The sequence below is a fragment of the Silurus meridionalis genome, chromosome 1 (genome assembly GCF_014805685.1).
Source record: "Silurus meridionalis isolate SWU-2019-XX chromosome 1, ASM1480568v1, whole genome shotgun sequence".
NCBI lineage: Eukaryota > Metazoa > Chordata > Actinopteri > Siluriformes > Siluridae > Silurus > Silurus meridionalis.
This window is the reverse complement of record NC_060884.1, coordinates 23,840,348-24,128,705: the sequence shown is the minus strand read 5'-3', so window position 1 is coordinate 24,128,705 and position 288,358 is coordinate 23,840,348. Positions and strand designations below refer to the sequence as shown.

Genomic DNA, 288,358 nt, shown 5'->3' with positions numbered 1-288,358 from the left:
TTCCTCTTTTTTTTTATATGCAACAAACTAGATAAAGGCAAAACCTCAAGAACTGGATACTGAATGACTGGAAGAAAGTTCTGTGGCCAGATGAGTTACATTTTGACATTTTTTGGCTTTAAGAAAAGAACTTGTGTAAGAAGGAGAAAAGGAAAATGGATGATACCAGACTGCCTCACACCAACAGTCACACACGGTGGTGAAACTTAATGGTTTGGGGTTGTTTTGGAGCAGGGAAGGTTGGAAACTTATTTCAGGTGAAAGAAATACTGAAGCAACATAGCTAACATTCCATACTTCAATGCCATGCAATTCCATCTGAATTAACCAACTTTATTTAACAAGATGATGACCCAAAGCTCTGTAAGCCTTATTTACAGAGCAAACAGTTGGTCGGAGTGTTATGTAACATGGAATAGCCTGCCCAGTCACCACGCCTAACCTTAATTCAGACACAGTTGAGGCACTGTGTATATTGTAAATAATAATAAAAATGCAGTGATTTGCAAATCTCATTAACCACATTTTATTCACAGCAGAACATAGAAAACATATCAAGTGTTTAAATGTTGGAAATATAACATTTTAAAGAAAATTAGCCAATTTGGAATTTGATGGCCATGACATGCCTTGAAAATTGGGTCAAGGTCTTGTTTACCACTGTGCAGCATCCCCTCTTCTATTCTAGCTGCTCCAATTTCTGGGTCTTCTTTGTTGTATTTTTTGTCTTATGACAAAACATACAATAAGACTACTAGTGCTGATTCTGTGTCTCTATCAGCACTCCATTTCTTAATCAGAAATCTATCTAAAGTTATATCCTCTCATTTAGAAATAAATAGTTTCACACAGAAGCACACAGAAATAATAAAAATGTGTTTTTTTATTTAAAAAATAAAAAATTATGTTTCAGCTGCCTTCTAAAACACAATATACAAGAAGCATGTTTCCATGACGACAGTGTTCCTAGTACCTGTACTTAATTATTATGTATTTAATATCTTTATCTTAATTATGCCCTACAGTCTTAAAATATAGAGGTTCCATCTAGTATTTTACACACATTTACATTTATTGATCATATCCACCTACTGCCGTGTTTTTGGGAGATTGGTGGAAACCAGAGGACTCAGAGGAAGCCCATACAGACATGAAAAATACATGCACAGATAGCAACCTAAGCTCACAATGGAACCAATAAGCCATAAGGAAGCATTGCTTCCTGGGGCATAAGCATGTCACAATTCACAAGCTAAAAATGTTTATTTCATTATTGACAATATTGAAATGTCTTCTCTGCCATGTAAAGTTCCATTTAGAAAATTGTTTTTAGTCATTTATCACTTCAAACTCCCCCAAAAATCATGCAGTCTATTTTTGATATTGCTATGATTATTGCTTCTGGGGAGTAGAAGCTGAAAGCCTGATGAATGCTTTTATCACATCCAGGATGAACTACTGCACTGTGCTGTACTTGCCGTTGGATTAGCAGCTTAATGTAAAAAAAAAAAAAAAAGCGATGCTCCAAATGGTTTCACACAAATCTTTACTTTACTTCTTTTTGTAAATGTACAATTTTATTTCTATAACAAGGACCAAGCCCAAAATGACCAAAAATAAGGCTTTAATCTTGTCAACAAATCATTAGTCAGGAAATATTAAGGATTGAACAAATAGAATTAAGCTAGTATTGAATAGCTTCAGCTTGATTTTTCCATGTATAATGTTTTTGCTTTGTGACTGCTTGAGTACAATCATGTGTTTTCATCAAAATCAAATGTGATTGTTACAATCATTGTTATTATCAGTCACAAGTGTGTTAATCTAGGGGCATTGCCATCTTACGTCTGTCAACTAATATGCACAATATTACTTATGTATAGTCGATAATGTGCAATGTTTCCCATTTATATAATAGGTATCATTTATATAATGAAAGTATTTTACTTCATGTAAATATTGGGTAAATCGTTTGTGTTTAAAGCTGACTGAGAAATGCACAAGAATTCCAATGTCCATGTACTGTAATGTACCTGTGCAAACTGCAATAAAATAAACGTAACTTTTCCCTTCGATGTCTTGAGAGATTTGTGGAGCTTTATACAGAAAGAAGAGTCAGTGTTGTTGCATCCAGCGTTGATGATCTTCAAATACATTTACATTTACGTTTGCAGCATTTAGCAGATGCCCTTGTCCAGAGCGACGTACAAAAGTGAGTCTCTATCAATGAATAAGAATACACTGGTATGCTAGATTGCAAACTTGATATAAATCAGCCTACAACTCTTTTAAGAGTTTTTTTTTTTTTAAACAAAGCAAACTTGGAAAGTGTTAGTTTAAGTGTTTCAGAAAGAGGTAGATTTTCACCCAAGGACTCCGCTGTTCGGATTATCTAGGGGAAGTTTATTACACCACCTCGGTGCCTGAACAGAGAAAAAACTTTAAGTATACTTGCCTCTTACCCTGAGAGAAGGTGATACCAGTCGAGCAGTGCTGGAGGATCTCAGGCAGCGTGGTGCAGTGCGAGGTGTGATGAGGTCTCTGAGGTAAGATGGTGCTGGTCCATTTGTGGCCTTGTAGGCAAGCATCTGTGTTTTGAATCTTACACGTGCAGCTACTGGAAGCCAGTGATGGGAACGCAGCAGTGGGGTGGTGTGGGAGAACTTGGCCAGATTGAACACAAATCGTGCAGTGGCGTTTTGGATCATTTGCAGTGGACAAATAACGTTCAGAGGTAGACCTGCCGGCAGAGAATTGCAGAAGTCCAGTTTTAAAATGACAAGAGACTGAACAAGCACCTGAGCAGCCTGTGTGGACAGAAATGGTCAAATCCTTCAGATGTTGTAGGGAAGGAATTGACAAGAACGAGCCATATTAGCAACATGTGAGGAGAAGGACTGTTGATGGTGCATAATTATCCCAAGGCTGCGAGCAGTGGCTGAAGGGGAGAGCAGAGAGTCATGAAGATTATTCTTAAAACCTGACCTGGAATGACCAGCAGTTCGGTTTTGCTGGGATTGTGTTTTAGTTGATGAGCACTCATCCATGAAGATATGTTCGCCAAATAGTTGATAAATGTTTTGTTTTTTTGAGAATTTTGTTGAGAATTTTTTTTTATAAAAAACTGTCATGTGTTGAATTTTTAAACATGTTAAACATTGGCATGATTTTACTTTCGCTTAAGAGGACAATATAAGTGAATCTCCCTGTTTTTAGATTTAATTTAAACAGTAAAAAAATTGGTTGCACAAGTCAGTTTAAGGAGTACATTTGTTTCATTTCTGCTAATTCTCAACTCAACTGAATACATTCAGCCAGTGACGATTATTTCATCTTAACATCAGCATCCCATTTCCAACACTGTGGTACAGTGATTCACATATTATTGCTAGACTTATCTCGCTGACTTGAACATGGGTTCTCCAGGTTTCATCCCACCTCCTTAACACACGCTGCGAATATACAGTTGGTGTGCATGTTACTATGATGTGCTGGAGTTCCATCTAATGCATATTCCTATGCCCTTGAGCTTACATTTGCATATGAATCGAATGATATATTTTGTTTATTGTTCTTTATTGATAATAGCCAAAAGCCTTTGCAGCTCCAACAGTACTAGTGCACAAAAGGTAAGAATGACACCTCTCCTGTCATGCTAATATTTACATTAATATAGAGCTGTTGTTGAGATATCTGCATTTATACTCAATCTGGCAGTGATGTAGGATCAGACGCATGATAAACTGATTGCTCAATCAATAGAAAAACATTCAGCAATGACAGAATCTATCCTACATCTAGAATAAAAGCTTCCTAATTAATAGGCAAATTCCCTAGATGCAACCAAGCTCGAATGCCAGACGATTTAGGAGCTGCTCTCTAAGCACAGACACACCAATTTGCTGAGGTAAGGCTTTCTAAAAGAGATTGCATTACAACGTGTTTCAGCATTTCTCCTGTGAGGGAAGGGGGGGGGGTGGGGGTGACTGTGGGTGGAGTACAGTCATCCAGACTGGCAGTGATGAATGAACTGAAGACGAACACATTGCTGCTTTTACTAAAATAATTCTAAGAACTTGTGTCCATGACAAACAATAAAACTGTCAACACATTTAGTAAGTTTTCAGCAATCTAATGAATGTAAATTAAGGTAATAATTTTTTTAACTGATCATACATTCAGTGGTCTGTCAAGGTGGTATGTAATTTGCTGCAAAATGGTACCACTACAAAGGAATTACATTTTTTTACAATGTCAAAACTTTAATGCTACACTGTTCATTTAAGATACGAATGATGAAATTTGTGCAATTTCATTCTTTGGAAATTGTGTGAGCTATTAATTAAAATGTAATTATACATTGCAAACCTTTAATAGAGTGTAATATAAAGTATAATTATTTAAAAACAGAGATAACCCAAGATACAATACCAGAAAGTATTACACACTACATGTTTAAACCAACTTAGTTGTGTATTTATAAAGATTGATAGTAATTGGTTACAAAATGTTTATAAGCAACATAGAATGAGCTACAACATAGATTTGATTTGATGTTTGCTCTGTTTCTAGGTGAGCTGATGGATTTGAAAGTGTTCACTGTTTAGCCACTTGACCCATGTGCTGCTCCAAGCCCTGAGGGATGTGTAAGAGATGTCTTTCAAGCAATAGTGATTATCTGCTCTTTCTGACAGCTTGTCCAGTTTGTTTAGAAATGAGAAATGAGGTTGCCAATGAGATAAAATGATAGCAATCAAGATATATGTGCAAAATGCATGTTCACACTTTAAACACTTACTAAATAAAAATGTTTGGCATGTAAAAAGACAAATATACAAGCATTTGTTCTGTAAGGAGGTGTTTATTTAACAATTATGGAGTCATTGTAAGTGCCTAGCAACAGTCAGTAGGTATACCACCACGGGAAAGTCTTCAGACTTCGTGCTTTGCAGTTTCTCTGTATACTCCGTGAATGACTATTTTAATGTAATAACAAAGCCTAACATGTAGTTTTATCAAGTAGCGCTCTTTCACATCTGCTTACATTACACCACCATGTTGTTGATAAGCTGCCCATTACAGCATGTTCTAATGTGTTTTTTTTTGCTGTTGTTTATCTATATCATTATTCTTAATTTAATGCTATTATCAATAGGCCATGTTATATACATTCCTTTCTCAACACAAGGTGGCAGTATTCCATCAGGATTAACATACAGAGTAAGTTAGGAAAGACTGCAGGCATCTGCCTCAGAAATCCCTCAGTAAGAACGTTGACTCTCGTTGACCTCAATGAATCAAAGCATTGCCATGATGATGTGCTTTGATTTGTCGGGAGGCTGCTGTGGGCGGCGTAGGTAGGTCAAAGCAATCCATGCGTGGAGCATAACTTTTCATCCCAAATTCAAAAGCCTGGATGACATATAGACTACTACAGGCTCTGGTGATAAGCCTACTCTGCTCAGGAAGGATAAAACCAGAAAGGGGGAAATGTCATTGTATATTTAACTGTTTTATGGCAACTCAGGACTACAACATTGTGTTTTATTCAAACAACATAATTTGTATAGTAGGAAATTTGCTAAATGCTCACTACTACTAACATTTCCATAGTGCATTTACTGATTCGATTCTTGATACAAGTTTAGATTTAGCCAATAAAATTACCAGTAAATATTTATCTTTATTAAACTTTTATTTTTAAACATCTTAATTGTGCTTACTCACAGACTATGAGTACTACCATTTTACCATTTAGACAGGTTTTGAGCATTACATTTTCAAACCTTTTTGTTTAGATAACTAATTATATTACATTCTTTACTAATAAGATGAATTCATTTAACAGGTCTGAACATTATCTATTACTTTGGCCATTAAGCAGGGCAAAGCTCGACTTTGATTAGTTACTCGTAAATTCTAAGGACTACTGGACTCTTATTCTTGTAGACTTTTTTCCTTATTTTATGCATTTTAATAAAGTCATGCCATAGTAACTACAATCAATAGTCTGAACAGGTTAACCAGGTCCTGTGCATAACTAGACCTTTTTTGTAATTTGAAAGGTACCTTAATGGCTACCTTAATTATCATTCCAGCTAGAAATCTAACTGGAATTTGACTCGTTTGTCTGTTTTAATTTTTCTGTAAATTATAATGTGATTTTAATGACGTATTTTTTGCCAGAGAAAAAAACATGTAGAATAAAAAATTCCTTGTCAGGATAATATAAAATTAGGATTGCCAATACATATTATTATATTTTGCTCAATTTAAGCTTCTCTAATGGAGGTAGGACTTCTAAATCGAGGTTCTTTGCCCAAACAATTCTTGCCTAAGTGTCCCTTCATCAGTTATTTGAAGTCTTGATTGAGTTTATTGGCCTGGTGCAAGTTGGTTCAGTTTGATAACAATGAGCTAATTCAAGGTGACACCTCAGTAGTACAGAGGAAAATTGTTCACCCAGTCTTCAGGGGATTGCAAGTTAAAATCCTATCAATGCCAAAGTCATCCTTGTTCAGGAGTAAGGTCTGGTGTAAATGATGCTTGTCAATCCGAGCAACACAAAACCAATAATCATAGTATATGCATATATAGCATAGCATATACAGTACATGTTAAAAGTGATGAAAATGGGTCTTTTTCTTCGAAGTATAATATGCTGCACTGTTGACTGTCTTCATGTGTCTCGGAGGAAACAAATAAATCTTCACACGTTGTTTGAGAAAAGCCTGAAGTATCATTAAAGATTGTACTTACCCTGCTTACTACCTGTTAGCGACACTGCCGTCTGGCAGACACTTACATTGCATCCAATTACAGACAACCAGCCTGAGGAACAGTTTTTATTTTCAAGCTACCAGACTACTTAACAGCCAGCAGTCCTTCATTTAGCACTGCAACACTTTATTACTGACACGTCTGGATATTTCAATATTTATTATTCAGATTAACTACTTAATATTTATTATACTTCTATGTACCGCTATGTATTGCTGAAAAGCACATCTCTTTTTCTTCACCACTGTTCACCAATGCTTCCCTTTCAATATTACATTACATCATCCTCTCAAGCATTAATGTTTAAATATGTGTTTGTTCATGCCTAACAAGTAATACACATTGCCCTTGTGTAAATCTGAGCCTCGTCACAAGCTGTGTAAGCGTAACTGTGCAAATGATAAATAATTGACTTTTGACCTTCACCTTGTGGTGATAGGGGAGGGCGGACTGGTGGGTGAGAATTGCCAGATGACCAAATTAGGGAAAAAAATGGGGAAAAAACTAACCAGATTCCACACACTGTATGAACATGTTTATATAACTGATTTCATACCAAGCAATGCAGAAGGCTCCACTTTTTATCTCTGAGCCCATCTCTAATCTATTTTGCAGTTCTGTAGTCCAGCCTTATTTCCCTGCTGCTGCTTCCTTATTGCTTTGTCTCAATGAACGCTCTGGAATCACAATGTGAGAAATACGGGATTTTTCACTGCTTTACTCTTGTTACACTGGATAACTTCGAGGTCTGTATTATTTCTGTATGATTTCTACAAATAATGTTTCTTTATATGGCTAAAAGCAAATACCTATCAGAGGATAGTGTCTGAAATGTTAAGTTAAGGTGTTTTTTCCTAACTGAATGCTCTTCTGTGATTAAAACTTGACCTTATCTATGACATTCATTTTTGAAAACACAAACTCTTTCTCTAGCTCTTTACTGGATGATCACCCTTCACATTATACCCCCTTACCAACTCCCCCTCCCCCTACCAACACACTGCCCACTACCCACTTCTGTATGCATGTATTTGTGTGTATATGTGCTGCTGTGTGTATGTGCTGCTCACAAGTTGCCGTAGTAAACTATACCCACATGCATTTGCTGCCAGCCGAATGCAAAACATACAAATAATTAACCATGTTTTTCTTTGTGAAGCATAAAACTGACTAAAGATTAAAGTTACCAAGCTGACCTATAGTAAACTGCTGTATGTTGCTACTCAACACAACACTGTCTTGCTTTGTCGAATTTAGAACCTCATTCTGTCTCTGTGCTAAAATATACAAAGATACTACAACATGGGCACAAACAGTCTTCCTGTTTCACAACAGACTTCTGTATATAAATGAGCTTTTCAAAAGCTTAATTACAAAGAAAAAGTCACTTCCCCTGGCTCTTATGTGTGTGTCAGTGGTTACATCCATCTAAGACATCTAAGAATTCCACCAAGCAGTTAGGCCAGCGTGCAATCATAGACCTCTGGGAGAACATTTGCTTATTTGCTACTGCCTATAGGATTACACTATGTTTTCCACTTGGCTGCGTGCCCATACTCTGCTTCACTAGGCCAGTATTCTGTGTGTTTTGGAGCACTGGAGCACTTCACTTGCTGACTTACTGGCCAACAGGGACATAATGTAACACACTGCTCCCCTGTTCACACTACAACACCAGTGTATATAACTCAGAGCAAGGAATGACCTGTAGTCATTCATAATATCTTCACTACAGAGCATTCAGAATTCTAATGTTCATCTGATTCATAACCTCCACACACCACTCTCACATCTCATATGTCACTGCAGCAAGAATCAAGTCCTTAGTCTGTGGTGCAGAACAACAAACACAGAATTTCTGCTATATGAGCATGGATATAAGGTGAGATTTTGCTGATTTAGTAGTGCTAGTGCCAGGACACAAACTTATTCCTAAATTTATGATATACACATGCATTAAAAAAAAAAATCCAAAACACATTTTTTAGCAAAGCTTCCATGAGGACAAAAATACAAACTCATATATGTCAAAATAACTATGTTCTGTAAAAGAAAAAGACCCTCTGATATTAAATTAGCATACCTAGACAAAACAATGGAATATAAGCAACCATTAATTAAAGCCAACTATGAGAACAAATAGAGAAAACTGTCTACAATGTGTAATTGAAATGATCTTTACATTTTAGGTAATTCAGAATGTATATTTTGTGTGTAACACAGTCTCACACTTCTCTTCACAAATGTACAATTATTTCCATGGCTTATTTTGTGTAATACCCCATATAGGTTAGGAACATGGTTATCAACAAGGTCACACAATTTTCTCCCACCTAAATAAAATCATTTCTGTCCATCCTACAAGACCAACAGTAAAATATAGCTAATAAATAAAGGGAACATTTACAGATGTTTGACTGACCAGTCAGGCAAACATAATGTATGATATGAAGTCTATTTAAAGTTCTAAATGAAAATGCAGAGATTAAAAAAAGGTGCATTTTCAATGAGAGCACTAGTATTACAGTAACATAGCCCAGTAAAGTCTAAATCCTCTTGTAAAAAGGAAAACGCAGGGGCAAAATTAAAATCCATGTCAAGGGGATTTATGACAAATACTCACAATCCAATATACAACATTATGAGCAGATAAGGCTTAATAACCTGTACAATAACAAAAGGGGTGAAAGTAGTCCGAGTGCTGGAACAAGTAGAGACATAATGAGCAACATGAACATGTGAGAACAGTTAATCAAGTAATAGATTGTGTATTTAGGCTTATGTAATGGTTTAAAACCTACGTGAATGGGAACAATTGGCAAGGATTTGTATTTTATGGTCATTGATCATGTGTTTAGTTTACATTTACATTTAATTTAATTTAAAAAATGAGCCTATCCAAATAGGCTAACAATTATGTAATTTATACAACTCTGCAACCATCCTATTAGAAGTCCAAGAACTCAATCACTGAACTGCCACTTCTACTAGTTAAACTACTAGTAAACTACTAAACTACCAACAGAAAATAAGCATAAGTGTAGATGAGTTTTTTAATATTAGAGGTAGAGTGCCCTCTAATCTCATGGAGGTGAGATGTCCTGGGCTGACATGATTCCCTATAATCATACTAAGAAGCATCTTTTTGTCATTTACCTTCTCCTTTGTTTAGAAAACTCAGTCAACTCTCATAAACTTCAATCTCTTAACTCTGCTAATGCATCTGGCTATACAGACTAATGTGTATACTAATAATACTTAAATACTAATGGCTGTTATAATGCAAACTGGCAGAGTAGATGAAAATACAGGTAAGTAGATGTTCTTCTAGATGTTCTTTTGAAATGTAACAGGAAAAACTCTCACCCTTCTGACATGAACTTTAATACACTTAAAATTCTAAGGTGATGACATGAATACATGCAGTAACCACACAATGCCTAATTATAGTTATAGTAACAATTATATTACACGTTTACATTCTGTGGCATCAGCACAATGCATTCAGCACGATCTATCATTCTGTAAAGATGCATTGTTTTAAAATAATTGTTTTGTATTGTATTGTACAGCGTGTCCCAAAATTCTTCATACAAAGAGGGGAAGTTTATTTTAGTAAAAGTCAACCTTCATTTACTACATTACTTTATTTCACATTTCTTTGCCATTTCTTTGTAAACTAGATCATCTGAAAAAAAGTATGAAACTATGTATGAAATATTTAGGAGGTCTTACTTTCCACTATATATGAAGACTTTTGGGACATCCTGTAGTATTGTTTTGTATTGTAGTATTGTCTCACAGTATATTGTAGTCTTTGGTCAAAACTACAGTGTATCTGGAAAATATTTACAGCGCTTCAGTTTTTCCAATTTTTTTTATGTTACAATATTGTTCCAAAATGGATTAAATTCATTATTTTCCCATTCATTTTTGCAGAAACTCTTAAGCTCCACCAGGTTGGATAGGGAGCATTGGTGCACAAGCATTTTTAGAACTCTTCAATAGTGTTCAAGTAGCCACTCCTTTGTTATCATGTTTGCTGAAAGCTTATTGTCGTTGTCCTGTTAGAAGATGAAACGGCCCGCCAGTCTGTGGTCCAGAGCGCTCTGGAGGAGGTTTTCATCAAAGTGGCTGTACATTGCTGCATTCATCTTTTCCTTGATCCTGACTTGTCTCTCATTTCCTGACACTAAAAACCATCCCCACAGCATGATGCTGCCACCACCATGCTTCACTGTAGGGATGGTATTAGCCAGGTGATGAGCGGTGCCTGGTTTCCTCCAGGCATAATGCTTGGCATTCAGGCCAAAGAGTTACATTTTAATTTTTCATGATCTGAGAGTCCTTCAGGGCACCTCCCTGAATGAGGCCTTTCTCCACTGATCGTTTTGTTTGGCTGGGCGGCCAGTTCTAGGAAGGGTCCTGGTGGTTCCAAACTTATTCCATTTACGATAGATGGAGGAACCCTTCCCCAAATCTGTGCCTCGATACAATCCTGCTTTAGATTTCATGGCTTGGTTTGTGCTCTGACATGCACTGTTAACTGTGGGACCTTATATAGACAGGTGTGTGCCTTTCCAAATCATGTCCAATCAACTGAATTTACCACAGAGCGATTCTAATTAACTTGTAGAAACACATTAAGTGATTAGTGGAAGCCGGATGCTCCTGTGTTAAATTTTTTAGTGTCGTGGCAAAGGCTGTGAATACTAATGTACATGTCATTCTTTGCATTTTCAATCAAGCTTCTTTCATGCTGTCATTATGGTGTATTGTTTGTACAATTTTGAGGAAAATAATGAATTTAATCTATTTTGGAATAATGCTATAACATAACAAAATGTGGAAAAAGTGAAGAGCTGTGAATACTTTCCGGATGCACTGTACAATAAGTGTAACAAGCCACCAAATAGCAATTATTGTACAGTACATCTGATATTTGGCAAATAAAAAACATTATGACGCTGGTAAACAACATACCGATAATTGTTACTTCAAAACTCACTCCAGATGGCTACTCAGTGATCAAATGAACTTCCCCTTACATATACAAGATTGGATCTGCATTAGTCTTTCATCTGTAGGATCAGTATCCTGGTCTTGGAGAACTCTGCATTCTGTACATTTTGACATTTCTGTGTGCAGTACCTCCGGTACTCTTGGACCACGGATGGAAACAACCTGCACTTTTTGTAAGTTGCTCTGTATAATCAACAATTATGTTGTGTGATGTGGCCCAGTGTAAATTGGAGAGAGATGACCACCAATTATTTTTCAATAAAAGAACCTGAAGTGTTTTGCTCTTCTTTTATAAAAGCTCCTAACAATTTCCCGCCATAGTTTATTCATCTTTACAAAATGGTGTCTACTGTATATTCTCCTTGTTCCTTTATGCACCAACTTTTAATCCCTCCTGAATTTGACCCCCTTATTAAAAGAAGCTTCATAATTTTTCTACTTCATCATAAAAATCTTCATCTTCATCTATAATCAGTAACCATGTACGCATTTATCATGAGAGTTTGCCTGCTAACCCTTACATTTTTTTAAAAAGTCCACATACTGGGGACAAAAATGTAATAAGGTTTGCTCTTCTATAAATCAACTAAGGGTTTTTTTTGGGTAGCATATGAGAAGAATACATGGTAACAGGATGTTATGTTTTCCGAAAGGTCATGTCCTCCTTTTCGAACAAATATTTGTTAACATGCTGTACCAGAATCGCTTGGGAGAGGTGAAGAACACTCTGCAGAATCTCCCCACCAAAGAAAATAAGTTGAAGAGTTAATAACGCTTGTCATCATGAAAGGGGTTGTGGAGGCTGATGAAACAGAGACCCTTCTTAAAAGAGACGGTTAAGCAAATTCTAACACGTTTCATCAAAGACAATCTACAAGATAAACCTTATTTCTCTCATTTACTCACAGTCATACACATGCACAGGCTCTGACATGGCCGCTCATCCCTGCAGGACAACATTGAAGTCTGAAAGAGGATTAATAGTTTAGCTACTTTACCAGCAAATTGAATATCTTCACTCACTGAATGTTTGCCCGATACAGTTGGATCATGTTTCATCTTGAAATTGAGTCTCCTCACTGTCCATTTGTAAATTGTGTTCAAGACTCTTGAATATTTGCCAGGTGACCTAGTTCAGAAATAGAATTTCTTGGTGCAGAAAAGAATCAAAGGAAAGTTTTTCAGGTAGTTGATAAAGAGTTAATTAAGGAAATTAAGGATCTAATCTGAAAAGTTTTATTTGGACTTTGCTGTGGGAAATCAGAGAACCAGATTGCCCTGAGGAAGGTGAGTTGAGTAGGGGTATCAGTAGGGGATAAGGATGTGTTTGTCATCTCTCTGTATTTCCCCTCTGGGATGAAGTGACGTATATGGATGCAGGAGCAGGAAAGTCTGAGATACCGGCACTGAGGTGATTGGCCTGACATGCTTGTCAGATTGTGTTTGGAGTCTCCCCAAGCAATAAGAAATGCCACATCTTATGCTCCTTTCCTGTCCGCAGCATGTTTGCAAAATTCATGAGTAAATTTGATAACTGTAAATATTCAAAATTACCAAGCAGTAAACAGATTACAGACTAATGTCAGGGGAATAACTGAGTGGATGCTCAACTTCTAATGCAGTTAGACTTCTAACGTTCCATGATTCTCACATTCTGTCATGTTTGTAGCTACGAGTTGTTTTAACCCCAATCTTACTTACACAATCCCTAATGAGTAGATGACTTAATTTCAACATCTCTTGCTATTTCATAGCACAGCAATACAGAGTAGTTGTAATTAAGAAACCTGACTTTTAATTAGTCCATGCATTTTTGCTACATTTTGTTTTTAGCTGTTAAAATGTTATCTAAAATTATTATTTTACACAGATAATCAGGGAAGTCTAAACCAGGGGTTCTTAACTGTTTTTGAACAAGGAGTCCCTTTAGTGCTTGCTTTCTCTCTCTCTCTCTCTCTCTCTCTCTCTCTCTCTCTCTCTCTATATATATATATATATATGCAATGAAGTGGATGGGAATATCCTGAAATACAAGCTGCATTTATTGCTGTGCTTCCAGCGAGTGCAGGGAAAGAGGGTCTGGCTATATTGAAACAAATCTCATAGGGTTTGAGACTTACTTGTAGCCCAAATGACCTGTAAATAAAAAAGAAGTTTGGTGGTTCTCCAGGTCTGCCCTTTAAGACAGTAAGTCATTTTAACTCCATTATAGTCAGCAAGAACGAGTTTTTCCACACCTACATAGAGAGGGATTTGATGGCATGGTTGCAGTGCATAAACCCCTTATTACAAGCCCAATACACATTTAATTTGAGAGCTCAGAAATACAGAAGTCAAAGGCTCCGTTCTGCAGAGATGAAGAAAAAATTGCGACAGCTAAGGTTGGTCATATTTTTAATCAGCTAGACGAGTTTATGACACCAAGAGAATGGCAGAGACCTGAAAACTTGACCCCTACAGTGAGGTGTTTTCAGTGCCTCTGCTATGCTGTGGGGGCAATTTGCTGTCAAAACTGAAGCTCAAATTCAAGGAAACATCAGTAATTTTGTTAGCCCTGAGTAGGCCATAATAATAACCATTAATTTTTATAGGGGGAGACAGCCATCCTTTTATCTTTCCAAGAATTGTTTGTGTGATATCTTAAAAACTATCGAGTGAATGTTTTTATTAGGCTTGTATGGAATTATCAATGTGACATTAAAATAGATTTGGTTAGATTGGAATTGATCTACAATAGGGTCAAAGTCACAGGAAGGACAAATATCTAAAGCACTAGATAAAGGACTTGTTGGTCGGTGATATTGTTTATTTTAAGATTAATAACTGGCTCTGAAATTAGAATAGGTGAATAGTGCTAGTCACTACTGTATTCCAAATATGGAAAATATGTAATATTAAGATAAAAAAAATTAAATAAAAGAAAAAGAACATAGGATTATCTCAACTAAGCATTTTTACTTTCACAATTTTATCCGGCACTATTGTCCATGTGTTGTATTCTAACAATTTTCTTTTTCCTTTTTTTTTTCTATATGTAAGTCTTTACACTGGGTTTGACTCTTCATGGTTTGGAGTCAATTACTAAATCACACTAAAGGCCAACACCGGAAGAGCTCCTGGGTAGGACTTGCATCATTGTATCAGCCTTGTGAAATCCAGATTGTGTGAAAATCTTGAGTGTTTTTTTTGGTTTTGTATGCAGAATGAAATACTGCAGTGATACATAAGTTTTTATTATTTTTTATTTTTAAATAATAAACATAAACCCAAAAGCAATTGCAGAAGTTGCAATGATGTCATGGACCAAGAAGAAAAATACACAGATTTATTAACACATTTGCACAAGTATTGTTGATTGAAAAAGCACAGAAAAAAACAGACCACACTCTATGATTTATATATTATTGACCTAATGACTTTCTGACAAGGTGTTTAAAGCATAGTTCTATGCTCCTGGAGTTTTAAATGCCTAGAGGGCTCTAAACTTATAAACAATATGAAATTATTGAACTTCATATATAGTTGTTTTGTGTACAGTTTGATTGTTACCTATAAGCCCTCTTTGACTTCCTCAGTAAAAGACAAACATATACAATATGCATCCATAGGATTAAAGCAAACATCTTAAACATTCATCCACTGAAAGCTTCTGCACCGCCACCTACACATCTGCTCAAAGAAGTAACCCTATAACATAAAAACTCACATTGTAATAGACTCCTAAACAGCAACCACACAGATTCAGCAGGGGGTTTGAAGCATTAAACACTCTTCCAAGTAAACAATCTTTTTTCATTTAAAAAATAATAGAAATAAAGGAAATATGATCTTAAGTATTGTGTGAACCATTTGAAGCTCAGTAGAGCTCTGAATCCTCTTCAGCAAACACAACTGGCTCTGATGCCCAGAGAGAGCAAGAGAAAGAGAGAGAGAAAGTCTTTTATGGAGATAGGGGTCAAGTTTTTAAGCTTGCGTGTGTGTGGCTGCTGCTTTGTGTGTTTTATAGATGTCATGGTTCAGCCTTCCACTGCAGCCAAGTACATGCTGTTCCCTGAGATGGAGCCAGAACTCGGCACAGAAATTCTCAACGTGGAGAGTTGAGAGAGTAGACACACACTCACAAACACACAGACACACACCCACACATGCATACACACACACCAACTATCCTGCTAAGGAATTTCTTCTGATGTAATTAATGCTATACCTACCCCTAAATCTAACCCCAACTTTAACCTCAGTAACCAAAGGTCAGACATTAGGCAAGAAGCAGTTTGTTCTGATGGGAACCAGCCAAATGTCCCCACAAAGTCAAAACTATAAGATATTGTTATCCATTTGGGGACATTTCTAAAATATTTTACAACTAAGTCGAACTGCCAACAAACACCCCAAAACACTGTTGTAATAATGCACTGGTACTCTACTGTATTACATAAAGAAGCTCTAATAATCCTTATGAGAACTTATATTGATAAAGTCATCATCTCTCACTCTCGCACAGGCACACACAAACACACACACACACACACACACACACACACACACACACACACACACACATTTCATACTATTTCTATTCTTCATGTCCATACCAGTATATAAAAGCCTACTCCCAAATACACACACGTATACGCACACACGAATACACACACAGACAGTCTGAGAGGCTTGCGTTCTTTGTCTCCAGCAGCAACAGTTTTATTCTCTCTCTGCCTCTCTGCCTCTCTCTCTCTCTGTCTCTCTGTCTCTCTCTCCTGACAGTCTTTATGGTGTTCAGTAAATGTTTGTACAGATGGATTCCAAAAATGCTGGAAGCTAAAATGAAAACACAAGCCTAAAGCCAGAAGACACACAGACACACACACACACACACACACACACACACACACACACACACACACACACACACACACACACACATCTCTGCATGTCTAAGAACTATGCTGCTTTCATAAATCCTTTTTCTCCACTGGGCTTTGAGCCTGAGGCACCTTGTTCATCTTCTTGGAGGACACACCACAGACTAGCAAAGAACCATCCAATCTGTAAAGGCCTTTTGAGATTACATCACAACACATTCCACCACAGGCATCCCAGAAACACAGCAAACATCAATCCTGAGCGACGAAAAAACAAGGTCTGCTTTAAATTACGATGATCAAAAACACCACTCAGAGTGGGTAGTACTACTGCATTCAAAAAAGAGCTCGACTCATACAAAATAAATCGATATCCTCCGTTAGTCACCACAGCAAATAAACAGGAGGGCATGCGTGCCTTGATGATGAAAAGACATTGTCCCGTTTGCTATTTCTAATCAGTAGTGATCTATGACAGTTCTCCTGCTAGAACTTCAGAGCTGATTGATATTTTAGCCCACAGTGTTGTTTTATGTTATTTTCTCACATATTTTATGACATGTTGCATGGTCTTACTTGTTTTAAACAAAGCCTGTCAGTGCAGTGCTGGAACTAGATGGAAGCAAAGATCTTAGTTTCTTTTGAAGAAGCTTCCTGTTGAAATTTCACCAAGGCCTTCAGTTCTCGCCTCTTCTGTACTAGCTCCCATCCAGACAGCGACCCGGAAAAAAACAACCTCTAAACAAGCACAAAACAAATAAATTACCTGCAACAAAAACACAAGGCTGGAATATAGGGAATAATTGGGTCCCAATAAAACTAGACCGACGTTCTGAACTTATACATGAGCCCAGTGAAAGTGTATACATTGGCACAAGTATAGGCAGCATGTGATTGAGGGTGTAATGTGATACAGGGGCATTTCAATAGATTTAAAAAGGTCAGGGGTTTGTGGCAAGTTTTTAGAAGGATCTATAATATTTATTTGTAAGAATTATCATTCCTGTGCATTTAGATCACTAATAAGGACTTAACTAAACCCATCCTATGTATATTAAGAGATAACGTGTCTGGTTGAGGTGCAACACGTTTTCTAATTAATGTCTTCTCTCACTCTCTCTGACAAATCATTTATTTTAATTAATGTCAGTCAATATCACGCTTAACACATAAAAATACATAAACATCTAAGGCAAACTGGAACATTTCTGAGGTAGAGGGCCTTGCAAATTTTTTTATAGTTCAAAATAATAATGTTCTAATACCTTTTATATGATTTCTAACATGAACATGGCAAATTTAGTATCTTCTGGCTTGTATGCAACAGTTCTAAAAATAAACAAGAAATGAATATTAGGTAACAGGCTTTTATTGGCACTTACTGAATTTGTCTTACGGACAAATGAATTTATTTCAAATGAATAATTGTAATAATTTTTTCTGTAAAGCTGCTCTGTGATCTTGTCCATTGCTAAAAAACACACGTGATTAAAGACCTGAAGAGGCCATATATATATATATATATATATATATATATATATATATATATATATATATATATATATATATATATATATATATGGATTACACATTCAAGCTGAGATCATTTATTTATGATTAGGAGATGCCTGGATGAGGTAGTTGATGTGCTGCTAAGCTGCATGATTGAAAAAATGAATGTACCCCACACTGCAGATGTATTCTTTCACTGTTTACCATTTTGACCATTTTGTTTAGTTTTCTGCTCTATGAGATTTGCCTTTTATGGATGTATGTCAGTGTCAATAAATGAAAAACCAGCTGTACTGTGAACATGCGTATTAAGAATTCATAAATGATTTGCATTTATCAAGATACATGCATGAGTACAAGAAGGATTTATTGCTCTTTGGCCTGAGAAAGTATTAACACATGTCTTTTAAGATATAATATGCGCACTACATTTAAATAAAACTGTACACTAAGTGCAGATTCCTCTAAAACATTGCAGGAATTTTGAAGATGTTACATCAGCTTTATAAAACCTGTTGGATTTATATCGAACACTCGAGTTATATCGAGTAGTTAGGAAATAATGTGAGTGCATGTAAAGGCAAAGATCTGATCACTGGTGGTATCAGAAACCGAATCTGTGATAGCAAAATATTTCAGTAGCAGCGGTAGCTTTCTAATAATGTATCTTGTTATCAATAAAATAGATATTCTTAAAAAGCAGAACACTTCTCTGAGTAGTCTAATTTTATATTGTTTGAGAAATTAGCTAATCCTCTGCAAACACTAAAAGGATGTCTGGTTTTTTTTTTTTTAATGACTGGTCATTTGGGCATTTAGCATTAACAACCCCATGGTAACAAACTTCACTTTTAACCCAGTTCACATTTCCAACTAAACCTTCTCACAACTCCAGGGTAGCTCTGAATTAATTTAACTTGGTTCCTAAAAGATTGGCCTTACTGGCAATTCTTGTGCAGTAATACACAGATAAAGTACGCCAGATTCCATTGCTTCATTCAACTCCGCACTTGGATGGCTTGTTGCTCACACTCTTTGCCACAAATCTTTCAAAGATTCAGGATTGCTGGTTTCTTGGATGGACTCTTTCTAAACTGCTCCAAAAAGCTTCTAGCAGCCATTTTTTCCTTACCGTTCACACGCACACAGAAACTTTGGCCAACAGTGTTCAAAGGCCTTGTTTGAGCACCAGTAAATATTTTCTTATTATGGCTGGCGTGGTATAGCAACTGTAACAGAACGTAACAAAACACAACTCAAACAAATCTGGTAAAAAGAAAAATTTGACAGTCAGTGTGTTCAGTCAATCAACTTTGCTTTTAAATTATTTTAGTATTTAAGAAAAATAAATGAAAAACAATTGGTGTGTCTTTTGAAATGATTCCCCCCTTTAAACTTTATTGCTCTTGAGGAGGTTGGCATTCTGCAAAACTAATCAAACTTGGCAACTGGAAAAGTTTGGACACAGGCATGGCTCTGGGATTTTGATATTTTATTATAAATATAAGCATCCGGTTGCAATCACATACACAGTTTGGCAAGCATAGCAGTCTTCTTAGGACAAACAGATTTCACATTAAGCCATCCATCTCTGCCCAGCAGAAAGTCTGCCATTTTTTCTTTTCTGCATTTTGGCAACTACCTAATTTTTAAATACTTCAAACTAAATATATTTAGAATAATGTTGCTAAATTATAAGGAAATGTTTCATCTTCTAAAACATCATCTGTTGCCAGGGCAAAAGGCAATCAATTAACATAATATAACACTAGTCCATGGTAATACACCAGTGTACATCCTGTAGTATGGCTCAGACTTCACATGTATCTTCAAAGATTGGATGTATTTTCAAACTTGCCTGTAGTGATTAAATGTAGTAGTGCCACAAGGTATTAACAGAAAGTACGGCTTCTAAACAAAGCATTTTATTCATTTGCTTACAGGGTCATAATAATGTCAAGATATACATGATGTTAAACTGGAAAGGAAATGCTGACATCTGCAATAGTGTTGCTACAGTATTGTAAGATAAATTAACATGTCAATCAACACAAACAGAAAACGGATCATTATTTTACTGTGCTTTCATAATGTGACTCAAACATCATGAGTATTTTTAATGATGTAGTATAATCCATATGCTAATAGTGGATTTTTGCTTTAGCCTTGGTGCTTGACCCCACAAACCATCTCTTGCAAATGTTTATATTTTTCTATTTCTTGGCACACACTAACAAAAAAAATTTTATTGTGTGGAATATTTACTTATTATTATTTTTTCAATCTCTATTAAACGTTTGGACATTTTGAAGAGAAATATGTGTTGTGCCTGACTACTTCCCCTATGGCCCCTGTTCAGGTTTAAAGCTTCCTTCATATTGTCCTTCTAAGTTTTTTTTTAATATGCAATGTGGTCATTCTTTATTTAGCATTCAGTCTGTATCTGCTTGAAGATACTGGTTTGAAAATATAACACACACTAGAAGTAGGCCTGGGTGGAAAGGGTGAGTTTGCTCAAAGGAAGAGATAAAGAAAATCTATGGCCCAGGCTGTAAACTGCACAGAACAGCTTCAGAAGCCTTTAATCTGGAACCTTCTGAATCATTTACTGTGAAGAAATGCTCAACAAGCTTTCATTGGCCAAAGCAAGACAGGAATATCAACTGTAAAACGGAAATCAGAATCTCCCAACAGTGGCCATTACATTTTAACAGTGCAAAAAGAGTTTAAAAGGAGGTCAGGTGATGCATCGCTTACAGCATGCAGAGAAAGACCATTTTAATCCCAATGAGTAAGGAGTGATATAAGTACCAAGTCTCTTAGATTTACATTTATAAACATTACAAATCTTTGCACAAATGTACACATAACAAGTGGGAAGATGAATGCAATGAGAGGATGCAGGTTACAAAGATAAAGATTTGACAGGTCACTATTTTCATTTGAACTAGGAGCTCCAAACCTGTTCCAGAATGGCTATGTCCCTGTGTGCAAATCAGGCTCCATGAAGATATGGTTTTCATGAATTAGAGTGTAAGATCTTGCATGGCCTGCTATAGAACTCTGACCTCAACCCTATTGTACACCTTTGTGTTGAATTGGAACGCTAAGTGCACCACAGGCCTCCTCACTGAGTGCACACACGGACACACACTCAACTGTGTGTTACTGAGCTGCTACAAATCTGAACTCAAACACACACTCAATACTCATTTTGATTTATACACCTCCATGTCTTCAGCACCACCCATTTTATATTATTATTTTATCATAACTATATAACTGTTTACGTGCTGTTTTGCACATCTGCAGTACTTGATTGCTGCTGTTGCTGTTTTGCACATCCTTTTGTGTTTACATTTTGTGTTTGGATTTACAAGTACACTCTTGTTTACAGTTCTTTTTTTGCACATTGTAATATATAAGATATTACACAGTAGGTTAACTGGTGACACTATTTTGTGTTTTGTGTATCTGTCCTAGACTGTCATGTGCTGTCTTTTGTCTGCACTGTTTGCACTTGGTCACAAACGATGCACTTTATTTGGAGAGGACAACTTACTTTAGTCCTTAGCTCTGTGTTCTGTTATGTAGATTAATGTTATGTGATGTAGCTCTATGTTGTTTTATGTAGCACCAGTGTTCTGGAGAAACATCTTATTTTACTGCGTGTACTGCGTCAGATATAGATGGTTGAAATGAAAATAAAAGCTTCATGACTTGACGTGACTTGACTTGAGCAGTGCCTGGCTTTAATAATGCTCTAGTGAATGAATGAATGACCACAAATCCACAACCACACTCCAAAACATTTTCATCTGTTAGAAAGGGGTGAAAGGAGAGAAAGGAGTATCTATCTATCTATCTATCTATCTATCTATCTATCTATCTATCTATCTATCTATCTATCTATCTATCTATCTATCTATCTATCTATCTATATATATATATCTATATATACATATATATATATATATATATATATATATATATATACATATATATATATATATATATATATATATATATATATATATATATATATATATATATATATATATATATATGTGTGTCCTTTTACATATATATATATATATATATATATATATATATATATATATATATATATATATATATATATATATATATATAAGACCACAATAAAACATGTATTCAGTATCAAAATCTGTATAATTGTATAAAAAAATCTGTATAATTGTATAAAAACCTGCATTTTAAAAGAAATATATGTACGTGCCTATTCAGTTTTTTCCCAATCTGATAAAACATGCAGAACTTATAGTGCTAGAGTAGATTCAGTGGTCAATCTATTTTTATTGCTCATAGTTTTGTTCCTGTTGAGCCCATCAGAAAGCTTTTTTTCCTTTATTTCCATGGAAACAAGCCAACCTGGCTACCTAAGGACCAGACAAACACATGCTATTCAAAGGCAGTACATGTTGCAGATCTAAAATTCTGAATAAATGGAATTCACTTATACAGATGCTGTCTGACCTTGTAGGCTTATACTTATATAAAGTATATTAGCTTTATATATGTAAAAAGGACACACACACATATATATATATATATATATATATATATATATATATATATATATATATATATATATATATATATAAATAAAACACTTAAAATTAGCTAATACCTTTCAAACAAGACTATTCAGGGATCAGGTTGCCAATGTTGGAAGTATTGGAGCAGCAAGGCCCATTTTTCTGTTTTTGCTACAGAATGAAGATATCTGGCTTTGAGATCAAATGGTGAATATCAGAAAACACATCAAAAGCTTTAATTTCATGATATTTTATTTTAGATGTGGTCAACAACTTAGCACTTGGAAACCGAGAGAGAGAGAGAGAGAGAGAGAGAGAGAGAGAGAGAGAGAGAAGGGGTCTGAGAGAGCAGGGAAGTAAACATACATGAGAGGGAACATATTTAATATTATACTAATACTGGTAAATAATAAAAGATTAAGAACTGAGTTTTATGAAATATGTACTTAGAGTTTTGAATTCAGTTCCATATAAAATAAATAAAAGATTTAGATGGAGTTTTAGCTTTTTTGTTGCTGAACAATCTCTTCTTTTTAATAAGAGGCTCTAAATAAACAGGTGATTCATTCTAGTTTGCAATTTGTATCATTAAAAATTTGTATCAGTTGTGAAGTCGTTTTAACCAGAGACCTATTGAGTGTGTTTGGTGAGTTAAAGTATTGTAGCTTTATACACAATTGTTCAGGATGTCTTCGGATGTAGTAGCATTAACTTATCGCCTCACTCAAACATGTTGCAGCACGGCAGTGTCCTGTGCACAAAGCTAGCTCCATGAAGATATGGTTACATGGATTGAAGTGGAAGATTAACATTGCGAATTATATAGTCAGGGGACCATATAAACTTTTGTCCATATAGTATACATTGGGGCAACATTAAGCTTGTCATTTCTTCTGTTCAATGTTAATGTGTGTAGAATCTTTTATCTGAATAATTATCATTATTATCAATATTAGTTCACATTACAACAGGTAATACAAAGTACATAAGTACAAAATCAGATTTGTAAATACTTTGGCAATGTTCTAAATTTAAAAAATTATTATAATACACTGACTATGTATTTTTTTTTAATGCTGCAGCCCGTTTTCGTTGTTCTGCTCTCCTCACATGGTGGAGAAAGTCAGAAACAGAAAGATGTTAAAAATTTTATTACAAAAGGGCAAAATAAATTATACATTTAAAACAACAAACTTGACCCTGAAGAGCAAGCGCTGTAGATGATTTAAAATGGTACAGTAAATTATATATATATATATATATATATATATATATATATATATATATATATATATATATATATATATAATAAAATTTATATATATATATATATATATATATATATATATATATATATATATATATATATATATATATATATATATAAAATAAAAGTGAAACATAATAGTAATGCCTACAGAATGATGCCCTAAATTGGCAAGTAAAACACAGATTTTTGTTTTGCATGTTGAGACGAGCCAAATGTCCAGTCATGTCAGTAAGAGTGATTGTTAAGAAAATTACAAAACTCTATATCTTTTTAAAAATGTTTGGCATCCGAGGTCTGTTTCTCTTCATCTTTTTTTAACACACAATGGTGCAATATGATGTTTCCACTTAATAGATTATTATTACTGATCAGATTTTGCCTTATAGTTCATAGATAAAATTGTATAGATTGTGGTTGGTTTGGTTTGCATGAAAATACTAAAAATCTTTTTTTGTAACGAAAGGATATGAAACTTCAGGCAGAAATGTGAAAATAATCGTTGGTGTAATGAGGTCGTGTCTGACTCTGAATGCAACTTGGTTCCACTAATGTTAGAACAGGTTGAAAATAGAACTCACTTGAAAAAAACGGAGTTTGTGAGACAATACAGAAGATTGTCTTTAAGATATAACCTAAAATGCACTGAGTTCAACAAAATGAGTCACGTGAACTTAAGTCACATTCTGCACATAATTTCATCTAAAACTTAAAAGATCTGAGGACATGATTACAATTAGCTTTATAACAGTAAAGAAAAGTAGTCTTTTGATTTGCAGTTACCCTGATTATTAAGGAACCTGCTTACGGAGCGAGATCTGAGCTCACCTGAGAGGCGCATGAAGAGTATATTGAGTTATATATACAGTATATTACCAATTACTGATTTAAAAAGAGAAAACTAATCCCAATTTCTTTGCAGTACCTCCATATGTGTTGTGAGCATGGTGAGTTGAACTAGTGCCTGATGCTGGGAGGAAGCCAATCTAGCACTAACAGGGGCTGTGAGGATGAGAGTGTATGAACGGGTAAAATGTAGGGGGGTTAGAGAAGTACATTGGAGAACAACGTGCCATCGATCGGTCCAGTGCGTCAGAGCAGCTCTCCAAGCCGGCAGGTTGTCATAGTTACATATTAGAATTAACAGTGCACCCTAGCAACTGAAAGGTCAAGGTAATTCAGCGCTGAGATGTTCAGATGGGATTTTAGTGCAGGAACATGGTTTCTCGCTGCTACACATGCTAACCAGGCCTGGCTTGACTCGTCTAATCAATTTATTTTCTCTGCGAGTGACTTCAGAATATGGAGATGTGAATATGATCATAAGAGTGTATGCGAAATTTGGAAAATAATATCTCATGAGGCTAATTAATCCAAAATACAATGCAGCATACACTCTTTTCCTGACTGACCTTGTGTTACGAGATCCTTCAATTTTGAGCATAGAGATAAATATATAAAGCATAATAAATAATAATAATAAATATAACCCAATAGATTTAATGTTTGTTTTTTTACATATTGGAGTAATTTACATTTACTTGACTGTAGTAAAGGAATACAAATGTTCAATAGAAGCTGTACATTTTATAAATAGTTTACTGTATGTGAAAAAAATGCATTTAACTGACTTTAATCTAAACCAATTTACATGCTACTGTTGAGCAAAGTAGAGGTTAAGGGTCTTGCTCAAGGACCCAACAGTGGCAACTTGCTGGTGCTATGATATAAACTCACAAAACCACTTATCTGCCTTAACCAATGAGTAACTTAAGAATTTAGTATTCTTAAACCCAGGAAATATTATTTTCTTGTTTATTATTTTACATACTGCAAATAGCATACTTTCTGATTCCAGTTGCTTGCAAGATATTGCTTTTATTTAAACCAATTTTAGCCTTGTAAACTTGATTCAGATCTTATGTAAATTATCCACTATGCACACTTTTAGGTTTGCATAGGTGTCTTGAGCTACAGTGTATCCGGAAAGTATTCAAAGCGCTTCACTTTTTTCACATTTTGTTATGTTACAGCCTAATTCCAAAATTAATTAAATTGAATTAGTTTTCTCACATACCCCACAATGACAGTGTGAAAAAAGTTTGTGTTTGAAATTGTTGCAAATTTATAAAAATAAATAAATAAAAAATAAAAAATAAAAAATAAAAGAACACGTACATTACTTTTTTGGCACAAATTACAGCATTAAGTCTTTTTGAGTTTAATGCCACAAGCTTGGCACACGCATTTTTGGCCATTTTTTCCATTCTTTTTTGCAGAACCTGTCAAGCTCCATCAAGTTGGATGGGGAGCATCGGTGCACAGGCATTTTCATATCTCTCCAGAGATGTTAAATCGGGTTCAAATCTGGGCTCTGGCTGGGCCGCTCAAGGACATTCACAGAGTCGTCCTGTAGCAACTCCTTTGTTATATTGGCTGTGTGCTTATGGTTGTTGTTTTGTTGGAAGATGAACTGCTGCCCCAGTCTAGCAACTGAAAGGAACATTCCTGGTGGCACCAAACTTCTTCTATTTAAAGAGGATGGAGGCCACTGTGCTCATTGTGCTTCAATGCTTTATTGTGCTTTTTTGTGTGCCCTTCCTCAGATCTGTGCCTCGATATCATCCTGTCTCGGAGGTCTCTTCCTTGGACTTCATTGCTTGGTTTGTGCTGATGTTAACTGTGTAACCTTATATAGACAGGTGTGTGCCTTTACAAATTATGTCCAATCAACTGAATTTACCAGAGGTTGACTCCAATCAAGTTGTTGAAACATATCAAGGATGATCAGTGGAAACTGGATGCACCTGAGATTGAATGTCATGGCAAAAGCTGTGAATACTAATGTAAACATGATTTTTTTATTCACAGCGCTTCACGTTTTCCACATTTTGTTAGGTTATAGCATTCTTCTTCTTCTTTTGGGTTCTCCCCCATTCGGGATCACCACAGCAAATCAACCGTCTCCATACTCCCCTGTCCGCTACATCTGCCGCTTTCAAAACTTCAGCTCTACTACCCCTAGCTCCGCCTGCTGTCTTTTACTCAATGCCACTGTCTCTAAACCGCAACCGCACCACTCCACTGCCCTCCCTCTCATTCACACACATGTACGCTGTCTTACTCCTACTGACTTTTATTTCCATTCTCTCCAGCACGTACCACCACCTTTCCAGGCTCTTCCCAACCTGCTCCCTACTCTCACCAAAAATCACAATATCATCCGCAAATATCATAGTCCATGAAAACTCCTGTCTGACCTCGTCCATTAACCTGTCCATCACCACTGAAAACAGGAAAGGGCTCAGCGCCGATCCTTGATGCAGTCAAACCTCCACCTTGAACCAGTTTGTCGTTCCTACTGCGCACTTCACTGCTGTCACACTGTCCTCATACATGTCCTGCACCACCCTCACATACTTCTCTGACACACCTGACTGCCTCATACAATACCACAACTTCTCTCTCGGCACCCTGTCGTACGCTTTCTCTAAATCCACAGACACACAATGCAACCCCTTCTGACCTTCTCTATACTTCTCCATCAACATTCTCAAAGCAAATAATGCGTCTGTGGTGCTCTTCCTCGGCATGAAACCATACTGTTGCTCACAGATGTCACCTCTCCTCTTAACCTGGCTTCCACAACTCTTTCCCATAACTTCACGGTGTGACTAATCAACTTAATTCCCCTGTAGTTACTGCAGGTCTGCAGATATTACTTATTCTTAAAGATCGGTACCAGCACACTCCTTCTCCCTTCCTCAGGCATCTTCTCACTTTCAAAAATCCTGTTAAATAATCTTGTTTAAAACTCCACTGCCATCTCTCCTAAACATCTCTATGCTACTACTGGTATGTCATCTGGTCCAACCGACTTTCCACTCTTCATTCACTTAATTGCTTCTCTCACGTCCTCCTTACTAATCCTATCCACTTCCTGCTTCACCATCTCCACACCATCCAACCTTCTCTCTCTCACTTATTTTCCTTGTTCATCAGCTGCTAAAAATACTTCCTCTATCTTCTCAACACACTCTCCTCACTAGTCAACACATTTCCATCTCCATCCTTTATTGCGCTAACTTGCAGCACATCCTTCCCAGCTCGGTCCCTCTGCCTGGCCAATCGGTACAAATCCTGTATTGTCCTTTTAGTGTCCAACTTCTCATACAGCTCCTCATATGCCTTTTCCTTGGCTTTTGCCACATCCCTCTTTACCTGCTGCTGCATCTCCTTGTACTTCTGCCTACTTTTCTCATCACTCTGTCGATCCCAATTCTGTTTTGCCAACCTCTTTCTCCTAACGCTTTCCTGCACTTCCTCATTCCACCACCACGTCACACCAAGTACTTTTCTAGCTGTCTCCCTCATCACTTCTGCAGTAGTTGCCCAATCATCCAGCACCTCTTCACCACCACCGAGCCCCTGTCTGACCTCTTCCCTGAACCTCACACTACAGTCTTCCTTCTTCAGTTTCCACCATCTTATTCTTCTTTTAGTGCTTACTCTCCTCCTCTTCTTCTTCACCTCCAAAACCATCCTACAGATCACCATCCGATGCTGTCTAGCAACACTGTCCCCGGCCAACATCTTACAGTCTCCAATCTCCTTCAGGTTGCTTCTCCTAGATATATTCAAGCTGTGTGCACCTTCCTCTACTCTTATACGTCACCCTATGATCCTCCTTCTTCTTAAAAAAACGTATTCACCACTGCCATTTCCATCCTTTTAGCAAAATCTACCACCATCTGCCCTTCCACAATCCTCACCTTAAAGCCATACCTACCCATTACCTCCTTATCACCTCTGTTCCCTTCAACTACATGCCCATTAAAGTCTGCCCCAATCACCAATATCGTTCATTCCTAGGTACACCATCTACCACTTTATCTAACCCCACTCCAAAAATTTTTCCTTCTCCTCCATCTCACAACCCACTTGTGGAGTGCCTTCACTGGTTACATTTATCATCACCCCTTCAACTTTCAGCTTCACCAATATTCTTTATTATGCTTATTATGTTTTCTATATATTTGATCATGGTTTAACAGAAAACCTTTTCTATTACTGTATCGTCAATCACTTAATGAATGATTTAACCCAAATGAGCTGTCTACATTCGCATGAAAATTTAATTTGTGAACAAACAGATTCTGCAGGCATCTGGAGGCTGCCTTGCCTCATAACACCGCAAGCAATGGCATACCATCTGCTAGCAGTAACAGCATCATTAATGTTAGAAGAAAATGCAGAAGGAACACAGTATTGATCTTTTACCTGGGATTGATATATGTATTTAGCAGGATCATGTTCTTCCAGTGGCTTATATAGCACTGATCAGCAATGAGATTGTGTGCATCACATGGCTTAATAACCTCACGCCTTCAAAACAAACTGATAGTGTTTGTAAAAACTAAAGTTTTCTGAATTTCGAAAAGGTGGTTATATACCTCCAGTCAATTTATGGATATTCTTTAAGCCGCTGTGCATCCTCTCAGGGTGCAAAGCTCATTAGAGTTCTTTTTTAGTTTAGACACTGGGATGGCTGCATGAAAGACATAAAGACCAAATAAGAACCTGTTGCCAACAATTATCCAGTCAGAATAAAATCTTTCCAGAATCCAGAATTGCTACTTTAGCACTAATAAATATACTTTTTGGTACTGAGTGGTGGAAAACAAGGACATCTGTCTCTAGCAAATTATGTAGCAGTGTTCAATCATATTTGCATATTTGAGTAAAATTTCACTGAAGATTTAAAATGTGAGGAAAAATGAAAGCAGACATTCTGTATAGCTTAACTGATTCAGGGGCAAGTAACTCATGCTTAAAGAAGATAGAAGTCACTAGATCAGGGGTCACCAACCTTTTTGAAACAGAGAGCTACTTTTTGGGTACCAATAATTGTGATGGGCTACCAGTTTGATACACACAGTTATCAGTTTGAGCTGAAATAACAAATTTGCTCAATTTACCTTTTATTACCGTAATTTCCGGACTATAAAGTGCCTACATTGAAACTAATGAACTTTACACAGGCTTTAACGAAAGACAGTGTCTGTTACACAGCTTGTATCTAAACAGTAGCCTACCAAGAAAGTCATTGTTCACTGTCTTCTTCCTTCCTTTCACAACTATTTCTCTCGAGAGTTTATCTTTTGGCATCGTCATGTGTTTAAAAATCACCATCGGTGTATCTTTTCTCCCAATGCCGTGCAGCTCAGAACACAGGTGAAGTGCGTTTTTTCATGCCCGGTTGTTTTCAGCGTGACGAATGATTCGCATTCCTGTAGACAGTACGAGTGAGTGGCAGGTCAAACGTCAGAGAAACCTCATCCATATTTATGATGTGGTGCGGCCCAATTCAGTGGGAGCGCATCTGATTTAATATAAAGAGTTTCATTGGTTCACCTGAACCCGTTCTGCAATTTCATTGGTCTAATGTTATGGGGCTCAGTGTTTTGTCTTGAAGCTTGTGAAACCGAAAAAAAACCCCGGAAAAATCCATATATTAGCCGCTTCGTTGTTTAAGCCGCAGGGTTCAAAGTGTGGGGAAAAAGTAGCGGCTTATAGTCCGGAAAATACGATGTTATTATTAATAATTAATGATATTCATCTGTGTGAAGACACTGATCATGTTAATGATTTTTCATAATAATTATCAACAATGATTTAACAAAGTAGGACAGAGTTATTTTTTAGAAAAGGCCCTCGGCCTTCATGTGGTCCTTGCGGGCTACCTGGTGTGGAATAATGGTGGTAAGTGATTGGTTGTAGCAAAAAAAATGGTCAGAAGCTCTGTTCTTAAAAAGGTTTAAATCCTGAAAGCACCAACCTTCCACTGCTGGGCCCCTGAGCAAGGCCCTTAACATCTTATCTTCTTACTTGAAATTTTTTCTGATTAAGGGCTTCTGCCATATGCCATAAATGTAAATAATAGTCAGTGATTAGGTTGTTAATGTTCAGGTATTGGGGACCAAAGATGGTCAGTGATTGGTTGTTTGAAAATTAGTCACATAGTGAGTAGATGAGTTGACTGAACTTAATCTCTGAAATAATGTATAAGAAGCTATGATTTAAGATGGAGACCCCGTAGCGACTGAATGATTTGCTACTAGACTTTTAGACAAAAATTATAACTCTAGAAAACGCCAAATCTAACCACACACAAGCACACATGCAAGTAAGAACTCATCTTAGGGTAGGATGCTTTTGAAGCACCTCATGTGTAAAAGTGAGGCATGTAAAGCCTAAATACTGCTTATAAGGGTGACATGCTGACAGAGAGTCCAGCTGCAGCACATCCTTTATCAGAGAGAAACAGCCCAGTACTGTACCATAAAGGAATTTAAATGATCCCACCTAAATAGCTCTGCTAAAAAAGCTTGGGAAACTGAAGCAAACAACTGAGTTATGATATCCTTAGGGAACTGCCACTACACCACATATTTCAAACTGACCCTCTGTGCCTAAGGAGGTCACTGCAAAAGCCAGAAAACCTTGTCTACAAACTGTCTCGCTACAAAAACCCCATGCTGCAAAAAATAAACAACCATATGTCAGCTCCAACACTGAGGGCATCTTTCAGCTTCTCCCTGATTCCAAGGACCATGGTAAGCTGGCATTTAAGACAAGGCCTCTCAAGTGTTCATGTGGGTCCATAAAAAAAATCTTATTGCTTCAAAACAGGCCTCTGGAGAATTAAATGCTGTAGTTTGTGACCTCTGTGTAAAGACACACATGTTAACAAGATACCTAAACAGACTGAATAAAACTCCAAGCCATGCCAGCCGTACTTTGGTTTTAGAACAGCTTGTTGCAACGTTTTTTTCATTGCGTAACATCTTGAAAGTGTCATGCAGTTCCTAAAAGAAGGCAAAGTGTTTGAGAAAAAAAATTCCCAAAAAACTCAAAATGCTCCAAGTGCTGAAGAAGTCTATATAAACAGCTGAATTAATATATCCAATGTTTGTCTATAAACCACCTGGGTAACAAGAGCCTCCAGCAGGTCCTTCTAAAAAACAAATAGAGTAGTAATGCTGGGGAAGGACTGGAAAATAGAATGGCTGTGAAATTTTGTGGAAATTTGATTGGAAAAGAAATCCTCTTGAGCAAATTCCTGGCTAGTTGCCACTACCAGATGTTCAAATCCTGAGCTACCATTATGTTTTCACACAAGAAGAGAAACCCCCTCAGGACCAAGCTGAATAAGAAGTCTACTAAATTTGATTTACTCAAAGAATAATTGATTTGAAATGCTTGAACTTACAACAGCAGAATTGCAGATGCGAGACATTTCCGTTCTATATGCTATATTTATGGGTCAAATACTGTAAAAGACATTAAACAATCAAATATATATATATTATTATATATTATTATAATAATATTATTATATTATTATATAATATATATATATATATATATATATATATATATATATATATATATATATATATCTTTTATATATATATCAACAACTATTCTGTTTAATGCAAGTTATTCTCTTGATCTTATCCCAGTATTATGTACAGATCATCTTATGTACACAACATCTGTACATCTTCAGCTATAAAATATTGAAATAATTTTCTGTATCCTTATGTCATTCCATATTCATTATTCTATACAATGCAATTGGGCTTATAGTTAAATCTAGGACTCTAGCTTACCACTCTGGCAGAAAAGCAACTTTTTACTGTTCTGTACAGGACTCTACAATAGCCTTTTTCTATACTTCATAGAGAGTGATGCAGTTCTAGGAAAATAATCAGTGACAGTGTGGTGTGATGTCGCTCTAAATTAAACAGCTACACTGTTTAACAGTACATCCCTTAGTGTTTTTTTTTTCTCTTATGTTACAGCAAGCTACCGGTTTTATTATTTGGGGGGGAAAAAAAACAATACTTCGTCCATTCTCAATTTTACTGCAACAATACAGTTCCTATTATTAATAATGCTGTGAAAGTGAAAAACATATTTTAATACATTATACAGCTATTTCTTATTTATTTATTATGAATATTTATTTATTTTGAATCAATATATTTTTGTTAAGCTGATTTGTAACAATTTCCCTCACTAAAACTACTATACAAACAAAATATTGATCAAGTTGACTCAAATTGAATCCAAAGCCTGGGCACCTGAGACTCCTTCTACAAATGTGTAATAGGCATCTCACAGGAAACATCATTATATTAATAATTAGAAGTATATCCTTGTAAACAAAAAAAAATAAATCAACACTTCTTATAATGAGGTTTAAATGATATGGACTTGAATGTCCCTGAAAACAAGTTGTACTATTAAAATAATAACATATTGACCATGTGCATTAATATAAACCTCTGCTTAGACCTGCAGCTGAGACTACTGTTTGTAAGTGTTGTGCTGTTATAGAATATCAATCACTGCTTTTGGAGCAATCAGAGAATAATCGTGGTATTCAGTAAATGAGCGCAAACTAATATTAATAATAATAATATTTCTATTGCAAAGATTTTTCTTTTAAACAAAAACGTCTAGAACAACCCTGGAATTTAAATGCAGTCTCATGCAAGTACATTATGTACTTTTAGAAAGAAAAAACTTCCAAGAATAAGGATATATATATATATATATATATATATATATATATATATATATATATATATATATATATATATATATATGAAAAATGAACAGTATATTTTGTCTCACTGTAGCAAGGAATAGGCAATACACTGTGCACAGCATTTTCCACACAGACTTCTATAAAAAAAAAAAAAAAAAAAAATCTCAGCATTTTTTAATTAATTCATTGATTCCTACCTCTCAGTTAATCCGTCCATCCTGATTAGAAGCCGTGATCTGCAGAACTGAAATTCCACTGATATTTACAAATGTCAGGACAGTAATCCTCCAATCCCTTTAGGCTGTAACAGCTAATCCTTGACAAAATTGTTAGCAAGGCCACTGCTTTTCAGAGTAGGAGAACGCTGGAGGGCATGACAGCACTAAGAGAGAGTAACTCGGTATCACTCAGGGAACTAATGATGAGATGAATGCAATGAGCATGTGGATTGAGCTTCTCATGCAAACAACAAAAACATAGACATCTGGACAATTTAAATTAACCCAAGCAAATGAGAATAATTCCACATCAATAGCAATGCAATCATAACAATATTCTGTACAGTCTCTTGTGGAATGTATACTCTACACTTAGCTGTGTAATGTGTTCACATCTTACAGGTTTATACAAAGACCGCAAAAAAATAAAAAAAATAAAAATAAATATATAAAATAAAAATACGTACAAATGAAAATACTGAAACCTCTTTGAGTAATGTGTTTTCAAACCCGGGGTAGGAGGAAAGTTCGTTAAGTTAAATGTGAATAATTTATCATACCAGTGTCTCGACTCTCTTTGTTCTTTATCCAAAGGATATGCATTTTAAGCTTTAATACCATTTGTGGCTGGACTTACGCATGCATGATCAAATAATCCCCAGTCTTGGGATTTTCAAAGGAAAACTTGTATTTTTTTAGCTGAAGAAGTTATCTCGGCCACATGGGCATGTTGTCTTTTCTCATCTTCCCCCAGTCTGTTTTAAAAAAAAAGCAATAAAGAAATGTGTTCTGGGTGTTTAAAAAAAAGCTCTTTGCAAGAAAGGCTTAAATTATTCATACCGTTAAACTTTTATTTTGTTAGACATGTACATTATCAATATATGCATGAAACCAGTTAGTCCATGTCTTAATAATGAGGCCAAAAATAATCTATGATTTCTTTTAGGTTATTAGATAAAGAGACTCCAGGAACCAGGCATGTAAAACCTCAGTATAAGATAAACCTGCAGTGAAGCTGACCAAAAATATATCATCTTAGGATGGGCTTGTTAGTTATATTCATAGTGAATAGTTTTGTGTAACACAGAGTTGCAAACATAGGAATTTAGTTGCTAGATTTTGCCCTTTAGTGACTTTATAAATCTAGAGTAATAATGCGAAACAACCAACTAGTGACAACTGTTGTTTTCTAGTGAACAATCACTGACCACTACAGTTCTCAATAATAGATTACTGGTTATCACTGTTTTCAGTGACCAACAACTAATTACAGTTGTTTGCAAGAAACAATCATTGAGCCCCATCATTCTCAATGAGTAATCACTCCTGATCACTATTTATGTAATCAATGATCAACAGTGCTTATAAGTTAAATTCAATTTATTTTATTCCTATCAGAAGCCCAGTATCTTAACCACTGAGCTACCACTTTATAATTTACTCCTAATGAGCAAGAGAGTGGCACCGGTGGCTAGGAATAACTGTTTTAAATGGTATGAAGAACAAATCTTGAGGAAAAAACAGCCTCAAAAGAAAACCCGTCCTCGCCCGGGTGACAGCAAATGACCATTTATTAAAAATTGTCTACAAACAACAAATTTATGCTTAACATTGTTCTGAATAGCCAATGTTCTCACTTATCACCATTTTCTCTCTCTCTTTTTGCTCTCAACAACTAATCACAGACAAGCATCGTTTGTCACAACCACATGCACACGTCTTAATTTTTTTTTAAAAGCTGTTGTCTCTGCATTTATCACAAATATTAAAACCAATTTTATTTATTTAGTTATTCCATATGCAACTGTATATACTTTTCATATATTTACCTTCATATACTCACTACCAGTGCATTCAGAAAATAACGTTTTACCATGCAATTAAACTTTCTTTCTTTCGGCTTCTCCCGTTAGGGGTCGCCACAGCAGACCATCCGCATGTTTGATTTGGCACGTTTTCACGCTGGATGCCCTTCCTAACGCAACCCTCCCCATTTATCCGGGCTTGGGACCGGCACTAAGGCTTGTGCAACCCTAATGGTGGGGGTTGGTTCCCTGACCGGGGATCGAACCCGGGCCGCAGCGGTAAGAGCGCTGCATCCTAATCACTAGACCACCAGGGAATCTTGTTTTACCATGCAAGTGATCATGACAATTCATTGAATACTCCAATTAGTCTGTTATTTGGAGACTTCTAGCAAAATGTTCAGGGTGCCTAATCTAATTTCCCCTTGTTGGGGTAAAAAAATTTTTTGACAACACTGAATACATCCAGTAATTTGTGATAATTGAGATCATTTCAAAAGCAACCAAAAACTTTTACATCTATTCTAAGCACGAGTGATTAAAGTTCATTTAATTCAGGCTGTGGAAGCATGTCAATTATTCAATGTATTTATGTCTTGCCTTACAATATTCATGTGCTTCAAAATGTGGCCTTTATGAGCCAGTTAATTAACAACCAACACTGAAAATAAAACTAACCTCAACCTTGTATTTGAAAGAGCAGAACTTTGTGGAGTAGAGAATGCTTTTAAACTCATGAGGACTCTATTAGCTTTAGTCGAAGTTGGATTGCAATGCCCCTGGAGATTTAGTGGGTAAAATCAGTGGATTTATCAGGATCCGGAGATCTAGCTCGTGATGCATATCAAACAGGAATCAGTGCACAGTGGCTTATCAGTTAAGGTTTCTCAGGGATTCCACAAATACCCAAGAGGAAACAAGGAGCATTCCATGCAGTTTTGTGGTTTAAAAGCTCTTGATCATTTATTAATTTAGTGATTGTATTTCAGAGACAGAAATAAATGCATTTCAATGAGTTCACCTGATTGATGCTAGAGCTGCACAGACCTCTAGCTTAGCCAGGCATTAAAAAAAAATAAAGATGAAAAAAGGAATGCTGGTAGCATTAAAGAGAGGCAAAAGGAAGTTCAACAAGTTGCTTTAAAGCACAAAAGAATATTCCATTCTCATGGTTGTATATAAGAAATCAGTCCAGGAAAGATCTGCCTGCTCTGTGCACCATATGCCCATAAACGAGGAGCAGAAGCTGAACAAATAACACACATGCATCCATTGTTTCCAAGAAATAAGCGTGAGAAATGTGAAGTGAAACTATGTACCTGTGCCAGTCCAAATCCTATTCTTTGAAAGAAGGTAAAACAAGAGGATGGTTCTTCACTGAAAGGGGGCAGAAAGGACTATGACTTTTGTCTTTAAAGGAATAATTTCTCCTTTATTCTTATTATATATATATATATATATATATATATATATATATATATATATATATATATATATATATATATATATTGCTTAAAGGCACTGAAAACTCAGAATGAACATTTATAACCTTGCACCATTCATTGAATTGATTGAGACTGTGAGCAAGTGCTAGCTGCGAAATGTCTGCACAGAGTATTATAACAGACTCAGAATATGCTTCATGTGAGGGGAAAGTACTGCTTGAGAAGAATGATCTGTTAATCTGAAAAGAGAATCATTAAAATCTCTGCTGTTGACTTTACTGGGTACCTAAGCTGAAACAATGTTTGAGAATCAGTGACCATCAAATTTCCTCATATATGGATCAGTCTAAAGCAGGGTTGCCCAATACGTTGATCGCGATCTACCGGTTAATCGCATGACATTAAAAAAAATAGATATTATTTATGCATTTATATATTAGGTAGATCATTTTGACTTGGTCATTTTATAAGTAACTCGCATGCTGAAAATGTGTGTGCACCCCTGCTCTAAAGCCTTTTTCTGTTATAGGTTGGGTAATCTGTTTGTTGCTGTGCTCGGAGTATTAAGAAAAAGGTTTTAAAAGTTATATAGCTGTAAAAGAGAGTCATAAAACTAGGAGCAGCCGTTTGGTAGATGCCAGGTTACTATCCTGCACAGCCTGGCTGAAGTGCAGAAGAATCAGCCTGTGAATGTTTATAAAAGATACAAGCAGAGTTTATAATTAATGAATAGCTGTCAGGGTGGAGCAGACAGCTAAGGGTTCCATGGAAAAGCAGATGTGAGTAACAGCTAACATGCAGATGCACATGTGCTTCAAGAATGTGGGCAATTTATCACAACAGCAGCACAGCAGAGGACATGGCTAGAGCCTGTCCTTCTTTCCATGCAAAAGAGGCTATAAACCAAAGTGAAAATCCATATCCATGAGGTTTATAACTCTCAGCATCTGGTCTATTACCTTACGTGCGGGCTGTGTGATCTACCAGCAAGCCGAACAAAGACAGAAAGCCTTTTCGGGGGGAAATTTGTAGTGATTAAGACTGTGTGAAACTGTCACATGTCAGCGAGATACAGTTTGTTTACAGACATATGTATAGACTAAGAACCCTGATGGAACCCAGAAACAGGTTATGAGGTTTTAGTTCATCACAGGGCATCACGCATGTACACTTAGGGGCACTTTATTCCACCCAGGACATCTATTGGCATGTTTTGGAAAATGACTAAAAATAGGTGTGGGTGTACTCATGGATAAAAACATATGAGGACATGGAAATAACATGTAAACAAACTCCACACAGTCAGTACATCGAGCTCAGGATCAAACCCAGGACCATGGAGCTATCAGGCAGCAATGTATCCATGCTGCCACATGTTCTATTCTTATTTAGTTTAATTACCTTTTCTTCACAACAACCCCAGCTGTCACAATCACACTTTTCCCACTATGTGTCTCATTTCAATTGGCAACAGCACCATGTGTTCTTCACTTTAATTTTAGTTTGGGTTCTGTCTCTACATTCGACTCGTTATTCCCATGTAGCAAACTGATGTTGGGTCAGCTTTAGCTATCAGTTGCCAACAATGCCCCAGGGTAAACAGATATTAAGACACTTTTAAATGTAATATTCGGGCCGGTTTCATCCATAAATATGTTTGTTTAATTACACAATTTTATTGAACACAGGAACCATTTTCTTTTATTCATATAAGGATAATACAAATGAGGCAATAGTTTATTAAACATGCATTGTAACTAACTACATGTACCTAAATAAATAAATAACTAACAATAAAAGTAATACATAAAAGTTAGTTATAGAATTTTTTTTTAAATAAAATTTAAATCCCAATTCTTATACCTGGGGTGCTTGGCTTTAAATCTCTTGTGCTGCTGTCATTTGGTGAAGTCTGGGGATGGTGAGGATGACTAGGCACTGAGCTATAGGGAGTGCTCTATTTAGGAGTAAAAGCTGCAGATGCTCAGCTCCTGGATCATTGATTTCAGATGAGTCTTGTCTGCTGCCAAATATCTGATTTGTCTGTAGAGTAATTCAGGATGTTTCCAGGGCTTTTACTTGTGCTTGTGGCTGATGGGCTAGGGTCAGATTTGACGCTGATCTCGTGTTGACATGGATGCTGCAAACGAATATCTGAGTCACAGTTGGATAATTGAGGCAGAGAGCACATAGTTGGTACCACTCGCTGTATGGTAAAATACAAATGGATTCAATGCAGGCAAAGCACATGAGAATAAATGTCCAGAAAGAGTGGCAAGCAAACAAGCTAATTGCAGGCAGTAATGCTAATGAGAGAAATCCAAACCAATGCCAATGGACAGAAAGCCTTGAAGTATAATATAAAAAAATGTTTGTATGTATGTATTTAGGTGAAAAGGAATGAGAGGAGGCTATCTTTTCCTTTAGAGTGCAAAACAACCTGACCATGCTCATATGCTGCTACATGGAAAACAACATATTACCTGGATTAAGATGTTGAAAAAAGGAAAGCTTGTTATATGTGTTATTTATTGCAAAACATCTCAGCCTGCAAGCTTACAAGGAGGTAATATTACACACTGCCCTTGGAGGTCAAGAGGGGTGAAATACAATGAATATAAATGTTTTTTTTTTTAATAAATGTGTGATAATTTGTGATAATTAGAGAAACTAAGCTCAGCACATATCAAAATTTGTTAGGAGACTAATTTGCAGCGTTTCTGAAAATGTACATGGATCATGTGAACCTGAACACAAAAAACACAAGGGTTAAATGATCACCATTATGTATGTTTGCTGTTGCTCAAAAGGCTGCCCACATATAATGACCCTTTATTCAGTGGCTGCACCCACCTGACCTCCTGTTACCAACCAAGAGCATCATACTCGTATGCTGAAGATAAACACACTCCAATGGTACAACTGGGGGCTTAATTACCCGGCATAATCTCATCATTTTGTTTTCTAAACAGGCTAATGAACAGTCTGCTAGCATTGCACGGCTAATTGCCATGATTGTTGAGGACAGAGTCGCTGAGTGGAAAATGAAAACCAACAGCGAAGGGTAAATTAAGCCTTTCTGTCCACAGCTGAACTAAAATATCATCCCTCAGGCACCAATTCAGCCTCTATGTCACAACACTGACCTTTTTACACACGTCTCACTGAACATCGGTGCTCAAAAATAACAAAGTGAGCATTGAAATAAAGCCTCCCTGTGCATGCTAGATTAGTATAATATTTTGTGAATTCAGTTATAAACTATGGTCAACTGGGAGATTGAGTAATCTGTGGTTTGTTTGTGAAAACAAGGTACAATCAAGTTATTTTCTTTTTTTTCCATGTATATGATATTATATTATATATATTATATAAGGGGAGATGAAGCCAAATAATTAAAATTATGGATGACAAAACATGGCCTCAGAAGCCCAGTTCCAAAAAAAGAGAAAAGAAGTAGGGGGAAAACGTGCAGAAGATGTGTATGCAGCTCTAATAATTGTATATCATTTACAGTGGGGCAAAAAAGTATTTAGTCAGCCACCAATTGTGCAAGTTCTCCCATTTAAAAAGATGAGAGAGGCCTGTAATTTTTATCATAAGTACACTTCAACTATGAGAGACAAAATGAGAAAAAAAAATCCCTCTGGCAATGACAGAGATCAAACGTTTTCTGTAAGTCTCCACAAGGTTTTTACACACTGTTGCTGGTAGTTTGGGCCATTCCTCCATGCAGATCTCCTCTAGAGCAGTGATGTTTTGGGGCTGTAGCTGGGCAACATGGATTTTTTGGTGGCTGACTAAATACTTTTTGCCCCACTGTAGGTTATGCTTTTACGCAGAGAGCAACAATATTTCTTTTAGCTGCATAATGTTATAATTTATAGTATGTAGTTTATCAGAATGTGTGTAGCTTTCAACAAAACAATTACAACCGAGCTAGTCTAGTTGGATTGTAGTAAAACAGCATTTATTGATTTGATTACCTTTAATCAAGGTGATGTGATTTTACTGAATAGGTCCCAGAGGTGGCAAAAGTACCCACATACTTCACTTAGAAGTACAGATACTCATGTTTTAAAATACTCGGGTAAAAGTTGAAGTACTGACTATACTTTTTTTACTCAAGTTAAAGTAAAGAAGTTTGGGCTCTGACATGTACTTAACTAAAAGTTAGCCATTATTAGTAACAGTTTTAGTGTCACACTGGCACGGGCGTAAATTTCATTTAACAGTAGGGGGGGACAATAAATATAAAATTTCTCATGAGCAGTTTTTGAAGGGGACACAAATAATACAGTCAAATTGTACTTATAAAGACACAGTGTCCCCATAGTGAAAAACTTTGCTTTTATCATTATTATTGTAGCATGGAGACTGCGTCATTATGGTTATTTTCAAAGTTTTTCTCAGGTTCAATGACAAAGCAAAACAAGGAATAAAAAAAAAAGTTTACATTTATTAAAAATTAATTAGAACACTTAAAAACAAAATAGAAATTGATTATAAAAATACAGTTCGGACGTAGCACAGTGCTCATTTAGTAAATGCACAGCAAAACAATATGCTAATTGTGTGTTAATGTTAAATTAACATTATACCAAGTCTTCCCAAATAAAGCCCTGCATGGGAAACGGCTTTGGCGTGTTAGTGTCAGTGCACTATGCTACAAGCTATTGTAAACAAGCTAATGTTCACTAGATAAGTCATATTTTAATCGCTAATAGAGCAGATTCATGAAAAATTACATCGATAATCATCATTTTTGCCGCAACTAATTTATGAATGAGTCTGCATCAACTACATTAATCGCTTTATTTAAAGTGAATAAAATACCCTAGTTAATGGAGTTGAACATTAATTGAGTCGCAGACACACACCTGATTCGTGTGTGTAGAGTAGGTGAGATGAATTGGGAACTTACACAATTATTTAGGTATGCATACATATATTTTTCACAATAGAGAGTGCAATATTTTAAAAACAAAAATTTTGGGGGGTAGACAACCCTCGGATGGGGTGGGGGGGGGGACCAGTTACGCCCATGCACACTGGTAACTGGACCTCACTTCATATTAATATTAGCGATGTCAATAAAAATATTTAATCGCGACTTGTTCACACATTTTTATCTGTTCTATATGTACCTTAAATTAATACTTTTTACATTCTTTAACTTTAATCAAAATGGGCATGCACAAATATGGATGCTTAATGCAAATCTATGTTTATTAGTAAAACACAACAAAGAATGAAGACAAAATATTCTTGTAAATATTTTAAGTAATTATGGTGTTTTAAATGACGTAAATCATCGCGAAACCAAACGGAAACATTGCTATGTTGTATGGTTTAGAGACAGTCTTCTTCTTCTTCTTCTTCTTCTTCTTCTTCTTCTTCTTTCGGCTGCTCCCATTAGGGGTCGCCACAGCGGATCATCCGTCTCCATACCACCCTGTCCTCTACATCTGCCTCTTTCACACCAACTACCTGCATGTCTTCCCTCACCACATCCATGAACCTCCTCCTTGGCCTTCCTCTTTTCCTCCTACCTGGTGGCTCCATCTTCAGCATTCTTCTACCAATATAATTCATGTCCCTTCTCTGCACATGTCCAAACCATCTCAATCTCGCCTCCCTCACCTTGTCACCAAAACATCCTACATGTGCTGTCCCTCTAATCTTGTCCATCCTCGTCACTCCCAACGAAAACCTTAACATCTTCAGCTCTGCTACCTCCAGCTCCACCTCCTGTCTTTTACTCAATGCCACTGTCTCTAATCCATACAACATCGCAGGTCTCACCACAGTCCTATAAACTTTCCCTTTCATTCTTGCAGATACCCTTCTATCACAAATCACTCCTGTCACTCTTCTCCACCCACTCCACCCTGCCTGCACTCTTTTCTTTACTTCTCTAACACACTCTCCATTACTTTGCACTGTTGACCCCAGGTACCTGAACTCCTCCACCTTCTCCACCTCTTCTCCCTGCAACCGCATCACTCCACTGCCCTCCCTCTCATTCACACACATGTACTCTGTCTTACTCCTACTGACTTTCATTCCCCTTCTCTCCAGCGCATATCTCCACCTCTCCAGGCTCTTCTCAACCTGCTCTCTACTCTCACCACAAATCACAATATCATCTGCAAACATTATAGTCCAGGGAGACTCCTGTCTGACCTCGTCCGTCAACCTGTCCATCACCACTGCAAACAGGAAAGGGCTCAGGGCGATCCCTGATGCAGTCCAACCTTCACCCTGAACCAGTCTGTCGTACCTACTGCACACTTCACTGCCGTCGCACTGTCCTCATACATGTCCTGCACCACCCTCACATACTTCTCTGACACACCTGACTTCCTCATACAATACCACAACTCCTCTCTTGGCACTCTGTCTTACGCTTCCTCTAAATCCACAAATACACAATGCAATTCCTTCTGTCCTTCTCTATACTTCTCCATCAACATCCTCAAAGCTAATAAGGCATCTGTGGTGCTCTTCCTCGGCATGAAACCATACTGTTGCTCACAGATGGTCACCTCTTCTCTCAGCCTGGCTTCCACTACTCTTTCCCATAACTTCATGGTGTGACTGATCAACTTAATTCCCCTGTAGTTACTGCAGGTCTGCACATCTCCCTTATGCTTAAACATCGGTACCAGCACACTCCTTCTCCATTCCTCAGGCATCCTCTCCCCTTCCAGAATCCTGTTAAACAATCTGGTTAAAAACTCCACTGCCATCTCTCCTAAACATCTCCACGCTTCTACCGGTATGTCATCTGGTCCAACCGACTTTCCATTCTTCATCCTCTTAATCGCTGCTCTCACTTCCTCCTTACTAATCCTATCTACATCCTGCTTCACCAACTCCACATCCTCCAACCTTCTCTCTCTGTGATTTTCCTCATTCATCAGCTGCTCAAAATACTCCCTCCACCTTCTCAACACACTCTCCTCACTAGTCAACACATTTCCTCTCCATCCTTTATTGCTCTAACTTGCAGTACATCCTTCCCAGCTCGGTCCCTCTGCCTGGCCAATCGGTATAAATCCTTTTCTCCTTCCTTAGTGTCCAACCTCTTATACAGCTCCTCATATGCCTTTTCCTTGGCTTTCGCCACATCCCTTTTACCTGCTGCCGCATCTCCTTGTACTCCTGCCTACTTTTCTCATCACTCTGTCGATCCCACTTCTGTTTTGCCAACCTCTTTCCCTAATGCTCTCCTGCACTTCCTCATTCCACCACCACGTCTCCTTGTCTTGCTTTCTATTTCCAGATGTCACACCAAGTACTTTTCTAGCTGCCTCCCTCATCACTCCTGCAGTAGTTGCCCAATCATCCGCACCTCTTCACCACCACCAAGACCCTGTCTGACCTCTTCCCTGAACCTCACACTACACTCTTCCTCCTTCAGTTTCCACCATCTTATTCTTCTTTCAATCCTTACTTTCCTCCTCTTCTTCTTCGCCTCCAAAACCATCCTACAGACCACCATCCGATGCTGTCTAGCTACACTGTCAACACCTTACAGTCTCCAATCTCCTTCAGGTTGCATCTCCTGCATAGCACATAGTCCACCTGTGTCACCCTATGATCCTTCTTCTTCTTAAAATACGTGTTCACCACTGCCATTTCCATCCTTTTAGCAAAATCTACCACCATCTGCCCTTCCACATTCCTCTCCTTAAAACCATACCTACCCATCACCTCCTCATCACCTCTGTTCCCTTCACCTACATGCCCATTAAAGTCTGCCCCAATCACCAATCGTTTTTTCCTAGGTACACCATCTACCACTTTATCTAATTCACTCCAGAATCTTTCCTTTTCCTCCATCTCACAACCAACTTGTGGAGCATAGGCACTGATGACATTTATCATCATCCCTTCAACTTCCACCTTCACGATCATCACCCTATCAGAAACTCTCTTCACCTCTACTACACTCTTACTGTATATGGTTTAGAGACAGTGGCATTGAGTAAAAGACAGGAGATGGAGCTGGAAGTGGCAGAGCGAAGATATTAAGATTTAATTGGGAGTGACGAGGATGGACAGAATTAGAAACAAATTTATTAGAGGTACCGCGCATGTAGGACGTTTTGGGGACAAAGTGAGAGAGGCTCGATTGGACATATGCAGAGGAGGGACGTGATATATCGGTAGGAGAATGCTGGGGATGGAGCCACCAGGAAGGAGGAAAAGAGGAAGGCCAAAGAGGAGGTTTTTGGATGTGGTGAGAGAAGACATGCAGGTAGTTAGTTTGAAAGAGGCAGATGTAGAGGACAGGGTGGTATGGAGACGGATGATCCGCTGTGGTGACCCCTAATGGGAGCAGCGGAAAGAAGAAGAAGATCAGGATACCAAACGGAACCGTTGCTGTTTCCACACAGACGGTTATTTGGGTGATACCGGAGAAACTGTACCTCTTCTAACTTTAATACGAATTACATAATCAAAAAATATTTGATTTTGTTATGAATTGGTTTATTTAAAAGTAGACATTTATTATGTCTTGAGGCAAGTATTAACTGAGATTCAGGTGTGTCTGTGAAGAGAGATGAGAGAGAGAGACAGAGAGACAGAGAGAGAGAGAGAGAGAGAGAGAGACGGCTCTTATCTGTACAACCAAAAAAGACAGAGTAATTTAAGTTCCTTTCACCCTTTAGGGATTTAATGTTGCCTTTTATATATTTATTTATTAATATTTTCTAAATAACTATAAATAAATAAATGATATATATAAAGAATTTGCGTTAACATGTTATAAATGGTTTAATTTTGACAGCCCTAATTAATTGGTAGCTTCCTATTGTTAATTTGTTTGCTTGTTGCAGATTTTGTTTGTGTCAGCGTTAAGATTTTTACATTTTTTTTTCTCTCTCATCCCGTAAATAATCTTAAATTATAGTTTTGATTTCCTGTATTCTCTACTTTCCATCGGTTTCTTTTATCTTTTTATTTTCTTTTGGAAGAGCGCTTTATTCCCTGTTTTAAAGCAGTGGGTGGAGACTATCCCCATCAGAACTACGAACAAACACTTCAGTAATCATATTAAGGTACGTAATTTCTCTGATATCGCGAGCATCCAGCTCATTCAGTGTGTAAAGTGTGACATGTATAGTCATTCTTTCTCTGTCGCTAGCGGTTATTTTATCTGTGAGAAGTGTAAATTCGTTAGCTTTCTGAAGTAGAAGCTCCTAGGATTAGAGGAGCGCATCCATGGTTTAGAGAGAATTAGTGAGAGAGAGAGCAGTCTAGGTTTTGCAGGGGAAAGCCTGGATTCCCTAAGTGAAGTTAGCATTCCCCTGACTCCAGCATTAAAGCACCATTCCTTTCTGCTTCATGTGTCCAACAGGTATGGTCTTCTCAGTGGAGCACCCGCTGAGAAACCTGAAAGAGATCTGGTTATAGGAGACTATATTCTGAGGCAAATTAGCAAGGCCTTTAGGGGACAGAGCAGGTCATAGGTTTCTTGGAAAGCACAGGTTCTCTAAGATAGTTTTTCACACAGGAGCTAATGATATGCTCCTTTGACAGTCAGAGGTTACTAAGAGCAGCATTATAGAAGTGTGTAAATTAGTGAGGGCAATGTCCCATGCAGTAATATGCTCTGGCCCCATGCCAATGGCAATGTAGCTTACAGCAGGTTATAGTCGCTGAACTGCTGGATGTCTGAGTGGAGCTCCAAAAACAATGTGGGCTTCATAGATAATTGGAGCAATTTTGAGGCCAAGGCTGTTCTGTTAAGGTGAGACGGTATCCATCCATCCCACTCGGAAAGGTGCTGCTCTATTTCTTGTAGTATAGGTCAGAGTCTCAAAACAGGATTAGTAAACCAGTGACTATCCAGAGCCAAGGCCAGGGAGCAGACAGACAGGCTAAACTGACCATCTGCTAGCTGCACAGTGTCGTCACTCAGGGTTCACCAAATTGAGAATGTTTTTGTTTCCTGAGCGAGACTAAAACGTATAAATTTTCAGAAAGTCTGTATATGTAACCCAATGAATATTAAAATAAATAAGACTGAATGCACAACCTGCACCTCTGATCTAAAGAAAGGATTGTTGAATATTAGATCTCTTGTGTCAAATGCGCTGATTATAAATAAAATTATTACCGACCAGGAGTTTAATGTAATGTGATTGACAGAAACGTGGATTAAACCAAACGAATATCTAACATTAAATTAAGGGAGTCCTCCTGGGTATAGTTACATACACCAGCGTAGTCTTAATGGCAGAGGAGATGTGTCGCTGCTATTTATAATAATAATCTAAGCGTCAGACAAAAAAACTAAACACAAATGTAACATACATAAAATATTTTGTGTCCAAAAGCAAGTCTAGTCAGTCAATTCCATTAATTATTATTTATAGATCCCCCCAGGGCCCTACTCTAAATTTAATTAAAAAAAATCTATCTACTTCTTTAGACAAAGCATTAAATTTGGTGACTTTAATATTTATTTTGATAATCAGGAAGACTCCTTAAGAACAACAGTTGTGTCCATTCTAGATTCAGTAGAAATTAATCAGAATGTCATAGGACCCACTTATAGTGGTGGACATTAACATAGTGGTGGACATTTAATATTAACATTTGGATTCAATATAAAAAATATAATCATAATTCCACAGTCTGAAGCTATTTTAGATCATTACCTTATCTCTTTTAAAATCTGCCTCAGTCATTGCATTAGTACCTTGCCACATTTCAGTGTTAAGCATACATTCACTTTAACTTCAGACTTACATTTCCGACATTAATTAGATCCCCATATGACACTGCAGAGCTCGACTGGGCCAATGAATGCCTAGAATCAACGTTCCATTACACTCTGGATGATTAGGGAAAAAAAATTAGCACCGTGGTATAATGATCATACATGCACCTTAAAACAGACCACTCAGAAATTAGAACGTAAATGGCATTAAACAAAAGTAACAGTATTTTAAATAGCATAAAAAGAGAGCCTCCTAAGTTATACAGTAGAAAAGTTCCAAGTGCTGCTAGATCAGCATATTTCTCCACCCTCATAGAAAATAACAAGCATAATCCTAAAGTTTTTTCAGCACGGTAGCAAAATTAACAGGAAAAAAAAAGCACTGCACTAACATGCATCAACTTGTATTGTCGATCCCTTGCCTACAAGTTTCTTTAAACAGATCATTCCAAAATTGAACCTGTTCTGAAAATAATAAACTCTTCCATTAACATTGGTTATGTACTTTGTCCGCTGTCCGTTGTCCAATATCAAACCTACCCTTTATCTCCAAGATTCTAGAAAAGGTTGTAGCACAGCAGTTATGCTCACATCTACCTAGTATTTTTTTTTCCAAATGTATCAGTCAGGATTTAGGCCTCATCATAACACAGTGGTAAATGACCTTCTATTGTCCTCTGATCAGGGTTGTGTCTCCTTACTTGTTTTGCTCGCTTAGTGCAGCTTTTGACACCATTGATCATAATATCCTTCTTGCTAGACTAGAAAATGTTGGAATAAAGGAAACAGCTCTTTCATGGTTTAGTTCTTATCAGGTCCTATAAGTTTGTTGATGTAAATGGTGAGTTCTCCACACTCTCTGAGGTACAATTTAGTGTTCCGCAAGGATCTGTCTTAGGCCCACTGCTTTTCTCTTTATATATGCTGCCTCTGGGTGAAATTATATGTAAACATGGTATTAGCTTTTATTGCTATGCTGATGATATACAGATGTATGTTTCAGCAAAGCTATATGAGAGATCAGCTCTCTCAGCTCAAATATTTTGAGAAATGTGTAAAAAACACTAGACAGTGAATGCTTGATAACTTCCTTCTGCTTAACTTGGATACGATGGACGTACTATTACTAGGACCACATGAAGCTAGAAGTAAACTCTCTGATTACGTATCATCTCTGGATGGTCTTCCCGTCTTAGTGTGCACGGCAGTCAAAGACCTTGGTGTGATCACTGACTCTAGTCTTTCGGTTAAAGCTCATGTGAATAACTACCAGGATATCATTCTTTCACCTTAGAAATATTGCTAAAATAGAAAATATGACGTTTTAGGATGCAGAAAAAAATTTGTTCATGCTTTTGTTACACCTAGATAAGACTACTGTAACATTTTACTGTCTGGGTGTTTGAGTAAGTGCATAAATAAGCTTTAGTTAATCCAGAATGCAGCAGCAAGTGTCCTTACTGGATCTAGAAAATATGACCACATCACCTCTGTTTTAAACAGTCTACACTGGCTCCCCATCAAATCTTGCAATGATCATAAAATACTACTACTGATGTATAAAGCACTTAACAGTCTCATCAGATCTAAGTGAGCTTTTGTACCATTCTGATCCCCGACGCCTACTTAGATCAAAAGGTGCAGGCTATTTGTTGGTACCTCAAATAATGAAGACTACAGCGGGGGGTAGATCTTTCTCTTACAAAGCCCCAGAGTAATGGAATAGCCTGTCAATTAAAGTGTTTAGGACTCAGACGCAGTTCCATTGTTCAAGTCGAGGCTGAAAACATTTATTTAGTCAAGCCTTTTATCTCTAGATTTTTCTTTGGTAAAGGAGCAGATCTGAAGGGATCATTATTAAATAGTTCGGTGAACTGGTATATTTGTATGCTGTCACCCCCTATTGCGTTAACTCAGGTTTGTTGACTGTGGTGGGCCATCTCCATATCCGTATCCAGAGATCCCTAATGTTTATGTTACCTTTTGGCTTTTTCTTTTAGTTATGCTACCAAAGCAAGTCTTGCCAAGTCCCCAACTGCACAGTGTCCTTTACTTTTATACAAAAATAAGGAATTTTTCAATAATTCATATCCTTCTCTCTGTCACCCTCTTCTCTCTCTCTCTCTCTCTCTCGGTTGAGTTAAACATGCTTCTGAGGTACAAGTGACAAGTGTTCCTGCCACTCTCCTCTCCTTGGATCTGCCTACTCTGTGAAACTGGGGATGTTTCACATCAATGGCCTAGTAATCCATGAAATTATGGAGTAACACAGGAGCTTTGAGGATTGGAATGTTATTTACGTCAACAGTCTGCTACTCTGACTACAGTTTGCATTTGATCACATCACTGCAACCTCAACATTGTTTAGCTGTAATAAATGGACATTCGGTGCCACCAAGATGAGGATGGGTCCCCTCTTAAATCTGGTTCCTCTCAAGGTTATTTCTTATGCCATCTCAGGGATGTTTTCCTTGCCACAGTCGCCACTGGCTTGCTCATTAGGGACATACATACACTTATAAAGTACATTTACATTTACATTTGCGCCATTTAGCAGACGCCCTTATCCAGAGCGACGTACAAACGTGCTTTAAATCTCTAGTAGTGAATAAATCTACACTGGTACGCAAGAATACAAACTCAATATAAATATAACTCGAATAGTACAATAGTACAAAGTACAATTTTCATCATTCTTTCTTACCTCATTATTTGTGTGAAGCTGCTTTAAGACAATGTCCATTGTTAAAAGTGCTTTACAAATAATAATGAATTGAATTGGATTGAATGTTGGGTCATGGCGTGGTTCACCCAGGATGTCAAGCTAGAACATCCATTGTCAGTTGATGGTATCTACTTAGCAAGCAGAACATTCTGAGAGGAATAAATGATGGAAGAAACTCCTGACTCTATCTTGCCACAACACCCGTGGTCTTAATTGCATGATTTTTCTTTTTGTCGTTGAAAAGAAGGTTTTGGGCTCATGATAATTTATTAGATATTAATCAGTGTTTAACTCATTAGCATTCTATAAATAGACTGGTGTGCGAAGAGTAACACCGAATATTTTTTTATTTTTATTTTTTAATGATTAAGCAAGAGTCTTGTGACAAAAATAACACTAGGAACATTATAGCCATAATAATTTATTATAGTACTTGGATGCTTAAGTACATTTGAAGACAAATACTTTTGTACTTTTACTCAAGTGAAAGTTTAAAGGAAGCACTTTTACTGGAGTTATATTTTACCTACTGTATCTCTACTTTTACTCAAGTGCATGCTTTGTGTAATTCGTACTTTTGGTAGGTACTATTAACTGCATACTAGGAACATCACAAAACCTGGCTCTTATCAAAGTTGTCAAGATCCCTACGAGTGCCCATTATTCCTGCTTCCATCAACCATTAACTTACTTGCTGTTGAATATACATAACCCCTTGACATGTGCCATTGTAACAAGATTGGCAATGTTATCCACTTCACCTGTCAGTGATTTTAATGTTAAGGCAATTCAGTTTGGACACGTGCGCATGACAGTCACTTTTTTGATCCCACACCTGCTTACTCTCAGAAATTCCTCCCACAGTTTTTTTTGTTGTCCGTTAAAGCTAAATAAAAAAAAAAAAAAGGCACATTCAATTCTGTCGTGACCAGCACTGTGGGAAAGAACATGTTCGGCACTCCCGGTTGCACATCACTATTCAGTTACACTCAGCAAGTTTATAGTCACATCACTGAGGCATGCTTGCTGAAAGAGACCAAATACATACTTGAAATACATATGTACAAGTTTTCACATTTATTGAACTGTTCATTTACTTTGGTTTGGTAAACAAGTGCAGTCTGATGTGTGCTTTACTTCACTCTATGCTTTTTACTTCACTAATTAAACAGTTTTTCCATTCCAAAAGATGCCAGTCTCAGACATACAGTTTGAACTATTGGTCAATTCATTATTAATGATAAAACATTCCACTTATAATACTTTAGTATTTTCTGAGTAAAAGTTGATAAATAAAAGGTTTGATTGGATTTGACTATTAGTTGAAAACAATGAGTCAAAATAAAACTGGAGTCATGGTAAATATATATATATATATATATATGGGGTCATGATGAGGAGAGGTGGTAGCTCATTAGTTAAGCCATTGGACTTTAGATCAGAAGGTCACAAGTTCAAATCCCACCACCACCAAGCTGCCACTGCTGGGCCCTTGAGCAAGGCCCTTAACCCTCAACTGCTTAGTTGTAAGTTACTCTAGATAAGGGTGTCTGCCAAATGCAATAAATGCAAATGATGAATTTATAGTAAATAATTTACTTATTTATAATTAAAAGACCTGACCCAGTTGGAAATGCCACTGCTGGTCCTGTGAGAAAAAACAGTTGGATAACACATTCACACACACACCCCATGTACGTAAGCCACATTGCCACATCATGTCAGCCAAAAGGATCCACACTCATCAATGTGTTTGTAAACAGCAGATTAGTACAGTAAGCCAAGTCCCACGCTGGGATGCTGGAGGGAAAACACACACACACGCACACACAGAGCTTTCTCTGCACTTAAGGAGACATTAACTACTCACACACACTTCAACATTTTTAATATATAAATGGATGACTGCCAAAGCAGTTTATTTATTTCTTGATAAATCCTCCTACATCAGTATTATGGGATGTTCAGTGTAGATTCCTGATGTAGGTTCTCAATGAAACTCCTGCTTGTAACACTGCATAAGATCAAGGGGTGAATACAGTATGCAATGCACTATAATACACCGAATTCTGAATTCAGATTGGTCTTCCAAAAAACAATGCACCCCAATCATACAATATTATTATTATAATTATTATTATGCTGCTACAATGGTTTACAATCACATGATACCTCCGTAGTCACCCCCTGGGTTGCATCCTGGGATGCAGCCTATTTATTTAGGGAGTGCACTGTAAAGGTAATTCTACTGTCTTGTGTATTTATTTCACTGATCCTGCCTTGCATGTTGCACAAATGAGGGCACAAATTTCGATAGGATTAGAACTTTGATGTGTTACAGTGTGTGGTACGTGTCTTGATTTGTTCTGCTTGTTTCAAATTCGGCTGTATTGTACATAAGCTCATACTTTTGTTCATTCTAAAAGCAATGTTTGAGGAAGTAATTTTTTTCCGCTCATTTCCACACTTTGAGCTCTCAGACATCTTTACAGCTCGGATTTAGACTGCTGAAAATCTGAAGACAAACCATTCTGGTGGAGTTACGCCGTTTTTGAGCCGTTCATTTATCTCAACCAATTACTGCCACGGAGCATTTCAGTGTTGTCCTCTGGCATCGCTTTCCTTGGCTCCACGTTTCGGGTTGCCGCTCGCAATCTGGAGAGAGTAATAAAACGGCCGCTGACTTACAGCCGGATCCTGGAGCGTGAGCAAGATGACAAATTGAACGGATTAAATTAAGGGCCTCAAGGGGTCCCTTGTGGAGACCTTTAAATTATTTTAAAAATTCAATCAGACCGATTTTATCAGAATGCCTGAGAGTGCAGACAACAACAACAAAAAAGAAAAACACCAGAGTAAATTAATAAAACAAGAAAACGCTATCAGACAGTGACAAAGATATGATATGCTGAGGTTACTGAGTATGCTACGAGAATAGATTCTAGAAGGAGAGACTTCTAAACATTTAAACACACAACAAACAAATCACTCAAATTAAGGAAGTCACATCATTGAATGTTGGAATATACATTCTAAAATGTATATATCCCACATTCTCCATACATATTGTCTTACACATATCTTACTTTAAAACAGTATATATTATATACATGTATATATACCCAGTGTACTTGTGTACTCATCAGCTCAGAGCCTTTATATTTATTGCTACTTTTTGCACTTCTGGAAGACGCTAAATCTACCTACATGTGTCTATCTATCTACATGTGTGTGTTTATACAACTGAATCAACATTGTGACTCTTATGATTAAGTATATGACAAAAAATATTTTTTACTTCTGAATCCTGCCTTCTATTCCCATCCATTTACACAAAGTACATGCCCAAAGTGTATGATAAGGTGAGATGGTTGATTGTGGCTTGCCTGATATGCCACTTAACTTACCTTGGTCACACGTTCTTTCGCCATACTGTCTCTTTTTGTTGGATTTTTAAAATTGTAATGAGCTTGTAGTCACTACTAGTGTTAGCTGCACAGGGGTAAGGCAGCATCGCATACATTGCTAGCACAGGTAGCGCATCCAAACTTGATTATCAAACCCTTTACTGGAACTAAGCGGCCCAAATCATTTCAAGCATGACCGTGTTCTTGTGCAAAAAAGTGGTTTCCGAAGGTTAATTTGAAACTTCTGATTAAGTGTTGACAAACAGTTGACTATATAGTAAATGCGGCTGCCATCAAACATTGTGGCAACACATGAAGGTGACATAAATTCGAGGTGAAGTTAAAAGGGGTTTGGGACGTGTCCAAACTGACAAAAGGCGCAAAGACAAACGCTCCGGCCCACGTCAAGGCTAAAAAAATATAAATAATAATAATAAATTAAAGGTTTTCTATAATACATGACAAATTCATGCTTATGCCACTGCTTTAATAATTCATTCTAATCATGTTCTACATATCGTCGACTGTTGCACTATTAATGTTTCGGGTTACCAGAGTTAAATTTGAGGGAAATGAAAAAAAAAATATATAACACATCCAGTAAAGCCAAACAAACTCTTATGCAATAAAGGTTTATTAAAGCTAGAGGAAATAATACAGAGACAGTGTAAAAATGAATACTTGCAAATACAAATTAAACAAGGACATTAACATACTGTAGATTAAGTTTTCTAATCAATCAAAAAAGAATTATTAATAACAAATTTCCTTTCTCCTGGTATACAGGATCCCCTCAGATAGAACCCCTAACCACACAAATGAGACGCAACAAAAAAAAAAGTGTAAGAAAGTTCTCTATAACGTTTCATCTCTTGGAAATTTATGGTCCATTCTAGAAAATACCTGACTGAACAAAACGAATCGGAGGCCACCCTGAGCATCGTAGTACATTTTACCCCTAATGTTCAATTACATGCTTGGTGTTTTTTATACCCTTGTTTCTTTCCTCACTGATGAAGCAAAAGTCGTAAAAATATAGAGAATCACTAAAAGCATTTAAGCAGTACTACATTTTTAGCAGGAAGGCAGAACAGAGAGCACCTCTGCCTTTGCTAAGTAAAGAATAACCACCTCTCTAGACCTTAAGAGCAGGATGATGAAACTCAACCAGAAAAAAAGCACACAGTGTGGAAAACTTATTGCTTAATCAAATCGCGAATATTTCCTGAAGAGTAAAGAGAAAAGTTAAGGTCTGCATATTATTTTTTTATATAAAGTGTCAATGCAATAATAAAAAGGAAATTGCATATTATTATTCTTTTACATAGCTACGAAATAAATCCTATCACTGTAAGTTCTTTTTCCTAATCGTTACAATACTTTCATCGCTATTTAGGCCTAATTTTACATTTCACAAAATGACGATATTAGAACTTATGCTCACAGTCCTGTTTATACGAGCATACAAGAAGCTATGTTGGTTATAATAGTCAAAAGAATTGTTTTTTTATTTTTTAAATGTACCTGTTTGATTGTCACACCGTAACTGATTTCCTTTCAGTGTTCATCACTTTGTGGACTGTCCAAAAAATAAAGAAAAAGGCACTTTATAATGCCCTAATTCTTTCCAAAAGACTCCAAAAAGCACAACAGCTACACTATGTTGCATTAAACGCCTTCGTTCATGATATGCATATACATAGAAGAATTGTGCTATGTGAAAAGCAGAATATTGAATAACAGGAGGAAGCAGTAGTGCACTGCAGTGTTACTCAAACTTTGGTTATATATGTTTGGGTTCACAGTCCTATTCCATAATAAACCTCTCTATCAACTGCATAAGTGTATATATATATATATATATATATATATATATATATATATATATATATATATATATATATATATATATATATATATATATAATGTAAATACACACGTCGTCAGAGAATGTAAACGGTGCTCCAGTGGGAGTCGAGAATCTTGAATCCGCGTCTCACAGAATTTTTTTTCTTTCTGATTTCCAGGAATATTATTAAATCCTATATTTTTTGTGACTGATGTAATTAGTCTCGACATGCACCGATATTTATGTAACATCTGCGCAACTACAATTCGACTTCACCTTCTCTAAAAACCTGAAACTAGAGCTTTAAAAATCATACACATCTAAACTCTGTTTGCATATTATTCACCCAAATAACTTGGAAAAACCCTTTGCTATATTTAATAAAGCCAGAAGAAGTAATAAAAGCCCCTTTGAGTGTGTGTGTGTGTTTGTGTTATTGATACATAAAGTACATACATATATGTGGCCCCATCACCATCTGTATCGTGCTTTTTGCGAATCAAATGTATACGTAGATATGTACATCATGAATGTAATATGAATGATAAAAGCAGGACTGCTGATTGTCGGGAAAATCCTCAAGTGGATTATGGTGCTGTTTTCACTCTTAAAAAGAAAGCACATACAGTTTATTATTAGAATAACGACTAATGTTAAAAAGCTCATCATCGACTGACTGAGCTGGATTATTAAATTCGAGCTGAAATACTTCTACCAGGGAACACAGATGACTTAAATCTATGGGAAGTTAAAATACTATTACTATGCATTAGTCCCTGGTACATTTTCTGCTCTGTGACCACTGGCCATATGGAAGATATAGGAAGAAATATAAAGCCAGCGAGTCTCCTAACAGAGTTCGCTGTAATAGTTCAGCGAGCACAATTCATCATCACAACTATCCTTAAATTCTGCATCATTTTATGCGTGGTACCTTTAAAGTTAAACTATTAAATGTGTTTTTTTAAATTTTTTATTATTAGAATACATATGCAAAGATAAAATGCTTTAGGAGTGACTGCAACAAACGTGCATGACGTGATTACTATGAACTGCGTGTTTGTCTGTGTGTTTGTGTGTGTGTGTGTGTGTGTGTGTGTGTGTGTGTGTGTGTGTGTGTGTATTAAGCATTGTATTAAGCGTGAGAATATTTCAAAATGCAGCCACAATATATCAGATGAGTTAGGATTATATAAGTGTGTGTGTGTGTGTGTGTGTGTGTGTGTGTGTGTGTGTGAGAGAGAGAGAGAGAGTGTATGAGAATAGAATAGACTCAGAGGTCAGTGGTGGCCTTGGCAGTGAGGGCCTGGATGCGGCTGGTGTTGCAGTTCTTGCAGAGAACATGACCATCCAGTGGGTAGCAGCCCTGATTATCACCCTCAGACAGCAGACAGCCACAGTCCTGCACGACACACACACACACATTTAAGTGGCATCCAAAACAATTATTTATTGCAGCTAATTTATGATGTGTTTACACCAAACTCTAAGCTAAATATGAGTCTCAAATGGAAACCCTCAGTCTCTGTTAGTCTGTAAATTACAAGTTATAGTTTTTAATTAAAAAAAGGCAGCACAAATTATAGGGACCAGTCAAATGTCCCCATAAGGTTCGAAATTGTCAGATATTCCTTCACATTTAGGGACATTTAGGGTCAGTACTAAAAGCAAAAAACATGGACACACACACACACACACAAACACACTCATACACGCACCTCGCAGCGGTAGCACTGCACATGGAAATCTCGGTCCAGGGCCACAATGCGCACCGTTTCCTCCTGGCCAGGAGCAGGCATTATGGGCTCTTTACACACAGAGCAACGAGGGGCAAACTTCCTGCAGGGGGACACAGACAGAACTTGCTCTAGTCCACACACACACACACACCAGTGAAATACTGCTCTTTTCTTAATAATCATAATGTAACTAGAAATCCAAATCATGGCAAATGTGAGTGTAACCTGGTGTAAAATAGTGCAATTGAAAAATAATAAGAGGGTGGAATTTCAATACATAGATTAACCAAAGGTGTAGTCAGGGGATCTCAAGTATAAGAGGGGAAATCTGATCTGAAGTGCTGGCAGCTAAAAGCCTGTGTGTGTGTGTGTTCATTTCAGAGCATAACACAAGAATTACATAATCCAATTTCTTCCCTCCAGAAATAAGTACAGCAACTAATGGTATTTAATCGATCTTAGTAGACGTTCGGTATCATTAGATACAGTATATTTAAAAATATTCTTAGCATATATTCAGCCTAAAGTATACAGTATACTGATTTGTTCATCTCTATCTGTACAGAATAGTACTTATAGACAAAGAATGTCAAGCTAATAACATTAATGCTGTTCATACAAAAAAAATTGAATGCAATATTTGAGAAAAGTGGCATAGAACACAACTCAGCACTAACAAAACTCAACTGTTATAGCCGTTTCTGGTAACCTGAACAAAAAAAAACGCTGCATCCAACCAAGATTAGTACTTTGAAGTGAACATTACACCACTAAATTGCAGCTGCACATACACATGCATTAAGCCATTTACAGTATATTATATTAAAATGCAGCTGTATTAATATGTAACTAATAAAAAAGACACAATAACTTCTTAGGAATTTCCTGCAATTGGCCTCACATTATACTGGAGAGCATTACCTCAAATATTCTCTGCTTTCAACGCTCATTCTGCTCAGTTTGTTACTGTTTCTGCACAACCAGGTGATGTGAATTCAGACAAACCCCTGTGGCTTTTAATTCTCTAGCTATTTAAGCAGGTGGTTTGAAAAACTCTGTCTCACACATTCAGGGGAAATGTACAAAAGGAACAGAGACGTATGAAGAGGAGGCTGGTGAGGATGTGAAGACAAAAACTGGCTATATGGTCTATCCAGGTGAGGGAACTTCTACATTGATTTGGTAGGAAGTGGAGAGTGGTGACCGAGGAGAACCACAAAAACAATGCCGAAACCTGGCTGTTCCTCGACACAAAGGCATTTCTGAGGTCGCAAGTAACAGCTTCTGTGTCAAACTTTTCAGTTCCTCAACAGGTAGCTTTTGTCCTCTACCCCATACAAGTTTTGCTTCCGGTTTTCTTTGTAACACAATAGTCTCTTTTAAGGAACTTGTTTGTTTGCTTGCAATTTTTAGGTAAAGATAGACCTTTCTGTATAAGGCAGCTGTACTGGCCATGAAAAAAAAATTACCATAGAACATCATTTAGTGTTCCAGCACTGCTCGACTGGTACCACCTTCTATCAGAATGAGAGGTAAGTATACTTCAAGGCTCTTCTTTGTTCTGGCACCGAGGTGGTGAAATGAACTTCCCCTAGACGTCTGTACAGCTGAGTCCCTGACTATGTTTAAGCCACGGTTGAAGACCTACCTCTTTCTAAAACACTTAAATTAGCACTTTCCAAGTTTCTTTGTAGAAATCAAGAGTTGTATTTATATTAAGTTTGTAATTTTGCGTACCAGTGTAGATTTATTTATTGCTAAAGACTCAAAGCACTTTTGTACGTCGCTCTGGACAAGGGCGTCTGCTAAATGCCGCAAATGTAAATTTAGTAAGAAATCACTTCTGCTCTTTAGTAAAGGGTTTTGGTTTCAAGGGCACATAGCAGAATTTGTTGGATTGTATGTGTATATGTCTGTATGTATTTACGCCTTGGGTGGTTCCATGAAATTCCGGAGTAAGAACGGGCGCTTTGAGGATGGATTAGACTGTAGTTAATGTCAACAGTCTCCTACACTGACTCAGGACTACTTTACGCTTCTGATCATCATCACTGTACCCCGCAACATCTTATATCTGCTATAAATGGACATTCGGTGCAACCCAGATGAGGATGGGTTCCCTCTTGAGTCTGGTTCCTCTCAAGGTTTCTTCCTTATGCCATCTCGGGGAGTTTTTTCTTGCCACAGTCGCCATTGGCTCAATCATCAGGGACGAACTTACACTTATAAAGAACATATTCACTTTTAATCACCACATTATCTGTGTAAAGCTGCTTTGAGACAATGTTTATTGTTAAAAGCGCTATACAAATAAAAATGAATTGAACTGAATATGTATGTGTGTGTGTGTGTGTGTGGTTGATTAATGTTACTTGTGAAAATCCTCGATGCAGTGGATGTGGTTGGAGGCATCCACGGTGAAAGGAATGCCATCCAGGCTCCGGTGACACACCACACAGGTAAAGCAGTGTGGGTGGTATGCTTTACCCGTCGCCCGCAGAATCCTCTCCATGATGGGCTTACTGCAGATGTTACAGGTCTCCAAGGTGTTCTGAAGATACACACAAACACACAAAATCCAACGTTACTATTCATCATTATAGTTGAGAAAGGTTTATTTTTTAAACATATTTTAATATACTAAATACACATTTCTAAAATCCACTCATAAAAAAAAAAAAAAAAAAATCCTCCATCGCCATTGCAAGATTCAATATCCATGAAAAAGAATGCTGTGTTCTAATCAGGCTTCTTATGTAAAAGCACTTAGTTAAGCATGAGAGCTACACGGATGCATGAAAGCAAAATGCAACCTTTTGATATGTGAGCGAACAGAAAGAGAAAGGAGTGGAAAAATGATTTTATTATGCATAGATCACATTTAATAACTTGGGTTCTTTATTATAAGTAGTAGTAGCAGCAGTATTCCTACTAGTAGTCTCTGTAATGTTCTTATTTGAGAAGTAATGCAAAATATTTAGTATGAAGCATATTAATATAACAAAAGGTTGGTCATTAAAAATAAAAATTTAAATATGCAATACAAAGCAAAAAAAAAAAGGTTTCAATCATTCATCTCAATTACTTGCTGAACTATGAACATTCTAGGTAAAAAAAAAAAAAAAATTACACAAAAACAGCTATCAAGTTGCACAACAGAAAAATTATTAGAAGCTCGCAAGTTTGATTCCTGATAATAATCACAGCCGCCAGTAGACAGGATCCAAGGATGAAAAACTGTCTATAATCTCTATATAATCCAATGTTGATCACAAGGATATTATGGTAATAGCGTTAGCTGTTAGCTCATGTTGGGAGCCTGTCATAAATTTGGAAACACCTAGTCATTTATGTTTTTTTGAGAGAAATTCATGTTCCTTGTATTCATAAAATGCAAAAACACAAGAATGACAGAAAAAAAAGTTATGTGGACAGATGTTTCCAAATTTGACTTCTATGGTTCTAACAGAAAAACTTGTTTAAGACGAAGAACAGGAAAGAAGATGATACCAGGCTGGCACATATGCACAGCCAAACATGGAGGTAGAAGCTTAATGGTTTGGGTTTGTTTCGGTGCAGGGAAGGTTGGAGCCTTATTCTGGGATGGAAAGTAATCCTAAAACAACATGGCTACCTTTCCTTTGCTGGAATTGCATTGCAATCCAGATGTCTGGACTGCAGATAATTGAAATCAACTTCACTGTACAGCAAAAAGCATACGTCCAAGCTCTGTAAACATTATTTAGAGAGCAAACAGTCTGCAGAAGTGTTACCCCATCATGGAATGACCTGCCCAGTCGCCACACCTGAATCGTGTTAAACTGCTCTGGGATGAACTGGATCACAGGGTCAGAAAGAAATATCCAGCTGGTGAGGAGCTGTCTTTATGTGTCCCAGAGGAATCATGCCCCAGCTTCCACCATCCCTTCACTAAAAACCGTAGTAAAATTGTTTATGCTTTCCAAAATGTATATTCTTATAAAATAGTTCCCTGTTGTTGTTTTTTGGCAAAAATCAACAGCAAAATCTTTAAAAGGTCACCAGAGGGATAATTGGAAGATTACATGCTGTCTGAAGTGAAAGTGATGAGGATTTACAGCAGGCCTGCTCCTTCAGCTGAATGCAGTAATCAGGAGATCAGTGCGATATGCCAGAACTAGACCATTAGACCATACAAAGCTTTTAAAACAAACTCATGAACAGATGTCACAACCTGTCGCTGTCTTATGCATACGCCATTCAGCTCTACTGCTGAACAAACTGAACTCCAGGTGAGGGGTCTGCCAATAAATTGTGCTGGTGAGTAAACAGCTAGCAGGGAATTCGGTTTTATAGTCCATCTGTAAACAATCACGCACATCTCACTTTTCTGTGACAGAAAAGTGCATGACGGAGGCCACTGATCCAGCCCCTGTAATGGATATCATCTTATCACTTACTCTTAAACATTTCAGAAAGGCAGATATGGAGTACGGCTCATAAATGAAAGCAAGAATGGCAGCCAGTCTGATTAGCTGCTCTCTCAGTCGTAAACAAAGTAATCTTTCACTCACCCCCTCCTTCTGCTGGAGGCAGGACAGTAAATATGTCGACTTTCTGATGACTGTGGCCTTTTCCCTTGGCCATGAGCGCTGGGCACCGTGCCCGCTCATGACTTCTCTTTTCCTCTGCATCGCTCTTATTATTGCCCACCTCGAGCTGAGGATTTGTTATGGCCATATTTAATGCCCAACAATCCATTTTCTCTTCTGACCAGCCTCACAATTACAGCAAACAATGACAAATCATCTGAGGATTGTCAATTACAGTCGCCTCGCTTTCGGATAGAGATTTGTGTGTGTAGGCGTGTGTGTGTGTGTGTGTGATTCCTAGATCTCTCTCTTCTAGGTTCAGTAATCTTGCTGAATCTCTTTTGGCATGAAGCCATGAAGTAGCAGTTGTTCTCTCTGGCATGGTTCAAATGATACTTTCAGAGTGTGGAATGTGTCTGTGTGTGTACACGTGGCATAGCTGAGCTTCATCATGCAAAATCGTCCAAAAAACAGTGCTGCAGTTCTTCAAACACTCAGATGCCAAAGATTAAGAGAAAAAGTCACTTTTGGTTAATCCCTAGGCCACAGAAGTCGTCTAACTGTGCAGAGGTCACACATTGACCTTTGACATCATTCTCCGAACTTTAAAAGTCAAAGAGCTCAAATGTTTACACACCAAGAATAATGAGTTTCTGGTGCTGTCGAGTCCACCATCTCTTTATTTCTCTCCTTCCTCCCAAACGTGTAATAATAAAACGTGTCAACATTGTTGGTAAACAGGAGTTGCTATGGGAGAACAATCTTCATTTGCCACAAGGCATGGAAAAGGAATAGCCTTTATAAGCCTTTTAAAGTATTTAATAAGATGTCTACTGTGAGTCCATGCCTCAGGTCCTTAGTCAAAAAAAAGAGAAGAGACAGACAGAGAGATGGATAAAGAGAGAGGGACAGCGAGTGAGAGAGAAAGTGTTCTCAGTGTTAAATGCTTAACAGATTCACCTGAAGCATTTCTTTAGAATGTATGTATAGTGCTACAAGTGTGTACACACAATCACACACAAGCACACACAAACCCTAACCTTTACATGTTAATCATTCAGCACCTCTAAACAGATGTTTCAGACACTGTCCTTGCGCAACTGTTTTCGGCCCAAGTGTTTAACAATGACGTCAAAGCAGTCCAGATTTACACACCGTGATTTACTAACCAGCAATAACTTTCCAGTACGCTCTAAGAAAAAAATAAACCCATAAAGTATTTTCAATAGCAACACTGGAGCAGACCCAGAAGACTGCCACTGCCACTAGAGGGCACTGGCTATCTGTGCCTCTAAAATATAAAGTCGAACGATGTAATGTTTTTTTTTTTTCCCTGCCTCACATTTCTCTAAGTGTTTATCCAGAAGGCTAAACAAATGTCTATGTGGATGAGGTGAAGTGAATTTAGGTCAGAGAGCTTGTCGCTGAACCGAGGGCCGAGCAGAGTGTGTCGGAGTCAATTGTGGCCTCTCGTCTCCCACACAGTGTTTTCAATTTCCTGGCAAAATGCTTGGTCTTTCTCTTTCTTTCTCCGTTTCTCATTCCGTTTATCAGACACTCGAGCAGTGCAGCTTGAAAAACACTGCGCTTTATATAGATGCACTTTTGATCATCCAGAAGCTGATAATAGGAGATAAAAATCTGATTCACAAGTCCGGCTCAACCAAACGCCTTTCATTTTTATTTTTTTATCATTTTTTAATATGATCATTTTATCCAGACATAGAAAGGTTTCAATGAAGCATAAAATCACAAGTGATGGAGTAACTTAACACAAAAATGTATGAATGTCTGTATATGTGTGTGAGAGAGACACAGGATAACTGAAATTCATAAAGGAACTCTTTTTTTTGTCCTCTCGCAGATGCGTGCACAAGCATGTAAAGCAGTGCACTCCATGTGTACTTAAGCAAAATACTTCAAACTTGCTGAATGTCTCTTTTGATATGAGGCTGTATCTGTTTTGCATAGTTTTCTGGTCAGCTGAATAACATTAATTTATTCTGCAGGAAATATCCAACTATCTTTACACTTTTCAATGTCTGCCTGTATGTTTCTTTTCTTTTTTTATTGTGATATTCTGAAAAATAACTGTGACAAGAGTCCTGATAAAAAAAAAAAATCTTTATAAACATTTGACTATCGTGTTCTTGTATTGAATCTCAGAGAGATTTCACCTATTTAAGGAAAAAAAACACCATGGACATGCTGTTACTATATAAACACTGAAGTGTTTTATTCCTCATATATCACCGCAATTTTGCAATGATTTAGGTTTACTGTTTTTTTTATGCATTTTTTACACGGTTACATTTCATGTTGTGGAAAGTCCATTGGAAAAAGTCCATTAGAATAGTAAGTTCCTGTCATCTCTCATGTTACACCATCTATATTAGGTTTTCTTTTGTTCCCTATGCTGAGGTTAATAGTGCAAAAAAAGTGCAGCTTGTCATTTTACTGGTGTTTTCCTGTGAAAACTTTAAGGAACAGTTTTATCTTTGAGATAAAAAATTGCAAAATAAACCTAAACAAATAAAGTAAACAAAATCAACCAATTAACTATATATATATATATATATATATATATATATATATATATATATTTTTTTTTCCTTTTTTTTGTTAGAGAAAACTTTGTGAAAAATACGATGCCCATCATATCAATCCCTGTGTAAGCTGTCACAAAAGAAAGATTAATATTAGAAACTAGAAAACATGATTTGCCTTGAAGTTGAAGTAGTATCAGAGTTGGTGCTATCAAAAACAAATCAACACTTAATAAATCTTCTAATTAATTAGAATGAAGCATATGCTACATGTGCTGTGGTGTAAAATAAAGTGCATGCTTGAACCTGATCCCTCTACTGTTGCTCAAAGCCAGTGAACGCCGGTTTATCATTAACTTTAAAGCAATGTCTCCTCAAGTGGAAAAAGAAGGAAAATATTTGTTATAAAATTTGGGAAAATGTTGAATGAGGGCAGTGTGGATGCTTCAATCACAATCTGGGATGGCAAAAACTATAAATGTAGGGGAATGGGCAGAGGACAGTGGGCTGGACGTAGGTTAAATGAGAAGTCAGAGCATCAGGCATGCTGTGACCTTCTCAAAGTCTCTCAAGGGTTCCTCCTGATTTTTTTCGTTCCTCAGGGAGTTTTTCCCTTGCTCCTACCAGCTCTGGCCAGGTCATTAAAAATCTAAATCTACATTTAGTTTTGTGTAAAGCTGCTTTTTAAGGGTGACTACTGTGAAAGGTGCTATACAATTAAAATTGAATTGAACTGAACCCTCAGAGAGGTTGTAAATGGCAAGGGACCGACAGTAGACGGCTTTCAGAACAGGTGAAAAAGAAAGGCCAGGCTTTCACTCGGAGCCTGTGATGCATTAGTTGTAAGAGCTGCTTAGTGTGGCTATAATGCAGACAGATGAATGACTTGTACAGGCATTTCTCTGGCTTTTTTAGTCTCGATGTTCAATCAGAAAGCCATGGCACTGCGATCCTAACATGCCAGATATCCCTATGACTTCAGTGACTAAACCTGAAAGTGTTAGTGACAGCTAACAGCATAAAACAAGATGAAACTTTTTTTTTTTACTTTGGTTTAGGGCTGCAACCATGGATTATTTTGATAATCGATCAATCTGACAATTATTTTTCGATTAATCAATTATTCGAATAATCTATAAATACAAAACCCTAATTCAATGTATTTATATATAAAAGTGTACTTTAAAAGATGCAAAAGACACATATTGAGTTTAATTATCTGTAATTTAGACATTTTTAAGCTTATTGTGGCTGCCTGAGGAGTGTATGGGGGATTTCTCTTTTCAAAAAATTTGCTCATGCTGGGCTGTTTCTGTAAAAAAAACAAAAACAAAAAACAGCATTTTAGTACAATGTGTGTAAATCAACATTTGTATTGTTTTTAATGATAATTGCAGGATTCAAGTTGACAACCATGCTTAAAATAATCAATATTAAATATAATACAACATTGTTTGACAATTTCTATTGAAAGAAAAACACATTTTGTTCAGTTAGGTATAAGCATCTAGAATAAAAAATTAAAATAACTAAAATTTTATTACATTTTCTATAATAATTAAATGATATATGCACAAATTAAATATACAAACATTGAAAACAAGCATTTGAACATAGTTAAGCCACAGTAAATCATGTTTGAAAACAAAGAAGGTACTGTTGTAGTAAACAAATGCTATAAAAAGAGAATGGAACGGAGAAAAGCAGCAAGCTAACAGGCTTAATTTAAAACAAAAGAAAAAAATATTCTAGTCACTGATGTGGTAAAAAAAAAAAATTATCGGTTGTTTATTTGCTTATTTGTTTAATTATTTGCTGCTTTTAGATTTAGTGTTTGTTCGCACCGTTTTAATTGAATCCATCACTATGTTGTGAGCGAGGTGATTGCGCAACCTGAGTCACGACAGAACAGATCCAGTGCGACTGTCCCGAAGTTAACAAACAGTTCACACAATAGCACTTCATTAAACTATACAATTTCTACATGATGAGGATTATAAAGTTTTTGCTTACCGTGCCGATGTTTCGTCTTCATCCGTAACACCAGAGTGTTTTCTTTTCAGGTGCTCGTGCACCACTGTGGCGCTTTCATTCCCAGGCTTCTTTGTTGCGTTTAATATAAAATGCTCCCATGTCTTGGATGACTTGGGACGCACACTTTTTCCTGCTGCCGTTTGACCCTGTGCTCTCCACATTTCCACATCTCCCCTAACTTGAGTGGCCCAACTAAACGATAACGGCATTTATTGTCAATGAATTTCATTATCATATATAATCGATTCGTTTGTTGCAGCCCTACTTCGGTTGTATTATGTAAGAACTTAGAACACAGGATGAATTGATTAAAAAAAAAACAAAAAAAACTCATGCTTAACAACAGAACGATTAATGATACTTAAACGTCACACATCATGACAGCCAATTAGCTAATTTCAGCATAGTTCCTGTATACTACACAAACCTCCTCTTATTTCATCTGCCCCATTCCATTTCTCCTTTCCTTCTCCTGTTTGTTCTCCATCCCTCCCCTATCCTCTATATCCCTTTCTTCATTTCCTTTCAATGAAATCAACGAAGCAGCAAAACACGACTCCTCTGAGCACATGTCCCTGCTTCTTCCTCTGATTACGGAGTAACAAGAGTAACACACACACAGACACAGGCTCTCTCCCTGACTTGTGGTGATACTGCAGGGTCAAACGAGGTTCAGGCATGTTTCTTTGCTAAAGAAATGAAGAAAACGACAAAGAGAGAATGAGACAGAAAAACACACTTAAGATAGGAATGAGGACAAAACAAAAAAAAAGACACATAGATCTCATCCAGAGAGTCATTATTGTAGTGATACCCAGTAAAACAATTCGACCTGTGCTCTAAGCACAGCACTCACACACCCACACGCAAGGTTTCTTCCAGCCCACTGATGGGCTTAGAAACCCATTTCAATGCAAGTGCTTCTTCTAATTGGGTCTCCCCTTTGAGGAATGCCAGTGAGTTAATCACGTCTGAATATACAGAACTCAATTAGGAGCTATGCAAGCTAATGTAGACAAATATGAATATTTCATAACAGGAGAAAGCAGAAAAAGCCTAGAACATAGGCACCGCCTGTGTGTCTGACATTGAGCAAAATGAGGAGGGTGGGCACAACTGCCTGTTTAGTGAGGCTGCTGCTTAGGAGCCATGCCAGAATACAGGCCATATGGAGGCACGCGCCAGAAAGAGCGCCGGAGTGTTTGCATTATGACTAACTGTATATCCATAAGGCCGTGTTAGATGGAAAACAGTGTCAAATCAAATTAAATTAAGTCTGAGAGTGGAAAAAAAAATATACCTCCCACTCTAATTTTAGAAAGTAAACTGGAACTGTATTGCAAAAAAAGTTGATAAAAGTGATCTGCTAATCAACAATGACGACAAAGTGCTATATACATTGCTTAACTCTGAAAAAGTCCACCTGATTTGAGGAAGCGCATGCTCAGCATTGAATTTATTTTTTAGATTAAATTCCACAGTAACAGTCAATGAATATTACAAGAATTTGCCATTTGTCCTATCCATTTCCTTTTTTACCTAGCCTAATAATGTCATCATTTAAATATTTAAAATTGTAAATGGTCTTTTACTATCAAAAACACCTTCCCACTTCCATTTCGCATCAGCCAGCACTCCAAAAGTTAAACACAGACTCAGGATACTCTAAATACTGAAACCCAACAATGTCTCAACTTATTCTCACATATCGGTCACAGTATATGGACAAAAGCACTGGGACACCAGACTTTTTTCAGTTATATGTGCTTCTTCCCTAAACTATTGCAGCAGTTTAGCTGTGGAGGTACACAATTGTATAGGATGAGTTTGGATGCAGTAACATTAAACCTTCGCTGCACCCTTTCCAGCAGAAACGAAGAAGATATGCTTTACATGGGTTAGAGTGGAAGATCTCGAGTAGCCTGCTATAAACTCTGACCTCAACTCTACTGAATATCTTTCGGATGATTTTGAATGCCGACCGCACCCTAGGCCTCCCTACATCAATACCTGACTTTAATGACGCTCTTGTTGCTGATTGAGCAAAAAAAATCCACACCCACACTCCAAAATCTAATGGGACATCTTCCTTGAATAGTGGAGGTTATTTTTTACAGAAAATGTGGATTAAATGTGGAATGGGATGTTCAAAAAGCACATACGAATCGTCTGGTCATGTGTCCATAAACATTTGTCAATGTACTGTACATTAGGCCCTTTAAATGCCACAACATTTTTATAATGACACAAACATTGATCACAATATAGAGACTTTGTAAGCGTGCCTAAAAATCCAAACACTGGGATGTTAATGACAGGATCCTTCTGATGCTTGTGATCTTTTTAAAAACCCAAAAAAAGTGTATATACTGTATACATATATATATATATATACACATACACACACACACACACACACACACACACAAAATTCAGAAAACAAAGATTTCTCGCTCCATCGAATTTTGTGTAATATTCTTAATGTGTGAGCACATGATTACTGATTACTACATTTACATTTGCGGCATTTAGCAGACGCCCTTATCCAGAGCGACGTACAAAAAGTGCTACTAATCAACTAGTCATCATGGAAAAGACGTGCCGATTTAAAAGGGAGCTGAACAAAAAGAATGATCATCCATCAAAAACTTTTTTATTATTTACGTTATTTCATAAGCAAAAGAAAAATAAAAAAGTTGTGCAGGTTCCTGGTCCATGGAAATAAGTTCTAAAAGCTCAGGCACTTCAATTCTTAGTCGTGTCACCTTCTTTAGTGTGAACAGACACATGTACTGAACATGCATGTTGTTGGTGGAGGAGGCCTGTGCAATTTTAATACCCATGCATTCTTGAACACACCATGCTGTCAAAGGTGCCCATCACTACTACATATGAATGCAGATGGCATTATGCCTACTACTCTGAGCATCACTGCAATACCACCCTGAGAAATGTTGAAACAGCTTGGCACCAAGCCAGCATGTTGTCAGGAGGTGTACAAGGATTTGCCCAGACACATGGCTACCAACATCTCGTCGCTGTATCAATAATTAGGATTTCTAGGTACACTGATATCCTCTGGTGCCCTTCTTCTAAACTTGGAAATATCTTTTAAGCTTTCTTCATGACTCTTCAGTAAACAGGAGGCACAAAATATTGTACTTTCAGCAGAACTTATATTAACTGTGCTTCTCAGAGTAGTCTCCGAGCACTGCTGCGGAAAATGAACACCATGACAAATAGTGTAGCGTGAAGTCACTGGCAAACAGAGCGCGCAACAGCGAAAGCTGCACGAATGAGATCCCGCATCAACGCTAATAAAGAACTCTGCGTGGCTTTTCCTTCTAAGTTCGAAGTCAACTTCTAAGAGGCAAAAGTACAGAACTGCTGCACAGTAAGGAATAATTGCAGTTTTTTTTTCCCACAGAAGATTGATGGGTCATAAATCACAGCACACCTTGGTCTGGTAAATTGGTCAGATGAAAGCATTGATGGATGGACTTTAAACGTCACAAAAGAACTCAATTGTACAAAAGACCATAAGGATAAAAGATGCAATTAAGTCTGCAAGCTAGCATATTACCTATGTAATCTGTTTAACCTAAGTGACCTGCATATTTCTTAGCCGAAAGAAGAGATCGAAAATTACTAGTCATGAAAGCGAATCAGCCGTATCTTTGGAGACGAACACAAAGAGCTCAAAGTCAAATTATTCCTCTTAGTAACGTACAATCTCACAGCAGAGGCCACAATTCTCTACTCATTATCCATTGCAGCAAATTAAATGGAAGGACCTGAATGCTTATCTCAGCTGGTCTTCATCCAGCAAGCAGTCTGGTTCCTCTATTAAAAAGACCTCGACGTGCGAGCAGCACTACCGTGCTCAGTAACAAGGAATTATGATGTCCAATTAATCCTGGGCACAAGGCAGTAAAGTGCTGTGATGGAGGTAACATGACATCTTGCTCACCTAATTAACCTCAGTGCAGTGGAACCCCCTAAAGTCCAGCTGCTTCAGGGTTATCTTATACGGAGAAGGTGCAGAGAGGACACACAAAGAGACATCATTAAAACAAATGAAGAAAAGCAGCGAAAAGAATGGCCTGTACTTCACAGCCAACAGTGTGAACATTTAAGGGTTACAATCTGATTGTTTTAATGAGAATACTTAAATCGAGCAGTCACAGCAAGGTCAAGTATAAGCTCTTGGAACATCGGCTTCTTCAAAGCGGCAATTCTGCTGCTCTCATTTTTATTGCAGCCACATCCCTCTGTGCTGCGGCCTCTCGGCGGCGTGCAGCTTGCGGCTCGGTAGCTGCGTGCCCGTGTTTCAGCACCACGCTGTCCTGAACCACTCTATATCATTTTTACAAGGAAATTCGATTGTTCTGACATTGTTGGTGCCGTCAACTTCTAAACCTACATGCCATTGTCTAGATTTCATGCTCCTGGAGGAGGAACAATACAGAGAAGCCAGAGAGATGATAAACAGATAAAAGTTTGTGACCAGATACCGACCTGTGGAGGAGTTGTCCACTTCCAGAGAGAGGGGAATCATCGTGTTCCTAAATATTTATGTAGACTGGTAAACATGTGTCAAAGATGATGTTTTGCTGGTAAATTTCGCTCGTAGCAAAGTAGCAGACTCTGACACACTTTTTCCACTAGCGTCTCCCTCCCCAGAGTCCTGATATATTCCAATACGCACGATCTGTGCCAGCCTGCTCAGCAGGACACACACACTCAACCACAGCAAGATTACCGGGGAGTAAAAATGCACACAATATACACTATATAGGCAAAAGTTTGTGGACACCTGACCATAAGATTCGTCTGTGCTTATTAAAAATCCCATTCCACATTTAGCCCCATTTGCATTTACAATAACATCCACTCTTCTGGGAAGTTGTTCCACCAGATTGTTAAGTGTGGTTGTGGAGATTTGAGCTCATTCAGCCACAAGGGTGTCATTAAAATCAGTTATTGATGTAGAGTCAAGTCGTTACTGAGGTAGGTGAGGCGAGGATGCCTAGGGTGCAGTCAGGGCTCCAAATCATCCCAAAGTTGTTCAGTAGGGTTTAGGGCAGTGCTCTATATCAGGTCACTGAAGATCTGCCACTTAAACACATGTAAAACATATCTTCATGGATCTCAATTTGTGCACATGGGCACTGCCATGCTCTAACAAGTTTAAGTAGATTAAAAACTACTACACGAACAATTGCATAGGATGGACTAACAGAGTAATGTCTAGTTTTTAAAGTTACTATTCATACCACTGACAAGCTGGAAAGAATTTCAATTTATATGAGTATGATTAAAACACATTGTAGTAAAACACCCCAAAGTATAAAAGATTTAACAGCTCTACTTTAAGTAAAGACTTACAGGTCTTTACTGCCAGCATTTAGAGTCTAATCTTTATTGAGCAGGGGTTAGTTGTTCTCTTGTTTCACTTTGCACATGGAATGAGAATGCTTCTCCTAATCACAAAATGCTAAGGAATCCTCTGGCTCTTATTGTTGGATATGTACTGTATTTCTGTTAAATTTCAATTTGATTATTTTGTGTCAATCAATATAAACATTTATGGTTAGTTTTAACGCTTACATGAGTATGAAAAAACCTTGGTGAAATACTGCGGCATGCGAATACTGCGGCATGCGAAGACCTCAGACCAGTGTATCCACAACAATGACTTGTTTGCAGAAGACAAAGTGAAGTCTGTGCGAGAGAGATTCTTCAGCTTAAAAACAGTTTGCATTCAACACAGTCATGAGAATGAGCACCTTATTAAATTTGCATAATACCTGCAAACACCCAGCACGGCTAAAACAGTGCATAGTCCAAACAAGCAGCCTCTGTCTCATTAACCATTAGAAAATGGAATGGATAGAGCATGGGGCTCTGAGCACACTGTGGCTGAAGAAAAAAAATATTAAAATTGTCCCCGACACTAATGTGACATAAACCAGAGTCCACATGCAAAAAAGGGAAATCAGTTGGATAGCAGAGACGTTTATCTCTATTACACTGCATTCAAACTAGCAGGTTTTGTCCTTTGTAGAGACGAGGGAGGAAACGCCAGGACACAATGCCTGATTATTGGCCATGTGCTTTGTGGCTCAGAGCCGAGGCTGAGGTTGATAAGAGGCCATGACATTAGGAAGCAGTTTAACAAGAGGTTACAACTTTCCTGTCCGTTACTAAAAGGAATGAATGGTATCTAGTAGCGGCGTTGAAAGCCCTCAGCAAGCGGAAGCAGGTTAACAATATGAGAAGTGTTTTATCAAATATGCAAAAATCTCCTGTTTGAATAGATTCTGATCGTATTTTCCATTTTTGATGACAGTAAGAACCGTTACTGGATTGCAAACGCCGGAGTGATTTGTTTAACCAAAGACAGAAGATATTGTTCAATCTGTTCTTCAGTCTGTGTTCCTGGATTAAACCTGTGTCTACTCTATAAATCAGATGATTTACACAAAGTATTACAGGCTCCAAGGGATACACGGGAGTTGTGTGTGTAACAGATAACAGGTGGTCTGCCCTTTCTTATTCACAATACAGCTAGAGCTAAAAATCAAAGAAAGTCTGAGCATATAAACGCCCATGCAGCAGTCCTGCAGAACCAAGACACATCAAATAAACGTATTAATAAATATTATAGCTCTTATGCTCTACTACAACCCCCCCACCCCCACTCCCAGCGCAACGGGGCCTGGCATGTCTCTTCAGAGACCCGAGTCTCCCGTTGCTTCTCTAATCGTACAGAGGCGTATGACCCTGAGGATGGGAGGAAGAGAAGAAGAAATTACTTTCATTAAGAAATTCAGATTTTTTTTTCCCCCCATCCTTTTGATCTTGCGCCAGAAGAACATTTATGCTGATGAAATGCATAAGTAAAGTTCTTAAATTATCCCAGCCCTCTTTAATGCATGGGTGTGAGTTGGAAAACTTCCACAGAAGACAGCTACAATCAGTCTGAGTGCTGCTCGGATGAGACTGATTTAAAAGGCGGCTGATGCGGTATTGTACAAAAGTATTTAGAACATGTTGATGGTCATGCTAATAGTGATAGCAGACACAAATACAATATGTCAGGGTCTGGAAATCATGCCCATGTGGGAATTCATTTAGATTTAACTATTTCTTCATGTGCTTTTACTGTAATCATTGAAGATCAGAGTTGCTGAGGTAACTGTAACCTTGCAGCTTTGTTGCATAGTTTTTTCCAGGGTTTTTTGAAGCTGATTGATAACATTACTACTTGAGACTTAATAAAAAAAACCACTTAGAACTCATTGAAGAAGAGACTGAGTGTCATGATTCAGCCCCCTCCTCTTTACTCAAACAAAAAAAAAATCTTTTTAAAGCCCATGCATGACCCTCACCAATCTTTAGACACACTGTATCTCTGTAGTCTGATCAGTCATCATCATTTCTTACACTTTTTCTGTCCATTTCCTGCCTTGTGATATTAAACAAATAGGTGGGTTTTGTGGCCACTAGCATACTTTTACTCATGTTGTGTGTGTTAGCTGCAGCTAATAAAAGTATATATATATTTTTTCCCAAAAACGTCTCCACAGGAAGAATGTGCATTTTATTTGGATGAGTCATTGTCATGAATAATTGTACTAAATAAAGTCAGTGTTTGTAGATTGTTGCCTCACATCTGCAGGTTTGATCCTGAACTTAGTTCGAGTTTTGCAAGTTCTCCTCTGTCATTACACAGTAATTTTCTCCAATCATGGCAAAATTATATCAGTAGGTGAATCTGCTTGTCTGTATCACCCCTGATTAAAAGTTTTTGCCATACGTTTTACAATTGAACAAAATAATTATTAGCCGACATGAACAAGTTAAGCAACAAAAAAGCCATGATAAAACATGACAAAGACAACTTCTGCTACTAATAATAATGTTACTCAACCTTAAATATCTTCCACTTATAATGTTATATATATATAATGTTACACACACACACACACACACACACACACACACACACACACACACACACACACACACACACACACACACACATATATATATATATATATATATATATATATATATATATATATATATATAAAATAATGTTATGTTATATATATATAATGTTACACATTATAAATACACATTTTTTACACATCAAGGCAAATTGAAGTGTCTGTTTCAGTAACTTCCCAATTACCTGAAGCAGAAAAAAAAGAAGCTGTACATTTAAACCCAGAACCACAATGCAGCAAAGCAGCATTGCAGCATGCAAAAATCAAAAATTAAGTTACCACATTTTGAATATTATTTTGGAACTACAGCAATTTTAGTAATATTTCCGATTTGCTAAGGAGAAGTGGTGGAGAAAAAAGAGGAAGCCAGGGCAGACAGCGATGCCTCAGTAATCTTCCTGAGGAGGAAATAGGGCAGCCCACAGACCATACTGCATGTTTAACTCAGCAGCACAAATACTCTAATGAAATTCCCAGCAGCTTTGGGGACAGGCCTGTTGAGTTTCAACATGAAATGTAAATGACTTTCTGATTTATTTACATGTTGAGCCACTTTATTTAAAGTAAAGAATCTCTAGAAATGCACTGTGAAATGCAAACTATAATGATACCAAACTGAACATAACAGGTTTAGTATTCAGTATCTGTGGGCACATAAGGTGAGCAGAGGTCAAGTCTGGTCATTACCATGTTTTCTTTTCTTTTTTTTAACTGAAATGAGTGGCAGAATCGCAAAACATGTGGTTTATAGGGTTGGTGTGAAGGAGGTTTTGACACCGTTTGCGTGATGTCACAGTTTTTCACATTTCCCTGTTGGTATGTGGTGTATTTCTTAAGTTGCTGACAGTTTTAAAGCATGAATAAGGATTTTAGTGTAGGAGCTGGTATGTACAGGTAGGCATTGCCATCTTCTCAAAAAATGCCACAAAATAAAAAATAAATCAATCAATTATTTAATTATTGGCTTTAAAGTGTTCCCAATATACAGTGTGTACAGAGCATATTATAAAAAAAAATACACAAAAAATTATAGCTTTTATCATTACTGAGAAGCTGCAGATTACAGAATCCTACATGCTTATGAGCGTCTCTGGAAGAAGTAAAGCCACGTGCGAGTGTGCATTACTTTAACATGGTGGTTTTTACAGTAATAAATGTAAATGGTGGTTTGCGAAAAACAAAAAATGGAAAGATGATTCATTTTATGTCTCATTTCTGACTATTGTGAGCTTTGTGCTTGTTGCACAACCCTGAGCTCTGGCAAAGTCAAAAAGTTTCATAAGACTGTCATAAAAAAAATCCTGAGTCCTAGTAAAACGCAGAAAATGAAAGTGTTTGCAATTACTGGAACCTGGACTTTGAAATTTCCTTAAATATTTTTTAGCAGCTTAAAGTAAGGAGAAAGGTGGACACAAAAGACAGAAGAGTATTATTTGTTTTCCAATCTACAAAAGGCAAATAGCCCTATCTGGCATTCTATTGTGATTTTACTGCCTGCTCCACAATTGGAGTGTGATTTGCTCGTGCGAGGCCTTATCAGATGAATCTCCGAAAAACACACTACCCAGGCCTTCGCATGCGATCATTTGGCCTAATCTGATCTAGTGAAGTGTAATGTGGATTTGACTATGAGGGACCATGAATGCGATACTATAGCGTGAAAGATTATGAGCGTGAAAGACTGATTATTAAAATGATTAATAAAACTGAATAACATTTGTCTATCGAACTTTTTGAAGACATTAAAAACACAGCGCAGATAACAGAACAAAAATCCTGGGCATGCTGAGTGCATTTATTGACTTAAGCATATTTATATATTTCAGCATTACACACTCTAAAGCCAAATGCCTGTCAACTCCTGAACATCACTCAATCCAGATTTAGTCTCTTTTTTTGCAGTTATAAGAACATCCAGTCTACTGGGAAGGCTTTCCACTAGATTTTGGAGTGCAACTGTGGGAATTTGTGATCATTCAGACACAAATGCGTTAGTGAGGTCAGGCACTGATGCCAGAGGAGGAGGTATAGGGGCATATGTGCATTCCAGGTCTTTAGGGTTGAGGTTAGGATTGTGTAGAGGACACTCAAGGTCTTTCAAAATATGGACGTGGCGTTGTGCACATGAAATGGAGCAGGTTTGAGCAGTGAAGAGAAATGTTAATGGTGTAGTGTAGAAAGACATTCTATATAATTCCACTGCTGTTGGCTGCAGCTTGGAGGAAGTCCATACATGGGTGTGATAGTCATGTGTCCAAATACTTCTGGCCATGTAACACATTCTGGTTACATTAAACTGTCAAAATTGACAGAGAGACTTTGTTTAAGTAAAACTCCAGCCCACTCTGGAGTTACATTTGTGGTCATGAGGTATAAAATTCAATTATTTATTATTGTTAACTTACTATGAATCTCTTAACACATCCCTATGCTGTCACATTAGTCAGCATTATTTTAGTATTTGGCAGTTTTGTTCTCTAAAAAGTAGTGTGTGTGTGTGTGTTGTGTGTAAGGTGTGAAGGATAACACTCACAATGTAGCATGGCTCACAGTAAGCCTTCTTTTCCACAGCATAGAAAGGTTTTCCTCTCAGCTTGGAGCTGCAGGTCATGCACACGAAGCAGTCCACATGGAAGACCTGATCCATGGCAGTGCAGCCAGTGCCTTCACCAAGCACATTTTCCCCACAGCTTGCACAGCGTCCTGCAACACACACATACACATCATCCTCTTTCAAACGTATTCAAAACCATGATGTATTACATGAAAGCTCACAAGTTCATGAACAAAGACGTACAACACATGCCTCGAAACATTTCTTTTCCCTCAAAACAGCTGTACACTTCCACTGACTGCTACTGATTAACAGATGCTTTGGCAGATGTTACTTAGCACTTAGTAAAGCACATCATTCAGAGGCACTCAGGGAGAAAATTCACATTATTGCACATTCTCCCCACCTATCATCCCTCAAGATAGAAGATGTGCATCAAAACTGTTTTCTGCACTGGCACCCAGGTGGTGGAATGAACTTTCCCTGACTGTCAGAACCGCTGAATCATGTGCTGTATTTCAACAAAAACCAAACAAAAAAAATTCAGCTTTTCACCAAACACTTAAATGAGTAAATAAGTAAAAATAAAAATCATTGACTTGTACTATTAATGTTACAATAACTAACCACATTAATGAGTGATTAGGCAGCCTTTTGTTTGGACAGAACCACATTACCATTAAATATGTAAAAAAAAACTCAAAGAATGTTTTCACTTTGGCTTTAAACTGGCTCAGCAAACCATATCTTAGCATGTGGAAATACTGAAATCTGTAAATATAGTTTTAATAACATAATTACAAGTAAATATATATACAAATAAACCAATTATTAGCCATTTTTCAACATTAATTTCTAAAAAGAGAACACAATTATCTATCATTAAAATTTGAATGGTTCAGGCTGGAAAGGATTAAAAGACTGTCTAAGATTTTCAGTTAATAATCTAAAATATGGTTTATTGTAATTTTAGAAAATACTAGATAAATCTTTCTATATTCAAGCCAATTTTTTGCACATTAATTCTCAATGCATTATATAAATGATCTTTTTTTTACTATTTATTATTAGCAATTTGAATAATTAAATATTATTTTATTATATATAATATTACCTTATTATATACAAATACAGTACATAATTTACTGCCCCTCCTCCCAGTTTATACTTTCAAACTTTAGGTCTTTTACTTACTCATACATAATAATGCTTTGAGCTGCATTATATCAGTTCACAGAAACCAGGCCATGCTCGTCCAATCTTTAGCTGTTACATTTCAATGAGCCTTGTGGCCTCCTGCTGAAGTTCGCCTACCTCAGTATCTGCAATACTTTTCTGCACAGCATGGATATAGAGTGGGCTTTTAATTGATGTAGTCTTACTGTCAGCTCAAACCAAGCTGGGCATTCTGCTCTGATATCAGTAAATGCTCACTAAATATTTTTGCACCATTCTGTGTAAATTCTTTAGACTAGGATGTGAAAGCCAACAGTTTCTGAAATACTCAAGTCAGCCCTTCTGACACGACCAACAACAGTGTGGCCAAAATCATCAAGATCATCAATTTCTCCACTTCTGTAGTTGGATGAATTATAAATGCCATACACTGCACCGCTACCATTTGAATAGATGACTGGAATTATAGAATGGATAAGCAGCGAAAAGGTGTTTTAATTAAGGTGGTCGGTAAGTGTACATGGCATTCTACACAGCCAAACCGTGTAGAAGACATCCTGACTTCAGACATCAGACAGCAAAACACTCAGTCTCAGTCCGTTCCATTGATGATAAGTCAAATATGAACGCTCAAAAAGCAGCGCAATTTTAAAACGTTTTCTACGATGATTAATTGATCTTTCAAACATAAAAATCTTAATAGCCCCACCCCACCTCCTTTAAAAAAATATGTATCTGGAGCTGATTATTTTCCATAGAGATCTGATCTAGAATGGTGTCTGATGGATGAAAGAGTTTATAATCAATGTCAAATGAAAATTGTATATGAGGAACACTTTTAAAGTTAGAATGATAGTATCTCAAGGGAATTTACCCCTTTATAAGTGTTGTGATTTTTATCCTATTTAAAAAAAATAAATAAAAAGAATAATTTGGGGGGGGATTAGTTGCCCTAAAAGTAAAAAAAGGCATTTATTAAGGTCAGTCCTTTAATATGGTGTGGAGTGTGTTAAAATTCCCTTCAGGTTGGGGAGCAGTAAAGATCAATATGGCATTACTAACTCAGATGCCATGCACAATGTGTCTGCTAGACACTAGTCACTTCATGCATATATAGATGTTAAAGATTTAGATTATTATAAGTTCGCCTACAATATATAGAATGTGATTTTTTTTTTATAAGGCCACAGTTTCATCAATGGAGCACTGGGCATGCCTTTATATTTAATCAACATTGCTCTGTGTTCCTTATGACATTTTAATAAGAATTGTGAAGAGTGTCATTTACATCCCATCAGAAGAAAAAAGCGCTTCTTTTATGATAAAGGAACTTTGGAAGTGGAGTCAGTGTAGAGTTTGTCTCAACAGATCCCAGTGCACTAAAAATTCTGATTGTGCATTGTAGCACAAGGCATTCGGATAGCTTTAAATGAGGCAAAGATATTGTTAACTGAGTTTAAAATGTCACTGAATCAATGCTACGATATCTTTTAAAGCAATTAAAGATGTGGGCAATTTAATTAACAGTATCAGGAAATAATGGGCTTTAGATAACCGTATCATATAGTGTTTTTTTTTTTTTCTTCATTTCGACACATCTGAGGACAGATCAAATCTTGCAGCAAAAGAATATATGAGATATTGCAAATTAATTTTCAACTTTATTCTGCAGTTCTCAAGCTGTTTCTCTTTTTAGGGCTTTTTGCATCATTTAAAGCTGCCGTTTGAGGCAATCGCTAAAGTTCGAGCATGTCATGCCACAGACTGAGAGACATAAACGGGAGCAAGAAGAGCATCATCACTTTCATCTCCGCTACTGTTTAGTGTAACATATTATATATATATATATATATATATATATATATATATATATATATATATATATATATATATATATATATAGCCTCCAGGGTGAATTTTGTTCATTTATCAGTTTATTATACTGTCAAAATGAAAAATATACAGAACATATATGGTATAGAAATAACATTCCCTTCATGTATCTTCCATCAGATTAGATCTAAACACTGAGGGTGAGGTCAAAAGCTCTTTTAAAATGACCCTTTCTGTTTATTCTCTTTTTTTGGCATTATTATCATTTTGTATATATTTTCTTAAATAACTTTGCAGTTGTTATAAAGTACTGAGCAAAAGACTAAATATACATTAAAAAATAATAAAATGTATATTTTTCTACACCAAATTTCCTTCTCTAAGTTGAAATAAACTATTAACAATAAAATCCCATTATAACTGTAAAATTCAGTTTTCTTTTATGGGTAAGTTTTATTTAAGTGATTTTTCCTTGTAGTATTAGTAGGAGTATAGGAGTGAATGAGTGTGCAAGTATGTGTGTGTGGGCGGTTTCCTTTACGTAGTGCTATTCCTAAAAGAAATGCCAAAAAGAATATTATGATATATATAACTATTGACACACCACAATCATCAAGACAGACACGTAAAGAAAAGTCTAAAAAAAAAAGAATCTCCAGAGTGTTTATAAATGTGAGCTGTGGGACATGGCTGTGAAAATGTAAGACTTAAAATGAGGGAAGCTGCAGGCAAAACCTTGGCCTGGGAAATGTACTAGTCATAGGTTACTCAGCAGTTCCCTGTGAGCACGCATCAATGTGCGAGTGTGTGTGTGTGTGTGTGTGCATGAGTGTGTGTGTTATTTAGCAGGTCTGTGCCCCAGGGCTATGAGTGACATTTCTCTGTTACTCAATCTCAGAAGAGGATTATGAGTACACGTCTCCAGCTGTCTCCAAAAATGGTCATAATAATGAATCTGGCACATTTGACTTAATCTGAGCTGCAAAATTTGTACAAAGATTCTCTTGGGGTGTGGAAACCTGTGTCTAATGCATGATTACTATGCACAATGTCACAAGTCTTTTTTTATACAATACTGTACCAATTGTTATAACTAGTTGTGATCTGATCGAATCAAACTGCACTAAATTGACTACTTAGGGTGGATAAGACGACCTCCTGCACCTCCTGACTGCTTTAACCCCTCCAACCCCTACCCACTGTTCAAAAAATAAAAAAATAAATAATAATTAAAAAAAAAAAAACAGAGCAATTCATATTAAATCTTCAAACAGCTCTTTTATAAAAAGAACGAGTGGGAGAAGAGACGTTCATTTACACTTTACACAGACTTTCCTTTTTCTATCCCTTAGAAGCCTGTACACTCTTTTTCCTCTCTCTCCTCTCTCTCTCTCTCTCTCTCTCTCTCTCTCTCTCGCTATCAAGACAGAAAGAATGAATAAAGAGGAAAGAACGAGAGGAAAGACGAAAGAGGCGGTGCGTGTCGCATGTGAGCCGGAGGAGCGTTATTGTGCTTAGGCAGTCTAATTGGATAAAAGAGGAAGATTAAAGCGTTCTTGACTCCGTTCCATAAATAATTGATTTGTAATGTGTTCGCACTGGCAGAACCACACTTCTGATTGGCACAGTGAATGCTTTGAGTGGCAAAAAGTATCACATTCCTCACACTCCTCCACTGCACTGCTCTGCTCTTTACTTTCTCACACTGTGAAACACACAGCACTTAAAAGCCAGACACAAATTCATATACATGAACTCATGCTGAGAGATGCATTTTGTTTTTTCCATTAATCGTACGACTCCAGAACTCAAGCATCACACGTGTAAAGACAAGCAACTTCCGTTTGGGCAGGCGGGGGGTCCAAAACTTTTGCTCACGCACTTCTTAATGAAAAACCCAGTCTGTTCAGCCTCGCTGTATTTGAAAACAAAGCCTTTAGATGAGCGTACACGTGTAAACAAATACACCAGTACACAGAGCATGGAGCGTATTCTTGGCGTGTAAGCAGCTTGCTCTTTCAGCAAGGAATGTTTTGCGGCGTAAACAATGGCGCGTTACCAAAATAGTGACACTAAGGCGAGAGAGCAGGCTGCATCTCACAGATGCTGCTCATGTTGGTTTTTAGTAACAAGAGTGATAAAAAAACTTGAGACCACAACCAGCAAAAAAGAGAGACGTTTCAAAAACATCTGTCACCATGGCAAACTCCGCTGCTGAGTATTTACTGCTGAATTTATTACAGAGCAATTCTTCCTTATGATGCCTGTATACACGCACGCACGCACGCATACACACACACACACACACACACACACACACACACACACACACACACACACACACACACACAGACTGTGAACCGAAGAAATAAGAAAACAAATTCATCTTGAATGGCCAAAACATGAATATTCTGGATCACTGTGTGTTTGCTAATAGACACACACTCTCAGTGCTTCAGGAGTACAGAGGACAGACATGACATCCATTTACGGTTTCCTTATTTCTCTGATTCCTTCATTAATTGCCTTTGTGGCTCCATATGTTTTTTCGGTAGTAGGTCAAGGTCACCTACAGCAGGAGATGGAGCAAATGAGATTACTGTAAAAGTGATTAATACACTTGAACCTTTCAATCCCCTTTACCCACAATCCCACTGTGAAATCATGTTCAGGTCAACATGGAATAGAGTAGTGCAGTCAGGAGGTTGTGAGTTTGACTTTTTATAGCAACAAATCTTAAAAAGAAGGATGTTTTATATTTGTAGTATTTGGGTGTTCCTAATATTAATGAAGGATTAGAAATATGCAAGTGTGTGTATGTGTGTGTGTAGAGGGGGGTACTATGTATAAGTAATATTCATAAATAAGAAGCTGCCTATTTTGTAAACTTGACAATTAACTTAACAGTAGTGCTCAAATTTCCAAACGCAAGCCGAATTATCAAAACAAGCACATTTTTCTGATTTTCTTTCTTTCTTTTTTAAGAACTGACAGAAAGCTAAACTCAGAAAGCTTGGCAGATAAATCAGTCAGCTCTCGCCTCGTGACACACAGCTTCAGAGTAATAATTCTCTCGGCAACAGTTTGTAGTGTCGACTAAACAAAGGTGTCCAATGGGAACCCAAAACAACACCAGTGCAGCAACAATAAATCATGTTTGCAGCTCTAAGACGAGACTCGCAGACCTCAGTCCTGGACCAAATTACAATGTCCAGGAGGATTCTTTATTAAAAAATCACATTTAACCACCGTCTTGGATTGATCTTATACCCAGAGTACTAGCATGATGCGCTGTATATTTAGACAAAAATTGGTTTTAAGGGCAGGAGCCTTTAGAATTCTCGATACTAACTCATTTTAACCACTTACTGTTCATCACCTATGCAGCTTAATAAAGAGAAGATGGAGTAGGGCGAGTATACACAGGTCATACCATACATATAGAAACTGCTGCAAAAAAAAAAACTGAACACACACTGGTAATAAGAAGACTGTATTAGAAGGAACATGACTTTTCTTTATGTCCATACATGGCAATTAGAGGTGACTATTGATCAAGATCAATCCTGAGCATCACAGGTAATGCTAAACAGCTAGAAATAACTGGTATTACACATTCTAGGTAACCGTTTACAACATTAAACTAGAATAAAATGTTAAAATATGGGGGTTAAAGTTAGCTAACAGATTTCAGGGCTCGCAGTGATCATTTATTTAAGTTGTCTAGGCCACGGAAGTGAAGCAGAGTGCACAATATGTTAGGAGCTGAAAGAAACCTTAAATAAATAAGAAAAATTTAAAATCAATTTGAAAAGCCCCTTTACCCTGACTCAGTTCCATAAAGAATACACAAACTCCCAGAAATGATGTGACAAAGAATCCTTACCAGAATACCAGATTCAAAAGAGATCCTATCCACTGGGATGTACTGGGATGAATGATTTCTATAAATCTTTACACTTCCACTATTTTATTAATGACAGTTAATGTTCAGAATGAACATACTGTATTGTGAATGATAGTCCTGGGATGATTTCAAGTTTTCATGATTACAGAAGCCCTTCCTAAGTACAAGTTCCCAGATTGTTCCCTGAAGCAAGTTTAGGCTTATAATCTTTTGAGAAGTTTTGGCATCTATTACGAGACCATCTACAACAACAGAAGGAGAATTACAAGTGTAGAAATATCCAAGCTCAGGAAGAATTGGTTGAGCCATAAAGCAAGATGAGCTTTAACATGTAAAGAAAAATACGGAAGGAAAAAAAAAAATCAAAACACCATCAATGCTCAAATCTTTGCCATAGTAATCTTGATTACCGTAATTTCCGGACTATAAAGAGCACCCATATATAAGCCGCACCCACTGAATTTAACAAATATAAAATTTTTTAACATAAATAAGCCGCACCTGTCTATAAGCCTTTGCATTGTGTCTACACTAATGTACTTTACACAGGCTTTAATGAAAGACACGTTACGAGAAGACACGGTGTAACGGGTGAAATATGTTGCGCTTCCTTTAAGAGCATAGCGGTATTTTGGGAATAGCCTGGCACTGCATTCCTCTGGTATTACTGCATGTGTGTAAGACTGAGGATTATGTCCTTATTATTTCCTGGTGCTGATTTCTAAGTTTCTTTGACTAACCCGTAACGCTGTTGCTAAGAAAAATAAAAAAGCACGAGTTTTGGAAACCTGTCTGTGCTTATATGATGTCTGTTGCAACTGGAGTTAGCGAGCTATCCCTTCACCCAGACTCAACGCGTTACAACGGCTTGTATCTAAACAGTAGCCGACCAAGAAAGTCATTGTTTACTGTCTTCCTCCTTCCTTTCACAACTATTACTCTCGGGAGTTTATCTTTTGGCATCGTCGTGCGTTTAAAAATCACCCGATGGAAGTTTTTTCTACCGATGCCGTGCAGCTCAGAACACAGGTGAGGTGCGTTTTTTTGTTTCCGTTCGGACATTTTATTGGTCTAATGTTATGGGGTTCAGTTTTTTGGCTTGAAGTTTGTGAAACCGTGAAAAACCCAGAAAAAATTCATAAATTAGCCGCTTCGTTGTTTAAGCCGCGGGGTTCAAAACGTGGGAAAAAAGTAGCGGCTTATAGTCCGAAAAATACGGTAATACATGAACACAGCTCAGATTTCCTTTAGAGAAGCGCACATGTGTTTAGGGACACACAGACCACTGGGCTAAACCTCTACGGAACCATTTTAACAATTTGGCCGAATGCTCAGGGTCTATGCCATCTATGCTGAACTGAAACCGCTTTCAACATTCTTCATCAACATTTTATGATAAAGTGTCTTATAAATTATGAGAGCACTTTTAACTAACATTAGGCAGGGAAGAAGGTGGAAATTCCTGCTTTAAGTGCTCACAGACAAAAGCACAGTCTGTCTCCAGAAGTCCCAAAAAGGGACACTTGTCCAACGATTGTGCATCTTTTAGGGCCTGTCAGAAAACGTCCTGTGACATCTTTTAAGTCATAAAAAAATACTCAAGATTCTGAGAAAATGTAGCTCACATAGAGAATAGCAGAGTAAAACTCTTGGCGCTTGATCTTGTAAAAACATCTTGAAATCAAGCAGAGATGTAATGAATCAAGAGTTATTACAAAATAATATATCAAGCTGGAAATATTAATTAGCCAGAAACTGTAGAAGGTTTTAATGGTGTTCGGTCATTTATTTATGAATGCTACAGTGCACCTGAAGGAGTGCAATATTCATATCTTTGTCCTGCTTAAGCTCTTTGAGAAACACTGTGACTGCTCTCGCATGCCCTCAGCTGAACTTTTTCAAGTCCCGGCTCAAATTTCTTAACTGTCACAGCGGCTGACTGCAACTTTTTGCATTTGATCCATAATCAATGTACAAACTATGCATATTTCTAATTTGTTCTCATTTGTTCTAACAGCCTTATCCTTCCAAAATATTCATAAGCAACCCCCGCCCCCAACCCCCAACACCACCACCGCCATCACAATCACAGTTCTAAACTGAACCATTCCTGCCTCAGGAGATCTTGAAGTCCCAATTCAAATGGTAGAAGCCAGTACAGTTTTTTCCCCTCATTTCAACAAAACCTCATCAAAGCCACTAACACCACCAATAAAAGTTGGTTAGAGTAGGACAAGGACCGAATCCATTTGAATAAGCGCCTAGGCTCAGCTCTGATTCATCTGCTTAATTATTAGCCTTGAGGATACCTTTCAACTCTCATCCCCCCCCTTCCATCGACATGCCCTTAAAAAAAACTTCGAATATGTTCACTGATTCTCTGGAGTTTTCTTTGTTCAGGAATGAGAGATCTTTGCCACTGCTGTGGGATGTAGCAGGAGATGAGGGAGGAGTACATTATTATATAACTTGATTTCAATGCGACTAATGACCACTAGGAGAGACCTGCTCTTTAAGCCATAATTGGTTCAAATTCCAGTCAAATATGAAAAATATGAAGGCCAGTATCCTCTCTCATTAAAATTTTACCTCACGAATCTGTTTAATTTGGTTTATTTAAAGCTTTGTAGCTGGCTCTTATATTTCATTGAATGGAATTTGTAAATTCATTCAGGACCAACTCTCAGGATGACAACTTAATGACATAACCTGCAACATGCTTTTAAAATATACATTTTTATAAAAAAAAAATAAAAAAAAGAGACAGTTAGTCACAGCAACACTAGCCTTAGGGAGATGGTAGCTCTATGGTTAAGGCATTGGACTTTGGATTGGAAGATCATGAGTTTAAATCCTAGCACCACCAATCTGCTACTGCTGGGCCCTTAAACAAAGCCCTTAACCCTCAACTGCACAATTGTAAGTCGCTCTGGATAAGGGTGTCTGACAAATGCAATAAATGTAAATGTAGTCAATCGTGTGTGGTAGAGGGTTGATATCTCTTTCCTCTGATTGTGCCATGCCACTATGTAACACAGCAAAATCAACAGTTTAAAAAGATAGAAAAGAAGTGTGTACATTTTCACCTCTGTATAATAAATTCAAAACTGAAAAGCACATTTTATTTTTTACATAAAAAACCATACACAGATAAATAAAATAATAATGAATTATATAACATTTTTTAAAAGATAAAAAATAGAATTTACCATATAACAGCATAAAAGTTAGCCTGTGGATTTAATTGCTTATTAAACTTGTTGAACTGTGTTTTTTAATATAGAATGGTACAGATTTTGTAAATTAGTTATTGCAGCTCTGAAACAAAATGTGTTTTAGTATTATAATTATTATTATTTTTAAAATCAGGACAAAGTTGATAGGACGAGATTATATTGTTCTGAGATATTAGAAATTGTGTCCCTGAGAGATCTAAGAAGCTTATATGATTTCCTAGAGTTTAGGCTTGGCTAAGGCTTGGTCCACACATTCACTACTTTTACCTTCTGAAATGTATATATTAGAAAATCACTCTATCCTCAAGCACAGGGGCGGTAATACGAGTAGACATAAGTGGCTGTTACTTACGGGCTCAGAGCACTGATTTAGTCATTCAACTCATTGAAATAGACTCGAAAGTCATTCCAAGCACCTGAACTTGTGGTTTCATCTTGAGAATGTTTAAAAAAAAAAATCAACCCAAGAAATTTAATCAATTCTTTAAAAGTCTTCAGGAATGAACAAAGGCAACAATTAAATCGTGTCTGAGATATTCATTCACATTCCCTTGCCCTGACTTACTACTAAATGTGGCACTGTATCATTATCAGTCTCGTCCGTGTCTTTTTTCCCACTGGTTAAAGAAATCTTCATCGATAAAAATAAATAAAATATTTAATAAGGAGCAAGAAAGAAGGAGCAAAAGAGCATTCGGTTAAAAGCCAGTGGATTAAGAGCTCCTTCATGGCCCAGAGCTCTTGCCTGGGTTTACCGTTCGCCTAAAGCAGTCATGTCTTAAACCTTTTCTTTCTTTTATCTTTTCAGCTACAATCCCATTGATGTGTTTCCTCTCTTCTTTATTTTTTGTGTCCGTGCCAGAAAACTCATGCTCACTCATTCGTTTAAGGCCTTGCTTTTCTCTGTGACCTGGCTCTGGCCCATTTACAGTGTGCTTAGAAGGCTTTTTTCCACCCTCTAGCCAAAACAGTGTACTTTTACAAACACTGACAATGTGTGTGTGGTCATGGCTGGTTCACTGTTGCTAAACACACTCACCATGGGGCAAACAGTACTGATATGTCACAGTGAAAAAAGGTCCCAGCAGCCTTCTCACTCTCTCTCTCTCTCTCTCTCTCTCTCTCTCAGTCCTTCTATGCTGTGAATGCACTTCGGTTATATATTGTACATTATTAACTCAAACCATCATATAGATGATGTAACAAAGTTTTTAGGGAAAGAAACATTTTTAAGTACAAGTGTCTTTTTCACAACATTTTTTCATCACCACAGCATAAAGTAAGAGCTAAATTCCAGTGATGTCACTATCAACAGGTAGTCAGGTGACACTGTGGCTAATGCAAAAAAATCCAAAATTGTTTATGAAAGGAGATGAGACTAAAACATACTACTTTAAATGTTGCTGATCATCACATGTTACTGTATATATATATATACACATATATATATATATATATATATATATATATATATATATATATATATATATATATATATATATATATATAATAATAATATAATAATAATAATAATATATATATATATATTATACACACATACATAAAAAGCTAAACAATTATGAATACTTATACTGTTTATCATCCCAGATAAGAAAATCTGGGGTCTAAAACGAGGGTTAAAAAACCAAGAAGGTATCATATATGCACTTAAAGACCAGCAGCATTATCAACAATAATGCCAACAGATTATACTAAATGGTCCCTATCTGCTGAGTGCAAAATCCCGCTGATCGTTTAAAGAAGAAGAAAAAAACAACGTGCCTCTCTTTAGTCATTTAATGGAAAACACTATAATGGAAGCTCAAATTGCAAAGTGAGCAAAAGTGATAACGCCGACACATGCACTTCACCGCATTTGTCAGGGTTAAGTTCACTTCTGCAAAGTGACAAATGCACCTGTTTCTCAAATGGAAAAGAAGAAGCCTCTTCCCATCTCTCCATGCAAATAAGCCTGGCTTTAGTCTAAGGCAAGCCACATCCTTATTTCAGATACCTAACAATAATTTAATAATGCTCCCTCATCCACACACTTACTCATGCACACAAGGAAGAGGAAGAAAGCAAAAGAAAGGTGTTTTCTACTCCAAGATAATGTTCAAATAAATGACATGAACCATAAATGAAATGTCAGCAGATTTGTGCCTTATGTAAGGACATATAGTGCAGTGGATTGCTATACGTATAAGCGGAAGCCTGAAAAACCAGGTTTCACAATAATACACGCACCCATGCGTTATTTTAAGGATGTCCGTAAAGCTATCTATAGTCCAAGTCCTAATTTTCATAATGCAAGCGCGATGAAAATGATAAAGGAAGTGTGAAGTGTATGGTTCACTGACCGAAGTATTCCTCTGATGGTGGGTGGTTCATATCAAAGAGCATCTTCTTGGTCAGTCTGTCCAGCTCTTCTTCAGGGTGAGCAGTGGACAGACCTGGAGCCTAAAACACAGAGGACATATGTTATACATATAACCAGAGGACATATACATACATACGCATATGGTCTAATAATAAAAAAACGCTACATTTTTTTTATCACTTCATCACTACATTATTTTTTCAGCACTTTTACTCTATAAGCTTTCTAATCATCAAATCTTCAAACTTTGCCATTATTTCATTTATTGCTTTTGTAAGCATTTGTAATCGTATGGACATTATATGCAGTTGTCTGACTGTCATCCCTGATGGTGAATTTGTTTCTTGGTGCTCTTTTTGTGGGTTTGTAGTTAAGCATATTAGTCATGGTGCAGACATGATCAGCTGAAGAACAGGATTCTGCTGAATGATCTCATAGCGCTGGTGCTTACAGAATGGGAGGAAAACGTTGATGTAAGCTAAATACATTTTTATGTACCATCTACTTTCCAAACAAACCAAAAAATACACAAATAAGCTGTACAGAATTAAAAGTAATCATTTATTTTCCCTGAAATCCACCGTTCCGTGAAGCTGAATGAGGTTGTGGACTGTTTACAGCATACAAAAATAACACATGGAACAACATCACCCTGGAACAGAAGCTGGAATGCGCCTTTTGGTAAACACATGAATCTCCTTTCATACTTTCTCTCTGCTTTTTCCTCTCGTTCACTTGAACCCAGGGAGCGCTGCAATAAGATCTGTCTATTTCCTGATTTAGAAGCTCTCCTCTTCTCGTGAATTGGACACATTCCTTTTACCAGTTGCACGCAATTTACAAGTACCAGGTCCCTAATATTCAGCTGTTTCACTTTATACTGTAGCTAAACCCCAATCAGACCATCTCCATTTAAATATGGTGTTCAAATTGAAGGTAAAATATCTTCAGACCACATCATGACACCACACTACACTTCCTGTTTGGAATGTTCTAATTATAGTGTTATATAGACAATCACATTCAGAAACAACACCCTGTGCGTTTTTCAAAAGGTACAGCATGACTCAGCTTGACGTAGTCCCCCATTTATTATTTGCAAAAAACATTAAAAATAATAAATGCCAAATTCTCTTTTCTAATGATAATTGTTTATGGGTCACAACAGATTTTTGCACTTTTTAAAGTTAAGCGACAAGGTTCTGCACAAAAAGCTGCATTTACAGTTGACCTAAGAAATATCTTTATACCAATTAGGAAGTTTGGTGAGTGAGAGTTTTGCAGGTGGAGTGGAGTTCAGAGATAAATGGGCATATTACCTACATGTGATTTAGATCTTTCCAGTTTTTCTTGTGGGATATTGTGCTCAGTAACAGTTAAGGATATGCAGTATATACAGTAATGTGGAAATGAAAGTGATTCTAGAAACTATTGTTCAATTAATCAGAGAGAAAATACTGGGGCTGTCAATTGATTCAAATATTTAATCATGATAAATCGCACGATTGCCACGAGTTAACACATGATTATATTTATCTGTTTTAAATGTACCTTAAACTTGTAATCAGCATGGGCATAGACAAATACAGATGCTTTATGCAAAAGTATGTATGTTTATTATTAGTGAAAACATACTCAGCATAGTTAATATCCTTTAAATGTTTTATAGTAATTATGTTGTTTTAAATCACGTAAATCATCAGGACACCAACTGGGAACTTTTGCGATGTTTTTCACACGGACGTTTATTTTTGCAGGATGTGTGCACCATGATGGATTTTGGTGCTTGATTTCAGACTTGGTGCGTCGGTAAAACAAATGTTTAGTGAGTAAAAATTATTTTTCAGTGGAGTTAAAGGTTTTATATCTGAGCAAAGAAAGGATGCTGTAAATAAACGTGTGTTGCGTTGAAGGTTTTAATTTTCCTTTTATATTTATTTATTTATATTTTTTTATAAAAATGGTCACACAGAAATGGGTGCTGCATTAATCGTGCGTGAATAAAATCGGTGCCGTTAAAATTTATTTGCATTAATTCTTTATTTACATGTTAATTTTGACAGCCCTAAAAAAAAAAATACATCGGTGTACATTGATCTTGATGACATTTATATATAAATTTAGCAAATAAATCATCTGTAACCAGGTGTCTGCTTGTTCAGCTTATCCATTCAGCTGTCATCAAGCATTCTTCATAGGACAGCACATTAAATGAACTAGATTATTTTAGTAACTCAAAATAACCTACATTCTGTACCTATATTACAATTTTATTAGTTTGATTTCTTGGCATCTTCAAGCTGTGCATACAATTAACTGCAAAACATAATCAGATCAAGTTCTATTTTATAACAAGGAAGGAAATCATGGTGTTAAACTAAAGTTCAGCGATTACTATGATAATTACCAATAGAACTATCCATGTAGCACTATACTGCCAGTATTTTCTGGCATGAAGGCATTTGCTTGTGTTTAAAGGTAGTAGTCCAGATGGTGCTGAAAAACACTCTCTCTGTTACTTCTGTTTCAGAAATATCCATCAAACCCAAATGTCTGCACTACTGACTGCATGCTTTATCTACTTTAGTACCCAAATAGTCCAACTCAGAATGTGAGAAACTTACATAATTACTGATGTAGCTTGTGAACCTAAACTGCTAAAGCTTTGACAATGACACAACAATCTGTCATGCCAAATGTCCCAGCAGAATCTTTAGACAATTCTGATGTTTTGTTAGAAGGCAGGCCTGATCATAAACATACATGTAAAGACGTTTGCATCAGAGCAGCTCAGGAAATGCAATCCCACCCAGAGTAAACTGCAAACAGATGAATATCTGTGTATAACTGCCTCCATATTGCTTATGTTAAAATAAGTTTTCTTCGCAGCTGAAACAGTCAATTGCCCTCCTATTTCAAGACCCATGCCAGTGCCTAGAAATTGAAATGACAGTTTGTCAGGTGCTCCACAAGCTGTCACTATGTGGATTCACTGTGTTAGATACGGGATCGATCATCTCATATCTAACATGTCATCAACAAAATTGAGGAGTTTGATGGAAGGGTCTCCAGAGATGCAGTCACACATACTGTTTCCTGTATGTGTTGTCAGTGATCAACTGGCTGTCTGGTTTCCTGATAGGTTGGTTAACAGATTGTCTGAATGATTGGTTCGTTGGTTATTTACATTTATGACATATGGCAGATGCCCTTATCCAGTTTAACTTAAGTGCTTTGAAGTCTATCAATAAATTCATCCTAATTCTAGTTCACTAGGTCATGAACATACTGTCAATCTAAAAACTCTGTTTAGAAGGTAATACAGCTAGAAACACATTAGTAACACAAACACACTTTAGACTTTATTAGAAGAGTCAGTGACAGCTGTTCAGATATCACAAGGTGCATTCAACCACTTGGGATACAGAACAATTATCTCATTTATACAACTTAGCAGGTGAGGGCCTTGCATAGCATTGGTAGCTTAGAGGTACTAGGATTTAAACTCATGACCTTCTGGTCAGAAGACCAACATCTTAACCACTGAGTCACCACTTCCCTGTTCTTTGCCTTTGTAAATAAGAATCATTGTTTTAAATCTGATCTAGGCACCTACAACAAGGCTAGTGGGGTTGAGAAGTTGACTGAATGTTGGTAGTTGGGTTTGTTGACTATAGAGATGATCAAATATCCAGCTAAAAGAATTGCTTGGCATATCCTCTGCCAAGTTGACTGACAGAGCTTATGATATTGTTCATGTAATCTGTGTTTGATTGGCTAATAGTCAATTACTGGTTAAAGATATGAGCACCGGAGTAGTAGTGCAGTATCCTTATTCAGTATAACCTAACAAATCAAACTGGACACAGAGCTCGAACAGAGAGCCTGCCAAAGTCACCACTCTTGCTCTGTAGCAGCTTTCTGTCAGACCCTGTGAAATAAAGTGCTGCTCATGAGTTCTCACCTCCTGACCTACCACGGGGACTTTGTAATCAGGATCACCCCAGAATGCAATTTATAACACCCTAGTCTCTCAATCAGAGGTTCTGCTTCTCTGTTCCCCAATGCTTATTTCAGACTCTACTTCTACAAATAGAAATTTGCTTCTTGTGCTATCAATTCTAAAACTATCAAGACTATAACTAATCAATTCTATCATGTTCCACAATGTAAAAGTTGAGAATGAAGAAACTGAGATTACGAAATTAAATTGGGCAAGAATTTATCATTAATCACTCAGGATTGCATTTAGAAATGCTTATATTTCAGGTATTTTATTAACACAATCTTGACAGTAACTTATTTTCTTTTTTAGCGCAATGTTCTCTCATAAACAGCACCAGATTTACTGACATGCAAAAGTTGAAAAGTGAAAAAGATGAGGGGCGTGAAAGAGATGGAGAAAGCACTGGCACACTGGCAGCAATAAAATAATGCCTTACATCTAATTAAAATAGTAATAATAGAAACAGGAAAGGGTGCAATAAGATCCCCCGTCCCTTTCGTGCCATTCGAGTGCATCCACATGGGATTAAAGACATTTGTTACTGTTACTATTATAGCATGATAAATGAATGAATATAAGAGCTTAAGGGAGTCGTGCACTGTTACCAAAACAATGACAGAAAGTGAGAGGATGACAGAGACAAGGAGAAACATAAGCTCCTTTGCTTTTGAGAGAGAAATTATGAATGAATATTGAGAAAATAGGCCAGGTATATGTAACAGAATAAAATGCTTAAATGTTTGCTATTTGATGTGGTTTATTTTGAGGCTGATTTATTTCTCAGGACCTCCTTTCCCACAATCTCTCTACACACAACAAAACCACAGGTTTCATAGCTCAGCTTTTCTTACACACTTCTCCAAAAAGCTCCCCACTTCCTATACCTCCTGATGTCTACGCGATTACGGAACTCTTACAAAGAAGAAATTGAACTGTGAAACATGGAATGGCATGGGATGCAAATGTGCAAAATATATATATATTGTGTGTTTGTTGTTTTGAGTGGAGGGGGGTTGGGGTGAAGGACAAATCCAATAATTCTCAGTACAATCCACAGGTCAGAGTGTTGGTAGGAAGAGTCACCAAAGGCATATATAGAATCATAAACTCTAAAACAAGTGAAACAGGTGAAATAACAAGACACAATATTACACAATATTTCACATTATTTTTACAAGAGTTAAAAATGTGCATAAAGGTAGGTAACAAACCAAAAATGAGACAAGGATCAAAACAAAGGCACATGGTAATGTAAATATACAGCACACAAAAATAACTTAATATAAAAAATACAAATGTGTGGCTTGTTGCCCAGAATAGGAGAAAAATTCAAAAAATGATTCAAAAGCGAATAATTCATCAAGTGTGGTTTTCAGCCCCCCCTCTTTAAAACCTGTGACATTCCTGAAGTTACGGAGTCCTCTCAGAATTGAATTAAAAGAAGAAAGTGAGAGACTCAAGCACAGTGTCCATGATCTACAATGTAAACACACAAACACAACAACAACAATACAGCTGCTGGGTTTATTGTAGGACAATGCGAGTTGAAACAACAAGTTAACTGCATGGGAAAAAAAAGCAGCTCAAGGCCGCTTTTTAAAAAGCGCATGAAGAAAGTGTACACTTCCCTGAGAATAAAATGGGTCATGTTGTTTCAGCTCTAATTAAAACAGCAAAGTCAAAAAAACAAAAACCACACAACACAACACAACACAACAGCAACGTCTAAAGATACATGCAGCAGAGGCAAAGAACTGCAGGAAACAGCAAATGTGGCACTGATAATAATTAAAGAAGCAAGATCAAGGAATTTCTGTTATTAGAAATTCGTACTGATGAAGAGAAAATGTTCAATAAGGAGGAAATAATGATTCAGCTCCATGCGCATGTGCAGGAAAGTATGAGAATGTGTTGCTGTTTTCTTTGTGTGTGAGAAGAATGTGTGTTCATGAAAGTAGGTCAGGTTTTGGAAACTGACACATCTCCCTGCTAGCAGATTAGAACAAGCCTAAAGAGCAAAGGAGTGAAAGAAAGAAAGAAAGAGAGAGAGAGAGAGAGAGAGAGAGAGAGAGAGAGAGAGAGAGAGAGAGCGAGAAAGAAAAATGGAGGGAGAGAAAAAAATCGAAAGAGAGATGTCCATTGAGGGAACTTCAATGAGTTTGGTCACTGTCTGTCTAAAAAAAATGTAAGATCACTGAGCATACACTTTGAAAGCAATCTATTTGGGAAAGTAATCCGGACTACTCGTTCTTAATTCATAGGTGCATGTTTATCATGTCCGTACAGTAGTTCCTACTTCAGACATGATGCCTTGGCCACCATCTTCCTCAGTCCGTCACTTTCATTTGCTTCATAAAGCTGAGGTGTGGTGAATCCTTTCCATCAGCATCCAAACAGCTGCGGGCAGATCATTTCAAACGGACGGTTGACAGTTATCTCCTGTCCAAACACCAGCAACCTGAATTACTTTCTCCGCCAAATTCACATGCCGTGAAATAGCTTGTGCAGGGTAAGTGTTAATCTGGGGGCAAGTAGGAAATGATGAAGGGGATGAGAATGCCAGGTGTAATGTGTGATTTTACCAGCAGGGAGTGCTGTTTTGCATACCTACATTTTAGCACACTATGGTCAAAAATCTGAGACGTACAGAATCAGCCTTAACAGTGCAACATCAAATGCAAATGAACTTTTTTTTTTTTAAACAAATGAATACATTTTAGTATATAGTTTTGCCTTTGTATGCAATATGCAATTGTATGTGTACTGACTCCACACTTCATAGAGTATAATCAAATTAGGCTCTATAAAGTATCAACTAGTGCTGACTCCACTAAGCATCAGCAACTACTGACTGAGTAGTTGATAAGTGATTTTTAGCAGTGGGGTCAAGAAAACCTTCAGAAATCAGAACCAAAACCATGGCCAACAGAGTCCCAGCATGATGGGAGCAAGACAGAGATCAAAAACCAACAAACACAGCCAAGTCCATGTCATGGCCTATGCCAGATGCAAAGATGTTTGCGAACCTGACGTGAAATTTTGATTGTATTAACTAAAACTGAGAAGTCTACTTTGTTTTTTTTATTATGATTATGATATGAATTATGATTTTGTAAAATACACACACAACACATACACAGAGCATGTTAGGCGTAGCCCATTTATCGAGCAAGCTAATGCTAGATAATATCACTGCTTTATAAAAAACAAAAAGTGGAAGTGGTGAGAAAGAATGCATAAGGTAAAAAAAAATTAATAAATACAAATACATTTTTGCTAGTTATAAATTTGATAATTTTTTTAAGAAATGCAGCAGAAAGCAGTACAGTACATGTCAAGATTTGATATCTTTACAAGTACAAATATATCTGCAAGTACCGGTGGGATCTAATTATTTATTCAATTTTTTTTTTTTACTTTATAGACATTATACAGTATACACTATATGGTCAAACGTATTGGACAAAAGACACCTGACTTTCCCCAGCCATATGGGGTTCTTTCCCAAACTGTTATCACAAAGATGAAGACACACACTTGGGATATCTTTGGATACAGTAGCATGACATTTTCCCTTCACTTAAACTTGCACAAAACAAACTAGATAAAGATATGCTTTGTATGGGTTGGAGTGGAAGAGAGCTCCTGCAATAGAGCTCTGACCTCAGCCCTATTTAACACCTTTGAGTCGAATTGGAATGTTGACTGCACCCCCCAGGCCTCTTCACCTCACCTACATCAGTACCTGCCTTTACTACCACCCTTGTGTCTGAATGAGCACAAATCTCCACAAGCACATCCTAAAATCTAGTGGGACATCTTCTCAGAAGAGTGGAGGGAATTATAAGTGTATACTAGGACTAAATGTGTTATGCAATGCTCAAAAAGCACATACCATAATTATGACCAGGTATCCGCAAACCTTTGGCAGTATAGTGTAACTCCACACACAGAGATGGACTCGGAAAAAAAAATATTTAAACTCTTCACTGGCCAAATTTCCTTGGAGTTTATGACAAGGCCAAGAGCATTGATTTGTGGTCTTACGGCCGCTTCAGAATACCACAACACTAGTGCTTTCTTACTCTACTGAATATGGCGAGTAGTGATTTCCACAGGGAATCAGCAGATGCTGACTGACAGAATTCTGGATAAGTGATTTCTCCACTGAGTACCAGCAACTCTATAGAGAATCTAATAAATATCATTTCATTAAATATGATCTAGAGATAATCATAGGAGCTATTAGGGATTTTCACACAATGGAGGATTTTGGTAGAAGAAGATGACTTTCTCTGAAACTGAGTGCCTGAAGTAACAGTAAGGTTGATACTGACTATCCGCTATGAAAGCTATGAAGCTATACTTCATAGGATATTGTCCAAAGAGTATTCACAATTCACTTCATTTGGGTATTAGTGAGAGTGGTCAGTTCTAACCATAAAATACAGTTTTAGCAAGAACCAATTTCCTTGGTGTCCTGACGGCATGATTCATTTAATAACATCACAAAGTACTGATCAGTGCTGATTAGTGCAAGACAAGCTTTTTGCAGCATTGTAGTGTAATTTTGGCCAATTTCTCTTGGCAATTTGTGTGACTTGCAATTTCAAAATCCTCCATAAATTTTAAATAGGATTCATGGCAGGATATTAGCTGGGCCATGCTTCTTTCTTTTCAGAAATCAGAAATGTTTAGCTATATGTTTAGGGTCAAGCAGAAACCTCTTGTGATTCTCCTTATTATTTCTTAAATTATATGTTTATTTGCTTGTCAGATTGCTTGTGTATAATTGTTTTTTTTTTTTTTTAGTAGTAACAAAAAAAATGTTTTCTGTGTAACGGTTGCTTCTATTGATTTAAGCTCATCTTACAACTTCTTTCAAGTGATAGCACTCTTCTCCAGTTGTTGTCATATCATTAATCTGAGTGTTGTGAAATCTTGCATAGCACACTTATCTGGGAATGATTTGTTTCAAGATTACTCATATAAAAAATTGTTTTCCCTTTGTTCAAGCTCATCTTCTTCTTCTTCTTCTTTCGGCGGCTCCTGTTGTGAAAGTATAAAGTTAATCAACCTGTGACTCTGAGTTGTTTCTACAACACCGTTAGGGGCCGCCACAGCGGACAATCTGTTTCATACTATCCTACATACTATTCACTCACCACGTCCATAAACCTCCACCTTGGCCTTCCTCTTTTCCCCATTCCTAGTTGCTCCATCATCAGTATTCTTCGACCCATGTACCCAATGTCCCTCCCTCAGCACATGTTCAAACCATCTCAAATGGGCCTCTCTCACTTTGTCCCCAAAATGGCCTACATGTGCTGTCCCTCTAATAATCTAATTTCTAATCCTGTCTATCGTCATCACTCCAAATTAAAATCTCAACATCTTCAGCTCTGCTACCTCCAGCTCCACCTTCTGTCTTTTACTCAATGCCACTGTCTCTAAACCATACAACATCGCAGGACTCACCACAGTCCTATAAACTTTCCCTTTCACTCTCGCAGATACCCTTCTATTACAAATTACTCCTGTCACTCTTCTCCACCCACTCCACCCTGCCTGCACTCTTTTCTTCACTTCCCCAACACACTCTTCATTACTTTTCACTGTCGACCCCAGGTACCTGAACTCCTCCACCTTCTCCACCTCTTCTCCCTGCAACCTCACCACTCCACTTCCCCCCGCCGTCTCATTCACACACATGTACTCTGTCTTACTCCTACTGACTTTACCCTTCTCTCCAGCGCATACCTCCACCTCTCCAGGTGCTCCCTACTACCACCTGCTCCCTACTTTCACTAAAAATCACAATATTATCCGGGAATATCAGAGTCCATGGAGATTCCTGTCTGACCTAGTCCGTCAACCTGTCCATCACCACTAAAAACAGGAAAGGGCTCAGAGCCGATCCTTGATGCAGTCCCAGTTTAAGATTGTATAATAATCCTTATATTATAAGTACAAAGTCAAAATACATTGTGTGCAAAGCTGAAGTTGATGCATGTACTGGAAAAATATTAAATAACAAAACAAAAGTGTCCACATATTTTAACAACTTCCATTACTCTTTGGCAAGCATGTGTGTGTCTGACAGAGGAAGAGAGAGAGAGAGAGAGAGAGAGAGAGAGAGAGAGAGAGAGAGAGAGAGGAGGGAGGGAGGGAGGGGGAGACAAAGAGAGAGAGAGAGAGAGAGAGAGAGAGAGAGATTGATGTCTGCAGCAATTTACTGCACTGATGACGAACTCTGGAGAAGAAGAATGTCAATGCTTTATTATTAATAGGGGCACAAGCCTCCGTCTGCCTGCTACACACAAGCCACTTGGATAAATAGAGGTGGCCTAACACTGTAGTCAGCAGTTCTGCTCAGCATAGCAGTGTGCAGCGAGATCTCTGCCCTGTCAAGAATGAAGAGCACAGTGCCTCTCCTACTCACTTCAATCTATTTTAAATGTATGTACGTAAGTGAGTCTGAATTCCAAATATTAGCAATATGAACAATATCAGTGCTGACGCTGATACAAAAATAATGTTTTGAGTTTAAAAAATAAAAAAATGTCTACGTTTTGTCATTGGAATACAGGTCAAAAAGGGTTAGATCAAGATGGACTAAAAGGCTATATGGGATTTAGATCAAATCAAGTCTTGTCTTGACAGTAGTACAGTAGTACCTATTAAATTAAGCATGCACTCGCTATCTGGTTTCATGCCATAAATGTGCAAGGAGTAAATAAGAACAAATATTTAGTGTGCTTCAATTAAAAGTAGCAATTTAATGTTCGAAGAATACCAAGATGAACATTTAAGGCATCCATTCATTTGAAGTGCGATAGATTTTATACAAATAGATTTTAAAACAATTTATTGTACAATTACTGGGACATTTAACAAGTCCAGCCATATGTGACTGTTCCCGAAAACCTCTACAACAGATTTGAGGGGACACAATTATATTAGATGTCTTTAGAAGCGGTAGCATTCAAGTTTTCCTTTACTTAACCTAGGAGACCCAAACCTGTTCCAGCATGAAGCATCCCATGTGAAAAGCAAGCTCCAGGAAGATATACTTTACATAGGTTAGAGTGGAAGAACTTGAGTGACCTGCTACAGAGCTCTGACCTCAACTCTACTGAGTATCTTTGGGATGAATTAGATGTTGACTGCACCCCAGGCCTATTTACTAATGCCTTTCTGGCTGAATGATTTACATGATTTAGTCGTTGGTGTATGAGATGTACAGTAACATGTGTTGGGACAGATCTAATAAAACGGTCCTGCGAGATATGTAAATAGCTGGACAAAAGCTAGACAATTTATGTGATCATATGTATGCTGTAGCATCCTGTTCTTTGGCTGACAGGAGTAAATGCAAACGATCTGCTTTAAGGTTTGATGTAGTTGTTTGTTCTCAGATGCTTTCCTGCTCAGTCCCCACATGTAAAGAGATCACATTTCCCCCTATACTCATCTATGATGCAAATGTTAATTGAATGACCTATATACACACACGATTTCATGCACTGTGCTACGGATTATATAATGGCATGAATGAGCAGGGATACAGGTGTTCCTAATAAAGTGGTGGGTGTAGGAATGTGGGTCTTACACAGTGTGTAGTCAGCAGTGATCAAGTTTTATGTAATGCCTATACTTGTGGGCCTTAATTTCACTCACCCCTAAAAGAGATGTGAGGAAATCAGGCTGTACAAGTGCTCCAATGTGCATGTGTGATCTTTGCTCTCTGAAACATTCGGGAGCCAGATACCCTTAAATCCATACCCCATTAATCACACACGCACACACACACGCGCGCACGCACATACTCTTAGCAGCCCCAATAACGCGCCAATTATAGCACACAACCAGCCAATGCCTAATGCAAACGATCACTTGTCACAAGGTGCAAAGCTACCAGCCGTGTTCAGCAGAATTAGAGAAAAAGACATCTGCTGCAGCGCCGATGAGGTGACGATGGGCCACAAATAGACTTCATTGACAAAGTTGTACGTGCTCCTCAGAACAGAATGGCCGAGCCTTAATGAGAACTTCACTAACATGACTTATCTCAAATTGAATTAAGCAGAAATAGAACAAATCTCCCTGAGTAGCCGTCCATAGCTGGTTGGAGAAGACAATCTGTACCTTGAAGCTGTTTTTCAGCCGTGTAATTGAATCTGTGTGTGTGTGTGTGTGTGTGTGTTACATTAAGACCGAGGTCTCGCTCCCTCCCCAATCTCTATCAGCTCTTCTCTCCTATGTTTCCTGTCAGTTTGCACCCAGCAGGCAAGCGCAATGTGATACATGTGCTACTTAATAATAACCCCATCCTCTTAATCTCCTAAAGTGTTTTTAATCCTTGCTGCTCCCCCTATTTTTTATCTCATTTAGAAAAGTGGCTTGATTAATTCACTCTTGTCAAACTAATGGTATGTACAGTAACTGTCTGACACAATTACAGATTAACACTTACTTTGAATTCAGACACACACACACACACACACACACACACACACACACACACACACACACACACACACACACAATATGCAACCATTAGTGAGCAAATGTACACACATTGAATGTGTGCTTGGTTTAAAATATATATATATATATATATATATATATATATATATATATATATATATATATATATATATATATATATATATATAAATTAGGAGAAAATAGCAGGATGTTATTGGTTAAAGAGTAATTTTTGAACACCAGCCATGAAGAGACGTCTCTAATAATATTTAATATTAATCATACTGCAATATACTGCATATATTGTAACAAGAAATAAACCATTTGAAGAAATACATTTTTTTTATGTTTCATGAAGTGGATTTTCTGCTAAACAAGTTTTGTTTATATTTTATACAGCGGCAGCTATACTCATTCCTTTGCTTTCTATTAAAGTTAAAATGACAAAAAGACGAAAAACTAAACATATGTTTAAAGAAAATCTGGCCCATATTAGTGATCAGTTCATTTTTTGGGGGGGGTTATGAACACATTTTCAAAATCTCTTTGTTGACTTAGATTATGTGGCACATCTGCTATAAAAGTCACAGCACATTAGCTATTACTGCAGAATTAATAATGTATTAGACCAAGCACATTACACACATTACAACCTGCGATTTGTCTTTTGCAATTGCCACCACTGTCAAAGTAGTGAAAAATAAATCAATGCCTTCTGATCATTTTAACAGTCCTGATGCATAATACATGGTAGTTTATCACTATTTTATATTAACAGCATTTAATATAAATACATAGCGTCTTAGAGAAAAAGTCAATGACTACTGCTTGTATGTTTGTTCACGTCAAACACCACAATAGAGTTCTCCATTTTTCAAATAACTTAAATCCATGACAGCCTTTTACTTAATCAATGATTATGCTTTAAAAACTGAAATCAATTTTAGCAGCTTGAATGCAGTAAGTTGTACACGAGTCTTACTAAGCAATTTTAGGCATACAGGATAATCATCATTATGATCATTGTGGTGTGTTCTTTTTATTTTTCAGCTTTTTTTATTTTTAAAACAGCACACACCATCTGCCGTTATTAGAGCACAAGGCCATATCTTTAATCATTGCTATATATGTTAAGTTGCAAATAAAGGGATTAGAACAGGTCAATTAAACATAAGCAGCTAGAATCACTTGAGCTTTCAGCAAAACCCTCAATTCAGAGTATCTCATACTGTATGTGTCATTAATGCAATTATGTTACCTTCCTAAAAGGTGATCTTCTTTCAGGAAGTTTAATAAACAACCAGATAGGCTTTGAGTAGGCTTATTCAAAAACGTAGCTTCAGGAAAAAAAATGCAAATAAAATACCAGTTAGTCAATCATTCACATGCCAAGCAAATTTTAGTTCTAGACCCATAGATATATAATCCCATTGACGGTGGTGGGGGGTTGAGGGCAGAATTTGCCATTAGTAAGACTTTTATAAATTATGATAATGTCACCTAAAAAGGAGATAATGCCTAAGGAGAACAGTTATAAAGCTTTTTTCAACTCTGAGCGCTGAATGTCACAATGTTCAGCTCCAGTGATAGACTTTTAAACTAAATAGAATCTTAGAGAGAATCCACAGCAAATGCATATGTCGAAACACTTCTGATGTCCTTAAAAGCATTGATACTTCACATAAAACTTTCCATTATGACTTTAAATACTCTGTAAGTAATAGTCTATTAGTGCCGTCATACCATATCAACCCCAAACAAAATATAAGGAAATAATAGTGAAAAGTGCAATTGCTGCTAAAAAGTAAACTAGCAATAATAGTTATGTTTTAGCAAACAACCAACACCAGAGTTACTGGAAAAAGGCTTTGAGAAATAGTCACTTCCTGACTGCAAATGCTGACCTCTAAGAGAAGCAGCTCTTCAGGAACAGGTCATGTGACAAAACTGGACATGGGTCTCGACATGTGCCAAACGATTAAAACAATGGCTGTTCTGTTTTTATTTCCCACCCTGTGGTAAATGCACACTGCGCTTCACACTCGGTGAACCTAGCGTTAGCAAAAGTGAATAATTAACCAACTGAAAAAACTTTCCATCAATCACAACTTTGTAAATGTTTCAACTTTAAATACAATGTTTATTTTCTTGTGAGGCATGGACTGTAACTGTAACGTGTAGAAATGCAAAGAGACTGCATAATAAACCCTTTTGTACGTCTCATCTGTGTGCAATTATGACTGATTATACTCTCCTTAACCACTTAGAACTGACCATAGCTCATTTATGGAACTTTCCATGATTTAAACACCTCAATCGTGAATGTCTTGGGTGGCTGCCGGGTTTAACAACAGCTACAACTCTTTCTGGGGTGACGCATTAATATCTATTAAATTACATGTAATAGCAACTGTCATGTGCTAGCAATCTATCTGCCTACATACTTAACAGTGAGATTGTCAATTCACAACCTCAAAAAAAAAGTTAGTGCATGTTTCTCATACCAGAGCAAATGTCCTGCAGAGTATGAAGCCACCAATCAGTCAATAACTTGCTGCTGGAGGCAACACAGAGCCCAGAGAAGCAATAGATTGTTAAGCATTTACTATATACTGTGCTTATCTGCGGGCTAAAAAGTCCAAAAGTATCTGTAGTAACTCAATATGTAATTTATTGGTCATAAATGAGGACCATGCAAAGGTCCAATACACACCATATAAAAACATATAACCTACAAAAAATAGTTAGAAAGATTCTTCTCATATTAGTGATTACACTGACCAGTGCTAAAAGTCAAAGATCATTAGGTTCTTTACTGTTGGGTGCAGGTGTGATGGTGACGACAAATGATGACCTAAATGTGAATGTCATGTAATCGAAGAAAGCCGCCTCAGATCAGCAGAGACCACCCCCCATGCCCCCTAGCCACCCACCCAACCATGTTCTAGCAGGAGTTTATTTTGAGAAGGTGCTGACCGGGTCAAAGCCAGGTTTCTTATCTGGGTAACCGAGGAAAGAGAAGTAGGAAGGAAGATGAAGAAATATCTGAATGATGTTAGGCTGAGGAAAACTAGAAGTGAATGTCTGACCTTCTATGGGCCTGCAGGTGTTCAGCAATACTAAATCAAAATCGCCCTAAATCACTTAAACTCAGAACTTGAGCGGTCACACAGCTTAGCCTTCTTCTAATTTATAGACAGATGAAAAAATAAGAAGCAGGGTTTAAGTATGAAAGATGTATACAAATGGAATTTGTTTAATTAAGCAGCCACCGTGAAAATTCTCATCACTTTTTCCCCCAAAAATACACATCAAACATATTCCAGAGGATTTGTCTAATTAAGTGTCCTTGAGCTGTGCGGCTTCCCATGCACCTTACTCCTCACATCAAAGAGCGAATCAGAGGGCAGATCCTGACAGATCAGCCAGTCAGAATCGTTATTATAGACTTCTAAAGACACTGACCTTTAATAAATGACCCAGGATTTTAATAATGAAATCAGACCCCCTGCACTGTGAACCAGAGCATCACTCAACATGGTTATATGACAGCAGGGAATTGCATTGATGATGAACAGTTGGAGGAAGACAATGTTCACAGCTTTCCTTTTGAGTCTAATTTGAGTCATGTTGCTGTTCGTAGTTTTATTAAAATAAATAAAATATGGAATGCGGAGGAAAAGCTATTTAATGGAATTCAAGATGAGTGAAATCTCCTAAGAATAGAGATCACTTAATATATACAAATACTTTAAAACCTCATTGAGGGCAACAAATATTCAAATATTTTAGAGTCAGATGTGCTAACATTTCTACCAAACCACACTGACATTTCTGCTGTGTGCGTGCAAGTGTGTGTGTGTGTTTGTGTGTGTTTGTGTGTTTATGTGTGTCTCAAGGATGATAAGCTGCTGCTGGTGTGACAGCTGTGTGTACCCACACACCAGTGATATTATGGGGCAAGTAGGGGCCTTCATGCTGACTGCTGTGGTGAATCATGTTAGTGAACTACACACTTGAGTCAATTTAACACGTTTATCAAGATGAATAATCTGAGCAACACCAAAACATTCCCAGCGATCAGGTCTCACCACATGACAGCTCTAAACAGCTCTAAGACAAAGGATGACGGCTAAGAGGAATATTTACCGAATGAAACCTACCGATCTAAAAGGTCACTCATTCTCTGTTTCAAGCTTGCTTTATCTATTTATTTAAAGCAGTCTGCAAACTAGAGGGCAATATTCCTAAAGCCATACAAATAAAAATAATTACTAAATAAATAAATCAAATTCCATTTTAGCCCTTCTCCAAACCCCTCGCTTCAGGATGAAAGTTAAAATTAAAATAGACTTTGTTTAACAGACAAAGCTTTGATTATCTTCAGTACTGTAAATGCTTTATCTTGTTCCTGTATCTTGTACCTTAGCTCAAAATTCAATCCAGCTATACACTGTAAGCAACATTAAACTAGCAATCTGTTATCAATGTGTTATGCCATAGTCTGAATACTTGATTCTGATTGGCTGGAGTATGGGCATGTTAATTACTGTTCTAAATCAATGTGCGGTTTTGCAGTTGCATAAAGAGTAAAGTAACTATTGTATACATTTTCTAATGAACTTCATTGAATAGATGATTTTTGCATGTCAGTTTAGTATATGGTTAATGTGTCAATTTTGAGAAATGGGCCGATTCTAGTTTTAGAAAAACAACTAGCTAAATAATAAAATTCAGATAAATGAAATCTTATAAGTATTTTATCTCTGTGTATTATAATTATCCATTAATAAACAAGGTAAATAGTACTCCACTGCGCATTTAAATCATGTACAACACATTCCACGGACTATCCATTATTCATCAAACCAGGTGATCTCTGTCAACCTCTTGCTGCCATTATGAGATTATCTTAATGTCCGTGTAGTCGAAGTGATCACGACATCACCAGTTATCCATAATTCTGATGCGAAACATTCCATATAGAATTACATATTATGTAATGCAAGAAGAACAAGAAGAAAGCAGAAGAAGAAGAAGTATTAAATCTAGAAAAGTGCTGTGTTTAAATACGCATTGGATACAACAATGATTGTGTTTATCCAGGATCTTCTTTTCTTCATTTCCTACTACTTCTCTTCAATTCAACAAATATTACCTCCAACACTAACTGATCAATAAATGTGCAGATTAAAATGGTCATGTACTCATTATGCTTACTGTAGACACAGAAACATTTCCAAATATCCATTGTGTCCGCAAAAAAAAACCTTTATGCTAAAGATTTCTAAGCCATATGTGGTTCACTTTCTTAGTATAAAAAAGTCGTTCAAATGTTCAATAGTTTTAGTTGTGCCACATTGCTGCCTTGCCTTGTTATTCTCTCATTCGTTTTCATCTACAAAATAATAAATGTGATTACCCCATGTACACAATAACTTCTATATTTTTTATTTGTCCAAAAGCAAACCCGAAATCTAGACCCGTCTTTTATTTTATAAGTCGCACTGGGAACAAAGCTGTAATCTACAGGCAAGATGCACTTTTTTGTTTTCAATACTATTAATTAGCTTTCTTAATACACAACAATGTGGCATTTAATTTGGATTTAATAAAAACACAGTCCTTGAAGAGATGCTCCCCTATGGCTGGACTGCAAATGTTTGTACCAAGTTGAGCATAAAATCCTTGAATTAAAGGAGACTCAGGGGGCTGTTCAGAACCACACACAGTCGTGAGAGTATGTGTGTATTGATACTAGTATATGTGTCTCTATGGAGTCAATGAAAGATTTGGTCGATTTCATGCAGTTATCTGGCCTCTGTTTATTTCTGATGTTAAATCACTACTTAGAAGAGTGTTCATGCAAGCTGTATGAAAAATGTTATTCATCGCAAACCTGGTGATGTTGTAAACCACAAAAACAAAATTGAGGAATTGAAAATAAAATGAGATTATTTAGTCATAATCATGCTTTAGACATTAAAATCCAATAAAAATAAAAATGATTAATTTAAGTACAGTAGCTGCCAAATACCATCCCATCTCAGCTCAGCATAATTCAAACTGAGACAGATTGCTGTCCCGACAGGATAAAAAAATAATAATACTGAACAAGATATTCTTGGAAAAATTTAAAAACAATATAGCAATGATAGCATTGGGAAAAGAACATTCTTTCCCAAAATATTTAGAATCCAGTCTGGTGCAATGAGACTTTAATAATTACTGTATAGTTTTCCACCTCCAAAACTGATCCTGGTAGGAGTATTCTAATTACCATTAGGTGTAAATGGCTCAGGGGCCTTTCACACATATTAGTAAAATACTGGAGGCTGTGAATTTTTCAAGACCCTGACCAATCTCTTCAAACATGAAGTGACTATTCAAGTAGATCATAGGGGTGACATTTTTTTAGTGTTGTAACCAAGAACAGTGCTTTATTACCTTTAGAATTTCTTTGAGACCCTCTTTTCTTCTTGAATCTTGAGGTAAAGACATTCTGTGTTCAAAAGGGGAGTTTTTGGGTCCCTACTTCTCTATAATATTGTGTATTGACTGATTAGCCTTTTTGTTTTATTTTCTATTTTCTCTTATGATCATGAAGCTCTTGTTAAAAAATAAATAAATAAAATGCAAAATTTGGATCAGTGCATCAAAGAAACGTCAATGGGTAATGGCAATATGTCTTTCTTTACTATGAAGCAGGCATTACATAACCTTAATAGATTGAAATCCATACATTTGCTTTTTTCAACTGGGTTTGTCATTTGTCTACAACTAGGAATGATGTAATTAAATCATTCCTACCTTTTGAGCCCCCATTACTCCTGCTCCATAAGGTGCCATGCTGGCAGGAGGGTCGGTAATATAGGTCTTCTTCGGGGCAGGAGGCTGGTAGCTCTGATTCTGCGGTAGTGCAGAGTGATGGCTTGGCTCAGCTCTCCAGGTGTTCTGGCCTCCAAGACCTGGTGGTCCACCATAGTGTTGCTCATGGTACCCTCCAGCTGAAGTGAAAGTAGGCTGTGGAGGCCCATAGGCAAAGTCAGGGGCTCGAGGCTGAGAAGGTGTGTATTGCCCCTGTGCGTATGTGGCTCGGGCAGGCTGCTGATGCTGCTGTTGAGGGCCAGGCTGAGCTGCTCGAGCCTGCACACTGAATGTGGGCTGACTGGGAGTAGAGGCTGTGCTGTAGGAAGCAGGAACTGGCTGCTGAGGTCTGGTGGAAGGAGTTGGAGAGGAGGCTGGAGCAGCAGATGGAGGAGCCTGAGGCTTGGGAGTAGATTTTTTGGTGGCAGTCAGAGGTGGCTGGTTGGGGATCACCATGCGTTTATATCCTGTAACAGGGGTGCTAGGGCTCGCCGGTAGGGTGGCAGAATTCTGTGTAAGGTAACAAATGAGATAAGATCTTAATTAAGCTTTAAACAGCTCACAGTAAACATATCAATTGACATACACTATAAGGTCAACATATGTGAAAACATGAACATCACATTTATATATTGGTCTTAACCTCTTAACTGAGGATCTAGCCAGAAATCCTAGAGTCTATTATATAGACAAACCTGTCTGAAATTTTAATATTTAACATGTATATAATATACATGTGTCTGTAAAATACAAAAGAAAATGCATCAAACGACTAAAATTGTACTGTGATTGAACTCCACTTTAACTGTTGGCTGGCCATTTGTGAAAAAGAGCAATATTGTGTCAGTACTAATACATTTGCCACTATGAGGAAGTTCACATTACAAAAAGAGACCTGTTGACTGAGCGTCTTTAAACCATTAGATTTTTACAAACTAGACAGAAATTAAATTGAAAATACCCATCAGTCACCACATTGTTCCACTTTCCTGATGAGCATTTTCCATGGATTCCATAGATTTTTTTTTTTTTTTTTATAAAATGTCATCCTGGGTTAAATCTCATGACCTTAGGGTGAGCACTTAGCGTCTTAACAGCTATAAAACCCCTGCAAGCTGTAGATCAGACATTCTTGTATGTGCCAGTGCACAACAAGAAGAGCAGCACCAACAATCCTCGAGAACATCAGGCAGCTCTCATACACAACTCAACCATGATATGATTTATTCAGCCTGAGGCTTACAGTGCAAGTAATTATCCAGCCAGTCCAGCAGCTATCCATCTCTGGGACAAGTGCATCAGCCATCAGCCTGGCCTGCCTAGGGAACATCCAATCATAAACTACAGCTAATAAAACACAAGGCAGAAGGCCAGGGCTGTTTTGGTGGAGGAAGAAAGAGTAGTGATGGGCGGTCTGACACTTGTGCTGACGTTAGCTGCCTGCATAGGATAGCGGACTAAATCAGAGAGATTTGTGCACTTGGACTTCCTCAGCAGTAGACTGAGCTGATTCAGAGAGAGTGCTGCAGTTCAGCCGAATTAATAAGAACAGTTCTTCCTTCATGCTTCCGGGCAGGATAATAACAATTTGCCATTTTGGCAGTAGTCATAGACAAGACAAATGGCAATGACGCTCAGTGACAGGATTTTTATAAGAGAAGGGTTTGATGCATTGTTTCAAGGTGTGACAAGGTTTAAGTTCTATTTTCGTTCATTTTTAGCATCTGTCTGAGTCGTTACAGCTATAGATGCAACTAACCGGTTAAATGAAGACTGCCGGGACTGAGCTCTAATTTTATGATGAAACACAGTGTAATACATCCTGTGATAGTATCGTAGCCTTGAGCACTTTTTCACGTTTTATTTGAGGACATCTATGAAGAAAATGTGCTTGTTAATATGTTTTTTATCATTTAGTCAAGCTCTCCATTCCCATAATCAGCATAATCAGTTTGGTTATGCAGGAAGAAGCAATGTTGCATCATTCCTGCTAGATGGTTGGCATGCTAAATGTTATTTGCCTAGCAAAGTGGGTTAGGTGCATCTGAGCAGTTTCCGATGGAAAAGATTTCACACAAAACCTTTGTTTTGTGGCTGCAAACAAGTTCAGCCCAAAGACCTGAAATTATATAACGTGACAAGAGCACAATGACAAAATAAACTCTAGCACTGCATTGTAGCGCTTTTCTGTTGGTGCGGTGCTAATTTAGCACTCTGGCACAAACTTAGCAGTGAGCTATCTAAAGGCTGAATCTGTTTAGACCCCATATATATCCAATATTTAGAATAGAAAATCAAAGTCTAATCGGAGCACCGTTCTAGTGTCAAACGCTCTAATGACCTACAAACTGACTGTCATTAACCTACGCTATTCTTTTTAGGTTACTGCCTACAGACACGGAAAAAAGAAATCAATTACTGTCTTTATCTCTTGATGAGTATAAAGCCATAGGCTGCATAAATGAAAAAGACACCTCTGTGACCTGTTATGACTGTTTGCAGTGTTGCAGGGCAAAGTTTCAAAACTTAGTGTAAACCCCATGGTTTCAGTCATCTCTCTTGCGGTTCAAATTAACCATTCAAATGAGGACCAGTGTTTATTTCCGTCTGTTTCCCATAAGGGGCAGACATTGCCTCAGCATTAGCTTAGAATCATCATTTTAAGTGGTTTTGACTGTACAGTTAAATGAGAGGGCTGTTATATATACTATAAGCGTACTGAGCCTTTTGTTTTTTTATCTTGTTGATGCATTTCTATATTAAGCATTTTTAATACAAGAATAGTTAAACAAACTACATAAACATAATATAAACTGTACAAACTATAAAATCAAATATACCATAACTACTGAGGATGTTACAGCAAAAAACAATTATGGGCTTGCATAAGTATTGACACCCCCCCCACCACCACCAATTTTCGATATTACAATCTATAACTGAAGTGCAATTTATTCGCATTACTGTACTTTCATGAGTATACAAAAAAGTCCATGATGTTGATTAGTTAAATGGATGTACAGTACCTTTTTAACATGTATACGTATTTAACACCCTTCAAATGCATCAGATTCACATGGATTGCAAATAGCACATGGATATTTGCATGAAGCAGTATTTTTATTGCAAACCAGTAAGCCATTAAACAGTAAAAATTTATATTCATTATCTCTCAGCAAATCTTTATTAAACCTTCACAGACAAGTACCTACTAGAGCTACTTTTTGCATCAATAACAGCTTATTGGTTTACAGTTTATTGGCTGTTGTACATTTATTTCCCAGTTTTTTATTTGTTTGTTTTTAATAATTCGCTGACTAAAAATTCATTTTGTATTTAAAAATTAGTTGTAAAATAAACATTTAGTTTGCAAGAAAAAACCCTGAGTTTAGGCCCAATCTGTCTTTATTCACGTTATTCAGACAATCTGAAATTCCACAGAATACTTTTGCAAGCCACCAAGTGTTATGTGATTTCAATATAAATATGCCGGCTCCTGAAGTTTATTACAGAGACAAAGTTCTGGAAAAGTACCAATCAGGGTTATTCTATATATATAAAAAAAAAAGTTTAAACATCATTAAATAACCATTTCATTACTATTAATATTAAAATGGAGAGAACGCGGCACAGTAGTGACTTTGCCTGGAGGAAGCCGTTCACCAGAAGTCAGTGACTGGGTAAGGAAAGCATTAGTCAGACACACAGAGAAGTTTAAAAAGTCAGAAAAAGTCCATTTCAGTTCCAGGTTGTAAAAGCACAAAAACGTTAAAGCAGTTCAAGGGAAGGTGAATACTTCCTCAAGCCTCTGTGTTTAATAAAACACAGTACATATGTGTATCCACTACAGTTCTGGCCTTAAATACACAACAATATTTTAACATTTTTTTTTACAGCTGTTAAGATTCTGTCTTTACACAAGCTACCAAAGCTACTGCAAAGCTTAATTTATGTAAGATTTACTTGTGTACTCCATCAGGTACAGTTTACACATCCTCTCTAGCTACACAATATTTTACGGTAATAATGAGGACCAAATTGTTCAATAAAAACGATTGTCTTTACATATTTAAAAGGAACCTAATTACTCTTTACTATACTTGTGTATCTGAAACTGAAAGAGTGATACAAAAAGTCTCTAAACGATTACATGGTTTAATATTACTTCTATTTAACTAATTAGCTCAGAAGAAATATCTGCCTGTATGTATTAAAAAAGTCTGAACATGCCCTTCGGGAGCTGAAATGATTCAATTTAAAGGTTTCATGCTTTTTTTTTTTTTTTTAAATACCCCAGATTTTTTATCTATAAATGCTAACACTGAGAAATGCAAATAGAGCCCTAAAATAATTATAGTGTCACGGCAGATTTTACACTCGCTAGATGTGAAGGAAGAGAATCAGCCGTTTTATTCAGTAATCATACCACAGGTACGATATGATGAGAATGAAGCAGCAAAAGATTTTTTTGTCATATTATCAAATATTATAATTAATATAAATAGTGTAGCACAGTCATTTATATGATTTTGAAAACCTTTGCCAAGCAAAATTTCCACTTTGTAAAAAAAGGCCAATAAACTTCCTGAATTTAGTTTCCTCACAATATTTAAAATAAAAAAGGAAGCAGATGTCATAGAGTATGTAATGACATCTGGTTATTAATGAAATGAATGGAATCTTTATACAGCTATGAATTTTGATTTATCATCAGGTTATTCTAAAAAACGTAAAAGCTGTGCCCAAAGCTGTGTCATTGAGAAATAAAAGAGTACTCCATATTTCACCTGAAACAACCCAATAACATTACTGCCATGCAAAATATGGTCCAAAATCCAAAGTTATATCTGTGATTTTTTTTCTTTTTTGTTTCAAACTAAGAAAAAAACACAAGGTTTAAGAACAGAGGTCAAATCTTATTGGCAAAGGACCAGTATGTGTGCAGGTTTTCATTCCAACTGAGCAGAAGCCACACCCAATTCCACCTGTTTAATTAGTTGAACTTGGCTTTCATTAGAAAATGAAGAACTGCAGCCACAATTGCCCTTAAAAGATTCTGCACTAATTCTAGGTCACTGTTTTCAGTTCAATCTAATCTGTACAATTTATAACTCCTTTGTACAAGAGGTCAGATTTACTTCGAGACACCCATTGAAGCATGTTTACACCTTGGTAGATTTGATCTAACATGGATCATCATGTTTCCTAGCCCATGCTAGACTGAGGGCAGTAGGGAATTCTAAAATGCATGCAATAAATAAATTAATAAATAAAAATAAAAAATTACAAAAGTATTAAATTATCTATTAAACAGTCACAAACCAAGCACAGTGATGATCTCTCTTGCTATTTTTCCACCATAGGCTGGATGCTGAGTTCCATAAACAGTTATCGGAAAACTTTTGCTGGCTTTTGAAGGATTTCAATGGGAAAAAAGCACATTTGCATGTTTCGGACCTAGAACCTTAAATCTCTGGAATAAATCTGTGTCAGGATGCAATCAAAGGAGCTGTGGATCCATTGAAATGCACTGAGCTTGAAGATTTTCTGTCCAATGTGTTATGTTTCATTATATTATCCACTGAACATGTTCAGGTCTGTGGGGTTTAAGTGAGCAGGATGTGTAATGTAACCAAGCTGATACTACACAAGCTTCCAGATAAAAACGATTCTGCAGATATACACTATATGTTTTACTATATGTTTTACGTTATCGAATTGATAGGACTATTGTTCCAACCAGTAATGACAGCTTCATAAGTAACCTGCCTGATCTGTCTCAACATCTTACTAAACCCCTAAATGCTAATGATCTTGATGAAATGGCTAACAACATAGGCACTCTCCTCACTAGCACATTATACACCATTGCCCCATCTGATTAAAACATTTTCGAGAAAAAACACCTGCACCAAATTATTTGCCTCGATGCTTAGTTTAGTCAATTTAACTACACATAGAGCACTGTGTTTTCCCGCAGAGCGGGGGATAGCTGGTGGTTACTGACGCACCACTTGGCAAACTCTAGAGTGCTCTGGACAGGTAATACAGGAATGCTGCAGTATAAAAAAAATAGAGGAATGGGGAGAAAATAGTGTGGAGAAGATTCATATGGAAGCCTGTTTCTACCACACAGTTTTTTTTCTCGCTTTTTTTGACAATCGTGCAGAGTCAACTCCTTTGTAGTGCTAGAAAGCTTTACACATTAAAAATGAAATGGGCTACAATCAATAGTATCACACGGTTTCAAACTAAGCCTCCAATCCTGGAGAGAACTTTGCCTAACATTCAGCTTTGGAGGAGATGGAACAAGACAAATGAAGCAGAGGAGGCCTTGTATATACACCAACAACTTCAAACTACAGGCCGACAATGCACCAGAAATGGATGCACCAGAAATGTTAAATGTTTACGAGCAATAAAGTCAGAATTGCAATAAATGAAACTGGCTTTCATAGGATTGAGGCCAAAGAAAATGACAAGGTTTTGAATCATTTCAAACTAAAACAAAGAAAACATCGTACAGTGCTTTTATTTATTAATTATTATGATTTTTTTTTTTTAGAGTAATCTGAGATTTTTAATTATATTTTTTTATTTCGATATTTATATTTGCATTTCGATGTAATATGACAATTAAATGCACTAAATGGTTTTTTTTTCACAGATTTACTTGTATGCAATTTTAGCAATAAAATGTAAGTTTTTCTAAAAAGGAAACAAATCACTTGTTTAAGAGACCCGTCATATTTAGTATTGCTCTTTATTAAAGAAAAAGTGTGTCTTATCCGATTACTCGATTAATCGTTGGAATAATCTGAAGAATACTCAATTACAAAAATAATAGATAGCTACAGCCCAAGATCCCACTCCAACTAAAATATTTTTAAAAAAGTGTACAGCTGGCGTGCCTCTTCTCAATATTATTAACTCCTCACTATTTTTAGGTCACAGTTATTGACAGTTATTAAGCCGCCTCATTAAGAAATATAATTTAGATCCAAATGAACTATCAAATTACAGACTTATTTCAAATCTTCTATTTTTGTGTGAAAAGATTGTGTCTGTCCAGTTATGCTCCTTCTTACAAAAAAAAAAACAATATAAAGAGTTCAGTCTTTCTTCAGGCTCCATCATAGCACAGAATCTACACTAGTTAAAATGACGAATTACCTGTTTTTCGCTTTGGACTAAGGCTACATCTCTCTGTTAGTTTTACTAGATCTTAGTGCTGCATTTAATACTAAAGATTATGACTTTCTCCTGAATCGCTATACAGAATTTCATCGGCATTCAGGGACAGGCATTAAGTTGGTTGAAAAACCTACCTGTCTGATTGTTACCACTTTGTAGATTTAAATGAAGAGCTATCCAGGCTAATGCAAGTAAAATATGGGGTGCCACATGGTTCAGTTCTAGGACCCCCTGCTTCTTATTATATACATGCTTCCCTTGGGAAATATTATTAGAAGGCATGTGATTAGCTTCCACTGTTCTGCTGATGATACACAGCCACGTATCTCATCAAAACCAGACAAATTGACCAGGTTAACTAAATGTGTTAAAGAATTAAAAGATAAGATAACGCATAACTTTCTATTATTAAATTCTGATAAGACAGAGATTTTACTCATCGGCCAAAAAAAAATTAACAAAGAAGCTCCAGCATTTCAACCTGCATTTAAAAGGATGTATTGTAACTACTGGTTCAACAGTAAAAGACCTGGGAGTTATTTTAGACAGCAACTTGTCTTTTGAAAATCATATCACCCATAATACAAAAACAGCCTTCTTCCACCTTAGACATTTTGTGAAGCTAAAAAACTTTAGCTATATCTGATGCAGAGAAGCTCGTCCATGCGTTCATGACCTCCAGACTGGACTATTGTAATGCATTACTGAGTGGTTGTCCTGCATCATTAATAAACAAGCTACAGTTTGTCCAGAATGCAGCAGCCAGAGTTCTCACAAGGTCGAGAAAATATGACCATTATAACCCCAATCTTCCCTACACTGGCTACCTGTTAAGTTTAGAATTGACTACAAACTATTGCTACTTAAGTACAAATCGCTAAATCGTTTAGCTCTAATGTATCTATCCAGTCTTCTAACACGCTACAATACGTCACGCTCAAGTCAAGTTTATTTCTTTAGCACTTTTTACAACAGACATTGTCTCAAAGCAGCTTTACAGAATTTAAAGGTTAAGGTGAACGATGTGTATTTATCCCTGATGAGCAGGCATGGCGACTGTGGCAAACATCCAGAACCATCTAGTTTTGACATTGGACTGCTTTAAACATTTGAAGGCTCTGGCTTCTTTATACCATCTAATGGAGCTTTTCCTTGCCACAGTTGCCCAGGCTGCTCATCAGGGATTAATACACACAATTCCCTTATATTAAAATGTTGTCTTCTATAATTCTTAATTTCTGTAAAGCTGCCTTGAGAGAATGTTGATTGTGAAAAGCGCAATAGAAATAAACTTGAACTTGATATACCAACACAATGCAAACACACACTGGCCTGTTAAAAAAATGTGTTAAGTGTGTCTCCACAGTTTGGTCTTAACCCCAAGTGAACCATCTTCATCAAGCCGACGTGCAATAATGCTCTCGTATAGCTAAATAAATATGTTATGCAATGGCTATATTTAAGATCGAGAGCTGTTCCCAACTTCCTTGTTGAACAGTTTGCTTTCTTTCACTATGTCTTGTTTTTTTCTCTCTTCTGTAAATGTCACAAGAAAAACTTTCAGTCTTATTTATATGAAAGTGGGACTTAAAGTCACCAATAACTGCCACCTTCATTTTTCTCTCCAAAACTGATTTTTGCAAACAAGTTGAGTGTGAAATATGCCTGAGACTTAAAAAAAAAAAAAAAAAAAAAAAAGGCTTTTTGACACATTAGAACAGATTAGGAAAGCCCGTGGAGGGCTCCAGGGCCTGGCTAAATCTGTTCACTTTGCATTTTAAACCTAAGGGGGAATCAGGAGTTGTACTTTTTCAGAGTGGAGGGGAAGCCCCTGAACTCCACAGTGCTTCTTTTCCTCTTTATATGCATCTAGAATATAAGTTATATGCATACTAGTAAAAATGGTGAACTTCCCCGTCCTAACTTCACTGGGTCAGGAACGGTCACACTACGAGTGATTAGATTTTTTGTTTCCGTGCATTCGCAAATCCCTCATTATGGTTTTGCTGCTGTGCCACTGACTAATAAGAAGTGAGACACAATAACTGTCTGAGTGGGTCTGATGCAGTCGTGCACTAAAGCTCAACCAGGCATGAAGTAATGGGCCTATCTCCTGCTACACCCATTAAAAGACTCTTCTCTTCAATCTGCAGCTCTGCTTGGTATCAAGCATTTAAAAATAGGCTGAGATAAGGTACATTAAATATGATTTAAGATGTCTGCCTTAAAACGGACCTCCAGCTGTTTTGAACCCTTGCACGTTTGCAGATAAAGTGCATTTCACGGCTGCAGAAAAATCCTTTGCTTTGAATTTTTTTTTAAACTTCCTTTTCTTTTTCTCAATTCAAATGCTGTCCTCAGTGGAATGACTTTAGTAACAGGGCATCGTTGTTTAGCAAAAGTATTAACGTATCTTCAATTAAATAACACTTAATATTTAGTTGCATATGTAGAAACCTACTGACATCACCAAAGTGTTGCAAGGTTGCAAAAGTACCACAGCTTCTTTCAGTTCTTGTTGTTTTTTTGGGGGGTTCTCCCTTTGGTCTGTAAGATGCATGGTGAGATATGATGACTGATTTGGCCAGTCTAAAACCTTCCATTTCTTTCCACCTGATGATGTCTTTTGTTGTAATGCCAGTGTGTTCTGTTTCAATGTCTTGCCTTAATGATGAAGTTCCTTCCAATTAGATTAGACACATTTCTTCCATTCACAGTGACCCTGCATGCTTTTTTGGTCACACTGTGTTCATGTGGCTCTTCCAGCCATTCATTCACAGTTGAGATACATCTAAATCGAGATAAACTGAATAACCTGTCTGAATCACACTTGACTCCTTTGCATTCATCTCACAGGTTCCTGTTCTCCACTCTTAACCTGATTTGCCTGAGAGCCTAGAAAAAAATACGAGCAAATGAAACGGCACGCCAAAAGCCGAGGCCCATCTACGAGGTAAAACACAGAGTGGGGATGAAATTGAGGGTTTGGCATTAAGGACACTTTGATGTGCTCATCCGGAGAATGGTGGTTAGATCTGAATCTGTCGTCATTTTCTCTCTCAAATAATGGGCCTCCTTTGAATCGGATAAGCAGAGCCGTGGCGTCACGGTGAGGCTGTAATTGTGACTGAAACACATATGGCTGCAATCATGACACTGTCCATCAAAGCCATTCTTTCCTCAAAGACTTTCATAAAGATGATTGGAGTGGGAGTTGTTTTCTTTTCTACCTCTATAGTAAAGTTCCGTCTAGAACGCTTTCATGTCCTCTCTCTCCCTCTCTTTTACGCTGTCTCTCTCTCTCTCGCTCTTTCTATATATTTTTTATTATTATCTCTCAATCCAAGTATCTATGATTTCTTTCACACACACACAAAAAAAACGAAGAAAGCATCAGCTGTCTGTTTCAGACGGATGTGCGACTGTGAATGCGAGACATCAAAGGTGTAAAAGGAACACAAAGCTCTAACATACAATCAAATCAGAATGAACGCTGCCAGAACCCAATCCTAATCAGGGCTAAAATCTGAAGGCAGATGTAAAGTCTGAAAAGTGTCTGAAGGCAGATGCTGAAATAAATGTTGCTACTATAAGAAAAAAAAAAGTTCAGAAAGACATAAAATCATATTGAACTGCTGAAAGTTTTTTCCCTCAATACAAACAGTGCCTGGTGTGGAACAAATAAATATAGGCACTTCAGCCCTGGCATATGTGCTTCCAGTTTGAACAAAACTATTATGCACATTTAAAGCAATGAATAAGGCACTAAACTAGGACTTATTTTTTAAGTCAAGTTTTTTTTTTACATGTATAGATGACTGAAGCACAGAAACTGTCGCAGAGCAGCTCTGCGGATGCAGCTTTGAACATGTACATTCACAAATGCAGAAAGAGAAATCCCGGTGACATCATGAGAGAGAAACCAGACTCAAAAGCAAATCAATCCTCTTCAAATTAAAATTATAAACTATAAAACTAATTCTAAACCATAGACATAAAGTCTAAAACATATTCAAGTACTATTGGAAAGCTGAAAAAAAAAAAAAAAAAAATATATATATGGATTTTTTGTTGTATAGCGGCTTCTGTATTGTATTGTATTCTAAATTGTCAGTGTATGTTTGATTAATTGACTCACTTTCACTCTGAGGCGATGTTATTATGCGATCCCTGTGCTCTGCTCAAGCCAGTTCGCACCAAACTCATTTAGTTTCTGAAGCCTTTTTTTGACGTGTATCATGCAGCGGTTACGTTTCTATATTAACAAGCACTTCAATCCCCACCAGCTGTATGTAAAACACAAGCCATTGCATCACACTGCACTGTGCTTAGTGTTGTCTCTAGCATTGTTTTTCCACTTGCATACACAAGTAAAGTATAACCTCTAACAAAATCAATTTAAATCACATTTTCTATACACACTTTGCCCCCTTAGCATTACTACACCCTCCGGTCACTTTAATAGCAATATCTGTACACCTGCTTATTTTCCATTCAGCTAATCATGTGGCAGGAGAACAATGCATAAAATCATGCAGACACAGGGTCAAGAGCCAATGTTAATGTTTATATCAAAGACCACCATGCAGAACCTACAAGCACAGAGCTGTTTAGGGCACAAGTTAGTTCCCATGTGACTGATAACTGGATATTCCATGATCCTGGCAAATGCACTTTACATACACAAGCGCACATTCAAGGTTCCTGCTTTACAAACTCAAATAACTGTTAATCTTTATTTTAATCCCTGTCTCCTCTATCTTTATCTCTTTGATTAATTTTGCTCACAATCAATCGTTCTGGAAAAATCTATAAATTCTAAAGGGATGACATTTTCCTAATTATAGCCATATAGCCTAATTAACTGCTATACGCTTATGACGAGTTGGTCAGAAATATTTCTCCGAAACTTGCTACTGAGCATAAACATTAATCCTCCTGTTATTTCGTTTGCACACAACAGGATTAGGGTCTGAGAGCAGTATCCCTGCTGACTACACCTTTAAAGCAGGCTAACACTTTCTGCTTTCCGTCTTCCAACATGATGAGGGAAAATTGGAGGGAAGAAAGCCCGAAAGCCTCGAAATGAGATTCTCATATTTTGTCAGGCACACAGAGTTTGAAGAGTGTGTGAATTGCTCTTTTCTTAAATGGTGGAGGTTCTAAATCATGGATTGGTGCAGTTTTTTTGCCGGTTAAATCAGATGCTGTTTTTTTTAAGTAAACTCAAGAGGGAACCAACTGTAAAATCGTAAATGGACACACACCCCAAACGAAAGTCTGGAAAACATAGAAAGACTATCTCAAGTTTTACATACTATTAAACAAGTATACTACTGAGAACTGATAACTACTGATAACCAAGAGTGCTGACTGACCAGAGACATCAACATGTGTGTAGTGACTTTAATTCCACTCAGTTTATGAGTAGCGATTTTACAGCTACACTATATGAACAAAAGTATTGGGACCCCTGAATTTCCAGCTATATGTGGTTCTTTCCCAAACGGTTACTGCGAAGCATTACATACAGTAGCAACACCTTCACTTGGACTAGGAGACCCAGACCAGGATCAACCCAATTGAACACCTATGAGATTAATTGGAATGCTGACAGCACCCCAGGCCTCCTCAGCCTACATCAGAACCTTTCTTTGTGGCTGTAATTATTATTCAGCATCATCATAAATTTTGCCTTCTAATCCAATTAGATTTGGAGATTCAACAGTGCTGCAGTAAATGATGGATATTATAAAAGAGGGTAAGTGCACCGAATTAACTATGTGCATGTGTGTGTCAAAATTGGCGACAATTGTGCCTGCAAAGTCTAAAATCAGTACAGTGAGATGAGAATGGAATTTGAGAGAATTCAATCAAAGCAGATTTCCCCTGGTCTAACGCTATCCAGCCAGCAAATGGATTCCTTAATTACAAGTCAGTGACAAAGCACAAATTGGAAACAGGGGACTAGTTTAAAAAAAATGCAAGACATTTTCTCAAAGACTGATTTTTTTTTCAAGTAAAGAGCATGTATGAGATTCTTCAAACAGCTTTCAATTATTTTGGTCAATAGTTTCGTAAAGTAGGTCATTTCGTCCAACCGTAAATTTAGCAAAGGACGGATTGTGGGATTGTGTGTAGGGTGAAAAAGGCTCAGATTTACAAATATGTAGCTTGGTAGTATGGAACTTTCAAACACACTGTGTTTTGTGGGCTTGCAGCTGAAATAAAGAAAAAAACAACAAAAAAAATGTCTATAAATGCCATAAATTACCAGATCCACCAGGTTGAGTTTTGGTTAAAGTTTACACGATCAATCTTTGTGTAAAAAGCAGCTATATAATATCCGCTGGTTATAAAGGTCAAGATAGTCAAATCATGAATGAATATCTACAGTAGTTACTGTTTTAAGGCTTAAATATTTGTGATAATTGATACAAATACTGTAAGATTGCAGTGGAGCAAAGTTTAAAACTGTGTAGAGGAAAAAAAAAAACATACTTTATTGTGCAATCATCGTTAAAACATTCTAACTTTGTTGTCTGATAAGGTGTGCCATCATTTCACTACACTAAGCAGACCACAAAAAAAATCATAATAAATGCACTGTATGGTGCTTTCTTTATGTTTTAGTATGGAATGATCCGAAACTTGTGAAAAAATCTACAAAATATATTTTCAGACAGGTGTGTTTACAAATTCACTAAGCGCTGATTGACGTCACAGGAAAAACCTGTATACCTGCCATTACACCATCAGGTTGTCTATGGACCAAGCACAAGCTGCACACAATGCATTTAAAAACGTGAAGTCATCAACACCTTTGCTAAATACCAAAAAGAATATTTGATACAAATGAATGCATCTTGATTCTAATGCAAAATATCATGATTTCTCGGTCATCAAGAATCGCAAAGCCGTAACCTGGCATCAAAAACACTCAAGCTTCCAAATGTCCGGCCTGCAACTAGACAGTAAGTGGTGACAGATGAGATCACACATTCACTTTTAATCTAAACTAAGAGGTTTACACTCTCTGTCTTTGTTTCACTCTCACTTTTACTCTTTTGAAACACATAAAGCTTTAGAAATGAAGCTGACAGTGTAGCAGAAAACACAGCAAATCTGCATGAGGAGGGTGGGGGGGAATCAATATTTCATCTGGAATACTGTACACCAACCACTCCCTCAGTGCAAATCAAACAGACTGGCCATTAAAAGGTTTGACTTTTAAATTTACTTTTAAAGCCTCTTGGTGAGAGCAAAGGTGATGAATTACATAATGGCTAGATATTGGCTTGGTAAAAAGTTTCCTGGTGAGGACTGAGGGTGAAGGCTCTGTAATATCCTCAGGAAAACTTTAATTATTTGCTTACTTTAGAAACACAGTAAGCAAGTTCCGTACTACACTTACCATTCAGATCAAATAATTCAGAAGCATTATATGGATAAAACTTCGTGGACATCTGACCACAAGATAGTGTTTTTTGTTTTGTTTTTTAACATCGCATTTTACATTTAGTCCCCATTCGCTGTTATAAAAAACACCACTCTTCTGGGAATATGTTCCACTACATTCAGCAGTGTGCCTGTGGAGATTTGGGATCATAAGACTCAGGTTAAGGAGACCTGGGGTGCAGTCAGTGTTCCAATTCATCCTAAAGGTGTTCAACAAGGATGAGGTCAGAGCTTTAGAGCAGATTTGGGTCTCCTAGTTCAAGTGAAGGGAACATTTTATTCCACCATATCCTAAGACATCAAATACCTTTGTGTGTCTGCAGCTTTTTAGTAACAGTTTGGGGAAGAACCACATATGGCTGAAAATGTCAGGTGTCCCAATACTTCTGTCCACATAATATATATTTGCCATCACATATCTGTGTGTGCTTAAGAAGTACGAGGTATGTGATAGTTAAGTAATAAATATGTTATATATACATACATCAGAGTCGTTGACTACGTGTTTGTTGCATCTGGATATTTAATAGCAAATAAAATAAGCTGATTAAAAAAATAAAAACAATAAATCACCTTAGCAGGATCCATAATGTCTTTGTTTGACTAAAAGATATACCATAAACTTAAATTTTTTTAATTTACCAAAACGAAAAAGTAGAATTCCTCTCTATGATAACGGCAAAATTCAGACCTTTTTTTACTTCTTTAAACAGAAAAATAAAAACTGAAAATGTACTTCAAACTTTAAAAAGTATATTTTCAAGCAAATGAAGCAAACACATATCATACATTTGACCTTGCTGTAACCTTGACCATGTTCACCCTACTTGTTCGCATGTTCAACGAGAATCTCAGACAGAAGGAGAGCCCTAATGACAACTGAAAAAACATAATGCCATAACCAACTGGTGGTAGAGACGAAATAAAATGTACATTTATAATGAGAATTATCAGTAAAAAGATGCAAAATCTTTTAAGATTTTAAAGCAGCATTGATTTTCTTACCAATGATTTAATGAATGAAGGAATGAATTAATAAGCAGACAAACAAACAAATGAAAAGAAAAATACTCTGGGCCTCAGTGCAGCATCATTATTTTATATGCTGCCATTCATTACTGAGGCATTTCTTCTTATTCATTTCATGTAAATATTAAAGTGTTCAAAACAGTACTCTATTTAAAGAGAATAATTCAAGCAAAAGACAAAGATTTATAACTAAAACTATGGATTCCTTTGGACAGTACTTTAAATATTAGAACTTAATAGGCTATTTATACACGTTTTTAAAATGTTATTTATTTATTACTTTTACAATACCATACTCAAAAGAAGCAATCACTACTGTTTGACATTTTTGAACCATTGCATATGACTTTTGGCTACATTTGAACACTGATGGCTGTAAAACCTATTCAAATCAAGATTGTTTAAAGCTGAAAATTAAACAGAGATCTTTCCCTGTGTTTTGCTTATATAGAAATCACTTCACAATCAATGTTAAAAAAAAAAAAAAAAAATTAATTAGTGATTTTCTAATACGGCCCTAAGAAAGTCAATTGTTTTCTGCTTTGAGACAATTTATACCAATTTAATTGTTGAGTGAAACAAACAACAACAAAGACTTTTTAAATGTAAAACAACACAGGAATGAATTTCATAAATGATCCACATAAATCAGAATTCTATAAGTAAACGGAACTGCTTGTTAAAGTAATAGTGGGGATGATATGGATAAATGGTGGTGTTTGATAGTAAGAGAAGGCCTCAGTTGTAATAGCAATTTGTGTCCGCCGTCTTCTCTGTGAAAGAGAAGCGAGCCCCAGAAAGACTTAATTTTTCAGCTGAAATTTTCCCTGTATTCCTCTCAGCAGGCTGATGAGAGGCTCTTTTGTGCTCGGCTCCTTTACACTTTTCCTAAACAGTTTATGATTTTTGGGGAAAACAGTAGCGGCTTACTGAATGGAAACGTGGGTGGGCATGAAAGCCAGAGTTTGTGTGCGGGAGAGAGAAGCAGAGGAAGAAAAAAAACAATCAAACAAAGCCAAGAAACATGGGGGTTGATGATTGCGTTACATCATCAAAACAGAAACCTGAAACCATTTACATGTCAAACCAAGCTATATCAAGTCATAAAAACAAATCATACAAAAGCCAAAACTGTCACAAAAAAAAAAAAAAAAAAACGTAATTATAGTAATTCGCAAAACCTCTGCCTATAGATTGATGAGAGTCATCATTCATGAAGTGAAAAGAGGGAAAGAGAAAAAGAGGAAAATGGCTCTCAACGAGTGCATTTCATGTGGACATAAATATCAGAACAAATATTGGAAGCTGTTTTGGAACAGCATTTTCCTAATAAATATTCAAAACACAAACATGTAAGATGGAGTTTAATAAAAATACCACCAGGTTTTACTGAAACAACTGTTTCAAAACTTTTGTTTCGGTAGCTTAATGTCATGATCACCAGTAGTAAAATATTATCTGCAAAAAAAGATCTCTTTTTAATTTAGCTTAACAAATCCTACATGTCCATCCCCTGATGAGGGGTCCTGCTCTATAGTAGTAGCTTGTTGAACCATATTAATTCTGAGGTGAAAATTCGTTGTGGTCATGACAGATACTTTCCAGAGTTGTTTTACCAACTTGGGGAACTTTATTCTCACAAATAAGACTGAGACTTATTCCATTGTTATTCACTATCAGGGTTCCTTAAGAAGTAAAATGCTCTCATTCATTTCAGATTTGCTCTCTGCATTTAGCTAGCTGATTAAAAAGAATTCATACGCAGAGGTCTTGAATTATTATTTTTTGTTAGCAGTCAAGCAGTTAAACATGATGATATAACGTCCTGCTTCAAAACAAACAATACCAACATACAGAATCAAACCCCAGTCCAGAATCTGTTTAAAGCTACTCTGGGTCCTATTGTGTGGACGTCAAAGTAGATCTTTAATTTTTATTTGTCGTCTTAATGTCACACTAGGAAATCTAAAAGAAGCCACTTATTATGGGTACAATCTCTTTTAGTGTAATTTAATACCTCTTGAATGCATTGGTACCCTTTAATTATACACAAACACTGCATTTGAGCTCAATGAATAGATTTAAATGAGACTGTTCACGCTGTTAAGCGAGGTCATCACAGTCTCATTACACTCGGGTTTTCTTGATCTCAGGCCAGTGTTCATGACTGTAATTGAAGGAGTTTATTAAGAGTTTAGATTAGCTCAGGGATGACCTGCTATTATTTATTTATTTATTTTCTTATAATCGTAAGTACATTAACCTACTTCCACCACACATTTTGTAATAACTTTATAAATATATCTTTTTTTGAGCAGGCCTGGTGTTGAAGCAGTGGCTTTACTAGTGCACCCTCAGCCCCCTGTGTGGATTTCTAATAAATGTATCAATGGCTTGCATTCAGGAACTAAAGCTGACCTGCAGTAAGCAGGAAAGAGCTACGTGCACCATGACCTTCACAGTCTCCTGTAATGTATCACACAGTAAGCACGTACAAACCTCTGTGGTTTAGTCTGAATCAAATGGAACTGGAGAAAAACAGGATGTGCTTCAAAACTCTTAAGCGTTCTGCTTTAAGCCCCGTGAAAACATCAACACAACTCGAAGAGTTTAATTTTCATTCCTTTTAAGAGCTGCCGCTTTGATTGTGCCGTTTCATATGTGGCATCATTTGCATGCACAAATAAGCAGTTGCAGCTCTTTTCAAGGGCAGCGCCTCGGAGTGATCTGAAACTAAAGCGACGCATCATCCTTGACATTGACTGGCTTGCTAATGTCAACAACAACAAACAACCACCAATCACCACACAATAACATGTAACCGAGCAAAGGCACTTCATCTCGCGTTCACACAAATCAGCCTTCGTAAAAGCTGACCCAATTTGGACAAACAAATCTTGCATGACAATTTCTCTAAAGTCAGATAAGTGTTTTTTTGCCCAACAAGAATTACGATAATGAAATGTGTACCACAGCTTGGCTGAATGCTTGAATCTGTTTGGCCAGAATTATTTTTCTTTAGCAGGATTGCTTATAAATTACTGTTTTTATAGTAACAATTCATAAACTGAGATTTATGGTCAATTCTACTCATTACCTAAGACTAATAAATGAAATAATATTCAGAAAGAAAGAAATAGTTTGGATAAGAACTACATATAACTTTTCCATCCAGTTCTTCTCCAAACTGTAACCATAAAGTCAGAGGCACCGTATAGGACGTCTTTAAATGTGGTAGAATAAAATTTTCTCTTCACTTGAACTAGAAGACCTAAACCTGTTTCATGACAATACCCCTGTGTATAGAAAGAGCTTCATAAAGATATTGTTTACATGAGGTATAGCGAAAGATCTTGAGTGGCCTGCTGTAGAGCTCTGAGCTCAACCATGTTAAAAGCCTTTAGTATACTGTAAATTAGAAAACTGACTTTTTTGATCAATTTGTAAAAATAAAAGTAGTGGACAGAATAAATGTAAATCAAATCAATATGTGTTGTGACTACACTTTGTCCTTCAATTTTTACACTTGCACAAAGTCGGGGATTTTGTTTAAACAGAATCAGGTTTATAATTTACCAGTTATCCAAAGCAGGGGATAATGATCATTAATTCCATATGCTGTGAAGGAGGTTTAAAACTAAGTAAGGAAAAGCCAAGCAGCAAGACAATAACCCAAAACATACAGCCAAAGTCATTAAGAACTATTTTGAGCATAGAGAAGAACAATAAGTCCTGGAATGTGATGGCTTAGCCCCACAGAGCCCTGATCTCAACATCCTTGAGTCTGTATGAAATGACATGAAGAAAAAGGAGAATTTGAGGCACCCTACAGCCACAGAAGAGCTGTGATTAGTTGTTCGAAATGTTTGAAAGAACCTTTCCACCAAGGTGTGCAAGTGTACTTCAAACAGCATGAAGAAGAAGATGCTGTTTAGGGTAGTCCTACCAAATATTGATTTGCATTTTTCTTCTGTTTATTTGTTTTACATTTTGCTAATTGATAAAAGTGACTACAGACACTTATTTTTTGAAAGAATTCTTACTTTACAGCATTTCATGCATATATATGAAAGAGCTGGATGAGGTATACCCAAGTCAGTACAACCTAATTATCAGCTCTATGTGTGTGTGTGTGTGTGTGTGTGTGTGTGTGTGTGTGTCAGTGTGCTTCAAGGTGTCTTATAACAGCTGAATCATTGCCTAGAGTTATGACAGCTTCTTGCTTATCAAACAGGCCGGATGTGACACTGCAGTGCAAGAAACCACTCGGCCAAATTGACTAAACTGCACATTTTACTGCACAATATAATTTCTGCTGTGCTTATGGCCTGAAGAACATTTCCTCACCATTGACCTCAGCAGCTAGCAAAGAAACTTCAGACTCTTTCCCTGATACTTGTTCAGAACCACCCAAATAAGAGAATCCTCAGAGACTGTTAACAGGGTAAAGTATCACTAGAAAAATCTTCAAGACCGAGTGCGGCTGACCCTGACACCTACTAATCACACACTAACACTCTGAGCTGTGAAAACATGCATCGGCTGTCTCTTGATTAACATTGGAGCACATGGACTGTATTAGGTCTTTACTTTAATCATTTATATATTCATTACTTCTTTGTATTGTAATTCTTTTTTGAAAATAATTAAAAAATAATTAAAATAATAAAAACTTTTATATTTCGTCTTAAACAAATTTTTATGAAATAATATATTATCATTATGTTATTATAATATCATTATTATTATTATTATTATTATTATTATTATTATTATATAGAATAATCATTTATAAATTTTTTTTTCCTATATTAAACATTGTGCATATAATTTATTTAATTATTATAATAGCAATATTTTATTTATAACTATTTTTTTTTTTTTTAAACACTGCAGTATGTAAGATCTTGCATATCATTTATTTTATTTTTATAATAGCAATATTTCATTAATAGAAAAAATATGAGCATCCCTAAGGCAGAGTTAATGGTCCTAATCATGAACACACACAATTAATGCTGCTCGACTAAAACTGGGAATTTCGATCTCGGAGAACGTCGAAAAAATAATTCTAAATTCTCAATCAGAAACTCAGCACTTGTCTCCTCAACCCCATTGGCTTCTCACGGCATCAAGAGTAAACAAAGTAGTGCTTTTTACCTTTAAATGAGTTACACAACATTTACTCGCTTCGAATCAAACCATTTACAGATATATTATCTTTGTAAGCTTGAAACCTTCACTACACAGTCTGCGCTTTTGACTAGAAAAATACACACCACTCACCGCAGTTAGCGGTCTAGCTTGTTGCTATTAAACTTGGGAGTTTCTGTATTTTTTTTTCCTGTTATAGCTCAATGTTAAAAATGATGCAATTCCCACTTCCAAGGTACACTGAAGTAAGAATACAGCGTTACACATAGGTGCAATTGCAATTCACTAGTCCACATACTGTAGGGGCATGTTTTTTGGGAGGTTTTGGGAGGAAAACAGAAAGCCAAAAGGAACCCCATAGATACAACGGATCTTGCAAACACACACACACACACACACACACACACACACACACACACACACACACACACACACACACACACACACAGTAATCAATCTCAGATTCAGCCCTTGCATTGATCTCAGCTTGAAAAATATAATTTGACCAACCTGCATGACAATTTCCTAGCTGATTAAAAACAAATAGTTCCTGCTCGTCAATTCCAACACTGATGTTTACTATAATGTGAAATTAGACAAGTGTTTTGATAAAATAGCTTAATTTAGAACATTTACAAATGTCTTTTATTTCTCTCTTTTTTCAATTTGCAGACTAAACACTCATTACTGATCAGTAGATATGTCTGGTTTTATTTAGAGGCCTCCTGAGAGCAGCTAATTAAAAAAGACCTGAAGACACACACAAATAAGAACTGCTTTTATGCTTAAGAAAAAATAAATAAATAAACCTGCAAATCAGTTCAGCGAAAGCTTCACTTCTGTGGGTAAATCTCATCAATCTAACAGGTGGGAGTCAGTTGTTCCAAATGACTCTAAATGCAATGGCCTACATTCATTGTGTCGAACTATTTAGCAAAGTGCCCTAGGCTTCAACTTGAGCGGTCTCTAAACTTCATTTAACGTCTATTAATGATATGGGTCATTATAATTTTAGACTCATAACACTTTCCAAAAATGAGAAATGACTGATATACTTACAAAAACATGAGTGGCTTTGTATGTGTAGTTCCCTAACCTCAATGAACTTTGTAGTGGATCGATTAATTGATTGGTGGATTTCACCGATCTGACAATCGAACTGACCGAGTTGGAGACTATTTGTCTGTGCAAACATTTTTATATTAGACACAGCATTTAAATACAAAACCTCTCTTCATGAAAAATACATTCAGGCTCTATATTCTTATACACTATACAGACCAAATATTCCATGCACATGCCACATTTAGTCCTCATTAGATGTTATAATATCCTCTGCTCTTCTAGGAAGATGTTTCACCAAATTGTGCTTGTGGAGATGATCTTCCATTCTATTCCATGTAAAGCACATCTTCATGGAGTTTGCTTATTGATCAGGGGTTTTGTCATACTGGAACAAGATCGAATCTCACAGCTCGAGTGAAGGGAAAATGTAAATCATACTAAATTTAAAGACATCCTATAGTTTTGTGTGTCTCTGACTTTGTGGTAAGAGTTTGTGAAAAGAAAAAAAAGAAGAAGAAAAAAAAAAAACAGTATGACATGCTGGAAATCTAGAAAAATCATGTGTCCCAGCACTTTAGTCTATATAGTGTATAAAGTAGTTTGGGGTGTATTGAACTTTGACAACTTTCTTATGTAAAGTCACTTATACAAATTCTAAACAGAGGTATGTGTGTGTGTGTGTGTGTGTGTGTGTGTGTGTGTAGTACACAGGGTTACACAAGAAACTGCCTGTGTATGAGAGATTAATTGTCCTTACATACTGTAACGCAACCAATCTTTTTTTATTTACTCTAAGAATTTATACCAGGAAACCATACAGCAGAGGATCACCCTTCCCTTAAAGTGCTCTAAGTTGAACCCCTAAAGTATTCTAAGTATAGAGTGCATGAAATATAGTACAGAGCAGTTAAGTCAAGTTTATTTCTATAGCGCTTTTCACAACAGACATTGTCTAAAAAGCAGCTTTACAGAATTTTAAGAGTTGAGGTGAATGGTGTGCAATTATCCCTGATGAGCAGCCATGGTGACTGTACATAAATTGTAACTACTAGTTCAATAGTAAAAGACCTGGGAGTTATTTTAGACAACAACTTGTCTTTTAAAAAATCATATCACCCATAATATAAAAACAGCCTTCTTCCACCTTAGAAATATTGCTAAGCTAAGAAACGTTATATCGGATGCAGAGAAGCTCGTCCATGCGTTCATGACCTCCATTCTGGACTACTGTAATGCATTACTAAGTGCATCATTAACAAACAAGCTACAATTTGTCCAGATTGCAGCAGAGTTCTCACAAGGTCAAGAAAATATGACCATATAACCCCAATCCTATCATCCCTACACTGACTACCTGTTAAATCTTGAATCAACGACAAACTAATGCCACTTACGTAATCCTAAAGCGGTTTAGTTCCCATGTGTCTATCCAGTTTTCTTACACCTTACAATCTGTCACGCTCTTTCAGATCTCCAAATTCCGGACTTGTAGTAGTTATTAGAATAGCAAAATCCACTAAAGGTGGTAGAGCATTCTCACATTTAGCTCCTAAACTTTGGAATATTCTTTCTGACAGTGTTCGGGGCTCAGACACACTCACCCAGTTTAAGTGTAGATTAAAAACTTATCTTTTTATCGAGTCCTACACATAACACACATCACATCTCATAACCTTGTGCTCCAGTACAGCTGATCAAACGCACATCAACTTGTGCCTGTTAATATCATGAACAGCAGCTATGCTAATTCCTCTCCACTGCTTTTCTTTCTCTTCCCATCCCGAGGCATCCTGGGGTTGGGCCAGCCCCAGTCATGTCCCACCTCGTGAAGATTACTTCTAAGAGTAGATGCCGGCTCTGCATACATCCCGAACCGTCTAGAGACGTTCCAGCATCCTTGGGATCCCACTGCATGTGGAGTTTAGACATTCAACCTTTTTGAGTGTTTAAAGGCTCTGGCATGTAGAAGCTGGTGTTGGATCTATGATGATCTCAAATGTTGATCTATTTTATGAGTTGCTCAGCAGCTAATGGTTCCACGACGTTAACTGACCGTATAAGACTGTAGAAAGGACATTACTCATAATCACTCCGGTGCTCAGGGTGGTTCTCACTCTCCGGTGTTTTGTATTGTTTTTAAGACTTATAATCACACTCTTGATATCACCCAAATGAGGATGGGTTCCGCTTTTTTAGTCTGGTTCCTCTCAAGGTTTCTTCCTCATAACATCGAGGGAGTTTTTCCTTGCCACAGTCACTATGGCTGCTCATCAGTGATTAATACACATAATTCACTTGAATTCTTTAATTCTGTAAAGCTGCTTTGAGTCAATATCCATTGTGAAAAGCGCTAAAACAACAACCTCCATGGCCACAGGTTCCAAAGCCAGACACAGACCCAGCAAAATATTCTGACCGGAACAAACCAAGCACTGTAATAGAGCTGATTAACTAATGAGGGGCACAGTTTTACACATTTTTTAAGCATGAACCTCTGTGCCAAATCCTCTGTTGGTGGTTTATCCAATCGCATGCATTTATGTGAGTGATTTAGCTGACGGTTTATCGGACCAGAGAGAGAGAAAGAAAGGTCAGAAATGGAAAGAGAACGTTTAAATATTAATGGACAGAGACATTATTCCCCCGTATAAAATTCAAAACAGATGTGACTCACAAAAAATGATGCAAAAAAACGTTACAGGAGTGGGTGGATATGAAGGTGTGAGACAAATAAAAGGCCTGTGTGTAAAGACTTGAGTAATTATTCAAATGGAAATCCCCCCCGTTTTGCCTCGTTTTGCCTATTCGCCGATGTCTACATTTGATCTTTATTTTAAGGGCTGCCAGGTTTTACGGTGACTGATGATTCCTGCAAGTGTTTATTATTGTGATTATTAATATTATTATTCCTATTGTTGCTGAATAGTTCGCTTTCCTTATTCCTAGTTCAACTGATTGACTCAGGACTAGTGTTTGTAGCACCTCCTATTATTATTTACTACATCACACAATTTATTTTGTGGCTCATGCAGATCATATTGTTTCCTGTCAGATGATAGAAAGCACTCTTTGTCGCCGTCTCCCTGTCATCTCTTTAAGCAGCATTACGCAGGCACTTTACAAGACTCCTTGTGTGTATACGTCACCTGTGTTGAGCGACTCTTATACGGCGAGCTGCTCTCCAGATCGGCAAGAATGCTGGTCAGTGAGTCGATCTCGGCATCTAGGCTTGAGCGTCTCTCCTCCAGGGTCTTCTCTGGCCCTTTGATCTATAAGATAATAAACACGGTGCATGTGAAAATGGTAAAACATGGCAAAAATAAATAACCTGTAACATCACGTGTAAAAACGCGTGACCTGCAAGGAAACGTGGCATACGACAAGAACATTCTACTACAAAAGAATTTAAATTGAGAAAGTGAGATTTGTTTTTTGTATCATGCAGACGAATGTGATATTTTCAGGTTGTGTAGATCAACCACATGTTTTGGTGTTATTTCTTTTTCGGGAAACTCGAAAGATTTTATCCACATTGAACAAGCTAGTGGCTTGCTTTAGCATGAAAACAAAGAAAAACAAACAAACAATAATCCTCAATTTCATCGTTTACAGAAACGCTTTTTACAGAAACGCTTTTTGCTGTGATTTTTATGTGAAATTAATTAAATAATTTGGGTTTGAGCTTTGTTAAAGAAGTCTAATAAAAAATCATAGCCTTAATGCAGACAATTCCACTGGCTTATTCTAAAAAAAAAAAAAAAAAAAAAGGGTGCATTCAGAATTTATATCTTAAACAAATGGTATTCAAGGTCTAGTCTGCATTTATGCAACAGTGAAAGTGGGTGAATCTTCACACTTTTGTTACTGTCGGATGCTACATTTATTAGGAATAAAATGATACATGCATAAAAGTGCGTTGGAAATCATAATGGTTTCCAATTTACATGAGAGGAAAAATAGTTCATCTGAAGTGCGTGGATAAGCAACAGATTCTGACTATTGCCCTCTGCACATGTGCAGGATGAATGAATGAATGAATGAAGGAATGAAGGAAAGAAGCGAAAAGAAGAAAGGTAGGAGACAGGCAAAAAAAAACAATCGGAAAGAATGGAGAGAAGAGAAGAAGCAGCAAGTTGAGAGGAGAAAAGAAGAGAGGTGAGGATAAGAGAGGGTGAAAGAGGAAAAGAGAAAAGTAAACACAAAAGTAGAGAAGATGAGAAGATAAAAGAAGAGATGTGAAGGGACAAGAGAAGAAAAGACAAGAAAAATGAGGGAAGAGTTCTCTCTTCCGCCATTTGCGGAAGCAGGAGGGAAAAAACGAGTGTTGAGGAGATTAGTAAAGATGATAGAGGAGAGGAAAAAAGAACAGAGGAAAAAAGTCAGCACAGAAGGTAAAGAAACGCTCTGCTTTAACGACAGCATCTTAAATAAACACACTTTATATAAACACACTAACCGCTGAAAAGCTCTATCTAAACAGGAAAAGGAAACAAAACCCAAAACCGAGAATCAGGTAAAGAAAGGAAAGGGAAGATGTGCACAATGTACTGAAAGTGCAAAAATATGCAGCATTCTGCTGCACATACATCCAATTATAACATCAGACTACATTCAGTGTGTGCCAGCAATCAGAATGATAGGAAGCAACACTGTTTAGAAGCATATAATAGGAAAAGACTGGGCTCCTCTCATCTGGAGGTATGTTCCTATGGAAACGGAGGTGTGATTCATGGTTACACCATTAACAGGTCAATAATGACCAATTTGTCAGATATTTTATTGTTGCAGAATCGAGGTTTGGAGGTGAATTGAGGATCCTGTTCTCCAGCACAGAGCATGCTTGAGTGCTATGCGAATTACATAATTAACACTTCGGCAATCGGCTTCATAACAGCAGTAGAGTCAAAAAAACAGCTCAGGCTCAGAAAAGATACAACAGAACAGACTATGCAAGTCGGCCAGGAAGCTAAGATTAAATAAAATGGCCAAGTGTAAAGATTCTTAGTGCAGAAAAAAGGATGGAGAACCTTCGTGCCGAGAATCTACATTCGATATTTGCATGCGCCTGCACATCTGACTAGTGTGCATGAAGTTACAGGAAAACAATAGAATTTGGCTTGTGGTGGGGCTTGCGTATTCAAATTTCCCTCTGCACTTTGACCTCTTCCTCTTGTTAGTTCTGCTTAGGCACAGAAATAAGTCAACATCCCTTTTCCTCCTTTATTTTCATGAAGCATGTGGAGAATTCGAACAGGAGAAAGCTGTAGCTCATGTGGTCCAGCACTTTACTACTAAAAAAAAACCAACACGTGTGCGAGCTGGCATGTGACAAACAACTTCTATTTGCAGAAAGAACAGATTAAAATGAATTCATTTCCCCTTTTGTGCTCTGTAGCGCTTTTCATCTCGAATAAAGGGAGAGACAATAATTAACACAGATTAACAGATGAGCTGTACTCTTAGAAGGTGAACTAACAAGATAGATCATTCAGCAGAAGATGTTAAATTTGCATTTCCCCAAAAACACATTATGCCTCATTTTTCAACTTTGATTTTCTTTATATTCTCTTGTCTGGATACCTCATTATTCCACCCGAGACCTGCTGCTGGTAGTCCTACAAATCTGTGTCCTGTGCCTATTAGAAGAAGACACGAGAAGAGAAGAGAAGAGAAGAGAAGAGAAGAGAAGAGAAGAGAAGAGAAGCCCCAACTATAATACAGTAATCCCCCGCTTTACTGTAGTTCGAATCTCACACCCCTGGTTTGTCGCGGAATTGCATTTGCCATATAACTAATTTTATGTTAAAATAATGAAATGTATTTATTATTTCATTATTAATTATAAAATAAAGTAAAATGTTAATACAGTGCAGTACTGTATACATACATTTCGTAATTTTTGGGGTAGCGTCCGCCGTTTGTGGTTTTTCGATTATCGCGGGCGGTTTTGGAACGTAACCATCACGATAAACGGGGGATTACTGTACAACACCAATTGCAAAAATGATGAGACGGCGTAAAATGTAAATAAAACAGAAATCAGTGTTTTGCAAATCTCATAAGTCCATATTTAATTCACAATAGAACATAGAAAACATAAAATGTTTAAACTGAGCGTATATACCATTTTTAGGTTATTTTAAATTTGATGGCTGCAACACGTTCTAAAAAAGTTGAGATGGTGCAACAAAAGTCTGGGGGAAAAAAAAGTAAATGGAAAAGCATTTTGCAACGAATGAGGTTAATTGACAGTAGATCAGTAAGATGATTTGGTATAAATAGTGTATCTTGGTGTAGTGAGAGGTAAAATCTGCGTAATAAATTGCTGGGAAATAAAGATGTGCAGAGCTTCACCAATCTGTGAAAGACTGTGAACACAGTTTGCCATGTCAATAAAAAATGCAGGTTAAATCTCATGCCAAGAAGGAGGCATGCATTAACATACCACAGAATGCCATTTATAATGTACTGAGGCAAACTGAAAAACTGTTATGTTTTGGAAACCATGTACTCCATATCCAACGGACTAAAGAGGATAGGGACCATCCGGCTTGTTACCAGAGTTCAGTTCAAAAAGCCGCATTGCTGATGTTATCGGAGTGCATTAGTGCCTGTGGAATGGGTAGCCTGCACATTTAGAAAAGCTTCATCAATGCTGAAAGGTATATACAGGTTTTAGAGCAACAAATGCTTCCATCCAGAAAACGTCATTTTCAGGGACAGCCTTGCATATTTGAGGAAGACAATGCTAACTACATACTGCATCTATTAATTAAAATAGCATGGCTTCCTAAAATAAGAGTCCAGGTGCTGATCTGGACTGGCTACAGTCTGGACCTTTCACCATTTGAAAACATTTTCGAATCATGAAACGGAAAATACAACAAAGGAGACCCAGAACTGTTGAGCAGTTAGAATCCTGTATCAGACACATATGGGACAACATTCCTCCACCTAGACTACAGCAACTGGTCTCTGCAGTTCCCTCATGTATATGGACAGCACACATGATGTTACACAGTGGTAAACATGATGCTGTCCCAACTTTTTGGAGACCTGTTGCAGCCATTAAATTGAAAATTACCTTTTATTTTCCTAAAAATTTTACATTTTCTCAGTTTAAGCATTTAAAATGTTTTTTTTTTAAATTATAATTGTGAATAGAATATGTTTTAATAAGATTTGCAAATAATTGCATTCTGTTTTTATTTACATTTTGCACAGTGTCTAAACATTTTTGGAATTGGGGTTGTAGAAAAAGACAGGAGGTGAAGAAAAGGGGTAAAATATATTAGATATTAGAAGAGGAGAGGTAAGAAGAAAAGGTGAGAGGATAAAAGACGAAAAGCAAGGAGAAAAGAAAATATAATATGAGAAGGTGAGGAGAAGAGAGATGGAAAAGAGGGGGAAAAAAGGGGAGAAGAGATGAGACAAGAGGAGGTTTATCTTTACTCTATACAGTTGTACAAGAGCAATGGCCTGCAATTGCACTGTCACCCAGAAATTGGCGCTACAGTGTGTTTTTCATGCCACTGTCACCTCATGCTCATTACGGATCTAAATCCACACCTGGATTTCTGTAATTCTCAAAACACACTGTACTGTACTGAACTCAGAAAGGTCGCTTGTTAAAACACAAAGTACACTCAGCGAGGGTTCACCTCCACAGCACTGCTATACGATATGCTTCCTAATAAAAGAACAGCATAAGTAGGTTATACTATAAACTACAAAATCTGAGGGCTTGAGCATTTTCTCCAATATTTTACTTTTACACTTACTAGGTTAAGAGCTGAACAGTGTCACTTCAGCATTATTATAACCTCAAACTGACCTTGAACTCTTGAACTAACAGCCTTCCACACTTTCCTCCACCATCTTAAGAACGTGTTTCGATGTTTGTAAGGCATTTTATGGAATGATCATTTGAACCAGGAAATGAACTCACCTGATTCTTAAATAAATACAAATAGGGCCATGGTCACAGCAAGGTCAAATGTCTGAAATGGTCTTTCTTCAAAAGCTTCCTTGAAGGTTTAACACATGTAACCCATTCTTAATACTGAAGGCAAACTTCTTACTCTTTCTGCTTATTTTCATATTAACCTGGTAGCCAAACAGGTAACACAACCTGCTAGTTTATTGTCCTGTCTGTGTTTTGGTTTAGCTATGCTTAAGTAGATGGTGGAGTGAGTCATGTCAAGTCAGTAATTACAGAGCAAGATGGTTTTTCTAAATCATATCACCTGATGGACCACAGACATCAACCAAGATCTGATCTATCTATAATTTTTACAAGAAGAATGAATGAAAAATGGTTTATTTAAAAATAATAATAATAATAATAATAATATCCTGAAATTCTATTCTTTTTGTACTTGAATGCTGGACAGTCGTATAAAGCATTTCACTGCATGTCGTACTCTGTATGTATGTGTATGTGATGCATAAAATTTGAATTTGATTTGAATTTGAATGAGCGTTCATAGATGAATGAGAAAGATGCAGATATGTGAAAGCCCTGACACAACCGAGCAAACAAAAGCTGTGACTTAACTTACACGTTAACACGACACAGTTACCTCTGCGTTTAAACAAACAAAGATAAATGTAAAAAGGAAATCTGGGAAATCTAGGAAATAACACCATATCATAGTTGACCAATGTTGAGGAAACAAATGTTTAGTTTTAATTGTTAGTTCACCATGTATTATTAAATTACTTGGTTATTTATTTTTCCAAGCAACCAGATCACATGATATCAAAGCACTCATACAAACTGTTTTTTTTAAGATATTTATGATTTTGTGAATTTTTGACCCATGTAAGGACTTTTAAAATGGCAGAGGTTTCCAAATCCTCACATGATCATGTCTCATGCTAGAAAGACGCCAGGATTCCTTATATACAGCTATTAACATCGTATCGAATATGATATCAGAGACCTCTATCAGATCATGACATGGTGCTAACTCTGGGTGTGCTTTCACGATCACTGCTGCCTTCATATTCAGTGTTAATAAGTAGTGACAACGCTGAACAGTACTGTGAAAAACATTTGTGCAAATGTGATTAGGACCCCAAAAACTGACAGTAGTGGTGTGTAAAGTCAAGTCATGAGTGGTTTAAGTTTAGAGAGTGGAAGCAGGGTTTGGGCCTACTGCAGCATTAATCCAGCAAACTCATTTTCATTTATTAGAAGTCCTGCAACTGGGATGTGAGTTCGAGTTGTTTTCAAAAAACTGCTTGTGATCTGAGCTGTGTCTCTGCTATCAGCAGTTTCAGTTCATGACTTTAATGAAGCAGAGCGAAGCAACAAACAAGGCAATTAACTGTGAAGCAGTTGTGTTTACCGGCAAACGCAAACCATGATAAACGATTAGAAATGTAATACGCTGTAAAATAACCCAGTTACAACAGCTGCAAACAGCATTACAGACATTAGATAAAGGGAAATACAATAAGGCCATGGAGATATGAAAGCGAACGAGTAGGGAGTGTGTGTAAAGGCAGCTTCTGTGCAACTCTGTAATCACTTTGCAAAATAAATTTGCCTTATTAACTGTGTTAAAAATGTTTTTTCTAAACATGTGAAACATGTTACAACTTTATACATTGCCTGGCATTCGAGGGTTTTAATAAGATTTTCATGGTATCAATAGAATGTGCTCATTAACATTAACTTGTGTATAATATATGCATGTGTAACATCACACCCTTCTTAATTATATATACTAGATCCGGAAATGCTCAAGCTAACATAGTTGGGGAAAAAATTGCTTGATTAGTTGAATACATTTATTATTTTTAATGTACACAATTAAACCTTTTTTTGTCTCTTGTCATCTGTACAGATTGTGAAGGTTTTAATCTCTGTTTTGAGATTAACATTGATGATGTGATGGCACAGAAGTATCATAAAGATACTATCAAATACTTTAATCGAATCATGAAAAACAAAAAACTCGATTTGGTCATTTGTGGTTGAATTCCTTCCCAGTGACATGATGGAGTTTCCCAGACCACCATGGCATAAACAAACTCTGCCACATTTACTGTATGTAGATCCACATACTGTATAGGCCAGAGATGCCCAAACTAGGGCACATGGGAAAAAATGCCTCTGACACAGATCTTTATTCCTAATTTAGCATTTAACATAACACTTAGGTTTTTATTTTAAGCAAACTAAGTGCTACATAATATCCTCACTTTGCCAGTAGGTCAGCTACAGCCCAAATGGGAAAACGTTTTGAAAAATAAGGACCAGCTTCATGTCTCTCATGAGAGATCACTGATATTACAAGCATATGGCTGTATAGTTTATAGCTTGAATAACCGTATTAGTCATTGAACTCTATGATACTATAAATAGGATTATTTATATTCTTCCATTGTACTACACGTTTTATTGACAAAACAGAAAACTTTAAAACGTTAAAAATAAATCTACATCAATCATTCATTCATTAGTATATGTAATTATATTATAAAATCATAAATGTGGAACATTTTCTAATTTAATATAGTATAATACCGTTATAATAATACCTGTTATAATATATAGAGTGCAAAATTTACTTTCGGCCCGTGGCCCCTCATAGAAAAGGTTTGGGCATCTCTTGTTTAGATCATTTAATATTTTGGGATTAGATGCTGAATGCCTTATAATCTCACTAACGGGAATCACCCAGTAAACAATGGGTTCCCTTTTAACTACTGTTCCCCTCAAGGTTTCTTCCTCATATCTTAAATCTCAGAGATTTTGCTTGCTCCTTCTCTGTCTTTTCTAGCTTGTTGATTAAGGATCTAAATCTTCTCTAAATCACCAAATGAAAATATGGAAACATATGAGCTAACGTTCTTCTTAAAGGTTTCCAATGGAGGAAGTGACTGAGGTGAGCCAATAGGTGTCAGTCTTCACTATAGGCTCAGTGCCACTACAGAGAGGTCAGTGGAATCGGAGTCTGATAAGGAACAAGGCCATAAGCAAGTATTCAATAGGGCTGAAAAAGATACAAAGATCGTGTAAGACGTTGGCTCTTACAAGGTCCCTTATAGGTGTGAGAGTGGATTACAGTCTCACCTGAAATCCAAAGGAGCTCTCGTCCATCTGTGGAGGTGGAGGGAAAGACGAGGAAGATGCCATGCCGCTGGTGTCCACTACAGGTGGAGGTGGCAGAGGATAATCGCCTGTAGATTTCAGAAAGCAGGGCCCAAAATTATACAGGTGAAAATTGCTATAAACCATGTGGATGAAGTACTTTTAAGATAAACATAAGAATGAACAATAAAGCAGTATTGCATGCAGCACAGCTTCTAAAATAAAATCCTGTATTACAACAGGGGGATGCAATACTTCTAGATTACATTTTGATCTGTAACAGAGACAAAATCTTTCATAAAACAAGTGCCAGTGCGTGTTAGAGTTTGAACTCATAGTCAATCCATATTCTTCCATTATTGTGATAAATTTGCTCACCAACTGTCCCTATGCATTGATCCGCGAGTGTTTACTAAGACTGAATAAGTAAACTGTGTGTCACATACAAGTTAAACATTATGTTTGTACAGCCAAGAGCACAGCAACGTGTGAAATGCAGAATTCTAAAGTCCAGGGCTAATCCCTGGATTGGGTTGCTCTAGAGGTTTCATGCAGAGGATCCTGTCTCTAAACCAGATCCTACTTGGCTGTACTCCGAGTTACATTCTATAGTGAATGGTTTGAACCGCTGCATGTCTAGGGACCAAACCATAATAACGTGTTGCAAATTAATGGCTATCTGACCCAGCAGGAATTTGTTATGTAATTTGTTCTTTGATGAACCTTAAAAATATCCTTTTCCTCCATTTATTAAAGCCTTGTATTTGCTTGTATTTTATTAGAGTCTAATTAACGTCATGAATGTAGTTTATCACAGTTTTGTGAGCAAATTACTGAACTGTGGTCAAGCAATGGCTAAATAAAGCAGTTATTTTTTTTTCTGAAGGCTGTTGGAGCTTCCATATGCAGAAGTAGGAGGTTTATGTAAACCCCCCTTAGTTACTGGTACTCAGCAAGACTTCTTAAGTGGTCATGAACTAGAAAGAAAAATCTGTTAAAGCCTCCTTACCAACCTTTATTCTTCCTTTTCCATACTCTCGTCCTGTCCTTTACTTGGCCTACTATCTAAAATCGTAAATATTTAAGAGAGCATTTTCTGATGAAACAGCCTAGACGTGGGAAGGATTCAGGGAACAGAGTTTGTTGTCTTCACTAACAAAGCATAAATACTTCTGTAGCTCTTAGACTTCCTACACAGGCACTCAGTTTGTCTCAAATGGCAACTCAAATCCAAAGTACTAAGAATTTGGTCTCATTCACTACCTTAAATCACAGGCCTGCCTCAACTATGCACATAATTCTACACTGTCTCTCGATGACCTAATGATTATTAAAGGATATAAACAAACCAAATCATTAATAAAAAGGTAAAAAAACTGCTGAAGTGCTTACAATGACACTATCGCTACAATAGAAAACCAACATAAAGATCAGAAGGTCCGAACCTGTGGCATTTCCCTAGAAGCCATTTTGCTATGCTTTGGTTTCAAATGACCTTCAGCAAGCTTGTGCAATCTGTGATAGTGTAATCTCTTCAAAGAACAAGCATTTCTCAGATTGACTTTTAGGTCAGGCTTTGTAGAAATGTGTATTGTATCCTAAAATAAAATAATAACTAGTCTGTTATAACTTTTGATAAATTACCCTAAACCACTTCAAACACTCATTGTACCCACTCCAGTTTTCAAATGGATAGAAACTCAGGCCATACAGTACCTACGATCCTTAACAAAATATCTAGTTTTTTGTGAGATTCAACATTTCATTTCTAAGTGTGGTCAAGAACCTCCATGTTTTATAGCATGTTTTATAGCATGAGACTTCTTGACTAACAATGCAAATGGATAACCATATTTACCAATACTAACTTCTTTTCTTTTTTTAAACATAAATAATGTATAAATATTCTTTAAGCTTTTTTATACATAAACCAACCTACAGTATTGTACATACACTGGCGATCAAAATTAGAGAACAATTTATAAACAATTGAACAATTCTAAAATAATGTCATCTTCACTGCTCAACAGTTGAAGGAGTTTTTGTCCTGTCTATACCATGCTACCAGAACACCTTTTCCATAAAATAACTAAGGCATTAAAAAAAAAAAGAAAAACACACTGATCAAAATTAGAGAACACTTTCAGATACCCCCCAGTTATTGGTGTTAATCTGGTACCTGGTGCTAATTTCCTTGATTATCTGTCAACCCCTATTTAACTGGCAGCCTAACTTCCAGTTTCACTGACTCTGCAAGATGGTGGGACGTTCTAAAATGACTGAAAGCCTCCGGCAGCAGGTTGTCCAGATGAAGGCCAAAGGGATGACCCTATCAGCCATAGCAAGACAAGTTGGTCGTTCCAAATCTGTGATTTCAAGAATATTGAATCATTTACAAACTCATTCAAGTCCGCCAAGAAGGCTGGTCGTCCACGGAAGACAAATACAAGAGAGGACAGGATACTGCAGAGGATCTCAATGGGCAATCGAGACAAATCCTGGAATTGCTCACCAGTTCAGCGCTGAACAGGGTAAGGATCTGTCTCGTCATACAGTGTCTTGACGTTTAAGAGCATTTGGACTGAAAGCCCACTCTGCAGTGACCAAACCTCTTATTAGCAGAAAGAATCAAAAGGCTAGACTAAGCTTTGCTGAGGAGCATGTTGTGTGGACAGAGGAGAACTGGTCCAAAGTTCACTTCAGTGATGAAAGCAAGTTTAATTTATTTGGGTCCGATGGGAAACATTATGTTCGGCAACAAACTGGAGAAAGACTGAACTCAAAGTGTGTAAAGAAGTCAGTGAAAAGTGGAGGAGGAAGTGTCATGGTTTGGGGCATGTTTTCTGCAGCAGGAGTTTTGCCTCTTATACAGCTACATGGCAGAGTGAATGCGAATGTTTATCAGAACCTTCTTCAACAACATATGGTTCCTTCCCTGCGTTCATCACCCAATCAGCCCGCAGTGTTCATGCAGGACAACGCTCCATGTCACACAGCAAAATGGGTAAAGCAGTTCCTTAAAACTGAAAACATTGAAATAATGACGTGGTCTGCCCAGAGTCCTGATCTCAACCCAATAGAGAACCTCTGGAAAATCCTTGGCGACAAAGTTATGGCCAAGAAACCCACTACAGTCACCTAACTGTGGAGGAGACTGGAAGAAGAGTGGACCAAAATCACACCAGAGCAGTGTGAGAGACTTGTGCTGTCCTGTGGCCGCAGATGTGCTGAAGTCATTCAGAGCAGAGGCCTGGACACTTCCTACTAATTGTTGACTGTCTTAACCTTCAGAAAATTTTGTTGTAATCTTTTTCCATGCTACAGTCATTGTTGTTCTCTAATTTTGATCAGTGTGTTTTCTGCAAAATAATGTTTTTTTTTTAAATGCCTTAGTTATTTTGTGGAAAAGGTGTTCTGGTAGCATGGTACAGACAGGACAAAAACTCCTTCAACTGTTGAGCAGTGAAGATGACATTATTTTAGAATTGTTCAATTGGTTATAAATTGTTCTCTAATTTTGATCTCCAGTGTATATTTGAATTATTTTTTCAAGATTCAGAATCTTGTGACCAGAGAAGTGCAAAACACATCAGACATGAGCAATAAATTGTCTAAGCAAAGACTTAAAAAAATGTGAAATGAGCAGGCAATGTATCAAGGGTTGGTGGTGAACTTGATGTAGTGGCTCTATCAGTATATGGATTTGAATGAAACAATATGTTTAGTGTACATAAATACAACTTCAAAGTGGCAGGGTAGCACAAGTAATGATGTAACCCAGTTTGATCTTAAGCTCAAGTTCCAGTTTGTGTTAATCTCTGGTTTATAGGTAATAGGTTCTCTAGTTTCATCAAGTCTCTCAAAAACATGCAATAAATGGGCTAGATAGAATTTAAAGATAGGGATAGAATTTTCACTCAGTCTAGAAATAGATTTCAGCATGTACACAGTGCATAGATTTGATATTTTGGTGATAAAACATGAACAATATTGAGGCTTTAGAAAATGTTTTTCATCTCAAAAATAATTCTTACCATGGGATAAGTAAAAGATCCCAAAATGTAATGATATTTTCCTCTAGTATCTGATCAACAATCAACAAATAGCAAATCAATCAATAGCACAATTCTGATTAGTAAAAAGCACATTGTGTTATATATAAACAAATGAATATACTAATAAGCGTATAATATGCTTGTTCCTGTTATGTGTACATGGTATCTTGTAGCTGGACTGGACTTTTGTTAATCACAAAAACACCTTTTCCTCCTGATCTCCTACCACAGCGTCCAGAGTTTAACCTGGGATGATGTTTGCTGGTCCTAGGCTAAGTCATAGAGGCCGCCATGGGGGATCAGAAAGGCCGCGTGTCATGAATGTGTGCAGTCCTATTTGTGCTGACTGGAGCGCTCTCACTGATGAAGAGAAGCAGCAGGAACACTTACTTAATGTCACACATTATCGCTTGCTCTTTATTGAGTTATTATGCACAAGTGGCTGCTTTGTGTGCGCTGCATTCTAATCAGCAATTAACGTTATTTGAGAGTACCATAAAAGGTTTAATTTCTAATTGGGAACATAACTATTATTAAAGACTTGAATTCAAAAATGCTGTGGAGAGTTAAGCAGAATATTACAGCTCATGAACTAAACTTCCAGCAGACTCGAGCACAATTCAGACAACTTGACCTGCCATTTTGACCTGGCTCCTGTTGCCCATATCCTATGTCACTAGTCTTTATATAACTACTTGTTTTTTATTGCTTGGAAAACTTTTCTTATCCAATATACAAAATGGCCTGTTGACACACCAATAGATATTTTATATGTTTCTATTTGGATATTTCTTTATTGATGTAGTATCATTATATATAAACATATAAATTGTGAGTCTTGTATGAAATGTTGAACACATATACTCATACCACAACCTAAGGCAAAAAAAAAAAGAAGAAGCATACATAAGTAATGTAAACAAACTAACAGTCTTTTAAGGATAACCAGAGTGTGATAATGACCAGTGGGAAATTCCCAAAACCTTATACCTGTGGGAAAAGCCTCCATTCACACCTCATAGCCAACAAAATCCTTTACCACATTCTCACTACCTCTCACATAAACCTCGCAAATAAACACTATTCTTAATTAGCTGTAATAGACAGCATGGATAATTTATTGCATCATGCAGCTGCAAACAGCGGTATACTGAATTTCTCTTAGAAAAGTACAGGAGCTGGAAAACAAACAAACAAAAAATGGCATGTGTGGATTTGAGTGGAATTCCACAGGGACAACTGGGGGAAGCTTGAAGAATCAGACATGAAGGGAGATTAAACTATTACGAGCGAGTGGAAAGGTGATGAATTCAAACAGCTATTCTCAGCAGGAAGATCTTCAAAAAGAGTCGCTGAGAAACGCTTATCAGAACTGCCTACACACTGCCAGAGTGAGAACAAGTCAAGGCCTCTCGGTTAAATAATACACAGCCATGGGAAAATAAAGTATGTGGTCCTTCAGTTTTATGCTTCAATATAATAAGGCCTAAATAAAAATTGTGTGGTCTTTACCAACTTCTATAAACAAACAAATAACTTCAGGTAACAAAAAAAACTATATCAGCTTCTCATTTTCTTCCAAAAAGTAAACCAACATTCAGAACCCATTTGAGAAGAATGCGTACACTCCTCCTACTTCTGCAATAATTGAGTAATTAGCAGGTAGGTGTTACTAATGAAGTGCACAAGATAAACTAATTATCAGGAAGCATGAATACCTCTATAATAGCAGCAATTTGGAGGTTTGGTGTTCTGGAGGACTCAGGTGTGGGTCCATTTCAGAAAAAAGGACATCAGCCATGATCTTAAAACAACTGTTGCTGTTCATCATTTCAGCAAGGTTTATAAAAAGAATTTATCAAGGAAGAGTAACGAACATTATCTCAGCAATAAATTATACTGAACAGCATTCATATTCAATTCAATTCATTTTTTTTGTATAGCGCTTTTAACAATGAACATTGTCTCAAAGCAGCTTTACACAGATAATGTGGGGATAAAAATGAATGAGATGTTCTTTATAAGTGAAAATTTGTCCCTTACATCCTGCCATTAAAGTCACAATATACCCAACATGACCCAACCCCTGAACAAAGCACATAGCAAACGGGGGGGTCCTTTTCCCAGAATTTAATAAACATAATAGGACGCTTCAGAAGAAAACAAATATTGGTTAACTATCATTAAAGTCTTTGAATGAATTGAAAATGAAATGAACAGGACTAGGTTTAACATGATTTCAAATCGTCACAGTACATAATGAAATTTTCACAATTGTTATATAGGCCATTTCCAAACAATTCAAAATTTACTATTGGAAAATGAGTGGGCTTTCCAGCAAAATCCAGTCAAAGGTCAGACCATCTAATGTTCGAGGATTTAAAAAAAAAAAAAAAACAAGAGCTACAACACGTGGCCTACAGAGCTTGTTAAGCACATTTAATGCTTATATTTGTGAAAATACAATTAAAAAGAAATACAAGTGAACCCTTCATGGGAGAGTGGTTCAGCAAATGCTGCTTCTCTCCAAAAAGTATATGGAATACAACTTACATTTTCAAAACGGCATCTAAACAAACCACAAATAATTTGAAAACAAAATCATTGGAACTGCTTAAAATAACGCACCCATCATTCACAGCAGTATATTTGGTGAAACTGTGGATCAGCAAAAACACTGCATGCCAACTGTCAAGCATGGTGATGGAAGGGTGATGATTTGTGTTTGTATTGCACCTAAAAGACCTGGGAAACGCAGTCATTGAGGCAACACAGATCTCCCACTGTATACGAGAACATTTTTGAAAGCAATATGATGCCATCTGTTACTGATTTTGGGTAATAGAAGAAGACAATGATCCCATGCACTCCAGTTAATAAACATCAGAAAAGCTAAAGAAGAAAAGAAAAATAGATTCAAACCCATTGAGTTAATCTAATAATTTTCTTTAAAAAAAAAATTATATATATCGAAATGTGTTTTTTTTTTTTTTGGGTTATTTTGTTTGTTTATAGAAGTTCATAAACTAAGCTGAGTCTAGTCAATTAGTCCCTGTTAAATTACAAACATAGAACAGAAGGTGGCTGCAGTGGGAATAACACTGGCCATGCAATTATAATATATGTGGTACTTACACTCCTAAACACTACAAAAAAACATGTACATGCACATTTCGCACATGCTTATTTAGCAACATAAGTTAAACTTGCCAGCCACCAGGGAGTATCTTAGTAACAAACTAGCCAGGAGACAATAGCAAGTAACTTAGTAACAAGCTAACCTATTTATGTATGTTGACAATTACCTTCTCAAAATGGTAACTGGTATTGTCAAAATGATAAATTTAACCAAGATCTCAGTCTGTACAATAACTTCAGATATCACACCGCTGGGGTCTCTAAAATCTTTTGCACACTTGTCTGCCCACAAGATTCCAAAATTTGAAAGCTTTTGTAAGATATTGAGAATATATCAAACAATTTCGCTTAAAAAAAAAAAAAGAAACAAAGAAAGAAAGAAAGAAATCCTGTTATATTTTACAGGATTTTGTTCAGGATTTCTGAAGCAGTTGGTGGTGAATAAATGAGATCTTTTGTGGGGAAAATGTCTGTAGTCGGCCATCTGCCAAGTCAAAACAAACTTTCTGGGTAAGCAGGTGGTTCTTGGCCTTGTGAATTAATGTATCATACAGCATTTTTTAACAAATACTACAGTAAAAGTCTGGCTTGCAGAACAAGCTAGGCCAATACAGCATCACTCTTGATCTTGCCATAGTAAGTTTTGGGAACTCATTACTTTTACTCTTGTTAACGTTTATTGACCAACTATGTTATTTAACAAAATGATTTTGTAAATAACATTTAACGATTAGAATTATGATAATGATAATGGTGTTCAGGTTAAATTATTGAGGTATGAACAAAACACTCCAAGGAGGCAATTCACCAGTGCCAGAGAGGCACTTAATATCACGTAATTAAAAACCCAATGTCACCAGCAAGCTAATATTATATTGCACCAGGAACTGCTTTATACATTTTTAATGCAACAATTGGTTAAGCATTGACACCTTTTCCCATACTGATTTACTGATGCTAAATCAAATGAAAACAATGACACAAAGTTCAGTAAAAAGAGTGCAAATGTTTTCAATCTTAAAAACTGCCACAGAAACCACAATGTTTTTTTGGATATTGGATAGATATTTAGTCAGTAAAGATCACGGTGTATTATAATTAATTAACTAGAAACTAATGTCACTGGCATGCTAGCTAACAATAAGCTATAATATCTTGCAAAGCAGCATCCGAGATAATTAGTGAGCTAGCTGTTTGGCTAACTTGTTTGCCGTTAGCTAGATTTTACATGACAAATTAATTTGTATAGCAGTTTTGTTTTCTGTATTCTTTTAAGTGATTGGTCATATTTAACTTAACACTTGCTATAACAGCAGCACTGACGCCATCACTTACAGAAACGTCTAATTCACAGGGAGTTAAATCAAAATAAAATACTTTAAAAAAAAATTATTATTTACGTCTCTAGTGTAAGGGTTTTGTGACAGTCAGGACAGGGGGGTTTGGTAACAAACTTTTTTTGCTGTTGTATTTTTAGCTTTAAGAAAAAAATTATCAAGAGAGTTTGAAGAGGGAATATAGGTTTATGGTAGTAAGAATGTAAGTGATTACAGAAACTCATACACAGCCCAGTTAAATAATATCGAATTAAAATTGGTTGGAAATTACTGAGAGAAAGTATGATTTTTAGGATATATATATATATATATATATATATATATATATATATATATATATATATATATATATATATATTTATTTATTTTTAGCAACAATGTGAATGAGGGTGAAGGACAGTTATAATGGGCACCATGATTTGTATAAAGCCTACATGTTGAGTTCAGCAGAGTGCAATGTAGTGCAACATCCAAAAATAAAATTTTGGGTGAGTGAGAATGAAGGGCTGTTGAGTGAGTAGAATGCTAGCTTTATATAGATAAATAAAAAAATAAAAATAAAAAAAACAAGGGGCCTTTAGTTTAAGTGAGGATATGTGGTCTTCGGTTTGATATTTGGGTCACTGAACATTTACAGCTGAAAAAAGGGACAAAATATACAAAATAATATAACATTTATAAAATAATACCTTGGATTATGAAACAGAAAATAAAGCTGTGATGGCTGACACATGGCCCTCAGCTCAATAAAATAATTACATATACAAAGAAAGAAAGAAAGAAAGAAAGAAAGAAAGAAAGAAAGAAAGAAAGAAAGAAAGAAAGAAAGAAAGAAAGAAAGAAAGAAAGAAAGAAAGAAAGAAAGAAAGAGAGCATTGGGTTGGCAGGTAAATGGGACTGCTATGGTGGCTGTTCAAATGTTGTTCAATCAAATGAACATTTATTTATGTTTAACAGTATAGACCATAACACTGATGCATTTCCTGACCATTTAACTTAGGTAGTTTAACAATAAGGCCAGACAATACAAAGTCCTTGAGGTTCACTTTAGATCCGCAGCCGCAGTTGCAATGCCTGAATGATACCAAAACATTTCACTCCTTAACCCATGTGCTGTATTAATTAGGGCTGAAAGAATTCCTTGAGTAATTAGAATACAAAAAATCATTGAGGCAATTTATTTATTAATATATAATTTAATCCATTTAACTATGCACGGAACATTGTGTTTCCCCACGGACCCTTATTACTGAAGCGCCACTTAAGTTTGCAGCGCTCTGGACAGGTAAACACAGAAGAGGCTGAAGAATAAGAAGATGAAGGAATGGGGAGAAAACAGCAAGGGGCAAGGAGAAGATTCATATAGAAACCTAATCCGTCAAATAAAAACAAAAAGTTGGCCCAATTCCAAGTTTTTATTTCCCGCAATTTCGACTTTATTTCTCGCAATTCTTTTTTTTTTTCTGTCGGAATTCCTATTTCTTTCTATTGCAATTGTGATTTTATTTCGAAATATCACTTTCTTAGCCAATCAGGCAGCGTCACTCCCTCTGTAGTGCCAGAAAGCTTTACACATTGAAAATGAAATAGGCTACAATCTATAGAATCGCATGGAGACAACATGGTTACTGGTGCACCAAAAAAGTTGGATGTTTATGAGAAATAAAGTCTGAATTGCAAAAAAACTAGTCAGAATTTTGAGGAATGAAGTCAGAATTGCGAGAAAAATAAAAGTCAGAATTAGGAGATGTTTCGGAATGGTTCAATAATTTGGAATTTTTTTTTTTTTAAAGAGTAATCTCAAATTTATTTTAATTTAAGACTTTTTATTTAAATATTTGTATTTAAATTTTGATGTAATATGGCAATTAAATGCACTAAATAGGTTTAGTTTCTTTTTTGCAGATAGTCTTGTATGCAATTTTAGCAATAAAATGTTAATTTTTCTAAAAAGAAAGCAAAAATTACTTGTTCATTTTAGGCTAGTTTTGTTTTCTCTTGTATATTTAGTGTTGCTCTTTAATAAAGAAAAAGTACATTGGAGGTGGAGGTGGGTGTTAACTGTTCTATCATGGTGTGGATGGAAAGAGAAATGGTTTAGGGGGGATTCTGAAGGAAAAGTACAGTAAGAGTGTAGTGGAGGTGAAGAGAGTTTCTGATAGGGTGATGAACGTGAAGCTGGAAGTTGAAGGGATGCTGATAAATGTCATCAGTGCCTATGCTCCACAAGTTGGCTGTGAGATGGAGGAGAAGGAAAGATTCTGGAGTGAATTAGATGAAGTGGTAGATGGTGTACTTAGGAAAGAACGATTGGTGATGGGGCAGACTTTAATGGGCATGTTGGTGAAGGGAACAGAGGTGATGAGGAGGTGATGGGTAGGTATGGCCTTAAGGAGAGGAATGTGGAAGGGCAGATGGTGGTAAATTTTGCTAAAAGGATGAAAATGGCAGTGGTGAACACTTATTTTAGGATCAAAGGGTGACGTATAAGAGTGGAGGAAGGTGCACACAGGTGGACTATGTTCTATGCAGGAGATGCAAGCTGAAGGAGATTGGAGACTGTAAGGTGTTGGCAGGGGACAGTGTAGCTAGACAGCATCGGATGGTGGTCTGTAGGATGGTTTTGGTGGCGAAGAAGAAGAGAAGGAGAGTGAGGACTGAAAGAAGAATAAGATGGTGGAAACTGAAGGAGAAAGAGTGTAGTGTGAGGTTCAGGGAAGAGGTCAGACAGGGGCTTGGTGGTGGTGAAGAGGTGTTGGGTGATTGGGAAACTACTGCAGGAGTGATGAGGGAGGCAGCTAGAAAAGTACTTGGTGTGACATCTGGAAATAGAAAGGAAAACAAGGAGACGTGGTGGTGGAATGAGGAAGTGCAGGAGAGCATTAGGAGAGAGAGGTTGGCGAAACAAAAGTGGGATAGACAGAGTGATGAGAAAAGTAGGCAGGAGTACAAGGAGATGCAGCAGCAGGTAAAGAGGGATGTGGCGAAAGCCAAGGAAAAGGCATATGAGGAGCTGTAGAGGTTGGACACATAACTATTCTATTTATTGGCCAGGCAGAGGGACCGAGCTGGGAAGGATGTGCTGCAAGTTAGAGCAATAAAGGATGGAGAGGGAAATGTGTTGACTAGTGAGGAGAGTGTGTTGAGAAGGTGGAGGGAGTATTTTGAGCAGCTGATGAATGAGGAAAATCAGAGAGAGCGAAGGTTGGATGATGTGGAGTTGGTAAAGCAGGATGTAGATAGGATTAGTAAGGAGGAAGTGAGAGCAGCGATTAAGAGGATGAAGAGTGGAAAGTCAGTTGGACCAGATGACATACCTGTAGAAGCATGGAGATGTTTAGGAGAGATGGCAGTGGAGTTTTTAACCAGATTGTTTAACAAGATTTTGGAAGGTGGTAGGATGCCTGAGGAAAGTATAAGGAGTGTGCTGGTACCGATCTTTAAGCATAAGGGAGCTGTGCAGACCTGCAGTAACTACAGGGGAATTAAGTTGATCAGTCACACCATGAAGTTATGGGAAAGAGTAGTGGAAGCCAGGCTGAGAGAAGAGGTGACCATCTGTGAGCAACAGTATGGTTTCATGCCTAGGAAGAGCACCACAGATGCCTTATTTGCTTTGAGCATGTTGATGGAGAAGTATAGAGAATGACAGAAGGAATTGCATTGTGTATTTGTGGATTAAGAGAAAGCATACGACAGGGTGCCGAGAGAGGAGCTGTGGTACTGTATGAGGAGGTCAGGTGTGTCAGAGAAGTATGTGAGGGTGATGCAGGACATGTATGAGGACAGTGTGACAGCAGTGAAGTGTGCAGTAGGAACGACAGACTGGTTCAGGGTGAGGGTTGAACTACATCAAGGATCGGCCCTGAGCCCTTTCCTGTTTGCAGTGGTGATGGACAGGTTGACTGACGAGGTCAGACAGGAGTCTCCCTGGACTATGATGTTTGCGGATGATATTGTGATTTGTGGTGAGAGTAGTGAGCAGGTTGAGAAGAGCCTGGAGAGGTGGAGATATGCGCGGGAGAGAAGGGGAATGAAAGTCAGTAGGAGTAAGACAGAGTACATGTGTGTGAATGAGAGGGAGGGCAGTGGAGTGGTACGGTTGCAGAGAGAAGAGGTGGTGAAGGTGGAGGAGTTCAGGTACCTGGGTTCAACAGTGCAAAGTAATGGAGAGTGTGTTAGAGAAGTGAAGAAAAGATTGCAGGCAGGGTGGAGTGGGTGGAGAAGAGTGACAGGAGTGATTTGTGATAGAAGGGTATCTGCAAGAATGAAAGGGAAAGTTTATAGGACTGTGGTGAGACCTGAGATGTTGTATGGATTAGAGACAGTGGCATTGAGTAAAAGACAGGAGGTGGAGCTGGAGGTAGCAGAGCTGAAGATGTTTTTGTTGGGAGTGACGAGGATGGACAAGATTAGAAATGAGTTTATTAGAGGGACAGCGCATGTAGGATGTTTTGGTGACAAGGTGAGGGAGGCGAGATTGAGATGGTTTGGACATGTGCAGAGGAGGGATATGAATTATATTGGTAGAAGAATGCTGAGGATGGAGCCACCAGGTAGGAGAAAAAGAGGAAAGGCCAAGGAGGAGGTTCATGGATGTGGTGAGGGAAGACATGCAGGTAGTTGGTGTGAAAGAGGCAGATGTAGAGGACAGGGTGGTATGGAGACGGATGATCCGCTGTGGCGACCCCTAATGGGAGCAGCCGAAAGAAGAAGACAAACTCTGGTCATTAGAAATCCATATAAAGCTGTAAGCGGTACAATGGGGGAATTTTTTCAATTCTCTAACATGCCACAGCCATATATAAGTATTTAGAAGTCCAATAAAACAAAATTGGCCATGGGATACGACAAAAAGTGATTTCCACTGAGAGCGTTATATCGTTCAGTGATGCAGCATGAGTAGCAGTTCAAAAAGATGTGGTTGGATGACTTCACGTGTCTCAGAGGAAACGTGGTATAATAGCCAATAATCCACTGAGAAAACAAAATCTTTCTAAAACATGTTTAAACTATTTAGTATTACCTGTTTTTGTGTAAACCATTTAAAAAGTCTGCCATTTTTATAAGATTTACATTTTAGTTTTTTGTGAAAATTGGAAAAAATTATTTCACATGTATTTCAGTAAAATAAGCACAATAATTTTATAATGCAAGGTTAATAATGCAGGATTTAAGTGATTAAAAAAGACTCTGAAGACTAGATTTTGTCACTAATAACAATTGAACTGATTAAAACAACGATTTAACAAAAATATGATGAATAAGTTATCCAAAACTACTACAGTTTAAATCAAACTACAACTGTCCAATTGGACTGAAGAATCATTTTAAAATAACTTAATAGTTACAAATACACACATTATTATAAACATCTTTTGTTTTGTTTTTTCTCTTGTCATGACTTGGTGAAGAAATGTACGTGATGTGGGGGAAAATACTAAGAAAATTAACTTCCAACTGTATGTGGTTCTTCCCCAAACTTAGCCGGAGGCACCCAATTGTATAGGACGTCTTTGAATGTAGGAGTAATTAATTTCCCTTTTCTTGAACTAGAAGAGACAAACCTGTTCCAGCATGCTCCACCCTTTTGCACAGAGTGAGATTCATAAAGACATGCTTTACATGCATTGGAGTGGAAGTTCTTCAACCCTCCTGAACACCTTTGGGATAATTTAGAACACTGACTTTATTAACACCCTTTTGGCTGAATGAGCAGAAATCTTCACAAGCACACTCCAAAATATAGTGGAACATCTTCCCAGAAGAGTGGCGGTTATTATAACAGCAAATGGGGATTAAATTTGGAATGGTTTGTTAAAAAACTCATGGGAATCTTATGCACAGGTGTCCACAAACTTTGGTCTATATAATGCACTTGCCTGCTTGCATTACATTTGCAGCATACAACAATTATGCACTTTTTTTTTTGCTTGTTTTCTCATTCAGAAGAGAATATTTGAGAATATTTGACTAATGTTAATCCATTCCACAGGCTGTTTAAAACAATGTTTTCAAATCAAGCAATCGCTTATGTTTGTATGATCGATTATATATATATATATATATATATATATATATATATATATATATATATATATATATATATATACACACACACATACATAATATTTAGTTACTGTACTTAAGTAAATTGCAAAACAGGCTCGTTACTTTAGTTTTAATCTATTTAATGAAATGTCAATTTTTTTTTTCTTTGCGCAGCTTTGTCCATCTACCACTGGGGTATCATTTCCTGGCTCTTACACACCACAGACTTAGTCTAGTTTACTAACATGGATGAGACAAAGGGAGTCAGCAATGTAAACATGACCGAGTACAGGGACATTAATAATCACTTGATCATCATCATCTTTTCTCTGCTTGTGTTCTGTATGGTGGCTGTTGAGCCTGGACACATTTATTAGGTAACAAAATCTTAAATTAGTTTTGTATTAATATATTAATTAGGGCTGTCAAAATGAACACCGTAACCCATTAACAGCAATTCATTTTAACGGCACTAATTTTATTAACGCGGCATTAATGCAGCGTGCATTTTTGTTTGACTATTTTTTATTAAAAATATTAATAAATCAATATAAAAGAGGCAAAACTAAAACCTTTTACGCAACACACATTTATTCACGACGTCCTTTCTTCACTCGGATATAAAACAAATTAAATAAGTTTCACTGATTTATTTATTTATTTTTTTTCTTTATGAGTAAACATTTGTTTTACCGATGCGGCAAGTCTCAAATCAGCATTAAAAATCCGTCATGATGCACACATCCGGCAATGAACTCTCTATGGTCAACAAACGCGTCTGCACGTTTTGTAGCATTTTATCCTCATAACGGCGAAACAAACAACAAAACACTGTTTGTAAAAAGAAAGAAAACAGACAGGGGGCGCTCTCTGCAGTCTCTCTCTCCGTCATCTCTCTTCACAGACACATAAATAAAAAAAGACCTCATTTTAAGTGAATACTAGCCTTACAGACATAAATATATGAATAGAAAGTTTGAAAAGTCTAGTTTTAAATAGACCAAGACGTGAGGTCCAGTTACCAGCGTGACACTAAAACAGGTGGTGGTGATAGCAACTGTTTACTTAAGTGCATTTCAGAGCCTAAACTTCTTTACTTTAACTTGAGTAAAAAAGTATATTCAGTAATTCAGAGTATTTTAAAACATGAGTGAACTTCTACTTAAGTGAAGGATGTGTGTACTTTTGCCCCCTCTGTGTATATATATCAGTCCTGTATTTAAATAAATGTCAAAAGATCCTGCTAAAATTAAAGTATAAATATAAAAATCGCAAAAGCACTTGCTTTTAATGCACTTATTACAGAATCTCCCTCTGAAGGACATTGCACATGAATGTCTGCTATGTTTACATCACACACCGCACACTCAATATATGCACATACTTTTTTTCCTCGTCTTCTTGCATATGCAAATATTGTGAATTTATACATTATAATATGTTGTACATAATTGATGTCACAGGCTGCTGGAGTATTCACAATTAACAGACTGTTTCCTGTACATATGAAAATAACCTCTTGAATCTTAAGTATTAAAAGTACTGATCTATAAGAACTTTACATTTATTAACTGATCCATTTCAGTGTTCCATTCTCCTGCATATTATACCTTTTTGAGAAGAAAGCTTCAACCGGTTTATGGATTCACTGAAGAGCAGCATGTTTCATGCAACGTATTGTAGTAAAAAGTAAAATATTACACGATAAAAAAAAAAATCTGAATTCAAAATGCTAAGAGATTAAAATGATAAAGGTCAAATACTTCAAAACTGTACTAAATGACAGTCTTACAGTGCACCAGTAGGTTTATGTTTGTATGGCATTTGTATTATTGTATATGTGTATTATCTAAACCCCTGACCTACTGTAAAGCGCAATGAGAAAATAAACCGAGTGTCGAATGGACAGCTGCATACTGTATACGCATTTACCATCAGAACTTGTCTCCATACAGAAGAGGCACAGGCAAGGTTGTGAAGTGTTTTGTGAAGTGTTTTGTCTGAAAAAAGTATTTTAATCTAAATTGGCAGTACATGCCTGGGTTTCTATAGGAACGGTGAGATACTCATCACTGGGTTTCCTGTCATCTCCCCACAGTGACATGCGTGTGTGTGTGACAGTGACATCAACAACAACCGGTAGACAGTTAACTGATGACCAGCCAAGCGACAAGACAAAAAAAAACACAAGGCCGCAGAGAGAAGACGGGACATAAAAGTCTTAAAAACTTGCAAAAGAAATGTAAATATATAATCTCTTGTTGCGCACAGTTTCATCAGAAAGCACTGACATTTCTTCAAAGCATCCACCGTACCTCAATCCTGAATTCTTTTCTGCTGCATAACGAGAATATAAAGAAACCACGATAAGTAACTAAAAGGACTAACGAAAGTGTTCGTCTTGGCGATTTTAAACCACTTAGCACCACCAAACAAATGTGTCTAATTGGAGCAGGCGGATACAGCATCCTCATAGCAGAACTTACACAAACTTAATGACGGTTCATTAAATGTGTTCGCTGCTGGCTGCAGGCGATTGAACTCAATATTATGACATATTTCCAGAAGCAGACTGAGGACTGACCCTGTTTTTATGAAATGAATGTGTGACACACATTTTTAAGGCACGAAAGCAGTCAATCTGCATCCACACAGAACACTGAGAAAAGAAAAAAGAAAAAAAAAAAAAACGCCCTGAGTGAAACCTGACTGATTTTACAGCTCAGAGATGAGGAGTGAGACTGAAACATCACAAAAGTACGCACATGGTGAGATAATTTGATGAGGGTTTTTTTTTTTTCTTTTCATAATCCACCTACATATGTTATAGAAATCAAAGTATGGTTGAACTGCTTTTTATAGCTTCTGAGAACTCCAGAATTATTGACACCCTTTAAGAGAAGAACTGACTGAAATAAATAAACATTACATTTCGGCTGCTCCCATTAGGGGTCGCCACAGCGGCTCATCCGTCTTCATACCCCCCTGTCCTCTACAGCTGCCTCTTTCAAACCAACTACCTGCATGTCTTCCCTCACCACATCCATAAACCTCCTATTTGGTCTTCCTCTTTTCCTCCTTCCTGGTGGCACCATCCACAGCATTCTCCTACCGATATACCCCATGTCCCTCCTCTGCACATTACATACATTCAATCAAGTCACATTCATTCAGCCAATATTATTGTTTAAAATATACTGCTTTCCAATTGTCAGTTGTTTACTGTTAAGGTTATTAGCAAATATTAAGGTCATGTGAGAAATTGTGCTGCAACTGGAACACTGTATTTTTCTCTTGTGAAATGAAAACGCAAGTGGTCCTTTATGGCCATGAAAGCCATGAGCCTTTACAGTGAAATGTTATACAAACATTCGGAAGCCCCCTATTCCACTGGTGGTTTATTATGAAGATTGCACTCTATATGAATATCTGGCAGCCAAAGATGGCTATCCAAAGATGTTACAATTACAGAGATAATGACCCCTAAAAATACACCAACACTGAAATGCTTATGCAACACAAAATCAAAACTTTACAGTTTTCTAATTTGAAGAAAGAACTCAATGTACATATACAAATCCAAGGCTATTAAGCAATTTTTTGGATAAAGGAGTGTCTGCAAGTATTCATTCATGTTGTTAGACTTAAAAAAAAAAAAAAAAGTTTTAGCCCTCACTTTCCCCTAGAAAACATCAAGTGTTTGAAACATATTTGCTCTTTTTTATACAGAAGGCCAACAATCCTAGAGCTGCCTGTGCAATAATGAAAACATGCTTTAATAGTTGATGTGACAATGTCTAACCTTCAAATTCCTCAGTACTTCAAAAGCAGGCCTTAGAAAATCCTTAATGCTGCTTTATATGAGGAAGAGCAGCACTTTCGTGAGCCACATTAACCACAAAGCTCAGACGACACACCAAAAAGAAACTTGGGAGTGGGACATGTTCAGCTCAGATTTCAGTTTGATGCTCAGAATCGTACTGTGTGGGCAATGCACTGATGTTCCGCTTGTGTGGTGTTTGTACACGCTTGCCATATTCTCCCTGTCCCCTTTTTACGAGAACTCCACTGTTCCCCCACAATCACCCGGGTTTGAGAGAAATGAAAGACAAAGAGAGATCAAAGCTCGGCCTATCACACGTACCTAACTACATCATCTTTGTGACCAAAATCACAAAAAGGCACAGTGAGATAGAGCTGTCCCACGCAGGAAACCATTTTTTCACACCATCTGTGTGTTTGGGTATAAATGAGAGTTTACCTGAAATCTTTTTTTGTTTGTTTCTGAGTCATGATCATTAGCAGTGTAGTCTGAGAAAGATCTTTGCAACCCAAGCAAACCTAGGATGTATTATTATTATTATTATTATATAGCATATTGGGCAGTACAACATTATTTTTAATAGTTTATAAAGATAAAACATTTTTAATTATTACGTTATTACAAATAGAATAACTGACTGGAACTGAATATTATGACTCGCTTGAAATCTTGCGGATCAGACTCAATATGCTTCATGTTTAATGTTTGCTGTTGTTATGTACTGAAGTAACATGATATAAGTCGCAGCTCAGAAAGTTCTCATTTGGAACCTGACTAACAGCAAGTTGCGGATTATCTTAAAATTCGCAGGAATCCGCAGTGGGACCGAATGTTCAGGAACGTTGGGAATAACATTTTAAACTACGTGCTTACTTAAAGAATTTCATAAAAAATGTTCAAACACATTATTGTATTAAAGTGACATAATGTCTAGATGAATTCAATAAGGTACCATAGGGGTGCGTCTAAAATTCGCGGATTTTCGGAACTCTTAGAACGTAACCCCTGCGAGTTCCAGGGGACCACTGCGTATAGTTTTTTTCATAGTTATTTTCTTTCTTTGTTTGTTTATCAAAAATTATTTTTTGAATCTACTGATCATTACAGAATTGAATTGTTCATCGCCAAACACATCTTATCTGTACTTTCTATGTAAAAGCAATCAATTCAAACAATTCACATGCCTACACAAGTTTCACTAAACTACCCCACCCATGTGAGCTGTTGTTGACAGTTCCACGATGACAGAACTGAAAGTACAGTGAGCTCTGTGCTATGCGTATATCGTTCAGCCCAGGACTGCCTGAGCAGTATGGTGTTGGATGTTCCCTGCACTGTCAAGCATATATGAAACGTTCTCTAAAAAGAAAATGAAAAATGATTGATGGGAGCAGCTGTAAGTTGAGCCAAAGTGAAAGCTCAAATGAACATTCTTCGACAACACCTTTGGATACGTTCCAGGAGCAGTGCGATGAAGGCAGAAGAGGGTTATGGTGATCCCGAATACACTGGGTATGAGGTGGGAAAACACCACGCGCACGCACACACACACAATTAAAAGTTTATTTTGGAGATGGGCGGAAACCTTAGAACCCTAAGGAACCCCACATGGACACGAGGGGGAATGTGTCAAACTTTTCTTAAACAGTAATCTGAGCACTGATGACCCTGAAGCTGAAGGGCTGCAACATGACTCACTGCATCACCACACAATATAAAACCCTAGTGCAACTACATGTTCATATCATTCATCATATTCTTCATGCATTGCAAATATGTAGGTTTCTCCTTTGCAATTCCATTCGAATGCAAGCATGATGTAGGCACTGGGACGGGAATTCCAGGCATTGGCAGTTATAGGAGAGCATTCAAAATCTCTGCGCAAATTTTTCCAGATTCTCACATGGATGTTTATTGGGGAATATTTGACATTTCTGAGCGATAATTCGTCCTAGAACACATTAGTTAAATTGAGGTGCTTCAACACAAAATGCATGGTGTACAAATCTGGATTATAAATTTGGTCTAAAGAAAATCCCAACCAGAGTTCTAATCATACAAAATCTGGCTTTTAACAATAAAAGAAAACAATGAAAAACAGCATAATAACAGCATCAGATGAACAATTCAAACTATTCATTTTCCTAAAAGGTAGTGGAGAAAAAATTATATGAAACAATAAACAGGTCTGTGCCACAGATTTCGCTAGATTGCCATATTTTCCTAATATTATATTATTAAGATGAAATAAATTCCTTCTTAAACAAAGCAGCTGAGAGTAAATAGTAAAGAGCCTTCAATGGTGTATAGGTAATTCTGGTATTCAAACTCCTTTAGCCTTGAGCCAGGGTTTTGTCTGACTCGTGACTACATGTGCACATAGAGATACAGCAGATATGTGAGTAGTACTGTTCACTTTGCATCACTTGTACATTATTACATCTAGAGAGCTAAAAGCTCTTTAAATGTTTCCATATAAACCTGTGAAATGTTTAGTGATTTGAGTCTCTGAGGTTATGTCTAAAAGAATGTATTAACATGGAAGATCTAAAAGATTGATACTCAAAGCTATTTTTAGTAGGTTTTCTAAATAATAGTTTTAATTAAACAAATGTAAAAACCTGTTATAGTAAATTGGTTTGTGTCAATACTGCCAAAATAGACTAAAATGTTATCATATATATATGCTCCAATTAAAAGTACCGTATTTTTCGGACTATAAGCCGCTACTTTTTTCCCAGGTTTTGAACCCCGTGGCTTAAACAACGAAGCGGCTTATTTATGAATTTTTCCTGGGTTTTTCCCGGTTTCACAAACTTCAAGCCAAAAAAACTAAACCCCATAACATTAGACTAATGAAATTTCCGAACGGAAATTAAAAAAAAAAAAAAAAAAAAAAAAAAAAAAACACACGTTACACCGTGTGTAATGTGTCTTTCGTTAAAGCCTGTGTAAAGTACATTAGATTCAGTGTAAACAGATGCGGCTTATTTATGTTCAAAATTCAAATATTTGTAAAATTCAGTGGGTGCGGCTTATATATGGGTGCACTTTATAGTCCGGAAATTAACACTCATTGTAAACTATTAATTATGAATCAATGGCATCAATATGGTACTCAGTCGGCAATACTCGTAACAGTGCTAAACGTTGTCAACATCACCGATCTTGGTTAACATGTGACGTTGCCGATTCACCAGACAATCAACCCACTGAGGTTATGGCACAGGAGACACTCTTATAAACACACCTTCCTGTTCAATATTTCAGACATTCAAAGACATCTGTGTTCTGACTTCACTGTGCACCAGGCCTTACCTTACCTGCATTTAAACAGCCGCATCACTTGCAGTGTACTAATGTAATGAGGAGCAAAGACATGCTTTAGGGCATGTTGCCGGAAATGTCAGACTCTGCAGGGGCTTCTGGTGCATGCTGTGTAGTGCCACAGGGTGTCTGTGAGTAATGAGTATCCTGCTGTTCACAGTGTTAGCTTACTCATCATGGTGGACATTAGACATGTAGTGCTAGCAGTTCTACAAATTTCAGAATGAAATTCTGGCTATGGACATTTTTTTTTTTTTATTCAAATCCATTGTCATTACATTTACCATGCGATTGTGAGAAAAGCATCAAGGGCACACATATACAATAAGGGCATTTAGACAGTTGGATCAAAATCAATTCTGTACTCATTTAAGAGAAATGTATTTCAAACTATATTCTACGTAACATCTAATTGATGTGTACTGAATTAGTGTATGCTGTAAAACCCTCAAATCTGCTGTTAAGTTACTGCTATTTCATTTCATCACAGTCGGAAAAAAAATAAACAGAAATTTCCAAAATCCCAGTATATTATGATTGTTTAAATTGCAAGTCTTTCAGAGTAAAATGATGAAATCTCTTGCAGTCCCACCCAAAACGCCTATCATCCCTTTTTTCAGAATGTCAATGTTGTATATTCCACCCAGGGGTTAATCCCTAAGTAGCTAGTCATATTGGATCGGATCAGCATTTACACTGCTTATGCTCAAATGCACCGTTTTTTGATTAATAATGGCCCCAAAGTGCAAAGGTACTGATGCTAATTTTGCTAATATCTTTAGCAGTTTGTGTTGTTATCAGAGAGATTTAAGGCATCTACTGTGGGGATTGGAAACCATCCCTCACAGATTCTAAGATCCTACTTTACTTTATCTAAGTGGTACTATCCTGATGCCCTACCTCTGAATGGAGTTCTCATCAGTTACTCTGTGCAGCTGGGGATGGTTTCACATGAATAGCATTAAAACACAAAGTTACTGAGCAATTGAAGAACTATGAGGATTAATTTGGACTGTAATTAATATAAACAGTCTGGTCCCTGGTGGTCTAGTGGTTAGGATGCAGCGCTCTCACCGCTGCGACCCGGGTTCGATCCCCGGTCAGGGGACCATCCCCAGCCACTCTCAGTGGCGGTCCCAAGCCCAGATAAATTGGGGAGGGTTGCGTTAGGAAGGGCATCCAGCGTAAAACATGTGCCAAATCAAAACGTGCGGAGGATCCGCTGTGGCGACCCCTAACGGGAGAAGCCGAAAGAAAGTTTAATTAATATAAACAGTCTGATACAATGGCTAAGTGCCACAGTTTGCATAAACAACTCTGCATTTACCTGCTTATTATTAAACAGTACACTAAACAATGATGAAACTATTATGAATAGACATTCGGTGCCACCCAGATTGAGTTGGTTTTATTTTTTTATTCTGGTTCTTATTCATACCCTCTCAGGAAGTTTTTCCTTGCCACAGTCACTATTGGCTTGTTTATTAGGAACAAACTTATAGCCACTGCACTAATACATTCCAACTTTATAAACCTTTTATTTCTTAAAGCTGCTTTGGGACAATGGCCATTGTTAAAAGTGCAATAGAAAAAAATACTGAACTGAACTGAATATTTCTTTGCAACCATCAATGCTGGTTGTTGGTTTGGGTGGGATCATTTATAGTAAATTATCAAGTTTTTGACAATTTCATGCATTTGCTTCATTCCAAATATCTGAAAAATATTTTGCCAACTGACACTATGATTTGTTGTTTTATTCTTTGTGCCTCACATCTCTGTGAAACTTAAAACTATAAATAAGGTTCAGCTAAGCATGTGTTACCCAGTGCCAGGAGTGCAACCCTTTAACACTTATTGTTAGTGAGTGCACAATACATGACTAATTGTTCTTGCTTAGTTTTGTTTGTTGTTTGAGACCTTGTATTTGTTGGGCAGGAATACAATTACATAGTGTGCTCTTGACCTAGCTTGCACCCTAGACGTTAACATAGGTAAACTCAAGACCACTCAAAAAAGTCCACCATAATTGGACTTGGGTTCAAGAACACAAAGTACTGATTTATTGTTGCGAATGGTGCTGGGTCTGGAAAAATATAAAATAAATTTTAAAACCCTGATGTTAGTTTAACCATTTTTATTCATATTAATTGTTTTATTTATTTTTTTTACACCCTCAACGGTCAGGTCCATGCTAACACATATTTTTCGTGTATTGAATGTTGTTGTTGTTAAGGCTATAACTGCACTGAAAACACTTTTCAGGAACAGATACATCGAAAATTGTAGTGTGAATGGCATAACAGTTCTTTGCCACATGAGCCAACTATAACACATCCAAAACTGTACACTTAACTCCTGTCAGTGCTGCTTTTGTCACTCCATATGTAATAGAAATTCTGCATATTAGAATAAAGCATGTTTTATTCCTGCTGCTATACAAAGGCATTAGACATGCTCAGCGCTGTTACCACTCACATAAATAGTATTTTTTCTGTCAACCGTTCCATTTTTGCTGGCTCAAATCTCATATACCTGTGATTAGTGTGTTGAAAGGGTAAATGTCTTGATTCTGGTGGTATAATCAACAATCGCCTGATTCTGTGTCTATCGGCCCCACAGAGATTAAGAACAGTGCCATCAAAAGTGCTATATGTATAAGCATTAGTGTGGATGTGGCCCAGGCTTGTATTTCCAGTCACGAGTCAGTGTATGATTTCTAGAAATGTTTTCAAGGGTACGTTTACAAACACACTGTTTAATGAGTTTAAAATATGAGCCTTGGTGTGTTGCTAGTGCTCTCAGGGTGTGAACCAAAACAACCGGTCTGAGGTTTATTTTACTTTTCCCATTGTGTCTTTCTGAAGAAATGGTTTTCATGGATAAGTTGTCCGCCCTGTAAACCTCTCAGCTACACTACATTGACAAAAGTTTATAAACACCCGACCGTAAGATTTGTATGTGCTTTTTGAACATCTCATTCCACATTTAGTTTCCATTTGCTGCTATAATACCCTCCACTCTTCTGAGAAGTTGTTCTGCTTGTGTGGTTGTAGACATTTTACTCATTCAGACACAAGGGTGTTAATATAGTGAGGTACCGATGTACCAGGCAGCTTTCCAATTCATCCTAAAGGTGTTGATGGGGTTGAGGTCAAAACTCTATAGCAGGCCACTCCCATGTAAACCATATCTTTATGGAGTTTGCTTTTTTCAGTGACATTGTCATGCTGTAACAGGTGTGTGTCTCTTGTCATCTTGCACACATTTAAAAAAAAGAAAAAGACATTTAAAATGTAACAATATTTACATTATGTATGTGATTATAGATATACTTTTATAATAAAGTATCTATCTATCTATCTATCTATCTATCTATCTATCTATCTATCTATCTATCTATCTATCTATCTATCTATCTATCTATCTATCTATCTATCTATCTATCTATCTATCTATCGACCTATCTGCAATATATATGTTTTATTGTCTGGTTGTAATTTCTTAGCAATAAAGAGAATTCAGAAATTTGTTTTTGCAAAACACAATGATCCTGAAACCTTAGAATCCTTGAAAGAAAAGATAATTCTAAAAAATAATTGAATGTTCTACTGTCATAATGTAGGCAAAATCACTTCTGTTTTAACCACTAAAACCTCTCACGGCATAAAGGCGGTATTTTTCCAACCGGCAGTTTTCCTTTTGGTAGTTTGCCATTAGTGTAACCTCCTCGTCCTCCCTTTGTCCTCATCTTTGCAGATGTTGTGTGTATATATGAGTATATGAGCGATTTAAATCCATACATATATCCATTGTGGAAGTACACAATAATTAACACAATTCATTATCCCCTTAATCATAAGAACAGCCGTGTAAGTTAAATGTTTGTAAAATAATTAATAATGATTTGTCGGCGGCAACAAGCATTTTTGTTTTAGGCGTGTTGTTGCAGCGAGTAAAACCTCCTTTCATGCGTTTTGTTCCTTTTTGTGCTTTTGTTTTCCTGTTCAACTGGCTTCAGCAGTTCCTGTTCTGACCAAAATCACAATTCATTAAGTACAAGACATGCAGGTGTTACACATCTGGCTCTAATCTAGTTTGCAAGCACCATGACACATACTCTGTCAAAAAACTGTTGAACAGACAAAGTGTAAGAAATTCCTAATTCTGCAAATAAAAATGTATTTTGATTCATTACATTCTATCTATTTTTTGGTGGTATAAATATATAATTTCCAAATGGTTTTTTATTTTATTTGCCTTAGTATTTTGTGGTTTTATACTACACTGACTAACAAAACCAGGAAGTTGTATAGGAAGTGCACAAAATTTGCACACAAAAAAAAGACAAATTCTAGAAATTACATTCAAATGATAACCTTGACAACGAGCCTCACCAGCACACACACACACACACACACACACACACACACACACACACAGGACAACAATTCTGGTTTTTGGTTGCCTTATATTTGCATTAAAATGAGCTCGATGTGAACATGGCTATTGAAAACCTCAATCGTGTAAACCCCCTTTTACATCCGGCCGAGCTCCTTTGGATTCGCTTCTTATTACTGCTTGCTTTATCTCCGATTATGTTCCCTACTTAATATAAAATACCCTTGGTCAGATAATTGACACATTCACTTATCTTCACTAATACTGAGTCAATTAGCTCGCTGGCCTTTTAGCTGCCCTTATCCTCTGTAATGTAGGACTAATGAGCTCCACTCGACTCGAGGCCACGGTTTACACAGACACTCTGCAAACACAAACCACTAGTACACACGTCTGAATTCACTTTTTATTTCCTTTTACTTTACTAGACCTTCAGTCTGTTAAACAAATTAAACTTCATCAATATCATTTGTAGGAAGTGGACACTGCTGTCCAAATAAAGTATTTTACAGCAACATGCCTGGTTTGATGAATCGAATTGGACACTCGCGAACAAATAATTAGGGAACAGATTCCACTTTAGTGAGCCATGACTGCCAATATCCCTTTTAGAAAACTGACAACTAAGAAATAAAACATAACGGGATGTACTGTTATGGGAAAAGAATCAACGACAGAGTGTTGTAACACCACCATGAATCTGATTATTTTGCAATAACATGTCGAAATGTGTTTCTCGTATGCCAATACAATTTCCTAATATCTGCAATTTTTTTTATGTATGACCCGTTTATGTAGTGCACGTTTTTTATTTATTTATAAATAAGTTCCTCCACAGGACAATTTCCTGTTACTGTTTTCACTTAACTGTTTTAAAATGCCCTTCCGTTACTGGTCCTTTCTAATTTCCTAAGTTAATACGATAAAAAGAAATGAATTTTCTCATGTTACTATGCAGCGACAAAGTCCTCTTTTCCACAGTCCACATTTACCTCTGACTGGAGACTCCTTCCAAAAGTTCTATGTAAACTTAAAGACAATTCGCTAAGTCTATTTATCGCTAGTTAGACACAGAGTAATACAGATATTGTAAACATTTCTAATTTGAACTTAATGATTGATTTTTGCATGTCTCTTACTGTCAATTACTGAATACAGCAATTTTAGTAAATAGGCAAAGGCTCACGTTCATTTTGTCAAACATAAGAAATGAAAGAAAAACACAATGGAACAACTTCATTTTTAGTAGAGGGGTATCTGGTCATACATATTATGCAAACCACACCAAATTTTAGAATATCCCTAACATATACCATTGCAGTTACCAAATGTATCATTAAAAACTTCATTACAATGCCTTACAAACATGCAATACCAGATCTATTCAATACCATGTTCTGTCCTTCAGCATTACACACAAATTTATTACAGTAAAATGTTCAATTATGTTTAAAGGAAAAAAAAAATCTTAAGTATTGCATATTTTTGAATCCAGAGTTCATCATTCTGAAATTATTATTTTGTGAAGCACTCTATAGAGAGAATAACTGCACTAAGACACATCCTCTAATAGCAAACAAGGACAAGGCACTTGGGGATGGATTTTGGACCCTGTGCAACAGTTAAAGCTCCTTAGTACCTTCAGGTCTGTGCATGTGGGCCACTTCAATTCATTTTCAATTCACTTCCTGTGCTTTTCAAAATCTCAATGACTGAGGCGGTCATAACAAAACCTTCATTGTTGTTCAAAATTCAATTAAATTCAATTTTGTTCAATTTGTACAAAATCTTCAGAGTTTGGAAGCAGCTTTAGATAAATCTAATTCCAAATAAGCAAAATGAGTAAGACCCTACATTAAAAAAATCTACCTGAAATTACATGAGAAAAAAAAAACCTTGAGCAGAATCACACTCTAAAGGGAACTCATCTGCCTCTGGCTTGGACCAGATATGCCACAGATTTAGTCTACAATATTGTGTGGCTTAGCGATTTACTACTGTACGTATTCTTGTAAGAGCTGCTGAAACACCAGATGCAAAACAGCTGCAAATCTATACTCAATATAAATGAATGATGTTCACATACAATGAGATTTTTTTATAAAGTATACAATTAATGATGGCGTAAATGTAGGGCCATACCTAATGACTTACTTTAGATATGAAAAGCTATTTTTGTTTATCCAGTTTCTGTAAATTGAATTGTCGTAATAGCGTGAAACCCTACTGGAGAAGTGAAAAAGAAATTATGCAATTCTTGCAATTTCTGTGGTAAATATTCAATTATTTATCTGATAACAGCGTTGTTTCAGGAGTTTTTTTATACATGTATAAAAATTGGCCCCTCTATTTGCAGAAGTGTAAACCACAAAGCCCATAGGAGCCTCTTGAGCACATCACAACAGAGCGTACAGGCACTTCCTGGACCATCATGTAACTGGAACACTCGAGCCATATTTTGAGTAAACAGGAACCCTTCCAGGAACCCTTAGCAAAGTGAGAAAAGTCTCAGCAAAAACTGAAGAGTGCATACTTCAACTCAAAACTGTGATCGCAGGTACAGCAAACGAAATGACTTTGCAGAAGATGCTATCAGCTACTGCAAAGGTAATGAAACTGAAATTACTTCAGAACTTCTTTATTTCAAAGAAATAAATAGCTCTAATGTAATAGCCCGACCACACAATAACAACCGCTCAAGAGCCTCAAGGAAAGTGATGGCAGCGTAATCATCTTATTAATATAGTTACAATCGCTGTCATTGAGGTTTGCAGTGCAAACCTGACTATATGGAAAAAAATGAACAGTTTATTTTTGTTATTTATTTTATATACACAAGTTATTACATCTAAAATTCTATTAAAAAAAAAGAATAATGATGATGTAAAAAGATTACATTTATCTGAAATTTAATAAATAATTATTAGAGCGAGAGAGAGAGTGAAAGAACGAGAGTGAGAGCGAGAGGTAGAGTGACTTGTGTGTGAACTGCATGTGTGTCATGTGTCTCCTAATAATGAAGCTGTGGTGTTAACACTTGTGGTGTCTACTGTAATATTTCTGACATATATATAATGTAATGTAATCTTCTTAAGTTCATCAAATGCATCTTGTGCCTTGACCCTTTGGTTTATACAAATTGCCAATTTCACCATATAATTAAAATGATTCAGCAATTTAGCTCAAAATGTGCTTCATTCTGTATGTACCTCTATGTTGCTATGGAGAAAATTCTTTCTAAGGCTGTGCACATTAATTTAGATTAATTACTTTAAATATTACAAATTACTATAAAATATCTAATATATACATAAATACATGTGCCTCCATCTTTCTAATAGTAGTTTAGGGAGACCTCACATATGACAGGTATCCATAAAATAGTAAGTAAGTAAGTGAGTAAGATAGATAGATAGATGGATACTTTATTATAAAAATATCTATAATCACATACATAATGTAAATATTGTTACATTTTATGTTTGTTTTTTTTTTTATGTGTGCAAGATGATAAGAGACACACACCTGTTACAGCATGACAATGTCACTGAAAAAAACAAACTCCATGAATATATGGTTTACATGGGAGTGGCCTGCTATAGAGTTTTGACCTCAACTCCATTGACACCTTTAGGATGAATTGGAAAGCTGCCTGGTACATCAGTACCTCACTATATTAACACCCTTGTGTCTGAATGAGCAAAATGTCTACAACCACACAAGTAGAACAACTTCTCAGAAGAGTGGAGGGTATTATAGCAGCAAATGGAAACTAAATGTGGAATGAGATGTTCAAAAAGCACATACAAATCTTACGGTCGGGTGTTTATAAACTTTTGTCAATGTAGTGTAGCTGAGAGGTTTACAGGGCGGACAACTTATCCATGAAAACCATTTTTTCAGAAAGACACAATGGGAAAAGTAAAATAAACCTCAGACCGGTTGTTTTGGTTCACACCCTGAGAGCACTAGCAACACACCAAGGCTCATATTTTAAACTCAATAAACAGTGTGTTTGCTAACGTACCCTTGAAAACATTTCTAGAAATCATACACTAGATGCCAGGAAAATTACTGGAAATACAAGCCTGGGCCACATCCACACTAATGCCAATACATATAGCACTTTTGATGGCACTGTTCTTAATCTCTGTGGGGGCGATAGACACAGAACCAGGCTGAGGCGATTGTTGATTATACCACCAGAATCAAGACATTTACCCTTTCAACACACTAATCACAGGTATATAAGTTTTGAACACATTGCACATTTCCGGTAGAAAATTATTTCAAACAGGAAACAAACTATTTAAGATAAGAACTACTGTAAAGTGTACAGCAAATAGAGTGTCACGCTGAAAAAGATAAACTACCTACAAATGTACCTCTGTAGGGTAATGTTTAGTAAATCCTGTTTATTGACGTATTGCATTCCAGAATTTTTACTGATAAATGACTGCATGTACACGTTTCCCTTATAATGATTCCGACAATGTCAAGAGCAACAATTTTGAGGTCAGCGAAGAACTGAATGTTAAACACTCGTGGAATGTCAGTAATGCTTGCATGCATTAGTGTCAACATCCAGCTGAGGTGAAACAGAAGGCAACTTCATCAACACCTGCCTCTACTGCTACTGTCTCTATAAAGTGTGACAGCACGATCTCTTTTCCCTCTAGCTCTGAAAAATACAGTGTAAAGGAATGCTGAGGTATCAAACACATGAACAAAAAAAAATTAACAGTTTTTTGATTGTCATTTTGGATTAATATCTTACAATTTTGAACGCTTGACTCTGACTTTTGGTGCAATGAAATCTGCTTGGACAGCAATTCCAGATATAATTCAGATCATGTTTTATATTCTAATGCATTCTCTTGTCTGTAGTGATAATATACACAGGTACTTGTAAAGCAGACACCTCACCTAATCAAATCGCTTACATTATAATTATGGTGACATTTTCGAGAGGAAAATATTTCTAGAAATCTTCTCCAGTGTCAGTTATTTGTAGTGTTTAGAGGTCGAAACTTCTTTCAGTCTTCTGACAAAGATCTTTAAGCAGAGGGCTGTGGATTGTGTTTATTTAAGTTCTCTGACAAACAATACAGCTTTAACAAAAAGAAAAAATAGAGTCTGTTGATGGAATGAAGCTTTATCACTGCTATGACAAGTAATAATAGGAACTAAATAGTTTCTAATACACATTTGACTAGAAACAGATGAAAACAGTGTTTTATTTATAATAAATAAAGATATTATAAATACATTTTATGAATAAATAAATGTACTGTTAGTGTTAACAAATCCTAATGTGTATGAGGAATAAAACACTAAGTCATTTATGCTGTTATATATAAAAATTTGAAAATATTTTATATAACATTTCTCTCTTCTTCTCTCGCCACACACGCACGCACACACGCACACACATATACATACATACATACATAATATATATATAACAAATTACAGTACATATTCTTTGTTGTGTAATACTGCAAACTTGTAAAAATTACAACTTGTGTCATTGGGTAAGTCTTAGGAATTGACTAATGTAAAAATAAAATCTGATCTCTATATATACAGTACAGACCAAAAGTTTGGACACACCTTCTTATTCAAAGAGTTTTCTTTATTTTCATGACTATGAAAATTGTAGAGTCACACTGAAGGCATCAAAACTATGAATTAACACGTGGAATTATATACATAACAAAAAAAAGTGTGAAACAACTGATCAAAAAATGTCATATTGTAGGTTCTTCATAGTAGCCACCTTTTGCTTAGATTACTGCTTTGCACACTCTTGGCCTTCTCTTGATGAGCTTCAAGAGGTAGTCACCTGAAATGGTTTTCACTTCACAGGTGTGCCCTGTCAGGTTTAATAAGTGTGATTTCTTGCCTTATAAATGGGGTTGGGACCATCAGTTGTGTTGTGCAGAAGTCAGGTGGATACACAGCTGATAGTCCTACTGAATAGACTGTTAGAATTTGTATTATGGCAAGAAAAGCAGCTAAGTACAGAAAAACGAGTGGCCATCATTACTTTAAGAAATGAAGGTCAGTCAGTCCGAAAAATTGGGAAAACTTTGAAAGTGTCCCTAAGTGCAGTCACAAAAACCATCAAGTGCTACAAAGAAACTGGCTCACATGCGGACCGCCCCAGGAAAGGAAGACCAAGAGTCACCTCTGCTGCGGAGGATAAGTTCTTCCGAGTCACCAGCCTCAGAAATCGCAGGTTAACAGCAGCTCAGATTAGAGACCAGGTCAATGACACACAGAGTTCTAGCAGCAGACACATCTCTACAACAACTGTTCCGGAAGTTCCGGAGTTCTGGAAGCCGCCATCCAGCTAGACGGGCTAACCGTGTTTCGAGCCGACAGAAATGCAGCTCTGTGCGGTAAGACTCGCGGTGGTGGCATGTGTGTTTATATCAACACGGAATGGTGTAAGAACTCTGTACTCGTTTCATGCTTCTGCTCATCGCTAGTGGAGTTTGTGACTGTTAGATGCAGACCTTTTTATTTACCACGGGAATTTACCACAGTTTACATCGTCGGAGTGTACATTCCACCCAGTGCTAATGCTAAGGAGGCACTGAGTGAACTCTACGGCGCTATTAGCGACCTGCAGAATGCTCACCCCGACGGATTGTTTATTATCGCCGGAGATTTCAACCATGTGAATCTCAAGACTGTGCTTCCTAAACTCCATCAGCATGTGGACTTTGCAACGAGAGGAGCGAACACGCTGGCTCTTGTTTACACAAACATCCCCGGCGCGTATCGTGCGGAGCCCCGCCCCCATCTCGGATACTCAGACCACAGCTCTGTTATGTTGATCCCAGCATACAGACCGCTCGTCAGACGCTCTAAACCGGTTCTGAAACAGGTGAAAACCTGGCCAGAAGGAGCTACTTCTGCTCTTCAGGACTGTTTTGAGTGCACTGACTGGGACATGTTTAGAGAGGCTGCAACCTACGGCGATTAAATCAACTTGGAGGAGTACACGTCATCAGTGACCTGCTACATCAGCAAGTGCGTTGATGACGTGACCATCTCCAAGACCATCACTACACGCCCAACCAGAAACCGTGGATGACTGCAAATGCGTGCGCTGCTGAAACAAAGAGACTCTGCCTTCAGAACAGGGGACAAGGCGGCCTTAAAACAGCAAGGGCCAAACTGTCTCGTGCTATCAGAGAGGCGGCGCGCACGCCAAGAAAATCCACAACCACTTCCAGGACAGTGGAGACACCGGCGCATGTGGCAGGGCATCCAGGCGATCACGAATTACAAGACCACATCACCTGCTTGTGACCGTGACCCTCCCTCCCAGATGTGCTGAACGACTTCACGCCCGGTTCGAGGTGCAGAACAACGTGGTGGCGAGGAAGACCATCCCTCCTCCCACTGACCAGGTGCTCTGTCTAACCACAGCTGAAGTGAGGAAAACTCTATGCAGAGTTAACCCACGGAAGTCTGCTGGACCAGACAACATTCCTGGCAGAGTGCTCAGGAATGTGCAGAACAGCTAGCAGATGTCCTCACTGACATCTTCAACATCTCCCTGAGCAGCAACGTTGTTCCCACGTGCCTCAAGACAACGACCATTGTTCCCGTGCGAAGAAGTCTTTTGTCTCCTGCCTCAATGACTATCGTCCCGTCGCGCTCACACCCATCGTGATGAAGTGCTTCGAGAGGCTCGTCATGAGGCACATTAAGACACAGCTTCCACCCTCCCTGGACCCCATGCAGTTTGCGTATCGTCCAAATCGTTCCACGGACGACGCTATCTCCACAACCCTTCATCTGGCCCTCACCCACCTGGATAACAAGGACTCTTATGTGCGAATGCTGTTCATTGACTTCAGCTCAGCATTCAACACAATCATTCCTCAGCACCTGATCGAGAAGTTGAACCTTCTGGGCCTGAACACCTCCCTCTGTAACTGGATCCTGGACTTCCTGACTGAGAGACCTCAGTCAGTCAGGATCGGGAACAGCATCTCCAGCACCACCACACTGAGCACTGGGGCCCCCCAGGGCTGTGTGCTCAGCCCACTGCTGTTCACTCTGCTGACTCACGACTGTGTAGCAATGCACAGCTCGAACCACATCATCAAGTTCGCTGATGACACGACCGTGGTGGGTCTAATCAGCAAGAACGACGAGTCAGCATATAGAGAAGAGGTGCAACGGCTAACTGCCTGGTGTGGAGCAAACAACCTGTCTCTGAACGTGGACAAAACGAAAGAGATGGTTGTGGACTTCAGGAGAGCACAGAGCGACCAATCTCCACTGATTATTGATGGATCCTCAGTGGAGATCGTCAAGAGCACCAAATTCCTTGGTGTTCATCTGGCAGACAACCTCACCTGGTCACTTAACACCAGCTCCATCACCAAGAAAGCCCAGCAGCGTCTCTACTTCCTGAGAAGGCTGAGGAAAACCCACCTCCTCCCCCATCCTGTCCATGTTCTACAGAGGGACCATTGAGAGCATCTTGAGCAGCTGCATCACTGCCTGGTTTGGGAACTGCACCGTCTCGGACCGCAAGTCCCTACAGAGGATAGTGAGGACAGCTGAGAAGATCATCGGAATCTCTCTCCCCTCTATCATGGACATTTACACTACACACTGCATCCGCAAAGCACACAGCATTGTGGACGACCACACACACCCCTCACACACACTTTTACACTTCTACCATCAGGAAAACGGTTCCGAAGCATTCGGCCGCCACAACAAGACTGTGCAACAGTTTCTTCCCACAAGCCATCAGGCTTCTCAACACACAGAACTGAAACGGAACTCTCTCACACACACACACTCACTCAAATGTGTAACGAACTGAAAACATTTTTCCTGGACTTAACACCTAACACACACTCATCACTCATCTCAATCCATTCCACCACCATTCATTTATTTATTATTTATTATTCTTAACAGTACCACTCTCAACTGCTGTTCTTGCACATTTATGATTTTCATTGTATTATACTGTTTACATGCTGTTTTGCACCTTCGACTGCTGCTGTATTTTTGCACTACACTGTTTACACTCACTTCTGGGATATAGTTTATACTTTTGTATAGTTTTTACAGTTTTCTTGTACAGTACTGTATAATCTAGTATACAGTAGGTTTACTGGTCGGCGCTATATAGGGTTTTGTGTCTTGTGTCGTCTGTCTGCACTGTTTGCACCAGGTTGCACTCGATGCACTTTATGTAACTTGTGTTTTAGCTTAATGTTGTTTTGTTGTTTGTTGTTTAGTGTAGCACCAGGGTTCTGGAGAAACGTTGTCTCATTTTTACTGTGTACTGTGTACCACTGTGTATAGTAGAAATGACAATAAAAGCCTCTTGACTTGACTTGAACTGTTAAGAGGAGACTGTGTGAATCAGGCCTTCATGGTAGAATATCTGCTAGGAAACCACTGCTAAAGAAAGGCAACAAGCAGAAGAGACTTGTTTGGGCTAAAGAAAACAAGGAATGGACATTAGACCAGTGGAAATCTGTGCTTTGGCCTGATGAGTCCAAATTTGAGATCTTTGGTTCCAACCACCGTGTCTTTGTGTGACGCAGAAAAGGTGAACGGATGGACTCTACATGCCTGGTTCCCACCGTGAAGCATGAAGGAGGAGGTGTGATGGTGTGGGGGTGTTTTGCTGGTGACACTGTTGGGGATTTATTCAAAATTGAAAGCATACTGAAACCAGCATGGCTACCACAGCATCTTGCAGCGGCATGCTATTCCATCCGGTTTGTGTTTAGTTGGACCATCATTTATTTTTCAACAGGACAATGACCCCAAACACACCTCCAGGCTGTGTAAGGGCTATTTGACCAAGAAGGAGAGTGATGGGGTGCTGCGCCAGATGACCTGGCCTCCACAGTCACCGGACCTGAACCCAATCGAGATGGTTTGGGGTGAGCTGGACCGCAGAGTGAAGGCAAAAGGGCCAACAAGTGCCAAGCATCTCTGGAAACTCCTTCAAGACTGTTGGAAGAACATTTCAGGTGACTACCTCTTAAAGCTCATCAAGAGAAGTAATCAAAGCAAATGGTGGCTACTTTGAAGAACCTAGAATATGACATATTTTCAGTTGTTTCACACTTTTTTGTTATGTATATAATTCCATATATAATTCCACGTGTGTTAATTCATAGTTTTGATGCCTTCAATGTGAATCTACAATTTTCATAGTAATGAAAATAAAGAAAACTCTTTGAATGAGAAGGTGTGTCCAAACTTTTGGTCTGTACTGTATATATATATATATATATATATATATAGTAATAAAGAGGGTAATAAAGTAAAAAACAAAGAAATATAAACTAGATAATGACAATTTTTAAAATCAACAGTTAAGGCTCTGTGTTAGCAACAAGAAGGTCAAAACCTCAATACTGCCAAACTGCCACTGCTGTGTCTTTAACCTCTCTGCTCTAGTAATCAGTGTATCTTGGCTGACCCTGAGCTCTCAACCCATTTACCTAACAAGCCACATGTGAAGAAGAATCGGACTGTGTTGTAATGAATTAGTGACAGACAAAGGATTTTTTTGCTTGGACGGTGTTACTTTATCAGACGTTTTACAGCAAGAAAATCTTCAACCTGAGCAGGATGTGTGCTCCACTGCTGCTCCAGACGTACAGTACAAGGTGCACACTTCACTTTACCAACTCCACTGGAAAATGCCAGCAACTCTATGTTAGTAGAATAGTGTAACAGTATGTGATGGAATAAAGTAAGGAACATTTGTCCAGCTGTGGAGCAGCTATTTGCTTCTATGCTGGATTTGTCAAAAATGTCCTCCTTCACTCTCTGAGTGCTTCACAATTGAGGAAGGCAAAGAAAAATAGAAGGGGGGTTAGAAAGAAACCCTTTCAATCCTTTCAATCCATCTCATAAAGCTGTAAAATATACCAAAATAGAACAGCTTAATTAAAGCAATTTTCCTCACAAAGATAAAGTTTGAGTCATGTTTCTAATCAGCAAGTGTTTTAGGGTCCAGAAAGTCTGTACTGTAACCATGGAAATGTTGCTACGTCTGACAGAGTTGCTATCCGCCAATTAGTGAAAGAAAAGAGCGGTGCTATTGCGGAGACGAAGCCCCAATAATAGACTTAAATAAATGACCAAAGTGCAAGCTGTTAGCTAAATTGCTTTATCTTTTGGACAGGACTGACAGGATGTGATGGTCGCTGTTTGCTGAGATGCTGCAAGGTGGAAGGAGAACACAGCAGACAGATTCTAACCTCTCTGCATTTTTTTTTCCCCCTTTTCTCTAATTGCCTAAATCCTATTTGAAACTGTATATTTATAAGAAACAACCACAACAACAACACAAATACTATGAGTGGGTGTGAATTCAGGAAGAGCCCAGTCTGTCAAAAGTGCTTTGAACATTTTATTCTAAAGATAGACAAAAGCTTGATCAACTGTAATACAAAACATATTCAGTCTTGAAGCCGTGCGAAATCCAACTTGAAAAGTTCAGCATCTGCCTACAACTACGCTGAGTGCAGATAAATTATTAGTTCTGAAGATTGCATTGTAGTCCACTTTCATGCCGCATGCAGAGAAAATGATCAGGGGGAGAAAAAGAACGCTACAAGAAGAGTGAAATAAGATTGTCTATAATCAGGAAAGAGCAAAAGCATAATAAAAATTGAGAGTTTGTGTAGGTCTAGTTGATTTAAAAAAAAAGTCATTGTTCATACAAAGGTCCAGATCACCAACTAACTGATGAGTGAAAAGCAAGGACAGACCTGCTTACTGGTTTGCTTATGGCTGTAGAGAATGCATTTTGAAGTGGTGCTACATGTTACCCTTTTTGACTAGCACCATGAGACATCTGAGCGGAGAATGAACTCATGATCACCTGGCATCGTTGTTGCCTTTTTTTTTTTTTTTTTTGTTTTGGAGTGGGCAAATAAAAATCTATGACAATCTTACTTTCTGACTAATGTCTCTAGTCCTACAGCAAATTAAAAAAAAAACCTGGTAAACTCCCTCTAGCTGAAGAATTTACAAAAATTCATACAGTGCCCTTTCATATGTATTTGCAGCCTTAGCAAATATGAGCAAAGGAGGCTGTGAATTTTTTTTTTTTATGTTTAACCATTTGATTATTTGTTCACAAATTAACAAAAATTCTCTGCTCAATGTATTTCAAACAACTGCCAACAATTCCCCCCTTTTTTTTTTTTAAAGACAAAGCAAAACAATGTAACAAACAGAAAAAAATGTGTGTATAAAACTAAAACTAACTGGTAGATGGCAAATTTTACACTGAAACTCAAGCAACTTGGTTTCTGTGCCTCTCCTCATTTTCCTTATACTCTGGGACCTTGTTTTCCAAATTAAATGCTACATTTACTTTCATCTGAAAAAAGGACTTTGGCTCACTGAGCAACAGTCCAGTCCTTTTTGTCCTTGACACAGGCAAGACACCTCTGACGTTGTCTCTGGTTCAGGAGTGGCTTGACACAGTTGTAGATCATGTTCTGGATACGTCTGTGCGTGGTGGCTCTTGAACCACTGACTCCAGCTGCAGTCCACTTTTTGTGAATCTCCCCAAATTCTGGGCTTTATTTCATCTTTTTCTACCATGTTTTTTCCTTTCATTAAACTTTCCATTAATGTGCTTGGATACTGCACTCTGTGAACAGCCAGCTTCTTTAGCGATGACCTTTTGTGTCTTACCCTCCATGTCAATGATCGTCTTCTGGACAACTGTCAAGTCAGCAGTCTTCCCCATGACTGTGCCTACTGAACCAAACTAAGACACCATTTAAAGGCTCAGGAAACCTTTGCTGGTGTTTTGAGTTAATTAGCTGATTAAAGTTTGACACCATGAGTTTCCAATATCGAACTTTTTCACAATATTCTATCTGAGATATTGAATTTTGGGTTTTCATTAACTAAAGCCATAATCAAAATGATAAGAAATAAAAACTTGAAATATATCAGTCTGTGTGTGATGAATCTTTATAATATACAAGTTTTAGTTTTTGTATTGAATATTGAACACCATGTATCAAAATAAACTACTGTATTTTTGTATTTAAAAACTACAAAAAAATTCTTTTACAAGGGATTGCGATTTCTTTGCAAACATTCCATCACTTGGCCTATTTGATCTGTTCTTTGACCATTACACTGAATCAGCTGATTAAGGAAACAATGTTTGATAGCGACAGCTTTTCTCTGACCGAGTCACGCAATAAATCTGACATATGCAACCAGTTAACAGATCATGTTTTCACGTTAATTTCCCTGTGATCTCGCAGATGAAGGTTAGCTTTTATGTAACCAATGGTTTAATTTTTAACAGTTTGTGTATGATTTGTGATTGTATCCTAATTTAGTTACTTGATGTTTGGTAATGAAGGGCTACTTTGCATTAGCAACACTGACTCAATGACAAACAGAAGAAGACAAATGATGTCACCTGCATTCACATGAACTAGTTTTTAACTAAATAATCATTTGATTGTTAATCATAAATATAATAATATTATTGAGCCCAGTCTCACGACATTTCGTGAGAATATAAACCATCGTCAGTGAATCCTTCCAGTCAAAATACAGTAAATATATTCTACCAGTTAATAAAGGAGACTGCATTAATTAGAGACACACACATTCATTACAGTATAACCCTAATCCTAAACTTATATTTTCTGCCTTATTCTCTGATAGAAAAATGGGGATTACATTTAGCATTTCTGTCAGCATTACCCCTGATCCTCAGCCTCCATTGCTATGGAGACGGATCCAGTCGTGCTGAGCGACATGAAAAAAAGAGGGAAAATCGTGTCCATGAACACGAATCAATAGATTAAATTTCTATATCAGGAAATGCCATGAGACTGTGTCGTATTATTATGTGTGGTACTATGACTGGTAAAGGGAGAGAGACAGCTGATATGATGGAGAGGAAAAAGGTAGATATGTGGTGTGTTCAGGAGACCAAGTGAGAAGGGAGTAAGACCAGGAACATTGGAGGTGGGTTGAAATTTTTCTATCATGGTGTGGATGGAAAGAGAAATAGTGTAGGGGTGATTCTGAAGGAAGAGTACAGTAAAAGTGTAGTGGAGGTGAAGAGAGTTTCTGATAGGGTGATGAACTCGAAGCTGGAAGTTGAAGGGGTGATGATAAATGTCATCAGTGCTTATGCTCCACAAATGGGTTGTGCGATGGAGGAGAAGGGAAAATTCTGAATTGGTGATTGAGGCAGACTTTAATGGGCATGTAGGTGAAGGGAATGGAGGTGATGAGGAGGTGATGGGTAGGTATGGCCTTAAGGAGAGAATGTGGAAGGGCAGAAGGTGGTAGATTTTGCTAAAAGGATGGAAATGGCAGTGGTGAACACTTATTTAAAAAAGGAGGATCATAGGGTGACGTATGAGTGGAGGAAGGTGCACACAGGTGGACTATAGTCTATTTAGGAGATGCAACCTGAAGGAGATTGGAGACTGTAAGGTGTTGGCAGGGGACAGTGTTGCTAGACAGCATCGGATGGTGGTCTTTAGGATGATTTTGGAGGTGAAGAAGAAGAGGAGCAGTGTGAGGACTAAAAGAAGAATAAGATGGTGGAGACTGTAGTGTGAGGTTCAGGGAAGAGGTCAGACAGGGGCTCGGTGGTGGTGAAGAGGTGCTGGATGATTGCGCAACTACTGCAGAAGTGATAAGGGAGACAGCTAAATAGGGTACTTGGTGTGACATCTGGAAAGAGAAAGGAAGACAAATAGATGTGGTGGTAGAATGAGGAAGTGCAGGACAGCATAAGGGGAAAGAGGTTGGCAAAACAAAATTGAAACAACAGAGAGATGCGAAAAGTAGGCAGGAGTACAAGGAGATGTGGCAGCAGGTGAAGAGGAATGTGGCAAAAGACAAGGAAAAGGCATATGAGGAGCTGTATGAGAAGTTGGACACTAAGGAAGGAGATAAGGATTTGTACCGATTGGGCAGGCAGAGGGACTGAGCTGGGAAGGATGTGCTGCAAGTTAGAGCAATAAAGGATGGAGATGGAAATGTGTTGATGAGTGAGGAAAATGTGTTGAGAAGATGGAGGGAGTATTTTGTGCAGCTAATGAACGAGGAAAATAAGAGAGAGAGAGAAGGTGGAGATGGTGAAGCAGGAAGTGGATCCATTAAGTGGATAGGCGACCCCTAATGGGAGAAGCTGAAAGAAGGAGTAGAAGAAATAATCAAATACAATTACAAACTTCTAGGATTTTAAAAATTTCACATTAAGCTGTTTACAGCCATTTAGGCCTAAAAAAAAAACTGGACAAACTAACAATTATAAGGATGAATTTTAAATGCTTGGATGCAAATACTTTGAATTTAGTTGCTGCTTGTTTGTGGTATTAAAATCATGCTCAACTGGGTTGAGTTCAGGTGACTGGTTTGACCATTTAGTAACACTTTTTTTTTTTTTTTGCCTTAAAAAGTTCTTGGAATGGTAACACTGTACTCTCTGGGTTATTGTCATTACTGTGAAATATCATCCTATAAGGTTTTCAAAAATGATTAAATCTGGTCAAAAATGATAGCTTACACACTTCAGACTTGATCCTGTTACATCTTTCAACAGTCACAAAAAGCAGAGGGTATTCTTTGGATAGTAAGCTCTTCGTTTCAAGATAGCTCTCTTCCTATTATTCCCGCATATGTTAATCTTGGGTTTATCTGTCTAAATAATCTTGTTCCAGAACTAAACCGTTTAATTGTTTTGCGTGTGTACAATCATTTCATGTTTACATTGATGATTCTAAGAGTCCCAATTTATCCAAGCATTATTCCTTTTTATCATTCAGTGATATATTCATGTAGGAGTTTTATCTAGTTCAGAATTCCACAGACATGATGTGGCAGAGAGCTGCAAAAGGCTACGTTCTATATAAACTCGTTATTTCATTATCTGCTGCAAGTTGTGTAGCAATGAAAGAAAAATATATTTACACTGTATCTCAGCAAGACACAGAATCAAATAACAATGAATTAAAAAAATATATTAATAGACATTCTATTTATTCAAAAGATGAATTCCTAAATACTAATATTTTGTGTTCATAGCATGTGAGTCAATGATCATTCAAGAAACATCAATGTAAATTCTCAAAAGTCAGCAATGTCTAAGACCACCAACAGTTTAAGAGTTAAGAGTTATGGATATTTCAGTTGCCTGGGGACCTGAAAGAAGATGCTGAGCGACAGCAAAGTAAGTACAACTTTTTGACTATCACAAAAGAAACTTAAACGTAATAGTCTTTTTGAGGGTGCAACAGACCTTCTGCATAGTCCACTTGTTCTTAATCCTACCACTGAATTTCACAGTGGGAATGAATGACAAATTATCTTTTCAGAATCAATAAAACGCTGGTGGAAAATTGGTGGAAAACTGAAAATTAGTGTGAAATGCATAAAGACATCAGTTTTGTCATCTACTGCGGTAAGTATTAGTCCCAACATGGTCAAATATCCTGCCCGGACCTAAATCTGATATACTGTATAACACATTTTACAGTTGGTCAATAGTTAACTTTTTGTGAAGAATTTATTTCCCCTCAAGACAACTACCACACACTATTCTATGCAAACTCTAGGGACTAGTGTGTGCACATGTGCGTATAAAAATAGCAGCCATATCAGCAATAAAAATCAGCAGCTTCTAAAAATACTTAAACCAACCTGTCTGGCACCAACAACCACATGATGGTCAATGACACCATTCTCCATTCTAAAGTGCGACGTGAACATTAACGGATTTTATGAATTGTCCTGCTGCCACATGATTGGCTATCCTCTCTTCCAGTTTTAATGCACACAATAGATTCTACTGACAATGGCCTTTAACAAAGAGCGGATTATGAAATAAACTAATGAAGTTTTGCTTCCAGAGTGAAATATCGTCATTGTCACAGTAACACAGTAAGTAATGCATGCAGATAATCATCGGTCCCGCATATCCTCTCTTTCACTTTATTTTTTGCTCTTAGTGTGTTTAAAAAAATAAAAATAAAAAAAAAAAACACCTTAGCTCATTTGTCACATTTTGATCAATTAGGCACAACAACCAAGCCGGCTAGAGTGTCTGAATATATTAAACAGAAGCAAACAGATGAGCTACAGTGGTGTGAGCCAGTTTCCTAAGCTATTAATCTAAAAAGAAATATTCATCTAGTTTCTAGATTTATATTCAACACACACTGTTTCTAATGGAAATAGGCAGACTCTTACAATTCCACAAAAAATGAAGTCTTACCTGCAATATCATGTGTAGAGTCCCCTGGAGCCTTGTACGGGTTGAACTTGGGTTTGGGCGCCACAACTGGAGCAAACTTTTTCGGAGCCTGGTGCTGCGATACCGAGATGCTCGGGGTCCCCATTGGCAAACTGGTCTCCATCCTGGCAGTCACATGTCCGTGCTGGCTTCCATTGTTCTGGTCACTCCACATGGTTCTGCATGGGAAAAATAAAGGGCAAAAAAACAAAAAAAAAACAGAACATTATTATTCTTACTGATTGCTGAGCTGGTTTCGTCATGAACATGCTGTATGTTGATTCATTACTTTTAAATCTACATACCTTTTTATATTGCTTTCCAGGAAGTTATTAATGAATGAAAATAACTTTATAAGATGACTCTATAAATATTTGATCTTGTGATCAGAAGTTTGCAAGATCAAATTCAAGGCTTGCGATAAAGCCAAAATGTGACCCTTAAAACTAAGTTGCTACAAAAAAAAAGCAGTTTATTAATTATACAAACTGAAAGCGCATTCGATAAATGTTTTTTTTTTTTTATTTGATCTGAACAATGTAGCACTTCTAACAGAATAACACTGGCTTATTCACAGTAAAATTACATTTCCACTGGGTCCGAATTCTAATTCACTCAGGCTGTTTCTGAAACACTGATTAGAGAGCAACATGACCCTAATTTCTACGTTAATATCTCTCTCTATCTCTGTCACCTTCAGTCATTTCAAGGATGAACATTGTTCCAGATAAATTACTGCACCGTACTTCACAACAATAAACTGTGTTCATCTTTCCTCGAATCCTACCAGCGATGCTAAAGAGAGAGAGAGAGTCAAAGAGTTTGTGAATCTGTAATCTGAGATATAATCCCATTGTGGAAGTGGACCTGGCCTCTGGACTTGGCTAAGCATTAAGGCTACTGTTACATGTTCTAATCTCCTGAAATGTCAGCCGTCCAGAATTAGTAGCAAACGTCAACAGTGCGCAATAGTCAGGTTCATAAAAACACCAGAGCGGTGTCAAAAGCGAGGAATGAATGCTTGAAAGGGAATGCTCGGTCTAGACCAGTCACCTAAGCCTCACACATAGCACAGGAAAGCTGTAATGTGGGGACAAGACATGTCTTATGACATGAGATCTCCCTCTTAATGGTCGAGATTGAAGCAGCATTGATGGAGGTGAAAAATGACACATACACCTGCTATGGGTGGGGATCAGATATCCACAGCAGATCCTGAACGTGTATATGTGTTAAGCAAAGAATAATGTGAGCAGCCACACAGCATTGGGTCATCATAACACAACCTTATGTCATTTGCCTCAGGTGTTATATCAACTTTGACATCTCGAATGCTGAAACGGTGCTAACTGACCGTGGACAGCTGTTGAAGCGAGTTACAAATGTACAATACATAAGATTTATTTTAGCCATCATAAAGGACTTATATGAGAATTATGTAGCATTATTAACAGGACTTTTCATATGCAGTTCTGCAATCATACAGCTGGTTGAATGAGAATGTGCTTAGAGCATCACTGTGCTTCCCTGTTTGTTCTTATTCCCTGTGAATCCATATGAATAATTTATAATCTGTAATATTTATAAAGAAATCAAATAGGAGTTATGTACTGCTGCATGGTGCACGTCATTTGGTATACTAATTTTATTTTGTCTGCCATCCTAATTAACTATGGTTGTACAGAATGGTAATTTAGATATGAGTATAACAGTATGAGAAGCCCAATGAGAACACAATAAGAAAATATAAAGAAGAAAAAATTCACTGAATTATGTTTTAAAGAAAAAACATAGCCTGGTTAGTTCTGTGATAATAAATTGTCCCCTGTTGTACACACTCACTATCTACTTTCATAGAAACACCTGTAACTGTCCTGCACAGTCATGCAGTTATCTATTCAGCTAATCAGGTGGCAGCAGCACAAGGCAATGAATCATGCAGAAACAGGTCAAGGGCTTCAGTTGATAGTGAACTCTGTGACTTGAACATCTGCATGGCTGTTGGTGCAAGGTACGCTGGTTTGAATATTTCATAATTCGTTGATGTCTGGAGACTTTTACACAAAACCCTAAACCTCTATCTAAAGTCACCACAGATTGGAGCAAAAACAAACGACAGACAAAAACATTGAGGATGTGTGGAAACATATTGTTTATAAGAGAGATAAGAAAAAAAATGTCCAGGCTGATTTAAACTGACAGGAAATCTATCATAACTCGAATAATCACACTATGCCACCGTGATGCGCAGAAAAGCATCTCAATTCACAAAACATCAAGGCTTGAGTACAATAGTAGAAGACTACATCACATTTCACTCCTGTCAGCCAAGAACAAGAATCTCGCATTGTGTTCCTCATTCAATGTGTTTAATTTTTTCCCCTATGTAATGCCATTTTGTATAAACTCTAGTTTGTTGTGTGCAAAAAAAATCCCAGGAGTTTCTAAAATAATCAACCCAGCTCTTCTGGCACCATCATCCATGCCGTGATCAAAGTCACAGAGATCTCCATTTAGATTTTTTATGTAAGCCTTACCTGAAGCTCCTGGCCTGCATCTGCATGATTTTTCATGCACTGTGCTGCAGCTTGTGATAAGTGCAGGAACGTGCAGGTGTTCCTAATAAATTGGGGGGTGAGTATAGGCTGTTAAGGGTTTAAAGTTGATCTTACTGTTTCAATATGAGTCTAACAATGGTTTTTACATTTACTTAGGCTGTTGTTTTTTCCCCTGGACCTCTGAACTCCCTGGACGTAACCTACAGTTATCTCATATATACTACTGAGCATTTAAAGTTTAAGGGACTGCTTGAGGGCCTAGAAGTGGCAGCTTGGTGGTGCTGGGATTTGAACTCATGACTTTCTGGTCCAACGTTCAATGCTTTAACCAATAAGCTACCAGTTCCCTCACCATCCATAAATCCTCATTAAAATAAAAGAAGATGCAGCGCTGATAAATAAACAGTGTCAAATAGAATTAAACATTTTTTCATACAACAGATTTGTTATTTTAAAAAGGAGTCACAGGCACAAAATCTAAGAACTGAAATGTGGGCGAGGCCAGAAACTGTTGTTATTTCACCATCTCCATCTTCCACTGTGGCACAATGTTGAAACACAAACAATTTCTACACCACATTCTTTTTCTTTCTTTCTTTCTTTCTTTCTTTCTTTCTTTCTTTTTTTTTGCTTTTTTCCCCTACTTCTCTTTGCTTTCTTTCTTGTGGAAACACTTTTTTTTTTGGTTGCCATGTTGTTTTATCCCCTTGCTGATTGATGCAGACTTTACATTTTCCCTCCGGAGCCAAGACAGCCCACGCACAATCATCTTTTAATATCTCTTCCAGTTCTCTTCATCCCTTCCTCCCTCGACTCTTACATACTGAGAAACCGCAGCGGCGTCTCTTTCTCTCATGTCTCCACCTCTGACTCTCTTCAGACGAAAACAACCTTCTACGTCATTTGAGCACACCAAGGGTCATCGGGCCACACACACACACTTCAAGTTAAATTGGAACGTTTCTGTGGAATATTAGATATTGTTGGGTTTTTTTTCATTAAACATATGTTTGCATGGCTTGCCTATTAAGACAGGCAGACCCGCACCATTCTGTGTATTAACAACGTGAAAAGAAACATATGCTAGGATTACACTTTCCGACCACTAGTTTTGGTTTGAGCTTGATTTTAATTACTGATTTTTTTGTATATGTTAATTCACTTAAGAAATTGATACACTTCTTAAAAGAAATAAGTTCTAAACAATGACCTATGAAGAAAAAAATACAGGACAAAGAACAAAGAAAGAGACCAATGGCAAGATGTATTAGGAGGTTAGGAAATCTATAATTATGGCCCAGAAAGTTATTTCGAGGTGCAGTGCATCACGATTTGTATAAGCAGACAGGGTTATGTTTGTTTCTGTGAAAGACTGCACTACAACATTATCATCTGTAACAATATAGCATAACTTTATTAATATAACTGCCTTAGAAAATTTCCCCAACCAACCAATTTAATACTTGCGTTATACATCATTTAAATGCCACTTGGAAATGCTAAGTTAACCGTGTGAAGCCTAGTTAGATTTTTGTAAAAGATGAGTATAGTGTGGTCTTCAATTGCGTGTCGCTGATTCACTCGCCTACATGACTTTCTAATTTACATTTTTGGGTTCAAACTGAAATAATGAGTGTTCCCTGCATGATTTGGCCCAAAAGATTATGGTCTGATTGACTAATCAAAAGTTCGGGGGAATTCAAGTATCAGCATGGTCAAGCTTCCACTGGTGGACCTTTGAGCAAGCCCTTAACTCTCTGTGCTCCAGGGGGCCATTATAAGATTCCAAACCCTGCGTTCTGACCCCAACTTCCTAACAAGCTGAAAATGTGAATGTGTGCTGTCATTTATATGTGACGAAATAAAATCTTCTATGAGGCCCGAGCACAGCGGATGGATTCGTTGAAAATAAAGGGAACATTGTGTAGATAAGTATTGCAACAGTCAAAGCTAATGATAGTGAAACAGACCTTCAGTTGTAAACAAATGTGGACAATCAAAAGTGTGATCACTCAGCTCATCCAATTTATGTTCATAGGTATGAGTGCATTTTTTTATGTTTCTGGCAGGAAAGATTATAGGGCATTGAATAAACAAGCAAATTAATAAATAAATAAATCCAGGCTAATTTGCCCTGAAAAGGTAACGAAAGTGTTTTCAGCAATTCAACGAAATATGTTTCCATACCAACCCTGTTATTTCCACATCACCCTTTTTTTTTTTTTTTTTTTTTTTTTTTTTTTACTTCACACACAACTGCACCATGATGAATGCTTTTTATAAGTATAAAAAGGTGCAATAGTTTACATCGCCTACAGTGATGTTCTAAAGCAAGTGGTTTCCTATAAATAAATATACAATACACTGTACTGATATCACGGCACAGGACGTGGCACCTGCTATAGTAATTGCTAGTGCTGTGCATATTTAGCTGTCCGAATATGAGTGTGTTTTTTAAAATAGGATTTGGTAGGACTGCACAAATGATTCAAAGGGATGATGTGTTCACCTTCAGGGTGGCTTTAAAAACACAATACGTACATAAGTGTAAAAAGCAGTGGCGTTCAATTCACTTAGCTGAAAGTTACATATTTACTCTTCGAAACGTCTTCGAAAAAAACATACACGAACAGAGAAAGAATGCTAAAACAGTGTGGCCTTACCAATTACACAAAATTGTAAAATATTTTGCACATTTTAAAGAAATAAACTTGTGTAACACTGCTAATACTATTACCAACTGTCTCCATTCCAAACTGTCAGTCTCCATGCTGCTGAAGATTTGTGCAAACAATCCTTGATATCAAATGAGTAAATACGCATAAATATGGCCCACACTAACCACTTCGTCTGGCCCACATAAGCGTGGAATTACAGCAGCGAATACTTCCACAACACAGCCATACAACACAAACATGTTGAACAGACCACATGTTTACAGATTTAGCCCGAAGTAAAAATTCTGCGCATTGGACCACTTTAAACTCACGATACACTTACCGCTTTCATGCCCCTAAACTCGACCATATTTTTCTGATAACTGAAAATATCAGACTTATGCTTGATGGCTCAACTTTGTTTGGATAGGATACAATGGGGTTTTTTTTTATGTGGTAGCAACACTGTTAGGACATAAAGTCCATTTGTGTAACTCTAAACTGATTTCATAATGCAATAACTGTGTGTGAGAGAGTGTGTGAGTGAGTGTGTGTGTGTGTGTGGGTGGTGGGGATTGTTAGTTTAGTATATGTAACAATGTGAATTTGATTATGCTAAAAATGAAGTTAATTACTATAGATAGTAAATGGGGAAAAGTTTGTAGACACCTGACCATCAGGTCCATATGTGCTTTGAACACCCGATTCTAGAGAGTACCACTTTGAGAGGCTTTTTCTCTTTATTTTGGGGAGTGGCTGCTACAAGAACATTAGTGAGGTCAGGTGATGTTGTCAGGCTGAGTAGGCCTGCTGTGCAGTTAGCATTCCAATCTTGGCCCTAAACCAAGCGTTCACAGAGCTTACCTTGTGCACAGGGACATTGTCATGCTGGAACATGTTTGGGGCCACTTAGTTCCAGTGACGGGAAACTGTAATGCAACAATTCATACAAAGACGCCCAATACAACTGTGTGCTTTCAACATTGTGCTTAGAGAAAGGCTCACATATGGATAAGATGATCAGGTATCTGCATATATTTGGCGAAAACTGTTTCCAAACTTTCATTAAATTTCATTAAAGGCCTCCGCCACATCAGCACCTTTCTTCTAAAGAAATAATAGTCTACTTTAAATGAATGTCAAATAACTTTAATCTTTTCCATCACTTTAATGCCAGTCAGACAGCAATATTATGCTTTTTTTTTTTTGTGAACTCTTGTGTCTATAACTGTTTTATTTGTAGTCACCACGCCAGAAACAAACAAACCAGAAAACATAGGTTGAAAACTTCTTTTTCTGTTTCTGCCTGGATTATTGACTTACTGGCCCGGCACTCCAGTGGCCATGGAAGCTATCCTAACCCCCTGTGACAATTTGTCAGCTTGTACTCCAATGTCAACTCATGACATAGCAGCGCATGTGTGATAGCAAATGCTGAGCACCGGGCCAAGCAAGAGCTCGAGTGACAAGTAAACAACTCTGGGATAAGCCGGCAAATATCGAGCTGCCATGTATAAGGCAATGTACATGAATTCAAAAAAACCCAACTTTATCTCTGGAGAAAAACGGGACGAGGCGAAAGGAGACATAGTCCGACATAAATAATAATATCAGGTCATGTTTCATCTAAAAAAAACAACACATTCAACCTGAGTCCTGTCCAGGCTGCAATTGATGGAATATGAGAAAAACAACAGCTCTGCCTACTCATCCGACACAGCCAGGCTTTTTTTTTGTCTCCCCAGTTTGTGTGCATGTGGGCTAATAGTGGTAGTATGTGGCTGTTACAAACATAAAATAGTGGTAATGGTCTGCACAATGTGCTTCTTGAGTTTGCAGGACAGACCAGTATGTGAGAACAATTTTATTCCATTTGAAACCGGAGTACTGCACGCCGGAATTAATAGCTAAGAGGCCTTTTTTTGTTCTGTTCTCTAAAGCACAGTATGGGTTACCAGTTGCTCACAAATTACTGTGAAGCAGGAAAAAAGCTCTACATGCCCTCTCAGCAAGTTTCTTTTCACCACATTTCTTCTGCTCCTAAGCAACAGGACTTTCTGAATGACCTGCTGAACAGAAGGGCCTCAGTTCCCTTTAGCATTGTGGACAATCGTCCAAAATTACAGGCACAAATACAACACACGGATGCACCTCAATCACGAGTCAAGTGTACCCTCTGGGAGGAAACAGAGAAGGATTTAGACATGATGGATAGATAGATGGATATGAGTAATACTGATTCAAGATGATTGTGTGCTTTAGGTTTAGGTCAAAGCCTGTTTGCATTTTTAAATAAATCTAAATGTTTATATAATGTTTCACTTTCAGTAAATATCTCCGTCATTCCTTTGTAGAAAGCAATCGATGCTGAGTTGGCATAATGACCTCTGCTATTTTCTAATAACAGCATGGCCTGATGAGCATTCGTCATTATATATCACTTTTTTTTTTTTATTAGAATGACAAGCCTAACCTAGAAAAAATAATTAAATAAATAAATAACAGTTTTACCCAACAATTCCAACTGACACTTGAGAGTACTTCCAAAAATGTTATATAAATAAATATAAATACATATATGTAGAAATACATATTTTATGCAAAACAGTCACAGTTAAAACAAATTGTTGACTACAGCTAAAAAAAAATAATCAAGACAAATTATATAAAACTGAATTCATGACAAATTAGAAATATAATTGTGACAAATTGCAAAAATAAAATGTAAATAAAATTTTGTATATAAAATAAGTATACTACTATACAGTTTTTACTCATTAAAGCAAACCCTTTATTTATTGGTAATTTTATTGAAAAAATTTCAAACCACAGTGAACAGAATCCATATTTCAATGCGGGCATATATTCTTACATGCTCTTCAAAAGTTCATGACTTTCTCTAAGTAAAACACTTCAGTGCATGTATTTCTGATACAGTGTGTTGGCTTGTCCACAGATGTATCGATATCTCTTAACAGAAAATCAAGAAATTTCGAATTAAATCAAAATGTCAGCTGGGACCTTCACCGCAAAATGAAAAAGCTCCGGCTGGAAAGTTTGCACACCCACAATTCAATTCCTGTCAAATTCAAATCTACATGGAAGTGTGATTTCCCCTGCTGCCGCTCCTTCTTGGAAAGGTTTCCTCCTCTTGTGCCTGTGTGAGAAGGCTAGCTGCGACAGAGGCCGACTGAGCCGAGGCATCGCCACGTAATTACAGCAATTTACTTAATTATCAATTACGTCTTTAGCACTTTATTAAGGATAATTGGTCGAATTAACTTGCACTCACCCTTGTCTTTGAAAATTATGAAGTGAATCTTTTATTCAGCAGAGAACAGATTTCGCTTCCTACTCAGCTATAGGCATGTAGAGCACAAAAACTACTCAGAGAGAGTTTCAACCTTGCATTCATACGCATGCGAGTGTGACGAAATGACACTCCAGACACATTAATTCCTTCTCCAAGATACTGCAATGTGTGATCATGTGCTTTTATATCTACAGCGCCTTGTTGATTCCGAGTGACCGTGATCAGCTCCCTAATGAACCTGGTAATAATAACGCCATGTTCTCTGTCCTAATGTGATAAAAGTCAGCAGAGCCTGAGAAGGAAGGACATACCTTTTTATGAAATCCGGGTTTTTTATTTTATTGTCAAATGCACTATAAAACGGACATATCTGCTTATTTTTGCTGTACTGTTATAAATGTATTCTATAGATTTTACTAAACTCGTTCATTTTCGTGACAGCATTACCTCCATCATTGTGGCAGATCTGGAGCTATTTAAAGAGAACAGTACATAATCACTAAAGCCCTAGCTCAAGCTGACTATAATAAATAGGCACCACAACAACAGACATCATTAACGTTCATTTTATTTGAACATTTTTTTCTCCCTGGTTATGCTGAAAACCTGCAGGTTCGCACAATTTTCTCAGCATGCCTGTTATAATTTTATAATTGACGCATATTTACAGAGAACAGTACATAATCACTAGAGCACTTGATTGAGCTGCCTATAACAGAGGCACTATTTTCTACCAAATTATGCTAAAACCTAGTGATTTTTTTATTTATTTATTTTTTTATAAAAGATGCTGAATGGCTAATCCACCAGCTCTTAAACACCAGCAACAGTGGTGCCACCAGAAACTGTGAATGGTCCTTAAATGAATCACTGTGTTCCTTGTTTTTCACTGCGGTACAATGTTTAGTTCCTATCACAGGGCTTCCTTCTGTAAAGTTGCCCATGTTTCTCATGTCATTCCAATATTCAGGCCAATTCTTTGTAGCTGTGATTATATAAATGTTGCTCTCTCTAAAAATGCAATGAAATTGAATTTAGATCTAGCCAGAGCATTTCCAGTAGCACAGTTGCCTCTTTCAAAGCGTATCCCAAAAGAGTAGTGCACTTTAAATACAATGCTGACTGAAGGCATATAAGTCGATTAAACAAAACCTAAAGGCATAAATAATTAAATGAAATTGTGTAAACCTGAGTAAAAATTTCACTTATAAGTTGAGCCTTATTTCAAATTATCCCTTTATGCTGTTCCCAAAATGTGGTAAATATCTAACGTCCAATTCATTTTCACTTTAACAACAGGCATTGCCCCAAAACAGCTCACAGAATTAAATAGATGGTAACTATAAACATTATAACTATATATAACCAATAATCAACTATAAATAATACATTTTAGCCTCATAAATAAATCCCAATGTATTCATCCCTAATGAGCCAGTGGCTATCCTCTAAACCTTGACCCAGGTTTGCTTTCAATAGCTGAGACAATTAACACAATCACACACACTGTACTATTTAATAAAAAAAATATATCAAAAACAAACAAAAAAAAAACCACTTACGTAATTATTACGGATCAAAAAACTGACCAGGAATCCCTGTGTAATCTGTTGCTTTTGAGCATCTAAGTGATGTTGTGACAAACATGCAAAGTATGTTGTTTTTACAGATGGGAAAATGGGTGCAGTGTGATTAATATTTCAGCACTTTATCAAACAAAGCAGTGCCAAGGCCGAGAGCATTTGAAAGTACCGGTTGATCGACACAGATCTACACTAGGAAATTTAAGCAGTTCTCTGCCTTATTCTTTCCATCTTTCCTTATCTGCATGCTTTTTTGCCTAAGGGCAATACAGGACAAAGCGTTCACTTCGAAATAAAGGATGTCACACACACACGCACACGCACACGCACGCACGCGTGCGCGATTAAGAAAACAGTCATGGTGTTCCTTAGGAATAATGAGGCTGGGCTTGTTGAGTGAGTTTAGTTATCGTAACCGACATCAACGGCAACCCATCAGCTGCTCTCGATTTTCATTTTGGACTGATTGATATCTCCTGGAAACCTGAGGTGGATATTTGCCTACTCAATTGATTCATCCGGTAGTCTGTCCCAGATCACAGATAACAGGTTCAAACTGTTTTATGACAGTATCTGACAAAGCAAGGCTCTGTGGCAAGATGCCTGCAGTTGGGAACACAATCTCTCTCTCACTCTCTCTCTTACACACATCTCTGATAAGATACAAAATAGGCTAAAAACAGTCAATTGCTTATCAGGCATGATTAATTTGTGCCATTTATCAGCTTCTTTTTATTTCGCAGGCAGAAGACGATGGAGGGTCAGTGGAGGTCACTGATCATCCCCAGGGCACACACATCCCACATCCACAAAGATAATTAGGATAATAGGCAAGACTAACAAAACTGGCGCTAATCAAATGACAAGGCCATGGCTGATTTGTTTTCCAAATGAGCAGGCTGTTTGAGGACACTCCAGCCGTTTGATAGGCATTACGAATGCGATTAAAACAATGCGGGGCTAATGCAGAGAAAAAAGATCTTTATCCGCTCGCCATCTGAGATAGAGCCGCGATGGAGTCGCTCGCTGTGCAAATTGAGATGAGGAACGCGCCGTAGCTGTGTTTAGCATATCACCTGCTGAGCCACACTTTCATGGGGTTTAGAATGGAGGAGCGGAGAAATGCTTCACTGTACCATGTTTTTGCCGGGTGCGACCCCTGAAGCATTGGCTTGCCTGTCTGCAACTAGACATGTGTTCATCCCCCGAGTAGAACGCGTTTATCAAAAGCATGAAAACTTTCTGCAACTCGTCACGGTGTTCTTTCTGCATCCGATTTGAAACGCTGCTCTCCCATGATGGCGACCCGATGTCAAACACGTTAATATAAAAAGAAAAGCCTAATAGGCATTGACAGCGAGACACCGACATGAGGCCAAATCAAATGGAATTGGACAGCTTGCATCAAATAAGATATTTGATCCACAAGGCACCAGTGGTTTGGGATGGTTTCCCCCCCCAAAGTCCCATGCCAACCTCTGCTGAGCTTAGAGTGTTAATAATTGACAGCCATCAGTCTTTCATTCTGTTTTCTTTGCCAAACCCTGGACCTGTAAACACACTACACTCACACATGGAAGACTGAGCACATGAGGAAAAGCCAATAACACACTCATGACTCCCAACTGATAGTTAGTGTTGCATAAAAGCTGAACTTTACCAGCAAAAGTTGTTTGCAGCAAAACTGTATTAGAATACTAGGTCATGTCTATGGCACACAGATTCACATTTCTACAAAAAAAAATAGTCACTAAACTTCGATTTTCAGTTCACCAAGATTATGGTTAGAAGATTGTTGCTGGCATTGAAAAGGCCTATGCCATATGCTATATGGACAAACATATTGGGACACCTGATTTTCCAGCTACAGTATCTCCCCTAAAAAGCAAACAAATAAATCAATAGAATTGCTGTGTACAGTGGTAAGGTCCAGATACATTTCTAATTATGATCCCAATGACAAATCCGACTAAAAAAGTATGATGAAGCTCATAAATGAGCCCACACATTGTATTATTTTAATACAGCCCTTTTTCTTTAACTCTGAATTCAACATTTGCACCAGTTCTTTGCTGGATTCTCATTAATATGACAACGCATGTCTCTATAAATTGGTGGATATGAACTGAAAATCTTGCTTTCTTTTTTTCAGAGCTGACACACTGTTATACATTATGTTCTTCTATTAAATGCCATTGCAACTGCATTAGCAGAGACCCATTGTACAATAGAAATGCCAGTCAAGAGTCAACTTTTCACAGAATTATATATAAAATACAGCACCATCAAGCAATTAACAATGGTATCACTACTTGTATCCGAAGTATTTCTATATAAACATTTTTGTGCATTAATATTTATGCTTTACATACAGAATGCTCTTTACAGTCATGATTCCTCTTACACACCAGTAAAGTCAAATGTCCAATTTTTACATGCATCAGTAAATATTTCAATATTTTATACTATTATATTCTCAACATCAAAACTAATTTTGCTATAGAGATAAAGCCTTATTCAACTATTAAAATAAATGATGATTAATAACTGCATGAGTCTGACTCATCATTTTTTTTTTCCATCAGGCAGAGCAGAGCCTAAAAGGTTAAATTAACAGCATCACACACAGAATATGCAGAATACACAGGAAACTCATCCGTTAGTCGAACCTTTCCCATGCTTTAGCATGCATGTTGTTATTTGTGCTTTTTTATATAGTGTGAAACCCAGCATGAAATCAGAAAGCCCTTTTGGAAATCAGGCCTCATTATAGTGGAAAAAGAGAGAGAGAGAAAAAAAGCATAAAATGTGTAATTAAAACATTCAGCTGGATACTGGAGGCTGTAGAAAAATAAATGCATCATAAAATGCCACAACCTGTCATTGGCCTCAATCAGGCTCCTGCTGCTTTTTTCACTCAGTTAGTGGATTCAGCACACACACACACACACACACACACACACACACACACACACACACACACAAAGATCCTGCCATTTGAACTGCTCTTGAACATATAAGCTACTATGCAGAATTCAGATATTTTTCTACATCTCTGCAAACTCAGCCATTAGGGTTGCACAAGCCAGTGCACTCTTAGCCAGTGCACTCTTAGATAATTGGGGAGGGTTGCGACCAATCCGGTATGAAATTCTCATGCTTGATCCGCATATTTGATTTGGCGCATGTTTTACGATGGATGCCCTTCCTAGGGCATCCATCGTAAAACATGCGCCAAATCAAATATGCGGATCAAGCATGAGAATTTCATACCGGATTGGTCGAGGCCTGGGTTACCAATGACCCCCCACAGGTATTGTTAGCCAACAGGGTACCGTTGGAAATGGGATACTGTTGGCCAAAAGAGGAGCAGGAGAGGAGGAAGACGTCTACAGAGATGGCAGGGAAAGGAGAAGTGGAGAAGTGGACATGAGTCTCGCTGGACTATGATGTTTGCGGGTGATATGGTGATTTGTGGTGAGAGAAGGGAGCAAGTTGAGAAGAGCCTGGAGAGGTGGAGGTACACGCTGGAGAGAAGGGGAATGAAAGTCAGCAGGAGTAAGACAGAGTACATGTGTGTGAATGAGAGGGAGGGCAGTGGAGTGGTGCAGTTGCAGGGAGAAGAGGTGGTGAAGGTGGAGGAGTTTAGGTACCTGGGGTCAACAGTGCAAAGTAATGGAGATTGTGTTAAAGAAGTGAAGAAAAGAGTGCAGGCAGGGTGGAGTGGGTGGAGAAGAGTGACAGGAGTGATTTGTGATAGAAGAGTATCTGCAAGAATGAAAGGGAAAGTTTATAGGACTGTGGTGAGACCTACTATGTTGTTTGGTTTAGAGACAGTGACATTGAGTAAAAGACAGGAGGTGGAGCTGGAGGTAGCAGAGCTGAAGATATTGAGATTTTCGTCAATAGTGACGAGGATGGACAGGATTAGAAATCAGTTTATTAGAGGGACAGTGCATGTAGAACATTTTGGAGACAAGGTGAGGGAGGCAAGATTGAGATGGTTTAGACATGTGAAGAGGAGGGACATGGGGTATATTGGTAGGAGAATGCTGAGGATGAAGCCACCAGGTAGGTAGGAGGAAAAGAGGAAGGCCAAGAAGGAGGTTCATGGATGTGGTGAGGGAAGATATGCAGGTAGTTGGTGTGAAATAGGCAGATGTAGAGGACAGGGTGGTATGGAGACGGACAATACGCTGTGGTGACCCCTAATGGGAGCAGCCGAAAGAAGAAGAAGAAGAAGAAGTGTATGAATGACTGGATTGTAGACATGAAAGAAAACAACTAGTCTGAAACATGACTATAATCTAATTATTTATCATTATTTTCTGGGGGTACCAGCACATTTATCAATGCTGTTTTCATTTGTTTTATTATTAAAAATATTCTGTTGAATCACGAATCAAAAGCAACATCTGATTTTTATTAAATATGGAATAAACAATAATAGCTGCCAGTTACTTTTGTCTGTTTCAAGATAATTCAGGAAAAAACTGTGGGTTCCTCTTGTTCGTGGTGGGGTACCAACACATTTGTCCATGTCTGTAAACACTACATTTAAAAAAGTGTCAGATGTTTAGCACCTAATAAACTCAGTAACGATGTAGCGATCGAAATGCTTCCACTATTTCCGACTTGTTTGACGAGTGAAACAAAGCAGAGACTGTCAACACTTCATATTATAAAACGAGCAACCTTGTGGATATAATCAATTCAATTTCAAACTACTGAGAAAGTGGTCTTTAGAGTGTTTCATATCTTATGCCACATCAAAGACAGTGCTATCATCTGAAACCGAACCGTGCGAGGCGTTCCAGCTGTGTACAAGTGTATATCTTCACAGACGATGTGAGTGGTCATAACTTTGTGTGCCTTCAACTTGAAGGTCTTATCTCAGTAGGAAACTGAGCACTTATCTAAAAGGAAGATGATATGAAGTAGAGGTGGGATGAAAAAAAGCGAGGTTAATTTTTTAATATTTTGATCTGACGTACGAATTTCTGAAATGATCAATATTGAAGGTAAAAGCAATGGCAGGAGAAGTTCCTTCGTGTTGCTCTTCACTGTGTCAATCATAGTGAACGTTGCCTTTTGAACTTGTTTAATTTAAATGGTTTCATCTTGACACAACCTAAGCTTTAGAGATAGTCTGTGAGACTGGGAGAAGAAGAGAATAAGATTAAAGTTGAGAGTGACTGTGAGAGGGCATTTTGGCATATGCTTACACAAACCAAACTTTAACCTAAAATAGCTCCAATTAAACCTTACATGCCCAAACAAATAGAGTATGACCAGATTGGAAATCTGATGTGGTAAGTTAGAAAATTAATCAGAGATAAAAACCGAGTGCTTCTAAAGTGCATTTATAAGCTAAATCTTAAGTTTACTTGAAACTTACAACTTACTTCCGTACACACATGCTGGTCATGAGTCTCACATTTGCCAGTCATAAAAGCTAAAATATCCAAAAAATATATAACCAATGCAGCAGGTCTGAAATATTACACAATAATTTAGATCAAAGATAACTTAATTACATATACATAAACAGTTAAGTCCTTGTGCTGTGCATCAGGTGCAAAAAAAGCAGCATTGCTTTAGAGGCTTGTCGGCGCTTAGACCATACGCCGCACACTACAACAAGTCGGTTTGCATGGCCGTCTTCCCAGAAGGAAGTCTATTCTAAAGCTGGCTCTCAAGAAAGCCTGTAAACAGTTTGCTGAAGACAATCTGTTTAAGAGCCTGAATTACTGGAACTATGTCCTGTGGTCTGAGGAGATAAACTTGTTTGGTTCAGATGGCATGACATATCCAGCATGTGTGGCAATGCACTGGTGAGGAGCACCAAGAAAATTGTGTCTTTCCTACAGTCAAGCATGGTGGTGGTAGCATAATTGTCTGGGGCTGCATGAGTGCTACTGGTACTGGGGAGCTGCGGTTCATTGAGGGAAACATGGATTCCAACATGTACTGTGACATTTCCTTTGGAATCTGGGCCGAAAGGCAATTTTCCGACATAAAAAACAAACCCAAACACACCACCAATATGACAACTGCTGAAGGTGAAGGTGATTTAGTGGCCAAGTATGTCTCCAGACCTGCAGTTCATCCTTAAGCTGAAGGTGGAGAAGCGCCATCTGTCTAACATCCAGCAGCTCTGTGATGTCATTATGGAGGAGTGGGAGAGGATCCCAGCGACAACCTGTGCAGCTCTGGTGAATTCCATGCCCAGGAGGATTAAATCAGTGCTAGATAACAGTGGTGCTAACACAAAATATTGACATTTTTGACACCGTTTTTACATGTTCACTTGTGTACTCACATTTGTTTCCAGTTATTTAGACAATAATGGCTATATGTTGAGTTCATTTCAGAGGACAGTAAATCTAGACTGCTACACTAGCTGCACATTGGCTACTCTAAAATATATCCAAGTTTAATTTCTATAGAATGATCATTTGATTAGATATCCTAAAATTGTTGCTGAAATGTACAAGCATAAGATTTTGACCATCTCATAATATTGTATTGGTCACCCTGTTGATGCCAAAACAGTCCTGACCCATCAATCATTAAAGCATTCACAGCAACCTTCAGCAATTTAAGCTACATGAGCTCATCTATTGGATTGGACCACACGGGCCAACCTTCGCTCCCCACGTGCATCAATGAGCCTTGGTCGCCCATGACCCTGTTACCGGTTCACCACTTTTCCTTCCTTGGGCCACTTTTGATAAAACCCAGTCTTCTAGCCATCACAATTTGGTCCATGTCAAACTCAAATCCTTACGTTTGCCCACTTTACCTGCTTCTAACACTTTAAAAACAAAATGTTCACTTGCTGCCTAATATATCCCACCCACTAACAGGTAGCATGACTTGGCTTTCGGTTTGTTACACATACTAAATTCAATCCATTTTATGTGCGGAACATAGTTAAAGTCTATGTCCCCTTAGGAACATATTAAGTGGCGGACCACAAGTTTATTTAGTCTCGGCCTCGCACTTTAGCGTTTTTTCTTTTTGTTAGTATTAAACTTGAAAACATACACAACAACGTCAGGGGTTTAAAAAAAAGAAACTAGAGTTAGCACAATGTCACTGTGGCTACTCACTCTGTACCGGAAATAAGATTTGTTTTGGGCATGCATAAAAACTAAAGAATCCATAGCACTAGCATTAGCTGCTAACCCGGAAGTGGCTAGCGACAAATGCTACATTTACATTCGTACAGCTTCAAGAATTTCTCTTAAAAGAAGAAAATCCTGACAATTCCACATATCGAGGAAGTCAATAAATGAAGGATGCAGGGAATGAAGACATTTGTTAAAGTATGCTGAAATAAGTAAACAGTTAAGTAGATCATATGTTTAAAAAATTTAATATGTAAATATTTACACACACACTTACATATACATCTGTACATGTACATCCGGCTGTGCATTTGGTACCTGGGCCTTCAGTGGGGACTTACCCGACTTAATCCACCTCTTAATACAACCACTATCACCTCGCAATTATAGAAACCATCAATACTGTACAAAAACGCAATATAACAGCACGTGGCATTATATATATATATATATATATATATATATATATATATATATATATGTTTAAATGAAACATAAGTGTGGAATAGATCCATCTCAATGAGCTCTGCACACCAGCCAACAGCTGACCAGTTGTAAAAAAAGTTGGCAACTACAACTAAGCCCAAAAAATGTCTGTTAACCAACATCAACCAAGTTACAGAGTGACATGGTCAGAGATCTTCTATCTCCAATAAATGGTAATGTTGTTTTCTGTTCCCCTCTAGCAGCAGCAGGGGGGCAGTGTCTGGTAAACAGCTTGGTGGTTAATATCCGCTGAGAAAGCTGCCAGAGTGCATCATTACTCTAATCAAAACAGCTTCATTACAAGCAGCCACATTGCCCTGCTATCAGTTTGTTTATGCCAGGCCAAGTCCGTCATCTCCTAAAATAGTCTCACTGGACTAGCGGATGATACTAAATTCAGTACCGAACACCATGAGAGAACTCATAGCAATATGTTTGTCCTTGTGTCTCATCGAGTAAGCAATATCCAGGTCTTAAATGGAGTTGAATCATCACAAAAAGAAAAAAATAAAGCTTTAGTTGGGTAACTCTTAGAATGGGCTTGGCACAGCGTTTTTCAATTATATGAAATGAGACCGCTGTATATTAAGGTAGTTCTTTTACGGATGTTCTCTATCTATAAAGATTTTTTTTTGCATTACTTTTACTACAATGAGAACACAGTGAAGTGCTTGACCCCGTTCAGAAAGAGGCTGAAGTGGTGCAACAGGAAAGCAGTCACCCTTCCGTCAGAAGATTGCAAGTTTCATTAAAGATGATGCCACAATAATCTGTGGTCAGGAGCCAAAGAAAGCGAAATTGACCGGGTGTGGGAGGCACAGCTACACCCTCCTTTGTCGAACAGAGAAACACTAGTCATTTGTAGGCATCTGAAAATGTATTTATGCAGAAAACATCGTAAGAAATTTCCCGAGGTTTTTTCCCGCTCTGTGAGATACGCTAAGTTAAATTGTTTGCTGTTGTGTGATAGGTGAGCACTAGTGGGAGGGAATTGGCAAATTGTTTCCTGATGTACTGCCTTCTCACAGTTTGGTATTTTCCAAATCGCTCTCCCACTGGCATGCCATGTACACACGGCCTGCCAAGAGAATGTCAATTGAGGTGGGTGGTGGGAAAAAAGTGCCATCATTAAAGATCATTCATTGCATGGTTAACCTGCTCCCTGGGCATGGAGTGAGTTGCAAAATACTATCACCTTAAAAACAATTCTTTATTTAATTCACTAAAAGGTCTTATATAAACTGCGCTGAAGGAAACAAGATGCTGTTTTACAGAATTCTTGGCTTGAAGTGAACCGTGTTATGGAAATCATGGCATGGCCTCTGTGTCTTTACTCTCTTGCTATTTCTCCTGTGCTAGTTTTATGTATTGCATGTTTTCATCTGTAAAATAGTTTTTTATTTGAAACTGTTTGTGCTGCCATCTTAGCTGGGACTCCCTGGTATAAGAGATCTTGTATTACAAAGGAACTTTCTTGGCTAAATTAAGAATGAATAAATAAATAAATCACTGTACTAATGACTGCCAACTTGCCAGCTGCTTCCAGTCCTCTTGCATGTAGCCGTTGTCACTGGTTACCCTGCATGGCAAACCAAGACTGTGCAAGTCCTCCATTGCTGGAACACAGCCTCTTTGTTACTACATGTAGTAAGTGAATGACATGTGGGCCTCAGGCTAATATGTCAGTAGGTCTCATAAATGCATTGGTCCCCAGAAACAGTCCACATTTTGCCTTGACAGTAGTCAACCACTGTCCCATTTCCTTGCAAAGTCTAAGAGAGCACGCCTTGATTATGCAAGAAATAGGTTGGCAGCTCATGCAGCCAGATCTAAGGAACCAGCAGCTGCCTGTACCTGATGAGGGTACAGTCATAATGGGCCTTTCCCTGCCTTTTTGAATTAAGTCAAGCAGTACTAACAGGAAATATGCAGCCCTAGTGCCATGTTAAAAATGTCATCACTTTGACCATGGTTTTTATATTTGAAAATCAGCCTCAATGTACGGCAGTGGTGTGCATGGATAAACTTAATAATAATAAACTTAGTCTCCCTTGTCACCCATCCCTTTTGTCCCTGTCCCATAGAGAGACAGACTATATACCTCTTGATTTTGCTCCTATGTTTTATTCATATGTAGATAATGAACCATAGAAAAATATGAAATACTGGTGTTAAGTGTTTATAATGAAAATTTTTAGTATTTTTAAAATTAATTTAATTACCAATTTGTCAGATTTATTCTGCTTTTGTTGCAGCCCTAATTAGCAATAAGAAAATAAAATGTGTTTTTATCTCAATCTTACCTTTAAACTTCACACCATGAGAAAAGGCATGCTTTTACACCAAACTATTAAGGAATCTGGCTCCTCAGGAGTCTGAATGTAACGGCGTGTTAATATGGGATATTGATAACGATGCAGCCTGGGGAGATGACGCATAGCCCCCTGCCTATCAGTCACGCAGCACCTCATCTACTTTTATATCATTTGCTCGATTAAGATCACCTGCAGAAAGCCTAATGGGAGCTGATGTGATCCTTTCAGCCTAAACAATTCATACGTTCTCTTTATTTTGAAATACAAAAAAAAAAAATCCATTAGTTCAAGATTTAGAGGAGTGGATGAACTTTCAAACTTTCTAACCAAGCCAAATGTAAACGCATCGCTAAACCCGTGCTAGAGGCAAGCCGTGGATGAATATGAAATCTTCAGCCTCGCACTGCTAATGGAGGCAGGTTTAATGTTAATGGAATGAACAACCCCGTGGTGACAAACACCATAATAAATTAATTATGCTGACTTGTTGCAACAACATTCCCTGTGTAAAACAGAGTGGGGGCTGTGTGAGCTTGAGTGGTCCTTTCTTCCCTCTTTTTACAATCTGGTTTTTCCCCTACTGTTGTTTCAGCACCATTGCTCTAGCAGAGTGAAAACTCCTCCAGTACTCCAAGCCTGAGATTTCTTTAAGTAACGGGTTTTTGAGGCCAAATGACCAATAAAATGAAAACTGGTTGATTTTTGACTACCAGAGTATTCATTTAAAAAAAAAGAAAAAGAAAAAAAGAAATCACTCATAGTTGGCTGCTTTTAGCTACTCCCCTCCATTATCCCCTGCATTTACCCTACATTCACTACACATTAACTAGACTTTAAACTACCCCCCAGTGAGCTGTCCTAAAAATATCCCATATGTATCGTATGTACAACATATGTATATAAAAGTGTCAGACAGTTTTTGAGTGATTTGATTACTAGTAATGCAATACATTCATCTCTCTGTCTCTCTATTTATGTCAGTCAGCATTTATAACACATATGGACAGCTCACTGAGATGGATCAGTGCTTTGAGCTTTTTAAGCATCTAATTATAAGTTTGTTAGTTCTAGTCCCAGCCCTGCCAAATCAACTCTATTGGGCCCTTGAGCAAGGCCCTTAACCTGAATCTGCTCAGATCATTTTTAATTCCATGCCAAATGAGTATATATAAAATGTGCTCTTAGAGCTGGCATTAGAACAGCCGTAACTTGCTTAATCTTGCAGTCTGTCAGCTTTAACAACCTACACATTTAAGCTTTGCCTATAATCCTACAGTAAGTATGCCTATTAAAAAAAAAAAAAAACCCAAGTCAAAGCACAAAAGAAAAAGGCCAGAGGAAAAATATTCAGACAACAAAAACAGACTGTAGTGCACTTAGCACTGACCAGGTCAGCAAGAAAAAAATAAATAAATACAATAAAAAAAGGCAGCCGAGTACAGAGCCATTACTAGAGCAGGAAGGATAAAAGCCTAAAACAACCATCAATGAAATCTCAACAACTGCCACAAATGAGTGCAGGAACAATTTACCGTTTACAGCAAAACATGGTATCAACAAGCAGCAAAAACCAAAAGCCCCCAAGCCACAATATTCCAATCCAATATGTCAAAGACTTAAATATTCCTATACCACACTAAATACCGCAAGATATCCAAGTTATAATGTTGACCTCCATGTTTAGTTATATCCAGTCTCTTACTAATTATAAATAGTTTTAACAAATCTAATGGGAATATTAAAGTCCACTGAGGACATTTAGATTGATTACGACAATCTTGTAAATTCCTGCCCTGTCCTAATTCAGAACATCAAAAGTGTCCCGTAACTGCTTAAAAATACTCCAATCCACCCTTTTCTACCTCGTATAATTTGGATTTTTCCACTGCAAAAAAAATCTAAATAAAGTTATTTAAGAACTGAATGTAAAATAAACTGTGCTTTACTTCACCATACAGATTCATCTAATGGTTGTGGCAGTCAATGAAGCATCCAAAATCCACACATTTTACTTTAAATAGTAGTAAATAGTAATGGTACTCTTAACACAGCTCTCAGTGCTTTCCATGTGCCAAAGCAGTGTTCGTGAGCTAGCAAAAATGAACACACCATGTCACCATCAATGAGTATTTTATGATCTATGAATTTGGTTGCCTAACCACAATGCATTTAGTTATCTGATATTGTTATAATATAATATATATAATATTACTATTATAAGATTTCCACAGTGACTCACAACAGCTCAGATACACCATATTTATCAACATTTTCTAAAGATACGAATAAAACAATATGAAGTGATTGAAAAAGAATCCGCCCTAATCATTGCTAATACCAAAATTGACAAGGTTAACAGTTTAATAAAAATATCATCATATCATCTTTAACAAAAAAAAAAAAACACGAAAAAAAGGTGCAACACTGTCAATGAAGACTTCTTCCATAAATGCTAAAAAAATTACCTCAAAACAACAACAAAAAAAACCTTCACCATAATAATTCCATACTTTATTTATATAAAGCATCCATCACACAAGTCCTTACCTGTCAAAGTTGCTACAGTAATAACAATGATGCATTAGTTGAGAACAAAAACCTGGGATTTGCCCTCAAGCCAAATGTGTTGTCAAAGTTGCTGTTAGACAAAATGAAGAAAATCATCATCATTGGGCCAATCAGAATCCAGAATATTGAAAAAACCTGCACATTGCACCTTTCGTATGGCATGCAATGGGATGTAGGAAAGCAAACAATTTAGCCTTCATTAATTATTGAAAATATGTCTTTTGAAGTATCGATGCATGGGAAGTAAAATAGAAGGATAAAAATCTGCTTTCTTGTTAATATACAGTAGTGGAAGCAGGTGAAGGAATTGAAATCACCAGTTCAGAGCAAATAAGATGAAGCAAAAAGGTTCCACTGATATTTCTGATTAAGAGGAGCAATCAGCCTGGCAGTAGGTCTCGCTGTTCGATCATGACATAAAAGTCTTTGTGGGATATAATCTGGTCTCACTTCAAACCCAATAAAAACATACTTCAATATGGAAAAAAACTCTCTTAAAAGATAAATACAAGAAGGCTGTGCAGGATAATGATCAGCAGGTTTAAATCCAGAATTCAAAACAAATACAGGGGGAAAAAAAAACACATTCAGGTGTCTAAATTAGACAAGAGCTCATCTGAAAGTGAAAGTAAAGAGGGACTGACAGAGATATGTGAGAGATCACTTTCATGTGCAGCTTGAGTTCTTGAACTGAATGGGTATCTGGTGACTCCTCACACCTCTTGGAGCGGTCGGGATTTAATGTGGAGTAGCTAATCTAACGTGCTTCCCTGAGGCCCAGAATGGCCCTTAAAAGCCCGGGGTTTTTTACTGAATGAGCCGGCGAGTGAAGGAACACGGCCAAAAACACAATCACTTCTCCCTCAATCCACTTAAAAAAAAAAGCACTCTGTGAATTGGCTCGAAAAACATTTAAAGTGCTGACGTTTCTGGTGGACGCTCGTCTTTTTTTTTTTTAATCGACATGAGAAAGGAAGAAAGCCTGACAGACAGAGAAAGGCTTAGAGAATGACAGAAATGCTGAGTCAATACCAGCAACTACTGTCAAAATCCATCAGCAGTGACTTGAGATCTCTAGAGATCTCCACTTGGGATGTGTGTGATGGCATAGAGGAAGCCATTATTAGACAAAACACCCTCATCACATCACAATAAACAACAACAGAGTGAGTACGTGCAAAACCTGTTGCTTCGGAAACAAAAAACAGAGCAATTTTTCTAAAATGATTCATAAAACATTTATAATTTTAAGATCGGTCTACATATAGTTCCTTTAGCTCCTACTATTAAGGTATTGGGGTAGGTGTTGTTATGGTAACTCCTGCGTCATTGCCTCATGTCGAGTTAAATGACCCTGCAGCCGTGCTAGTAATGGCTGCCGTGAGTATTCACCGTTTGGCTTTTCACTGAATAACCATGCTGGAATAAATCAGAAATAATGACGGGAATAACATGTACTTCATGAGTCACATCCGACGAAAAACAGCTTGTAGTACTGAAATGGTCGAAAAATGAATTTTAAATCTAGATAATTGCAAAGTAAAAGTGCATGTTGACCCAAGACATTTCGCATTAACACATACAATATGCGTGTGGTGCTGCTCTTTACTTTAGAGGCAAAATTTGAAAGAGGAAATGTATACATAAAAAAAAAAAAAAACACACAGTTTAGATTATAAGGGTGAACAATGACTCATTTTATTCATGATTGCAATTCTTAACTAGTTTTAGACATTTGACTGTTCATGTGATTAAGAAGCATTGCTTCTTACAAGCAATGCAGTCTTACAAGAAAAAGCTCTTAACAGGTTTAAAACAAGGATAATGAGTGAAATATAAAGGAAAACCATGAAAAACATTACACTTCCTGATTTATCTACTCGTTATGACCTTCTGCCTTTACTGCCTCATAGATGCGAGACCTGGCTTGGCATTATGTCTTCTGCAGGTATACCATAAAGATGTGCACTTCCTAAAACCAGTTTATGCCCAAATTTTACTTACATCAGTATACAATCTCATCTAGAAAGTACAGATTTGAGACCTGTTGCTGTAATTCTAAAAACTTTGCTTATCCAAGGCACTTTTTTCATCATATTAATCATCGTTTATAGTGAACAGCTATATCATAATATAGATTTATAATCTTGCAAGAGAAAAAGGACAGGCTCCTTTTTCAGTCCGGTTTCCTCTCAAGGATTCTTCCTCAATGTATACAGGCTAGAATTGTACAACCCAACAACAGAAAAAGTGTCTTTGTTTAAACAAACATACAGTGGATTCTGAATGTGAACATATTTCCTCTGGGAAATAAACCACGAACCCGTTTGTGCTCTCGAATAAATTAATATTCCAAAGAAAATCAAGGTTTCAAAAAACATCATCAAGTTCATAAAGACAACATAAAGGAAGTCAGTGCAGCATGTAAAAAAGTCTGCTTTCTTTCATAGTCATGAAATGGGGGATGCCACAGGGAAGGTTAGCAAATGTTCACAAGACACAGATTTATAGGAATTTCTTTGCACTATTCTCATTATTCTAAAGTTACATCTCTGCTTTGTTAGACCCAATCCCACCTGCTTCTGACAATACAACCGTCCAATCCTGTGATGTTTTCTCACACAATTTCATGAAAAATGTTTCTAATCTATTTAACTTGTGTAACCTTGACCAGGATATAGATTTTACAAAATAAGTAAAGTAAGTGAGCAAGTGAGCAACTTTTGGGTTGGGTCTCACAGGATACAAACCTCTACTACAAATGAATAACAACCTGAATAGTATTTTGCAATCTTATTAATAATTTAGTCACTGACCCCGAATTGATTACTAAAATACTTATATATTATAGCATGTGATTGATAATAAATAAATAAAAGATGCCCTATTTGATCAATCAGTTACCTCAGATATTTGATAATGTAATAAATCTGTAAGAGAAACAAACTTAATTATTATTTTAGTCATCATTGCACAGCAGCGTTCCACTGGCCTATAAATCTGACATGTGCAAATTGAAAAAACGTCACAAGGCAGGTACAGTGCTCATACCTAAGCCGATTAGATGACATTTCTGCATTTTTGTTCAGGTGAAGAATAACTGCTACCCAACTTCTGTAACTGTCAGCTCATTTTCGTGCTCTCTCTTGCTCTCACTGTCTCTCACACACACACACACACACACACACACACACACACACACACACACACACACACTATAATTCATCATGTCATTGACCTCAGTGGTTAAGGTGCAAGTGACCAAAAGGGTTTAATCAAAATCCCTAGCCTGCTAGTCACTCTAGACACCTCAAGTGCTCAGCTCTGTTCTGGGATGAAAATCTGCTACTTAAATAGTTTCCGATAAAATCATCTGTCACATAAATGCCAGTGTAAAAGAAAAAATGGCGGGTTATTGGGGGGACTCAAGGAGGTTTAAATGAGGAATCGAGCAGATTTGAGGACTTCTGCATAACATCAGGCATGATTTTGATTAGCAGGTATGATTGTTCCTGTGTAGGAGGAATAAAAAATAAATAAAAAGATCGGATGAGAAAGATCACACCTGGGAAGAGCTGCGTTCTCAGGAAAGCTGTTCAATGCTGCACAATCAGCAAGTAACAGCTCACGTTCCCACTTGGGCTACAGACCATCTGTACTGCTACTGTGTGTGTGTGTGTGTGTGTGTGTGTGTGTGTGTGTGTGTGTGTGTGTGTGTGTGTGTGTGTTGGTGTGTGCATTTAAGAGCTCACCTGTGCTGTGCTCAAGAAAAACCTGTCTCTCTACCAAAAGAGTCCTTGCTTAACTAATAAGTTTCTGTAGCTTGATGAACATGTTCAGGGTAAAGGGCTTGTGAGGAACTCTTCTCAGTTTGGTGATCATTTGCGTGGATTGTGTTTTGAGCACACACGCTCGAGACTAACCGCATGGCTTGCCTCCAGAGGCCATAATTATGCGGATTTGTTCTGCTTGCACTTATAGTCTCGGCAGATCAATCGCAAAAAAATATATAAAAAATAAGCATGCGCGCTAAAGCCTGTTACTGGAGTTTTGGGGGGAGGATTTTGAGAGAAGTGCTGTTTGAGGGTTAGATTGTCTATGCTTCCGTCATCTGCTGAAATTCCCATCACCGTGAACAATGTGCCCCTTACCGCCACCACCAACCACCCTCTTCCTCCAGCTCCCCCTCCAGCCTACTCTGCTAATCAATTAGGATGAGAGACACATTTTCATGCTATTGGTACATAGTGAAACATTAATGTATCTGCTGTAATGAAAGTGCCTTCAGGTCTCTGCCTCTACTTGTCTTTTTTTTTAGAAAAATGATAATGATACGCTCCCAAACATATACACAATGTACCCGTGTTTAAGCAAACGCTTGGCAGGTTTCCTGAACTGAAATAATTTTCCTATGTACGCGTCCCGACCGCAAGTAATCATACTTTACATTCGGTTTACCATCAAAAAGTGAAAACGGAGAACCTCTGGGCATTCTGACAGCCACTATCTGATTACAAACAAAATAAATTCACCTTTTATCTGTTTCACAACAACACAAAGCTCTCCAAAAACCTCTCAGAAGATTTCCCCGGATAGATTTTAAGAGTGCTTTTGAAAAATACCATATTGGTGGTCCAGAAGAAGATGCAGCACAATTTCATGTACAAGAGCAGATGTTTTACCACAAGTTCATCGTGTGTGCAAGACACAACTCTGCGTTCACAATCAAGAACAGGGTGTTTTGTAAATAAAATTACAATTTGCTAAAAAAGTGTTAATTTCCCCTAAATATGGAAACTTTTGGGACACCCTGTATTTATGGTTTCTTACAAAGCTGGGGTGTCAGAATATGCATGTTATTCAAATAAAATAAAATAAAACTCTGACAAACCCAAATTTTCCTCTTTTTTGGGTGATTTGATTTGCTTTTTCATTCAAAAGGTGTTCAGTGGGGTTGAGGTGAGAGCTCTATAGCCAGCCAATCAAGATCCATTTAAACCATATATTCATAGAGCTGGCTTTGTGCACAGGGGCATTGTCATGCTGAATCAAGTTTGGGTCTCCTAGATCAAGTGAAGGGAAAATGTTCCCAAATCCAAAGGCATCACATACATCATTGTGCCTCCAGCGTTGTGGTAACAGTTTCTGGATAATCCACATACTGCTGAAAAAAAAGCCAAGTGTCCCAATAATGTTATTTATATAGTTAGTCAGACAAATGCTGCATATTATATCATCAGCAATCCAATGCACAAATCATCCATTTAATTAGCTTATTAGGATCCGGTATGTTGAGACCTTCCTGCGCTGCACCTTAAGGACAGGCACTTCACATAAAACTACTATGCAAATTTGTCACAAAATTATTCAAACCATATTTAAATATTTGGTGTACTGCTTTCTGACGTTTTTTTTATCTAAATTACCAGCATTCCTCGGCAATGTGTGTGTGTTTTTTTTTTCCCCCCAAAGAATTGTCACAGCGAACTCTGACAGCAGCCGCAGCATGTTTTCCTGTGTGTCATTTAAAACAAATGCAGCCTGTAACCACCAACATTTGACAATTAGTCAATTTCTTAAACATTTGACAATTAGTATTCCCACCTCATGAAGATTATGGACTTTAAAGAAGTAGATGCCAAACTCGCAAACATCCTGAACCATCTAGAGATGTACCAGTGCCAATTGGATCCCACTGCATGTGTGGAGTGACATTGGACCTCCTGGAGCTGGATCTGTGATGATCACAAATGCTCAGTAGCTTCTACTTTTATACCAAAGACTGTAGAAAGGACATTTACTTATAATCTTATACTCCAGTGCTCATGTTAGTTCTCACTCTCCAGTGTTCTGTATTGTTGAAAGATTTATGATCAAACTCTTGATGTCACCCAAATGAGGATGGGTTCCCCTTTTGAGTCTGGTTCCTCTCAAGGTTTCTTCCTTATAACATCTAAGGGAGTTTTTCCTTGCCACAGTCGCCATGGCTGCTCATCAGGGATAAATACACACCATTCACCTTAACTGTTGATTTCTGTAAAGCTGCTTTGAGACAATGTCTGTTGTGAAAAGCGCTATACAAATAAACTTGACTTGACTTATTGACACACTCTTGTGTAAACCCTTATTATGAGGCTCTATATGTAAAACTATATAAACGAGCAAGTGAGTAAATAGATAAATAAATACATATATTTTAAAAAATACTATTGATTTTAGTCATTTACTAGCAACCTGGGCTTAAAATACTGTAATATCTCACACAGAAAAAATAATAATGAGGTTATGACTGAGCTGAAGGTTAAAGTCCGTTCTCAAAGACCCACTTGGCAGAGCTAAGATTTGAACATATGACCTTCTGACCTTTCTCGACTAAGCCAACTCAAAATGCTCGGCTAAATGACACTGATTTAGTGCAATCATATAGTGGTGTTCATTCAATCCCCGCATCACCACACACTAATAAACTCGTAACCTTCAGGTTCAGTTACACTCTGCATCAGCCAAATAAAAAAAACAAACATCAACTGTGTTATTTCATACTATGTATGATATACTATATATAAAAATGTATTGGGCAATTTTCTAGCCATATGTGGTTCTTCTCCAAATTGTTACCACAAAGTTGGATTCACACAATTGTATATAGGGCATCTTTAGATGTGGTAACATTGAATTTTCTTTTTACTTGAACTAGGAGACCCAAAACTGTTCCGGCATGACAATGTCTGTGCACAAAGTGAGCTCCGTGAAGATGGATGAATTGAAACGCTGACTACACCCCAGGCTTTCTCACTCTGACTTTAGTGACTTTACTAATGTCCCTGTGTCTAAATGAGTACAAATTCCACAAGCACACTCCAACATCTAGTGAAACATCTTCCCAGAAGAGTGGAGGTTATTATAAACGCAACTGGGGATTAAATGTGGAATATGATTTTCAAGTAATTTTATTACTATTTTCTTTTATTATTTAACAATTAAAAAATAACATAATTTGCAAGTACACTTTAACCTATTAGCAAGCACATGTAACATTCCTGCACCAAACATACTCATACACACAGCTTACCACATTCATTACATATAACAGTCATGGTGCTGGTGAGTAGGCAACTAAAAACAAATAAGTGTACTGTATAAGAACACAGGAGTTCCTCATACAGCAAAAAAAAAAAAGAAAAAAAAAATGTTTAGTAAAATATGCATTTTACACATTTTCCCAAGTGTGTCTGTGTGTGTTGCTGGGTCAGGGGAAAGGTTGTCTACTTCTCAATTAAGTTTGCTTGTAAAGGCTTTTTTCGCTTCTAATATTATCCAAACAGATCTGCCTTGTTAATGCTGAGGGAAAGGGCCATACGTCAGAGCAAAAAGCTGTAAAATGACATAAGGCGTTGTTTTTATTTTCTTCATAGTCAGGAAAGATCAAGGTAACATATGGTATGGGTGTCTAAATGAAATGTGACAAGCCGTCTGCATCTGGGCTACAATCTGAACTAGTACAGAGGATATGATGAGAATAAAATCTGGGACTCTTGGTATAACGAGCATATCTGTAAGTAAGAAATAAGCAAAAGGCAGATGCTGATCTCTTTACGTGAATTAGGCTCGTTCTGTTCCAATATTGATCTGCCAAGACCAGAAAAAACTAGTACGGTGATTTAAGGCACACTGGTTGATGTTTGCCAAGAAAAGAACGTGTTGAATTTGTCATTTGCTGTACTAGGTTCGAGCATCCAGCCGCCAGCAAGCGTATTAAATGACTCACTTATGTTGTGCAGCTAAAAAAAAAAAAGAAAAAAAAAAGAGCAGTAGTATATTTATTTCATTATTTCCTTATCAGGCAATCAATATTTCGTCCCAACCCTGCTCTATATGACAAGTTTAAGCAACCCTGTCACACAAAGTAACACACAGAATGAAAGTACAGAGGAAAAGGAAAGCCTGTTGGTCTCTCTGATACTCAGTATCATCATCTGCATGTCTCCCTCTTTTTTCCTGTCTTTGTCATTTTCGTCCTATCTCGCTCTAGAAATGAGGAGTTCGCTTAATGTAGTTGTGAGTGAACCACAGAAAGCAACAGTAAAAACCCCTCGGCTGAAGACAAAACTCAATCATCAGATGAATAGGAGGAGGAAAAAATGGAAAACTCATTAGGGAAAGATGAGAGATTTGAGGAAAACGAGAAAGAGACGAGGGTATATGGTAAAGAGGGATTATATAGGAGTATAAACGAAGAGGAGGACAAAGGAGTGACGAGATGACAGGAAATGAGGATTAAGAGGTGAAAAAAGAGAAGAAAAGAACAGACAGAGAAGTAAGATGAAGAATAGAGAAGGAAAAAATGAGGTCAATGGAGAGAAATACGGGTGAGACTTACAAGACTTTTTTTGTTTCTTTGATGGACAGCGATGAGTCACCAGCAACTAACTAGAGAGAAAAAGAAAGAGAAGATAGAGAGATACATTATAGTGTGCAGGTTAACAAAAAGACAATAAATCCATGGCAAACTCCACAAATAAGTTCAGCATTTGTCATTTTATATTCTTTACTAATGCACACAAGAAGAGTCTTTTTTGTCGAACTTCACCAGTCCTTTCTCCTGCTCAAACCCCAGTAGAGGATTGTGGGATATAAAAACTCTAAAAATAAAACTAATAATGACAGCAATAACAAGAGGGGGAGAAAAAATAAATAAATAAAAAAACACCAGCGAGCATGCACACGCACACAAACACACACACACTCACACACACCACGGTAAGGGAGCTGTTCATCTGGTCTATTTCTAGAGAAGTGTGTATCCTGTTTGGATGCTCAGGTAATAGTGGGACGGAGTGTGTGGTGTTTGCTCTCTACGGGCCCACACACGCGTTCCCAGCTCACAGAGCGACTCCTTTGTTCTCGGATAAATCGACACTGTCAGGTTTCCCACGTTATCAAGAGACCAACGGGGGAAAAAAGGAGTGGGAGCGGCGCTGCTACACGCGATCACACCGTTTCATTTGACTGTTATCGCTTCTGTGCCCTCCCTCCTTCAGTCACTCCAGTTTTATTTTTTTACTTTACTTTTCTATCTGCAATGTCTGCACAAGCTTTCTTTGTAAAACTCTGATCAAGGATGATGAGAATACAGAAATCTCTTTGTGCTCAACCAGATATCCAAACATTGAAAGTTACGTTCACATCGTCTGCAAACCGAGAAATGTAAGAGTGTCGTGAATCACTCTGATATTGTATAGTTACAATGGTTTTACAAATCTTACAGATTCACACATTTCTGATTTGAATAAGAAATTAAGAGCAAGGATGGAACTGATAACTGAACAAGGTACACAGAATATGTAGGCAGGAAAAAAAATATTGTCCCAAGAACTTATCCTCACTAAATTTAACCACAGTAACTATTAAGAAAACTTTCTGGCCATTTTCAATTTTTTTATTTAATGGCGGTAAAGAAATGTATTAACATCTACACACACACAGGGGTGCAGTCAGTGTTCCAATTTATCCCAAAGGTGTTCAATAGGGTTCAGGTCAGAGGTCTATAGCAAGCCACTAAACATCTTTCACTCCAATCCATGTAACCCATATCTTCATGAAACTCGCTTTGTGTGGAATCTTTATGCTATCGCATCCAAAGACATCCTATCCAGTTAATGAGTAAGATTCACATACAGCTATATCATTATAGCTCTACATAAATGTATTTATGAATAATAATAATCAGAAATATCTATTTTTGTTATGTGAATATTTACCCACACATGACAGTATGTCATATGATATGTTAATCTAATATGTTTCATTATAAAAAAAATGCCATTGTTTATATAATGTGTGGCTCGGGTTTAATTAAAAAGGACAAGAATAGAGTAACATGACAACACGCATATCATTGCTGCCTGTTGATACCCGATATCTCCATACCCCCCTGTCCTCTACATATGCCTCTTTCAAAAAAACTACCTGCATGTCTTCCTTCACCACATCCATAAACCCCCTCCTTGGCCTTTCTCTTTTTCTCCTTTTTGGTGGCTCCATCCTCAGCATTCTTCTGTTGCTATACCCCATGTCTCTCCTCTGCACATGTCCAAACCATCTCAAACGGGCCTCTCTCACCTTGTCTCCAAAACGATCTACATGTGCTGTCCTTCTAATAAACATGTTTCTAATACTGTCCATCCTCGTCACTCCCATCTCAGCATCTTCAGCTCTGCAACCTCCAGCTCCACCTCCTGTCTTTTACTCAATGCCACTGTCTCTAAACCATACAACAAAGCAGGTCTCACTACAGTCCTTTCATTCTTGCAGATACCCTTCTATCACTCCTGCCACTCCACCCTGCCTGCGATATTTTTCTCACTTCTTTAACACACTCTCTTTTACTGTGCACTGTTGACCCCAGGTACCTAAACTCCTCCACCTTCACCACCTTTTCTCCCTGAAACCGCACCAGTCCACTGCCCTCCCTCTCATTCACACACGTCTTACTGCTACTGACTTTCATTCCGATTCTCTCCAGTGCGTACCTCCACCTCTCCAGGCTCTTCTCCACCTGCTCCCTACTCTCACCACAAATCACAATATCATCAGCAAACATCATAGTCCATGAAGACTCCTGTCTGACCTCGTCTGTCAACCACTGCAAACAGGAAAGGGCTCAGGGCAGATCCTTGATGCAGTCCAACCTGCACCTTAAACCAGTCTGTCGTTCCTACTGCACACTTTACTGCTGGCACACTGTACTCATACATGTCCTACACCACCCTTACATACTTCTCTGATACACTTGACTTCCTCATACAATACCACAACTCCTCTCTTTTGGCATCCTGTTGTACGCTTTATCTAAATCCACCTCTTCTCTCAGCCTGGCTTCCACTACTCTTTCTCATAACTTAACGGTGTGACTGATTACTTCATTCCCTTGTTGTTACTGCAGGTCTGCACATCTTTCTTATTTTTAAAGATCGGTACCAGCACACTCCTCCTCCATTCCTCAGGCACTTTCCAGAATCTTGTTAAACAATCTTGTTAAAAACTCCACTGCCATCTCTCCTAAACATCTCCACGCTTCTACTGGTATGTCATCTGGTCCAACTGACTTTCCACTCTTTATCCTCTTAATCGCTGCTCTCACTTCCTCCTTACTAATGTTATCCACTTCCTGCTTCACCATCTCCACACCATCCAACCTTCACTCTCTCTTATTTTCCCGGTAATCAGCTGCTCAAAATACTCCCTCCATCTTCTCAAGACACTCTCCTCACTATTCAACACATTTCCATTTCCATGCTTCCCAGCTTGGTCCCTCTGCCTGACCAATCGGTATAAATCCTTTTCTCCTTCCTTAGTGTCCAACTTCTTATCCAGCTCCTCATATGCCTTTTCCTTGGCTTTTGCCACATCCCTTTTCACCTGCTGCTGCATCTCCTTGTACTCCTGTCTACTTTTCTCATCTCTTAAAAGGCTTACATACTGTATGAAATATAGATCTCTACCCTTGTACACTTTACCTAGAAAGAAAATACTAAATAATCCTATGGTCTGATCAAAAATTTCATTCCAAGACAAAAGAATCCAAATTCATGCGACCAGTTCCTCTAAAACTGATTTTTATAGCTGCCTAATTAAAAAAAATGCATCTGTGGTGAAGAAAACACAGCCTCAGCGGATCTCACCCAGAACCGAGGCCAAGTTTCCAGACCGGTGGAATGACTCACCTAATAAATTAAGGCGACTCCAATAAACTCCAATAAATTCTTCATGGCTAGCAGCCAGTTGTCGAAATCCACAGCCAAAGACAAAATTCACTGCACTCACTTCCGCTTGACAAGCTTCCCTCATCTAATCATTATATTAATTATTATCATTATAATAACCTTCTGCCAGCCACTTGAATATTTAAAAAAAAAAACAAAAAAAAAAAAAACATTTATAGCTAGAATTCTGCACTCATCACAAAGGATTCTCCTGTTCACTAGCAGTTTTGTCCTCCAAAAATTTCAAGCTTTTTACTCTTTTACTATACTATTTTAAGCACAAATGACAGCAATTTGATTTCAATTCCAATTCCATTAAGATAATTGAGGTTAAACCTTTTCTTCAAGTGCATAGACAAAGGCGGGGAGACAAATTCTCACATTATCTAAGTCATTTGCAGAGGGAGAAAGGGGATCTCAAATCATATTTAAACAATAAGGCAATTCAAGTACATTAGGTCATTAACACATTTCTAAAGAGGCTAATCTGTCAAAGGAATGCAATTTAGCTACTGAAAAGTACTGCTTCTTTTACATATGGGAAAAACTCATTGCTGGGAAAAAAAAAATAATTTCTTTTGCTTTCTTGATCCAAGGTGATGTACATCGCTCTGTAACGCACACAGGCTAAGTGACCTTCGCACTAAGAGAATAGTGGCCTTGCCCATATGTCACTTATTTTAACAAACTTAAATGCTAGAAAGCACAAAAAAAGCAGTTTGACAGCTATTCTCTGCTTCCTCTGCTCCATGGTCCACAGTTCGACCCAGAGTTCGAGTTCCAGGAAGATTTTGGATGTTCAGTATGGGATTTCCTCCGGGACCCTAGGCTCCTTCAACCTCTCAAAAACAAGTTAGGAGTTGGATTGAATATTATGTGTCAGTATGGTGATGGACTGCTGTCCCATCCAGGGTGAGTTAGTTGTTACAAGATGTCTGCATAAATTAATAAGGACTGTGCATTGAATTGAGAGATGATATGAATTAGCTACAATGAACTACTCAGTTTTAGCAAGTAGAAAGCTAGCATATAAAAATAATAATAATAATAATAAATTATTTCTTAAATATGGAGACATATTAAATTAAGCCCAGAATAACTGAATGGGGAAACATTACAAGTGCAAAAAGTTTGTGATACAATTAGTTAATAAGTTAATATGCTGAATAGAAACGTAGAGCAGGTCTAGCTGAGGATCACAATAGCTAAAAGAGCAGGACACTGGTGATTAAAAATAATAATAGTAATAATAATAAGGTTAATTATTGGAGCAATACTGCTGGTTACTGACTTATTCCTGATAAAACATGCCAAGTGCTCTAAGAATGATCTAACTTGTAGACACACAAGGAAAACTGCTCATATCTTGAACCAGTCATGCTCTAACCACTAGACAATATTCAAAGCCTTTTCAATGGTATATTTTGTAACACACAACTTTTTCAATCATGTAAGCTGCAATTCACAAACTTGCAACTAGCTTGACAAATGTTTTTTCAAGCTTTCAGTGTAAATCTTTTACTCAATTTGTTGTGTTTTTTTATTTTTTTATATTTCTTTAACCATACCTTTTCCCCTTCACCCAATCATACACACACATTTTAGCTTCGCTCCAATTCATGGTAAAGAGAACACCTGTGGTATAAACACACTCGGCTGAAAAGGTAGCCCTGCTGACATCCAGTGAAATCACCTTCGCCTTTTACCTTGCACCTTTTACAGGATATAAATGGGAGTGACTCTCTTGGCTGCAAGAGGAGAAAATAAACGCAATGAGGGTTAAACACCACCACTAATGCGTTCTGATAAAGGGTTAGACGGCCATTAGAGGCAGGAGGTCCTCGGGGACTTTGCTAAGCTTTGGCCTTTATGTCAGTCAGAATACTTTTTGTTATCCCTTTCAAACCCGGATTTGCCCAGATCCCAAAGAGCAAGCTGTAATCTGGATGAGCAATCAGATAAATTTAGTAAGTGGGCATGTTGCAAGTGATTTACAAAGAATAATTGCGTGAATGAGGTCATAACAGAGGCAAAAAAAAGTGTAAATGAGATTTGAGTGTATATTAATTGTTTTCAATCATTGTGGCAAGATCTCAAAAGAGCCTCATGGAACTAAAACAGAAAGTCATGTATGAGGCTGATTAAAGACAAAGAGATGCTAGAAAATAAAAACTGCACAGAATTTTACATGAAACGAGAAAAAAAAACAGTGCCGACATGAGTGGGTTTGCTGTTCATAAACTCAATATGATCTGTTTAAATGCTGTAGATATTGGAGGTTTTACTCCTTGCAGCAAATATATCTAATTTAAAAACAGTCATCATTTTAAAAATCTTACTGATTTCTTCTCACACTGTACATGACCTCAATTTTAAAAAAATTCCATGTTTGATTATAGAAATTGTGATTATAGAAATACAATTTAACTGTATGTGTGTAGACAGACAAACAGAAATACTGGATTTATAGAAATAAATACCTTAACCAGGAAATAAATACCCTAACCAGAAAATAAATACCTTAACCAGGAAATTAATACCTTAACCAGGACATAAAAGGCCAACTTATAACTTATACATTTTGACAGCCTTGCTCATTATTAACACCTAGTGCCCATAGACCCAGTGCCCTATGTGACTTTCAAGCTCAGTAAATTGAAATGCATGTGAAATCAAATATCATTTGCATTTTCACCAGCAATGAAATGTAAAATCATCTTGTACTTGTACTGTGGGTGTTTTTACACATGCAAACTTTTAGTAAATCGGGTCCTCGAAATGCTGGTTTCAAAACAGATAAAGTAGGGCAATGTTAACTTTGGAATATTTGTGTCTGGATTTTAAAACAAAATGTGTGCCATGAACAGCAGTGCTAATTTACATCCTGTCAAAGGAATCCAGTTACAGTCCCATGGGAGATTTCCAGATGCATGGCTGGGGACTTGTTCGTTCTATACAACATGTTTACGGCACATCACAATGTCTGTCTGTGTGTGTGTGTGTGTGTGTGTGTGTGTATTGGCAGGTAATTGCATCCTGCCTGTCTGAGTGAGTAGCTCAAGCTTCTGCTGCCTCCTCCATTGATCTGAATGAGAAACTGGTGCATGTGGCACATTTATCACATCAACATCAGTGGTCCTTGCGGGAAGTTCTGAGTTGCCACAAATCAACCTACAAAATAAAACTCCGCCGAATGGACTATCAGCCACAGCCATCAACATGAAGGACAGCCCTCGAGTAAATAGGATTTGAAATCGCATGCAGCCTTTTTACACGGTGATACAAAAGCGGTGCAATCTCATAACTCTCATATCCGACCGCTAGTCTTCTGCCTGTTTAGTGCCCATCCCGTTCAGCCGCCCATTAACACCGCCATGCTCCCTATGCTACTAATATGGTAGAGGGAACAGACAGTATAGAACTCCTAAGTGACCTTTTCCAGTTTATCGCTCCCCCTTGAGTCTGTTTAATGGAAGAGAGTCATCCCCTTTTGCATTGCCTGACACAAATAAGATTTACTGTCCCAAAATAAAACTAATCCGAAGAGGACAGTGCATAATCAAGGCCTGATATTTCAAATAAACATTTTAATAACTTGATAACTGAGCTGGTCACATTAAATTGTATTTTACACCGAAGTGTACGTGTGATGTTATAAATACAAAAACAAAACTATTTACTGGCTGAATATAATAAAGAGAAAGATGTTAAAAGATCCACTAAATCCTACGTGGGACAAACGCTGTAGAATAAACGTTGGCTCAGTGTTCAATCGCAAAATCATCGGCTGGGCTTCGTGCCTGTGGGCAATGTGTTTACACACAAAAGCTCCTCAAAAAAAAAAGAAAGATCAAACTACGACGAGCTCCTGCGGCACACACTTTATCTGTGCTGGATAGCATTACAACTCAGTTTAATGGCTCGACAGAGACACATCACAAGCTAAATCACTTCAAGTGCCAGGGGCTGATCTCTCTCTCTCTCTCTCTCTCTCTCTCTCTCTCTCTCTCTCTCTCTCTCTCTCTTCCCCCCTTCCCTCCCTACCACAGTGAGATGACACACACTTCGTATCAGTCCAAAATCTCAATAAATAAATAAATAAAACAATCAGATTAATTTATCCATACTGCTTCCACTTAGCCAAACAGCAAGATGGTCCAATTGGAGCAAATATCAGTCCAAGATGGAGTAATAATTCTGTGCTAGGCTTCTAACCTCTAGGGTCATGTTCTCAGACCACTGAGATGCCAATAATTAAATAATTTATATAACCCAGTCACAGGGTTAGTTAGGTCATTTGAAATTTATTTTATAAAATGTTCACCGAAGTTGTAGCAAACTGATTGCCTTTAGATCCTGGAATTTGGTTTATATCTTGTTAAAACAATGATAACTACCCAGGCTTTTCTGCTGTAGTGTCAGAATAATAAAATATCCAAATGAGCAGTGAAATTTCTTACCTAGTTTGCACTTACAGCATTTTGGTGGAAGACAATTTTTCATGTATGCAACCAAGCAGTTAAGTGTTAAAAGACCTCACTTGTGGCAACTTGGTAGTGGTGGGATTTGAACTCATGACCTTTAAATCAGAAATGCACTGACCTACCACTTCCCTCTTTACCTTAACTACTACTTTACTTAGTTCAATTGGTGTGTTTTTGTGCGTCTCATGTGAGGAATCAGCTAGCGAGCATCAGACTTCAGACCATCAACTCTAACAGCTAAATACAAAGAGGCTAATATTAGCATTCCAAAGAGCATAAACCCGACTCCTGTCCCAATTAGAGCAGACAAACATAGTTAACAATAGCTATCAAACACTTCCTTAGATCATGACAAAGCTATATACCAGCTAAAGTATAAGTAGAAGATGCTCTTTTAGAACTTATGTGATGGGGTAGAGCATATGCAGCATTTGTGTAGCATGCATACACTGAGCAGCAAGCTGATCCATATACTGGAGTCTAAGAAATTAATGGAGACTCAATAAGTAAAAGTTGGCGCGGAAGTTAAGAAATGTCATGATACTCCACCTGGTTTAAATCTGTCTGCTGTCAATGAAATTGTCCACTTCAGCACTACACCCAGATCCTTTAAATCCTGTCCATCATAAAGACAGTCCTGTAGTCAATGCCAGTAAACAGCGGATACGCACACACACTCACAGCAGGTTTGGTTACAATGATCTAAATAGTAAGAATAATAAAACAGCTGCTCGTGTAACTCCTCTGACATCATGTGCAACATGAGTAATCATATGTTCATACAAGTGGAACTGCACAGTGTATTTATCCCATGTACTACTCTACGCATGTTTTGCCTACAATCAATATATTTTGTCCTGTTCCAAGTTTAATTTAGAAATAAAGAAACAGACGAGAGGAAAGACAACAGAGGTGAGCCGAGAAGAAACCGCAAGTTTAAAGCTAAGTTCAGTAATTTGCTAAACTGTATGAATAATGCATGAAATTAGTATTTGATTAAATATACTTCATTACTGTACGTAAGTAATTTTTGGCTACTTTCTTGTTTTACTGAGTATAAAAGATATTAACATTTACTCTCTATTAAACTACATTTATGATTCGATATACAGACGCTCTCCAACTTACGGACAAGTTACGTTCTGAACGACCATTCGTACCATGAATTTGTTCCTAATCTCCTAATAATGTAACAGCTATAAATTCAATCCAATAATCAATAAAATATACAAAAAAATCGAAATACTGTATACAATATTTTGTATTCAGTAATTACAATTAAATTAAAAAAAAACTTTACTCGCCCTAGTCCAGTGCGAATCATGTAGACTCGTTACAGTGGACGACTAGCTTGCGGCGGCTCTCCTCAGTTTTGAATTTTTCAACTCTGAACAAATTAAAATTTGAGGACAGATTTGTTCATGTCTGTGAAAGTTTGTAAAGTGAATGTCCGTAAAGCAGGGAGCGGCTGTAAGTACTTTTTACTCCACAGGTACTCAACACCTCAGCGTACCACTCCTCACGCTTTCCAAACTGTTACTTGAGCAGTGAGTACCATTTATCCAAAACTGATAGGAAGTCATATGTAATAGGCAACTTGCAGTTTAATGAAGCAGATAGAAGAACAAAAGTCTGATGTCTGGTAAGGTCCGGTGGGGAACACAACCAGAGCCAGTGCAATTTCCGATCTCATTTATCCACTCTTTCATACTGGCTTTCACAGCTCAGCTTTTTGGATTTGGAATAATCCCAATTGGCTTCCTCTGGCTTGACAGGATTCTTTGAAAAATACAAAAAATAAATGGTCTCTAAATTTGGACACGAGGCAGTTCGAAAGACAGTCATGATGTCACTACCATGGAAGCATTTACACAGCTGTCATTAATAATAAGATAAACAAGATTAGAAAAAGCTAATACACTATGACAGTGGAAGTTTGTGGACACCGGACTAAGATTTATATGTGCTTTCTAAAAATCACATTCCATTTTAGTCCCATTTGCTGTTATAATAACTTCCCAACTTCTGGGAAGATGTTTCACTAGATTCTGGAGTGTGTTTGTGAAAAATTGTTTATTCATTTATGGACATAAACATTGGAACACCTGACTTTTCCTGCCATATGTGGTTCATTACCAGGCTGATACCACAAAGTCAGAGACACACATTTGTATAAATGTCTTTGCATTTAAATTTTCCCTTCTCCTAAACTAGCAGATCCAAACCTGTTCCACCATGACAGTGTGCACAAAACAAGCTGAATGAAGATAGAGATTTAGTGGTGAACCGTTATGTGTTTTTTTACTTTTACTTAATTCTTATTAGTCCTTTTTTTTTTTTAACACTTGTCAAGTATCTGTCCTTTATTAGCTAATTATGGTTTTGGGAAACGTTTAGTTTGCTACATGTAACTCATTCATTAGGGCTGCACAAGCCAGTGCACTCTTTAGTGCCGGTCCCGAGCCCAGATAAATAGGGAGTGTTGCTTTGGAAGGGCATCCGGCGTAAAACATGTGCCAAATCAATATGCGGATCACAAACCTGAATTCCATACCGGGTCGGTAGAGGCCTGGGTTACTTTGCTACACGTGTAATACCCTACTTTTTACTACATACAGTTCAGAAACAATATGCTGCTCCTCACCACTTTGCTACATCACTTGTATTTTAAGGTCCTCTCATGGTTTGTCTGTGACACTAGAAAACACAAAAGTGTACATTGTGAATTCAAGAATGTGAATTCAAGAATAAATACTAGATGTCTTAAATTATTAAAATGGACAGACAGACAGACAGACAGACACATCGTTATTGAATAACACAATACAGGTACACAGCAATGAAATGCAACTCTCATTGATCTCATTAAAATATATTTCTCATTGTCATTAATCAGTCATTTTACATTTAATACTTAAATATATTGCATATTTGAAAGTATGAACCTTTGTACTTTTATTAATGTAGAACGGAGTGATTTTACTTTTACTGGAGGCATATTTAAGCAGACGATTTACACGTTTACTCAAGTACACAAATAGTGTTCTTTATCCACCACTGTATATATATTACAGAGAAATATATAAAATATTGATTTTAAACTAAGACCAGCGAGTGTTTCCCCCTCGAGGGTGTTTTCTTTTACCGAGCTCATTTTCTGCTCTTTGATCTCTTAAAGACTGGAAAGAGCCACTTTCAATATTTCACTGCTTCATTCCATTCAGTACATTACAGGCTTTCTCGCATTAGTCATTTGTAGCCTCATGTGGCAAGACACTGGCCTTGGTCCAAGTTTTTCCCTTTACTCAACGCCTCAAATGAATGACAAAGCTTGCACACGCTGGCTTTTATCTCTTCACCGGATCAGTGATGTGCACCTGTTATAAAGCTTGCATATTGCAGTTGCTATTACTTTAAACAAATATGTTTAAAAAAAAAAATGTATCTGGTAGATTTGAAAACATGGAAACCCCCATTGGAAGAAATCCAGACAGAATATTTTTACTAGGTTTTTACATGGTGTGTGTATTTGACAAATTTTAGCTACAACAAGAAAGAAAACAAGATGATTGAAAATTAATATGGGTCAGGACTCTTTATTGCATGTTGCACTGATTTATAGTGATGGGCATAAGTATTCATACACACCACAGTTTTTTCTATTTATATCAGAGTTACAAACTAAAATTTAAGCTGAGACTTAACTAGGGTGGTGGTGGTGGTGATGATTATCAAAAAGATAGCAATTACATAAATATTCAACCCTAGTGCTATGAAAACAGTAAATTAGTTCTGGTGCAACCAGTTACAAGTCACGTGACCAGATCTAATTATAAACACACCTGTTCCTGGAAGGCCGCAGAGGTTGCTAGAGAACATATCAAGTGGTTGCTAGAGAACTACTTAAAAAGTCCTTAACAGGAATCTATCAACACATACATTGTAAGCTTTGAAAGGTCTTAACCTGGGTTTAAGCATTAAATGCAAGACTAACACACTAAATATTAAAAATGCGGTATGACCGTTACATAGACAAGACAGAGAAAGGAAAAGCCAGTAACCTGGTATAAAGAACATTAGTCAAAGGAGCAACCAAGAGGCGAAGGATACCTCAGAAAGAACTAGCGATCGATATAAAAAACAAAAATAAAAAAAACCATTAGATTCAGCAAATAATGGAAGGATAAGTGCTCTGCCTTGATGAGACCTAAGGTAAACATTTTGTTCTTGGCACAAAAAGTTATGTTTGGCAAAAACCCAACACTGCTCAACATTCCGACAACACCATTCACACAGGTGAAGCATGCTGGTGGTAGCAACATGCTTAGTGTTATCTTTGGCCACTTGTTTGCTTGCCGAACTACTATCTTCATTCCCTTTAAATTGACAAAGCAGCTTACAATTAAGTTGGCGCCATGAAAATTCTAGCAAAGGTTCATGATCATGTCAATGGTTTATTAACGATTAAAAAAAAAAAAGAAGCCGTTTTGTAAAAAAAAAAAAAAAAAAAAAAAAAGTTCACACTCTGGACAAACTGTGTGATTCACAGCTCAAAGGCAAAAAGCATTTAAACACATTATAATAGCATTTAATCCAATGACAAAGGATAAAATGCAATTACATGAAGCTACCTAAACAAATCCATGGTAGAAGTCTGCCGTGCACCTCGGCACCACTGCAGAATAAGAAACCTTCCGACAAGCAAAAGAAAGCATTCCAGTCTTTCAGGTTTCAGCTCAGATCCACCTCAACCCTGACCAGGATTAAGCAGTTAATGAAGATAAATAGATAAATAAAAAATATATATATATTTATTTTAAGTGTCTGGAATGTTTTTTGTCTGTTTGATTTAAACTGATTAAAAAGTAAAATGGTCACTAATTTGCTATAATATATGTCTGTTGTGATAAAGGAAAAATCTGAAACATTTAGAAAATCATTGAAACTCTCAGGTTTGAGATTATTTCATCCACATGGCAGAAAGACAGACAGAGTAACAACAGGAGGGCAGGCGGTGAGCACGAGAGCTGGCAGCGCTCAGAGGAAACACCAATCTCCTGCCAATTGGCTGATTTGGGTCAGTAGGTAATCGCACTACAGGATCACCAGGAGCTCAATCACAGATCATCACTAAAGGCCATGTGAGCCACAAGCATGTTATCAGAGTCAAGGATGAACAGTGCAGGAGAGAAACAAACGAATCCAAAAAAAAAAAAAAAAAAAAAAAAAAATAAAACGAGTGCTCATGCTAACATACATACACACAAGAACTGTATCTAAAGCCAGTCTAATGCCTTTCTGATTTCAGACACAGTTCTCCACGTAAATCTATACACTAGCTAAGCTGCTCATTTGAACCTTGCTTTTACTTGATAAAAATATATAAATAATTAAACAAATAAAGCTATTTCTCAAATTCAGAACTGTTGTATGAATTAACACAAACAGTTTTCTCCAAAAACTTTTTGTTGTTTTGGACAGTTTGTCATTTTAAAGGATTTCTCAAGCCTCTTAAGCCAAGTACTTCATCAGGCTAATACCCCTGTCCATTCACACTGACGAATTCAGACAGAAAGTAAAGACAAATAAAGTTTCTGTTACAATTCCTTAAACTGCTGTAAACACATTGTATGCTGGTATACTTACATTCATGCTTCTCTGCTCCTCTATGCTGTAAACCTGCTTCAGACACGTTTGGAGATGATCAGTGAGCATTGCTGCATTATATGTGTCAGTTTTCTCCTAAAATATATGCTATCAGTTGTAAAAACCTGGCTTTGAAAGCTCTAAATAGCTGAGTATTTGTGCTACTTACTAAACATATTACACAGGGAATTGGTAGATCACTGATTAAGACATTGAACTTTGGATCGAAAGGAGTTAAAATCCCAACACCACCAAAGTACCACTGTGTGGCTCTTGAGCAGGGCTCTCAAGCAAGGCCCTCAACCCTAACCTGCTCAGTTGTATAATAAAACATAGGTGTAAGATTCTCTGGATAAGGAGGTCTACCAATTGCCATAAATTTAATTCTCTCTCCCTCAACATGCGACCAAAGCTATGCTGGAGATCTGTAAAATACCAACAAAGTGAAAACACCTTCATTTACTATGCATCTAAACTGTACCAAGTTAGGTAACTTTTTAACAAGTGTTTTTGGCTTTTGAAGCCTTTTGTTTCTGTAATTTTGTAAGCTTTATTTTATTTATTTATTTTATAAACAATCAACGGCCACTTTAATAGGAACACATGTGCCCTGCAAAGTAGAAAAACCTCTGGAGATTATCATATATAACAGTCTATAGAATTTACACACATTGGTGGATAAACAACATTCAAAAAGCTACATATATGCAAGTAGAAGCATCTTGTTGATAGGAGAGGTGATGTTCAGACTCATAGGTAGAAAAAAAAGTAACTGAACTATTCACTACAAATATGGTGAGCAGAAAGTACAACATAGGCCACAATAGCAGAAAACCACATCAAATTCAGTTCTTGCTAGTCAAGAAAATGAATCTGAGGTTACATTAAACATGGGCTAGGATTAGGAAAAAACTCCTGATAAAGTGTCCGATGAGTGTATATGCATCATTGTTTGTGGGCTTGTTGGTTTCCTTACACTACAATACTATGTACTATTGTACTTTTAATTTCACCTTCTATATAATGTTTTTAATTACTTGTGTGTGTATAATGACTTTTTATACAAAGTGCTCTATGTATAAATTTAATTTTTTTTTTTGCACACTGTAACAGAAATTTCCCCACTGTGGGACAAATAAAGGTATATATCTTATATTATATTATTATTGAAATAACAACAGTTAAGAATAGGAACACTGCTTAAACGCTTAAACTCAAAGTCGATGAGGGTGTTTAATGATTCTCCTGACTGTTTTGATGAAACACTAGGACAAACATCTCTCGTGAGGCATTTTATTGATACGAGCTTAGCAAAACAATATTTTTCACCAAAAATCTTGACTAATGCTAAGTACCAAAGAGTCAAAACATCACAAGCAGAGTAATAAATGTCTACATATTTTAGCATTTAGGGCATTTTTTTAACAGGACATATATTATCCCAGTAGGACCATAAACTAAGACCAAAATTATGACCTCTGTCCCTTGGAACAAAAAGAACCACACAGCTACATTTTTTTTAGATCATGGGAATAGGCTGAAGGCCATAGCAAGCATGAAATGTACAATTTTACAGATAAGACGAAAAAGATCTTAAGAACCATGCTCTTTTTTCAGTCGCTATAAACAGGCCAACATGTGATAATCTGACAGATCACAAAGATATAACCTTAATCAAGTACACTGTGGGCTGCATTAGGAGTCACAAATTTCACACAGCTTTTAAGCAGACACTGTTTGGATGCTAGATATTAGCTTCACCAGAGTTTTTATTATTATAGGGAAGGTCTTTCCTCACATACCACAGCATTCTGAAATTCTTGATTCTAATTGGCCCGAAGTTGTTAATTGAATTACTTGAATAAGCATCGTTCTAACAGTTTTTAGCACATAGATAATCAGATTTAAAAACCAAAACAGACAAAAAAAACGTGTACTTGTTGGTTTGGTGAAGCTGTCTGTGGAATGTATATTGATGTTTTCTAACACTGGAAATTCTTCAGCATTTTGCTGTTCTCTGCTTTAGAAGAAAACAAGGTTGGGGAGAATCGTTATTTTGTCTGTAGCTGTTCTAGCGAAGTGTTTTGCAACATTAAACAGAACTATAAATGGACCAAAAGGTCTTATATGTCATTATTTAATAAATAACAGTGTTATCATACTGCTGTGGTATAAGAGGATTAAGACTACATCCACAATGCTGGTGAATTGTTTTGCTGTTGCTGGTGTTTTAAAATAGAAAGGCACTTTTCAGACCAACCTGGATAAATGTACCTTAATCCTTTTATACCGCACGTGTAAAAATTCATGAAGTTTTGATCTGCATCATTTCAATCATTCATTTAATTTATGTCTCTTTAAATGAATAAAATTGTAAGTGCTGAAGGTTAAACAAAGCAACATTTCTTACATGTAACATATCGTTAGGCCTTGAAGTAAGCAAGAAACAGTCTGATTGGTTAAATCAACAGCAAATAGAGCTTATGATAAAAGCGCTTGCAGGTGCTGACTCCGCTGGCCCTACAGTGAATGCCTTTGACCCCAGCAACACGTAATACGACGGCTAAAACCTTATTGGATAGAAACTACAACATATACAGATACTTGGTAGCGCTGCTCCTTGAAGCAACATTCCTGAGAGAAATGCTATTAAATGAAGAGAATAAACTATTGGGAATATTTAAAAGATATTATGGACAAACATATATTAAAATGTGTCAGTGGTTCTGATAGAGTTTAGGCCAGCAGCGAAGGCCTTGCTGGCTCTGACCGCCCACCTCCGGGTCACATGACCAAAGATGCATGATGATTTCTGACTATGTCCGTTTTCTTAATCTATAACACAAAAACAACATTTTTTTTAAGTGTATTTACTTGAGAGCGAAACCCCGAAGGCCAAATTTATCTGGATTTAATGGGATGAAACCTAAAACACTTCAATGTTTAAAAAAAATAAAAATAAAAATCAACCAGTCCTTAATCTGATTATTTTTTAATAACAGATGTTTTGTTAATTATAGAGTAGGTAAGCACCAATTACATGTTTTTTATTATTTTCAATTATCACTTGACACCTGATAACAACTCGACATACATACCAAATGTGCCTACTCTTACTGTTGCTGAATTTCAATTGCCATGATATGTAATGTCTTACTCTGTCCTTTTTTCTTTTTTTTATTCGAGGATGTTGTGTCGCTTAGTATCGCACGTGTTCACAAAATAAAACATATTCATCAGATTAGAAAATATTTTTTAAATGTTTCAGGCTCACAGATGATTAAAAGAGTGGTCACAAAGAGATACCAAAACAGATTTAATACTCTTTGAAATTGATACTACCAAACTCTGGAACTCTACCGGGCAAATAAAGCATTATTTTAAATGTTTAGTGTTATGATGATGATGATGATAGAAGAGAGAACGGTCCAACACATCACTCCAAAATCCTCCACAGGCATTTAAAGGAATTATGATCCAAAAAACTACAACTGTAAAAGCATGTGATTCCAATCTTTTCTATCTTTCTCCTTAACATGATCCCTTTGTGTGAGGACAGGGGCAAGACATCTTGGAATATTAGAATTAAAAACTTGTATTTATTTGCAATGGAGGAAGTGAACGCATTTAGTCTGTTATTAATCTGTACACTGCTGTAAATAAAAAACCACTGTAGAAAAAATGAGGGGGTGGGGGGTAAAAATTTGGTTAGAAAATTTGCATCAATTTGATCATCAGATTTTAGATTGTTTGAGATTAGTCTGGGTGATGACCCAGAGGACAGAAAAAAAAAAAACACATTCACACACATTTAGAGATTAGTAAATGTCAAGTATCACAAACATGATATTGTGGAATTATAATTTACAAATGATATTTGATACAGCTGTTATGTTTAACACTTGACACGCCAGTTCATAATTATGTTCAAAAGTCAAAGCCTCTCCAAGTTAACCAAACAACACTGTTGGAGATTTCTTTAAAATACCAATAAAGTCAGCAAAAAAGGGCCGATTTGCATTCTCTATAGAATCCAGAACACTTTGCTCATCTATTTAATAACCCTTTATTGCTCTCTGCCTTTTTCCCCCCTCAGTCCCATTTTCTCCTTTGTGTTGTGTAATAGAAACAGTTTCTATTAGTAGTGCATTTTAAGAAGCCTGTAAATCAATTCAAAGATCAGATTTGTGGAAACTCACCAGCTTCTGTTAGGCAGCTGGAAACAACATGCAGTAACAAAAGGTTAAGGTTTATGTGCAGATTTTTACAAATTACTACCAAAGTAATAAAAACCCAGATTTAAAAAAATGCAGGATTGAATAAAATAATTTGGCCTAACAATTTGACTTTAAAAACAGTATGGTTGATTTAAAAAATGTTTGGCAGCAATCACTTGACATTCAATAAATGCAGTGGTCACCAAATACGTCAAAGAATCCCATGCCAAATGCATTGTGTGCATTTTCTGAGCACCAGCCCACTCTGGTCTGAGTATTACAGTTAATGTTTTTATGTTTTGCTTGCTTATTTTATTAAAGTGAAGTGATATTGGATCTGGCATTCATATCAAGAGTAGACAGTTATGTTACATTTTACATAATGTGGTCCTAAAACTAGTGGGGAGATGTACATCTCTTAGTTCCTGATTGCTGCCATGTCCTCAAAAAAAACAGCTGAAACTGAACTGGCTGCAGGCATGAACTACAAACACACAATTGAACAAGTGACCTTCCTTAAAATAATCTTCCGGAAGCCAGGATACTAGATGACTTCTGCTTTTAGCAACATAACCATAATGTAGTGTGCAGCAACCTCATAGTAACTGTGTTTCTCATTAATATGAAGTCTGTTAGATTAACCAGTAACCCTTTAGTGCAAAAGCACAGTGAATGGTGATGTGTTTGTCTGATTTTAGCTAGAATAGAAACTGAGAAAACTGTTCTTCTCACTGTGAAATTAGTTAAGAATTTTCTCTCATCCTTCAGTTGGCTTGTCATCTGTCAGTTAAATGTTTTAATGTATCTGATTGTTAATTGATGTAACAAAAATATAATTAGGATTTGTCATCTTTTAACAACAGATAAACCAAATTCTGTACTTCAGTAAAAGTACAAACACCCTGATTAACTATCGCTCCATTAAAAGTACTTGTTTTATACATCGTGGATCGTGTACATCTGACCATAACATTTGTATGTGCATTTCCTTCCCATTTGCTGTTATAATAACCTCTACTCTTCTGGAAAGATATGGGACGAGATTTTGAACTGTGGTTGTGTAGCATTGTGCTCATTCAGCCAAAAGGGAGTTTGTAAAATCATGTACTGATGTAGGTGAGGTGAGGAGGCCTTTGGTGTAGTCAGCAGTCCAATTCATCCCAAAGGTGTTTAATAGGGTTGAGGTCAGAGCTCTATAGCACTTCAACCCATGTTAGCCATGTGCACATGGCACTGCCATGCTAGAACAGGATTCATGTCTCCTAGTTCAACTGAATAGAAAATTAAATACTACAAGTGCGTGCCTCCAACTTTGTAGTAGCATTTTGGGAAAGAACCCCATATGGCTTTTATCTATATAGTGCACTTTCACTTGAGTAAAATTATAAAAGTTTAAATGCACTGATCTATAAGAACCATTTCTTTTTATAATTGATGCAATTCAGAGTTCCATTCACCAAGCAACATGGTTTTCTAAAATGTAGTGGAGTAAATACATTACAATGTACAATTAAGTACAAATGTAATAAACATTTCTCAATAGTAAAATACTACAATGAAGTACAAACACTTGAAAATGTATAAAACTTATTAAAAAAAAAAAAATTTATTCAAAGACACCTCGAAAATCAAAGTGAGAAAATGATGTGGCAGGCTAATCCATTTTGTTGAAATTTAATCATTTGAAAAAAGACGACGGATGTTGTCTTTAAGTTTCTCCTCCCAAAACCTGACCAGGGCATTAATAAGCTTTTGGACAGTCTAAGGTGTAACCTGGTTTCATCAGATGTGCTGAAACAATGTCCCAGAGGTGTATTATTTAATTTAGGTCAGGAGAGCATGAGGGCAGTTCAATGGTATCAATTCCTTCATCGTCCAGGAACTGCCTGCCTTCTCTCACCACATGAGGCTGGGCATTGTCGATCATCAAGAGAAACCCAGGACCCACTGCACCAGCAGTCAGATTTGTCAGATTGGGTCTGACAATGGTTCCAAGGATTTCATCCTGATATCTAATGGCAGTCAGGGTGCCCTTGTCTAGCCTGTAGAGGTCTGTGCGTCCCTCCATGGATATGGCTCCCCAGACCATTACAGACCCACTACCAAACTGATCAATTAATTAATTAATTAATTAATTAATTAATTAATTAATTAATTAGTTAGTTAACACGCTCACGTGGTAACTTGCCCGGCCCTAATATATTTTTATATATATTATATATATATTTTTATATATATTATATATACATATTTATAAATACAGACAGGAGATTCTTAATGGGTACTGAGGTTAGGTGTAGGTGTAATAAGATAAGAACAATATGAGTAGTTGATACCAAGACAAAGTGCATAGGACTTTTTGGTCAAAATGTTATAATACCATATGATTACTGAGTCAGGGGACATTATAATATGGTGTTCCCGAGTTATTGTGAGTCACCCAGACAATCCTGTAATAGTAATTCACAGTCAGAGCTGTATTAGGGCGTGTGTACAGAATTGCCAGAAAATTTGCATTTGTACATCATACACCAGTTTTTAATGTTAATCATCACGTTTCCCCAACTTCAAGCCCAAAAGAAGTCCAATACATGCTGACTGCAAAAAGCTACAAACTAGGGTATACTAGGGTATGCAAGAAAAAAAAAAGGATTCATGACTGATAGTTGATGGGTTAAAGAACCCATGAGAGCAAGAGAGTAATGAAAACAGTTGGTCTCTCTCTCTCTCTCTCTCTCTCTCTCTCTCTCTCTCTCTCTCTCTCTCTCTCTCTCTCTCTTTCTTTCTTTCTTTCTTTTCAAATGTGTAGCTGTGTCTAACATCCCTGGAGAGGCTCAAGAAAAACCCCTATATTTAACCCATGGTTCAGCGCACACCATGAGATAAGAGACACACCTCTTTTCTCTTCTACCATAGCTTTATTTTTAGCTAGCTAGCTAACAATAGCCAATTTGTTCAATGATGTAGGTTATGAGAATAGAAAGCTCTTCATTGAGACATTTTTTCAGTAACTTAAAAAAAAAAAAAAAAAATGTGATGCAGTCCTAAATATCTCTCTACATCTTTGGCATCATCCCTGTTTAGGCATATCACAAAGTATGAAATCATGAGGTTAGGGCATCACAATCTTAAATTCTATTTGAATATGTAAATTTGCTGACAGTAACGAAGCAAAAATTGGCATTACTTTAAGAAATGTTCATTATCATTTTCAGAAGCATTTTCTTCCAGAAAAGCAGTATTCCAATGGCTTTCAAAGTTTCATTTTTAGCATCTACGATTACATCATTTGCCTGCAGTAGTGGTAAGTCAGTGATTAAGATGTTTCTGAAGACTTCTGATCATAAGGCGGCGAGTTGAATCCTAACAACACCAAGATGGCACATGGGGCCCTTGAGCAGTAGTCTCTCTGGATAAGGGCAGCTGCCAATTGGCATAACTGTAAATGTCAGAAAAACTACAGCTTGTAAAACTGCTCTCAGATCTCTGCTATACATTGTACCACAAACAGATTAATGCTGAAAGAAAACTTCAAACCTGACAGCTCTGTCACTGTTTAAATCGTGACTTATTCAGTCAGCCTGAAGTCCACCCGCAGTTCGAATGAAGCGAACAAAAAACCGCAGAAATTGCCAATAACAATAATGACTGTCACAATTGGACATTTTAAGTAATCCTGTGAAGATTACTCTGCAGATACTGAAAACTACAAAAGGGTAAAAATGCAAAAATCGCAAAAGTGGCATTTATAAATGCTTCTGAAAGTCATGATGCATGGCCTCATTTATTGGCAGCGGAAATTTGCAAAAGATGAAAGATTTGACGCTGTGAGTGAATCTAAATCACACTATCATCAGGAAAAAAGGAAGAAGAAGACAAGCATTAAAGAGCCTGGAGCTAAACAGTACAGGCCTGCTTAGCAGTGAGCCAAAGCTAATAGGATTATCACACTGCTCTATCGTTCACGCTGAGAACATTGCCTCTGTCAGCTACACAAAATCCCATTAACACTCCACCTTTCTCTGCCGTAAAATGGGTTCAAACAGCCAAAGAGGCCGAAACCGAGGCTGGAAGTGACAGTCCTGGATGCGCAAGTCATCAGATATATACGTGATACTGACACTGATACTTCAACGTGGCACTTAATTAGAGAAGTGAAAGCACTTCAAAGCTATGGACAAAGATTTGCACATCTGTTCCATTCCACTTCAAATTGGTGGAGGATTCCTTTCAAACTTTTAAGTTCTTTCAGATTTCTTTTTCCCCAAATGGAATTACGATTAAAATAGGCTTCCATCCCATTGTTAACAAATCAGTGCGCTGAATACCTCTATGATTGACTGTTTGCTCTATTTATGGAGGCTTAGCAGAAAATTCTCAGTAGCAACTACTAAAACTAAACCCCACTAATGAAAAAATGAAAGCCATCCATCCACACACACACACACACACACACACACACACACACACACACACACACACACACACACACACACACACACACACACACACACAAAAACCAGTCAGGAAGAAATGTGCAGTTCTAAAACAGATGACTTCCCCCCAGATGTGGCGCCACTAGTAGCTATGCTTCATTTGCATTCACCAAATTCTTTGCCCAAACATGGGCCATTTTTGCTTTAAGAGAGAGAAGGAGACGTGTGTTTTCGTGAAAGGAATGATAGGTATTATTTCTGCTCTGTCCAAACACATCAAGACTTAACCTTCCCAGAAAGTACTGATACTGTTCTCTGGCGCTTCATCTCAAAAGACCAAACAAGGCTGTGTTAAGGGGAATCGTGAGGGTAGAGCTAAGATGGGCACTCTGAATCTAGTGTGCCAATACAATGGGCACTTGCTCTACAGCCTCTCAGGCAGCATCTATATTAAACAGTGATCTGGAGATGGGCTGAGATGATAATAAAATTAAAAATAAAAAAATAGCATGTGCAAAGTGTAATGAGGAGGAAAAAGCATGCTTTGATCAAATATAGGTAGAGGAGCAAGAGTGTTTTAGTGAATTGGGATGTTTGGATGCTGTCACCCCACCTACTTTCACACATTCACTCAGGTTTGGTGTTGATTGAGTGGCAGGCTGCCTTATATCCCAGAGCTCTCGTGTCTGTGTTACCTTCTGTTAATCCATTTTAGTTATGCGGTCATAAGTAGTCTTGCCAAAGTCCCTGCAAGGACTATGATCGCTATGTCCATTGTCAGTGGCATTATGTGACAATAAGCATAACAAATAATCTGTGTTTCTCTCTCCCACAATGTTTGACAATGACTGAGGTAGAGGATGGCTCTAAATCTAGAGATCTAAAGATACATGAGACTACTGTGGATAGTTCCACTTAGGAACCATAAAGGTGGCTTTGAACTGTAATTAATATAAACAGTTCTGCTACACCAGCTTAGGATTGCATTTGCCATGAGCAGTTTTGCACTCAAGTGTACATCGGTGAACAGAAACTAAATCTCAAAAATGATAGAACTGTAATGAATGGATATTCTGTGTCATCCTGATGAGGGCAGGTTCCTTTTTGAGTCTAGTTCCTCTCATATCATCTCAGGGGGATTAGAGTTGCTACTGTTGCCACCGCCTCGCTCATTAGGGATAAACGTTTTAAGGACTAATTTTGGATTTGATAATTTACCCTTAATTAGTACAATGTTAATTTATTGTGCTTTAAATATACAGAGATTTTAATGAGTACCACCATTATTTTCTTAGTTATTGTCCACTGTCCTAATGTTATTAAGATGGAAAAAATAAAACTTAACCTGACTGAAAATATCAATCAGTAATTCAAACACTTAACCTAGTCTAAAGCTGATTCAGTGCTTTAGGCCATACTCAGGCTCAGATGGACACATAAGTGAATTTGAGGTAAAAAAAAAAAAAAAAAGAAAATCAATAAAATCAATAAATACATTCCCTTTGATGACTACACTACAAATTGCACAACCAACTTTTGCATATTCTTACACAAGCACCGACACTTTATTTATGACTTTGCTTATGTCAACCGTACATTTTTATACACATACTACCACAACTGTTCATCACATATGTCAAAAATACAGCCTTAAACCTGTGTATGTACAGTTATTCTGCACAGAAATATTAGTCTGTAAATACTCTTAGTTCTGGTATATGCAGATTCTTTTTTCTAAACTGTATATATTTATTATTTGTGGTAATAGCATGAGTGGTTTCTGCACTTTTACAGTCTTGTGAACTGTTAAGCTTTTGTGTTGCGCTTTTGTTTTTGTGACAATTTCTCTTGGAAATTATAAATTACTCTCGACTCAACTTGACCCTCTAAAGACATTGCTTTGTGCAGGAAAATGTTTGACCCTGAACATTTTTGAACATCTCAAAATTCTATGTACTCAGCAAACCTTTTACTAGCATTCAACTAGTTTATACATTCCCTTCCTATGCTAGCTAACAGTTAGTTAAGAGATAAAGCTGCAGTTACTAAACCTTGGCTCTTTTCCCCATGTTTGTATAGTAGCACTAATTTACCCTCATTAACTAAAACCAGTGTCCAATTTTCCTTGTATTTATACTTGTGTACTTTAACTAATGTAAGTTTAAACTTTATTAATTTAGCTTTAAAAAAAATCATTGAATTTGAAGCAACTTCCACTTTTACCAGATTATTTATTCAGATGAGTAATTGCTCGTTTTCTTGAGTAACAATTTGGGTAATTATATTTACAACTTAAGTTGCTAGACAAAAAAAAAGCATGGCAGAAAAATGATTAGACATACTGAAGTGCAACAATTACTTCAGGTAAATAACATGGGTTCAACAGGCAAAAAAATATATCAAATGATATTATTATTATTTTATAATATAAATATATATACCTTTGATAGTCATTTTAAAATATAAAACTTCCTTTGGGATGCAAAAGTTAAAGTAAAGCTTTTTGTGAAGTAATGTCAAAGTACCATTCAAAGCAGTCATATCATTTTTCTCTAGCAAAAAACACGGCCATCTCTCTGATACGATAATAATTGAAAAAAAAGTGCTAAAAGTGCTAGAAGCTAAAGATGCTAGAACAGAACAACAAAGCTCATAGCCAAAACATTTGAATTTGTTTGGCAAGGTCCCAAATAGAATGTTGTACTTGATCATACACTCATTTGTTTCTGTTAGACTGCATTAAAGAACAAGCAAGCAAACTCACCATATGTCATTACATTGCATCAGCCAGCTCTATTTAACCTAGTCATGTTCCCAGGCATCCAAAACGCAGGACTGGGCAGCACACTGGAGCTTTCAGTTGTCAGGTGGGCTAGCTAATAAATTTATGATTGCAATGTTTACTGAAGTCCGACTGCTGCTGTATTTTATGTGCTTTCTATGAACACACATGAAATAACATAGCAGGCAATCCAGATGCCCAGCTTAAACCATCAATAATAAACAATATCTTTGTATATTTAATGTCTTCAAAATGCCCAGTTAAAAAAAAAAAAGCACTTCCAGACAAACGTATGTAGCAGACTGTCAACATGCCAGGACCCATTAGCATGCATTTGGATATTTACTTGAGCTTCTCAATAAGAGTACCACTGATCAAAGTCTCCACAGGTACATTAACACAAATACACATATACAAATACACATATAGTTGAAAGATATGAGCACCCAAACAACAGCCAACAGCAAAATCATCACATTATCTACAGAAAAAACTTCAGAGAAGCAAAATGAAGAAAGGCAATCTATCTAGCATTATATATGCATACCATAAAAAGGCACAGCAGAAAAACAAGGATGGCGGTTGTTTGTATGAACTACTTTTTTACTAAATATAGAGACCTTTGCCAGCTATATATATATGTATATATAGTATGTCCAGTTTTGTTTAAAACTTCCAGACCTAAAGCACAGATGTGTTTCACTAGCAGTATGTAAAAACATAAATGTTAAGCGACTCTGATATGTAAAATATAAAGAATCAATTGAATATAGCAATTAGATTTTCCACTGAAAAACTTTGCGGTAAAAAGAAAGCTGGCATATTTTCAATTACAGTGTTACATGTCTTTTTAACTCTGATCACGTTTCACTAAAGAAATATAAAAGGTTAGTAAATAAAAGTGTCAAAATACACACGCAATCACTTTCAAACATTAATCAGACCAGACAGTTATTAAAAAGTAACTATACCAATACTACTATACAACTGACCTTTTTCTTTTTTTTTTTTTTTTTTTTACCATTATTAGACAATTGGAATGTTTTTTTTTTGGGAGGGTTTTTTTCTATTTGCTGATAATGGTTAAAAACACATATTAATGGTCATTTTTACACACAATGATACACTGCTGTTCTAAAACAGTCAAGGAAGGGCAATTACACATGCCCAAACACATCAGCAAGACTTATATCTCCATACCATATCACAAAACAATGAATGAAATCTGTCCCAGCTTATAGTCCGGCACCCAAACACATGCCCTACAGTAGCTGAGAGACAAAGGCAAATAGACAAAGAGAGAAAGAACAAGTGAGATTAAAAGGGAGAAGAGGCATACAGAGTTCAGCACAAAGAACTGTTAGGTACTCACACTGTATTCCGTGTGTGTATATGGGTGAGTGTGAGTAGCCTCAAGAGCAAGCCTTACTCACTATGGCTTTAGTGAGGAGGATCCGCAGGCAGGCCCTTATACTGTTCAAATGACTCACACACTCTTCCTTCTGCACTGTGCAGCCACAAGGAGGTAAACATTTCCAAATATGGAGACAAAAATAGGAGAAAGATTGGGGGCAAAAAATTGATTCAACTTGCTCGCGCTGCCTGGAATGCCACTCGCTGGCCACGCTGGCCAAAGTCATTTGGAAAGCCAAGCGTGTGGTTCATAGCATCTGCAATGCTGCCAGGATAAGCTTGATAATTGTAATGGGTTGTGAGAAAGGCAGTCTGGTTAGAGCCAAGCGCCTCACAGCGGTCTTTAAGAACCATAATGCGTGTAAACATTGCATGTAAACACAGTCCTAGGTTATCACGCATCCTCTGCCTAATCGCAAACACTTAGCAAGACGCATCAGCCTGAAGACACATGCAGGACACATGCAGTGCATTGAACTGCCATATCCCCATGCTGATCCGCTCAAGGTACCTCAATCTTGTTTGGTTTGACTGATTCAGCATAAGCAAAGAAATATGTGTGTGTGTGTGTGTGTGTGTGTGTGTGTGTGTGTGTGTGTGTGTGTGTGTGTGTGTGTTGCAGAAAATCTGAAGGAACTGGCCAACTATGGAAGCTGGTGCAGCTCTCATAAATCAAGCTGAGTGCTCGGTGGACTACAAGCACAGCTTTTCATCAGGACACAAAAATGCTTGGCACCTAAAGCGATGCCAAACATCACAATTTGTGCTTTTTTCTGTCTATGTGTGCATGAAAGAGAAATGAAATATAGCACGAGAACACCTCTGCACTCTAGTTACTACTTCTGTGTTGGTATTATTACATATGATCACCTAGAACCTCTACACTTATACTATATTATGGGCAGAAAGTGGCATGTCATCAAGTCATAGTTTTATTTTGTCATGTTTAAGACTTGCGATTAAGCGAGTAAGCTCACAGCGGAACTGCAATCTCATAATGCTAAATGGAAATGTTGGCACACCATACAAGATTAACAAGATGTGGCAATATATATATATATATATATATATATATATATATATATATATATATATATATATATATATATATATATATATATATATCTCAACTTATATACCGTAAGTTCCGGACTATAAAGCGCACCGATATATAAGCCATACCCACTGAATTTGACAAAGATTTTTATTTTGAACATAAATAAGCCGCACCTGTGTATAAGTGTCTACATTGAAACTAATGAACTTTACACAGGCTTTAACGAAAGACAGTGTCTGTTACACGGGGGAATATTTTGTGGCTCCTTTAAAAGCAGAGCGGCATTTTGGGAATAGCCTGCCGCCACATTTTTCCACTATTACTGCATGTGTGCGAGGATTATGTCCTTTTTATTTTCTGATGCTCATTTCTAAGTTTCTTTGACTAACCCGTAACGCTGTTACCAAAAAATTTTTTAAAAAAGCACAAGTTTTGGAAACCTAGCTGTGCTTATATGATTTCTGTTGCAACTGGAGTTAGCGAGCTATCCCTTGACCCAGACTCAACGCGTTACAACGGCTTGTATCTAAACAGTAGTAAACAGTTTTCTGCTACGAGAAAACATTTCTATCCTGATGGGAATAGTATCTTCATCTATGACCCCACTCCCATCAACAAGGCCTGAGTTATCAATGTATGGTTTGTCTGATTCGGCTGAAAATGATGTAACTCATATCAAAGTCACCAGATCACAAAACCAACTAAGCACAGAAAATGGATTTTTAGACAACATTCTCCACCACCATCATAAAAAAATAATCTGAGGAAAATATACAGTTGTGTTCAAAATTATTCAACCCCCAATGCTGTAAATGGTTTTAGGGAATTTAGTGTACATTTGTAATTGTATTCAGAATGAAATCCTACAAGGACTTCTTAAAGAACCATATGCAACTAAAATGACATCAATTAGTTTTGTAATACAGTAGTAAATGTTTTTTTTGTGAATTCTTCATTGACATAATTATTCAACCCCTTAAAGACTACCACTCTGAAGAACAGAGGTTCAATGAAGTGTTTTCAATCAGGTATTGAAAACACCTGTGGATATCAGGGAGCAGCAATAAAGCCTAATAAGCACCAATTAGGCAGCTTTAAAATGACTGTGATACTCAGCTCCTTCTAGACATTTACTGGTGTGGTTACAAACATGGTGAGGTCAAGAGAATGGTCCAGGAAGACAAGAGAACAGGTGATTACTCTTCACAGGAAGGGCAATGGCTATAAGAAGATTGCAAAGATGTTAAACATACCAAGAGACACCATAGGAAGCATCATTCGCAAATTCAAGGCAAAGGGCACTGTTGAAACGCTACCTGGTCGTGGCAGAAAGAAGATGCTGACTTCGACTGCTGTGCGCTACCTGAAGCGTAGAGTGGAGAAAAGTCCCCGTGTGACTGCTGAGGAACTGAGAAAAGATTTGTCAGATGTGGGTACTGAAGTTTCTGCTCAGACAATACGGCGCACCCTGCGTAATGAAGGCCTCCATGCCAGAACTCCCAGGCGCACCCCCTTGCTGTCCCCAAAGAATAAGAAGAGTCGACTGCAGTATGCCAAAAGTCATGTGGACAAACCACAGAAGTTTTGGGATAGTGTTCTGTGGACTGATGAAACAAAATTAGAACTGTTTGGGCCCATGGATCAACGCTATGTTTGGAGGAGGAAGAACAAGGCCTATGAAGAAAAGAACACCTTGCCTACTGTGAAGCATGGCGGGGGGTCAATCATGCTTTGGGGCTGTTTTGCTTCTGCAGGTACTGGGAAGCTTCAGCGTGTGCAAGGTACCATGAATTCTCTTCAGTACCAGGAGATATTGGATGACAATGTGATGCAGTCCGTCACAAACCTGAGGCTTGGAAGGCGTTGGACCTTTCAACAGGACAATGATCCCAAGCATACCTCCAAGTCCACTAGAGCATGGTTGCAGATTAAAGGCTGGAACATTTTGAAGTGGCCATCGCAGTCACCAGACTTAAATCCGATTGAGAACCTCTAGTGGGACTTAGAGAAAGCAGTTGCAGTGCGCAAGCCTAAGAATGTGACTGAACTGGAGGCTTTTGCCCATGATGAATGGGCGAAGATACCCGTAGATCGCTGCAAGACACTTGTGTCAAGCTATGCTTCACGTTTAAAAGCTGTTATAACTGTAAAAGGATGTTGTACTAAGTACTAAGATTGAATGTCACTTGGGGGTTGAATAAAACTGATAATGATGTGAGCTCAGAAAAGACATTTGTGGTTATTTCATTATAAATGTTATGTTATATTTGTCTGACCTACATGTGCCTCTTTGATTTAATTGTAAGCAGGATGACTGAATGATCATAATCAATGTCAAACCGACCAAAACAATCAATTTCAGTGGGGGTTGAATAATTTTGAACACAACTGTAGTAGCGAGGAAACAATTCTTATTCCTCCTGTTCAATTCAAGACACTTGTGCAATTGTTGTCAGGCACAATCAAACTGCTGCCTTGCGGTGGCCCAACACTTTACTAAGGCACTTAATATAGTTTATTTTTTTTATAATTTCAATTAGTTACTTGTAATCTTTAAATAATAATCTCACAGAATTGCATACAATTATAATTGTTTGTGTTCACTGAAATGAATGTGATTTGAAACAAATATTTACTTTCCATAATTTCATAAGAGATACAATACAATAACATATTGAACAAATACAATGGGGATGTAAACTGATATCTCTATTGTCAGTGTAGAACTGTCTAAACAATGTGTTTTACTTTCAAGCTGAGTTAAACCTTTTCTCGACCGAAACCACAGAGGGTTTTTTTTTTTCCAAAAGTAATAATAACCAATTGACAGAGAGGTTAAAGAGTGTTACAGTGAATGACTTCAGGTGATTAAGTATGCCTAATTACCCATGGCCTGGCCCTCCCTTTGAGGAGAGTTGGTCAGGAGAGGGAGAGAAAGAAACACATGCCTGTGAAACAGACATTTTAATGCTCTTCAGACCACATGCTCATTTGATGAGTGGTATTGCTGTCAATCAAACAAAAGCCTCTGAAATGCTAAAGAAAGAAACCGCTCTGCCTTGCTACAAAATGTGAAGGAGGCTTAATAAACTCTAATCTAGGTCTAGCGAAGCAGCATCAGAGATCAGTGGACATATTTATCACCAGTTACTTACAGTATCTGCAGGGCACCACAAACACACACACACACACACACACACACACACACACACACTCCAAGGCATTTTAGTGCAGCCAAACCACCTGTCAGCATGTACTAGCGGTGTGAGAAGAAACTGGAGAACCCAGAGGCAGACACAGAAAAGGCAAAAGCCCAGATCCACAGTAACCTGCGCTCAACAAAACCCACTTTGTGATTTATGCCATTATTATGAACACACTTTCAAATGTCAAGGAATCACCAATGGTCAACTCATGTTGAATTAAATGTACTTAACACTGCAACAAGTAAAGAGTTAAATCTCCTCTCAAATGTGTAGTATGTAATTAACAGTAAGTCAAGAAAGACAGAAAGAAAAACATACATTTATGCACTTCCACATCAACAATTTAATTAAAAGGTACAATTAATTAGTTTTTTAGGAACCTGTGGTCAAAGTGCAGGGCCAGTTATTACACAACAACATGTCCACAAGTAATTGAGGGCAAAAGTCCTTCCTCAAAAGCAACAGTGGGATTATAACTGACAACCACGCAACAAGTGCAGCTATAAAACTGACAAGCAAACTATGAGCTATCCACTTGACTGCTGATGTATATGACACATAAAGGGAAGAGAAGCATACATACCTCTCAAGATGAATGAATGGCTCAGTTGATCAGCAACAATCCAGCAGGGTCTCTTCAGTCAGAGGCTTGATTAGATGCACATTAAAACCTGATGGCTGATAAAAGAAAATGTATTCATTACAATTGAAAAGGACTGTTTATTTTTTTTTCCAACCATCAGAATAAACAAGATAATATACAATGAAAAGCTAGTTACTGCCATGTGCAGCATTTATTTACTGATTTTTGGTGAGTGAGGACTGGATGATAGCATCAGTTAACAAATGAACGCAGGCACTGTAGACTTAATAGTCAGTTAAAATGTAGAGATGAACCAAGAACATAACAGGAAATGAGAAACTTGGGCATTTTCATTTAACAAACTCTCATTGAACCGACAGCCTGTCCCTCCCAAATGACTTCATACATGGAGTACGCTTTACACTTTACGTATGTTAAAGCAGGCTGTTCTCTCATCACATCCTTAATCACCTCCTTAGGTACCCTATTTATTTCAATCACACCACAGCTCTTTCCATTTATGTCGACAGAGCAATACTCCCGCTTATATGACCTATTTTTTTTTTATTTACCAAAAAGGAAAATAAATTCTAATAAAATGTGCTGTTTGCTTTTATACCCACTAATCACAAAGTGTAAATTCAACTTCTATATTAATAGTTCGTTTAACAGCCAAATTTTTTTGTTTGCTTTTTAAATACCATTTCTGCATATTCAACAAGACTGGAATGAATTGGATTTAAAAGACAATAAATATGTGACGTTCAGTCTGGTTTTGTTGTTTGTTCAATAGGGAACCAAAAAGATATATTGGCCTAGTAAAATTAAATGGACAGCACATTATATTGTGAAACTAAACTATTGTAGTATATAAACTATCATGATAAATCTTGGGACATGCTGCTCACTGCTGCAATGGAGCCACAAAATAACAAAAACATTTGTCTGTTCCCCAAAATTCCTCTCTATTGGGCTCTGGTGATTGGGGCGATGTAAAGACAAGGTCCTACCACCATCTATGCAAAACAATCAATTTCTTTCTTGCATTGCGGTTGGGACAGCAATACAAATACAGTATGAACTTCTCAACCAACAAACCTTTTTTTCATCTGAAGTCAGTACCAGTCTCTTAAGCCTCATTCCCAACATTTGGAATTATTAACAATAGTAAACCAACTATAATCACCTCTACAACCACTAGCACTTTTGCCAAACATGGATAAAAAAGGTTTTTTAAATATTTGTGGTTAATTAGAATATATGAGAAAAATCTAGCCAAAACAAGTGAAGCATTTAATTTCAATTCACATCCCAATTATTGGCAACTCCCGAATTCATAAGGAACAAAATGCAAGAAGAATTTCCCTTTAAATATTTTTTAAATTTAAATTCACCTGAGGAATTTAAATTCACCTGAGGAATTTAAATTCACCTGAGGGTTTAGCCATTCAGGTAAGTGGTCATCTATGACTTCCTGTTTCACCAGGGTATAATTATGAGGGGACACAGAGACTAAAATGCTTCAGTCATGTATCAACAGAACTTCATAAACCATGCTGAAAAGTAGTTATACATGTATGTATCCACTTTTAGGGCAGAGGTTTTAAAGTCTTATGTCTCTAAGATACACAAGTATATCTTGCATCTGTGTGTAGTGAGCAGGATGGGTAAAGAGGCAAACATTTCTCTAAAGATCATTTTTGGCGGTCTGCAAAAGATGGCCGCAATTTGGGGTTGCCAACTTTCAAACGTACAATTAGACACAACCTCCACGCCTGTTTTGAAAGTGTGCAGAAAAAAGCATTTTTGTTTCATCTAACCACAAACATCACAGCCTGTGGTTTGCAAGACAATAAAGGAAATTTGATGAGAGCCAGGTGGTCAGACGAGACAAACATAGAGCTTTTCACAATAACATCTCAAGGGTGGTTCAATGTAAAAAAAATAAATAGGGATGGTTATAAAGACAAGAACCCACTCTCCACTGTTAAGTACAGTGGAGGATCTATAATGATGTACTACAGGGCATCCCCCATATGCACCATGTTTTTTATGCTATATAACATCTTGTGAGATTTTAAATAAAACTTTTTTCTGCCTCTGCCAAGAATCTACAACCAAGTGGCAGACATACTGTATCTTCCAACAGAACATTGCTCCAAAAGTCCAAATCCAAACAATTCCCAAATAGCCCACAGAATCCATTAGAGGAGCAATCTCAGATTCCTCACGTTGTGTTCTCACCAGGCATTAAAAAAAACTTGGCTCTGTTAGGAAATGCAGGTACTAAATGCAGGAACGTTAGATATACCCCATATTTCCACTGTAACATTAAGCTAATTAACCACAAAGACATTTTTTCATAACCTTTTTGGCTACACATCTGGTGCCAATAAATCTCTGGACCATGACAAGCATATTAATTAAACATTTTACTGCGTTTTGCTTCGTCCAAATCATATCATATTTCTTAAAAAAAAAATCCTATTCATTTAATAACACTTCTGTCATAGCTTGTTGTGTTGTTATGCAATGTAATTTCCTCCAGGAATCTGCTCACTACTTAATCACAGATGTACCACTTAAATGTGTAGCTCTGATATTGCTGATACTGAGACTAATGAAGCAAACTACTGTCTAGTGCTGAGTTTAAAAAAAAAAAAAAAAAAAAACTTGCTATTTAGTGCTATTTGTTTGATTTAGTCCTTTGTCATCTACTGTACTTCACATTTAAATTTAGGTCCATATTGTATGACCTGTTGTTCACATTTTTCATTTGGTAATTGGGATACTAAAACATCCAGGCCCTTAGGTCAAAGAAATGAATCCCTGCATGGCTGTCAAACTGATTTATGATCAGTAGACCCCAGACAGATCTGGTCTACCTGATCTTAACACTTCTTAATATTTAGATATTTTTAATTAGACACAAATTGTATAAGTGGGAAACATATATAATAGACCCATTTTATGGTTTCTCTAGTAAATAATCATAATTAACTATCTTTGTAAAATTGAAAATATTTATCATATTTTTTCGTGTGTAAATGCAAACGCAAAATTCGATGGAAAATTTTCTGCTGGTTTTTCAACAAGAATTAACAGAAATTTAATTTTTCTTCGATATCTGTAAGTTGCTTAGCTGTAAAAAAAACAAACAAACAAACAAACAAAAAAAACACAATTCCCACACAGCTCATTAGCATTTGCAACACCCACAAAATTTCATTAATGTTCATCTGCACAGAAACCTGGGAGCATGAAATGCAGAAGGCACTTCATGCAGAAGTGAAAGTTATTCTGACTCATTTCTTTCAAAAATGTATATTTCTCAAAAAATATATATAATACATTTCTCTTGTTAATGTAGATATAAAAGATTTTCTGTCTTACTGTATGTTTTTCATGTTTGTTTGCATTTTCTGTTTTCCCTGTTATTAATCCTATTTAAATTTCACAAACTTTTCTCAGTGTTTCTCTTCACTAGTCCCAAATGTGGATGTGTTTTTGATAGCGACTGCAAAACACTTTGATAGGCTTCTCTGGATAAATGCTCTAAAAGCCATAAAATAAACCATTTAAATGTTACAGCAAGATTCAAAGTTGATCAAGTCAATGTTTGTGTAAATGTACACACCCTCAAGAGCACAAGCAAGATATTAACAGTTTTTTTGTGAAGTGAAAGGATTTGTAAGAAATATCAAATTTCATATGTAAACAATTTTACAGACAATTCTATGAATTAATGTCTTTATAGCCAACTTGATTCATGAGGCCTCTGTCAGTTAACACTTGTATATTAACTAATGTAAATGTATTCCTCCTTTTAACAACATCCACATGATGCTTTAAATATGTGCCTTTTGTATATAAAAAAAAAAAAGAATAAAATACAATCATTCAATTAAATCTCTGTCTCTCCCAGCAAATACTTCTGACAGTGTACGGTGTTACGATTTGAGAGAAGACTGTATTAAAACCGCAAAGGGACTTAGAACAGCCAACAAAGACAGGCAGCCTCAAAGGCAAGACTTAACTTTTAACTCCAGCATCGGAGAGCCTGTCAAAAAACATCGTTTATAACTGAAGGTTTTAAAGACAGTCGACGAAAAAGTTCAAACGTTTGGTGCCGAATGACGGCAAGATTCAGTTTGATGACTGAGCTTTACAGGGGCCTTGATGCCATCGATTTGAGATTTATATCAAAGTAAAAGCCTGAATTTCCTTACTGTATGGGGACAGATGAATATTTCAACACATTAGTTTCTTTAGAAAAGAACAATGTCTAGACACGCTTGCAAAACCTGTGACAGAAATGTTTGCTCTTCCATGAAGAAAAAAAGGTTCACTTTTATGACAAAAAGAGAAACCATGGCTGCTTGGAACTTCTAGTATGTGCAGAAAAAGTGGAAAATAATACAATTTATAACAAATAATAACCCTTCCATCTTTACTAATAATCAAATAAAAAAAAGAAGCCCTGAGAACAATGGAAATATCCAAACATACATATATATGTATGTGCGTGTGTGTATATATATATATATATATATATATATATATATATATATATATATATATATATATATATATATATATATGTATATATATATATATATATATATATATATATATATATATATATATATATATATATATATATATATATATATATATATATATATATATATATATATATATATATATACACACACACACACACACACACACACACACACACACACACACACACACACACATCTGGTCAAACACTTGACAGTTTAGATGTAAGAAGGTAATGGTGCTGTCAATGAGTAATAAAGAAATACCCTTCCATCATTAATAAGAAGGTTCGAGAACCATAGAAATATATCTAAGGCAATCTACCCTGCAATATTCAAAGCACCTGATTGAAGCAGGCAGCACATCAGCATAAATGGTAACCACAACAGCTATGGAACATTGAAATTAAGTATGTGAATAAAATGTCAGTGGGTTAGCATGACTCATATGATATCAACCATCAACACGCACAGCTTCCTGTGTCCTCATACAGCAAAATCTTGCAACAAAAAAAATGTATCTCACAAGGAACCCAACTCCCCTATGAAAGTGTTTTTACTGAAATATTCACAATTCTGGTGCTATTTTGTTGGTTCTTGCTGTATTTACACTGTTCCTATGAGACGTTAATATTTACGTGATGCAGTCATATCACAGCTGGATATTGCCATTGAAGTTACAATGGGGTTTAATAGGAGAGAGAAAATGCTCTGAAAAGCAAGCAAAAGATCAAAAGTGCTTTTTGTACAGATTAAGTACAGATAAATGTTGTTTTTGCCTTCTGGTGTATATAAATGCTGCTTTGCCAACACTGCTGTGCAAAAGTTGTAGGCGATTGTGGTATGCTTTTGTAATGCTATAAAAGTGAAAATGCTTTCAAAAATCTGTGTAATTTATTTTTATCAATAAATAAAATGGAAAATAAATGAACAGAATGAATAAATCTAAATCAAATCAATATTTGGTATGAACACTCCTTTTACTTTTAATTCTTACTTTTACACACTTTGTACACTTGCACAAAACCAGGGATTTTGTAGAATCATAGTCAAATGTATGATTAACCAATTATACCAAGCAGGTGGTAATTAATTTTTATATGTAGGTTGAAGCACAGTCATTAACTGAAACAGAAACAACTGTGTAGGAGGCTTAAAACTGGGTGAGGAACAGTCAAACTATGCTAATAAGGTGCGCTTGTGGAAGACAGTTTCATGTCACAGGTCATACACCATGGCAAGACTGAGCACAGCAACAAGACACAAGGTAGTTCTGCTGCATCAGCAAGATATATCCCAGGCAATGATTTGAGCTGGGGTTTTAGGATGTGCTGTTCAAATTATTTTGAAAAAGCACAAAGAAACAGGTAATGTTGAGGACCGTAGACAGAATGGTCAGCCAAGGACAAAGAAAGAAACCATGTTTATATCACTTCAACATCAAAAGATATCCAGCAGTGTTATCAGCAAAAAACTGGCCGAAACCAGTGGGACCCAGGTATACCAATCTACTGTTTGGATGGAGAGGTCTGCACAGAAGTGGCCTTGATGGAAAAATTACAGCCCAAAAGCTATACCTTTAATGTGGAAACAAGTTTAAGTGAATGAACTCTGCACAAACTTAGGAACTGGGGTACATCAGGTGCTCCGGACTGAAATATTTGGCTGTAGCAGGAAGCAAGTTGTTTGTCAAAGGGCTGAAGAGTGGTATAATGAGTGTATGCAGGCTACTGTGATGCATGGCAGAGTTTCCTTGCAAGCATGGTGCTGTGTCAGTGCAAATGAAGTTGAAGATTTGACCTAAAGACTAATGATCTAAAGCGCTACTGCATCGTTCTCCAAAAGCAGGAATAAAGCCAAGGATAAATTCCACAAGAGCCACCACCAGCAGCCACCACCAGCAGCCACCACCAGCAGCCACCAATATTTATATTGGTGCACTTAAGTATAAATATCTGTACTTTATCAAAATATATTTCTATTTTAGAAAAACTGTGTCTTCACTATTTCTTTTTTACTCAATTTACAAAAATAAAAAACATGCTGATCCTTGCTACTATAAAGCGATTTATAAATTGTGTTAAACAAGACCACAATTGTAACTATGTTTTGGCGAGTGTTTGCATCGAGTATGGGTACTTTCACTGTGTGCTTTCTTTTTAAAGGTATGATGTACAAGAGAATGAAACTTTGAATTGCATTCATTATTAAAATATAGTTTCCATAGATCAGTGCGTTTACCTTTGATACTGAATTACATACAAAAAACATTTCCTCCAGTAGAAATGTAAAAGAAGTATGTTAATAAAATATAAGTATAACATTTTTATATATTTTTCTACCATGAACCCAAGCAGAGGAATGGTGTATTTTATCCACCGCTGTCAGCCGCTGTTAGTCAAATGGCATTACGAACGAAAGCGGTCCAACATATTAATAACAGAAAAAACCATTGGAAATACATCTTGCATGGCGCAAAAAAAAACAGGTGTAAATTATAGGGTTAAATATAAAATAATATTAGTTGTTCAGATTAGGGTTTTCTGCCTGAAATATCTATACTACTGTTAAATAAACTTTACAAAAAACAGAAACCTGATAAAGTGGCAGCTCGACTGATCTCTAGAAGCATCACTAGGCCATGCCACAAACAAACGGAAACAAACAGCGTTACCAAATCAAATAGATCCAAGTTATTTATTGCACCAAAACAACAGAATCATACTAATCATGGAGGCATAAAAGGCACATTATTATGAACTGGACGCATATATACAACCTGCAGTGCTTTTCCACTTTTTGTGCCACTTTTAACAGCAACAGATCCATAGGGACGTCTGAGGCTTCTCAAGCTGGATGGTGGTAGCTCAGTGGTTAAAAAAAAAGGCTCTGGGTTACCAAGCTGCCACTCTTGGGCCCTTGAGCAAGGCCCTCTGATTAATGGGTGCTGTATCGTATCATACGACAGCAGCTTCCTAAAATCGCTGAGAATTTCACTGCACCATAATGTAGGCGTGACAAGTAAAAGCCAGAGTAAAAGAAAGAACTTTGGTCACCAAATTTAGAGCATTGACATAAAGCTTGGATATTTGAGATGCTCCATGGAAAGATTTACCCACCCTGAAAAGAAGAAGTGAATCAGATTGGAAGCACAACAACTGAAGAATATTCTCCACTAGATATTCATACATACATACATATATACACACACACACACACACATATATATATATATATATATATATATATATATATACACATATATATATATATATATATATATACATATATATATATATATATATATATATATATATATATACACATACATATATATATATATACACATATATATATATATATATATATATATATATATATATATATATATATATATATATATATATACACACACACACAATATATATATATATTCAGATTCAATAGAGGCAAGTTTCATTAGCTAACATTATTAATATTAGCATTAAGCTGATGATTTGGGGCATCTAAAGTGCTTCTTTAAGTATTTAATTCAATGTCCTGCTGAACGCGCGTGCATGCGTCCTATAGACTGATAAATGACTAGAAACATCACTAGGCAGATATGGGCAGGATTTACAGTAAAAAAGTCATGGCACAAACAAAGGCTAACAAACTGCATTATCTACCAGATCGAACAGATTCATAATATTCATTGCACCAAACACGTTTAAAACAAATAATAATAAAACACGGAGTCACGAAAGGCGCATTTGTATGAAGCGGACGCGTTCACTTCCGCATTCTTGTGGCACTTTTAACAGTAACAGATCCATAGGGACGGGTGAGGTTTCTTAAGCTTTACTGCAAACACTGTATCGGGCAAAGAAATAAAGACACTTCCCTGTTAGTAAAAGGTTGCAGTTTTGAGGCTTTTAAAAAAACCCAAAAACAGAATGCCCTCCTATCCCGTGCTAAAGCCCACGCCCTCCATGTTTAATCCTTCCAGTTCACCTTTTTTTTTTGAGCGCGCGGCGACTCGGCGGTTCCGATGCGGCTCATCTGAACCATTCATGCAGAGAAAGCAACTAAAGTGACGCGTCCTCGACAGGATCAGCAAGAGATATTAGAAGGAAAAGGGGGAGGAAAGAAAAGGCTTTCGGGTCATCACGCAGTGTTTCTCTTACCTCGCTTTCTATGAAATCTGGGTTTCAGATCCCACTTAAAGTGAAACTTTTTTTTCTCTCCCAAATCTGGGAGAGGAACAGGCAGTGACGTCAGATGAGCAAATTCCAGCCCCAGAGAAGTTGCCCATGTAAGGCAGTGTGTGGTCTGTAATAAGCATGCTGCAATAATCAGTTCCTCAAATGCATGTCAGTGGGATTGTGCAAACACACACACACTTATTAACCTCCATGTGTACAGTCATAAAATAATGGTGTTCTAGGATGTCATGTAAGAAGAATGCCAATAACAAAAGTGCATCTTTTAAAAAATAACTTCATGGTATAACTTACAATAAATAAACACCAGGATTTTCTGTTTCCTTTTTTCTTTTTAAACAAAACCAGTAATAACAGTTGTAATACAGTTTGTAATCCTGTATGTCCTTTTAAACCATGGTTGATTCTTTATTATTTTTATTTTTTTGCCATATTTAGGTCCCTAGTTCAATTCTGAGCACTGGTTACTATCTATGTGAAGTGTTATATACTGCCTGTCTCATTGTCAGTTTCCTCTCTGGATTCCTTCCACTTCCCAAAATACTGGTAGGAGATTCCGGTACCCTAAATATATTTAAAAATTGCCTGAATAAATTGTGTGTCTGTGCGTGTGTGTTTTGTGTGATGGACTGGTGTGAAGCGGTTACTAAAGATGACTGTAATCTGGTATTAATATTTCATCCAAAACCAGCAAACTTTGGTTTGAGGTGAAGCAAAATGTGCACTTACAGGCAAAGTGGCAATAAGTAAAAATTAGGGTTGCTGCACTGACTTTAATCTTTCCAATTTTGGTTGAACCCCTTTTCTAGTTTTTATTCTTAAACTGATGCTAAATTGCATGAAAAACTAATTATATTGAATAATACAAGGTTGTTTTTGGAGAAACTGAATGAAGAATTTTGTCATTTATGAGCTACAATCTGGCAACCCTGTGTATTTTTTTCCCCAGTAATTACAGTTGAATCCAGGCATTTGAACACATGTAGCTACAAAAGAATTGTGATTTATTTACATATATATATAAAGTATAAAAGTGAATAGAAGTTGATTAAACGATCACCTAATAATAGGTATTTTTCCACTTAATGAAAGTGGGGGGAAAAAAACAAAATAAAAGTAAAGACAGTGTTTGTTTGAGGGTGAATTTTATGAAATGTTTTATATAATTCCATGACCCATAAAGACTTTCAACAATTGTAGACTTTTGTTTCAAATTAATCTGACCCAAGCTATGCTCATGGTGATTTATCCAACCGTCTCTTTCCATCCACCTATGTTATCTATCCCAATCAGCTCTTTCTGGGACAAGGATTACCTTTCAGGTAGCGTTCAGCCTCATTTGCTTATTCTTTGCATGTTTCTGTTCTCAATGCAAAGACCATAACTGCACTAACTGCATTCCATATCTAGATATCTGACAACAGATTTTCCCCACATCATATTACTGATTTCCACTGACCATAACTGAGAAAAACAACCCTTACAAAATTGTTAAATAAAGATTGCATTCATTTGAAAGCCTTCAAAAGTGAGATGATCAAAACAGGACTTTTTCACACTCTTTTCTTTACTAATTCACGTCGATAATAAGTCCTTGAGCACTTATTAAGGAAAGTGTTGCTTTTACAAACTGGCACATTTTAAATACTTTGTTCAATCTTTATTATGGTTATTTTCAATCAATAAACTTACAGAACAACCCAATGGCAAGATAAACGACAAGCCAAAGAAACCACAGGATGAAAGTCAGGCACTGTTGTTATTCTTCCTTACTAAGAATATAGCTAAATGCTTTCACAAATTAAACCAGGATTGGTCGAATCAGAGAAAGGAATTAGGTACAAATTAGGCACTAGAAAGTATTGGGACACTGGACTTTTACCAGGCCAAAAATTGTTACCACAAATTTTGAGGCATTGCATTTTAAAAACATGAACATTTTCTCCTCACTTGAGCTAGGAAATCCAAATCCGTTCCAGTATGACAATGCCCCTGTGCACAAAGTGAGCTCCATGAAGATATGGATTAGAGTGAAAGATCTTGAGTGGTCTTCTGTAAAGCCCTGACCTCATCACAAACATTTAGAATAAATTTAAGTGCTGACAGCACCTTAGGCCTCCCCACTCTTACCTGACACTAACTCCCTTTTGGCTGAATGAGCACAAATGTCTATAAGCACACTTCAAAATCTAGAACATCTTCCCAGAAGAGTGGGGACTAACTGTGGCATGGAAAGTTAAAAAAACACATACAAATCTTATTTGTCTGCAAAACTTTGTAATTTGTCTCCAAACCTTTGTCCTTATATTGTAGATGTTTACACTAAATTCATTAAATAAATTATTCAATTGTGCTACAAATGGATACAAATACACATAGGAAGCTGTTGTTGATGTTGTTTTTTTTTTTGTTTTTTTTTTACAAGGCTCCCTAATAAGGTTCACATGACTTCTGTTTGAAACTAAAGGTGTCACATGAGTGTGAGGGTTTTTCACTTTTATGTAAGTGAGTGTCAGGCATGAAGCTTATGGGACAAAAAAAAACTATGTTCATTAACACAGAGGTGTTAGATATCCTTAGTTACCACCTGGTCCGGGTCATGGTGGTTTAAATTAGGCTACATTTTTTTTTTACAAGTAAATAAATGAGAAAATATCATAGGCAGGTTCAAATAAAAATAATAACTGCATGAGTAAGATAAAAACCTATATATTAATCATGAACTTAGTGAGAACTCATGCACCATGCTGACTGTGCTGACATTTCTTGAACTGGGTTTAGCTTTAGTGTTTCTATATAATTGCTTTGGGTTATATTTAATCTAATTACAGCTTTGGCCACACCCACTGCAGGCTTGTGTCCAAACACAGATATTTGGAGCACTAAACAGAAACAAACATTATGTTGCAGTATGCAGGAGGCAGAGCTGGAGGTAGCAGAGTTGAAGATGCTGAGATTTTCATTGGGAGTGACGACAATGAACAGGATTAAAAATGAGTTTATTAGAGGGGCCGCGGCATGAAGGATGTTTTGGAGACAATGTGGGAGAGGCGCGATTGAGAGGGTTTGGACATAGGGTATATCGGTAGGAGAATGCTGAGGATGGAGTTGCCAGGAAGGAGGAAACGAGGAAGGCCAAGAAGGAGGTTTATGGACGTGGTGAGGGAAGACATGCAGGTAGTTGGTTTGAAAGAGGCAAGTGTAGAGGACAGGGGTGGTATGGAGACTGATGATTCGCTGTGGTGACCCCTAATGGGAGCAGCCGAAAGAAAAGGAAGGAGAAGAAAAAACAGATACAAACATGGATAGTGAAATTGTGTTACAACCCTAGTATATGTTTTTTATGCAATTTTTTGCAACAGTAATTTTCAGGAAATAATGTGTCATATTGGTTTCATTATGTGCTTGAATCTGAATCTGTTTTGAAGAACAAAAAGATTGTGTTTATTTTGAAATTTTGAAATTTGAAGATTGAAAATTCCAACCATAATTCCAAAAAGGTTGGGTCTCTGTATAAAATGTGAAGCTCATAAACCTATATTTTATTCACAATAGAAAACATATCAAATGTTTACACTGGAAAAATTAACAATTCTAAGAAAAAAATGATGTAATTTAGAATTTTATGGTTGCGACCCATCTCAGAACATTCGGGGCAGGCCCATCTTTACCACTGTGTAGCATTCCCTCTTGTTTTTATCACAGTATTTATCTGGAAACTAAGGAGAACAGTTGCTGGAGTTTTGGAAGAGGAATTTTGTCCTATTAGTTTACTAGGTAATCCACAGTTTCTTGGTCTTCTTTGTCCTGTTTTTCTTTTTATGATGTGCCAGATGTTGTGTTTTTTGAAACTATGAAGTGATTTAACAGAATCATGCCGTTTTTAATGCAGTGCTGCCTGAGGGTCTAAAGATCCTGGATATCTGATATTGATTTTCACTTTTGTTCCTTTTGTCCCTAATTCTGGAATCCTTTGATGATATTATGATTTGTAAATGATGACATTTATACAATTTGAAGACAGATTGGTGATCTCTAAGACCTCTTTTTATTCCCAGTCATGTTACTGATCTGTTGCCAATTAACCTAATTAATTGCAAAGTGTTTCTTAAGCTGTTTCTTTTTAGTAGCAGTTACTTTTTTCAGCCATCTGTTGCCCAAGACCCAACTTTTTGAGATGTGTTGAGGCAATCAAATTGAAAATTACCTTCGTTTTTTTTTAATGGTACAGTTCCTCAATTTAAACATATGTTTTCAATGCTCTACTGTGAATAAAATATGAGTTTATGAGATTTGCAAATCATTGCTTTAATTTTTTATTTACATTTTACACAACCTTTTTAAAACTAGGGCTGTACAGATAATCGAGTTAAAGAACAGAAACAAACCAAGCAATGAGCTTAAGTCATGATACAGTTTTAACTGCTAAGAGTCATAAGTTATAAGGCTTTTATATTTCTTTTGAATTAATCATCATCATCAATCCCATGACCATCATTGTGAGGATGCCAGGCTGCAAGTGGCAGTGATGGCTTGCAACTGTTGCATGTCATTGGCAGCTTGTAGCAGGGCAGCTAGACTTTGGCAAAGTCCAGCCAAGATTTTTTTCTTTTGGCAGCCCTTTCCCTCCACTGTGCCTTAGAGGATGTTTTTTTTTTCTGCAGATTTGCCATGTATAGTGAAAGTGGACCTCAGATACTTGGTCTATAACACATTTTGGAACACATACATGATCCCTATTTAACTAACTATAACTAATGTATAGGTTTCACAACAACATAATAGGGGCTATTTTGTGTAGATTCATGACATATAGTCCAAATTTAATTTGCAGTGTTTAACTCTACAGAATGTGGAAAAGTTTAAGGGAATAAACACAAACCACTGTATCATTAGTACTGACATGAGAATTAGACAACTATGGTGCCACAAATCTCCAGGAGACCTGCAATGTAATAGACTACATTTACCAGTTAGTTAACACAAACCTCCACACTTGGAGAAATTGGGTCTGAATCACATGAAAATAACAAATGAGGTCTATTAAGATGCAGCTTTGGCTTAAAGCAGGGTGCTGCGTCACTTTAGACGTTGTTGACTTCTGATTAACTCTTACTCGAAGCACTTTGGCAACTGTTTTGCACATCTTGTGAGGAAAAAGAGCAACAAGAACACCCGCTTCCAGATAAAGAATTAAGATAAATCAGGCAATCGTGCTTGTTTTGCCATAGCTGGCTCTATATTCCCCTGCATTCAGGTTCCAGGGCACGGTAAAAAAAAAGGCTAATCTCATTTGTACTGTGTGACAGCTTATTTGCAACTTTGCTTACTGGCAATTTTCTAATTTTCCCTCTGAGTGGTGCCTCTTCAGTCTTCCCATTGCCCTCTTGCTCTTTCAGAGAGATGATCAAAACGACACCCTTAAACACACATGAAAACTATTTACCCTCATCACAGCATTAAGCCTTCTCTTCAGCCATCAATCAAGCAGCAATTAGTGCTGCTTCTTCTACAACAAACATTTACAGCCTGTAAGACGGTTACAGGAAGGCACGTCGAAGGGTGAGTAAGCAATAGGAAACATAGTGTAAAACCTTTGTGGCTTTTAGTGCCGTGTGCTAGTCACATTAGCATAATGTATTTTAAGTGCAGGCTGGCTCTGCATAGACTTAAAAGATGCACTAAAAACCAACAAATAATCCATAATACAAATATAAATTCCTTATTATCAATGGTACAAGGACAAGTTTTCAAGACACAAATGAATTGAAACAATCAAACTAAGTCTGTTACATTAATCTCTTAGGTCATTCTATTTTTTATCATCTCTTAACATAAGGCTAACGTCTAGAGGTCGGATATCCTGTTGTACATGCACAGCGTTGTAAGCAGCATTTGCTCTCCATACCACTTCCTCTGAAATATGAAAATTGACCTAGAGTAACTGTAAAGAGGAGACAGAACTGCATCATACTGACATTGTAATAATGGATGACATATTGCTTTAATTTAGTCTTAAAACATTGATTAAAATTAGAAACCCTGCATAAAGTTTGCACAAGAGCCATTTTCCAGACACTATTAAAGCCTTAAAATCTGACCCATATAAACTGTGCACTCAAATTAGTCCAGTTTTAGTCGAATATCAGGCTGATTTTGTCTATATATGTGGATTTAGAAAACAGACGTCCTCAAAAGAAAAAGAAAATAAAAGATTCTGTGGAATTGTGCTCTTTTGCTATTTCTACACTCTAAAAACAGTTACTGATGGACTAGGTCAAATAGCTAACAACGGGTCAAAAAGCTTTTATTTCTGACACAAATGGCATGCACTACTGCAAGTTCTCTATAAAATCTATTGTGAACCCAAAAAGAAATGGAATTTATTATATTGCAGGTCTATAATCTTCCAGACACAGGCTTGAAAAGACAGCAAGAGAAAAGGTAGAAGGTGTAAAACCCAAGCACAAAAAGCCCCATATCCTTAAGCAACTAATCAAACAACTCTACATCTAGATCTAGACACAAGATTACGCTAATGAATTCTAATTTGAGTATTTATGCATGTAAATATTCATCAGGATGGAAAATGCAGACAATCCCCACCTAAGGCCATGAATTTTTCTAAACTGGCAAATGCAGAAGAAGTAAGTGCTTAATGTGGTCTGAAGACATGGAGTCAATTGATGCGGGCTAATGTTGGTTTCGAGCTCTTTGCATTTAGTAAAATTCTGCTCAGTGGGATGTTGTTGTTTCGAAAGCAACTTCAGCTATATTTCAAACTGAACTTTATAATCTTCCTGAAGACATAAGATGAGATAAGAAGAATAAACACACTTACAGAGAAACAGATCAGCAGGTAATTCTTCTGACAGGGCTTTGACCCCTCTGGAGGAAGATTAAAAAACACAATGCATTTTGAATGCGACGTTATGCAGAGGGAGAAAAGACATGAAATGAGAAAGGTGAATGTTTTCTTGTGTTTGCTTCTTTTGTTCCCAGCAGACAGACAATTATGTCCCCACAATAGCACTGAGTTGATAAGTAGTTTGTGTATATCTAAAAGCATGCATTTTGAGAATACAATTATGCAGCAGCCATTAAAAAAGAAAAAAAAAAAAAACCTGAAATTGTTGTGTCTTCCTTAATGACGGGAGCCTTTCCAGGGAACAAAATAGTCCCACTACACCATGCTGAAAACACCTATAGGTAAAGCACTGAAATAGAACTTGTTGCAGCACCACATGGACATGTGAGCATTTAACAAGCAAATCTCAGTATCTACAATTCTGGCTTAGACAGTGCAGTTACAGCTGCCTTTTAAAATTATTACACTTATATCACTAGCGGTAGATGAATTATGCCATACCAGAACATAAGTAGAAATGTACCAGAAAAAGTACAAATGTGCTTAAAAATATGCTTAAAAACGCAAAAGCACTTCTTTTACATTCATACTGGAGTAGAAGTAGAAAAACCCTTGCTTTTTAAAGTATTTACATGTCAAATGTAATTCAAAAGTACTGATCTATGACAACTGTATTTTAATAAGTGATGAAAGTCAAAGTCCCATTCTCCTTTACATCAGATCTTTAAAAGAAGAGAGTTCTCTATTGTAAAGACACACAGTGAGAGTACCCTTACTCTGCACAAACTTTTGGGAGTTAGACAGGTTATTATTTAACACAATTTTTGTATTCACTTTAAAGTAGCATGGAGCGACATGTTTTTCTGAAATGTAGTGGAGTTAAAAAGTCACATATTTCACATTAAAATGTAGTAAAGTAAATGTATTTCCAGAATGCAAATACTCATGTAACAAAATGCAATACTCTGTTACATTTATGGCAGGCACCCGAACTCAGAGCAACTTCTATTTTACGCACTGAGTAGGTGAGGGATTAAGGGCCTTATTTAAAGGCCCAGCAGTGGTAGCTTCATTGTACTGAAATTTGAACTCACAACCTTCTAATCAGAAGTCCAACACCACAACCACTGAGCCATCATCAGCTGTTTTCTGTCACTGTTTTTCCAAATCTGAAAAACGATCAAATGATCCAAATCTTTCTATAACAGGAAGTGCAGTAATGTGCTCTCCATATGATGAAGATCCCCTGACATTTGACCTATAATGAAAGAAAATGAACACATTCGTAGTGATGACATTCTACTATGCCACTTCTGTATTTGTTGCTATCCCGTGTGTTCTGTGACAGCCTATGCCCCACTTCTGTTTGATTTTTACAAGTCTAATAGCAGTGATCACATTCTTTCTGAAATAAAAAAAAAAATTGAATTACTGTCTGAACGTAGATGTAGCCCATTTCTAAACAAAAAATAAAGCCCTTGGTTGGCTTTACGTTTTGTGTTTTTAATATCTTTATTCATGACCAAAGAAATATTTTACAACATGCATTTTTTTATTCATTAAAAATAAGTTTTTCCAAGAAGCAATTCAGGACAGGAGGCTTTCTTGGTAACATAACAAGGTGTGTGTGGTTTTTCTTTTTCTTAATTTCAACAGAATAAGCAGGGATTGGTGAGGGGGATGAGTGTTTAAACAGGTGCTGCTATAATAAAAGGGATAACAGGAACAAAATGTCTTTATGAATGAGCCACAACTTAAAAAATAACCATAAATGGATCAAAAGCGTGATAGTCATTCTTTATTAAAAAAAAAGAAAGAAAAATCTGTCTAAAAAAAAAAATCCAGAAAGTGTTATATCACTCCATCACAATTACTCACGAGTTACTTCCACGCACGCAAAAAAAAAATCCGCTGTGTAAAAGAAATAATCCCCCAATCAGTGAAACAGGAAGAGGTCAAATTGTTTTCCAAACTTGAGATAGATAATGCTGCAGCTGGGGCCTGAGATGTTTACTTTCACATGCATACAGTCTGAAAATTTTTTACTGACATTTTTATGTACATAGTTTTGAGTAGCACATCCCATAATAATATTAATAATAATAATAATAACATGTTCTTGTATGATTTATGATTCATTCTTTTGTGTATGTGCCCTTCAGCCTTATCTTACCCTTCCATATTGATGAGTCATGTGACCTGTTATGCATTTATACAGTATGTATTTATTAGATTTACATTTTTGTTAAATCGGCCACATGTCAAGGGTTCATGTGCTAACTGCAGAATCTAGAAGAGATTTTTTTTAAGACAGTTATTTATTTCATGATGTAGCAGCCCTGCATTTGACAAAAGATTAAATGTTTTAAAAAAGTGAAAAGTTTTTAGTGAAGCTGAATGTGGCTTTATTCAGTCACCATGAACGCTCATGTATAAGAAGGGGCATTCCACGTTTTTAATAGTTTATTGCTTAATAATTCCTAAGTATTTATTGTTTTAAGAATATATTTCAAGGCATGTTGCCAATTCTTATTGTTATCTCTGTTGTTTAGAAATGTATCACAAAGACAATATCTGTATTTGTGTCTGTTGGCTGTATCTGTATTCAGATTAAACCCCAACGTAGATGTCAACTAAACATAAAGGTTTCAATGCTTTTATGTAAGGCCCATGTCATATCTTAAATTTATACTAAAGATTTTTCTTTGGCCCTTACACACCCTTATACAGTAATCCCCCATTTATCGCGATGTTTGTGTTCCAAAACCGCCCCCGATAAACAAAAAAACACAAAAAAACAAACGCCCCCCTAAAATTTTTTTAAATGTATACAGTACTGTACTGTATTAACATTTTACATTATTTTATAGTAAATAATTATATTTTTATTATTAATTTTATTATTTCAACATAAAACTCCATAAAAACTATTCCCTATAAGATTTTTGATCTATCGTGTTAACCGGGAGAGACCGGGAAAATCAGCTAAACAAATTAGTTATGTGGCAAATGCGTTTCCGTGCTAAACCAGGGCCGTGAGATTCGAACCACGGCAAAGCAGGGATTACTGTGTATACTGTATACAATAGTGTACTGTTTAGAATATATATATACATAATTCTTAGTCCCACCCCTAGTTTCTGTGAGCCTTCGAATTTAAAGTGACTTCTATTTACACATATAGGACACATTATCTGTTTATTTTAAACAATGTATGCGCATTCAGGTTTTTATTGTGAAATCCCCTGTCTGTCACATTTTTCTCCTGTGGTGAACACCCTGGTAGTCTCAGACTTGTCTGCTTAGAAGTTTCAGCAGACCTCCATAGTCTCAACATTGTCTTTGGATTTGCCAAATTAAACCTAATGAAAGTTTGCAATAAATAAAAATGCATATTATATTTATTCCTATCTGTTTGTTTATTTGTCTGTCTATATAGCTATATATGTTTTTAGTTCAATTCTTTCAATTTTTTTCATTTACATTTTTGCATTTGGCAAATGCTAAAATGTTTCCATGCTATCCACTTATACAGAATGACTGACAGAAGTTCCACATTTCACCTATTTTCGTCTGTGACAGAGTTGATACCTGTATGAAATACAAGTGACAATCATCATTACATTTTCTGAGCTGTCAAAAAGCAACCTTTGAGCTGTAAAATGTCCCCCTGGGGTGACAGACTGTGTCTCTTAAAGAAAACTTTTCCAGGATTTAGGCTCAAAAGTGTCAAAGAGTGAGCCAGAAAAAGCTGCTGTATAAAAAAAATCACATGACATGTAATATACAGTATATTATTCTATTCTTTCCTGATTATGTTGTTTCAAAGTTTAACAACTGACTCCAGCTAAAGTGAAAAGACAGCCTTTGCCTCACAAAGTGATGCTTTAGAAAGGAAACCAAGTTGTGACTACTTTTTTCAAATCAGAAGGTCAATGGCACTTCTGATGTTATGTGCTACTGTAGAAAATGCTTGAAAATCTAGCCATTGAATCAGACAACAAAGTAAACCAGAAGATTGTGCTTTGTTGAATTTCTCATTCTATTTTGTTTCCCTGGTAATACAATGCAATACTGTAAGTGCGTTTTAGTTTGTTCATGCTCCATACTGCTTAAATGCAACAATTAGAGACTATCTATACCATACAGTCTCCAAAGCAAAAAATTGCAGAGTGAGGACACTGTGACCTTTATGACAGCTGATAGCAGCCTTGTGCATGTCAGCGTGTGCTGTGCTGACACGAAACTCTGCTACCACAAAGAGCGGCGCTAGATTACACCGTCTCAGCTTCGCACCAAAGTCACCTGTGCAGTTATGACAAGCTATTATCACAACAATAGCAGTATCATTTTATTTCAGCTTCAACACAACAACTCCCATCTCCTAAAACCACTGTACAAATTGTCAACACTAATTTAAAAAGAACTGTACCATGTGTTGACATCCTCTGTACCTAAAATCAATTAAACATAAGCACAGCCAGAGCCAAAAAACATTATGGACTCCCATGTGTGCTGGAATGCACACAATGGTACAAAATGGTTGCTCTAAATATATATAATACATACAAAGCACTGTCTATATAGATTCATTGATATGGAGAGCACATGAAGGTTATGTTTAACCAAGCAGCAGTTTCGACAGTTGTCAGACTGAATGTGTTTTCAGCAAATAAGTCTAATATAATGCCTTTTAATGGCAGCATATTAGCTTATCAAAGCCTTAACAATCGAGTAACAAGTCACCAAGGTAACATCGATTTATGTGGATAAAAGCAGGTGCTTCTGAAGCAACGAAACATATTCTAGTCCAGTAATAGAGCTTAGCCTTTCCGGGTCAAAAAGCAAAAATTACTTATCATGGTATGTAATAGGATAGAATAATATATGTATACCTTGGGTTTATTTATTTCAATTATTTAATTTATTTATTTTTTTTACAAAATGATGCCACTTAAATACTGTACTAACTTTGTAACATTTCAAAAGCTTCAACTCAGTTGATTTTTTTTAAATGTGTAGAAAAGGGCATTGTTTGAAAGATTTTACATCCTAACAATCATACTATTGTATATGCACTAACCAATGCATATACAATATTGCCGAAACAATTTGTGGATACTTGATGATCTGCTTTACATATGAACCTTCCCCAAAACAATTCCCATTAAAGGTGAAAGCACAAAGTTGTATAAAGTGTTTTTGTATGCTGTAACATTACATTTTCCCTTCACAGAAACAAATCTGTTGAGAGGACTCTGCGGACAAAACCAAAGTCCATGAAGGCATTTGCCACGGTTGGAGTGGAAAAACTCCAGTGTCCAACACAGAATCTTGAGCTCAACCTCAACAAGCACCTTTGGGAAGAACTAAAATGCTGAATGAGTGGCCTTTCTCATCCAACATCAATGCCTGACCTCACTATTGCTCTTGTGGCTGTAATATCAGATATTCCCACAACTCTGCTCCAGAACCTAGTAGAAAACCTTTCAAAAAGAGGGGAAGCAGGAACAAAAGCAACGGGGGTACTAAGTTTAGAATGGGTGTAATGGTCAGCAATCCACCTACTTTGAGTCGTATAGTGTATGTCAGTTTTAACGTGGATTGAAACTCATTTACAATTACAGCATTTACTAGAGTGGGTTTAAACTCTCTATCCAAAACAACATAATAACTGTTTTATATATTCCTTTCTATCAAGCTAAAATATGTGTGCCATGAGATTTAAAAGCATAAAAGGGATTTTTTAAATAAATAAATACTTGGTACCGAGAATGGTTTTTACTATTCATTTCAAGACAGCAAGTGATTTAGCTATTTGGACAGCAAGGGCATGTCTACCTGCTGGATACCAGGGGGGAAAAAAGTCTCAAAGTGTCTGTTGAGCTGTTGACCTAGCCTGAATGTTTGCACTCATTTTTAAGTAGTACAAACAGACAAGGTGCTAAAATCATTTTACGAAAAGATTTTAATTCCTTTATTTTACAAAAACTTAATCTGTGTTCGGGACACCACCAAAAGCTTGGTGAAAAGCCTGGTAAATTAATTTCAATGTCACCATCAACGGCTCATCCTGAATGAAAAGGATATGTCTGGCCTCTGACAAGTTTAATATATTCATTTGCATGTGAAGTGCAATGGCTCAAGTGTGTCATCAGCCTCTTACACATTTTGTCCTGTTAGCACTAGAATTATCCTTGAGGGTCACTGGAGAGTAAGGCAAGCATAAATGGACCGCATTACAAGTTAACCAAGAGCAGTGGCATGAACAGGCTAAAGCCATTATGCCCATTATGCAGAAAACATCAGTGTCTAAAGATATGATGTAAAGGAGCTAGATAATGCATATTGGTATTATGATACGAATTGTTAGTCCTTAATTGGTCATTCTTGACATAACTGGGAGAATGACATCTGAAATGATGTAACATCAACTCCCCTATTAGCACAAGTTATAAATAGCAATAGCATCAAAATGCTGCTTAGAATTCTGTTCTGTATGTAATTTAATGTGTCGTACCGAAACCATGAAATTCTAACATCTGGTAGTACTATATTTGAAGCATAGTAATCCATGGTATGTGGTTTGTGATTTCATGAGATGTATAAATCGAGGTAAGCAACTGGGAGTATGATAAGGGTAGATCAGTTATTTTGTATTAGTTTGTTTGTTTCATTCGTTTTTTCGAAAAGAAGTATTTTTTGGAAAGTATGCTCTGCGAGTTCACTGCAAACAATTAATCTTCAGTGTACTTACTTTAGCTCTCATCTGTGCCCAGCATGTTCCACACCTCCACTAATGATTAATCTGATTTCACCACTATAGTATGATCTGGGGGATTTCCTGCAGTGGTTAAGACAGAAGCTACCACCATGGTTTAGTAACAGCAATTAACAGAATGCTACTTGATTTCTTTTATCACATACCATTCCAGGATTTCATTGTTTCAAGTCAGTTTATTCCAGTAAGTTAAATGATTTGTTTACTTGCTGGGTTTGCCATAATGACCCACCTGATAGTATAGCTCAATTATAGTGTTGTGTTCTGTGAAATTCTGGTAATCACCAAAAACATGGGTCTCCCCCAGAGCAGTTGTCTGGGTTGTAAAGAAATTTTCTAATACAAAAAAGGGACAGGATCCCATTTCAGACTAAAAAGTTTCAATGCTTTCACATCAGCAGAGGGTTGTGATCTTCCCTTTGGGTTAGTTTTAGCATCTAGAATATCCCCTAAATGTGCCTGGGTCACCAGAGCCCATGCAGCATGTATTCTTTATTATCTAGGAGATTCTCACTTATCTCTGAATGCCTGCTGTGCAGTCCACAGGGGCAAGTCAGTGATGAGTCTGACTAAAAATCAATTCTGGAAATACCTACTTGACTGTTTGATAGAAGACATTGTCAGTTCATTTTATGGTGCAACCGCAAAATTATCAGAAGCAACACATAAACCATTTGCAGAATTCCTTTGTCAGGCTGGAATAACGATACTTCAGTGTGTGACCCCAGTAGTTAATACTGGAAAAGTTTCACACAAACCATTTCAATGTTGACCCTGTTAGCCATGATACAAATGCTGTGTTAGTACTGTGTATGAATGTAAACTCTAATGCCTGTTTTCCTTATTTAAATACTGAAATATTACAATTAGATGCAAGAAGGTTAGAACAGATCAACTTAAGAGTAAAAGACAGGTGGAAAATGTTTTTGACATCAGCATATCAAAGCTGTCTGGGCAATGTAGTAGTGTCATCCGTTGCATGCCTCTATTCATGTGTCAAGCGGATGTCTTGACCACATAAAGGTGAGGATATGACTGAGGTTAAAATCAAATTTATTGAAAGAGATACTCTTCACAGGTCACAGCTCTGTTAATAATGCTACAGATCTCACCGTCATGATTCACAGGAGTGGCACAGTGCATTGGCAGAGCTGGCACAGATTCCATAAATAATGCCTGTTCTAATTGACCTTTTAGGTATAAATATTAATAAAGCAGTTACTTAAAACAATAAAGGTTTCCCATAAGCATGTTGAAAAACACTGGAAGTGTAAATGTTTATATGCTCAGTGTGAGCTTTATTGGGGCAGTCAGGCAGACAGTGTAAGAATAAAACTCTCCATCATCACACAATGTGGAAAAAGGCTACAGACAAATTAACAAGACACGTAACCTACAAAATGCAGAACTAGGAAAACTAGGCAAAGAACTTGCACAAGCAAACAAGACCTTTTTTTGCAAAGATAAGTGCTTTTAGCTGGATAATTGATATACCTGTATTGTTCACTGAACAAATCTGAACCACTAAACAACAACTATTTTTCTAAATAAAATATATTTCCTGTCTAACTTCATAATGACCATTCGGTTTATTCAAAAGTATAAATGTATGTGTTATGCAAGATAAATCCCTCCGCCCCAAGTACATGGGATTGAAACAGGGAATGTTTGCATGATGATAACCTTTTAGGTCGTATAGACGTCAACAAAAATGTGGCCTTGCAGTTTTGAAATGTTTTTATCTCATTATCAAGATGCTAGCATTCAAAATTATTTGCTTGAATTCCCTAGTTCCCTTATTCAAATTCTAAGTATTTCATCTTTTGGTTTTTCACTGTATGATTTATGATATCAAATTTAGATTTAAGCAGATTGAGTTTTGTCCTTTAATTTGTATTGTGCATGCACTATAGGGCCTATTCAAATAATCTATTATATAAAGTAATCTATTCCTCCTTCCAATCATGAATCAACATTTGCACTAAGTAACTGGTACCTGGTTTTAATGCCAAAGCTGGCATGAGACCTCTAGGGATCTTTATGATAGCAACCTATTTTATACACCTGCATCATTATGATCAACTTACTGTATACACTGGTTCATACCCAGTTGCTTCATTACTTTCGACTTTGTTAATGTGCAGGCAAATTAGTTGTCTCATTTCCTACACCTCCTCCCAAGTCTCAGTGGGAAATGCTCTTGAGACTCTCTCAAACTCAGAAGAGACGTATATCACATTTTTACCACAACCTCATTTCCTGGAGAGACTGTAGTGTCTCCAAAACAATCTAAATGGGGACTAAGACTAGAACTAACTTGGGAACCAAGGAAGAGAGCATGCAAAGGGACTGAACTAAAATCTTCAGCTTCTTTCAGCTGAAGGTAGTGTAGTACTGTAGTAGTGGTGTGAGGTTTTCTACATAGGAAATAGAGGTACTAAAAAGCCATTTAAAATTATTTCAAATAATCTTGGTTACCTTTAACAGCTTATGAATAAAATTTATAACTATTATATTGTATATTTGTTATGCCAATGCGAACATCTGTTACAGTACAATCCCCAAAATGTATTGTGGCCTAAGAATGGCTGGTACAAACTGTAACCTTTATGGAATATAGAAATGTCAACACTAAGTACAACACCCCACATACATGAACTCACAACACATCTAATCACACACATATGAACTCAATCATGGATGTCACTACATTTCACTCCCCCAAACCCACAGTTTTCTGTGTGGGATCCATTCAGTGTATACTTGCCTGATGTGATTTTTACTCTGGTTTCCTGTTTCTTTTTATTCTTCTAACTCACACATGCCTTGTGTGATTTAGTATAATTAAACAGACTTGGCTTCTACTTTGGCACCAAGTGGCACAGCGCTCCTCTAGATCACTACCCAATTAAAACACTGATCATCTCTGGAGCAGCTGTCAACTCTATCAATGTGCACTCAAGGAAAGACTAATCCTGACCAGTCGGCCACTTCAACACCTTCAACAATAATTCAACATACTGAACCTCTGATGCGTCATGCTAGTTTCTTGCACCAAGGATGCATTTTATTGCTCATCACAGTCACAGACTAGTTGAGCTGGGGTTCCCCTGGATAAAGAGCTCAAAGTAGGTGCCACCCCCACCCTCACTCTATTGGGTATTTCACCATTTGCACCAAAGAAAGCCAAGCTATTGACAAATGCATTTAGGAAACCTTGAAGCAAGGGTATGTTTATACTGTCAGCTGAAAAAATAGGTTCTCTCAAGACCTGTATTGATTATTGATTATTGTGGATCGAACCAAATCACTGTCAAGTATCATTATCCCTGCTTGTGGTCCCAGCAAGACTCTTACATTTCAATTTGTCCAATTTGCATTTGAGAAGGGAACTGCCTTTAACACCATCTCTTTCATCTTTGATTACTGCATTGCGCCCTGTGTGAATTTCATGATTCCAAAATATATTTCATAGGATATTCTTAGGATTCCAGAGGGTATTCTCAAGGACCAAGCAAGGATATGACAGTCAATATCCGGCCCCATTCTCTTCACCATTAGGGAGCCGGGAAGGTTTGTTAGGTTTTCCAACATTTATCGAAGCTTCACTAGTGGCTTTAGTTCTATCACTGCATCCATCACAGCACTGCTCTAGAAGAGAGCAGCTCCTTTTGACCACCTTTAAAGTTCAATCACTTTAGCACCCATTTTGTAACACACTGATCCTTCCAGACTCTTCATAGTCAATGGACACCTCAGAAACATGTGTGGTGCCATACTGCCAGAAAGTGCCACAGTGCTCCTCTAGATCACCACCACCCAATTACAACACGCACTGACTCTAAAGCAACTGGTAACTTTATAAATGTGCACTCAAAGAAAGACTAAACATGACCAGTCAGCCACTCCAACACCTGTCCAGCCAAACCCTGGACTGGAGACCCATATGGGACCCAAAGAAGGTAAAATAAAAAAACAATAATTCAACATACTGAACCGCTGATGCTTCATGCACCAAGGAAGCATTTTATTGCTTATCACAGTCACAGACAAGTTGTGCTGAGGTTCACCTCATACCTTTAGCTCATAGCATATGCCATTCCCCCTTACAAGGTGGTATCAAAATGTTTTGAGACTAGCCTTGTTTACAAGAAAGTACTTTATTTATCTACATTTACACACTATCACCTTTAAAATAGTCTCTTTGCACAGCAATACAGCTTTCCCCGCATTCCTGCCACTTCTGGAACTTGTACTGAAAGTCTTCTATTTTTGAAGCATGTCAAGCACCTTCTTCCATTCGCACTTGATCTCCGCAATGGTGTCAAAACTGCGACCATTGAGCTGGATCTTCATCTTTGAGAAGAGGGCGAAGTCCATGGGAGCTTAATCTGGCGAGTTGAGATCATGTGGTTTGTTCTCCGACAATCACCAAGCAGAATGATTGTGATTTTTTGGGGGGTTGAGCTCGTCAAAGGTCTTCCTGATCTCTCGTCAAAGGTCAATCTTATCGTCGTATGTCAAACGTATTTCTTATCAAACGTCTCTGTGGCAGATTTGCCCAGTTTCACGCAATATTTTGTGTTTGGTCTTTGTTCTTACCTGCTGTCCATGATGATATTACAGACGTGGTAACACGAGGTCAGAATAGCACCAGTTAGCGCCATTAGACTCGACTAATAGATTTAGGAGGCCATGAAACAGGAGAATATTCATCCTGTAAGCAGAAAAAAGAGGTTGTCTGAGGACTTATATTGATTATTGATTATTGTGGATTGAACTAAATCACTGTCATGTATCATTATTATCTGCCCTTGGTCCCAGCAAGACTGAAACATCTCAATTTGTGCAATTTGAATCTGAGAAGGGAACTTCAAATAACATCACCTCTATCCACATTGTTTACTGCAAATTTATTGTGAATGTGTGAATTTAATGATTTAAAAATTTCCTTCCTAGGATACACTTGGATACCAGTAGGAATCCACAAGGACCAAGCAAGGTTATGACAGTCTGGACCCTTTTCACCATCATAAATGAGTTGAACTTCACTGCCTTAGAAAAGGCCCAAAAACTCCTCAAAAAGGCAATCACTTTCATCAACATTTTTTATCCCTTCAGACCCTTCATTGACAGTGGATACCTATGATACAGGTGTGGTGCCGTATTGACATTCAGGGTTGTTGTGAAAATTAAGCTCCATCCAGTTGCCTTCAGCAAAGTGATATTGAAAAATTATAATGGAAACAGGGATGTCCTGGCTGTCAAACTGGCCTTGGAGGACTTACTTTAGCCATTCACAATCTACACTGACTGTAAGAACTCAAAACTAAGAGTAGTTTGAAGATATCAAAACTACCAAACAACTCAAGTCAGGCTGAGCACGCTTGGACTTTTTTGCCCAATTCTAGGTTACCCTCCCATAGCAACCACGTTCCTTCCTTTCCATGCTTCTATCCTGCCCTTCTCAAAAAGAATACCATGGGGCATTAGCTTGGTAACTATCTATCAACATCACTCATCAATAAAAAAAAATCCCACAAAGTGTCCAAAAAGTAGGTAATGCACAGTATGTTCCCCTCGCAATCTCAGAGAGAAATTAATGACATCAGCAAGCACCTCCCTAGCTACTGGATATCCAGGCACCAGTGTAAATAGTTTTGGCCTGAAATGTTCACTCATATCAATACGTTGATAGTCCCCTTGCACAGCTTGTGCTCAAGCCAAAGCTCCCAGCATTTTGATACCCAGAAAACTATCCATTATGCATGCTACAGTGATCACATTGTGAGTGACCAGTAGCCCAATTTATGTGACGAATTTGGGGTAGCTTTAAGGTAAAACTGAGGATGTCAGCTAACAAGTGAATGGGCAAGTAGAGAAAGCAAAATTTAAAATGTTCACAGCTCCTGTATGTAAACATTTTGGCCAGAGAAAAAAAAGATAAAATAGGTCCATCACCAGAAATGCACTATAGCCTTAACATAACTCTGCTATTGTCTACAAAACTTAATGCACACACACACACCTTAATCATGAATATAACTACATATAACTCAGTGCAAAGTAATGGAGAGTGTGTTAGAGAAGTGAAGAAAAGAGTGCAGGCAGGGTGGAGAGGGTGGAGAAGAGTGGCAGGAGTGATTTGTGATAGAAGAGTATCTGCAAGAATGAAAGGGAAAGTTTATAGGACTGTGGTGAGACCTGTGATGTATGGTTTAGAGACAGTGGCATTGAGTAAAAGACAGGAGGTGGAGCTGGAGGTAGCAGAGCTGAAGATGTTGAGGTCTTTGGGAGTGACGAGGATGGACAGGATTAGAAACAAGTTTATTAGAGGGACAGCGCATGTAGGACGTTTTGGAGACAAGGTGAAGAAGGCGAGAATGAGATGGTTTGGACATTTGCAGAGGAGGGACATGGGGTATATCGGGAGGAGAATGCTGAGGATGAAGCCACCAGGAAGGAGGAAAAGAGGAAGGCCAAGGAGGAGGTTTATGGATGTGGTGAGGGAAGACATGCAGGTAGTCGGTATAAAAGACGCAGATGTAGAGGACAGGGGGGGTATGGAGACGGATGATCTGCTGTGGCAACCCCTTATATATGAAGCCGAGAGAAGGAGAAGAAGAAAATAACTTACACAAATCCACAATTCTCAGCAAAGTACCGGCTGTATTCCTCAAAGTATTCTTGCCTAATATTACTAAGCCTTATATAGTGTTATTTTATTTTTCAACTTTTTCAACGTTTGTTGTTTATTTGGCAGTTGTTTGTCCAACATATCAATAAATATAATAATCTTTACTTCCAAAAAAAGAGAGAAAGTCAGATTTACACAGTTTTAATAAAGACTTTTTAGTCAATTTCACACATATATTGCTAGTATAGGTACATATAAATATTACTAATATCATGTTAATAAATAACAGCAGGAACAGCAGGGGATATGCTTTAAGGTGTGCTTCAGAAGCTCCAGGAGGCAAAACCAATTTATATTTACAGTTCTTGTTGATATTAATTATATATTGTTTACTTATATATAAAACACACTTGTGGGTGGTGAGCTGTTTACAAAAATGTAATTGAATGAAGCAATGTTATAAAATAAAGACCCATTTATTTGTTTACAGTCTCTTTTTTGCCACCCGCATGCTAAACTCTCCTCTTCCCCTGAAACACAACAAAGTAGGGGAGCACGGAAAGTTTCACAAAACCCAAAGCCTGCACTACAAAATTTCAGTATGACTCATAACTGATTCATGAGAAGCATGAGAGAAGCACCTATATACAACTTAAGTATGTGACAAGTTACACAAACCCTGCCTGATTTAGGAAAGTCACCACCTAAGCTGAGAATTGAGAATGTGATTCTTAGAATTTTCTGCTATCCACCAGGTGGCACAGTTCTGATGAAAGCTCCTGGGGAAAAAATCTAAAACACTGGCCCTCAGACTGCATTCCTGGGTGATTTCCAAACACACCTCCCCACACCCCCATACAAAACACTGCCGCACACTCCACCCTCTCCGCTTGTCTGTCTCTCTTTCTCTCTCTGTCAAACATGTCAGGCAGCCAATTTTTTTTTTTGCTCCACTGAAAATCTTGATTATCTCATTTTGATTATCCAAACTGCTCCTATTCCAAGACCAGAGATATTGGCTGGACGTGTTTTTTACCATTTCTCCACTCCTACACCATGTATTATTTTTCTTCGAAGCTCTAAAAGGCCAGACAACAGGTTGTCACAGTACATTTCACTCAAAAGTCCTGACTGATTCCTGGGTAGATGTTTAGGCAGATATGCCACAGCAATGGTGAAGGATTAAGTCAGATTTGGCTAAGCCTACTCTCTTTAGTTTAAGTTAAAACCACATACATACTGTTCTATCCATGTGATCCATGGGCCTTGCTCAAAAGCACAACAGTGGTGCTTGGCAGGACTTGAACACACAAAACATGTTAGAGCAGTGAGTAAAAACACTAGAAATCTACATATGTAAATTACATATTTATAATATGTAAATATTACTATGAAATATGAATTGTATATAAAAAACATAACAATATTCAGACATCCTATCAGACATTGAATTGTTGTGCCCTCCCTTCTGCCGTGAGCCCCTTGAATTGTTGCCATTTTTTGCTCATTAGTGTTGACCCTGACTATATGCCTTTATGGGTATACGTTGGAGGACAAGAGGATAAGTTGCAGCACATTAGGTCATCCTGTGCAATGAAATCTTCTGCAAGCAAAACAACAGAACTGCTAGGCGGCCTAACCTATTACACTCAGTTTCATTCCACATTGAAACAAGAGGCCATAAGACTGTTACAAAAAAAAAACTGTTACAAGACTTCCTTATTCAAGCACTAATCTGTAGCGCATCAGGAAGCAATGAAGCATGCACATGCTAAGTGAGTTGTATAAAAATGTTAATAATGGAAATCTTGTTAAATCATTCTGTTAATGAAAATTGTTACTTCATCACTGATGACTGAGTTCCAGGTAATTTGGGATGGGCTAAATAAATTGTAATCTTACACTAAGTTTGCGCTTTAAAGCCAGATCTGCTACGTTGCATTGATACAACAGTCAAATAAAAAAAATGCTATAAGATTAGATGTGAAGTAAACTGATCCATTAAGTACAAAATATGTACTCTGTTATATTCTAATATATAGTATTGCATTTTCAAGGCCTAACTTCAAGTATTGGTGTTAAATAAGCTGGTTTAAGTGTTTCTGAAACTGCTGATCTTTTGGGATTTTCACACAAAACAGTCTTTAAAGTTTACATTAATAGTGTGTAAAACTAAAAACATCATGTCTGTGGAAGTACTGTGAGAATAAGAGCAGTCAGAGTGAATGGTTTAGTTTAAGTTGAGAAAAAGTATACCGTAACTTGTATAACCATGCTGTACAAACCACAACAGCTAACACACTGAGGCTGATGGGCTACAACAGCAGAAGACCACAACTGTATTCACTCTTGTTAGCCAAGAGCAGGGGGCTACTGTGGGCATAGACTAACTGAAAAATGGACAGTTAAAATAATCTGGGGCTAAACGGTTACTAATGCATTAGAGTGGCCAGCGAGTGTATTTTGTTTTGGTATAATTTATATGTTTCATTGACTTATAAAGGTGTAGGAATCAGAATAGCCTAAAGCTTGGGTTGACAGCCATTCTTACAATAAAAAAGCTATTTATTAATAATTGCACAGAAACCAAAACTAAAGTGGAATTACTTGCAAATATATGAATGCACATGCAATAGTCCATAATATTAAAGCAGGGGAAAGTTTTAGAAAAAGAAAAAAGTTGTGATTACATAAGCTTTCACCCTGGTTGCTGTGTTCTGAGGCAGCCATTTGGCATCAGTAGTCACATAGTTACTTGAACAAAGTTGACTTAAGAGCAATAAAAGTGTCTCATAATAAATATTCCTGGAAGTCATTAGAGTTTGTTAGAGAGCATATCTAAACAAATAATCCTTTTTCACTGCAGGTTGTAACAAAAGAAAAGGTGTTCACATATAAATGGGGTGAATATTTATGCAAAGTCATATTTGCTAACACACTAAAGGTTAGTCTGTGAGTTATTAAATCATTTTGAATGTATTAGTAGTGTTTAATATCTGTTTATTTGTGGAAAGTTTTCCAAAAATGTGTGAACTGTTTTGTTTTTTGTTTTTTTTTCTTTAAGATAAGCGATGTGTATTTATCCCTGATGAGCAAGCCATTGCAACTGGGGCAAGGAAAAACTCTCTTAGATGTAATGAGGAAAAAACCTTGAGAGGAACCGAGGAAAAGAGTGATAAATAACAAATCAGGTTTTGCTGTTCTCAGTATACATTAAAGTATTGAACCTCTTCTACTAGTATACGACTAAACAGTTGATGTACCAGTAAACATGCCAGAAGCACGGTTATAGCTGTTTGGTTAAGGAAGTGGAGTGATGCCTGTAACGTCAGCAGGACAGCTGTGTGCACTGACACCCCCCCACCCCCTCACATACACACACCCCTCTCGCACATGCACACATACACACCACCCACTCTCAGGGTTCAGCATCAATGTTCCCACTCTTCTATAATGTCACCATGCTTATACCTAGGAGAGGAAGTGGCACAACACTCCCCAGCAGTGCACCTCGAACCTGTGACATCCTGTGTGCAAATGCACCCTGCTGCCACATGGCCAACACCATGGTCCCGATCTAACTCCACCTCGAACTAAAGCATCCTGCAGTCAACTGTATATGGTTGGCTAATGAATACTCAGGTTGTGTATCATTCAAGTAATTTCTTACAACAACAGAAAAGATTTTGATACATTGAGTTGGAGAAAAATTCCGGGTCAAACCACAGAGAGCCTCACGATCTCACCACAGAAACAGAGTGTCATATCTGCAACACTGTAGGTGTCTGGAGCACACCAGCTTTACCTCCTCGTCTAGGCTTTGTGTGATTTGAAACATTTCAGTGTGGTCTCGCAGACTCTCCAACTGCTAGCACCCCCTACCACAATCTGCCGTCTGTCAAGGGTTTAAGGAACAAAATTAAAATACTGCACACTGTGAACATTGAAATCTAACTGCAAACCTTAGTGGGCCACAGCAATATTCGTTACGTATTGGATACTGAGAGTAACATATTGATAATAAATAAATACACATACACATAAATCCCAGAGACAAATTAGAAATTGGTTATAGGACAGAATAACTTCAATGTCAATATCAACCTTGACCCTAAGCGGTTAACTGTGCAGAGGTGAGAAGTACATGGGTGGGATAGTGTCTCTTTACTCGTCTGACCATGACTCATGCTGGCACTCCTACAGCTCTTTCCAGAGTCTACGCTCTCTAGACACATGCTATGCACGCTATGCACTTTTGAATGTCTTGTATCTCTTTGTGGTGTGTGTGTGTGTGTGTGTGTGTGTGTGTTTTTATCGTTTTTGACAAAACAGAAAAGCGATATGGTGACATTTACTTGATACCATGCCACTGATCTGCTAAATCTCCATGGGAGGAAATTACAGACAAATGGGCACCGTGTATTAAACTGCTCAAAAAAGAAAAAGAAAAAAACACCATGATGTGATGAATAGAAGACCAGAAAATGCAGAAATGGTCCCCCACCTCCACTACACATGCATCAAGTCATGCCACTGTGACAAAAACAGGCTCAAACCTGACTGATAACAATACTGACACTCGTAGCTTCCTTTCATCACTGAAAGCAATCTGCCCTTCTTTGAGTGCACAAAGTGCACTTTCGCTATCGGGGAAATAGATTTTATCGATCAGGCGCACAGAACGCTTCATGTCAGCACATGGTTTGTGAAAATCTGAACGCAATTTCAGGGGCTGACTTTATAATTTCAACATAAACCCTGCCAAAAGCTCAGGGATGAATCAACAAAAGCCTGCCGAAGATGACTTTCAGACATGTAAATGAATGCATTGTGCTTATTTCATGTTATCATCATTATACATCAAGCAGGTAGTAATAAGCAAGGAATAAAACAGAACAGTGTGTGTTGCTTGGCTATGTGATGTGACGTGATGTGATACTACTACAATAACCATTTATAGATGTTAATGCTGTTGCACATTAGTTCCTGTTATAACTTACATTTTAGTAGCTGTAAATAGTCATTCCTTCTCTCATGAAGCTGCTAAAATAAAAATTAGAAGCCAAAGAGTGCATCTGTCCTGAAGCAGAAAACTTCCTGGCTGTTACAGTACTAAGACTTCTTGTATAAATAAATAAAAAAATCTCTTTTGAAAAAGGTTCACCATATTAAAGATTATGTATCTTTTATTATTTGCAATCAATTGTAAGTGATTACAGGCAGCATTATTGTCAGAGCAACAGATAAGGGCAATTCATCAACATATCTTGATTGAGATTTGAGAATTAAAAAACACCATGGTATAATATATTTACAACGCATTCATAAGCTCCAACCTGAAGCTATTCAATCATACTAATGTAGCACAATCGCACCACATTAAAACCAAATTACATCTTAGCCAAACTTATTTCTACTCTCTATGATGTCACATTTATAATAAATCAATCCTTGAAATAAGCATCCTTCTATGTTTATTAGTTCTATGCTCAGATGTTGTTCTTCTCGAGGCCTATTTTAAACAGGTTAATAAAACTCTCAGCATCCAAATGCAAGATTTCAGCTGCAACAGCCCCAAACATCGAACCACAAAGGCATCTATCCTTACAAGAAGCTCAGCAATAAAAAAGGACAACAATTCTAGTTCAAAATGAGCAGTAAATTGCTGACATGAAAAAAAAAAAAGCTAAGAGCTTAGTCCTCTACGGACACAGAGGGAGGAAAAACCTCCTGCAAAACTTCATAACAAAAAAAGGAGCTTTTTTTAAGAGGAACTGAGAGGGTCTCGGCGTACGCGCTAGCAGCAGATGTTACAGCACAGTTGCATCATTCCTCTGACAACCAGGCCGGCTCAAGTCTTCGCTGACAACGAGAGCTGAAGCTGGCGAAAAATTTTTGCTCTGAGACGGGGGGAAATTTTTGCCATTCATGTACAAAAAAGAAGCGTGGAAAAGCTCCCAATGCTAAAGCTTTTGTTAACCGTGCAAAACAGCAGCCAATTTAGCACAAACAGACTCTTGTTTCATGAGTTTTGACACACTTTTGGATCCGCATTAACAACTCAAACAGCTGTACTTTGTGTGAGGCTCATGTGCTTTTTTTATAGGGAGTATTTTATCCAAACAGGAATGTAATAAATTTCACAAGAAAGAAAAAAAAAAGGATTTACCCTCATGCCCTCATGATGGAGCAAGTTTTTGGCACATGGAAAATCTGACCCAGGGGGACCAATCAGACCGTGTCTAATGAGTCAATATTTCACTGATCATTGATCAAGCCTCCTTTATCGCTGTACTCTCTCACTTTTTAATCTAAGTGGGTCACTTATTTTTGTAAAAAAGTTTGCCAAGGTTTTGCAGTAATTATCTTATTCGGATGTTGCTGGGCACTGTAGGGGGCCCGCCGTAAATTACACGTTTCCCCACTAATCTCTTGGATGCCTTACAGCCGGGTATTACGCTCTCCATCGGTGTGCCCTAAAACAACCCCCTTGAGTGTGTTGAATTAAAGTTGATGCTTTTTTTTTTTAGTTCGACAAGCTCTTTATTTGGCAGTGCTGAATCGGAGCTTTAATTATTTCAGAGATGCTTCTCCCTGCTGGTTTAAGAAATACCTGGGGTGGGTTTAGTGGGCTGCCGGATACAAACAGACACAAACCAGAGAGAAAACATTTCCTGTCTTACAAGATACATGACAAGCAAGGTTAAATTCAGTCCATCCTGATTTCATGAACAACTTTATTAACTCATGCTGCGTTAATATTGCTTCTAATATCAATAAAATATACAACTCATATATACTTTATATGTCCTTTATCTCATTTGTCTCATTTTCCATTATTTCCAGTGTCAACCCTATTAACACTTTACCCAATAAACATATTTATTCAAATTTTGTTACTGATATGCATAATTAGATATATGTATATATTTATTTAATATTACATCTGTTCATCGATCTATTTATTAGTATTCTTATGCTTGTTATCACAATTATTATTTTTATCAGTATTGTTTTTGTCAGTACAATGACAATGTTATTACACTATTAGTGAAGCCTATGGGAGATGTCAGTGCTGGGTTTAATGACCTGGGGCATGCACAAACAGTCATATAAGCTATATTTATAACAATGCAATGAGTCTTTCAAGTGTAATAGTAAGGTGTTATACCAATATGTTAATACTACAGTCTCCATAATGAAAAACTCAGAATATGATCAGTGAAACACACAAAACACTTTTCGAACAATTTATAAAGTTGAATCAGTTTCCTCCCTTAGTCAAGACAAAGTAGGTCAGCTGGTGTTAAGCGGAAGATGGTGAGTAAATTCTTTGACTCCACAATGCTCGCAAAATTTTGTGTGGTTTTCTGGTGAAATTACTGTGTGCATGGTGTGCTGTCATCGCCAATATTTGGCATGTCAAACGATGCTTCTGCTGTAACACACCTAACAATGAGGGGAAAAAAAGGCCCGAGAGTGGTATTGCGCACGTCTGCTTTAGCGCTGTATATCAACCCACACAATCTGAGGTGCAGCTAGCCAAGGTAGCGCAGAAGCAGACTATTTTTGGAACACGTCTTCCTGTCTTTCTTAACTCAATGCTGGCAACATGTGTACTCTGATATGCCAAATGAAATGAAGTTCAAGTGACACTGTGGTATATATATATATCCTGTGTAATTTAAGACATAAGAAATATTGAGTTTGACGTGGTATTGGGTTAGCACCGAACACGTGCAAAAATGTTTTGTAATCAAGCAACATGAACAATCTCCATGGAGAAGTGTTATCTGAACCAAAAAGAATTCAACCTATCATCTTAGGGTCAGAGGATCAGTGTTGAGGTAACGAAGTCCTAATGTGCAGGAGTGTGGGAGAGCCAATGCATTAAACAAGAGGAGAAAGGGAAAGCAAGTGCAATATTATAAAGTAACTGCCTCATAAATCTGACTAGAACATGCACGCAGTTTTTATGTCCTGCCAATAATTGCAGGTTTCAGTGAAGGTTTAAAAAAAATTACCTTGGACTGGGCAATTTAGGACAACAACACAAAAAAAAAGACCTGAGGAAGATGAGAGAGAAAGAGAGAGAGAGAGAGAGAGAGAGAGAGAGAGAGAGAGAGAGAGAGAAAAGTCACATGAAGTTTTGAAAAGTATGAATTTCCCACATAGCTGGTTTGATCTTCAGCTTCTTATCTCATGGGGTTATAAAAGTTCAAATGCTGTACAAAAGTTTCACACATTCTTCCCTTAATAGCTCTGTGACAGTGCAAAGCCAGCATGACTAATACACACGCAAAAACAGTTTATATCATTAAGAGGCACAAGCAGAAATAAGCTTCATGTAAAGTAATTCATAGAAAGAATGAATCAATAAACAGGATTTCAAAACATATTCATGGCTCCTATATCTAAATATAAAAATGTGACTCCAATCAAAGGACATTTAATTTATACACAATTTATATGCATTCTTTTTGTTTTAAAAGTGAAAAAAATAAAGTTTTGATAGGTTTACATTTTTAATAAATAAAACAGCAAGTTTTGTTACAGATTCTTGCATGTGTGCTTGACAAAGTCAGAGTCATTGAGTTGTACAGTGTCTTCAGAACGAGAACAGGGGGTGATATTTTTTTCCGAGCTGAACATCTGTAGTACTGGCAGTTTTATGAGTTTCAGTGCTGAAAATAAAGATATTTTTTTCTGTAAAAGCCAGGTTAGACCTCATGCATGTGCAGCTTTTGTACATTCAAAATAGTAATGCTATTATGTATGAAAAATGTAAGTAAAAATTGCTTCTTTAAGGTAAAAAAATGAGTCTGACTGAGTAGATGTAAAAGGGTAAGCAGGGAGAAGAGCATTTATGTATGAAAAACATCACAGATGGTGCCGCACACATGACCACACAGATCATTGTGTTTACCTTGGGGATATTTACTACATGCTGCAACACACCGAAGTGAAAGACAGCACTCCACGTACACAAGGCTCCCGTATCAGTGTGGCACACTCAAATACTGGAGGAACGTCCTTGTTTATAGTGAAGAGACTACGGAAAAGCGCAAATTATTTACAGAATCATTTCCGTGTGTTCCTAGACACCAGGCTGTTCAAATAATGTCTGTCCACAAATCATTTAACCCAAGTTAAATATATGATCCTCTTTGTAAATAGACGCCCAGAGAATAAGATAAGTGCCTGCAGATTAGAGGGAGGGAATCATTTAAGTCTGTGTACTAAGAAGGCCTTTCATTCCAATACTTTCTTTTTCTCAATCTAGTTTCCAAAAAGAGCAAAAACATGAGCCTTTTGAGCCATCGATGTCGAATCACTTCACTTTCTCTCACTGTGATTTCAACCTTTAGCCTGACTGGCATTAGGAATGGAAAGCAGAAACAGCATGACTGAAAAGAAAAGCTGGCACCTAAAATAAATAAGATATCTAACAGGTTGCTCCTTTTGTTTTGTTTTTTCTATGGCATGGAGTCACAATACATTTTCATCTCACAATAATTGCTTTTGTCATGCTTTTATGATATCATAAATCTGTAATAAAAAAAAGCAATAAAACTACACTTTTACATTTTTATCATTCCCAGTCGAGGTTTTAATTTGTTGGCATTGTTATTGTTTATTACCATGAAAATAACTTGTTTTGTTGGATTTGTATGTTGTATAATGCAATGTGGCTTAAATGTCTCCACAATTAAAAGTAAAAATATCGGTAATTAAAAAAAAAAAATCAACATGCCTCAATGTAATAACACAGCTAGATCACCACCACCCCATCATCATCATCATCATCATCATCTCACTTTCAACAACCTTTATGACACCATGTACTATAGAAGATTTAGCAGTTTGAAGTTTTTTGTGCTGTGACACTTTTGTAATTGTAGTGTTTTATGTTCTCATTAGTAAATGCCCACAGGCTGAAGTGTGATGTGTGTGATTAGTTAGTGTGTATTATGTGGTTTGGTATTTATAGATATTTATTGTTCAGTATAACCAGGCTGTGTTTAATACTCAGGTGTTGTACTGAGGTACACGTGTATTTGCTTAAAATACTATTGCATGTCAAAACAGCAACTGCCATCTAATTACAAGATAATTGTATTAAAAATTTTTTTTTAAAGATTTATTATCAGCCCTTCTATCACTAGTTCACTACCGAACTCTCAGCTCGCAGCTAAGCAGCAACCAGCAGACTTCAATCACCGGAGGCCTCAGGTGACTCTGATGTGAAAGGTTACACACAATTATCTAAACAAAACAGCAGTAATGCAGTTAAGTGCAATCATGCTATTATACAGTGATGCTGACAATTGCTTTTATTTAAAATTGCATCTCATCACATTCTATGATCCATCCACATTCATTTTTAAACAGCACAATGCTATCGTTCGTATTACAATTATACAGCACTAATAAAGCTGTTGTGAAAGTTGTGAAAAGAATAATGGAAATGATTCAGAGAAGGACACAAGAAGATACGTGCTGCATTCAAAGCGCGCTCGATTGAAGCAAATGTATTTATTGCTTAGAAAGTGCTGAACCTGTTGAACATCTTGATAAGTCATATATTTATGACTAGGATGCAATGTGAAGGTAACCTGTGTACATCTGAGATTAAACTCAATTCTGAGATGTTACTCACCATCAAGCCAGCAAGGACACTGCCGTTCCTTAAGCAGCAAATGTACAGTAGCTCCTATACACAGTGAGATGAAGATAATCCACTTGTATCACGTTTTACACATATTACATACAGAAATACACACTACAACTTGTTTCTTTTTTTTTATTCTAATAAAACAGTAGCTCTGCTCACGTTAGAACAACAGCATATTATGTTTAGACATGATTAAAAGTGATTTGTGCTTGTGTGTGTCATATGTTGAATTAGAGATTAAAGAAACAGACTTTATAAGAGTTTACATTCTCTTAGGGAGGCAGTAAAATTCAATGTCTCACTTGAAATGTCCTTCATCTGTGACAGCATGTAAATTAAAGAGCTGAAATCAGGGTTACAGAGAGAGATCATTTTATTGCACCTGCACATGTTACACTCGCACAAAAATAATAACTCCGATTTCAATGATATGCAAACAAGTACAAAACACAGAAGTACATAAACACTGCGGTTAGTGACATTCAAAGAAATAAGCTGTACATGGTCAAGGCTTTTTCAGTGCTGCAAATGTAGAATGCTTGCTCGTTGTAAATTACTTACAAAGCGGTACATGGCACACGCTGCATGCGTACACGGATATGTGCAAGCCTACAGGCAAATAAAATATGACAGACTGTTTATATCAGAAAGTGCTGCTCTGCCATGTCAGCAACAGGTCTCAGGTTGAAAAATATGCAAGCCTGCCCAATCAGCACACACTCGCTGGGCTGTCGAGGCATGCAGGCATACGGTGTGCTGTTTTCCCACAATAATCGTTTTTAAATTGAAGGAAAAAATGGGCTA

General features: G+C 37.2%; 1 protein-coding gene and 1 non-coding gene across 6 annotated transcripts; both read right to left on the bottom strand.

Moving 5' to 3' along the window:
* Window positions 1–35,907: 35,907 nt before the first annotated feature.
* On the bottom strand, window positions 35,908–35,979 carry trnak-cuu. Its single transcript has one exon. It is a non-coding gene; the product is annotated as a tRNA-Lys (tRNA).
* A 20,804-nt stretch (window positions 35,980–56,783) lies between these two features.
* On the bottom strand, window positions 56,784–256,713 carry LOC124382710 (LIM domain containing preferred translocation partner in lipoma). 5 transcript variants are annotated; one of them, XM_046844903.1, is made up of 12 exons: window positions 256,558–256,713; window positions 247,830–247,924; window positions 216,621–216,670; window positions 185,610–185,806; window positions 142,167–142,273; window positions 134,227–134,349; window positions 109,124–109,690; window positions 89,798–89,897; window positions 77,265–77,434; window positions 59,938–60,116; window positions 57,545–57,665; window positions 56,784–57,228 (listed from the first exon to the last, which is right to left on the bottom strand). In XM_046844903.1, the coding sequence occupies exons 4-12, from the start codon at window positions 185,800–185,802 to the stop codon at window positions 57,100–57,102; spliced, it is 1,689 nt and encodes a 562-aa protein (XP_046700859.1). In that variant the 5' UTR covers window positions 185,803–185,806; window positions 216,621–216,670; window positions 247,830–247,924; window positions 256,558–256,713; the 3' UTR covers window positions 56,784–57,099. The 5 variants fall into 5 exon arrangements, with proteins under 5 accessions (XP_046700859.1, XP_046700868.1, XP_046700884.1 ...); XM_046844912.1 differs by lacking the exon at window positions 256,558–256,713 and adding an exon at window positions 256,385–256,542; XM_046844928.1 differs by lacking the exon at window positions 216,621–216,670.
* Window positions 256,714–288,358: the final 31,645 nt, after the last annotated feature.

Excerpts from the sequence above, each read along its gene's own strand:
- LOC124382710 (XM_046844903.1), bottom strand. The coding sequence starts at position 185,802 with ATGTGGAGTGACCAGAACAATGGAAGCCAGCACGGACATGTGACTGCC. Across the intron at positions 89,898-109,123 it reads GAGTAATGGGGGCTCAAAAG|GCTCCAGGTCTGTCCACTGC; the intron begins GTAGGAATGATT and ends TCTGTGTTTTAG. Across the intron at positions 77,435-89,797 it reads ACCATCAGAGGAATACTTCG|GACGCTGTGCAAGCTGTGGG; the intron begins GTCAGTGAACCA and ends TGTGTGTTGCAG.